The sequence below is a fragment of the Vitis vinifera genome, chromosome 7 (assembly GCF_030704535.1).
Source record: "Vitis vinifera cultivar Pinot Noir 40024 chromosome 7, ASM3070453v1".
Classification (NCBI taxonomy): domain Eukaryota; kingdom Viridiplantae; phylum Streptophyta; class Magnoliopsida; order Vitales; family Vitaceae; genus Vitis; species Vitis vinifera.
This window is the reverse complement of record NC_081811.1, coordinates 31,209,287-31,481,045: the sequence shown is the minus strand read 5'-3', so window position 1 is coordinate 31,481,045 and position 271,759 is coordinate 31,209,287. Positions and strand designations below refer to the sequence as shown.

General features: G+C 35.8%; 13 protein-coding genes across 25 annotated transcripts; 8 read left to right on the top strand and 5 right to left on the bottom strand.

The window, feature by feature from the left end:
- Window positions 1-6,946: 6,946 nt before the first annotated feature.
- LOC100256285 (uncharacterized) lies at window positions 6,947-79,847 on the top strand. Of its 3 annotated transcripts, XM_010654759.3 has the most exons (23): window positions 6,947-7,177; window positions 7,336-7,456; window positions 7,526-7,570; window positions 7,804-7,866; window positions 13,516-13,790; window positions 13,881-13,980; window positions 14,089-14,166; window positions 14,314-14,373; window positions 14,850-14,954; window positions 22,236-22,346; window positions 35,050-35,091; window positions 35,267-35,380; window positions 35,460-35,641; window positions 45,970-46,256; window positions 46,348-46,469; window positions 46,622-46,664; window positions 46,763-46,854; window positions 52,266-52,314; window positions 65,555-65,625; window positions 65,763-65,882; window positions 75,423-75,523; window positions 78,234-78,279; window positions 79,518-79,847. In XM_010654759.3, exons 2-23 carry the CDS (start codon window positions 7,430-7,432, stop codon window positions 79,566-79,568), a joined length of 2,184 nt encoding a protein of 727 aa, XP_010653061.1. In that variant the 5' UTR covers window positions 6,947-7,177; window positions 7,336-7,429; the 3' UTR covers window positions 79,569-79,847. The 3 variants fall into 3 exon arrangements, with proteins under 3 accessions (XP_010653061.1, XP_010653060.1, XP_010653059.1); XM_010654758.3 differs by having other exon boundaries at window positions 7,021-7,177; window positions 7,336-7,570; window positions 46,354-46,469; XM_010654757.3 differs by having other exon boundaries at window positions 7,022-7,177; window positions 7,336-7,570.
- Window positions 79,848-101,723: 21,876 nt separating this feature from the next.
- Window positions 101,724-112,355, top strand: LOC100264926 (T-complex protein 1 subunit gamma). The gene is made up of 13 exons (XM_002268763.5): window positions 101,724-101,930; window positions 102,245-102,306; window positions 106,263-106,335; window positions 107,427-107,494; window positions 107,658-107,727; window positions 108,046-108,114; window positions 108,202-108,273; window positions 109,167-109,240; window positions 110,020-110,682; window positions 110,772-110,897; window positions 111,047-111,151; window positions 111,284-111,358; window positions 111,965-112,355. The coding sequence occupies exons 1-13, from the start codon at window positions 101,906-101,908 to the stop codon at window positions 112,154-112,156; spliced, it is 1,674 nt and encodes a 557-aa protein (XP_002268799.1). The 5' UTR covers window positions 101,724-101,905; the 3' UTR covers window positions 112,157-112,355.
- A 5,384-nt stretch (window positions 112,356-117,739) lies between these two features.
- On the top strand, window positions 117,740-126,810 carry LOC100259734 (chloride channel ClC3). 9 transcript variants are annotated; one of them, XM_010654722.3, is made up of 11 exons: window positions 117,815-118,095; window positions 118,312-118,362; window positions 118,566-118,739; window positions 118,809-118,947; window positions 119,073-119,374; window positions 121,875-122,075; window positions 123,202-123,379; window positions 124,121-124,383; window positions 124,564-124,833; window positions 125,136-126,258; window positions 126,365-126,620. In XM_010654722.3, exons 5-11 carry the CDS (start codon window positions 119,157-119,159, stop codon window positions 126,452-126,454), a joined length of 2,343 nt encoding a protein of 780 aa, XP_010653024.1. In that variant the 5' UTR covers window positions 117,815-118,095; window positions 118,312-118,362; window positions 118,566-118,739; window positions 118,809-118,947; window positions 119,073-119,156; the 3' UTR covers window positions 126,455-126,620. The 9 variants fall into 9 exon arrangements, with proteins under 9 accessions (XP_059593672.1, XP_010653027.1, XP_010653024.1 ...); XM_010654719.2 differs by having other exon boundaries at window positions 118,089-118,205; window positions 118,537-118,739; XM_010654720.3 differs by lacking the exon at window positions 117,815-118,095 and adding an exon at window positions 118,130-118,205.
- Window positions 126,811-129,323: 2,513 nt separating this feature from the next.
- On the top strand, window positions 129,324-139,041 carry LOC100251127 (DNA (cytosine-5)-methyltransferase 1). Its single transcript, XM_002267164.4, has 12 exons — window positions 129,324-130,012; window positions 132,157-133,639; window positions 134,019-135,528; window positions 135,741-135,905; window positions 136,069-136,270; window positions 136,382-136,493; window positions 136,580-136,727; window positions 136,831-137,028; window positions 137,121-137,399; window positions 137,490-137,651; window positions 137,765-137,983; window positions 138,667-139,041. Exons 1-12 carry the CDS (start codon window positions 129,982-129,984, stop codon window positions 138,805-138,807), a joined length of 4,650 nt encoding a protein of 1,549 aa, XP_002267200.1. The 5' UTR covers window positions 129,324-129,981; the 3' UTR covers window positions 138,808-139,041.
- A 2,106-nt stretch (window positions 139,042-141,147) lies between these two features.
- LOC100240896 (DNA (cytosine-5)-methyltransferase 1) lies at window positions 141,148-150,510 on the top strand. 2 transcript variants are annotated; one of them, XM_059738782.1, is made up of 12 exons: window positions 141,148-141,803; window positions 144,488-145,964; window positions 146,301-147,807; window positions 147,972-148,136; window positions 148,304-148,505; window positions 148,586-148,697; window positions 148,773-148,920; window positions 149,022-149,219; window positions 149,316-149,594; window positions 149,677-149,838; window positions 149,915-150,133; window positions 150,241-150,510. In XM_059738782.1, exons 2-12 carry the CDS (start codon window positions 144,490-144,492, stop codon window positions 150,286-150,288), a joined length of 4,515 nt encoding a protein of 1,504 aa, XP_059594765.1. In that variant the 5' UTR covers window positions 141,148-141,803; window positions 144,488-144,489; the 3' UTR covers window positions 150,289-150,510. The 2 variants fall into 2 exon arrangements, with proteins under 2 accessions (XP_059594765.1, XP_002267284.3); XM_002267248.5 differs by lacking the exon at window positions 141,148-141,803 and having other exon boundaries at window positions 143,119-145,964; window positions 150,231-150,510.
- A 4,086-nt stretch (window positions 150,511-154,596) lies between these two features.
- Window positions 154,597-174,903, bottom strand: LOC100263151 (uncharacterized). Its single transcript, XM_002267293.5, has 5 exons — window positions 174,612-174,903; window positions 162,534-163,464; window positions 157,765-158,174; window positions 155,044-155,113; window positions 154,597-154,947 (listed from the first exon to the last, which is right to left on the bottom strand). The coding sequence occupies exons 2-5, from the start codon at window positions 163,295-163,297 to the stop codon at window positions 154,884-154,886; spliced, it is 1,308 nt and encodes a 435-aa protein (XP_002267329.1). The 5' UTR covers window positions 163,298-163,464; window positions 174,612-174,903; the 3' UTR covers window positions 154,597-154,883.
- A 4,534-nt stretch (window positions 174,904-179,437) lies between these two features.
- Window positions 179,438-198,469, top strand: LOC100254626 (long chain base biosynthesis protein 1). 2 transcript variants are annotated; one of them, XM_010654755.2, is made up of 13 exons: window positions 179,438-179,708; window positions 181,880-182,140; window positions 182,242-182,336; window positions 192,515-192,606; window positions 193,070-193,163; window positions 193,253-193,325; window positions 193,431-193,563; window positions 194,323-194,497; window positions 196,446-196,586; window positions 196,663-196,758; window positions 196,875-197,016; window positions 197,721-197,848; window positions 197,941-198,469. In XM_010654755.2, exons 2-13 carry the CDS (start codon window positions 182,035-182,037, stop codon window positions 198,115-198,117), a joined length of 1,452 nt encoding a protein of 483 aa, XP_010653057.1. In that variant the 5' UTR covers window positions 179,438-179,708; window positions 181,880-182,034; the 3' UTR covers window positions 198,118-198,469. The 2 variants fall into 2 exon arrangements, with proteins under 2 accessions (XP_010653057.1, XP_059594764.1); XM_059738781.1 differs by lacking the exons at window positions 181,880-182,140; window positions 182,242-182,336 and having other exon boundaries at window positions 179,484-179,708.
- Window positions 198,470-200,550: 2,081 nt separating this feature from the next.
- Window positions 200,551-201,828, bottom strand: LOC100249517 (probable carboxylesterase 18). The gene has a single exon (XM_010654754.3). The coding sequence runs from the start codon at window positions 201,644-201,646 to the stop codon at window positions 200,639-200,641; it is 1,008 nt and encodes a 335-aa protein (XP_010653056.1). The 5' UTR covers window positions 201,647-201,828; the 3' UTR covers window positions 200,551-200,638.
- Window positions 201,829-216,395: 14,567 nt separating this feature from the next.
- LOC100244363 (probable carboxylesterase 18) lies at window positions 216,396-218,679 on the bottom strand. The gene has a single exon (XM_002270174.5). The coding sequence runs from the start codon at window positions 217,473-217,475 to the stop codon at window positions 216,468-216,470; it is 1,008 nt and encodes a 335-aa protein (XP_002270210.1). The 5' UTR covers window positions 217,476-218,679; the 3' UTR covers window positions 216,396-216,467.
- A 415-nt stretch (window positions 218,680-219,094) lies between these two features.
- LOC100266477 (uncharacterized) lies at window positions 219,095-232,152 on the top strand. The gene is made up of 12 exons (XM_002269815.5): window positions 219,095-219,378; window positions 221,939-222,049; window positions 224,116-224,202; window positions 225,095-225,148; window positions 225,405-225,550; window positions 225,718-225,865; window positions 225,958-226,095; window positions 228,526-228,597; window positions 228,682-228,755; window positions 228,881-229,022; window positions 229,983-230,061; window positions 231,772-232,152. The coding sequence occupies exons 1-12, from the start codon at window positions 219,232-219,234 to the stop codon at window positions 231,870-231,872; spliced, it is 1,299 nt and encodes a 432-aa protein (XP_002269851.1). The 5' UTR covers window positions 219,095-219,231; the 3' UTR covers window positions 231,873-232,152.
- A 3,570-nt stretch (window positions 232,153-235,722) lies between these two features.
- On the bottom strand, window positions 235,723-237,012 carry LOC100247767 (mitogen-activated protein kinase kinase kinase 20). Its single transcript, XM_002267413.3, has one exon. It carries the CDS (start codon window positions 236,895-236,897, stop codon window positions 235,872-235,874), a length of 1,026 nt encoding a protein of 341 aa, XP_002267449.2. The 5' UTR covers window positions 236,898-237,012; the 3' UTR covers window positions 235,723-235,871.
- Window positions 237,013-238,582: 1,570 nt separating this feature from the next.
- Window positions 238,583-242,364, top strand: LOC100264919 (uncharacterized). The gene is made up of 5 exons (XM_019220846.2): window positions 238,583-238,650; window positions 239,961-240,297; window positions 240,809-241,293; window positions 241,371-241,602; window positions 241,727-242,364. The coding sequence occupies exons 2-5, from the start codon at window positions 240,009-240,011 to the stop codon at window positions 242,197-242,199; spliced, it is 1,479 nt and encodes a 492-aa protein (XP_019076391.1). The 5' UTR covers window positions 238,583-238,650; window positions 239,961-240,008; the 3' UTR covers window positions 242,200-242,364.
- A 7,623-nt stretch (window positions 242,365-249,987) lies between these two features.
- On the bottom strand, window positions 249,988-269,411 carry LOC100259729 (uncharacterized). The gene is made up of 12 exons (XM_059738780.1): window positions 269,292-269,411; window positions 267,795-269,154; window positions 265,735-265,736; window positions 256,516-256,697; window positions 255,959-256,019; window positions 255,754-255,852; window positions 254,784-254,878; window positions 254,347-254,460; window positions 252,933-253,000; window positions 252,510-252,620; window positions 251,838-252,075; window positions 249,988-250,349 (listed from the first exon to the last, which is right to left on the bottom strand). The coding sequence occupies exons 2-12, from the start codon at window positions 269,129-269,131 to the stop codon at window positions 250,239-250,241; spliced, it is 2,418 nt and encodes an 805-aa protein (XP_059594763.1). The 5' UTR covers window positions 269,132-269,154; window positions 269,292-269,411; the 3' UTR covers window positions 249,988-250,238.
- Between the last annotated feature and the right edge of the window lie 2,348 nt (window positions 269,412-271,759).

Genomic DNA, 271,759 nt, shown 5'->3' with positions numbered 1-271,759 from the left:
TTTGACTTTCTTAGGGAGAAAGATAGAAAGAAAAAATGTATTTCTTCTCGTTGTTTAAGAGAGATCTTCTTTGAGAGGTAGAGAAAAAAATCTCTTTTTTTTTAAATAGTGGCAATTTTTCAATAGTTTTAAAACTCTTCGAATTTGCTCCACTAGTTTAAAACTCCCAAAAATTACTCATTTATTTTCTCATTTATTGGGTTAGGTCGAGTTAGCCTACTTAGGCACCCAAACCCAACTCCAATAAATGCAAAATACTTAAAATCCATTTCTTTCATTTTTAAATGATGACTTTGTTCCACAAGTATCTTAATTGTAAAGAATATTCTATTCACTTAGGAGTTTATTCCCATTCCTTCCTTTTCAATTTTTATTTACATAATTTTGTTTTTTAAATCAAAGTTTTGCCATAATACTGGAAAATTGGATCAATCACATATCAATGACATACTTCATATTTTATTATTTTGTATCAAGTCTAGTCTTATTACTTAAAATCATGATCTTATTTTTTTTTCTTTACTTTGATGTTATTTGTTTAACCCAATGTTATTTATTTGTATCTTTATTTCTTTATTTCATATATTTATATTTTCATTCAATATTTTAGATTTTATCATATACTTTCAATATTTTATGTAAAAAGTATAATTATGACAAATCTTAATGATTTGTGGCATGCTTAATTTATTATAGTTTGGTATAATACTTGTAATAGATTAAAACTTTTTTTTTTCTCATAGAGATCACTATGGAATGTTTTATGTTTTTTTTTTTTTTTTTTTTGCACGCTTATTTTAGTGCATCAAAACATGTTGTGCTTTTTTTTCCAAACTCATTGAGATAAGTATCAATTTTATTTCAAATATATGATTTAATAGTCCAAAATACCCCCTCATGAAAGCTTGAAAAACTTGCATCCCGAACTTTCATTTACTCATCAATGAAATTGTAATTATTTTTAGAGGATTTTTCTTTTCTATTTTTTAAGTGGATATCCAAACTGTAAAACATTTGTTGTAAATAAAATTAAATGTTAAAGGAAGCATAACCTTTTGAAAATATTGTATTATATCAAACACAATTGGGAAATATTCAAATGGTAAAAAGAGTTCTATCTCAATGAGAAAATTTTTGTTTATTGAAAAATATTCACACACCTAAGTTATGAAAAACTTATCAAGCATTCTAAAAAATATTTTATGCAGATTTTTGGAAAGCATAAAAATTTCAAAACAATTTAAGAACAATAATGTCTTTTCTTTTTGTTTTTTCAATGATTATTAGTTGGTCAAATTAGGCAAAATCCAATTTGAAGAATGCAAATTTAGTTCAAGATTAGATTATGCTCAGGTTATAGTTTTGGAAATCTCCATTGGACTTAACGTGAATCAAAATTATAAAATCTTAATAATTTTTTATTAAAATAATATAAAATTTTGAAATTATGAGAAGATTAAGTAAATATCAAGTATTCTAATAATGATAAATTTGTTCGAAATGAATGAATACATTGAATGAGTTAATGAATTTAACCATTTCTAGAAACCTAAAAGCATCAAGAAGCTAAAACGTTTTGGCTTATTGAAGTTTAACAATCTCTTCCTCCTGCCCCTTTTGTAGTCTATATAAAAAAAGACTCTAACTCTCTATCAAAGAGATTAAGTTCCTAAATTCTAGCGTTGAAGTCATCAAAACCTTCATTCCTTTCTTCTGTTGTGAAAGAATTAGACACAGTTCAGTTCGATTCGCAGGGAATGGTTACAGGGTGTTGTTGCTACTACTCGAATACCGTTTTATCCTAAGAGATAGACGCCTTGCAATTCTCAAAGTGCCAGTAGAGAAGGCGAATCTATTTAAAAAAAAAAAAATTATGACTTCACAAGACTCGATTTTGTTCTTTCTTCCTTTCCCTGTTTATTTATTTATTCATTTTTATCTTTTCTTTTATTTCTTTCTTTTTTCCCTTTCTTTTCTTGTTTTGACAAATTAACCAAGGTACAGCTTACAAAACTTATACAACTTTCACTTTTACCAAGGTTGATAAAGTAATTCATAGAAATATAAGTTTAAAAGGTTACTAATTATTAGTAATCAAGATTTTGTTAGTTTAGGTTGATAGTTTTGTTCCTGACATTCTTGGATTCGATTCTATAGACTTCATGAGTTTTACACTGATCTTGAATATATTAGATCACTGTTAATTCATTCACAAGGTTCTCCATACAAGAATGGTTGAGTTTATTTGGAGTCTAATAAAATACATTAGTTGTGTTGTGGGTTTATGTGCATAATAGGCTCTAAATTAAATGAAAAATGAAACACAAAGGAGCATTCTAGTGCCTACAAGGAGAGTTTCAGCGATTTTGGTGCTCAAGCACCCTTGGAGGATGCTTAAGTGTTCACTAAAGGCACGTTTCCACAATTTTTTTCTATGTTAATTTAGTTTCGATGAATAAATTGTTATTAAGTTTTACAAAAGCAGTATGGAAGAGTGGTGATACTCCATATTCAAATATGCTTTTCTTTTGTATTTTGGAAACTAAGGAATTAGAACATGCTTATAGGTGAAAGGAGATTATTTTTTTATCCTCATTTGTTTAAAGAGAAAGAATTGTGTTTATGGAGTTGGCAATTTTTAGCACTTAATGGGTTTTTTTGGAAACACGGTTAAGTTAATTGTTGTTGCCGTCTAGTGTTTTTGATGATTTTGCTTACATGTTTATCAAAGAAATATTGAAATCCAAGATGTGGCAAATTTGAGAAGTAATCCAATTTAGTGTTCAAGTATATAATTTTTTTTTTTTTATGAATCTTGATTTTTTATTTTATAATCCAATGTTTATTGGAAGCAAAGTTTGTTACTTATTCTATAAATATAGTATTTTTATGAATATTTTTTATTTGTCTAATTTTTACAAGTATTTATAACTTAAAGGTTTTACTAAAAAGCAAATGAAGTAGGTTGTTTTAATTAAAATTGGGGTAAGTGTTTCTTAAGGGGTTTTTTTTTTTCTTTTTTCCTTTTTTTTTTTCTTTTTTGATGATTTTGCTAAAATGTATGTGTTACTTACCTATTGAGTACAATTTGATTACTTTATTGAATTTTATTTATCTGATTTTGAGCTTTTTAAAACAATACTCAATTCTTTGTTTTATTATCCGAAGTTTATTGGAATTGAAGTTCCCTAGTTATTTTATAATTAAAATATTTTTGTAAATACTTTTAATTTTTCTGTTTATGCTTTTAATTTTTATTATTTTTAAACAAGCATTCACAACTTAAATCTTTTAATAAAAAATGAAATTGGTTGTTTTAATTTATTTGAGTGTGTTTGATAGTGATTTAAGGAAGTGTTTCTAATATTTTTAGTACTTGAAAAATAAAAAATTTCAAGTATTAAAAAGTGTTGAAAGTGATTTTAAGAAGTGTTTATAATATTTATAACACTTAAAAAAATAAGATGTTTTAAGTATTAGATATGGTAGAAACACTTCCTACAATCACAGTTTAACGCACTCTTAGACATAGTAGAAATACTTCATACAATTACTGTCAAATCGTACTCTAAATTTTGGTTAGTATTTTTTTAGTGTTTTTTCCTCATTTTAGTTTAACAGAATATTAAAACTCTCTAAGGAATAAAATCTTTATTTTATTTTTTACTATAAATTACTATTCTAGAAGGAAATGCAATTTTTTTTTTATAATCCAAGGTTTATAGGAATTGGAGATTCTTACTTATGCTATAAATTTAGTACTTATGCAAATACTTGTGATTTATCTTATTTTATTTTTAATCGATATTCACAACTTAAATCTTATAATAAGAAAAATAAAGTTAAGTGTTTTTTGAGAGTTTTTTTTTTCCATTTTTAATTGAGCTGAATTTGGGATTACTAGATTTTTCTCATAATCTTTGTTTATTTATTTATTTATTTATTTTAAATACCAATCACTATTCTAAAAGGAATTTTAAATAATTATATTTAATGATTTGAAATATCAAAAATAATTATTTATTCTTAATAAGATATTTCTCTTTTCTATTTGTTAATGATTTCTCTTTATTATGACTTTGTATTACATTCTAATAACATATAGTTTTTGCTTGTGTAAGTAAGTAAATTGATAAAATTAAAGGAAAGTATGTAAGTAAAAAATATGTCTGAATAAGTAATCTAATATATATATATATTCATCTACTTTTCATAAAATAGATCAAATGTAGTATATATCATTGCATAAAGACTAGGTTTACATTTATTTTGCTTAACTTATAAATTTGGATTTTAAAACCATTTTTACTATCTAAAATTTTGGTACGAACAATTGTAACTCTATTTATAGTGAAAAGTGAGCTTTGAATTTTACAGATTTGAAAAAAAAAAAATGAATTGAACTTTTATAAATCAATTTTATTTTCATTGATTTACAAATATTTTAAGATATATGCGCTTTTTTATAAATAAGATAATTATTTATTGAGATACTCCTTGATAATATTAAATAAAATTATCAAAAACATTAATTTATCATTTTATTTTGATAAAAAAATTTTACAAATAAATATAATATAATTTTTTATTATATAAAATAAGGTATAAATCATTTGTGGAAAAATTCTCAAGTGATAAATAAAAATTTTCTAATTTCATAATTAATAATAATTTTATATTCTGTATTATATAAATCCACTCACCTTCTCATTTTTTTTATAATAAAATTGAATAAAAATTTTGTTAATTGATATCAACAATAAACTAAGAAATTTTAAAAATTGAAAGTACAATTAAAACTAAAATACATAAAAATTAAATACAATTAAAGCGAATAAATAAATAAATAAATACAATTAAATCTTAAAAATTAAAATAAAATAAAATATCGACTTTTATTATATTTCCAACTATTTCTTCAATCTATATTTTCTACTAATGTAATTTAGCGCAATAGAAGTTAATATTTTATTTTTGTATTTTTAGCTTTAAAAGTTTTTTAAGTTTTTTTAGTTTTAATTGTATTTTTTTAATTCTTAATTTTATTGGTCATTCCATAAAAAAATAATAATAATAATAAAATATTGTTAAATGGTGTCATTAACTTGAAAAGTAAAAGATCATTTTATAAAATAATTATTTGACTTGTGAAAAAGTGAGTGGATGAATATGAAACAAGATATGAAACTTGTTTATAAAAGTTGTTCATTTTCTATATTTTTTAAAATTATTAAGTCAAAACACACTTTTCCCTTATTTATATTCCATCCCAATCATTTTTATTCTATAAATACCTTACTTTATTTTATTTATTTTGACATACTTATTAATATCAATTCACATTATAAAATATTTATAATTAATAAATTATGTAATTAAATGTGTCTTGCCAATTTATTTATTTTTCTTGATAATACCTTATTACAATTAATATAGAATGAAAAAAGGGAAAGTGAAAGTTTCTAACGGGTAGGCAAAGAATAAAACAAAGAAGAAAACAAGTGGGTGAGGATAAGAAGGAGGCATTTCTTTATTAACTTCTAATTGTTTTTAATAATATGATTATTTTATAATATTAAATATTAAGGAATAATCATGCATTTATCATAAACAATTCATTTTACTTCTACAATCTTCCTGTAACTCTTTCAAAACTTTGTTGTAAATAATTTCATGATATTGAGAAAATTTATTCAACTATTGATCAAGAGGATTCTTACTTTGTAGAGATAGTATTTAGTGTTGAGGCCTCGCGTCCCTGACGATCCACGTAATTGCCAAATGGATGGATGCGCGGTTCTCAACCAATATAGGTTCTTGATTCAGTTGGTCTACTTGCAAAAGACGTCCGGACAGGATGTCCGGACGCACCCTCCGATGGTTTTGTCAGCCATGGTTAGATAGAGATAATCAGTTGGCTTTTTACTAAGCATAGCAAGCTTACCTTTCTCTTTGTGTGAAGATTGATATATATAGTATTAGAAGTTTTGATTCCCTCTTTAATGGTAGGGAGATATTTTGTGTTGTTATGATGACATTAGATGGTGGCAGGGCCATCATCACCCTACGGGCGGCTGACAGAGATCGTGGTAGGTGATCGTGTGAAGTGACTTGTTGTCACTTCATCTTGTCCTTTCACTTTGCAGATGGCGGAACGTGAGCCATGGCAGACTATTGTGATAACGTGTAAGACTTGCTTACTTCAGTCAATGACCCGGACAATCATATCCGGATGGCCTATGTTGGTCATCTGGATGTATTTGTGGAAGCCGTCCGGATGTTTTATGCTTATAAGTGTCGTTTGCTCTTCTTTGAGGCAGTCCGGATATGAGAGGCGCGTCACGTGTATCCGGATGGGGGTGATCCGGATGGTAATGCGTGCCACGTGTCACCATGAGGTGTGTGGCACGTGTTCTCAGGATGAGGGGTCCCTACATTTAGTAGTGTTTAAAATATTCTAGAACTATAATGAATTATCAACTATTGGAGAGAATACCAAGTTGCCTATAAATAAATGATGGTCCCATTTAGCCAAATTATTAAGTATTTGAGAGCTTTTAAGACATTATATTCTTAGTGATAAAAGCTTTCACTCTCCTTTCATTTATTCATTTATATCTAATATAGAATAAAAATGTGATCAAAATATAAAAAATATCATTAAAAATGTGGAACGTATGATTAAAATATAAAAAAGTAACCAAAATAAAAGAAATAACAAAATATAAATAGGTGATGATGATACAAAATTGTGATATAATATGTTAGAATTTTTGTCCCACTTCTTTAAAATCCACAAACATCACTTATCATGACTATCTCTATTATAATTTTTAAGTAATTAAGTCGGGCAATTAATGAAGTGAATGCTTGGTGGCTAAGCCTTTTATTTTTATTTTTATTTTTATCAAGAATATAAATATATAATATACTGAGAAAGGGAGGCGTAGTGACACGCGCCATAAAGTGGTTCCGAGCGTGAATTGGAGTGAGTGGGTCTCTCTTTAACCATCTAATATTTTTACCAACATAAGAAATAATTCCTTCTTCTCCAGTCCCAAACTATACGCCGAGACAAAGAAACCCTAAATAATAATAGAGACACTTCTCTCTCTGCACCAGCTCTCACTTTTCTCCTGCAATTTGGACTTTGGTTTTTGAGATCTCAGCCTCACTGGTACTCCTTTTATTTTTTCTACTGTTTTTTTTTTCCCTTTTTCATTTCTGAAATTCTGTTCTTCTTCTTCTCATATGTCAATTTTTGTATATATATATATATATATATATATATATATATATATATATATATATATTTGTTTTTGTTGTGTGATACAGAGAAAAGCCGAAACGGCTCGGATTTGGTGGAGGAATATCATCAGCACAGTCGGATTACGAGAGTGAATTGAATGTAAAATAGAGGAGGAGAAAGATGGAGAACGGTTATGATGGAAAATTGGTAGATAGATTCTCGGGCTTGGCCTTAAGCGATTCGCCATCCTCAGCCTCTAATGATGGATTGTTTCAGGTCATGAAAGCAGTCGAAGCTGCTGAGACCACCATCAAGCTGCAGGTCTCTCTCTTTCTTTCTCTTTTTTTTTTTTCTTTAAAAAGGTTCATATAATTTTTATCATTTCCTGAGATGTGTATATGTTTTGATGTTGTGTTGTATTTATTAATAGTTATTGATTTGATAGCGACTTTGTCAAGTGTGGAGATCAATGTGACAATTTTTGCATTTGGAAATTCTCTACTTTCTGATTGTTGGTTGTGCCGATAATAATGTGTTTTTTTGAATCTTCACAGGTGGAAGAGAACAATCGACTGAGGATTGAACTTGAGAAAAAAGCTCAGGAACTGGCAAAATATGTAAGAGCTTTTGCATGGGATATTCAAAACAGTTTTCGCTTTTGGTTTCACATGAATTGAAATGCAAACATGTTTTTTTAAAGTGCAAATGTTTTAGTGCAATCTTCAAATAAGCTCTCCCTTGACCACGCTGTGGATCAACTCGCCAAACAAGCCGCCTTGAACAATTGAGGCATTCTCTTCTTATCTCCACAAGTCACTTTTCTCAATGATCTTGTTGTTCTGGCTTGTGGCCCTACTTTGGTGGCTGTTTTCCTGTTTTCCTATTCTCTTGTACTCTTCTGCTAATTTTTGTTTTTTGAAGGAGGACAACTCATTCTTCTGTTCTCCTAGTTTTACTTTTAATTGATAATATAGATCATTGCATCAACACTCAATAAAGTGGGGAAACATTTTGGGGACATCATGCTGAAATATTTCTAGGTTATCAACTTGGTTATGCTGGTTCCAAAACTTCTACAAACCTAGATCTGCATTTTGAAACTCGAATATCATATTTTCTTTCCTTTTTTTTTGGTATCAACTCACAAATTATATTATAGATTCCTGATTTGACATAGGTTTTTTTTCTCCCTTTTTTTTTTCTCATTTGAAAGATAAAAGGTCAGCAACTCAGTGTCTTATATTTTATGGGCCATTTTTTTGCGGTGTATTTCCTTAGACACTGTAGAAGTTTATTTATAAGACGTGATTAATATATTTGGAAGAAAAAAGTGAGATAAAAGGAATGAGAGTAGATCTCCTTCTTCATGAAAAATTGATTCTCAACCTCGAAATGGTTGCAAACCACATAAAGAAATCTAATCCTATGAAGCCCCATAGAAAACAAGAGTATCATCAACAAATAACAAATGAGAGATTTGAACCCCTGTATTGCCCCAACCCCTCACTCGACAACCTGACAAATAACTTCCACTCACAACCCTCTTAAGAAGACAACTAAAAGCCTCCATAGTAATCACAAATAAATAGGGCAAAAGGGGATTCCCTTGCCTCAAGCCCTTAGCGCATTGAAAAAAACTGAAGGGTGCCATTGACAAGGAAAAAGAACCTTGCTCTAGATATGCTCCACTTTATCCAACCAATCCACTTCTCCCAAAACCCATCTTTTGTAAGACCGAAAGCAATAGGTTCCAATTTACATGATCATAAACCTTCTCGATGTCAAGCTTACAAAGAATACCACAATCATTACTTTTTAACAGCAAGTCGATGACCTTAGCAATTAGCATCGCATCTAGTATTTGTCTATCCTCCACAAAAGAATTTTGGGACTTGCAAACACTTTACCCATTGCCTTCTTTAGTCTATTGGCTAACACTTAGTCAACAACTTATAAAGATCACCCACCAAATCGATAGGACTACAAAAGATGCACACTCAAGCTCTTTATGAATTTTCCCTACTCATGGAAGTCTTTGAAAAAACCCATCACCTCTTTACAAAATCCCAACTAAATTGCCATAATGCCATAGAGAAGCCATTTGAACCTAGTGCTTGGTCCTTGCTAAGGTCTGAAAGGGCAAAGAAAACCTCTTTTTTTAAGAACAAATCCTCCAACATTGCAGCATCTTGAGCTCCTAAACCATCAAAAGACAAGCCATTAACATTAATTCTCCAATCCCCTGAATCGGCCAAAAGATTATAAGAGGCTTGAGCCACCCCATCCTTAATTTCATTCTCCTTTGAAAACCAGGTTCCATTAATTTTAATCTTGCCCAAATAGTTCCTCCTTCTGTCCTAAAAGTTCCTCCTTCCTAAAACCCTGATATTGAACAAGGAAAACATGGTGCCTGAGGGACTCAACTACTTTGACTTGTTTAGGTAAATCAAGGATGATAGTCAATAGTGTCTCATATTAATACATGTTTTCTTCAAATTTCTAAAGTATCTCGCATTTGAATCTAGTGTGAAATAGCCATCTAAAGAGGAAATTACTCTTGGTGTGCAAGTGGCCTATAACCTATTTGGGTCTCCCCTTAAGGGGGATTCTAAGAGTTGTTTTGAGATTTAGTAATAAAAAGGATATCCTTAATGATTATATGGCTATATGAGAGCATATCAATCTTTGGGGGCAAAATAATTCTTTTGAACCTCTATTTGTCTCTTATTCTCACTTATTTTTAGTTAGTATTCAAAGCTCCAATTAAGGTGGTTTATAGGATTGAGTGATTATAGAGAGATTCCTTTGGTTAGGGTGTGAGAGGGAAGGAGAGTTCACCTTGTTGGATGAGACCTGGTTGGGAAACCTATGAAGGAAAGGGGTTTAGGTGTAGGTAGGATTTCTTTGGTAAATAAAGCCCTCTTAGGGAAGTGATTGTAAAGGCTTCTTAAGGAGAACAATGTTTTATGGTACAAGGTTATTTTGAGTATTTATAAGTCATATTTTGATGGATGGTATGTTGATATTGTTGTCAGGTGGTCATGTTGTGCTCTGTGGAAGGCATTTCTCAAATCTTGTATTGTTATCTCATTTTTCTTGTTTCACTCAATTCTCTATAGTTGATCGTCTAAAGATCTACTTTTGGGAAGATACTTGGTATGGTGATTTACCTACTTGTATTCAATACTCAAATCTTTTTTAGGTGGTGTGGTAAGGAGGCTTCTCTATGTCTCTTGCTTTTGAGGAATCAACCTAATTGATGTCATTTGTAACCCATGTGCATTTATCATCTTCCCACCCTAATGTGAGGGTTTAGCCTTTGGCCTCATCAAGCTTGTTTTCAGTTAGGTCTTTGTTCAAAGTTGTTTCTCATTCTTCCACATCTGTTCCTTTTGATTTGGCTGAATTCATTTGGAAATCTATAGGCCCTCTTAAAGTAAAGGCTTTCGCATGACTTATGACTAGTAAGAGAGTTCATACCAATGATCATGGTTGTTAAAAACTTACGATACACAATATGATACGTTTTTTTTTTATGGAAATCAATATGTATTGCAATTTGCATCTTATCTTAAAGTGTATTTTACGATACATGTATGATACACGATAGGATACATGATACAACGATACATACATCTTCAACTATTTTCCATAATTTTTAAGAAAAATCAAATCAATTTTTTTTAAAGAATTTACAATATTGAATGTTTAAAATGTACTAAAAGATTAAAAATTGATCATAAAAACAAAGAAATAAGTAAAATAATCTTATATGAAAAATTACATTTTTGATGTCAAATACTATATTAGAAGTCAAGTAAGTTTATTTTTACGATGAATGTTGGAGAATTTACATTTGAATGATTTAAATGTTGACATTGAAATTAATGGTGATTAGTGAATAATTTTTTATTTATTTTTACTTAATATATTAGTTTTTTTTTTTTTTTTTTAAATTTTCCTTTTCAGTGGGGAAGGAATGATAATGAACTTGAAAAGTTGAAACTTTGAAGATGATATATAAAGACGTGTATATATATATATATATATATCAATAACATAATTAGTACATATGTCTAGTTAGAATTTAGAATTAAAAATCAAAGCTAAAAAATGTGGATTATGTGATGAATCCATATATTATAGTCATATTTTGTTAATTTGAACTTGTCAAAGCTTTGATATTCAATGTTTTCATATGATATGATGTGGTTTAACAATTTAGATTCTACCACATTTCATAAAATTGGTTATATATTACTCTATACTTCATATTTTCAATAGGCGCGCACACACACACACACACACACACATATATATATATATATATATTTTTTCTATTCATTTTTCACTATATAAAATAACTTAAGATACACAATACAATACAATATAGAAAAATGGAAAAATAATATACGATGTGTTTTACAAGTTAACAACTTTGCCAATGATATGCTCTAAAAGCAGAGACCTCTCAAAGCTCTTAACCAGTAGTGGTGCATCATGTGCGAGGAGAGTAGTAAATTAATTGATCATCTTTCTCTTCATTGCTTGGTAACTTTGGGTTTATGGTATAGACTCCTTCGAGAAACCTTATCAGGGAAGTGCTTGTAACAACTCCTTAGAGGAAGTGGCTGTTTGACATAGGGTTATTTTGAGTATACATGGGTCACACCTGAATTAGATGGTCACATTGATGCCCTTGAAAGGTTATTAGACTTATTTTCCCTTTTTTTTTTTCTTATTTATTTTGTTCTCTATGTGGGACAATGGGAAAATCTGGTTTTGGAAAGATATTTGCTGGGATAAGCAACCCCCCAAATGTTAAATTTCCAAATATCTTCATGGTTTCTGGAGATTCTTTTATTTATTTATTTTATCTTAAGCCTTTCATTTTCCTCTTTTGCATGAAATTTCAATTTTAGTTACTAACTTTCTAATCCAAAACTTGAGGAGCTAGTATATCCATGTCTTTGAAGTGCTTTTTATTTTTAATTTTTCTTAATAGGCAAGCAAGAAGAAATATTTATAAAACAATTGTAGCAAGATACACACGATGTATGCAATTAACACCAACACAAGCAAACAAAAAGGAAGAGAGAAAACAAAAAGCAACCTCTCTCTCCCTCCTTCAAACTCTTTCAATCTACAAAGCTTGTCATTGACATAGAATGATTGTCTATGTGCACTCTAGTCTAATAAAAAAAAAAAAAACATATAGAGAAAGATTTCAGACATACACTCCATGAGTTCATGTACATTCCATGCATATCGTTTGGCTACTTTTTCAAATGTGGAAGTTTGGTCTTTCATTCTTCCTGTTTTAGAGCTTTGTTTGTCTCTCATAAACTACAAACACTATAATCACATGCATAGCCCTACCAGGCCAGAACAAACAACATGAAAATAGCTTCTTACTTGCCACATTCTCTGGTTCACCTTTTGTGCCAATCCTGATCTTTGACCACCATTGCCTATCAAGAACTACTTTCCTCGTCAATTGAAATTACATAATTTTCCCAATTTTGTTTTGAACTTAACAACCTTTCCTACCTATAAAAAAAAAACTTAACAACTTTTCCTAAAGTTAAAGATCTTCACATTGCTCATGGGTGATAAGAAAGTTAATGCCAAAAATATGATTCAGAAGAGGTAGGTTTTCAAAGCCCCTTTGTCTTGATCATTGTTTTGTGTGCTTGGCTAGTGGTGAAACAATTGATCATGTCTTTTGCATTGCCCACTAGCTTTGGGACTTGGTATAAGCTGCTCAAACCTTTTGGTTTTTTGGATACTCCCTTGAAGTGTGAGATGGATGATGGTTATACCCTGTATAGGCTTTGAAGGATCTTTTGAGAGATCAATTGCTATGGGTATGGCTAGTCTCTACATGATTTAAACTATTTAGCGAGGAAGAAATGTTAGGATTTCTTAGCATAGATGAAGATCTATGGAGAATCTTTTCGGACTTGGTTTATTTCTATATATTTTTTTTCAAGACCTCCACCCTTGATGCATATGCTGGCAGTCCCTTTGAGCTTGTTAATGATGCCAGATTGGACCACCTCCAAAAATACTAGATGGCAACCCATAGAGATCATATCATGTACTGTGAGACAATGCTTAAGATGCATTACATATTAGTCATATGTTTCCTTTTACCTGGACAGTATATTTGGTCATGTGTACGGTATCATGTATTGTAAGCTTTTGGCAACTTCGATCGGCCATTTCCCTGATGCAAGATTTGGTGAATCTAAACTTTTTCATAGAGACCAAATGAATTGGTGGGTCGAAGATCTCATCCAGTTGATCCAGGTGATGAACATGTTCATGGACTGTACAAAGCTCCTCAATCAGTTCCTTCTGTAGGTAATCAAGAAGACAGGACTAGAAATACCGGCAACACATCTGTAGTTGGAGGTCACTCTGAAAGCAGCACGTTTAATGGAGCGCTGAAGGTTCATCCTGGGAGTCAGGGACCTACAGATGATGCTGGCTTCTTTCATGTTTCTTCGCCATCTACAACATCCTTTTCTCATAGCAGGTACTTTATATCTAATAGTAACAATAACCTAAGCATTATAATTTTCCTGTTAAAACACTAGCTTCAGATTACATTACATCTCTTTTTTAGGTACCAAGTTGAAGGAGAACATGATCCAAGGTTTAATTCATCTGGACATGGGCTGATGCCAATGACTGAAGTAAATAACCCTAGCAGTCTCTGGAAGCAGGTATTTGCTTATTAGTCTGTAACATATCTTTCATTCTTGATTTTGTGTATTTGTTTTTTTGCATCTATGAAACTTAGTTTTGAGGGACTGACCATGCTACTTGGATAGGATCTTGTTCTTAAGATTCAGGAACATGAGGAAGAGATTAAGCAGTTGAGGAAACAGCTTGCTGAATATTCCATCAAGGTAAGAAAGGGGAATGCGATTTGATTTTTTTTTTTCCCCTTTTTGTTAATCAAACATATGATGTTGTCAAGTATTTCCTGGATGAATATATCTTGATTTATTTTTATTTTCATATTAACTAAAGCAATTCATCGCTGTTGTTTGTAGGAAGCACAAATACGCAATGAGAAATATGTTCTGGAAAAACGCATTGCTTATATGCGTTTGGTAGGCAGGAATATACTTACACTTCTTATTCCCCCATTGTTCCAAATCCCCTTCTCCCTTCCCTTCCAATCTCGACTTTTCTTCTCCTTTTGGTTATGTTTGGTTGTTGGAAAGTACTAAGGAAAGCAAAAAAAATGCTAAGGAAAATGATTTTCTTATACTTGGTTGCCCTATGAAAAATAACAAAAAAAATCAAATATAATTAAATTAATTAAGAATATATACATTTTCGAATAATTTAATCTTTATATCAAAGAGTTAAAATAAATTAAATGACTTTGAAATAGCATATAAAAATAATTTATTGACTTTAAATCTATTTTTTATTTTCATTCACTTTTTCTTTATTTTCACTTTTCCTCTCTATTTTTTTTCCTTATATTTTTCCTCAAATTTTCTGAGAACCAAACATAGCCTTTATGTTTTTTTTGAGGGGGTTCATGGAAAGTTTTTGTCCTTCTTCTTCTTCTTGCTAGGCTTTTGATCAACAACAACAAGATCTTGTTGATGCGGCCTCAAAAGCTCTTTCATACAGACAAGACATTATTGAGGAAAACATTCGTCTCTCATATGCATTACAGGTACTAATTCTCTTATATTGGGTGTGTGGGCCCCTTATTTTAAGGGAAGAAAATTTATTGAGATCCTTTTTTGTTTGAACTCCAAGTGGAGATTGAGTCTTTTATTTTATTTTTAATTTTTATTCTGAAAATTTACTATTTCTTTTGACTAGATAATTTTTATTTATCCAGTGTACATGGATTCATGAAAATATTGTTATTGTGTGTAAACTCTTCAAGTTTTTATATTTTCTACTTTATTCTTATAGTGTATTATTTTTCTAGTCAAAATTTTGTTGTTACTAGTTATGGTTCCTTTGTGTTGTATAGGGATCATTTTAAAAAATATAAGGTAAAAATAAATTACATGACTAAACTTTTACTATAGAAGTGATGTAGCAATTGAATTAAGTTTGCAAAATCTGAGAACCAATGCATTGGGAGACAAAATATGGCATACATTATTAGTTAATACATTCATGTATGTATATATATATATAAAAGTGGGATGGTTGGCAAAAGCATCGATATCACCTTTATTGTACTTGTTCCCAATAGAAATCTCACCATTGCTGATTTTAGACTCATCCACTTGGTAAACATTACCTAGTCTAATTGAAATCTTTCTTCTTAGCCTTGACCAATTTATCAGATTCAGTTCCTTTCCATCTAACTAATTTTTTGTGGAAACTAAGAGTCCCTTCTAAGGTCATGACCTTTGCTTGGTTAGTGGTATTGAAGAAGGTAAATACCGATGACTTGTTACAATTGAGAAGTTTTTTCAAAGCCTTTAGTCTTGATTGGTGCATCCTATGTGGGGGGAGTGGAGAGATGATTGATCATCTCTCCCTACATTGTCCGATTACTTTCGAGTTATTGCATATGCTATTCTCGTAGGCTGGGATGGTGTGGGTTCAACTAAGGAGCATTTGCGATATGATGGTTATTATTTGTGATATGATGGTTACTTCTTTTATGTGTTTTGGGAATTCTATTAGAGGCAAGGATTGCTTCTCTCACTTTGATATGGATTGTGTGGAGAGAGGAATGCTAGGATTTTTTAGGATACTTGTAAGACGTCTGAGATGATGTGGGACTTGATTCATTTTTTTGTTTCTTTTTAGGCCTACTATATTGATGCTTTTAAGCCTTTTCCCTTGAGTGCCATTTAGTTTAGTTGGCTCTCATGGTGAGGAGTCCATAGTTTTAAAAGGCTCAAGGCACACCGAGGCGTAAAGTCCTCCTGGAGTCTAAGGTGCAAGGCGCAACTAAGGCGCGAGCTTTAGTGAAGTGAGGCGCACCTAGTTTACATATATAATTTTTATATAGTACACTCTGGAAAGGTAGCTACTGCTTTTTCTTCTTCTTCTCTTCTTCCTCTACTTAGTGGCTTCTTCCTCGTCTTCTTCTTAATCTAGGATGACCGTGTTTTTTTTTAATTTTTGTTGGGTCAAAACCGACTGAGCCCTTTTTTTTAAGCCTTAATCTGAGTTGGACCTTTTTTTTTTTAAATTTTTTGTAGGGTCAAAACCCCAATTTGGGTTGGGCCCTTTCTTTCTTTCTTTTTTTTGAATTTTGTTTTGACCCAATTTTTTTTTTTTAAAAGCTTAGATTAGGGCTCTTTCCTTTGCCTCTGCAACTTGTTCATGGTTTGTGGAGGAAGAAGAACAAAAGAAGAAAAAGAAAAAGGGAGAAGGGAGAAGAAAAAGCGTACCTTTTTAGGGCTTTGTGCCTGGCCGAAGGTGAGCGTCTTGTGCGCCTAAGCTGCGCCTCCTTCAATAGGCATTGCCTAGAGTAAAGGTGAGGTGCCGATGTTTCGCGTCATGCCGCCTGAAACACGCCTTTCACGACTATGGAGGAGTCTAGATGAGCTTTTGGAGATGTATTTTTTTTATAGTCTTTGTATTCTCTTTGTACAAATCTCCTTGTAAAGCAGAGATTTTTTCTTGATTTTTTTTTTATCAGGTTTGCATTTCATGAGGAGAATATCTCATCCTCATGTTTTTCTTATCATTAATTAATACATCTTTTGTTTCTGATATTAAAAAAAAAAAAAACAACCAAACACTAATGAGTCTATATATGATTATTACTAAGGCAATTGGTTGTAGAGATTTCCTAGGAAAAAGGTCATTCTATGGTTAGGGTTACTAAAATCACTTATTGGGTTTACTGTAATGGTTGTGATGCCAATGTTCATGTTAGGTGGAGTCTTTGTTGTCATTGGAAGGCCATAACCCAATTTTTTTTTTTTTGTATAGGTAAGTAAACCTTGTATTAGAAGCGCCTAGAAATGGCCATAACCCAATGTTTTAATTGAACTTTCACAATTTGTTCAAATTTTGATTAGAGAGAGTACAAGAAATTGTTTTTGGGATTTTTTTTTTTTTTTAAATTAAAAGTTGATAATAGTAAAGTTGAACAGAAGGATGAGAGGTCCTTCCCTCAAAGTACCAAACCTTATCAAAGTGAGACTATACTCATCCACTGTACAAGGAGTACTGATAAAAACATGTACAAAATATCTCAAAAACCAAAATCAAACTCTCTCAACCGTTATCCACCCCTTTCGAATTGCAAACCAAAAGCTAACTAAGTAGAATAACATTAAGTGGAATTCTTCTAAAAGCGATAGTATAAGAAGCCCAAAAAGAGGAGTAGAAATGAATAAGATCCCATAACATTCCTTCCGTTCTGTACTTTTCCTCAAAAGGCTTTCAATTTGGCAAGTTCTTTGGTGAGGAGATCAACTCTTCTGCTTTCAATTTGCTAATCTTTATTATTTGATAGGTCCAACAACTCTCCCATTTCTCGTCTCATAAATCTTGTCTTTCCCTTGTATTGGGATTTTAACTTTTAATGATTTTAATTTGTTCAACTAGGAAAATGATTACCTATTGTGATATATTAAAAAGAAAAAGGAAAAACAATAACCTTTCCAATATGCCAGTATACTTCCTGTTCGTTCTTGTGACATATTAGATTGGGCTAGCACCACACAGATCTTCTTGGATGGAAGGGATCTTAGAGGAAAGCACTTGAGGTCAAATGGTCAGTGATTTGCTGTAAACAGGAGAAGGGTGGCTTGGAATTTGGAGTATGATGGTCTTGAATAAGGCTTTAGTAGGCAAGTGGTTTTCAAGGTTTGATGTGGATAAGATAAATTGTGAAGGAAGACCATCACGGGCAAGTTTGATGAGGAGCTTAACAGTTGCTGTTTCCTGGTAAGAAGAGGGGGAGGCAGAGAGGCTATGTTTTTCAGTTTTTGGAGATAATCAGAAAGCCTCATCAACTTTACTTACTTTTTGGTGGATCAAGGATTTGGAACCAACTTCTTATAAGATGTTTGGTATGGGCAAACCACTCTGCAGGACCACTTTCCTGATTTGTTCAATGTTTCAATCAATTGAGAAGCTATGATGGTTGGTTGTTGGTTATGCAGGGTGAATGTATTGGAACAAGTGGTTTATTAGAAGATATGATGACTGGGTGTTGGAGATGATGAAATAATTCTTCGCTTCTATCAAGGATGTTGTAGTCAGTGCTGTGTAGGGAAATGAAGTAGTTCAGGATTTAGGGAAAGGTGGTTACTTCTCTATTAATGTTTAATACAGTTCGAAGCCCTTATCTCTGAATATTAGCATTTTGTTTCCATATATGTTGGTGTTGGGTTTCTTATTTCTTTGGGGTTGCATTTTTCTTGTGAAATGGTTTGGGCAAATATCTTTAAGTCGGACCAACTTTGGAGAAGGGACAGGATTCCAGTTAATTGGTACTGCATCTGCAAGAAGATGAAGAATCAGCTGGTCACTTGCTCATTCAGTGTGGGATGGCTTGTAGCCTTTGACTTTTGTTGCTATCCTCCTTTGGTGTTTGCAGGCCCTTCCTTTGTCAGGAAAGGGCACTTTGACTAATTGGCATGGAAGGTCTGATCAAAGCTTAGGAAGAAAGTATGTTAGTATCTCAAGTACTTTTAGGGTGATTGCTTAAAGTCCTCCAAGGCACCATTTTTTTTACTCAAAGGTGCTTTTGTTGAGGGGAGGCAGATTCTGGATGCTGTCCTGATTGCTAATGAGTTGGTGCATGAGAAAAGGAGATCAAGAGAGAAAGGGGTAGTCTTCAAAATTGATTTTGAAAAGGCTTGTGGCCATGTTGATTGAGACTTTTGGACCATGTACTTGAAAGAAAAGGTTTTAGTTCAAGATGGAGGTTTTGGATGAGGGGATGTTTATCTTCGACGACTTATACAATCTTAGTGAATGAAAATACCAAGGGTTGGGTTAAGGCATATAGAGGCTTAACTGCCTAAGACAAGGATATTCCCTTTCCCCTTTTCTCTTTACCATTGTGGCTGATGTTTTAAGTAGGTAGGTGGTGAGAGCGGAGGAGTGAGGTTTATTCGAGGGGTTTCTAATGGCCAGAAATAGGACCAGAGTGTCTCACAATTTGCTGGCAACAACTTTTTTTCTAGAGCATCCTTGGAGGGGTTGCAATCTCTTAAGCTAATTTTGTTGGTGTTTGGGCGTTTTTAGGGTTAAGGATCAATCTAAATAAGAGCACTCATTTCTGGAACCAACATCAGTCAAGATCAAATTGCCAGGTTGGCTTCTTTGCTTAATTGTTCAATCTTTGAGTGGCCTTTAACGTATTTGGGTCTTCCTTTAGCGGGGAACCCAAAATTGATTTCCTTTTGGGATCCAGTGTTAGATAGAGTGTCTAAGAGGTTGGACGTTTGGAAAAAAACTTTCTTACCCTTAGGAGGTAGAATCACCCTAATTGAGTCTCATTTGTTGTACATCCCAAGTTACTTTCTATCTCTTTTCAAGATTACAGCTTCAATAGCTTTAAGGATTGAAAAAATACGAAGATTTTCTATGGTCAGGTTTTGGGGAGGGAAAAAGGGATCACTTGGTTAGTTGGGACGTAGTGTGTAGGCCTAAGGAGTTTGGTGGGTTAGGGTTTGAGAAAATTATTTTGAGGAACCAATCTTTATTAGGGAAGTGGCTTTGGAGGTACTTTAAGGAAAGTCCTACCCTTTGGCATCAAGTTATCTTGAGTATCTATGGGATACATCCTAATGGATGGGATGCCAATAATTTAGTCAAATGGTCACATCTTTGCCCTTTGAGGACCATTGCACATATTCTCCAAGTTTTTTCTATACACACTCGTTTTATGGCAGGTGATGGGACCAAAATTTGTTTTTGGAAAGATTTGTGGTGGGGGGACCAACCTTTATGCTTATAATTTCTTAGACTTTTCAGAGTCACCACAACTAAAAACCTTTCCATTTCAACCATCTTGGGTAATGACACTTCTTTGTCTTGGGATCTTATCTTCTGCTACAATCTAACTGATGTGGAGATTGAGGATCTTGAAAGACTAATGTTCTTACTTTCCTATGTTTATTTGACTCCTTTTGTTCCAAATGTGAAAACTTGGGTACTGTCCTCTTTAGGAGTATTTTCACTAAAAAAAATTTCTTTTAGCTTTATCCAATTTCTCAGATTCTGTTCCTTTTTACCTAGCTATTTTTTTTTGTGGAAATTAAGAGTCCCCTCTAAGGTCATAGCCTTTGCCTAGTTAGTGGCACATAAGAAGGTAAATACCAATGACATGCTATAGTTGAGAAGACCTTTAAAAACCCTTAAACTTGATTGATGAATCCTATGTAGGAGGAGTAGAAAGACGATTGATCATCTCTTCTTACATTGTCCTATTACTTTGGGATTGTGGCATAGGATTTTTTCACAGGTTGGAATGGCGTGGGTTCAACTAGACAGTATTCGCGATATGATGGTGATTTCTTTCAAGTGTTTTGGGAATTCTATTAGAAGCAAGACTCTTTAAAGGATCACGTGTCTCTCTTTGTTGTGGATTGTGTGGAGAGAAAGAAACGCTAGGATCTTCAAGGACACTTGTTGAGTGTAATTCAGCTTAGTTAGCTTTTGATATATACATCTTAGAGTTGGGTCTATAGGGTTAAGAGTTTTTATACTTGTTTAGGCTTTTTGTACCTTTTGTATAGGAGTTGTTATACTTGTTTAGGCTTTTTGGACCTTTTGTATAACACTCCTTGTATAGTGGAGGTTTACTCATATCTTTTTTATCAAGTTTGTATATCATGGGGAGGATTTCTTATCGTTCTCATGTTTTATTTATTCTCAATTAATACATATGTTCGTTTTTGATAAAAAAAATGTATGTTATTATCCTTCTATGCTTATTTTGGTAACTATAGAAGGAATAAAGGCAAAAAATTTTTGAAGGCTAGAGTGATTGGTCCTACATCTAAAAAATTTATTTCTTAACTCTTTGTTAGTGTGGCTGGAAAGATCTTAGGGCAATAAGCGGCTCTTCCTATGTTTCAGTGATGCGTGTCCTTACTCTAGGATTGATGGTTGAAGTTGTCCTTATTGTGATGACTATTTTTGAGTTGTTAAATAGTGGCAGAGATTTTTGTTTGTAATGATGATGAACATGCTCATGATAAGTCGCTAAGCTATAAAATACTTGTACTCATGCAAGCTCAACCCCACCAAAGAAGTATGAGGACCCACCATTTAGTCAATCATGCTTATGAAGCATCACTCGCATTTGATTTTTTTTAACCTTTAACTTTATTGAAGAAGTGATGAATTGTAAAGAATGTTTTACAAGGAATTGTGGAAATTTGATTGCTACGAATAATTTTACTATTCTGCTCTCCTGTTATTGGTTGGATAACAAGGATCCATCAGATATTGGTCCTTGTTAATTTTATTGGAGAGACTTTAAGGAAAACTCCTAATTAAGGTACACTGAGAGATAGTGATAAAATGTCCAAATGTCATGGATGCATTACATTGGGATCTTCTGTAAATTATTGATAATGGTGTTAGTTTAAGGCAATGAAACTTTAGGAGGATTTTTATTTCTGATGAACAAAAGAAATTGGGAAGGAGTGATGCATTTTAAACTTCAGTGTTACAAGCTCAACTCATAATGTTTAAGGAGTTCACTTGTTAATTTGCCTTGCATAATTTAGTCAGTGTTGCAATTAGTACAAGTGAAAGCATCTTTCTCCATATGTTGTTGAAACTCAAAAGTCAATTTATGTAGACTTACTCTAGTTTCTTCCTCATGCTAAATCTTTCGTACTTTGGATAAGTCAGTATGAAGACCTGTTTGAAATTTGTTCTGTTCTTGATGTTAGGATAAACATATGGAAGTAGTTATGCTTCTATATTTTCGTGTTTTCCCCCCTTTTCTCTTAGAAAATGTAGATAGATATTTTTGAACCTAACATTTTGGTTGTTGCAGGATGCACAACAAGAAAGATCAACATTTGTATCATCTTTGCTGCCTCTTCTTGCGGAGTATTCTCTGCAACCACCAGTTGCTGATGCCCAGTCTATTGTTAGTAATCTCAAGGTTTGTAGGAACTGGTTTTGAAATAGTTTCATTTTCAGGAAACAATCAAATCTGTTATTCTCTATATTAACTTTTAAGCAAGTCTATTATTCTCTATATTAATTTTTAAACAACTCCAATGATATTGTAAACTCCCCTATTCTTGTACTCATGTCTTGCACACAAAAATTTGTGACTTGAAAGCAACTATGTCTCACCATAGATATCCATTGCAAAATCAGGGAGGATTTCATTCTACATCAGAGCTGAGTGCTTTTTTTTTTTTTTTTCCCATTCTTATTCTTACATCAAGTCATCTTTTGTCTTGCATTATTTGACAAAACCAAGTTCTTTGGGTCATGGTGGGATTATTTTTTTTATTAGAAACAAACAAAAGTATTAATTGATAATAAAAACATAAGAAGGATGAGAAGTCCTCCCCATGATGTACAAACCTGATCAAAAGTAACTAAGTAAACTTCCACAAGACAAGGAAGGCCATACAAAAAGGACAAAAGGCCTATACAAGTATAACAACACCAGCCCCTGTAACCAAGTATGAAAATATCGGTAATCATAGTTATATTGGAGATATATCGGCAGATATTTTGACATAAAATATCGATGGACCTAAATTTAATTAGAACTTATAGAAATGTAAGAAAAAACTCTTAGAAATGAAATTAGAAGTATAATAGACTTTTAAAGTTGTTTTGTTGAAAAAATTGATATATATATATATATATATATGTGTGTGTGTGATATAATTTATCATATTTGATAGTAATATTATATGTGTTGATAAAAAATATAAATTTTATAAATGTACATTGATTATTAAATTACATAAAATATTATTCGATAATAATATTGTGATATTTGATTATAATATGTCTAATTTTAAAATATATTTAATATTAAAATTATGATATATTTAATTTAATTGTATTAATTGATATAAAATAAATGATGATATATGTATAATTTTTTAATATTTAATTAATATATTAATGATATTAAAAACGTTATGAAGAAAATTATCATGATAATTTTTATATTTTTTATAATCAATTTAATGAAAAATTTTCATTTAATTATAAAATATTTATTATTAATTTGTTTTTTAAAATATTCTTTTAATATTTTGTTTATATGATTACCTTTAATCTATATACATTTGGTGCATTATATTTATCAAGGGGCAAGTTTGCCCTAGTAGTGAGTCAAGGAGGAGGCTGAACCTTTTGACCGGGGTACGAGGGGAATTTTGACTGGGGTTTGAGTCCCCTTGTTGTAGAAAAGAAAATTGTAGCATTTTTTAACTTTGACCGCCACACCCCACTTTGCCCACCCGGTTTGATCGCTTTGACTCGCGCACTAGCCCGCTTTGACCTATGTTGACCACTGAAAATATCGGGAAATATTGGTGAAAAATAGGTAAAATACCAATAAATCGGCGATAAATGTCGATATTTTAAAAAATTTCGCTAGCTTGTTTTGTGTCGGTAAGCGCCAATACACAATATATTGGCGAAATATCGTTGATATATATGGAAATTTTCATCCATGCCTGTAACCCATTCATAAGGTGTACAAATTGAGGGCCAACTAAGTTGAATAACACTCAAAGGGTAGGGTTTAAAATTTTTTGTACAGTAAGCCCAAAAAGAAAAATAGGAATGAAGCAAATCCCACAATGGCTCGTGCATCCTCCAAGTGTCCTCGAAAATCCAAGTGTTACTTTCTCTTCATATAATCTACAACAAAGAGAGATACGCGACCCTCCAAAGAGCCCTACTTCTAATTGAATTCACAAAACACTTGAAGGAGATCACCGTCATATCACAAATACTACCTGGCGGTAACCACTCTGTGACAAAATCCTATGCCACAATCCCAAAGTAATCGGACAATGCAAGAAAAGATGATCAATCCTCTCACTATTCCTTCTAGATAGAATGCACCAATTATGACTAAGGACTTTAAAAGGCCTTCTTAACTGTAGCATGTCATTGGTATTTACCTTCTTAAGTACCACTGACCATGCAAAGGCCCTGACCTTAGAAGGAACTCTTGATTTCCACAAAAAATTAGTTGGGTAGAAGGGAATTGAATATGGAGAAAATGATAAGGTTGAAAAAAATGATTTTATTGAGAAAACTCTTGAAGAGCACAATACCCAAGTTCTCGCATCTAGAACAAAAGGAGTCAAATGGATATTGGATAGTAAGGACACTAAACTTTCAAGATCCTTAATCTTCGTATCAGTTAGATTGCAACGAAATGCGAGATCCTAAGACAAGGAAATGTTATTACCAAGGGTAGTTGAGATAGGATAGTTATTAGTAGTGGTGACTCTAAAAAGACTTGGAAATTGTAAACACAAAGGTTGGTACCCCCATCACAAATCTTCCCCAAAATGGATTCTAGACCCATCACCTGCCACAAAATGAGTGTGTGTAGAAAAAATGTGGAGCAAATGTGTGCAATGGCCTTCTAGGGGCAATGATGTGACCATCTGACTATATTATTGGTGTCCCATCCATTAGGATGTGTCTCATAGATACTCAAGATGACCTTATGCCAAAGGGTAGAACTTTCCTTAGGGTACCTCCAAAGCCACTAAAGCTTGATTCCTTAGAGAAATATTCTTCACCCCTAATCCACAAACTTCCTTTGGCCTACAAACTAAGTCCCAACTGACCAAATGATCCTTTTAACCTTCCCAACAAACTTGACCAAAGAAAATCTCTTTGTATTTTCTCAATTCTCAAAGCTATTGAAATCGGGATCTTGAAAAGAGAAAGAAAGTAGCTTGGAATATGTGACAAAGAAGACTAAATTAGGGTGATTCTATTGCCAAAGGATAAAAAGGCTCTTTTCCAACAATCCAACCTCCTAGAGACTCTATAGAACACGGGGTCCTAAAAGGAAATCGATTTTGGGTTCCTCCCTAACTAGACGCCCAAATACGATAAAGGCCAAGTAGAAATTGCACAATCAAGCAAAGAAGCCAACCTGATGGTTTGGTCTTGGGTAATGTTGACTCCAAAAAGAGTGCTCTTATTTAGGTTAATTCTAAGCCTTAACAAATGCCCAAAGACCAACAAAATTAGCTTAAGCGATGCAACTCTTCTAAGGATGCTCTAGAAAAGAAGATGGTGTCGTCCGCGAATTGTAAATGAAACACCTTGGTCTTATTTCCACACACCTTGAATCCCTTGAATAAATCTCTCTCCTTTGCTCTCACAACCAATTTGCTTAAAATGTCAGCCACGTTGATGAAGAGAAAAGGAGAAGGGGATCCCCTTGTCTTAGACCTTTGAAAGCCTTAACCCATCCATTAACATTTCCATTCATTAAGATTGCAAAAGTTGCCGAAGATAAACATCCCCTCATTCAAGACCCCCATCTTAAACTCAACCCTTTTCCTTCGAGTACATGGTCCAAAAAATCCCAATCAACAAGATCATAGGCCTTTTCAAAATCAATTTTGAAGACTACCCCTTCCTCTCTTGATCTCCTCTTCTCATCCACCACCTCATTAGCGATCAAGACAACATTCAAAATCTGTCTCCCCTGGATAAAAGCACCTTGGGTCAAATAGATGGTGTCTTGGAGGACTTTACTCAAACGCCCTAAGAGAACCTTGGCTATGATTTTGTACAAATTGGTAACCAAACTGATGGGTCTATAATTTGAGATCTTGCTTGTTTGACTCTTTTTTGGCATTGGAGGGATGAAGGTAGCATTTGTGCTTTGATTAATTATCCCGTTATTGTGAAACTCTAAGAACCCTCTTAATAAATCATCCTTAATTGTCTCCCAACACTCTTGCTAAAAGGCAATTGTGAAACCATTTGGACCAAGGGCCGTTTCCTTATTTAAAAGCATCACAAGATTGAGAATCTCTTCCTTTGAAAAAGGTTGATCTAGCCACTCGACACTCTTTGCTAAAATAGGAGACCAATTCAAACCTTCTATCCACTAAGACCCACTTGAAGGTTTGGAAAATAACTTCCTAAAGTGGCGCTTAATCTCCTCTTAAATGCTTTCAATGTTATCTAAGGTTAATGCAAAATTGTTTCCAAGGATGAGAGTTTAAATTATCTCTACCAACATGATGAAGGAATTGAAATCCAATTCATTTCGTCTCAAGTTCCTTTAATTGACAATTGAGAGTAGCTTATTTTACATAACTGGAAGGAAAAGTGGGAAAAATCTTGCTTTCATGTCTTCGAAGAGAAGCTGTACTTGAATAATTTCTAACAGAATAACATTCAAGAACAACATCTGAAATGGAGAGAGTAGGTGATGGAGGTGCTGGAGGGGGTAGATGCTGTTTTGTGGTGGAATCAAAATCCTTTGAGATTTTGATTAATTCTTCAGGGGGGAAGCTTTGTGGGATCATAATGAAGAGAAGTAAAGGCTTCTCCAATTGGATTAGGTTCGGAGATTTTGGGTTAAGGTGTTTGCTTGGGGGAGTGGAGGCTTGCTGCAGGGAGGATAAGTTTGGGAAAGTTATCAAAAATTGGGAAGAGGAGGGGAGGAAATTCAGATTAGAATTGCGTGCTAATGGGGCGGGGAGGTACATCCTCTGTTCTGTTCGTGATCTGGAAGCGAAAAGGTTCAGCTTGGTGTTTCCGGAAGGCAGAGGGCTTATTGGGGGATGGGTTTTGCTAGCTGAAAAGCTTCGTTCTTTAGGTATTCATCTGCTAGCTGAAAATAAGGCGGGTGTAGGTCTGGTAGGAGCAAAGGAAGGAAGGAGAGACGAAGAAAAGAAGAAGGGGGAGGAGAATACACGTTCATTTGTTGAAGTAGCAAAGGCAAAGGCGGGAAGAATAGGGGATGCAGTGTGGATTCAGCTAGGGGGCAGAGCATTAAAAGGAAGAGATGAGCAATTAGGGCGTTGTCTTGTGGGAAGATGGGAAACAGAGGCTAAGCAATGTCCAAATCTAGATTGTTTAAAGTTATGGGGAAGGAGCTTATGGAACTTGAAAGGGGGAGTGAGGTTTTCATATTTGGGAGGCACTTATTTTCTTGCAGAATTTGAGTTAGCAGAAGAAGCAGAAAGAGTGTTGCGAAGAGGAAACCGACATGTTCAGGACAAACATTTTCAGTTAGAAAGATGGGGTCCAGAAGCAGGTTGTTTTCGTCATGGAGTTCATACAAACCTTTGTTGGGTGAGGGCGGTGGGGCTCCCTCTCAATTTCTGGAATCGGGAAGTGTTCAGAAAATTGGGGGACAGCTGTGGAGGGCTGGTGGCTGTGGATGAGGACACAACTAACTTCTCTCAGCTCCAGTGGGCAAGGATTTTAGTGAAGTCGGATGGAAAGGATTTACCTGGGGCATTAAATTTGGTGGTGGGATCTTTGTGTTTTGCTATTCAGCTTTGGTGGGAGGTGCCGCCATGGGTGTCGGTGACGGTACCGGCGCAAGGAAGGGAGAGGTTGCAGGGCAGAAATGAAGGGTGCTTGGCTTCACACGTGGGAAGCAGTGTGGGGCCATCGCGGGTACAAGGAACCATGGCAGCAGGTGAGGTGGGCAGTGAAGAGCAGGTAGGAGTTGATACTGTGGAGTACGGTCGGGGTATGGCGGGGGGTACTGAAGCAGGTGAGGACGTTGATGGAAAGGGAAAGGGAGCAGCTGAAGAAGTGGGTTTTGCATCAGAGGGAGTGGGCTTAAGGGGAAAAGGTAGTGGGCCTAAGGAATATTGGGCTGAGTCAAGTAAGGGGGGAAGTTTAAAGAAGGGGGGAGCCCAAAGGGACTGTGGGCAGATTGTGGGCCGAGAGAAGCCTCTGGCCCAGGAGGGTTTTGGAGTGGGCCTTAGTAAAAAGGGTTGTGACCCCTCTTTAGGCTTCTCAAAGGAAGGTGGGCTTAGGGGATTGGGCCAGGGTGTGGCCAAGATGGGTCACGATGATGGCTTTATGAAAGCTAGGGCTCCGGCGATTCAATCTTCGTGCGAGGAGTCGAGGCTGATCGAGGCCATCGTTGGTGCTGCGTTGTGGGCTGAAGGAGGAGGAAAGACTGGTGCAGATGAGGCCCTATTGGAGGAGGTATCCAGGTACTCTCTTCCCGAAAACTGTTCTCTTCTTAGTTTCGGGGATCGGGGTCTTCTTTCTTCTTCTTCTTCTTTCTGCGGGGAAAAAAATGAGGATGTTATGGCTGTTCGGGACTTGGTGGCACTCGAGGGGCCATATGTGGTGAACGAAGAAGGGAGGGCTGACCCGTTGAGAATCATTGAGGTTGATGGGAGGGAGAGGGAAATTTCTTTCGACATGGAGGAGAATATAAAGGAGAGTAAGGGGGGAGAAATGACGGTAGAAGTTACGGGAAGAGTTTCGGAGGAAGATAATAGAAGTGTGCTGGGCTCGTGGATGAATGGTGATTTTATAAATCTTTGTAAGTGTCTGGGTATGCCTACGGAGGGTTTTGAGGGGGAAATTTTATTGTTATTAAGAAGAATGGAAGAGCGAAAGAATTTTAAGGGTGGTGTGGCAGGAAAAAAGAGGAAGGTTCAAAAGGTCTCCAAGTCAGAGAGAGAATTGAAAAAATTGGAGTGTTCAGTGAATTATTGTGGGACTAGAAAGAGTGCGGGGTTGCTTCAGATTGCTAACTGAAGTTTGGGTTTGTTGGTCCAGTGAGGGGAGAGGGGCTTATTAAGATGGATGTTATGAAGTTAAGAGTCTTGTCGTGGAATGTTAGAGGGGCTAATGATAGTGAGAAAAGAAAGGTTGATCAAGAGTCAAAAGGTGGATGTAGTGTGTTTACAAGAGACCAAAATGCAGGAGATGTCAAGGATGATAGTTAGAAGCCTCGGAGTGGGAAGATGTCTGGATTGGAAGGTCTTAAATTCGAGGGGTTCTTCTGGTGGTGTGCTGGTGTTCTAGGATAAGAGGGTGCTGCATTTATTGGAAGCGGAAGTGGGGAACTTTTCTGTGTCTTGCAGATTCAAAAATTGTGAGGACGACTTTTGTTGGTTATTCTCTGGAGTTTATGGGCCTTCGTTGATGAAAGAGAGGGAAGATTTTTGGGCGGAATTAGGAGCGGTTAGGGGTCTATGGAGTGATCCTTGGTGTGTGGCAGGGGATTTCAATGTTGTGAGATTCCCTGTGGAGAGCAGTAGGGGAGGTAGATTATCTGCTTCAATGAGGAGATTTTCGGAGATTATGGAGGATTTAGAGTTGAGGGACTTGCCTTTGCAAGGAGGCTCTTTCACTTGAAGGGAGGATTGAATAATCAATCCCATTCAAGGCTTGATCGGTTTCTGATTTCGAATGAATGGGAGGATCATTTCTTTGGGTCTGTGCAGTATGTCCTTCCTAAGCCGACTTCGGATCATTTTCCAATTCTTCTAAACGGGGGAGGAGTAAGGAGTGGTCTGATGCCGTTCAGGTTTGAGAATATGTGGTTGAAGGAAGAGGGGTTCAAAGAAAAAATGCAGGGGTGGTGGGTGGGGCTCAATTTTAGTGGGTCTGCGAGCTATGTGTTGGTTTCTAAATTGAAAGCTTTGAAGTCTCTGTTGAGAGATTGGAATAAGCTGGAGTTTGGGAAAGTGGAGGTCAATAAGGCTTTGGCTTTGAGTCAGGTGGATTTCTGGGACAAAATGGAGTTATCTCGGACTCTCTCTGTTCAGGAGGTGGACGCAAGGAGAGGAGCTAAAGAGGATTTTAAGAAGTGGGCTTTGATGGAAGAGATATCTTGGAGACAAAAATCAAGGGAAGTCTGGTTGAGAGAGAGGGACAGGAATACTAAGTTCTTCCACAAGATGGCTAACGCTCACAGGAGGGGGAACATGTTATCCCGGGTCAAAATAAATGGTGTTTGGTTAACAAAGGAGGGTTAAAGAGGGGGTAGTGAATGAGTTTAAAGCTATGCTGTCTTCTGCTGGAGGTTGGAGACCCAGCTTAAGGGGATTGTCTTTTGAGAGATTGGAGGCGGTGGATGCAGCCAGTTTGGAGGAGCCGTTTTCGAAAAGAGGTGATGGAGGCACTTAAAGGTTTTTGTGGGGATAAAGCTCCCGAGCTTGATGGTTTTTCTATGGCCTTTTGGCAATCTTCTTGGGAGTTTGTGAAAGAGGAGGTCTTGGGGTTTTTTAGGGAGTTCCATAACCATGGCAGGTTTGTTAAAAGTCTTAATGCCACCTTTATTGTTTTGATTCCAAAGAAAGGAGGGGCAGAAGATTTAAGGGACTTCAGGCCTATCAGCTTGGTGGGAGATCTGTATAAGTGGTTGGCTAAAGTTTTAGCTAATAGATTAAAGAGGGTGGTGGGGAAGGTGGTTTCCAAGGCTCAAAATGCTTTCGTGCAAGGAAGGCAAATTCTAGATGCTGTTCTGGTGGCTAATGAGGTTTTAGACTCGGTTTTAAAAAACAAGGAAGAGGCTGTGATGTGTAAGCTGAACATTGAGAAAGCGTATGACCATGTGGAATGGTCCTTTTTGTTTTCAGTCATGAGGAAGATGGGGTTTGGGGAAAAATGGATTAGATGGATGAAGTGGTGTATCTCCACTGTTAGCTTCTCCGTTTGGTGAATGGGTCTTCCTCAGGTTTTTTTCAAAGCTCTAGAGGTTTAAGGCAAGGGAATCCTCTCTCTCTGTATCTTTTTGTGTTGGTGATGGAAGCTTTTAGTAGTCTCCTAAGGAAGGCAGTAGCTAGGGGCTTTGTGTCTGCTTGTAAGGCAAGAAGTAGGGGTGGTGAGGGAGTTAATGTGTCACACCTTTTGTTTGTTGATGACACTTTGGTTTTCTGTGGAGCTTCCAAGGTGCAATTGCTGCATTTAAATTGGATTTTAATGTGGTTTGAAGCCATGTCGGGCTTGAGAATTAATCTTGACAAAGGTGAGCTTATTCCGATGGGTTGTGTGAATAATGTAGAGGAGTTGGCTGCAGCTATTGGTTGTAAGGTTGGAAGTCTCCCAACCTCTTATCTGGGCTTGCCTTTAGGTGCGCAGTATAGGTCGCGGGCTGTTTGGGACGGTGTGGAGGAGAGAATGAGGAAAAAATTGGCTAGATGGAAGAGCCAATACATATCCAAAGGAGGCAGGATTACTTTGATCCGGAGTACTCTAGCTAATATGCCCATTTACTTTATGTCCATGCTCTCTATGCCTAGAAAAGTCAGACTGAGGTTAGAGCGGATTCAGAGGGAGTTCTTATGGGGAGGTGGGGCCCTTGAGAGGATGATCCATCTTGTTAAGTGGGAGCTGGTTTGTCTTGAGAAGGATAATGGGGGGTTGGGGGTCAAGAGTCTTTCTATCCTCAATAAGGCTCTTTTATGTAAATGGAGTTGGAGATTTGCTATGGAAAGAGAGGCTTTTTGGAACCAAGTGATTAGGGGAAAATATGGGGAGGAGCAAGGGGGTTGGAGTTCAAAGGAAGCAAGGGGGGAGACGCATGGTGTGGGATTGTGGAAAACTCTTAGGAAAGAATGGGAAGTCGTGAAAAGTAGGCTTGTTTTCGTTGTGGGGAATGGGAAAAGGATAAAATTCTGGAAAGACATTTGGTGTGGGGATGAACCCCTTTGTGTTTCTTTTCCTTCTCTATTTGCATTGGCTGTTTCCAAGGATGCTTGGGTTAAGGATGCTTGGAGGTGCAATGAGGGTGGGGGAAGTTGGAGCCCGTTGTTTTCTAGACCGTTTAATGATTGGGAGTTGGAAGAGGTGTGCAGTTTTTTTGTGGCCTTAAATAGGAAGCAAATTCAGCAAGGGGTGGATGATAGGGTGATTTGGAGAGAGACTAATTGTGGGAAGTTTTCGGTTAAGTCTCTCTACAAATCATTAGTATCAGGCCATCCAATCTCCTTCCCATCGTCGGCTATTTGGAAAGTTACGGTGCAGCCCAGAGTGAGTTTTTTTGGGTGGGAAGCAACATGGGGAAAGGCTCTTACCTTGGATCAGCTTCAAAGGAGAGGTTGGGCTCTAGCGAACAGATGTTACCTTTGTCAAAGACATGAAGAATCAATTGATCATATTCTTCTTCATTGTGATAAGGTTAGAACTCTTTGGGTGCTGCTCTACTCAATGTTCGGGGTGCAGTGGGTGCTGCCTGCCACGGTTAAGGAGACGCTTTCGGGGTGGAATGGGTCTTTTGTGGGGAAGAAGAGGAAGGGTGTTTGGAAAGCAAGTCCTTTGTACCTTTTTTGGACGGTTTGGAAGACAAGGAACAAAGTTGCTTTTGAGGAAGAGGAGTTGTCAATCCAAAGACTCAAGGCTTCTTTTGTTTATTTTCTTTGGTGGGAGACGAAGAGGTCTATAAAAGATGGTCCCTCGACCTTAGTTGATTTTGTTGGGTGGGTGGCTTCCCGTTAAGGGTGTGGATAGGGTGGCTCTTCGTTCCTTGGCAGGCTGCTAGGGAGCGTGGGGTGTTTTTCTTTCTTTTTCTTTTCTCCTTCTTGTACTTTTAGCCACTGCTTCGGTGGTTTTTAATACAATCTCTTTATTTATCAAAAAAAAAAAAAAATGTTATCTAAGGTTACCCCATCTTCTGACACCAAAGATTTAAAGAAGCTCCTGTTCCTCCTTCCATTAGCCACCCTATGAAAAAATTTAGAATTACAATCCCCTTTCGTTATCCATTTGATTCTTGTATTTTGCCTCTAGAACACCTCTTGCTTTAGCAACACCTCTTCCAAATCTCCCTTTCTTAAAGACCTCATTGTTGCCAATTCAGGAGAAAAGTTCCCATCTTGTTCCTTCTCATCCAGTCCTACTATTGCCCAGAAGAATATTTTTCTTTTTTCTTTTAAGTTTCGAAATGACACCTTATTCCACTCTTTCAGTTTTGACTTGACAAATTGAAGCTTTTTCATGAATTTGTGACCTTCCCACCCTTCACACCAACACTCATTCTACCAACACCCTAAATTATTCTTAAACTCTGAATGAATCAGCCACATGTTTTCAAATCTAAAAGGTGTTAGCCCCCACTTAAACAGATTGGTAACTAGCACAATTGGACAATGATCCGAAGTCAATATAGGAAGTGCTTCTTGGACGGATTGAGGGAAATCATGTTTCCAACTAGTGGACAAAAGGAATCCATCCAACCTTTTGCACATGTGGTTTTCTTACAGTGAAAGACGCATTCCTCAAAGGCGGATCAATTAACTCACAATCTCTTATAAAGTCATCAAAATCCCTCTTACTTCATTGTGTTTTCTTTGTCTATCTGAAGTAGAAACGGTGGATCACCTCTTACTTCATTGTGTTAAGACGCGAGTCTTGTGGAATCTTCTTTTCTCCATTTTTGGTGCATCTTGGACTCTTTCGTGTATAGTGAAGGAAACTCTTCTTGGATGGAATGGAGCGTTTGTGGGGAAAGGTCGTAAGAAGGCTTAACAAATGGCTCCTTATGTATATTTTGGTCAGTCTGGAAGGAGAGGAATAGATTAGCTTTTGGGAATGAGGAGCTTTTGCTTTAAAAATTGAAATATTCTTTTGTATGTAATCTTTGGTCTTCGGTCAGGGTTTATTTAGTTTTGAGCCCTTCTTCTCTTTTAAGTTTTTTAGACTGGATAGGCTCTAAGTAAGGAAATGCGGTGTGTATACTCCCTGTATACTTTGAGGGCACTGGTTTTTGGTGTTTCCTCTTTTTTATTAATATACTTCCTTTTTATTTATCAAAAAAAAAAAAGGCATCAAAATCCCTCATGCTTGGGCTTAACCTGGACCCTCTTAGCATTTCTGAAATTCTTCTAATGACATTGAAGTCCTCACCAACACACCATTTCAGAAAAGTTAAGCCTGAAAGATCTTGAAGCTCCTTCCAGAAATCCTTTCTAAACCGTGACAAGTTGGGACCATTGACCGAAGATAACCAGAAAGACCCATCATCCTCTGACTCCAACTTGACTGTTACTGAGAAAGACCCTAGAATGACCTCTGAACACTTAAACCTCAAAGCATCCCAAAGTATTGCCACTCTTCCCAACGTCTTGCTAGCTGGAAGAATTGCCCACTCTTTGTTTCTGACCCTCCACACACTGCCTACAAACCTCCTGTCCCAAGACTCCTGCTTTGTTTCCTATAACAAAATAATATCCAGGTTTTCACGACAAAGAAAATCCTTCACTACCCTTCTTTTTTTTTTTTGGAACCAAGGCCTTTAGTATTCCAACTTATGATTTTGGACTTAAGGTAGACCAACAAGGGATAAAAGGACAGACTGTACCATCTGAAGTCTCTTTTTGAATTATTCCTGCAGTGAAACTGAATAAAACTTTGGCTTAAGTTGGATAAACACATGAGAGGGCTTTGGGACAATTCAAGTGTCAAATATCCTCTCAAATTTTTCCATATGTTACTTTCTTTCAGTTGCTGGAGGCAGGGTCCTCAGTGAACTACACAGACAATGCATTTTAAAAGTCCTTAAAGCTTCAAATAAGTCTTCCTTCTCGTTATTACTGAGGTAGTATTTTATTCTCCCACAAAAAGTCATTTATTAACACTTACCAGATATGCTGAATCTTTCATAGAAAAAATAAAAAATAAAAAATAGAGACATGTAATTAGATAACTTAAGATAAGTTTTCTTCTTAATATTTGATTATTTTTCAAGACCATATAATACGAAGTTAAAGATGCCTTTATCTTGAATACTGTCTTTATCTCATTATGATTTACAGAGAAAACCACAGATTATGTTAGCCTGAATAAATGTGTTTGAAGCTATTTCTTTCTATGAATTTGCATCTATGACAATGACTCCTTTTACTTCTCTCTTGCAGGTTCTGTTTAAGCATTTACAAGAGAAGCTTTATGTTACTGAGGTATGTTATGTAAATGGACTTCACAATTTGTTGCAGTTTTCTGATTTTGATCTGTAATTAAGTAACAAAGTCAACTGGGGATTTGATAGTTTGAGATGCCTTGGAGCAAAGCTTTTTTCCCGAATTGTATTGGGATTGTCCTAATTTTCTGTTTTTTTCCTTTCTCTGGTCATAGACAAAGCTAAAGGAGTCTCAATTTCAATTGGCACCATGGCGTTCTGATGTGAACCACTCAAACTTTTCTCCACAGTCACCACCTCATTCTATTGGTGCAGCACTGACAACTTCTGTATGCTCATGTCTTTTTTTCTATAATTCCTCACTGTATATCATAATGATTTCCTTAATTCCTATGTCTTTTCTGTCAGATAAAAAATGGGCTTGAACTGGTGCCCCAGCCTGCCTATTCTCCTGGAATGATACCGAGTTCTTCTGATGTGCAAACACCCTCCAATTGGAATATACCGGGTCACCATCAGAGTGGTTTTGGTGGCATGGCAAAAAATTTGGAATCCGAAGACTTGGGGAGGTATTCGCCTCCTGCAAGCAGGTGAGCCTGGTCAAATGGAGACTGCTACTGTGAACTGAATGTACAAATTACAACCATCTGCTTTTTTTGGTGGGTTCTGTTTTCACTGAATTTCTTTGTTGATTGGTCATGTATGCATGAGTTCTTGTCCAAAAATGCTATTAACCTCACTGGATGATTAACCTCTTGGATTAACAGCTCCATCCCCCATTTATGGAAAGGATAAGTTTACACTCTTTTACCTTTCTAACCAGTTATCTCCATTACAAAACTTTGCCGCAATCTTTTTCTTCACTATGAGAATGTTCTAATTTAAGAATTTTTCTAATGGAAGTTAATATGAGCTTATTCTTTACAAAATTAAAAATCAATTGATTTTATGGAATGAAGAAAACAACATATTTAGTAAAGAAAGAAGAGTTTTGGTACTCATGGACCCACTGCTAAGAACCTCTCTATATGAAGAAAAGAATCTGATATTGTAATTTTGTGATTGTTACCTGTTGTCAAATAGTATGTTGAGGATGCTTTTCCATTCAGTTTAGTTCAAGGATGCTATTGGCTCGTTTTTGGAGTTTGCATTACCATATTTCATCAGATGCTTATGTTATTGTGTAGCCTTATTATTTGGGTTAACAAGATGCTATATGGTGAGGTCAAATGGAATATTTTGGGTATTACAATCAATTATTTTGTTACAACTAGAGTGCTCAAGCTTCTGGTGAGTAGGATTTTGCTATTCAAAATCATAAGTCAATGGCTTATTTGGAGTATTACAATTTATAATTTTGTTATGACAAGAAAACTCAATCTTCTGGTGTCTAGGAATTCTTCTATTCAAGACTAGGCTCCTGTTAGACATGGAAGAGACTACATGTAGATAGAAACCCCAGATTCTATTGCTGAAAGATTGGAATATATATACCAAATTTTCTATAGGATGGCTGATACTGATAGGAGAGGAAATTTTGGCGGATTGTTGAAGAGGTTGAACAAGGTTGTTGGAATGGTAATTTCTGCATTGCAGAATGCTGTTGTAGATGATTGACAAATTCTAGGTGCAATTCTTATTACCAATGAAACTAATCAATCCTAAAACCAAAAACTTGATGATGGGTGATGTGCAAGGCATAGATGATAGAACAAGCTCATGACCATGTGAATTGGGACTTTTCTTTTGGTGATAAGATGTATGGTGCTTTGAAGAAGTGGATGGAGAAGATTTTTTGCACCTCCATGGTGCAGCTTCAATTTTTATCAATGGGCCTCTTACAGGTTTCTTTAGAGTTTGAGGGGCTGAGGCAGGGGAATTCTCTCTCTTTGTTTGTTCCTGCTGATGTGGAGATGGTAAGCTGCTTTATATCAGTGGCTGTGGAAGAGGTTCTGTCAGTAGCTTCAAATTGGAAGGAAGAGGTGCTCATGAGGTTGAGATTTCCCATATTCTGTTGTTGTGACACTGCTATTTTATGAATCAAATATTGAGTGGCTACCTTATCTAAGATCAGTTCTTCTCTTTTTTGAAGTGATTTCAGGGCCTAGGATTAACTTGGACATGAATGAACTTATTTCAATGGGAGGAATGGAAGATCTGGGAATTTTGACAAGCGAGGTTTGGTCATATAGTTGGGCTTTAGTTTTGCCATTTGGTTCATTCCTTAAGTCAAACTTCGTGTGGGATCAAAGGAAAGGTTACCTTCTTGTGGGAAACAATACCTGCGGTTGTGAGATTCATGCTCATAAAAAGCAACCTCTTTGATCTCCTACTTCTTTTGTGATCTTGGAAAAGTTAGAAACAAGTTGGGGAATATTTAGAGATTTTCTTTGGCGCGGTGGGACCAAGGGAAGGAAGATTCACTTGGTTGGATGTGATACTGTTTGTGTTGGGAATTCAGGGATGGTTTGGGCATTAGAAGGCTATCTATTATTAAGAAAGCTCCACTTTGGAAGTGGCTTTGGAGATTTGGTGAAGGGAGGAGGATGGGAAATGGGGGGTTGGCATTGGAAAGTGTTGAGGGAGGCTTATGGCACGGACTTTTGAGAAGCTCTTAGGAACGGGTTGGAAGATTTCAATGTAGAGTACATATTCTTTGGGGCAGGGTCAAAGGCCTAAGTTTTGGACTTGATGCTTGGTATAGAGAGAGTACTCCATTTTTTCCTTTGTTAATCTTCTTTTAACAAAGCATGAGTTGTGGATTCTGGGTTGATGAGCTGTCTTGGGGTGTCTGGAATCCTAGAGTGAGAAGTGGCATTTTTTCCTGGGAACTGGAGGATGCAGATTCTCTATTGTACGTCTGAACTTAGTTATAAGGACAAGTTTGTGCACAAGGCTTCCCAGAAAAAGGAATTTTCACAACTAGATCATACCACAAGGAGCTAAGTTCTGGTCCTTCGGGTGCAACTGTTTTGTTTCCAGTCAAAAGTGATTTGAAATTGTAAGATACCTTTGGAGAAGCTGAATTTGTTTGGGAGGTAGTGTGAGATTTTTTCCCTCAATAATCTTATGAGAGGAGGGTGATCCTTGGTTAATGGGTGTTGCCTGTGCAAAGAAACAGTGGATCTATGGGTCATATTCTAATTCATCACAACTGGTCTTTCGGTTTTTGTTGTTTGATTTTCTTCCTGTTTGGAGAATCCTTAGCAGCAAAGGAGGTGCTTATGGGATCCCATGGGAGTTCTTTGGGAAAAGGTCATTGTTGATTGGGAGATGACCCCACTATGGCTACTCTAGGTTTTTGGAAAGGGTGAAACAAAGAATGTTTGAAGCAATGTAGTGGTCGGAGTTAGTAGTGAAAAATGATTTTTTTATGTCTTTCTTCTTGTGTACTAACTTGTCACAGGGGACGCTAATTTTTCCTTGTTAGACTTCACTGAAAATATGAGACTGGTTTAGACAAACAAGTCTCATGTGTTTTCTCCTTTCTTTTAACCTTGCGCCTTGTATACTTCTTGGGAACTTAGGTTGCACCTTGTGCTTTGTATACTTCTTGTGAACTTAAGTTGCGCCTTGTATACTTCTTGGGAACTTAAGTATGGGCAAGAGGATCTTGGTTGGAGGACAAAGAAGGCAAATGGGGCGTTTGGAGTAGGGGTTTGGAAGGAGATCTTGAAGGAATCTGTTTGGTGCTAGGAAAATATGGCGTTTAAAGTGGGAAAAGGCACCAAAATCAAATTCTGGACTGTTCTTTGGTGTAGGTGTACAGTGCTGTCCCAAAGATTCCTGCATCTTTATGCTATGGCTGTTCATAAGAATGCTACAGTGGATGAGATGTGGGACCAGAATTTCGGCCAAGGCAGCTGGAATTTAAGGTTTCTTAGGGACTTTAATGATTGGGAATTGAATATGGTAGACAATTTGCTTCTTGTTTTGAGGGGTCACAGGATTACTTTGGAGGAAGACTCGGTTTTTTAGAAGGAAGGAAGAAACGGGCAGTTTAGAGTCAAGAAAGTGTACAGCTTGTTGGTAAGCCCCATTGCCGTCGTTTTTCCAAAAAGTAACATTTTGGTGGATAAAGTCCCAACCAAAATTGCATTCTTCGCATGGGAAGCCACTTAGGGGAAGGTACTTGCTCTTGATAGACTTCAGAAAAGAGAGTGGCAACTTCCTAATTGTTGTTTCTTGTGTGGTTGCGAAGAGGAAACTGTAAATCATATTCTAATACACTGTATAGTGGCCAGAGTGCTGTGGGATATTGTTCTTGGTTTGTTTGGCGCTCAGTGGGTTTTTCCAGAAACTATAAAGGAGGTTTATTTAGTTGGAGGGGGTCTTTTGTGGGGAAAAAAAGGAAAAAGATTTGGAAACCCATTCCGCTGTACATTTTTTGGACGGTTTGGAAGGAGAGGAATAAACTAGCTTTTAGGGGGGGTGTTAGCAATTCAGAAGCTTAAAAATTCTTTTATTTGTAATTTATGGGGTTGGGCTAAATTGTATATTGGAGAGGAGCTGCTCTCCCTTATAGGCTTTTTGGAGTGGTTAGCTTCCAGTTAAGTGTTGGTGAGTTTTTTGTTTCTTCTTCTTTTGGTTGCGAGGCCTTAGCTACCTTGTATACTCCCTGTATGCTTTGTGACTTTTTTGCCTCTTGTTAATACATTTTGCGCATATTTATCAAAAATATATATATATATATATATATATATATATATATATATATGGCTTGCCTATTAAAAAATTTGTATAAGGAGATGATATGAATATTGAATATTAATAGAGGAATTCAAAAGGTTGGCATGTAAGGACCAATGTTATGATGTGGGGCTTAGAAGCGCAGATCAATTTTTTAGAGTAAAATCCATTCCAAGGTTGTGCTCTTCAGAAAAGGTTATCAAGGTGGGTAGGTGCCCATTCAAAGATGGGTTTTTTTTCCATGTGGGCATCAATGTGAGAAAGGTTGTGAATGGGTTTTCTTTTGGGAAAAGAAGAGTGTGTCCAACTTCCTAGTATATTATGTGCAAAAGAAATGAGGAATCTTCCAATCATCTTTGTAATTTCTTGTCTTGATTGATGGAACTACCTAGAGGGGGGTGAATAGGTAGTCCAAGCAAGATATCCTTGAAATCTTTAGTTTTTATCTAGATTTTAATTGTTTTAAGCAATATATTAGTGATGATTAAAAGTTGATCAATCCCACACCTAAGTATGATCAATCACATAGATAAAAAATGGATTTAACATGGAAAAACCACCTATTGAGTTTTCTAGAAACTTTGTAGATGCAAAAAACCATGGATGGTCAATTGACTGCCAACAAATCTGCTAAACTTGAAAGGAATGTACATAGATTTAGCTAATTTGGATGTGCCTACTCCACAAGGTCTTACATTGATCAACACTTACACAAACCTTCACATGCTTGATGCAACACCTCTTGCTCCTTAGTGGACACCTCAACCTTGGGTTGAGGCTAGCAGATCAAACACCTTATTTTCCTTGCTAAAGAGTTCTTTCAAGATCACTCTTGAAAGGTTGAGGGATGGAGTATTAGGGCTGAGGGATGACTATGCTCTTGTGTACCTTGTTGCACCCTCTTTTTAGGCGTTAATATATTTTCTCTTTGCCTATTAAAAAAGGATGACAATGCTCTTGTGCTTCTTTTTTTATCTGAAACCTCTCATATTTTTATATAAACCCTAGGATATATATTTGGAAAGTTATAGTTTCATAAAACTTACCAGAAAAACACTTTAAAACATGAAGAACAAAATTAAAAACAACCAAAGGAAAGTCCAGCATTTGAAGTGGTGGACGCTTTAACATTCCTTGGGCAATGTTTGAACGTCCTCCAGTTGATTTGAATGCTCTGCCTATTTTCGAGTTTTTCAAGTTTGTTATTCATGCTTTCCCCAAAATATGTATCCCATTTTCAAGTTTTCCAACTTCATTTTTTCATGCTTTCTCCGAAATATGTACTTAGTAATCATGCCATAGTGATTCCATAAGCTTTAATAACTTAAATACCTTGAAAATTATCAACTCTAAAATTGCTTGATGTTGATTGGATACTAGTAAGACCCCTTGAAATTATGATGCATCAGACTAATGTAGAAATGGAACAAAATTGTCAACCTAATATAATATATCAATAATCTCCTTCTGGTTTGCTTAGTGACTTGGCAACTAAGAATCTTGCTATTGGCCTTTTTGGGGTTCTCTTTATCAATGAAGGATTTAATGTTGAGCTGGATGGGAACTAGCTGCTCTTCAATGTGTTGGTTGTTTTATCAAGAGAGAGCTCAGTAGGAGGACCTTTTTTTTTTGGACAAAAGAACATCTATTAAAAAGCACTAAAAGAGGGGGTGCACCCTACGAACACAGCTAGTATACGCCGAGTATGAAAAACGATCTAAGACAACTCCTTTTAAAGTTTTGAGGTCTCAATGTTGAAACTTAAAGGAGTTGTCTAAGATTCTTCATAGTTTGCTTTTCCATTTTGGACTTTTCAGGCTCTATGTTCTGCTCTAGGAGCTAAGGCTGGTTGCTGCAGCTTCAGCTTTTGTTTTCTTTATATTTCTTTGTTTGCACCCTGTGCTCTTAAATTCCACTTTGTCTAGCAGCTTTAATATCACTTGATTACTTTAGGATTGGTGTAGAAACAGAGGGCCTTCACGGGATGATTAGTGCTGACTGGGGGAAAAAACATGACCCAACTGTTCAATGGTAAGGTTTTAGAAGAGTTTAATTAGTGAGAGGATGAGGAAATTTGTCAAGATTCTATCAAATTTATGCCTATGTTTGATGGTTGAATTTGGTCTTATTGATGCCTAGAAAGACCATTGCAATGAGGTTATTGCTGCCTTTGTGGACCTAAAAAGGGCAATAAAAGTCTACCTACTATGGGAAAAGATGTACAATAACCTCATTCCAGAAATGCTTAGCTCATGATGTGGGTATTTGAGGAGGTCCATGGGTTGGGTTGGTTTGAGAGGAGCCTTAATGCTGCACTTATTTTACGAATCCCCAAGAAAAAGGGGTAGGACTAACATTAGAGACTGCAGGTAGGTTGTGCCTCAAAGATTTTAGCCAAGGTATTGTTATAAAGCTGCCGATTGAGAGAGTATCTTAGACTCAGAAGAATGTTTTTGTTTCTGTTAAGATGGTCAGTTGTTGCTTGCAGATGCTTCTTGGCAATGAAAGCTCAGATTGAATATAAAGAAGCAGTTGCCTAAAGTTTTTTTGTTAGCTTATCATAGAGGAAAATTTATGATTTTCTTTTTGGAGGTTGATGAGTGGAGTTCATCCTCTCTCTCTCTCTCTCTCTCCGCGCCCGCCCCCCCCCCCCCCCCCCCCCCCCCCCCAACCCAATCCCCACTCCCCACTCCCCCTTTCCTTCTCTTCTCCCTTCTTTGAATTCTTTTATGAACTTTTGAGAATTGTGAAGACATTTCTTATCTTCTGCTTTTTCTTTGAAAGGTTTATATATCTGATGCTGATGGTCTTTGGATAAAGGAATCTTTTCTCTTCCAAATCCTTCTTTTCAGATTCTTTCTGAGTATGATAACCTGTTATTGCCCCTTTCAGTTAACTTATCATGGAAAAAGCAAAGTCTTACCTAAAATCAAAACAGTTGGATATGAAATGCTTCAAGTCAGAATGCTTTATAGGATGCTTACCCTAACATGTTTTATGTGTGTAACTAGTGGAGAGTCAGTTTATAATTTTTCATTTATTCCTCTATTCAGCACATTGAAAGAGGTTGTTTTCCACAGTTGGGGAATTTTGTGGATGGCTTATTAAGAAGTTTTAGATATGCTGTTATTTCCCATGAGTGCCTTAGCTAGAAAGTGAGGAGTAGAGTGCTTTGGCCTAGTGCTACGTCAGCTACAGACAATAATTTTTTGGATAGAAAACAAAGGTTAGGATTCTTTATAACAACTACGGTTTAGTGGATGGTCATTGGAAAAGGTTTGTTTATTGTGTTTTCCTTTGGTGTTGGCAACTCGTTGGGATTTTTCTTTTTCTCATGCTCAATATGGTCAGATCCTTCTATTCTTTTTTGGAATGCTGAGAAGGTCAATGTCTTCCCCTGTGGGAGTAATTTGGAATTCTTGGTCTCGAGGAAAGTGGGATTTTTCACTTGGGAACAACTTGAGGGACAAAAAACCAGTTACAAAGGGGAGGATGAATATTAGTAAATAAATGCTTTTAGTTATAAAGGTGAGGAATAAACAGTAGATCTCATTCTTCTCTATTGTGCTAAAGCAAGGTTTTACAGCAGCTGGTTTTTACCTTTTGTTTGGTGTCATGGATGTTGCCTTCATCTGTTAGACTTAGGTTAGCATGTTTCTTTTTGGAGAAAAAGTGGAAGAAGATTTGGAAGGTTGCTCCTTTCTGTATTTTTTTGGACTATTTGGAAGGAGAATTTTAAGATCATTTAAAAGTGACTCAAAACACTCAAATCCATGTTTATTTGTACTCTTTTGATGTAGTAAGATGTTTGTAGATGGGGTGTCAATGATTATGGTTGACTTTGTAGATTGGTTGGGTACTATGTGAGGAAAGGAGTTGTGTTTTAGTTCTCTGTCATTGGTATTTTCATTTACACCCTTTATATACCGTTCGGGTACTTCAGTGCACTTCTTTTCCAGGGGCTGTTAATGATAATTTTTGCTTTCCTATCAAAAAATAAAAAATAAAACATAAAAACAGTAATTATGGTTGGATAGAAGTGGATTCCATAGGAACTGTAGAGAAGATATTGGTGTCAGCCAATGGATTTGTTGTCACCCTTTTAGGAAGATCTTCAAGGTTTCCAGTGCACATGGAAATTAGGTGGAGTATTAGAAGGTTTGTAGAGACAAACTCATTTTGATTTTCTGACCTTGTAACGATTTTTGATTTATAGAAAAGAACTTAACCTTTTAGAAGAACACTTGACATCTTGGAGCAAGATCAGGTTGCCTAATTTATTTAAAGTTCAAATGACTATTTTGTCAGGACTTGGTTAGTCCCTTGGAGTTTTTTGCATCTTTGTCATTCTCTAATAGGCATACCTAAAGCGAGGACAATTTGTAGTATGGTTACATTTTTCTTTTCTGGCGATGTCCTTTGATGTTGGTTGTGCTTGGTGGTTTGAACTTTTTTTCTATTGTAGTTGGTAAGTTTTTTTAATTGCTTTCTTTAATTCCTTTTTCCTTTTTCTACTTTGGACTTCCCATGTATTCCCCACTGTACTAGGGTTTGCCCCCTGTGATTTTTTAATTTATCCTTCAGAAAAAGAGTTCAGTTACAGATACTCGATAAGTAAATGTTATATTTAAAAGAATAGATGCATTTTGTATGTGGAGAGATTCAGTGCATATGGGGCTTATTCAGTGAGTGTTTGGAATGGGCTGGGTGCTTCCAATAACTAGATGAATTTATTGAAAGTGGCTTGACAATACCTTAGCCAACAACAGTTTGCTGGATGTTATGGAAGGAATTGATTACTAGAATATTTGAAAGTTCATTTTCCAATTGAAAAGAAATTCTTGAGGGCTAAGTAAACTCTTTTATGTTCCTTTTTATTTTATTTTATAGATATGTTACTTTCTTTTTTGCACGTAGAATCTAACCCAGAACCTAGGCTATCTCAACCCTAACATCTTGCCACCTAAATCAAGCCTCTATGGCTTGATACTCTTTTAATTTTTAAATTTTTTTTAATTTAATTTTTTATTTTTTGAGGATTTTAAGGCAATATGAGATTTAATCTATTTCTCGTTGACACTTCCTGTATGAACTTCTCTTGTAGTGGATTTTATGAAGTTGAATTTTGATGGGTGCTCTTTGGGTAACCCAGAATGTTTAAGAATTGGAGGAACGCTCATGGACCGTCTTGGAGTTGGTTTGACCAATGAGGCAAAAGTTTTAACCTTTTTGGAGGTTTGAAGCTGGTCAAAGCTGAGGGTCTATCCAGTACAACAATGTGATATATTGAATTAGGAATAAAGAAGTACAATAGAAGGATTAGGAATCCTCCCACAAACAATAAAGGGAGATTTTGTGGTGGTCTTATCTTGGGTGAATAAGAAAGAGGCTTGTGGAAGTTTGGTTGGTGGCTTTGCTTACACTTTTATACCTTCAGAGAGGGGTGTTTCTTTTGTTGGATTCCTCGCGTAGCTAATGAGATGACGGATTTGATAGCAAAACAAGGTGCCAAACATTTGACCGCTTTTTTTAGGGGATCTTCTACCTTTATGAGATTTTATAATTGTAAATGCTTTAGTTGTGTAATTACCATTGCTTTCTAGGGTAGCTGGTTTTTCTTGTTTTTCATTAGATTTATGTTGTAAACTGTGTTATGGAGGAAGATTTCTCATCTTGTTTTTATACTTATTTCATGGCAATGAAATATTTGTTTCTATTATTTAAAAAAAATCAGATTCTTTTAGCTTGTTAGCTGCTGTGATAGATTTCAAGGAGTGCACAGTTTTTGAGGTTCACAAGCTAAATTTCTTGAATTCTTTGGTGGATGTGAGTGCTTCTTTCCTTGATTTTATTGATATTGGAGGGACCTTGAGCTTTTCTAGGGGAAAGCAGTGCTTAGTTTATTTTTTGTTGTTTTCCTTTCTTTTTCTTTTTTGTTTTGTTTTGGTTGTTTTGGAGAGGGAGGGGGGGGTGGGGGTGTTGGTTTGATTGCTCCTTCCATATATTCTGCATGCTAGGATTGTGCCCTCTTTTGTTAGGTGTCTTTTAACAAAATTGTTATCTGTCTTTCCCTGTTTTTAAATATATATATATATATATATATATATATATTGATTGCTAAATGGTTAACTAACAGTAATAGTATGTTATGAAGAGTGTGCACACAAATACACATGGTCTGGTTTTATTAATGTGGTGCCCATGCTTCAATCTTTCTGCTGTTCTCTAGGAATTCTGCTGCCCAAGAAGTACCTGCACAGATCACTAGCACTCATGGTGATTCACGTGCTACACGATATAGTGAGGAAACCGCCAGCAAACAAGTAACATTCAGTGATCCTGTCAGTAGCACTGAGATGGATGATCCAGATGCTGAGGGACATCAGACTGAAAGAGAACCTTCAACAAATTGGGTTTCGGGAAGCTCTCCTTACACGGCCCCACTTGAGGATCCCAGCTCATATTCTCCTTATTTACCACCAGTTCTTGAAGAGCCTTCTTCATCTTTTTCTGAAGGTGAAAAATCATTTAACATTGAACTTTAGTTGTAGATTTAAGAATTTTTTTTGACTTGGCTATTGCACATTAAATACATTTCAATTTGCAGCTGCAGATGATGATCCTTTACCAGCAATAAGGGATCTCCAAATTGCTGGTGATGCTCTTCCAGGACAGGAGCTCCAGGCATGTGGATACTCTATTAATGGAACAACCAGTTGTAACTTTGAGGTGTGCACAGGATAGAAACTCTCTCGTTGCTTGTATCTCACCTACTAGTGAATTTTCTGGATGTGCCTTAAAATGCCTGCTATCAGAAAGTATTTCTGTAGGATGTTTATATTCCTTATTTAAATATTTGTGTTATATATTTCCACTGCCAGTGGGTACGCCATTTGGAAGATGGATCTGTCAATTACATTGATGGTATTTTTCTTTCCCCAGTTCTCTTTGGAAATTTTCTTTTCATAGCATCATTTTTTGTCCTAACTCAAGAATGGATCTTAAGAAGTTTCTGATGACAGGAGCCAAGCAACCAAATTATCTTGTCACGGCTGATGATGTTGACACATACCTTGCAATTGAAGTACAGCCTCTGGATCATAGGATGCGGAAGGTAGTATCTCTTTCAATTATGGAATCGCTAGCCCTATGTAATTTCTAACTGTAGGTTGTTTGGGCTTACATATCGGCTTAATAGATTGGGTAAATAAATTTGCGATTGTGAGGTTCGAACACATGACCTCCCACCAAACAAGGCTTCGATACTAATAGTTGGATCATACTTTGACCATTTCATTTGAAAACCAATTGGTATTTAGAGAGGGTAGGGCAAATCTTTTATGGCATTTGACATCACACCTTGCGAGCCCATTCTAAGAGCCATCATTTGGGTGACCCATCCTCGAGCTTAAGAGCAGTATTATTGTAAGCTTGTAGCATTTGGGTCCACAATGTATATCATGCACTCTAACACCCTCCTTCATGTGTAGCCTTTATTTTTGGGCTTACACACGGGCTTAATAAGTTGGGTAAATAAATATGCAATGGTGAGGTTCAAACACGATCTCCCACCAAACAAGGCTTTGATACCATGTGGAACAACCAATTTTCCTAAAAGCTTATACTTGTAGCATTTAGGCCCATAATGTATATGATGCACTCTAACACCCTTTCTCATGTATAGCCTTTATTTTTGGGCTTACACATGGGCTTAGTAAATTGGGTAAATAAATATGCGATGGTGAGGTTTGAACATATGACCTCCAACCAAACAAGGCTTTGATACCATGTTGAACAACCAATTTTCCTAAAAGTTTAAGCTTGTAGGACTTAGACCCACAATATATATCATGCGCTAACACCTTCCCTCACATATAGCCTTTATTTTTGGGCTTACACGTGGGTTTAATAAATTGGGTAAATAAATATGTGATGGGGAGTTTGAATACATGACTTCCCACCAAACAAGGCTCTAATACTGGATCGGACTTTGACAATCTCATCTAAAAACCAATTGGTGTTCAATGAGGGTAAGTCGAACATTTTATGGCATTCAATATCACACCCCATGGGCTGTTCTAAGAGTCATCATTTAGGTGACCCATCCTCAGGCTTAAGAGCGGCATTGTTGTATCGCAACAATCCCTCCCCTAACTTGGCACTCCCCGACTCAAACCCATAACCCTTAGCTTTGATACCAATTGTTGAACAACCAATTTTCTTAAAAGCTTAAGCTTGTAGGATTTAGGCCCACAATGTATATCATGCTCTCTAACACCTAACTTTCCATTGCCTGGTATTTATCCACTTCATCCATCAAGATCTAATTTTGTGGGTGACGTCCTCTTTGATATGTCTTGTTATTAATGATAATTGTTCCAAGGTAACCACTTGCATCTATAAGTGAGCTTAGTCAGGTTACATTTCACAAAAATTGTTGCAATTAGGTATGGTTTGTCCCTTAATTTTTTCTACAGCTCATTTTTCATCCCTACTTCAACCAAAGTTAGATATACTATGTACATTGTCGTGGTTAACTTGAAATGTTGGATTCTGGTATATATCTTTTTGTAGTTCTAACTTGAAATTAATGTTAACTCTAGTTTGTTCAACTAAACCTATATCATCAACAAACAGAATGCACCTAGATGAGCCCACACTAAACCAACCATCACGTTAGCATCTACTTACACGTAATGAGTGCAACCCTCATGTTTAATTGCCAGACTCTGATTTGAACTCAAGAAAAAGCATTTGCAGTCCCTTGCCTTACCGCTCAACCGTGCCACCAAAATGGAACCATTGGTTCTTAGCCATGTTTGACGATTAATCAACAATTAGAAGTGCTTTTCTTGCATATTCTTGATAAGTCGGTGTTAATATAATAGATGCAGGAGGATCTGTTTAGGAAGCAAGTTTATAAAGCTCATTCCTAACTAATGCAAAAAATATAAAACCTCAATGTTGGTTCTTGAGATAAACCTATACATTTGGAAATTCACTCATCTCCCTTTTTCGATTATTCTCACACTAGTTAGTATTCTAGGCAACACATGTATTTAGTTGAATCATCACATCTGATCGATGCTTCTTTTGTTTCTTGAACTCATCACTATATCTTGTAGGGTGCATCATAATATGTGTTTTCCAAGTCTATATCAGCCATGTGAAGGCAATTTTCTCCCTTTCTAATCTCCCCATTAATTACCAGTTTGAGAAAATAGCTTTGGTGTTATGTTTCTCTGATGTAAAAACCAAATTGATTTCTGAAACATTGTTCCATGCCCTAGTCTTCTCCTTTCCCAAAGTTCTATCATATGACTCATTAAATTAATATTATTACAAACTGGTGCAGGTGGGATGAGGAGGTTTCTGATCATTCTTCCATTTTCTAAGATGCAGGTTGGATGAGGAGGGGTAAAATGCCCTTCAGGTTTGAAAATATGTGGCTGGAAGTAGAAGAGTTCAAATACATGGCTGGAAATTGGTGGGTGAGCTATACTGTTAGGGGTTTGTATAGCCACATCTTAGCTACCAAGTTGAAAGTCCTGAAACAGGATTTAAAAACTTGGAATGGAGAGGTATGTGGGAATGCCACTACCAATACAGCTACAATTTTAAATTAGATTGTTTTTTGGGATGCTAAGGGGAGGGAAACCGTTGTTTCAGATGAGGAGAATGAGGCTAGGAGGAAGGCAATGGAGGAGTATAGTAAGTGGGCAACGATGGAAGACATCTCCTAGAGGCAAAAATCAAGAGAATTATGACTTAAAAAGAGAGATAAAAACACAATGTTCTTCCACAAAAATGCCAATGCTAGTAGAAGAAATAATTTGGCTAAAATAAGGGTGAACTGAGAAATGTTATTTGAGGATGTAGACTTAAAGGAAGGGGCATTGCTTTCCATAGTTTTCTTTTTTAATCAAGGTACTGGAGATTTGAGTATCAATGGAATGACTTTTGAAGATTTAGGTAGGAAAGATTCAGGGACTTTAGAGACTATTTTTTTAGGTCTTTTTAGATCTCTCCATTTTGTGTGGAGATAAAGCCCTAGGCTTGGATGACTTCTCCTTGGCTTTTTGGCAATTCCATTTGGACTTCATGAAAAGTGAAGTAATGAGTATTTTTAGGGAGTTCTACTAGCCAAACTCTTTCAAGTGAAGTTTAAATGTCATCTTTATAGTATTGGTCGATGGACCTGAACAACCTTTTTCCAAAGTTTTAGAGGCTTGAGATAGAGCAATCTTCTATCACTACATCTCATTATTTTGACTATGGAGGCACTCTCCATTATATTGAAGAGGGTAAAGGAAGGGGGCTTCATCGTAGAGTTCTTAGTGAGGAGGAGCACAAATGGAGGTTTACCACCTGTTCTTAGTTGATCATACTCTTATTCTCTATGATGTGACAAAGGAGCATATGGAGTACTTGGGTTGGGCAATCATGTGGTTTGAGGCAATTTTAGGTCTAAAGATTAATATGGAAAAAAGTGAGTTGATTTTAATTAGTGGGTCTCCAATACAAAAGATCTTGCTAAGGTTCTAAATTGTAGAGTGGGAACTCTCCCTGCCAATTTTTTGGGCCTTCTATTGGGGGCTCTTTTCAGATTAACTAGGGTTTGGGATGTGGTGGAGGAAAGATTTTAGAAATGGCTCACTTTGTGGAAGAGACAATACCTATCAAAAGAAGGAAGGCAGACTTTAATAAAAAGTACTCCATCTAGCTTGCCAATTTACTTTGTCTCTTTGTCATATCGAGAAAGGTTACTTTAAAGTTGGAAAAGATTAAAGAGATTTCCTCTTGGGGGGCACTTGAGAGAAAGTTGCATATGGTAAATCGGTAAATATTTTATATGGAGAAGAGGATTGAGGGCTTGGGTATTATAAGTCTATCCATCATTAACAAAGCTCTTATTGGCAAAGGGTGTTGGAGATTCACTTGTGAGAGTGACTCTTGTTGGAAGCAGGCTATTACAAGGAAGTATGGGGAGAATGAGGAGGGATGAGGGGGGATGGTGCTCAAAAACAGTGAGAAAAGGATATGAGGTGGGTTTGTGGAAGGCTATTAAAAGGGGATGGGAGGACTTTAACAATAGAACTAGTTTTACGGTAGGAAACAAGTGGAGGGTGAAGTTTTAGATGAATAAGGGGTGTGCTGATGAACCCTAGGGAGGCTTTTCCCACATTCTCAATAGCCACAGCCAAAAATGCATGGGTAGCTGAGGTGTGGGAGACAGAAGGGGAGAGAGTGGTTTGGAACCTTGAGTTCACAAAACAACTTTATGACTAGGAGCTAGACAGTGTGAAGGCCTTTTTTAGGAGATTGCAAGTGTAGGTGATTTGTAGTGATATAAGGATAAGATGTGGCAAAGTCTTAGTTAAATCTTTCCATTCCTCCTTATCTAGTGAAAGAAGGGAGGTATTCCATGCAAGCATGGTTTGGAATCCTTGGTTCTTGGTGAGGACTAACCTTTTCACTTGGGAAGTTACATGGGAAGGATATTGATGTTGGATCAGCTCAATGTGTAAAGGAGAAGAAGAAATGGCTTATCACATCCTCCTACATTGCTCTAATGCAATCATGCTATGACAACTAATGTATGCACTCTTTGGGATAGAGTGGTGATGCACTCCACAGTGAGAGATGTCCTTTTGAGCTGGCATCGATCTTTTGTCAAAAAGAAGAGGATGAAATCTTTGAAAACTGCTCTGCTATGCTTATTTTGGACCATTTAAAAGGAGAGAAATATGAGAGCATTTAATAACACCAAACAAGCAGATCAAACAATCAAACAATCCTTTATATATAATTTTTTGGAGTGGATTAGAATGTATATAGGGGTTGCTGCTTGTCCATGATGGACTTTATTGATTGGTTGAGTTCTAAGTAAGGTGAGGGAATTGCTTTTTGTTCATCCCTATACTTTGGTTGACATTTTGGTGCCTTTTTTATACACCCTATATGCTTTTGTGCATCCTTTTGTTAGGTGCTGTTTATAGATATGATCTTTGCTTGTCATAAAAAAAGAATAATAAATAAATAAAAAAACTCTGGTTTAGGTTTTGGTGTCATCTTTGTTCTCCTGTTTTGGTGCCAAAGTTTTTCCTTTAGTCCCTCAATCGTCTTCATCTTTATGATATCATTTAACCAGATAATCAAACTATACCATCAGTGCCATAACTTCAGGCATCAATAAGAATTCCATTGGTCTCTAAAACTTTTCCCATTTCCTTCATTACCATAACTTTCAGGCATTGGATTTTGAAGTCTTGAGAAGGATAACCCTTGTATTGTTCCTTTGTTGCCTATTTAATTTCATATAATATATACTAGACATATCAGTCATTGCTGCATTTCTTTGTATCTATAGTAGCAATGTTTCAGGGTTATTTCATATAAAATCTGAAATCATTTAATGTCTCCTCTCTGAATGCAACAATAAAGTCCAGACTTCAGATCCTGGCATTTCAATTATGGTTACATTTTACAATTTGATTGTTATTTAACTTGTCTTTTGAACTCCAGGGAGAACTTGTAAAGGTCTTTGCAAATGAGCACAGGAAGATCACTTGTGGTAAGTAACAAAATTGTTAATTTTACAGGTCTTGAATTAAGTTTGTGTACTTCTGACCTTTGCCTTTCTTTTTCTGGAATAAATATTTATTCTTGTCATGCCTGACTGTGAGTCTTTGTCATTTTGAAAAGTCTAGACTGAGTTGTTTATATCACTGACTGAAACTGGAAAAAAGTAGTCTAGTAAAAAGCTTTACTTGGCATTCGTATTGACTCTCCTGGTTTCAATTTTCCAATACTTGGTTGAGTTGCATTTAGTTTCTGAGACTGGACTTTTTCATAATCAATTATAGATATCAGTATAATTTCTTATTCAGTTTTCCTTGTTATAAAGTTGGATGTGGATGTTTGAAGATGCATTGCTTCTCACTAGAATGACCTCTCACAGGGATTTGGATGCTTTAAGCTTAATTTTGATAGTTCTCTCTCTCTCTCTCTCTCCCTCTCTCTCTAGAGTGGTTGTGGGGTGTGGGCAGTCTGGTTTCAGAGACCATTGTGGCAATATGGTGAGAGCTTCTACAAAACCAATTAGTTTTGGTTTAGAATAGAAGAAGAAACCTTAACCTTAATATACGTTCTGATGGAGGTGACAACTTTGGCCTTCAAAAATTTTCAAGTGGACAAAAGTTTGGTTGGAGGTCGTTATAAGTTGTTGACCAAAGTGTTAGCCAATGGACTTAGGAAAGTGGTGGATAAAGTGGTATCCAAGTTTCAAAAAGCCTTTGCTGAGGGAAGACAAATTTTTTATGCGATGTTGATAGCAAATGAGGCAGTTGATTCAACGCTAAAGAAGAGAGATTGTGGGTTATTGTGCAAGCTTGACATTGAGAGGACTTATAATCATGTGAAGGAGCTTTTTGTTAACAATTCTTGGCAAGATGGGGTTTGGGCAAAAATGGATGAATTGAATTAAATGGTGTATCTCTTCATCTAGTTTCTTTGTCTTAATTAATGGCTCCCCTACATGATTTTTTCAAAGCTCAAGGGGATTAAGACAAGGATACCTTATTTCCCCCTACCTATTTGTGATTGCTATGGAAGCCCTTAGTATATTGCTTTTAAAAGTTCAGAATGGTCGTTTTATTTCAGGTTTCAAGGTTGGGGGAAGAGGGGGTGGGAGTAAGGGTAAGGAAAACTCTCATCTCCTTTTTGTTGATGACATTATTGTTTTTTGTGAGGCCTCTCAAGAGCAAGTCACTTTCTTATATTGGCTGCTCATGTGGTTCGAAGTCATGTTGGGGCTGAAGATTAACTTGGAAAAGAGTGAGATGATTCCCTTTTTTTTTTTTTTTTTTGGGTGGGGGGGTGGGTGGACATTTTGGAAGACTTTGTTTGTGTTGGGTGCAAGGTTGGTAAGCTGCCCTCTTCTTACCTAGGGCTTCCCTTGAGGGCCCCATGCAAGTTGGTGGAGGTTTGGGATGGGATAGAAGAATGGTTTTGTAAGATGTTGTTATCATGGAAGAGACAACACCTGTAAAAAGGGGGAAGATTCACTTTACTTCGTAGTACTTAAATCAGTTTACCAATCTATTTTATATCTATGTTCACCATCTCAAGAATTGTAAAGTTGAGATTAGGGAAGATTCAAGGAGTTTTTGTGGGGGGGAGGAGCCTTAAAGAAGAAAATACACTTAGTCAAGTGGTCAACTATTTGTAAAGCAAAATTAAAAGGAGGGCTAGGTGTTCGTTCTCTTTCTTTGCTTGATAAGGCCCTTCTTTTGCAAATGGTGTTGGTCGTTTCTCTAGTGAAAGAGATTCATTGTGGAAGAAAATCATCAAGGGAAAGTTTGAGGAAGAAGGGGGTTGGAGGTTAGGAGTGGTGAGAGGTTCCTACGTGGTTGGGGTTTGGAAAGAGATTAGGAAGCAGTGGGATTTTTTTAAAACAAAGATTTCCATTTTGATGGATAATGGGAGTAAGGTGAGCGAGGGCGAGAGGTGAAAGAGGGGGATGGTCAGCTATGGCGGAGGTTGTACGGGATCTAATCGTGAGCCTCGACAGAAAGGAGAAAAAAAGGAAGAGTCGATCCCTGTAAGACTACAAGCTGAAACGGGAAAGATATGGGGGAATAGGGATAGACTTTTGCTCAGAATGGAGGTAGAAGGAGAGGAAATCAGTAGAAATGTGAGTAGATTGGGGCACTGCTTAGTTGGAAGATGGAACCCTAGGGTAGCAGGAGGAGAGAATCTTGCGAGGTTGGGGTGGTTGATGGTGAGTGCTTGGGGGCTGAAAGGAAAGCTTGGTTGGCTTGGCTGGAAGAGGGTCAGGCCCTTCTAGAGTTCGAATTTGTGGAAGAAGCCAGAAGAGTTTTCGCCGCCGGGAAAAGGTCAGTGGGTGGGATTTAGGTAGGTCTGGAGCTTTGGAGTCCAAGTTACGGGTGTTTGGAAGAAGGGGAAATAAGAAAAGAAGTTTAGGTGAGGATCATGGGCTTGCCAATATCGCTCTGGGTCCCGTCCATTCTGAGAAGGGTGGGGGATGAGTGCGGTGGTTTTGTAGCCATGGATCCACTAACGGAAAAAATGGAAAACCTCTGGTGGACTAGGATCCTGGTGAAAACAAAGGGAGGTGAGCTGCTAAGTTCGTTGGAAATTGGAGTCGAGGGGATATCTTATAACCTTCCTCTTTGGTGGGAGGTGTTGCCGTCGATTAGACAAAATTCGGAGAGTTACCGGGGCTCAACATATCGTGCTAGAAGAGAGGTCAGGGGCAACAGAGGCGCACGTGCTGGCCCGCGAGTGGAAGAGTAGGGTAACGCAAGGCTCGAGGCGCTGTCACGGACAGCTGACGAGACGGAAGGGCAGGTGGACGGGACGGGTAGGGTTTTGACTGCGGGCCGGATTCAATTCAGGTCGATGATCCGACCCTTAGTGGGTGGGGCGAAAGATGGGTCGTCCTCGTTTGGGCTCACTAAAGACACTCTGGGCTTGAGGTGGGTTGGGGGGCCTAGTCCGCAAATCCTTTCTGAATGAGCAACTTTAAAAGGGGTTGGTGTTGGTGGGGTTGGGCCTGAGGTTGGGTCGAAGGGCTTTAAGGGAAAGGAGAAGGCTTCAGAGGTGGAGATTGGGCTGCGATTTGGGCCTGCAGTGGCCCAAAGGAAGAGCAGCGGGCCATTTCTAACCCATCTTAAGGATTTTGGGGTGCAGCCTTTTGGGCTTTTAGTTACGAATAGCAATGGCCCGGCCGAGGTTCAGCTTAATAAAGGTCCGTTGGGGAAATACTTAGCCCAATCTGGGTCCTGTGGGGAAGTCAATATTGAGCTGGAGTTTCTAAGTATGCGGGAAAAGGAAGCTGAGAGAGAACAGCAGGTGGACTTCCACTACTTGTTGACAGACAACGCCCTAGTGGAAGAAGTTTCGAGGTATGGGTCTCTTTTCAAACTCCGGGGGTTTAAGGGATTCAGGGTCTCCTTCTCATTCTTTTTTGTTTTCGTTTAGTAGGACTCCAGGAGAGGAGTTTTTTTATTATTCTGGGGTGTTAAGGGAGGCTTGCCATAATGGAATTGTGTTAAATTGCCAAGACGCAGTTGGGCCTAGTGCGAATGGCAATGACTGTTGGGAATTGGTTGAGTTTAATGGCCCTATCTCAGTGGCAAGGGATTTGGAGGGGGGTCATCTTAGTATGAATTCCAAGAAGGAAGGGGGGAAGGGGCTCTTAAATGGGAAGAAAGTAGCCTAGCAAAGTTCAGCCAATTTTTGGGATTTTCGACTGACGGGTTGGAAAAGGAAATTTTGCGTTTCTTGGTCAAAATCAGGAAAATGAGGGAAAAGATCCACAGTAAAGGCCTATTGGAAAAATCGAGATTTGAAAGGGAGTTAAAGAGATTGGAATGCTCAGTTAACTATGAGGGGGAAGGTAGACGGAAATGTCCTCTTCAGGGCAGAGGGGGTCAGTTAGTGGTTGTCCAATGAACCTGAAGTTGTTGAGCTGGAATGTGAGGAGAGCGAACGAAAGTATGGAAAGGAAAGCAATTAAATCTATCATCAAGAAGCAGAAGGTGGATTTGTTCTACATTCAGGAGACAAAAATTCAAGTTATGTTTGATAGGGTGGTGAGTAGTTTAGGGTCTAGAAGATTCTTAGAATGGAAGGCCTTGGATGTTTTTGGATCAGCTGGAGGTATTTTGATTTGTTGGGATAAAAGATCTCTAGATTTATTAGAGTGGGAGGAGGGACAGTTTTCCTTATCCTGTAGATTCAGGAATGTGGATAATGGGGTGGTTTGGGTGTTCATGGGTGTTTATGGCCCGTTTACCAGAGTAGATAGGGAGTGCTTGTGGGAAGAAATCGGGGCGATTAGAGGAATATGGGAAGGACCTTGGTGTCTAAGGGGTGATTTCAACATCATCCTCTCTCAAAGTGAAAGGAGTAGGCAAGGGAGAATAACCTCAGCTATGAGGAGGTTTGCGCAGGTTGTAGACGAGCTAGGTTTCATGGACTTACAGTTGCAAGGGGGAGCTTTCACGTGGAGTGGGGGCCTTAATAACCAATCAAGGGCTAGGCTAGATAGATTTCTAGTAACTCCCTACTGGCTTGACCAGTTTAGTAGGGTGATCCAGCGAAGGTTACCCAGGCCGACCTCGGCTCATTTCCCAGTTTTACTTGAGGGGGGTAGCCTAAGGAGGGGGGAGGCCTACCCCTTTCAAATTCGAAAATATGTGGTTCAAAGTCGAGAGGTTCAAAGATTTAATCCATAATTAGTGGCAGGGGACAATGGTTAGAGGTAGCGTCAGCTTCAGATTGACTGCAAAACTGAAGGAGTTGAAACAGAAGTTAAAAGTTCGGAATAGGGAGGTGTTCGGGAATCTGAAATGTAACAAGGATGCAGCTCTCCAACAAGTGGAGTATTGGGATAGGGTGGAAGGTGAGAGAAGCTTGACAGTGGAGGAATTAGCTTGTAAAAAGCAAGCCAATGAGGGATATGCCAAGTGGGTAGATTTAGAAGAAACCCATTGGAGACAGGCTTCAAGGGAGTTATGGTTAAAGGCAGGGGATAGAAACACGGGATATTTCCACCATATGACTTCCGCCCATAGAAGAGCCAATTACATGGACAGAATTAAGATAAATGAGGTGAGGCTGACAGAGGAGTGAGAAATTAAGGAAGGGGTAGTGAATGCCTTTTAGCAGCAGCTTTCAGAAAGCTCGGAGTGGAGGGTGGACATTGGAAGCCTTCAATTTAACCAAATCAGTCTTCAAGAAGCGGGGATGTTGGAGCTTCCTTTCACTGAGGCTGAGGTCCAGGCGGCTTTGATGGATATGAACGGGGATAAAGCCCCAGGACCAGACGGCTTCACTTTGTCTTTCTGGCAAAGTTGCTAGGATTTTGTAAAGGAGGAGATTTTGGAGATGTTCAAGGAGTTTTATGATCAGGATGTTTTCCTCAAAGTCTCAACAATACCTTTTTGGTGTTGTTACCAAAGAAAGGAGGGGTCGAGGATCTAGGGGACTTTAGACCCATCAGCCTCTTGGGGGGGCTTTATAAGCTGTTGGCTAAGGTGCTGGCCAATAGGCTTAAAAAAGTGATAGGAAGAGTGGTCTTCCCTGATCAGAACGCGTTTGTCACGAGAAGACAGATTCTAGATGCCTCTCTAATAGCAAATGAGGTGATTGACGCGTGGAATAAAAGGAGTGAGAAAGGGTTAATCTGTAAGCTAGATATTGAGAAGGCCTATGATAGCATTAATTGGCAATTCCTTTAGAAGGTTATGGAAAAAATGGGGTTTGGTTCAAAGTGGCTGAGGTGGATGTGGTGGTGTATTTCCACAGCTAAGTTCTCAGTCATGGTGAACGGAGTCCCAGTTGGCTTCTTCTCAAGCTCGAAGGGGTTGCACCAAGGGGACCTCCTTTCCCCCTATCTCTTTGTCATGGGGATGGAAGTGTTGAGCGTTCTAATAAGAAGGGCTGTGGAAGAGGGATTTATCTCAGGGTGTAAAATTCAGCGTGGTAAAGGGCGGGCTGTCCACATTGCACACTTGCTCTTTGCCGATGACACAATCGTTTTTTGTGAGGCAAAAAAGGAGCATTTAACAAATTTGAGTTGGATTCTGTTTTGGTTTGAAGCCGTTTCAGGGTTAAGAATTAATTTGGCTAAAAACGAGATCATTCCAATAGGGGAAGTGGAAGAGGTGGAAGAGATGGCAGTGGAGTTAGGGTGTAGGGTAGGGCAGCTGCTTGCAGTTTACTTGGGGCTGCCTCTGGGGGCGCCAAATAAGGCCATCTCTAGGTGGGATGGGGTAGAAGAGAAAGTGAGGAGGAGGCTTGCCCTTTCGAAAAGACAATATATTTCAAAGGGCGGGAGAATCACTCTTATAAAGAGCACAATGACAAGCATGCCAATGTATCAAATGTCCCTCTTTCGAATGCCCAATTCTGTGGCAAGGAGACTAGAAAAACTGCAAAGAGATTTTTTGTGGGGAGAGGGAAACCTGGAAAGGAAAGCTCATCTTGTCAAATGGGAGGTGGTGTGTGGGGATAAGGAGAAAGGGGGGCTTGGAATAAGGAAACTAACCCTTTTAAACAAATTTTTACTTGGCAAATGGATTTGGAGATTCGCTTGTGATAAGGATGCTCTCTGGAAGCAAGTGTTGTTGGTGAAGTATGGTCAAGAGGACTTCAGCTGGAGGACTAAAAAGGTTGTGGGTGCGTTTGGGGTGGGGGTTTGGAAGGAGATTTTAAAGGAAGCTGGATGGTGCTGGGAAAACTTGGCGTTCAAAGTGGGGAAAGGCAATAAAATTAGGTTCTGGACTGACCTTTGGTGTGGGGATATAGCATTGTCCCAAAGATTCTCGCATCTCTTCATTTTGGCAACTCATAGGAATGCGACAATAGAAGAAATGTGGGACCAAAATTTTGGAGGAGGTTGGAATTTGAGATTTATTAGGGATTTTAATGATTGGGAGTTGGATATGGTAGGCAACTTGCTTCAGGTGTTGAGGGGATACAGGATAACTTGGGAGGAAGATTCGGTTTTTTGGAAGGGAGGAGGAAATTGGCAGTTTAGAGTTAAGGAAGCGTACAGCCGGTTGGATAGGCCTTTGGAGGTCATCTTTCCGAAAAATAAAATTTGGGTGGAGAGAGTTCCAACTAAAATTATGTTTTTTGCGTGGGAAGCCACTTGGGGGAAGATATTGACTCTTGATAGACTCCAGAAGAGAGGGTGGCAGCTTCCCAATCGCTGTTTTTTGTGTGCTTGTGAAGAGGAAAATGTAAATCACATTCTTATTCATTGTACAGTGGTCAGAGTGCTGTGGGACTTAGTTTTGGGCTTATTTGGGGTTAAGTGGGCTTTTCCTAAAACTGTAAAGGAGGTTTTATTTAGTTTGGGGGGTGCTTTTGTGGGGAAAAAAAAGGAAAAAACTTTGGAATTTCATTCTGTTATTTATTTTTTGGACGGTTTGAAAGGAAAGGAATAGATTAGCTTTTAGGGGAGGGGAGTTAACAATTCAAAGGCTTAAATATTATTTTGTATGTAACATTTGGGGTTGGGCTAAATTGTATATTGGTGAGGAGCCGCATTCCCTTATAGGATTCTTGGAGTGGTTAGCCTCCAGATAAGGGGTGGTGAGTTATTGGTTTTTTGCTTGTAAGGTCTTAACTGCCATGTATACTCCCTATATACTTTGGGGCTAATTCGCCTTTTATGAATGAATTTTGTGCTTACTTATCAAAAAAAGAATCTTTCCGCCTTTTCCACCTCCCAGTCATTTAGGGCTCTTGAAAAACGGGGATTCCAACCCCCCTCCACCAAGGGGTCCAAAACATCCGCCACCCAAGCTTCCTTGTCAACAACCAAAACAAATAAGGAAGGAAAAGACACACATAAAGGGGATTCCCCACACCATCTATCCCTCCAAAACCTCACCCTTCTCCTTATCTGGCATTGCCTTCATCATTTAGAGAGACTCTCCTTAGCTGATATGGTTCTTTTGTGGGCAAAAAGCGCAAGAAGGTGTGGAGAGCTGCTCCTCTTTATATTTTTTGGGCGATTTGGAAGGCGAGAAACAAATTGACTTTCAAGGATAATGTGTTGTCAATACAGAGAATGAAATACTCCTTTGTTTTTTCACTTTGGTCTGAGGCTAAGTTATTTATAGTTGATTGCCCTCTAACTATGGTTAATTTTATTGATTGGTTGGGATCCTATTAAGGTTGTATTCTGGGTCAGCTGGGTGTTTGTCTTCTTCTTTTTTGGCCTTTTTGGTGGTGGGTGTATAGGTATTGTATACCTTGAGTCACTTTTTTGGCATCTCTTTATATATGAAATTCTCTTTACTTATCAAAAAAAAAAAAAACAATACAATCTATTACTTAAAAAAAAAATTAAAAAAAATACACAAATGGAATGGGTCCAGGCCCATGTTTATTTTGGGTCTCTCAAGCAAAGAGGGGGCCTTGGAATTTTGATTGTTGAATTTACAAAATATCAATCCTTCAAAAGGCTTGGGTTGTTCTTTTAGTAGGATTCTTGAAGTGGTTTAATATTTAGTGGATGGGTGAGACTGTAAGATGTTGGGGTGGACAACATACATTAGAGAGAAGATAAAAAGGGAAACTTTTGGGGAAAAGTGGGTTTTGACTCGCTAATTTGAAAAAATATAGAAAAAGGAATCCAAACTTTTATAAATCGGTTTTATCTTCATCCATTTAAAAATATTTTAAAATACATGCATTTTTTCATAAGTCAAATAAATATTTCCTGAAATGCCTTTTTACTTGATAATATTAAATAAACTTATCATTTTAATTTGATAAAAGTACCTTACAAATGTATTATAAATTTTTTATTAAATAATATGAGATACAAATCATTGTGAAAAAATTCCCTAGAATCCTCAAGTGATAAGTAAAATCTTTCTAATTCCCTAATTAATAATGATTTTATGTCTTGTGTTATATAAATCCACTCACCTTCTCATCTTTTTTTAATACAATTGAATAAAAATTTTATTAGTTGACATCAACAATAAAATAAGAAATTTTAAAAATTAAAAATTCAATTAAAACTAAAATGCATAAAAATTAAATACAATTAAAACAAAAAAATTTTAAAAATAAAATTTTAATACCCATTGTATTTCTAGCTCTTTCTCGATATCTATGTTTTTAGCTTTAAATTTTTTTTAGTTTTAATTTTTTTTAGTTTTAATTGTATTTTTAATTTTTAAAATTTCATATTTTATTGATCTCAAATCAGTTCTCATGGTAAAAAAAAAGAATTGTCAATTGGTGTTATTAAAGGGTCATTTCAGGAAGTAATTATCTGACTTATGAAAAAGTGCATATATTTTAAAGTATTTTTAAATGGATAAAGATAAGACTGATTTATAAAATTTGGGGTTCCTTTTTCTATATTTTTTCAAATTAGTGAGTCAAAACCCACTTCTCCCAAACTTTTGTGTAAAGTCCTAGTGAGTTGCTCCTTGCTAAAGAAATTTGGGTCCCATGCACCTCTTATAACTTGTGTTTTTTGCATGGGAAGCATTATGTGGGACGATTCTAGAATAAATATTCTTATGAGAAAAGGGTGGATGATGATGAATAAATGTAGCCCACTATCTTTAGTAGGTTTTCTTGAATGGTTGGGTACTTCTGGAGGCTCTTATTCTGTACTCTTTTGCTTGTGCCTTGGTGGTGAAGAGAGGCTTGTTTTTCTTGTACACTTTGAGCTGCTTATTTTTGGCAGCCCTTTTATTTTAATTTAAGTTTTTACTTATCAAAATAAATAAATGTAGCCTCTGTAAAGATAGTAAAGAATCAACAATTTACATTTTAATACATTGTGATAAGACAAAAAAGTTGTGGAATCTTATATTAGCAATTTTTGGTTTGAAGTGGGTATTCCCACACAGTGAAAAAAACCTCTTATAGGTAGGAAGGTTAAGGGGTTGGATAAGAGGCAAAGGAAGTTTTGATGCATGGCACTCTTATGCTTATTTTGGTGCATTTGGAGAGGGCGTAATTGAAGGATCTTCAATGATGAAGAGTTGTCATAGCAGAGTTTGAGGAGACCTTTTTGAAATCCTTGTTGGAGTGATCTTAGGCTTCGTTAGGAACAGACAATTATACAATGCTGAATCTTTTACATAGCCTTAATTGTGGATGGATAGGTCTTTTTGTTGGCTGTCTTTTGAAGTTGCTTTTTGCTTTTTTGCTTTCTGTACCTTATGTACAGTACCTATGTACATTGGGTAAGCCCCCCTTTTTGTTAGGTGCCATTTAATATATTTTTTTTTTTTTGATAAGTAGGTGCCATTTAATATATTGTCTGTCTGCCTATAAAAAAAGGAAAGAAAGGGAAAAAAGGCAGATAGATTTGCAAAGAGAGGAGCTCCAATGCTACAGATTATGTGGATGGTTGTTTGCCCCAGAGGTTCCCCATGTAGGTTCTGTTAGTATTGATTGGCAGAGTCCGGAAGGTTCTCCATTTGTAATCTTTTCATATTTGTTTTCATTCCATTCAAAGGGTGCCTTATCCTTCTTTTCCTTTTTTTAATAAATTATTGAGGTGTTCTTTCCTATTAAAGAAGGGAAAAAAAGAAAAATAAATAAAATAAAAATTCTCATTAATGAGCTTTGATCTGCACTGTTTTTTTTCCTTTGAGATATGAATAACATTATAAAAGTTTCCTCTCTGAATCTCCCCACACCTCTCCCTCCACCTTTTTGTGAAAACACTCCTCTTTGTACTCTCTGTATCTATTATAGGACCTAAGAGAGGGGCTGATTGGAAGTAATGTATTCATCAGTTGTATCGCTGATCATCTTTATGAGACCTGAGATCAACCCCTAATCCATTCAGAGGACTAGGTCTATGGTCCAACCATCAGGTCGTATATATATATATATACAAAGCAGTATAGGCACACAATTTTAGCCTATCAAAAAAAAAAGAAAGGAAAACAGAAAGAAAGAAAAGAAATTATAGGCGCATAATTTAAAAATAAATAAATTGATATTTTTTTTAAATATATATTTTTTATACTTAATTATTATAGAAACAGAAAAATTTGTAGGTAAAAGAAAAGGATTATGAAGGAGGGTGGAGATCTTTAAGGAAATAAAAGAAGACTAAAATCTCTACTCCTGTATATAGCATTCAAGCTTCAAACAAGTTTGACTTATTACCAAGCACTAATGATCAACAAGACCCCTCCACCACCAGTGATGATAGCAAATTTTCCCTGGTCCATTGCAATCATACTAAAAGACCACTATAAAACTCCTATATCTGACCCCAAAGAGAAGATGAGAAATGGAGTTTGTCTCATGTTTCTGTGATGTAGCTCTGTCTGTTTTAATAGCTAGGCCTTCCTCTCAATCCAAATTGTCCATGGGTGGCACCCACTGGATTCTAGCTAAGTAGGAAAGATGGTGCCACTTCCCAAATGCAATAGGACAATGCTACCACAATCCACTGATTTCCTACACTTCCACCAAGAGTGCATCTATTAAGAAAATGAAAAAGGGTTTTTTGTGTACGAACCTTTGAATTTCACTAGACCCTTTTATGTTACCAAGGTTCTATTTTATTTGAGAAGGCTGATTGCTTTAAAGGTATCATAGTCTAAATTGAATCAGTTGTAGTCTTGTGGTTCATCAACCATGAAAAAGTTTTCACTTTCGAGAGAGTTCTAGAATTCCAAATTAAATGGTGTGGCAAATAAATTGGGAATCCTTAGGGAGAGAGAAAGAGAGAGATTTCATGGAAAAGATGTCCAACCTATCCAAGGATCAAGTTCTCTTAAGGGGATAAGACAGTTCTCAAGAGAAAACAACAGATAAGCAAGATCGTGATTTTCTGGAAGGACTACCCATCCTTCATTTTTTTTTTTTTTCATTAGCATCTGATTAAGAGAAAAATGGTTTATCAGAATTGTTGTTAAAGGTTCACTAGGTCCAAGGTGCAGCAACTCCCTAGCTGTGACACCTAAACTGCCTAGCCACACATCTTGCTTTTGTCTTTTTAGTAATTTTGTTTTTTTTTTATTTTTTATTTTTTTATTTAAGTTGCTCATTGTAGAGCAACATCATTTTGGTCCTATTTTTGAACTGAACATATTTGATAATATATGAGCTCATGACAAATGTTTGCATGTCAAAATTTCCAGTATTACATAAAATGGCACATGACCCTTAGGTTGCACCTCACTTTGCTCAAGTGCAAGCCTTAAATTGCACCTTATGTGTGTGTGTGTGCGCAGGCGCGTGCATGCTTGCGCATGATGGATACATATGTATGCAAACTGTTATTTAATAATGATGTTTTTCTGTAATGTAGTCTATCTTTTCACTTCAATTTCTAAGCATTTTACATTCTGTACCTCTTTTAGTTAAGTTCTTTATGAAAGTTTATTGTGAATTATTTGTTTTCTTTCTTCATGATAAAATGTCTACTTTTTATTTTTATTAATCTTACTCTAAAATGTCCCTGGATCATGGCTTTGGGTGGTTAGGAGATTGGCTGAAATTGGGTTAAGTCCAGGTTCAAAAATCTCAATCTTCTAAGTGATCCGTCTAGCAGGGGGAAGGGGAGGGGGTGGTGGGACTGGAATACTGGACCAATCAGCGTAATGGGGGGTCTGTATAAGCATTAGGAAGGATGTTGATTAGAATGCTTTCATAGGAGGGCATCAGATTCTGGATGCTTTTCTGATTATGACTTGGGCAGTCAACTCAAGGTTGAGAATTGGGTTGCCAGGTTTGAATTGTAAATTGGATATTAAAAAGGTATAATAATTTTGACCAGGGTTTTCTATTTTATCTGCCTATCTGTAGGGCCTACATTGGAAGCTTTGTAAGGTCTGCTCAATTGAAGCAAGTCATTGTTATTGACTTTTTTCTTAACATAAGGAGCTTCAAACTTCCAAATGAAATTGGTTGGAAAGACACTGAAGACAAAAGTTTAGATACAGATGAAAAGAAAGATATGACAGTAAATAAGTTTGAGGAATATAGAGAGAAAAAAGCAAAAAAACTAGGTTGCTTTCCTCTTTAGAAGAGCAAATGCTATATTTTTCTTTATTATATACAGCCATCACAACCACCTTCTTCTGGATGTCTTGTTCCCTTCTGTCGCTTGAGACATGATTCTTGGGTGATAGATCATTGCTTTTGCTCCTTGGACATTGGAATATAATGAATAACCTCAATTTATTTCTCTTATTAAATTTTCATGTTTTCTTGGGCACATTGCTTTTGCATTTTTAATGTTCTGATACTGTCTATTTCCCCCTCACTGGGCACAGATTCTGAAATGCAGAGCCACATAGAGAAGACCCTTGTTACTGGTCATACTTCATACAAAGTATCCCTGTCGGTATGACTATTACAACAAATACCCCTAGTTTATAATTCTTTGTTGATCTTGTTTTGCTATCAAAGTCTTATCAGGAACATATGTTTTTTTAATTTCACCTTCTTAAAGAGCTTAGCCTGAATCTTTTAATTTTGCAGGCTGGATATCTTGATATATGGGAACCAGCTACTTTGGCCATTAAGAGGGAAGGTTACAGCATCAAGTGTACTGGACCTAGTGGTGCTGTAGTCTCTGAGAAGTTTTCATCAGCCACAAATGTATGATTACTTATTTGCTCAATTTTTTTCTATTGTTTGAAAAGCTATCCGCATAAAATGGTGGTCAGAAGGACTTCCTGTGGTCTTAGGAATAACAGAGGCTATTTGGTTACTGTTGTGTTAGGCTTAGGGGAGATCTCTTTTGGGGAAGAGAGCTTCTATTGGCAGGTGGTTGTGGTGCTTCCCTAGATAGAATCGGTCTTTACACTATCAGGTGACTAAGAGCGACTGCAATTTGCAAAACAGTGGGTGGGATGCCAACTATGTAATTAGAACTCCACTTTGGTGTTGTTGGAAAGCTATATCTCATTGTTACCAGGATTTTTGCCACCATACTCATTTTGTGTTGGTCATGCAACAACCTTGAGTCTTCAATGACGAGTAAGACACATAAATCTAAAAAATTCCTATGCCACGATGAATGAAACAAAATTGTCAATACATAGCCTATTGCACTAACAGAGGAGATGATACCTACGGATACCATTATGTAGACTAAACCTTTTTGTGTAGGTCTCCTTGTATGGTGGAGGAGTTTGGTCATACCATAATTGGTTTTTTTGTAATTTGTGGGAAGGAACTCCCATCCTTCTCATGTACTTTTTATTCATAATTAATACATCTTTTGTTTTTAATAAAAGAAATATATACATATATATATTAAAGAATTGAAGGAATAAAGAGAATGAATTTTTCCTTGATTTCATTCTATACAGACCTACAGATTTGTATAATTATTCGTAGGACCAAAAATAGGAACCTTTCTAACCTAATTACATTAGATCCCCTTGATTACATGATTGTCCAAATTCTCTCCCAAATTGTAAAATAATACAGCTAAAACTAACCTAATTTCATTCTTCCACGCTCCCCCTGAAGTTGGTTAATAGATGTTTTCCATTCCAAGCTTGGACAAACTTGCTTGAAATGTTGTACTACTTAAACCTCAGTGAGTATATCTACAAGTTGGCGATCAATAGATATATAAGGAGTATAGATCAATCCACTATGTAGTTTCTCCTCACTTAAATATTTATCTATCTCTATGTGCTTTGTTCGATCATGTTGTACTGGATTATATGCAATACTAATTGTATACTTGTTGTAGTAAAGTCTTATTAGTTCATTCCATTTAATCTTCAAATCTTCTAAAATGATCTTCAATCATAGTAGTTCACAAACCCCCTGAATCATTGCACGAAATTCCACTTATGCACTAGATCTAGCTACCAAACTCTATTTTTTACTTCTTCATATTACCAAATTCCCACCAAGAAAGGTGCAATATCCAGTGGTTGATCTTCTGTCAACCACAAATCCAACATAATTTGCATAAGTGTATTCTTCAAGTACTAACCCTGATCTTTGTTTAAATAGAATTTCCTTTCCTGGAGACCCTTTAAGATACTATAGCACTCGACTAGTAGCTTACAGATGAACCTCTTTTGGATTGTGCATGAATTGGCTAATCAAATGCACAACATATGCTATATCCAGTCTTGTGTGAAAGAGATAAATGAATCTCCCAACGAAATGTTGATACATCTCTCTATTTATAGTAGCATCTTTCTCAGCCTCTCCAAGCTTATAATTAGGATCTATCGATGTGCTTGTTGGCCTATATGCCAAGTTCCTTGTTTCTTTGAAAAGGTCCATTACATATTTCTACTAAGAAATAAAAATTCCCTACTTAGAATAACCGACTTCAATTCCTAGGAAGTACTTTAACCTTCCCAACTCTTTAACCTCAAATTCCTTGGTTAAGCATTGTCTTAAAGTTTATCTCTCCTTTTCATCATTCCCCATCACGATAATGTCGTCTATATATACTAAAAGATTCATAACTCCTCCTGAATCTAAATGCTTAATGAACAATGTATGATCCCCTTAACTTTGTTTACACCCCCACATTTTTCATCACTTTGGCAAACCTTCCAAACCATGCCCTTGAAAACCGTTTCAACTCATATAGAGCTTTCTTCAATTTACACGCCTTTTCATTGTCTAAATCACTCCCAAATCCAGTAGGACTTCCATATAAATTTCTTCTTCTAGGTCTTCATGCAAAAACACATTTTTTACATCAAACTGTTGTAGATCTCAGTTATAATTAGTTGTCAATTATAATAGAATTCTAATAGTGTCCATCTTGGCAATTGGAGCAAATGTCTCTAGATAATTTGTACCATATATCTTAGTGTATCCTTTAGCCACCAATCTTGTCTTATACTTTTGTAATGGCTCATCTGCTCTATACTTAATAGTATAAGCCTACTTGCATTTGATTGACTTTTTTCCTATTGGCAAATCCACCGACTTCCAAGTTTTATTCTTCTCCAGAGCCTCCATTTCTGCATTCATGGCCTATTTCCAATTTTTGTTAGATAAGGCCTCAGACAAGGTAGTAAGAATGTGAATATTGTTCAAACTCGCAAGAAAACTCTATACGACAAGAAGGGAACTTAGTCATAGGCGATGCGATGTTCAAATCTCATAGACAAAGCACTTTTGGAGGAGGCTTCCAAGTACCTAGCTCCTTCTTCTCATTCTTTTTTCCTTATGGGGGAGTGGGATCATTCTTCTTCTTCTTCTCTCTCAGGGTTGAAAAGGACGCTTGTTACCACTGGTGGTGGCTCTAATGATGGTTGCAGTATAGGTGAGGCGGAAGGGGAGGCGGAACTAGACCCGATAAGGGTGATTTTGGAGAATGGGAGGGGGATGGAGGGCTCTTGTTCTTTTGGTAGGGAGTTGGGGGTTATTAAGGAGGTAATAGGGGCCCTGTTGGAAAAAGATTTGTGGGGTGGACTGTTGGAGGAAGCGGGAGTGGCACCACTTTGTTGGTCATCCAACTGTTTGGAAAGGTAATAACAGCCCTAATTAAGAAGCATAAGATGGATCTGGTTTGCTTATTGGAAACCAAGATCCAAGAAATGTCGAGTGGGCTAGTGCGCAATCTAGGAGTGGGGAGATTCTCAGAGTGGGGTGTTGTGAACGAGCTACTGGAGGAATTGTTGTGTTTTGGGATAACAAGGTATTGCAATTGGTTGGAATGGAAGTGGGCAAGTTCTCCCTCTTTTCTCGGTTTAAGAATTGCGAGGATGATTTTAGTTGGATTTTTACAAGGAATTATGGTCCTACCTTGAGGAGGGAAAGAGATTGTTTCAAGGGTGGTCTTTGGGCTATAAAGGGGTTTTAGAGTGACCCTTGGTGTGTCGTAGGGGATTTTAATATGATCAGCTATCTTGGAGAGCATAGTAGAGGGAGATTGAATTCAACAATGAGGAGGTTCTCTAAGGTAATTAGAGGATTTAGAGTTGAAAGATTTGTCGTTGGTGGGGAGTCCCTTGGACTGGTGGTTTGAATAATCAATCCATGTCAAGGCTTGACCATTTCTTAGTGTCTAAGGGGTGGGATTGCTGCTTTAGTGGGTTAATGCAATGTGTCCTACCTAGACCTGTGTCTGGCCATTTCCCTTCTAGATGGGAGAGGACTGAAGAGAGGCTCATTTCCTTTTAGATTTGAAAATATATGTGGCTAAAGGAGGAGGGCTTCAATGACCTTCTTAAAACGTGGTAGGAGGGGTACAATTTTAGTGGGTCCTCAAGTTTCATCTTAGCTGCAAAATTGAAGGCCTTGAAGTCAAATCTGAAGGAGTAGAACAATGGAGTTTTTAGCACGATTGAAGTTAGGAATGTTGTCTTTGAATCAAGTGGTCTATTGGGATACAAAGGAGAAGACTAGTACCCTATTATAAAAAATGGGTTTTGTTAGAAGAGATTTTGTGGCAGCAAAAATTTAGGGAAGTGTGGTTGAAGGAAGGGAACAAAAATACCATTACTTTCATAAGATGACTAATGCCCATAGAAGTAGGAGTTATGTGGGCAGAATTAAGATTAATGGGTTTTGGCATTTAAATGAGAATGCTACTAAGGAAGGAGTGGTTAGAGCCTTTTAGTTTTTGCTTTTTGATACAAGGGTTGGCGCCCTAGGTTAAATGGGTTATTGTTTGAGAATTTAGAGGCTCGGGATGCTTTAAGATTGGAAGAGCCTTTCTCAAAGGAGGAGGTTTTCAGTGTCATGTCGGGTTTCAATAGGGATAAAGCACCAGGGTCGGATAAGTTTTCTATGGCCTTTTGGCTATTCTCTTTTGGCTATTCTCTTGGGATTTTGTGAAGAATGAGGTGATGAGTTTTTTCAAGGATTTCCATGAGCACAACAATTTTGTTAAAAGCTTGAATGCAACCTTTTTAGTTTTACTTCCAAAAAAGGGGGGTGTTAAAGACTTAAGGAACTTTAGGCCTATTAGTTTGGTGGGTGGGCTATACAAGTGGTTGGCCATGGTGTTAGCCAATAGATTAAAAAAGGTGGTAGGTAAAGTGGTGTCTAAAGCCTAAGGGGCATTTGTGGAGGGAAGACAAATTTTAGATGCAGTGCTTATTGCTTATAAAGCCATTGATTCGATCTTGAAAAATAACGAGTGTGGTCTTTTGTGCAAACTTGACATAGAGAAGGTCTATGATCATGTGGATTGGTCTTTCCTTCTTATGGAGGGGATTTGGGGATAAATGAATCGGGTGAATCAAGTGGTGCATTCTATAGCAAGTTTCTTTGTTTTAGTTAATGGCACCCCTACAGGCTTTTTTCAAAGATCAAGGGGATTGAGGCAGGGGGATCCTCTCTCACCCTATTTATTCATGATTGCAATGGAGGCATTCAATTGCCTCTTGAAGAGGGCAATGGATAGAGGTTTTTTATTAGGTTGTAAGGTGAAGAGGAGTGGAGGAGGGGTTTAGATTTCCCATTTGTTGTTTGCTAACGATACTCTAGAGTTCTACCAAGCCTCTCAAGATCAGATGACCTATCTTTGTTGGTTGTTTATATGGTTTGAGGCAATTTCAGGATTGAGAATAATTTCAATAAAGGCAAATTAATTCCTATGGAAAGGGTGAAAAATATTGATGACCTTGCTTATGAGTTTGGATGCAAGGTGATAGTCTCCCGTCCACTTACTTGGGACTCTTTTTGGATGCACCATTTAAATCAGTGATAGTTTGGGATGGTGTGGAAGAGTAGTTCTATAGAAAATTGGGTATGTGGAAGAAACAATACATTTCCAAAGAAGGAGAACTACCCTAATTTGAAGCACTTTATCTAATTTGCCCATTTATTTTATGTTTGTTGTGCATGCCAAGGTCAATTAGATTGAGACTAGAGCAGGGATTTTCTTTAGGGAGGTGGGGCTTTGAAGCAAAAACCACATCTAGTAAGATGGGTGATTGTTTGCTTAGATAAGAATAAAGGGGGTTTAGGTCAAGTGTCTTTCAACTCTTAATAAGGCTCTCCTTTGCAAATGGAATTGTCGATCTGCGAATGAGATAGGAGTCTTATGGAATCAAGTGATCAAAGGGAAGTATAGGAAACAAAGAGAGGGGTGGTGCTCTTGGGAGGTGAGAAAAGTATATGGTGTTAGGTTGTGGAAAGTGATAAGGAAGGATTGGGATCTTGTGAGTAATAGGATCTCTTTCTTACTGGGTAATAGGTGAAGTGTGAGATTTTGGAAGGATAAGTGATGTGGGGATTCACCTTTGTGCGTGTCCTTCTTGTACTTGTTTGCTTTAGCTGACTCAAAAGAGGCATGCGTGGTGGATATTTGTGGGGATGGGATCCTTGCTTCTCTAGATCCTTTAATGATTGGGAGGTGGATGTTGTGGACAGCTTCTTAGTGTGGTTTCATAGAAAGAGAGTGTGTGAGGATGTGGAAGACACGGTGCTTTGGACTAAAACAAAGAGTGGAAGTTTTTTGTCAAACTCTCTACAATGCCTTAGAGTCGGGAGGCTCCATTTCTTTCCTTTCAAGAAGCATTTGGAACTCATGGATGCAACCTAAGATTAATTTTTTTGCTTGGGAGGCAACATGGGGTAAAGCTTTAACTTTGAACCTAGTTCAAAAAAGAGGGTGGGCCTTAGCAAATAGATGTTTTATGGGAGATACTCTTTTCTTTGTTCAAGGTGTCTTGGGTGCTTCCATTGTTTGTCAAAGAGACTACTACTAGATTGGCATGGTTCTTTTGTGGACAAAAGGGTCAAGAAGGTTTGGAGGGCAGCTCCCTTACACATCTTTTGGACGGTGTGGAAGGCAAGGAGTAGAATAGCCTTTAATGATGACATGCTTTCAATCCAAAGACTAAAAAGTTCTTTTGTTTATTCCCTTTAGTCAAAGAAAAAGTCGTTTATACTTTATAAATGATTATCCTCTAACTTTAGTTAGCTTTGTTGATTGGTTGGGCTCTTGTTAAGATTTTTTTAGCCCCTTTGGTTTGTTTGTGCTTTTTCCTCTTTTTGTTGTTTTGGCGGGGTGTATGGGTATTGTATACCTTGAGTTGTTGTTTTGGCACCTCTTCTTAATATATTTTTTTCTTTATCTATCAAAAAAAAAAAAAACATATCCCTTTTAAGTTGAAGAATATCTCAAAAAAATACATTTGACTATTCCTTGACCCAATTTTCTCTTGTTTTGACTATGAACATGAATAAAGAGCATACACCCGAATATCTTAGGAATGAGATGGTTAATGGTTCTCATATGAGGGTAAAACATTAAGAGCATTTCTATAGGACTTCTGAAACCTAAAATTCTAGAGGGCAAACAATTTATGAGATGTGTGGCGGTTGAGACAACTTCCCCCTATTAAGATCTAGGCACATTATTTTGGAACAAGAAAGCTTGGGTTGTATCAAGTAGGTGGTCAAATTTTCCTCTCAATAACTCCATTTTACTATGGGGTGTTCACACACGATGACTAATGAATTATTCCTTACCATTGAAAATATGGAGTTAGGACTTCATCTAAATAATCTTCAGCGTTTGTCAAATCAAAACCTCTTGATTTTGGCACCAAACTAGTTTTTAATCATGTTATGGAAATTGGGTAGAACTAAACTCACATCATACTTGTTTTTAAGCAAAAAGACCCAAGAGACTCTACTACAATCATCAATGAAAGACACAAACCAACGCACTCTAGATATATTAAGGACAGTAGAAGGACCTCAAATATCACTATGAATTAAATGAAAAGAATTTGAACCTCTTTTATTTTTGGTTGGAAAAGTTGTTCGTTTGTGGTTAGTCATTTGACATACGTCACAATGAAAGCTTTCAACATCTACTCTCCTAAATAAATAAGAAAATAAGACATTAAGGGTTCTAAATGACGGATGTCCAAGTCTACAATGATGAAGCCAATTTTTTTCTTTATTGAAATGGTGGTGCTTAGAAAGAAATGACAAGGATAATTTGCTTGGTGTCTCAAGGTAGTATAGCTCATTTTGTTCCTTAGCAAGTCTAATCATCTTTTACAAATCCTGGTCCTAAAATCCGTAGTAAGTAGGGTAAAAAATCACATTGCAACCCAAGTCTTGTGCAAGCTTTTGTATAAAGACAAGATTAGTGGACAACTTTGGAACATGAAACACATTTCTAAGTATAAGTGTAGGACTAATTTGGGCATCTCCTACATCTGCAACGGTGGTTAATGAACCATCAGCTATGACCATTTTCGTACTATTTGGACAAGGGTTATATTTGTTGAATTTGTGTGATGAATGACTCATGTGATCCGTAGCACCTAAATCTATAACCCATGAATTGACAATGGTTTCATCCACGAGTTTTAATCCAATGGAAATAGGAAACTTACCTAAAAGTGCCAATGAGCAGGTAGCCGAAGGTTTCTCAAGAGTTCCCAACAAACTTCTCAATTTTTCAATCTCATCTGGGTTGAATCTGTCTTGTTCCAAGGGTCTCTCTTCAATTGGTTGTACAGAAGACAAGTGTGTTTACTCATTATCCTTCTGTTGGCCTCCATTGTAACCATAGCATAGCCTTCCAAATTCTTAATTTCAAGCATGACACTTCTACTTTCTTCTACTCTAATAATAAAGATAGTCTCATTCAAAGTTGAGAGCTCTTTGTTAAGTATTTGAACTTTGACTTGGTCAAACTCAGTATTGAGACCAACTAGAAAATCATAAACCCGATCCTTCTTGATATAATTCTTCAAGATTACTGCATCTTTAGGATACTTTGTTTCAATGCATCAATAGTGATCGAGTTCTTGTCATATATTTTTCAGCATATTGATGTATTTTGTTACTATCTTGTTTCCCTATGTTGCTGCTCCGGTCTTGACTTTTATTTTGTATACTTGAGCTGCATCTAGTGATTCGAGTATGTCTGGTGAACAACATCCCAAATGTTTTTAGCAGTGGTTAGGAACATAAATGTGTCACTGATTTCAGGTGTCATTGAGTTCCACAACCATACCATAATCGTAGAGTCTTGCTTGTCCCAGGCACTAAACCAAAGATCTCCTCTCTTTGGTCCAGTTCCTAAGAGATGACTTGCTTTGGATTTTCCCTTCAAAAAGTTATGAATAAGTTGTGACCATTTAAGATAATTCTTCCCATTCAATCTGTATGCTGCTTGAATATTCTACAGTTCTCTCGTGGTATGATTGGTTATCACTTCCTTAGACTAAGCGGTGATAACAAGAGTTTGTGATACTTTTGACATTTTTTTCTTTAAGATATAAAACAAACCTAAGGGTTTAAATGACACGCTAAGTCATTATAACCCTAGTGGATAGCAATCAATGGTCTTCATCGAAGATCCTAAGGTCCCAATCTTCAGTTGTCTTGGAGGTGCAACAACGACGATGGTCTCCTGTTATTTTCTCAATGGATTCGCGATTTGTATCTCTAGTGATAGTCGCAAGGATTGTAGTGATGGCCTGAAGATGGCAACATGAGGCAAAGGTGAGGGTGGCAACACGATGTCAGTGGTGTGACAATGGAGTAGGTCTAAGACAAAGGTGATGACACAATTTTTTGCAACAAGGCACGATGGTAGTGCAAGATGGATATGAATGGTATTTGTAGTCTATGTTCACAACCTCAGCGTGGTTCAAACAAAGGTAAACTCTTAAAGTTGACAATGAAGGTCGACATTAAACTCTGAACTCAGCTATGAAAGCTAAAAAAATACTTCTCTTCTTGATTCCCAGATTCACAAACCTAGGGCTCTAATAAATGAAGAATCTAAATAATTGAAGGAATAAAGAGAATGAATTTTTCCTTGATTTCATTCTGTATAGACCTACATATTTATACAATTATTCCTAGCATGAAAAACAGGAACCTTCCTAACCTAATTACTTGAGATCCCCTTGATTATAGGTTAGTCCAAATTCTCTCCTAAATTACGAAATTATATTGCTAAAACTTCCCTAATCACAGTCTTCCACGCACACACACACAAGTATAGGAATAATTAGGACACACACATGCACACAGTTGGGTGAGTAATGGCAAGTATTTCAGAAAACAGCTTCTGTGGCTAGGAAAAGAACGTTTCTCTGACATTTGAAATTGTGTGCATGTGTATGCATTTATCAACATTTTCCAGTTCTTTTTTTTTTTTTTTCATTTCTTCATAACAGCATCTTATTCTACTTATTTTCTTTCTGTTGCCTTCTTCAGGTTAGCATTCCTTATGGACATCCAGAAGAGTTCTTAGTTATTGGTTCTGGCAGACTTCAGCATCACTTACGAGTTGAAAACATTTCAACTGATGTTAGCTGGTAACTCCAAAATCTCTATTATGCCATAAGCATAGTATTTTTGGTGAAAACTAGTACAGTAGCTGAGACAGCCAATTAGTCCTTGGGGCACTGGCAGCATCCATGATGCTTTAAATTTTTCCGCAGATAATATAGAAAGTCTGAGGGTCTATTGTGCATCATAGTGTGCCACCATTTTGATATTTTAAGTCTCTTATTTTTGTAAGGCAGTAAATGTCTCATATTGAGACATCCTATTGGTTAGAATTTACTTATTTCAGGGCCACCCAAATATTTATTAGTATTTTTTCTAATAAGTTTTTTTACAGATTTGATTGAAAATAAAAGACAGTTTACATAGCCTTTCTTTCCATTCAAGGTGGTGTCCTATATTTGCTAACATAAGTATCTTCCATCTCCTTGGTTATATCTTACCATTGCTCATTCTTTACCATTTTTCCATTTTTGTGGTTGGAGATAGTAGAGCTTAGTTAATCTCGTTGCAATCCAGGGTTTTTTTTTTTTTTCCTTCCCAACTTTGGACATTAGGATGGTTTCTTTAGTCTGCCATCATGCCAACTAGAGGAAGTGGATACCCTTGGTTGATCTGCTACTTGACAATGAAAATGAGTATACCCTTGGTTGATCCACTACTTCACAACCAAAATGAGATTGATCAACTGAGGAAGCAAGTTGAAATCCTGACCTAATGAGTACTGCTACTTGAAATCTGGTTCATGAAGGTCAAATCTCTATGTTGGATGATTTCCTTGAGAATCCATTTCATAATCGAGTTCAATGTAAAGATCCAACTGTTGGGGATGATTAATTGTTGGAGTCAAATCTAAAAATCAATATCCCAATATTTTGTGGTGGCCTTTAAGTCAGAATATGTAGATTGGCTAAATGTTGTAGAGAGATCTTTTGCTATATGTAAATTTTTTATGACAAGAAGGTAAATCTGCTAGCTATCTAATTGAAATAATCTTCTTTTGTCCAAAAATATCATTGATTGAAATAATGAGTCACCTATTGATACATATGAGATTTTCTAGGGACTGCATCAACCTAGTATGCGCAACAAAAATTAATTAGGGAAAGTAACTGAGGATTAATATTTGAAAAATGAAGAAGTTGAGAGAGGACTGCATTGCACTTTATTAATCATTTACTAGCATCTGTATAATTTGTGGCAAAGAAACAAATTGCTAGATGGGTGGTTGGAAGAGTTTCATCAGTTGGTGGCTAGAAAAGGATTTCTGAAAGTGAAGAATGCCAGTAGCATGGTTAACCGGTGTGCCTACAGCAAGGCATAGAGTAACTATTAAGCTTGCACTCATTCAGTGAATTTTGGGGTGTACTAATGGCCTTTCATTGTCGAAAGTAGCAAAATAGGACTCTGATTTAAGGGCTGGACTACTCATAGCAAAGGTCATGCTATTAATAGAGGTGATCATGGGGTGCTGAATTTTGAACCAATGCCCCAGGATTATTGGTAATGGGCTTGTAAGTCGAAGTGAAGCTATACTGGCTTTAGATGCAGGATGCAAGGCGTCAGTTTATTGAAAAGCTTCACCTGGTCATTAGGATTGTTCATAGTTTTAAAAGGTGTGCTTTAGGGACACCTAGGTGCAAGGTGACTCGACATTGGACTGCCTACTGTACTCCTCACCTAAGGTTAGGCATAGCCCCTTTGAAGAGGCACAGCTTGGGCACGAAAGGTGTGCACCTTGAGCCAGGCGCAATGCTCTCCAAAGGTGTACCTCTGCCGTTTCTATTTTTTTCCTCCTAGCCAAAACATCATTTTGAATTAGGTGTAAAAAAAGAAAAAGGAAAATTAGCAGAACAACGATGTTTTGACCTTGTTCTTTTTCTTTTTTAAAAGCGAACATCAAAACACATCATTTTGAGTTACAAGTGAAGGAACACAACCCAAATTAGGGCTAATGCCAGCAAGGAGGAGATGAAAATAATTTTGGGGCCTACAAATGAGAAAGTTAAATTGTAGCCTTGGTAGAAAGATATGTCAATGTTCTTTCTACAAGCAAGTCTGTTGTCGAGGCCCAAGATATGGGCAGGTTTAAGCCTTGGTAGAAAGATGTAGGAATTGTATCCCCTTCTATTCATAAGAAGAGCCAATAATGAGGCACTCTGTGGATGTATTTCCAAATGATCTCACTCTCCAGTGAGAGACATTTAATATTGCATTAGCATCTTTCCTTGATTTGGTTAACATGGTAAGGCAGCTTATAAAATGATTCTCAAAGAGCATGAAGATTTGAACCACCAAGTAAGGCAGCTTATAAAATGATTCACATGTACCCTAGGTTGCATCCCACTTCACTCCAGTGCGCATCTTGTGCCCAGGCCTTAGAAGATCTTTGTGCCTTAAGTGTGCCTCTCATCTCTCAGAATTAGTATTCGTGATGCTATAATACTGAAATCGGCAACATCCATACCCACCCATCTTATGTCTCCAAAAGACCTTTAAAGCTAGTGTTTGAAAATTTACAGGTGTTGTGGATCCTTGTGCATCTTTACCTGTGATTTTTCCACCTTCTAGAGTTTTGAGTGATTATAATTGAAAGTTCAAAATCATGTTTTATTTATCTTTGAAGATATGTCCTTTTATCATGTAGTTCTGTTGATATTTCATGAACTAGGGATTGTCTGTGGTTTTGTGATTTGTTTCTTTGTTTTGTATATTTTGACTCCTCCCTTCATTTTGCAGTTCAAGAGATGCAATTGTACTTATCCTGAGATGCTTCATCAGAAGGGTAAAACTTTTTGCTCTTAATTATGGTTTAATAACCCAAAATAACTCTGTGCTTTTATATATTTACTTGGCATCAATCCAATATTTCTTATTCCCTGTCACTCAGTGTAGACCTCTGAATTTCATTTATTTGTTTGGTCTCTTAATCTTATTTCTAACATGCTCTCTTTTCCTTTTCTTTTGGTAAATAGATCTAACACATTGTTGTGAATATTTTCTGATCAGTGCAATTGTAATACTCAAATGAGCACATTTCCAATATAAATGTGTTGGCTTCTATAGTCAAAATTAAATTACCTACTTCTTTCACCTCCTACAAGATGTTCTAGATTTCTAGTATGATGTTTGCTGAAAGGGAACAAAGATCTTCTGACCGATCCATGAAATTGTTATAAATCCTCTGAGCTTATTGTACTGGCTATGCCTAACTATTTCCAGTGCAGTTAGATGAAACTTGGATGACTGCCTCTGTTTATATTCTGATTTCAAAACATATATTTCTAGTACATAATCTGCCCAATTGAGGTCTTGCTACAATTAACATTGACTGGAGGAACCCTTCTCTTTTCACTCATTTCTCTCATCTCATCCTATACCATTATTTTAGAAGCAAGGAGTCTTATCCCTTGAATATATTACATTCTGCAAGCTTGTAGGGAAACAGAGATTATTAATGGATGGTCTGATTGACCACGGAAAGGATCCCAATTTCTATTGTGCAGTAGTTGAGCAAGCCAGTAACAGAGAAAGGGATGGTCAAACATGATACAGTTCACTCATTTAGAGATTAAAACAGGAAAATTACATCGAAAGGAGTTATAATTGTTGGGAAACATGTAATAGACTTCCAGTTTCAGTTCAGTGATAAGGAAACATTGTTGTTGAACTTACGAGTCCCCTAAACCTTTCATATATTCTTTCCACAATTTTGGTAGGGGAGTTACTCGAGGGGAAAAAGGGGAAAATTTCCGATAATCATGATATCATACTCAGGTGGCCTCTCTTATAGTTACTGGCTTTGTAGTGCTGTGGCATTTTGCTGAAGAAGATTAGATAGTTTGCACTTGCTCATTTATTGAAACCGGTAAATGTGCAAATTCTTTGAAGTGATGCATTGTCATTCCGTTTATTCAGCTGAGATATATCGCTAGTAGTTTAATCTTATTTGGCTTGTATTTAATCCTTGCTCACTGCTGTCTCAAAATGTGATTTAATGAGGTTTTTTAACTCTTCTGACAGGCTGGTGAGAAAAGGAAAGGAAAGAAGAGAAGTATATTTTTTAACAAGTAAACGACATTTGTTCATCCATCTGGGTGTGTAATTACATAGATGAGGGCTGGGTTCATATTTTAGATTAGGCTTGTGTACCAATTTATTGCAGGGAGGAATGAGCTCCGAGTAGTTGTATTTTGTTGTTGTATGCAACGATAATGTGTTTGCACCCTCCTTGCTATCCCTTTGGATTTCACGTCTTCGTCTTGTGTTGCAATGCTACATTTCTTCATTTTGCGATGATTGTAAGATGAGAATACAATTATATGGCAAATAAAAATGCTGGACTTTTAAAGAGGCTGAGATCTCCTTAATTGTCTTTTTGGGTGTTGGGGTTCCAAAGGAAGCAGAAAGAAGAAGGGAGCGAGGGAGAAGAGAGGAGAGGAGGGGAGAATTCAATATTTTTGTGTCTGGATATGGAGCAGCTGTTCAGGGTAGGACTCTAGTAGAAGCTGGATTTTGCCTCTCAAATTTGTTTGTTCTTGATATGGGGAATTTGTAAGTTTCGTTGAATCCAAGATCATACATTTTTTCACATATTATCTTTGCAAGAGTGGCACCATGAATATCAGATTCGTTTCCTAATCCTCCCACCAACAAGAAGAAATAGAAACCAACCAAAAAGTTTTAAGTCAAAATTGAAACATTTTTTAATAAACATGAAAAGCACTCTTGGAGTTAACAGTTGTTTGGTTAAGTAATCATGTTCATGAATCCCGTCTGAGTAATTAATTCTCTGGATTTTTTTAAATGATTTTTAGAAGTTTTTACTGTATTTGGTTTTCAAAAAAAAAAAAAAAAAAAGAGGGAAAATGTAAAAAGTTTAGTGTCAATATATCAGAAGCCAAGATGAACAAAAGTCCTTGGATGCAAAAATCATGCGAGTTCCCAAATCTAGGAATGCTAGTCGAAAAATGATTTTCATAATTATTTTTTTATCATACATAATTGCCGGTAAGAATTTGATTTAGTTTTTTTTTTTTTTATGAGCTTAATGTTGATAAATCTTTAGTCCTAGAAATTCATTTGAGACAATCGTACCTTCCTAAATTGTTTTTGTTTTTTTCGAGAACAAAAAGGATTTGTATCAAAATAACATAAGCCAAGAAAAACAAAAGGCCTTTGACACCCAGGGGATCTTGAAAGTACTACTTTTCAAAATGGTACTTATTTTTTTACCCAATTTTTTTTCTCAAAAATTCTCAAGATAGCCAACATTTATAGAATTTCTCTTAAATTCGATAAACTATAATATATATTTTTTGTTTTCTACTCACATGAGCACATGTCTTTGCTTTTCTATCCATTTTTAATTATAATATTCCCCCCAGTCTAAGACTAGGTGTAAATAAAGATCAAAATTCCATTATGGTCCAATTCCAACTTGTAATAAATATCGGGGCTTTACAATAGTTGATTAATCACAATTCTATACCATCCATTTACTAAAGAAGTTCCTAGGGAAATTCATGAGAGGAATGCTTCCAATAAAAATCATTTGTTCTTGCATATCTTTGTTGGTTTTCAAAATTAATCCCATTGATACATATAATTCAAAAGAATATAAAAGTGATTTATAAACATCTCTTTCTTTTATCAATGATTCCACAAATAATTGAAATTCAATTTTTTTTAATTTGTATCTTCATTTTTTGAAAACTTATAAAGTTCTATCAAGCCCCAATCAATAAACCTACAAAATCATTTAAATTGTACATAATTAATTAGTATTATCAACATTCCCTATTTCCCATTTATATAAAAAATCTCTTATTGTTATTGAATTGGTTCATTCTTCATCGAATCATATGGATTGATCAAAGATCTAGGAATGATGAAATTTACATTCTATTCATTGGATTGCATATATATAATGGATTTAGGATTTTGTTATGTTCATCAAGATAAGGACATAATAATTAGAGCCTTTTTTGATAAATGATCACTATAAGTCAAAATAAAATTTGATCAATCTCTTTTTTTTGTCGTTAAGGTAGAGAATTGAACCAAGAATTATCTTTCTTCATCATCAATTGAATCACTAATCACGACCTAAGATTTAATTTTATCATCAATTCAATTACTGTTCATATTTTTTTTTCTTTTATTAAGGAATAGATCTCTTTAATATTCTCATGCACCAACATTAACCGTCATCACAATATAATACCTTTTCCTACCCCTCTAAATTAAGAGATACCAATTTATACATGTAAAGAAAAGGGTTGGCTATGCTTCCAAAAACTAACTTTCCAATACATCAATTTGTGGTGTCACAGGTCTTAACATTTGAATAACTCAGTTTTTTCATTGTTTCAAAAATATATTCCTTCAACTTTGATAAAGGAATACAAGATAGTACTCATGCACATGTTCGGCAGGCTTTGGGTGGTCCTGGACCTCAGTCCTTAAAGATGAAGACTTAAGTTGTTGAGGATGTCAACAACGTCGCTATAGCTGGCATCCGATTCTTAGGGTGATACGCTGCAGGGTAGGCGACAACTGGCAATCATGTCTTTGTAGTACTGCACTTGCCTTTGAAAACAAGTTCCCTGGTAGTAGGGGACCTCAGCGATGGGAATCTAAGTGTATATTTAACTCTTTGTCAAAATAGTGGAAGAAAACTATAGATTAGAAGCAGTCTCAAAGCTCCTCCAATGCCTAATTTGCTTTTGAGCAAAATTAGAACATGGCCACGTGGTTTCACAGAAGACTGTACCAGGATTTGTAGCATGGTTATTGATAAGGATTCAATGTTAAGTGGAACACACGTATCCTTCATAGCCTTTGCTAGTTCTGAATTCTACTGCCTTACTTTTGATAAGGACTTCAATGAAAGGTTTTGTTGGCATTATATCCCAAGCAGACAGAACACACCATGAGAACGGGTAGTCAAATTCATATGTTTGTTCTGGAGAAGAGAATATAACTTGGTAGAGATGACCATATTGATGTAGTTAGCAATACAACTGTATCATCATGGATAACTGAAGGATGATCTTTATATTCGCTTAATATGATTACAACTCTTAGTACAGAATATTGCAACTGACATTGGCATCCATTTCTTTCCAAAGGGATGAGATCATAGTTTGAAAACTTCTTTCTGCATGGTAGATCAAAACAGTAATTGCATTCCCAGCCGATGCTTAATCCAGGAATTTTGATCCCTTTACAAGCAATGCTAGATAATTTTTGAAAATTTCTTTCTTGAATCTGAGTTTCGAATTGTGATCGAGATTCAGCATCGTCAATGTTAGAAAAATTAGGTTAATCTAATCTAAGGTAATCACCCTAGAGGGGGTGGTAAATAGGGTGATGGTCTCTTTTTGCAAATTTAAATTGTATAAATGCAAGAGACAATTATATGCAAATATATAATAAAACAATATAAAAACAATTGCATATAAAGTAAGAGAGTAAAGAAGAGAGAATGCAAACATAAGATTTTATAGTGTTTCAGCGCAACCCGACCTATGTCCACTCTCCTCTGGCTTCAATCCCAAGTTTGAGGTTCCACTATTTCAAGGCTTCCACACCAAGCCTTCAAGCAACACAATTGGATTATGGTTCCAATCCACCCTCTTGGACTTTTGGCTCCAAGCACCCTTTACAATCCTCAAGAAATCTCACTACTCTTGAACAATCCCTCAAGTGATACCCCACACTTGAGAATCCCTAAGTGATACCTCACACTTAGATTCTTCCTCTCAAAGATTTACAAATGAAGATAATAAAGGATCTCACAAAATTCTAGTACAAAACTTTAAGACTTAAATGATACAAGAAAACTAGAATTGAATTGTGCACTAATGATATGTAAGTTTTAGAACAATAGTGCACTCAAAAATACTTTCCCAAAGCTCAAATATATTCAAGAAATGTTTAGGAAGGTTAATATCTTGAAACAATGAATATTAGAGCCTTTTTATAGAGGAAAAATGTCAAACTAGTCGTTAGGGGTTCGACCGGTTGACTAGTCGTTAGCATGTAATGCTTGGCAGTTGACCGTTGGACCTTGACTGCCCCTTGATCGGGCCTCGAAAAGTTGAGGTGGGGGTCAACCGATTGAGGTTCAACCTTGACCGGTTGAACAACCGTTCTAGAAGAAAGAGAAGGTTGTTTTACACTCCTCGACCTGTTGAGCTGGGAATCGACCGGTTGAGCTGTTTTTGGCTCAACAACCAACTTTTTCAAGTTAAAACCTTTTAAACAAGTTTGCAAAACATTTGACATAAGGTTTTAGTTGAAAACATGAAATCATCTAATTTTAAAATATTTAAAACAAAATAACTCTTGGATGATTTTGGTGCATAAGTAAATAATGTAATGTATGAAAATCCTAGTGTACCAACAACCTTACAAAGAGATCTTATGAAGCTTGGGTCTTGAAAAACACTTCTCTTTGAGGTATTTTTCTTCTTCATGATTTCTCTTTGGCTTGATTTGTCTTTGTGATTTCCACTTTAGAAATCTTCTTGCTTAAACACACTTGAAATATAATCATTAGTTCTAAACTTTGTTTTGTTATCATCAAAATTGAGATTAACCAAACCTTGGTTTCATAGTCAAGATTAGAGAATTCTGCTAAGATTTCACTAAAAGATATTTTGGATCTTAGTGAAGGAAAATCTAATTCTGATGAGGAGATAATATCTTTTTCTTTTTTGTCATTTTCGAGGACCAATGAAGAAAATAAGCCATCTTTTGTATCAAAATATTTTATAATCTCACAATATTCTCGATTTACGAGGATAAGAGGATAGATGAACAATTTATCTACTTTTAGGGAATATTTTGAATCCCCTAAAGCTGCTTCAAGGCTATAGTACCCTTCAAAAACTGTATTTTTAAAACCTCGAATCTGATCAAGAACTTCTGCTCATTTAAGATAAATACCTGGTTTGATGCCTTTAAAAACTAAATAAAAGAGAAAAATTTTTAATAAAGGTTTTTCTTTGATTTTTGAAAAATAAACACAAAGAACATTTAAGGAAGTGATTAAAGAATCTTTGTAATGGAGAGAACAAAAAAGGTTGTCAACAATACATTGCTAGTTGTCATTGATAGCGTATCCAACTGGCTTTTTGAACTTCCTATCTCTTTTGGGATATAGGGGAAATAGATAGTTGTCAAACCTCATTTTCCCATGTTGTTGATCCATTCTACAGACTACACTTCATGAGATAAAAAATCAACTAGCTTATTATTTTCTCCTTTAATATGCTCAAATTTTATTTTATAATCATTTCCTTTTATAGTATCTACAAAAAAATTTCCATTTTTTTGTGCTATATTTTTTCTCGTTCATTTTTCCATAGAATTTTACAATAGCTTCACAATCCGTTCTTAAGGTGAAGGACTTATTTAAAAATAACCTAAAACTATTTATAGCATTTATAACACCTAGAATTTCAAAGTCAAGAAAAGAAAACTACCCCTTCTCTTTATACTTACCTGATGAATATCTACAAATCCTCTCAGTACTCTTTTCAGAGTATTGTGAAGGTTTGCAATACAAGACAACGCCCCATCTTTCTTCTGAAGAGTTTGTTTCGACTATTTTGTAGTTTGTTTCAAGTGGCAAAGTCAAGGTTGGAAGATAGTTGCACATAGATTTGATTTTTTGAATTAGTTTTATATCTGCACTATTAAAAAACCTTTGCCCAGTGGGCTTCAATTTATTGTATAATGGCCTAGTAAGCTTTCCTAAATCTTTGATATACATTCGATCATAATTCAAAAAACCTAAAAATGTCTGAGGAGTCTTTTTATCTTCAAGCTTATCAAGAAAATCCATGATTTTTTTGACAATATGTTCCTGAAACTTAATCTTATCGTCACTAATTTTCATCCCTAAAAAATCAATGTACTCTTTAGAGAGTTCCATTTTCTTTTTAAAGATAATAATCCCATTTTTTAGGAATTCATTAAACACAACAGACAAGTGATCATAATGATCTTCATGTGTTCAACTGAAGACCAATATGTCATCAATAGAAACTAGGACGAACTTTTGATATTTTTTGAATATCAAATCCATTTTTCTTTGAAAAATTGCAGGTGCATTTTTCAACCCAAATGGCATTACCAACCATTCAAAATGTCCTTTGAGACAAGAGAAAGTTGTCAATTCTATGTTTTTTTGTTCCATTTTGATTTGCCAAAATTCCGATTTACAATCAAACTTGCTAAAGATATTGCAACCTTGTATGCAATTGATTAGCATATCTTGATCAAGGATTTTGTACTAGTCATCATAAGTGTTGTCATTTAACCTTTTATAATTGATGACCATTCTAGTCTTACTTCTTTTGATTTCACTATGGTTTCTGACCATAAAGACTGTACTTTTGTGCCTAGAGTTACTAAGTCTTATTACTTTAAGATCTAGGAGTTCTTTGATTTGAGTCTGAAACTCATCTTTATCATGTGAGGTATAATCTCTTTTTGTAGTTTTGATTTGAATTTTTGGATTTATAATTTCTAGTTTTGCTAGATAATTATTTCTTTCCCAAAATTTTTGGGGATCTTCTCCTAGGATCTGGGTTTGCTCTGCTATTCTAATGAGTTCTTCTAAGCTTTGCTTTTTCTAAAAAGCAAAAATAGGTGAGAAGACTGAGCAAATTAATTCTAGGTTTAAACATTCTTTCTCAAAACTAGTATATTTAAAGGAATTTTTTTCTAAATCATAATCAGTATCTGGGCCAATTTCGATGTCAGTATCTAAATCACTTTTGGTGTCCAAATCATTTTTTTGTGTTAGGGTTAAATGAGTTGGGTTGAATTCAGAAAGGTTGGGTCGGAAACTAGTAAGAGGTAAATCAGTGGTATCAATGTGCAATGTACAATGTGGTTGCGGTTGTGGTAGTGGTGGTAGTGGTAGGATTCCACCACGTTTACATGTCAACTCTAATGAAAGTTGTTGATTGATTTGCTGACTTAGTAGAAAGTTAGTGTGTGTAAAAGAAACTCTTTTGAAAAATGAGAAGAAATCGTTTGTTAATAAAAGTCCGCCTTTATGAGACCGGATAAAGTTGAGCCCTAATAAGAATTTAAAACTATGTTTAACAGGTGAAAGCCAAGTTTGAGGTAGGAAGTACCATTCTATATGATCATTAGAAGGAAAAAGATTTGTGAATCTTTAAGACATTTTGTGAAGACCATTTTCTCATTAGTCATTGTGGAGGCTAACTGAGGGGTGGTAAGCTTATATCTACACTCTGGAGGAACTAAGGGTATATCTAGATGAGATTTTGAACTAATTGTATCTATCATTGCTTTGAGCACTTGAATAGCTCCATTTTGGGCTTTAAACGACAAATTACCTGTAGAAGGTTAGTTGACGCTATTGGTACTGGTAGACTGTTATTAGGATTGTCTTGTTGAAACATCCTGATTTGATGAAAATCTTCATCATTATCTTCAAAATCAATGTCATTAGATTATGAAATAACAATTCCTTTACTTTTAGAGGTAGGTTTTTTAGATAGTTCTTTTTGAAGAATATCTAATTCTTTTTCATGTTCCCATTGCATTTTTTCTATCATATGGGTAAGTTTCTCAATTTCTAATTGAAGTTTTTGAATTTCTAGCTCTAACATTGCATTGGAGCGCGACCCTCTTACACGAGTTTGGGAACTTTCTTCTATCTTATCTATCATTTTGAGACAAAATGAGCATGCTTCGAGAGCACATTTTGAACATTTATATCTTAGATGCCTGGCAAGAAAATGAGAACAGAGATAGCAAGGATTGCTATCAAATCCTTCTCAGTGTAGCCAATGATGATTTGTACAATCTTCAGTCAAAGAATTCATGAAGATAAATTCTTCATCTGAAAATATTTCGGAGCCATTAGAAAGTAAAGCCATAATTTCCGGTTCATTATCTATTTCCGAACAAATGCTAAGGACTTCATAGGGTTCTTCATCACCATTCAGACTTACAATATCTTCTTCTAATCCTTGAACAAGGTTTATTATCCCTTGATTGTGACTTATTTGTTTATTTAGACAACTATTAGCAAAATGTTTAGGATCACCGCATATGAAATAGGAACATTTTTCTTTAGATGGTCTTTTAACTAAATGAGGAGAGTTCTTAATTCCTTTTTTGAAGGTAATACTCCTCCTAACGAATTTTCTTTTAGGTTTTGGGGGACGCCCTTGAACCCATTGTTTTTTTTCTGTTGTTTTCTTTGGCAATTTTTCTTGTTTTTTTTTTTTCAAATTTTTATATTTCTTTCTAAGCTTTCTAGATTCTCTATACTCTTGTGGAGTATAAATTTTGTTCTTACAAAATCCAAAATCTTTCTTTTTAAGAGTGCTTTGGATTACAACTTGTGAAAAATTTTCATGTACAATCATGTACGTATATCTTATTCTAGGTACAACTCCTAATCCTACCTGATTAATGGTAGATTGTTGTCATCCTAATTCTATCTCTATTCCTAATTGTCCAAGTAATTTTCTAAGATATTTATTCTCAATTTCTTCATCAAATAAACAACCAGTTTTTCTAGGAAGGGAAATAAAATTTGTAAAGAATTTTATGAGGAAAGACCAATCATGAAGTTATAATTGTTCTAGATCTGCTAGAGCAATGTTTTGTTAGGTTGTGTTTCCTCTTCCTGGATTTGTTCCTATATAGAGTTCTCTAAGGAAGGAAGTGAAATTGTAAGGGTTATCACCTAATCTTATGATATTATTTAATTTATCTAGATAATCCCTTTTGAAACAGTCAAAGATATTCATTTGTTTCTCCTAGTAATGTGGTCATAAATTCCCACATACTAGTGGTACCATGGTAGGCAAACCATGCTCTCACAGCATCTACTTCCCACACATCTATCAATTCTGACTATGATTAAGGGTCATAAGCTGCCAAATTTAGCATACTCCTATTTGCATTGGCAACCAATAGGTTTTTTATGTCTTCTAAAGGATATCTTTTTCCTTTGTAATAATTTCCTTTATTAAGCAACTGATGAGTTAATGGAGGTCTTGGAAATATTCCTAGAAGATCATGGTCTATATTCCTAGGAGGAGAAACAACCCAAGTTGGTCTAGACTGCCCGATTACAGAAGATTCTACTTCCATAAACATGATTTCAAATGTCTGGGTTTTTAGGATGTCAGATGGTGGTTTGACTCCTTTCATAATGTCATCAAGATAGTCTAGGTTATACATATCATGATAAATGTTCATTACGTGTTATGATCTCGATTATGTATTATCATAAGTTGTTCGAACTCATGATCTAATAGTTCTTTCATCTCCTCAATAGTAAATAGAGAATTATCAACTAATGACATTAAGATGTTTTCTTCAAATTCTTCTTCTAGTAAATTCGGATTACTAGATGATGCTCCTTGCTTCATATAATTAGTGAATCTAACACAATATTGTTCTGAGTATCTTTATACATCAGTGATTTTTTACGAACCAAAATTTGATTTCCTGTGAAAGATTGAGTGTCTATTTTCCAGTCTAATCCTACATTTAGCTCTGATGAGAATTGTTTTGCAGGTATTGCCTTAATACCTTTTGAGGTAAGTGTTGTGATTAGGTCTTTTTCACACATTTTGAAATTAGTTATGTTGTTATTACTCAATCTTCCAATAAAGCCAACATGAATAAGCAAATGTTATATTCCTTTCTTCATTTCATACCCTCTTGTCTTTATTGCTAGTTTGATTTATGTAAAGAAATCTCTTGTAGCAATAAGATAATCAGGGATAAAATATACCAATTGCTTGTTGTTATTCATGCCTACTTCCATGCATCCTAAGATTGCTTTCTCTGGGTTGGTGAACCTAGAGTTATAAAGGGAAACACAGGTTTTTGCACCTAGTCCTTCTTGATGCATTCCTTTAATTCCTAACACAATTAGCCTCATGTGCATTTGTTTTAATCCTAGATTTTTCACTTCACTATAGTTATGACTACTAATTAAGTCTAGCCTAATGGTTTCGTCTTCTTAAGTGTAAGAGACGAGTCTTTCACTATAATGTCTAAAATCCTTTGCCTTTGAGAAAAGATTCCTAGAATTATAGAGATATGTGGCGTTGACCATGTCTAACTTGTTTTTCTTAAAACTTGTTAACTAAGCGTCAATATCTATAACATCTTCAATTTTTATTTCATCACTTTCTTTTTTAGAAAGTATTTTATTTAGAAGACTATTCTTTTCCATTGAAGATATTACCATAGAAAGTGCCATTTTAGTAGTACTTTCATTTTTCTCTCTTTGGAAGAGTTGAGGGATTCTTAGTCGAACTATTAAGACTCAAACTGTTGAGTTTGGCTATAATATCTTTGACTTTTGTTTCATTACTATTTGATATTGTATTCTTTCTTTCTAATTGTCTTATTTGTGTAGAAATATTTTGTATTTCTCTTTTCAAATTTCTTACTTCTTCTGCTAACTGAAGTAACAAAATTATTTCAAAATTTTGTTGTCTCACTGTTATTTTATGAAACTGTCCTTAAGGATCTAGCTTACTTAGCCCTATTGGATCAATATGAATCTTCTTTGCTTCATCCAATGCTTTTTCATATGCTATATCATTTTCCATAGCCTAACGATTAGATTCCATTGACCAGTCCTTTAAGATCTTCTAACTACTTTTGAAATTCTCCAAGTATAGTCACATTCTTCTAGACATTTTCTAAGGTATCTTTTATTTCAAGTTCTATAGCTTTTGGTTGAAGAACGTCAATCTATTTGATTAAAAAATGCCTGAAACAAGGTAGCACACTTACATAAGAAAAATGAATTATTGTACAAGTATAAAAAGTGATAACATTAAAGCAAGCATCAACCTATATGCACGAGATATATACATCTTGGGTCAAAGGTCAAAGATAGCTAAACTAATTATAAAAAGAAACGTACTAAATTACACAAACATGTAAAGAGGAGTAGAATTGGGCAAAAACGTGCAATTTACAAAATAAATCTAAATAAAATAATTAAGGGAAGCTAATCTACAAGAGAAGGTTTTTCTAACATGCAAAATGTGTTTAGAATACAAATCAATAGTCAAAGAAGGCTAAAAACATACCAAAAAGGGCTAATTCAACAAGTTATAAATAATAATAAAAAATACAAAAATAGGACTACAAACAAGTATTTAAAAAATAAGTTTATTCAACAAAAAAACAATATACAACATATATAAGATGTCTAAACATATGTGAAAAGCCCAAACATGCACCTTATAGTTGATTACTACTCAAAAAGTGTTATTTTATAACTTGTAATTAACTCTTTTAAACACTTTTGAGTAGTAATTATTACATTTTAACTCAATTGGCATATTAAGGACCCTTGCAATCGTTTCTAATCAAATTGTGTTAAGTTTTGGTGTTTTTGATAGCTTTTTGATCACCAAAGCAATCTAGGATGAAGGAGAGTTTGGTATAATCCATGGCAAAGCAAATGGAAGCTCATTTACATGAAGAATTCAAGCTTTGGAGCTTCATCGTTCTTTGCCAAAGCCAATCAAGAATGCAAGGAGGAAAAAGAGAGAAATCTAACATGAAGAAATTCAATAGGACCGCAACTGTTGAACACATTTCGAGTACTTCTTGGAGTCTATTTTATGCATACTATATGTCTTTTTCAAAGCTCGGGAAGTTATGAGTCCAACGCTTCAAACGGTGCGCGAATCGGAATTGAAACGAAGAAGTTATGGCCATTTGAAGACAACCACATCAAGCTGTGCGAAATTTCGCAGCCCAAAGCCCATTTTGCAGTTGTGAAATGAGCTGCGAAACCCACCTTTGGCACATGAGTGCCATTTAGCAGCCTATGCCTCCTTCTTCACAGCTGCGAACCACGTTGCAAAATCACCTCCAAGCTGTGAATGAAGTTGCAAATCATCTCCAAGTTGCAGAATCATCTTCAAGTTGTGAAATCACATTCAACTTGCAAAATCAAAGTTCAAACTTGGAAAATGGACAATTCAACGTGCGAAATCCACCTGTGCAATCTCAGATATTTATTATCGACTAAGTTAGATTTTTTCTCAAGATATTTTGTGTAAATTTCTATTTGTTCCTTGTAATCAGTCAAAGATATTATTGGGATATTTCTTAGAAAATATCTTCTCTATATATATCTTTGAACCAATGTAAAGAAATCCATCTTGTAATATATGTAATCTGACGAGAAGAGGATCATAGTAAGAAATATAATTTACAGAGCACTTGCTCTGCTTTTTCTTCATATTTTTTTTTTCTCGTTATTTTTATTTCTAGCAAATCAAACTCTGAGGATGTTTCCTCAGAGGATGAGTGGCTAGGCTCTTTGTCTCTTGGAGTGAAAAAAGCCGGGTAAGTTTTTGAATGCAAAATTGGAAGTTTTGTTGTTTCAATTTTTAATGAAGAGAAAGTGTGACCCGTTAATGGTTTCTATGTTTTTAGTTAACTTAAAATGCCTTTAAATCACCTGGGCCAACACTTGGTAAGGCAAGTGGTCTCCGTCCATTGAGATACACTAGTTTATCTCTTGTGAGCCTTTGAGAGGTGGTTTGAAGGTAGGATTTTCTAGAATAGCCAACACTTGGTAAGCTTTTGGACTCCAAGGAGACATCTATTAGTTATCTCTTGCGAGCTTTTGACGGATAATCCAAGGTTAAAGATCACCTTGAATGGCAAGTGCTAGGTGAGAGGCACGAGCCATTGCAAGTTGCATCAGTGAGAGGGATTTAGTGTTTGAACCTATTAAGGGGAAGCATCTGTACCACACCGATTAGAGAATTAACTACATGTTAATTCTCTAATGCAAGGAAAAGATTCAAGTGATCGGAACTCTCTTTTTGTTTTAGGAACCTGAGCCTAGTAATCTAAAACTCCAAGAAACACTTTTCTTTATAAGTAATTTCCGTTACTTTATTTTTGGTTAGTTTAAAACCAACATTTTCAAACATCTTTATGTTTTCTTTTAAAGCTTACCTTGAAATGAAAAAACACCAATTCAGCTTTTTAACTAATATCAATTGTGAAGTGAAAACTCATCCTAGTGAACGACCCTAGAGCCACTATGCTATGCTAGCTGAGGCTATCCAAGTACATGGTGTAATAGGTTATAAATTTTGTTGATTACTCTCGTCTAAGGACCACAATCAAGGAACACCAGCTGGACACGAATCGAATGGCACCGTTGTCAAGGACCATTGAGAGGACATGAATCAGCTGATACACCAATTGGGAACGAATCAAATGGCGTCGTTGCCGGGGATGGTGCAACTTTACAGTGATATCACCTTTCCCGAGTACTTGTGATCTTCATCACAAGTTTGGTGATTTTTATTTTCCTTTTACTAACTCTTTTTCTTTGTTCATATTTTAGTATATCTTTTATTTAGTTTTTAGTTAATCTTAATAATTTTCTTTTTTCTTTAGAATTTTTTTCTTTTGTTTTCTTTTGTTTTCTCTGTTTTTAATTCACAAATTGTTAGTTGTGCATGCCATATTGAATACGAGATAGCAAAGGAAGCCATGAACTTCATGAGTTATGTGGCTGAAGTTTCAAGAGGATGGGTTGAACCAAATGCTAGACATATGGGAAGAATGACGTCTCAACCTAATGCTAAGGGTGAGATGTAAATTTTGAATGACGGCATAGACATGAAGGCAAAGATTGCAGCTATGGCAAGGAGATTGGAAGTGCTAGAAATGAAGAAGATGCAAAAAGTGCAAGCCATCTCTCAGACACCATTGCAAGCTATGCCCTGTTCCATTTGTCGATCATATGAGCACTTGGTGGATGAGTGTCTTACCATACCAACGGTGAGAGAAATGTTTGGTGATTGCAACACCTACAATTCCAATTAGAGGAACCATCCAAATTTCTCTTGGAAACCACAACCACCTTAGTATCAGCAACCTACTTAAGCACTTCCGCAAGCCTCAAACTTTGAACAAGCTATGATGAATCTTAGCAAGGTCATGGGAGACTTTGTTGGAGCTCAGAAATCCATCAATGCTCAGCTCAATCAAAGAATTGACAGTGTAGAGAGTTCATTGAACAAAAAAATGGATGGAATACAAAATGATCTATCTCAAAAGATAGATAACCTCCAATATTCAATCTTAAGGTTTGCCAACCTCAACAAAGTGCAAGAAAAAGGAAACTTTCCTTCTCAACCTCATCAAAATTCCAAGGGTATCCATGAAGTGGAGGCTCAAAAGGAAAAATCTTCAATGGTGAAGGAAGTTAAAACAGTTATCATTTTGAGGAGTGGTAAAGAGGTTGATTTGCCCACATCCAAGTTAGAGCATAAGGTAGAGAGTGAAACAAAGAAAGAAAAAAGGAAGGAAATCAAAGGAAATAAAAAGGGGAAAAGCATAGAGAAAGATGACTATGATGTTAATGTAGATGAAGAACCACAGAGGATAGTCATCAAAGAAGAAATGATGAAGAAACATATGTCTCGACTTTTCCTCCAAGCTTTGTATGGCAAAAAGGGAATTGGTTTCGTTGCCATCATACAGAGCAAGTTTCAAGTGAGGGATGCAAACTTCATATAGGATCCGGGCAAGCTAAATCAGAATCAAATTTTTTGATGGACTTAGTCTTTTTAAATACTAGCTAGTCCATATCTTTTTGTTTTATTTTATTACTTGTTTTAATTTTGATTTCAATGTTTTAATTTTACTTTGTTTTGATTTAACATAGGTTTTTAGATGATCAAAATCAGGAGGAATTTCAAAAGAGGTGAAGGAAGGTCTAAAGGAGCCAAGAGGAGCTCAAAAACAAGGAAAAATCCATGGTCTGCGAAATTTCGCAGCCCAAAATGGGCCCTTGCGAAATCGCCTCTTAGCTGCGAAATAATTTCGTAGCCCTAAGAAACCGCTGCGAAATCAGGCCTCCGCTGCGAAATGATTTCGCAGCCCCATGCACCCCCTCTGCGAAACACTCTTTTGGCACACAAGTGCCATTTCGCAGCTGCTAGCATCATTTCGCAGCTGTGAAATGCTCTGCGAAATTCCCAATGCCTAAAAAATCACATTTTCGCAGCCACACTCCCATTTCGCAGGGCAGCCCTCCAACCTCATTTCGCAGCTGCGAAATGGCTGCGAAAATGACATTTCGCTGCGAAATCACCTATGGGCTGCGAAATCCCCATTTGGCTATGAAATCACCCTTTTGCTGCGAAATGATCTCCAAGCTTTAAAATGGCTGTGAAATGATCTCCAAGCTTCAAAATGGCTGCAAAAAGATCTCCAAGCTTCAAAATGGCTGCGAAATGATCTCCAAGCTTCGAAAAATGGCTGCAAAATGATCTTCAAGCTTCGAAATGGCTGCAAAATGATCTCCAAGCTTTGAAATGGCTGCGAAATGATCTCCAAGCTTCGAAATGGCTGCGAAATCACTTCCAAGCTTCGAAATGGCTGTGAAATCACCTCCAAGCTACGAAATGGCCTTCAGGCTACAAAATTGACTTGCGAAATGAAGGGAGGTTTGCGAAAACATCTTGCAAAGCCAAGGGAAGTTGCGAAAATGCCAATAGAGCCCCACAACCATGCATCTAAAGAAGAGAGCCCTCTCACTGAGATCACACACACGAAGCCTCTCACTCCATTTCAGACCTCCTAAAACCATCAGAGCCCATAACTCTAGTTGAGAGCTCCAGCTGAGGAGACTATGCCACCTAAGAAGACTACCAGAACAGAGGTCAAAGTCCTGATCCAACCCACTCAAGAGGCCACCACAGATGCATCAACTCCACAGGACCCTACCACTACTTGATCATCTCTTTACTTTTTGTCTTTACATATTATATTAGTATACATAGTTCCATGTTTTGATGTTTTATATTCTAGGATTGGATGTATTACTGATGATACATCATATATAGACATCCTTTTTGTTTAAACTTGGCATTTTTTCTATTTCCTCTACTCATTAACTCTTTTATTTTTTTTTTTAAACATGTGGTTTCTCCTATATGACTCAGATTCCATGTCACTCAGGAGGTACCACTTTCTCCCTATTTTACGATCGCTTTTGTCACATTGAGGACAATGTTCAGCTTGGTTGGGGAGAGAGTTGAGGAAGAAAGTATTGTTAATAATGCTAAGTTATTTTGGCAATTTAGTTGCTTTTTGCTTAATTTTAAAATTTTTTAATTTTTTTATTCTACTCTCCATGGTTATTAAGGAAAAAATTTCAAAATGAAAAAGGAGAAATTGAATTTTTGTTTTTCACTTGACTTAGAGTTTGTATTATGCTTACTAAAGTTGATGAATTGTTGAAACTTCTATTGAATTCAACTCTAGTTCTTCCACTTTAAGCTATCCACACACTGTGCACACTAGGTTCCGATTATAAGATGAAAAACTATTTCCCTCTTGACTTAGAAAAATTTAGACTTGGTACTTTTGACCTCATTTTAATAGTGTTGGGACACCTTATAAAAGGCCAATGAGCCTTTGAAAAAAGAAGGAAAAAATGTTTACTTGCATTGAAACCCGAGCAAGGTCTGAGGGGTATATGGTGAAAATCTTTAAAACCTGGTGCCCTAAGCCTTCATTGGTTGGGAGTCACCGACCTCAATGCTCGTTACAAGGGTGAATAGGTGAAGTTTAACATACTGTAGGTGCTTGGGTATTAAAATTCATTCTCAAAAGTCCGAGGTAAAATCCGAGGAGTTAGTCGTTGAAAGATCCTTAAAGCTTGATGCCCTAAACCTTAATTGATTGGGAGTCATCAATGGACCTCCGTTACATGGACAATTTAGAAAATAATACCTTTAATCCTTGTACTCCTACAACAACAAAAAAAAAGTGAAATAAAAGAGGTGCGTTCTTAGCCTATTGGAGGTTGATCAGTTTGCTAAGCTTTGAAAAAAAACTAGGTTGGGGGGAGAGATTAGTTCAACATACTACATTCGGAAACTAATAAGTAACACTTAGATTTTTATGGAAGAGTAAGGTTTAACCCTTTGGGAATGGAAACTCTTTTAAAGCTTAAATTTGCATAATGCCTTCTCTTTATGAATTGTGATTAGACAAGTTATTTGATAACTCTTGTTGAAGTTTGAGTTTTATTTCTTTAATGTTCTATGTGAGAGTTAGATCATCATGCCACTTGAAAATTTTTCTTTGATCAGCATGATGTTGTAAATTATAGTACTTTTCTTTTTATTTTTCTCTCCTTCATTGCTAATGGACTAGCAATATGTCGGTTGGGGGGAGTGATTACTACTCAAAAAGTGCTATTTTATAGCTTGTAATTAACTCTTTTAAATACTTTTAAGTAGTAGTTATTACATTTTAACTCAATTGGCATATTAAAGACCCTTACAATCGTTTCTAATCAAATTGTGTTAAGTTTTTGTGTTTTTGATAGTTTTTTTATCACCAAAGCAATCTAAGATGAGGGAGAGTTTGATATAATCCATGGCAAAGCAAATGAAAGCTCATTTACATGAAGAATTCAAGCTTTGGAGCTTCATAGTTCTTTGCCAAAGCCAATCAAGAATGCAAGGAGGAAAAAAAGAGAAATCTAACATGAAGAAATTCAAGAGGATAGTACCTGTTGGACACATTTAGAGTATTTCTTGGAGTCCATTTTATGCATACTATATGTCGTTTTGAAGCTCGGGAAGTCAGGAGTCCAACGCTTCAAACGGTGCACGAATCAGAATTGAAATGAAGAAGTTATGGCCGTTTGAAGACAACCACATCAAGCTATGCGAAATTTCGCAGCCCAAAGCCCATTTCGCAGCTGCGATACCCACTTTTGGCACACGAGTGCCATTTCACAGCCCATGCCTCCATCTTCGCAGCTGCGAACCACGTTGCAAAGTCACCTCCAAGCTGCAAATGAAGTTGCAAATCATCTCCAAGTTGCGGAATCATCTCCAAGTTGTGAAATCACATTCAACTTGCAAAATCAAAGTTCAAACTTAGAAAATGGACAATTCAACGTGCGAAATCCACCTGTGCAATCTCAGATATTTACTACCGACTAAGTTAGATTTTTTCTCAAGATATTTTGTGAAAATTTCTATTTTCTCCTTATAATCAGTCAAAGATATTATTGGGATATTTCTTAGAAAATATCTTCTCTATATATATCTTTGAACCAATGTAAAGAAATCCATCTTGTAATATATGTAATCCGACGAGAGGAGGATCATAGTAAGAAATATATTTTACAGAGCACTTGCTCTGCTTTTCCTTCATATTTTTTTTTTCTCGTTATTTTTATTTCTAGCAAATCAAACTCTGAGGATGTTTCCTCAGAGGATGAGTGGTTAGGCTCTTTGTCTCTTGGAGTGAAGAAAGCCGGGTAAGTTTTCGAATGCAAAATTGGAAGTTTTGTTGTTTCAATTTTTAATGAAGAGAAAGTGTGACCCGTTAATGGTTTCTATGTTTTTAGTTAACTTAAAACGTCTTTAAATCACCTAGGCCAACACTTGGTAAGGCAAGTGGTCTCTGTCCATTGAGATACACTAGTTTATCTCTTGCGAGCCTTTGAGAGGTGGTTTGAAGGTAGGATTTTCTAGAATAGCCAAACTTAGTAAGCTTTTGGACTCCAAGGAGACATCCATTAGTTATCTCTTGAGAGCTTTTGACGGGTAATCCAAAGTTAAAGATCACCTTGAATGGCAAGTGCTAGGTGAGAGGCACGAGCCATTGCAAGTTGCATCATTGAGAGGGATTTAGTGTTTGAACCTATTAAGGGGAAGCATCTGTACCACACCGATTAGAGAATTAACTACATGTTAATTCTCTAATGCGAGGAAAAGATTCAAGTGATCGGAAAACTCTTTTTGTTTTAGGAGCCTGAGCCTAGTGATCTGAAACTCCAAGAAACACTTTTCTTTATAAGTAATTTCCGTTACTTTATTTTTGGTTAGTTTAAAACCAACCTTTTCAAACATCTTTATGTTTTCTTTTAAAGCTAACCTTGAAATGAAAAAGCACCAATTCAGCTCTTTAACTAATATCAATTGTGAAGTGAAAACTCATCTCAGTGAACGACCCTAGAGCCACTATGCTATGCTAGTTGAGGCTATCATAGTACATGGTGTAATAGGTTATAAATTTTGTTGATTACTCACATCTAAGGACCACAATCAAGGAACACCAACTGGACACGAATCGAATGGCACCGTTGTCAAAGACCATTGAGAGGACATGAATCAGCTGATACACCAATTGGGAACGAATCAATAGTATAGATTTCATAAAACTTCTCAATAACTCAAGAATAAAATTGCATAGCAAGCATGCAAAGATTGAATTATTCAATAAGCATAAGAAAGGATTTTTCAAGAGGCCTAAATCCTCTAAGTTTATTTAAGCAATTTAGAATATAGAAAAAAAATCTCCAAATTAATTAAAAACCAAAAAATTTGGACTAATTTGTAAAAACATTTTGGCATGCAGAAATAAGGCAACAACAAGACGCTTGGAAAAACTGGATTATTCAACATGCTTAGAGAGAGTTTTTTTGATAAAACAAAATTTCTTTGATGCATTCAATGTGCCCAAAACACAATTCAATATATATATATATAAGTATATATTAAAATAAGTTGAAAAGTCTAGATTGCAAAAACAACTTGAAGGTAAAAAAAAATAGGTAGCAAACATACAAAACTAAACAAGCAAGATATGTTGGCTTTGCCATAAGCCCAAATTATTTTCTATGAAACAAATCTACATCTCAACCCTCTAATGAATGTAGGAAAAGGTTCATAAGGGTTGGAGATAATCTCATTAATTTAAGATTCATAAGGATAATCCATGTTCCAAAAATAAAAAATAAAAAATTGAAAATAATAGGTTGAGAAAAATGAGTGATGCATGCTAACAAAGTGAGTCATAGTCATGGATTAAAAAAATTGGATTTTGTTGAGTAAATATCATTGAAAAAATCGGATATCGGTTAGGTCCGACAGGAAACTGGGCATGGAAGTTGGATTGAATTTCACCAATTTTTCAATAATTTCCCTTAAATTTCCACATTTAAAATTTAAAATAGGATAGCAACTTAAACCCACAACCTCGGGTTTGCAATAGTCAAGTCTCATCACGAAGGCAAGCTGCTCTCAATTGAAAAATGTGTAATAAAGTAAATATATACTAATTATATATTTTAAAGCTTTTTTTTAAAAAAAAATGAAATATAGGATAAAATTTTAATAAATCAATTTATTTTAATTATCTCATTTTCAAATAAATTTAATTATCTGATTTTTAAAGTCTATTTAACTAATTATTGATGATATAACAACATCAGGATAACCTTTTTAATGAGTAAATTTATAATTGGACATATGATATATAAATATAAACTAGTAAATAAGTCATAAACATTTTAAAATAAAAAAAATAATTATATACATCATCATTTTTTTATATCAAATATAATATGGAATTTTTTTTCCTATTGATATTTTTTTCTCAAAATTTTGTCAATGTTTATGATATTTCCCGATATTTATGTTAAATTTAAGGACGGGTAGTATCTTGATTTTTAATATTGTAATCCTTGACCATATTTCAACTATAAGGTTTTTACTCATATACAACCATCAAATGAACATGAATTTGAATTCATAAGAGACATGGAAGGCCAAAATCACACTCAAATTTGAAAAAAAAAAAAAGTGTTAGAATGCACATGAAAACATCCATGGAAATGTATGCTCTCATGTAAAACCAAATATTGTATGCCAAGAACTAGTGACAGTGATTATTAGCCATAAAATGACCATAACCTCAAGCCTCTTATAACCATGAAAAGGGATTCACAAGGATTGAAAATAGTCCTCTAAAAATCATTAGAAAAACTTTTTTTTTTTAAAAGCAACTATCTATATTTTTTAAGTATAATGGTAAGACCAAAGTTCATGACAAGGGACTTGGCATTTGTCTATGAAATTAGCCATCAAAAGGGGCTTGAAATTCATTCAAAAAGGGTTTGAAAATAAGATTTTGCAACTAGTTTTGAAAAGATGCAAAAAAAAAAAAAAGAAAGAGAAAAAAAATGGCTCAAAAAAAACTTTTTGTATAGGAAAATAATTTGCCAAAATGTCAAGCACATGAAATCAAATACAAATGCTTCCAAAAAGCATCAAAACAAAAGGGAAAATTAAATTCTCAAAAGAAGAATTAAAAAAAAAAATCAAGGATTTCAAATCTAAAGAAGTCTTATATCATGATTAATTCAATGAGTTTTAAAAAGGGAACAATCCAATAAATTAAAAAAAAAATCAAATCAAATAAAGCTTGAAAAGCAACTAAACAAAAGAAAAAATATCTCATCTAGCATCCAAAATGAATAAAATGAAAAAAAGAACAACGAAAATAAACACAAGAAATGAAATGAAAATGAACTTGTTACTTACTTGAGAATCTCTTTTCAAATGAAACACTTGACTCCTAATATCATAAAGATTCTTCTCCTCCAAGCCAAATTTTCTACAAAATATCCCAAGGCTTCTTTTTTTTTTTTTTTTTTATCATTTCTACCAACAATTGGATAGAGTTTTAACATTAAATGTAAGGAGAAGTCCCTTGAAAATGAGCCCCAAAACCCTTATTTATTGACCAAAAGAGGGTAGAGCCAAGATTTAAATCATTCTTTAAGACTAAAACCAAATTAAAGAAACCTCTTAAGCAGGTTTATACCCACAAAGAATTCCCAAAACTAGTCATAGATATTATGAAAAAGAAAATTAGCTTAAAACAAAAGTTAGAAATTGATTTAGCACAAATTTTGGGGTTTACAAATATTTTTCATTCTTTATTCGATTATTACTTATTCTAAAAAAAATTAAAAACAACTTAAAATTATTATAAAAACATGTTTGTAGATCAAAAGTTTACAAAACTTATTTTATAAGTTAGATAACAATTAAGGAATGGACTCGTAATTCCTTTTTTTTTTTTAACCATAAAAGAAGTTTAAAAATTACATGTTAAAATTCAATTTCAAATATCATATTTAAAAATATGGTTCCTTCTTAGGCACCATATAATTTTCCAGGTAACTAATTTATTTATTTGAATCTTACCATTAATTAAAAGCATCAATAGATTTGATGATTCATGATTTATAATTAGATAAATTTGTCATAAATCCTTTTTTTAAAAAGAAAAAAAAAGGGACAAAAACCTATATTAACCTTAAATGAAAATGAAAAGGACAATAGCCCAGCCCCTTTTACAGAAAAACCCTTGGAGGGTTTTTTGGCTTTGGGAGTGAAGAAGAAGGAGACCTTTCTAGTTTTTCAATTTCAATTGTATTTACTGTTTTGTTTTATTATTTATTTATTAATCAATCTTAGGGTTTGAGGATCTTGAAACCAAAATCCAAAATCATGCAGGCACCAGTACTCGTTCTCAGTAAGTTTCTTGTTCGATTCGTTCTTCATTTTCTTGCCTCAGCCTGGGCTTCTTTTTATTTCTCCCTCAGTTTTCTCTGTAACCAAACGTTCTGGGGGTTTTGCTAATATACGAAATGATGCCTTCTTTTTCTTACATTCGTATCATATATCAGAGATTTCTAGGATGTTCCTTGAGCTTGGCTTGATTAGCTTTTATTTTTTATTTATTTCGAATATATCGGTGAAATGCACCATTTTATGTCATTTTTTCATCTTTCATCGTGATTTATTCAACTGATTATTAGCGGATTTTTTGTGAAATAAAATGAGCAGAAGATTCTCTGAAACGCGAGTCTGGAAGTAAGGTGCAGCATGCTAATATCCAAGCCTCAAAGGTGAGATTGAAGTTCGTTTTGTGGTTTAATCATAGCTTAGATTTGATTTTTTTTTTTTTCCTTTTCCATTACTCTTTTATTTATATATTTTTTTTTGAGATTTGAGATAATACATTTTGAAAAGCAAGCATTGTGTGTTTTCATCACGGTGCTTAGCATTCCCTCGTTGTCATGCTTTGTGCTTCTGTTTTGGTTGTTCTTGCATGGTATTGAGTGGGTGACCCAACCCTATCAATAACAGCAGTTTCAAAGCATTTTTGCAGTGAAAGTAGGGATTCTAGAGTCAAATTCACTTGTCTTTAGAATGAAGAAACTTGTTTAAATGATTGCCGGTTCCATGCATCTTTGTCTGACCTCAAAACATTTGTTCCATTTTGTTCCAAATTTATCTGTCATAAATCCATTCTGAGGGGTTTGTGGTGGGATTTACAATGTAACAAGCTATTCATCACACCTTTTATCTTTATGGTTGTAGGGATATTGGTATTTGGTATGGTTTAATTCTTCTTATTGGGATCTTTATTTGAATGGTTTCGTTGACAATGTGTCCAATAGGTTCATCATTCTTTAACTTTTTAAATAAACAAATATTCTAGAAAATAACAAGGGGAGTGGGAAAGCATTACCATGCCATAAAACTAAAAGAGGAAAAGGGATAGCCAAAAGATATGCCAAATCGGCTAGAATGAATAATGCCCTACCAAGTAGGTGGGCCAACTTGGAAGTGCATTCTATATCTGCCTAAGTCTATGGTGCACTTCCATCGCATCTATCATACACTTGACCGTAGTGATTATTAAGAAAATTCATCTAATGGTTTGTTGTAGTGAATTTCGTAAACATTTTTTTTTCATGTTCTTATCTAATTATTAGTGCAGCAAACATGTCAATTTGAAACAATGGAAATTGGTTACAAAACAATAAAGTAAATTTAAATTTTTACTAAGGTCAATATGCATTTTTATTTTGTATATAAGGTCATTGAATATCAGTTTCCTAATATTATTAGTAGTAGTACTAGTTGTTGTGCAAATTCTGAATGTATTTGTATATCTTCTCAAAATTGTACAATAGGTTACAATGGGAACCACCTAGGGAAGGAAGATTTACAATTATAACTTTCTTAAATTACAATCAGTTGAGATAGCATAAAAAAAAAAGTAAACTAGGAACCTATCTAAATATGGTCAATCAATCAGCCTAGAATCAAGGAAGTAAATCTAGTAAGAAAATAAAATTTGGAAGGTTGACTTGTCACACTCTCCCTTAAGTTGATTCAAAGATAATATCATACCCTTGCTTACTAGAGAGTGAAATGCTTGTTTTGATAAGTCTTTTGTGAATATCCGCTAATTGCTTGTGTTATCACAAATAGAATACAAATTAAACCACTCTCTAATTTTTCCTTGATGAAGTTTTTATCAATTTCTACATGTTTGATTTTATCATGTTGAATTGGGTTATAAGCAATATCAATAGTCACCTTGTCATAGTATAGCCTCATAAAATTTGTTTTTTCCATCCTTAATTCTATTAGAAGAATTCTCAGCCATAGCAAATTAATTCATTGTGTTACTGCTCTGAATTCAGCTTCAGCACTAGACCTATCTCCAATGGCATACTTTTTGCTTCTCCAAGTCACTAGATTACTTCTTACTAGAGTGCAATACAACCTCTTGTCATCAATGGATCTGGCTTAGTCTGCATTTGTGTAAGCCTCTACGTGGGTGATCATTCTTGAAAAGTAGAAGTTCTTTCCCAAGTGCACCCTACAAGTATCTCAAAATCTTAAAAACTGTCTCCATATGAGCCTCATTTGGTGAGTGCTTAAATTGGCTAATTACTTTGAGCACAAAAGCTATGTTAGGCCTGGTATGAGATAAATGAATTAGCTTTCCAACCAATCTTTGTTTACTGATTGGCTTTCAACACAAGTTCCTAGCCTATGGTTTGGCTCAATCGGAGTATCACTTGGTTTGCCTCCCATCATGCCAATGTCCTTTACAAGGCCTATCACGTGCTTCCTTTGTGATATAAATATCCCTCTTTGTGACCTTGCAACCTTGATTCCCAAATAATACCTTCATGCCCCAAGATTCTTAGCCTCAAACTCTTTAGCCATAAGTTGCTTCAAAATTTCCATCTCATGCATATTGTTGCTGGTCAAGATGGTATCACCTACATACACTAGAAGAATAGATATCTTTCCATTCTTAGAGTGTTTAAAAAACATGGTGTGGTCGCCTTGACTTTAACAGTACAGTACCCATATTTGACAAGAGATCGTGTGAATCTTTCAAACTAGGCTCTAGGTGATTGCTTTTAAGTTTGCAAACCTTTCCATTTCCATACATCTCTTCAAAACCAGGTTTTGGAAGGGGGGGGGGGGGGGGGAGTGGAGGGGGAGAGGCATATGCACTTCTTCTGATTCACCAGGTAGAAATACATTTTTTATATCCAACTTAAGTAGTGACCATTCTAGATTTGCTGCAAGAGATAACAGTACCTTGATTGAATTCATCTTAGCAACTAGGGCAAAAGTCTCCTAATGGTTAATTCCATAATTTTGTGTGAAACCTTTTGACACAAGTCTTGCCTTGTATCTTTCAATTGGTCTATCTATCATGTATTTCACAGTAAACACTCATTTACATCCAACAATTCTCTTTCCATAAGGAGTAGTCACTATCTCCCAAGTATCATTTTTATCCAGGGCTCTCATCGCCTCCTAAATATCTTCTCTCCACTTTTGAACAACAAGAGCTTCCTATATGGTTTTGGGAATAGATACAATTGAAAGATTAGTAGTAGAAGTTTTAAAAAAGGGGTTTAGTCTATGATAAGAAATGAAGTTTCTTAAAGGGTGTTGTGTACAAGATCTAACACCTTTCCTAAGAGCAATAGGTAAATCAAGATCCAAGACCAAAATAATGGGATCAATAAAGCAAGATTCAGAAGAAATAACAGATGGAGTAGGACAAGGTTCAGTGTTACCTGTGTTCTCCAGAGGCATACATTCGAGCCAAGTGATTGATAATTTTTATTAGATTTATCCCTTCAAGAATATACTTGTAGCTCACGGGGCTTTTCATTTTCAGTTTCCTTTTCCCCAACACCCTGCTGATCATTAGTTGAAAAGTTTTTTGGTGGTTAATTTCAGCTATTGATAAGGTGGAAGATGGTTGTAATGTAGGTGCAGGATCAGTAACAAGTCTTTGTAACACCTCGCCATCCCAAAATTGATCTTTCACACTCTTGCTCTCCCCCTAAAGAGAAGTTTGGGTGAAATAGGTTTGTGCCTCAAAGAAAGTGAGATCTATAGTAACAAAAAACTTCTTAGTTGGAGAAGGAAAACATTTATATCCTTTTTATATCTTCTCGAAATTGCAGTAGTTCACTTACATACAATGGGAACTGCCTAGGGAAGGAAGATTTGCAGTTATAACATTCCTAAATTACAATGAGAAATCAAGGAGAAAATCTGTGCAAAAAAATAACAAAGAATAACAAAAAGAAAAAAGGTAAACTGGGAACCTATGTAAATATAGTTAATAAACCAACCTAGAACCAAGTAAGTAAATCTAGTTAGAAAATAAAAATTTGAAGATTGACTTCCACAGTAGTATTTTTGGTGGTGTTATTGTGAATTTCGCAAACCTTTTGCCGGACCTTAGTTCTCCCATCCAACAAAATACATTCAGTGAAGAACCCAGAAAAACTATTTATCAGTGCTTTCAAGATAGGATCCCGAAAATTCTATTATCATTAATTTTCTGTTTGAATTAGTAAATTATATGGAGTTTGTGATGTGATCCTCTGAGTGTCAATCTCTGTTATGATACAAGTAACAGGATAGACTGATAAAGTTACTAGGTTCTGTTTGAATATGTAGGTTGGCATGTGCAATTGTGCTGCTCAATGAACTAATGTTGCACATTTTTACAAATGCTTGACAGGCTGTTGCTGACATAATACGTACTACCTTGGGTCCACGATCCATGTTGAAGATGCTACTTGATGCTGGTGGAGGTGATCATCTTGCTTAGATGATATATATTCTATATCCAAATTATCAGATATTTCAGTGCAATTAGACAAAAAAGAAAGTAGCTCAGATCATGCCCTGTTTTTACTTTTTGGGGACAACCTATTTATCTCTTTTCTTAGGACGGGCATGCACCTGTATTTGCAATTGATTTGTCTTGCATTTATCAATCTTTGAACTTCTTTTTCTCAGTCTTTGTCTACAATTAGCAATTAACAAATATGTGAATTTGTTTTTTCCCCAACTGGCAGCTAGCAAATATCTGCATTTTTTCCCCTCAAATTAATATCTGTTCAAGTTTCAGAGCCACATCAAATTGTGCAACAATTTACTAATTTCTTTTAGTTGTTCAGTTAATGTTCCTACTGTTTTTAAATTTACATTAAAATCTTAGCTAAATCTATAAAAATTCAGAACAGTGAGGTATGTTGTGTAAGGATGTCTCGTCCTTCTCTATCTAGTTAATGAATAGAAAGATCTAGTGTGTTTTTTATCAAAATAAAATAAAACAGTCAGCCATTTTTCTTTCTAAAACTTCCAAACTTCTCTATGCATTCAGGAATTTTAGCTCGCAACCAGCTTCTTTGGCTGGAATTCAAATTGATTGTGCTTTTACCAAGATCCATGTGTTTTCCCCTCAATTTTTTTTGAAATCATGCTTTAATATGATTGTGTTCCCAAAATCAGTACCTTGTTATTTTCACATCAGAAAGAAATTCTTATTTAAGTTTGTGGGTGTCCAAACAATTGAGAGAGGAAAAATATGTAAATATCAGTTCCCAAACTCTTTTTGGGCCTACATACAAACACTTGGAAATGCTAGAAAATGCTCTAGCTTCCAAAATGTCTTACATTGTAAATGATTTCATAATATAAGAAAGGTGTGACTATAAAGCAAAGCTTAATGTTTTCCATATTGCTTTTTCATCATAGATTTGTTCAGTTTCCTCCTGACTGAGATTTTGTGCTTTTGTCCAGCTGTTGTCATTATCTGTTTCTGTACTGACCTTTTTTGGATGCCATTATCTGTATCTTTATCTGACCATTGAGATCTCCTTTTTCTGGTTGCTGGCAGGAATTGTAGTGACTAATGATGGAAATGCTATTCTCCGGGAATTAGATCTTGCACACCCTGCAGCAAAGGTATGATCTCTTTCTTTCTGTGCCCCGCTGGTTCTTAATATGACATCTTTTTTTAATTGTACTCTTTTATTTTGCTTTTAGGTTGTTTGGTTACTGCTCTTGTTATGTGATTGCCTATATGTTTTCTACTCTTCTAACATGTGTTCTTTTTGAGTGGTGACAGTCAATGATTGAGCTAAGCCGCACACAAGATGAGGAAGTAGGAGATGGAACAACATCTGTAATTGTTCTTGGTATGTTCTGAGCATATATGTAGACATCATTTTAGGATAAAATGGTCATCTACATGGTTATTCTTGCTATTGATTTTGATGACATTTTTTGAACAAGTGATTGTTACAGATAATTCAAAGTAACTGATTCGTTGGCTTACCTTCTCTTACAACCCTTAAATATGTTTTTGAATACAAGTTGTGTGTTTCCTTAATTGTGTAAGGAACTCACTTATTTGCCATTGCTTGAGTTGAGTAGCTTTATTATCATATAGTCAAATATAAATAAATTAGTACTATTTCTTCCATTTATTATTTTTTTAATGATATTTTTTGAAGCTGGTGAGATGCTCCATGTTGCTGAAGCTTTCATTGATAAGAGTTATCATCCCACGGTCATTTGCCGAGGTATTCTAGAAATTGATTGTGACACGACTCTCTAAGTTGTTAAATTAAACTTCTCTTTTGATTATGGAAACTTTATTTGTTGTGTAGCATACAATAAAGCTCTGGAGGATGCTATTGCTGTGCTTGACAAAATTGCAATGTCCATAGATGTGAAGGACCGTGAGTTCCTGGACTACATTTCCTCTCTTCTACATTCAGTGTTACGTTTGACATGCTAATTTCCCTCTCTTTCACACACACACACACAAACATAAGCACACATGCATACGGCTGTTAAAATAACTTCATGGTTTCAACTATTCAGGAGTTTAGGCCCAAATTTTTTTGGAAGTGTATCTATCTTGCTTGTGAAACCTTTTGCATGTAAATATATTTATTCAATACTTATATTTTGTTTTATTATTGATTTTTGTTAACCAGTGATTTTATTGTTTACATTTTTTCAATTTCATTCATTTTATATAGCCTATTTTTTTCCCTTTTTTTTTTTGGTGAGGAATGAATTGAATCGTGTACTGTTTATGGTGTGGTTAGTGATCTAGCTTTTGAAATTGAGTTTGGAAAAGCATCTTGTTAATAGAGGAAAAGATACAGGAGAAAATTGCCTGACTGATACTCATAGGTTTTTTTACATTAGAGTGGGACTGTCTTTTTGGTATAAGAAGCAAAAAATTGACTGATGGGGAGTCTAAAAACATTTGACCTTTGTGGAGCCTTACTTCCATGCATAACATTAAAGAATTTTTTCAGTCATATTCTGGATTTACCAATCTTAGAATCTAAGCAAGTCCTTGGTGTTCAGAACTAAGATTTTGGAGTGTCCAATCCTTGTGCCTGGGATTTGTCTCGTTAAACAAATACCCTGACATGGCCCCCCAACCTGGCTCTCTTATTTCTTCTCCTCCATTAGATATCATTTTGTGGTAAACCTTATATAGAAACAAAGAAATATCCTTTTCTTTTTTTTTTATGGAATAAGGCATACAAAATCATTATTTAAAAGTTAGTTTGATTTCCCTGGCATGCAAGTGATGTATGGATCTATGTGGCAGGTTCAACGGTGTTGGGGTTGGTGAAGAGTTGCATAGGCACAAAGTTCACTAGTCAATTTGGGGATCTAATTGCTGTAAGTATATGTAACATTAAGTTACATTTTATGGATGTGTCAATGACATTTGTTCTCTTTGATTCTAAATTTTCCAATTTTGACAGAAACTTCCCTATGATCTTGATCTTTGAGGCTTCAACAAAGGGAATAAAAGCTTGATCCTATATTGTAAACATTGCCTTAAAACACAGACCTCCCACCCATGGTCAACCACTAAAATTCTGAATGTACCCCCTATACCTTGAGCATAGAAACTAAGTTTACCCATGGAACTAAAGCTTGTTATTTTGCTTTTGTATTTTTTCCTATTTGTTTGTTTATTAACTTAGATTTAATGTTTGAATTTAATAAATATCTAAGTTTCGCACTTTTTAAAGACCATTTCTGGTTTGGAGATAATGGAAGTAATATTGCATATTAGTTGTGCAATGTTTTCCCTCTCTTTGAATTCAAACCACAATATTAGTTTCATGTTTTCCTTATCCTCCTTTGTCTCCCCTTTTGTCATAAGTGGGTAGTTCATGAAATCATTTCCTTAATACACTCAAATTGATGCCAGTCTGAATCTTTCTTCTCTGTTTTCTCTTTGTTCTCTCTCTCTGTCTCTCTCTTTCTCCCCCCTTTTTTTGTTCCTTTTTCTTCATGCTTTGAAAAGTAGAAAGGACGTAAGAAAAATAAGCAGAATTTGGGGATTTGGAGCCTTACTCATCAGAAATTTCTAATACCTCATTGCAATTCTCATTTTACATGGTTAATTAAGCTTTATGCTTTGGGATATCGCTTTGGTTAAATTTCAGGACTTGGCAATAGATGCCACCATGACAGTTGGTGTGGACCTTGGCCAAGGGTTACGAGAAGTTGACATTAAGAAGTACATTAAGGTTGAGAAGGTCCCTGGTGGCCAATTAGAAGATTCGAAGGTTCTTAAAGGAGTTATGATCAACAAAGACGTAATTGCCCCTGGAAAAATGAGAAGAAAGATTGTCAACCCACGAATCATTCTTCTTGATTGTCCCCTTGAGTACAAGAAGGGCGAGAACCAAACAAATGCTGAATTGGTTAAAGAAGAAGACTGGGGAGTCCTATTAAAAATGGAAGAAGAATATATTGAGAGTATCTGCATGCAGATATTGAAGTTCAAACCAGACTTGGTGATCACAGAAAAAGGCCTTAGCGACCTTGCATGTCATTATCTGAGCAAGGCTGGGGTCAGTGCAATAAGGAGGTTGAGAAAGACAGACAATAATAGAATTGCAAAGGCATGTGGTGCTGTTATCGTGAACAGACCTGATGAATTGCAGGAATCTGATGTTGGCACTGGGGCTGGACTATTTGAGGTTAAGAAAATTGGGGATGAGTTCTTTGCTTTCATTGTTGATTGCAAGGACCCAAAAGCATGTACTGTGCTGTTGAGAGGTCCCAGTAAAGATCTTTTGAATGAAGTGGAAAGAAATTTGCAGGTATTTTTTTTTCTTTTTTATTTTTATTTAGGACTCAAATTTTCAATCAAGAATGAAATTATGTTTTCTGAAGCATGTCTGCATGACAGGATGCCATGTGTGTAGCTAGAAACATAATCAAGAATCCTAAACTAGTTCCGGGAGGTGGTGCAACAGAGTTAACTGTATCTGCTACCCTGAAGCAGAAGAGTTCATCTATTGAAGGGATAGAAAAGGTGAACCATTTTAAACACGAATCAGTTCAGTCATGTTTGAGTAACAGTCTAGGAATTTAAAGATTCAATAATATAAAAAATAAAGTTGAATGGAGTTTGGCTGCAGCTCCACTAATTTCTTTCAATAACCATTTTCATTGTTGATTCAGTGGCCTTATGAAGCTGCTGCTGTGGCTTTTGAGGCTATACCACGGACATTGGCACAGAATTGTGGGGTTAATGTGATACGGACCATGACTGCACTCCAGGGAAAGGTAAAAAAAAAAAAATTCTATTCTTCTCCCCATAACTAATTCCTTTTTCTTTTTTGTTTGAATATTAATAATGATTTCATTTCCTCCTGAACGCTGATCTCTCTCTTCATTGCTCTCAAATTTTAATAAAAGCATGCAAATGGTGAAAATGCATGGATGGGCATAGATGGGAACACGGGTGCAATCACTGATATGAAAGAGCGCAAGGTAAGAGCTTAATCATCTTTTGCTTTCTCTCTTTGTGGATTTTTTTTAAATGAATAATAGTTCAACAGTACCATACTGAGAATTTCTAGATTATTCCAGATTTCATTTTTTAAATCAAGTGTGTAGACCCCAAGTTCATTTTGCATAGTCTTGTGAATACGTTCTACATAGTTATTGGAATTCTGGGTTTTTTTTGTTCTTTAAATTGGTTTGAAACCACCTTTACAAAATACAACTTCATAGAAATCAGAAATTGCAATTTCATAATGCAGTTTCCCAATGTGTACTAAAGTTATAATTTTAAGATGCGGTTTCTAAATTTATACTAAGACCATAGTTTTAAAATATGACTTGCAGCAAATTTGAAAGAATGATAATAATAAAAGATGAATTATGTGATAAAAAAATGGTCATTTTGAATATTTGTTTCAAAAGTGGCCCATAATGTATATTTATGGAATGAAAATATGATGTTTACCTATTTATGTGTGATACGTTCTTACTTCTGATCTCATTCTTTGATTTCCCTTAAAAGTTAGTGATATGGTTGTGATTGAATAACAAACTGTGAGTTGGCTAGTAATCCCTGAACCAATGTATGGACAGATTTGGGATGCTTACAATGTAAAGGCACAGACCTTTAAGACAGCCATTGAAGCTGCTTGCATGCTGCTTAGGATCGATGACATAGTGAGCGGGATCAAGAAAAAGCAGGCTCCTGGAGCAGGGCAAGCACCATCGAAGCCCAAGATCGAGGAAGAAGGAGATGCAGACAACGAGCAAATACTTCCCGAGTGATGATATCAACTATATGATAGGCGGCATTATTTGACAAAATTGCAGGTTTTGTTTTTAGGGGCTATATATGAGTTTCAGTGAGCTGTTGATTGTGGGACTTTTTTTTTTTATTCAAATTTTGGTGCTGTTCTGAATTATTAGCTCGACTTTTGTTGGTTTAATGGTTGAAATGGGATTTGAGGGTCTCTCTTTCTTATTAGTTTTTGGTCCAACATCTTGGTTTCTTGTTTCTTCTTCCTTTTTTTTTTTTTTTTTTTTGTTCATTCGATGAAGGTTTAAAATATCAAAAATTACGGACATATTGTTTATTGAATGAAAATTTTGAGAAAAGTTATTAGTGAGATAAAAATGAATCAAAACGTAGAAATATATTGGAAAAAGTTGAAAAAATAATAAATTAAGTGATAATAGATATATTGAAATTGTTTTATTATTTCATGAAATTTGTAATGCTCACTCTCATAAAGAATTTGTGAACACATTTACTATGAAAATGATAGTAAAATGATGAGCTATGATCTAACTATATTGAATATAAAAGGTTAGATGTATTGTATGTAAAAGAAATGATGCTTAATAGTGTTTCTAACTTATTTATAAGTTTATTTTTTATTTTGTATTTACTTATTATACAAAAATATTAAAAGAAAAAACTCTTTTTATATAACATTTTTTCTACATAATCTATATTATATATAAAAGCCTAACTATTTTTTTTTTCTAAAATGACCCTATCATTTATGTAGAGTTGCATCCATCATTATTTTTAGATAATATTTCTGGATAACCTATAAAAATTTATTATAATTTAATTAAAATTATGTTAATACATGGATAGTTAAATATTATTTCCGAAATTTCTTAATAAAAAAAAAAACTTGATTTAGATTATAATTCTCTTTGAAAAAAAAACTTATCATATTTTAAGTTCTAATTCTTAATTTATTCAATAAAAAAATCAAATAAATAAAGAAATAATTGTTTTGAATGAAAAAAAAATCCAAATTTCAAACATGAATTTTTTTTTAATATGTATTCAATTCCTATAATAATAATGTATTATTATTGTAATAGTTAATTTCAATTTTTTTTTTAAATTAATATTTAAAGATGATATAAGTTTTTCATTAAAAAAATTTAATAAATTGTTCATGTGTCATGTATATATCATACATTCACCATTATATTAATTCAAAGTATTTATTATTATATCAATTTAAATTGATTTGAATACTTATTTATCAAAATAAATATTAAAAATCATTATCTATTTATTTTATATTTTTCATTAAAAAAAAGTCTTTTTCATATTGTTTCATTCCTCATCACTTTTCATGCATAACCATTTATATTCATTCATTCATTTTCTTTATATAATGCTCAAACCCATTCATCCCCCCATCTAAAACTTTTCGGTTCATATCATTCATTTTTTCTTCATTTCTCATTCAATTCCCTTTTTTACTTTATTCCTCATCGACATTCAAAAAAATATCTAAAAAAACTCATCCACTCCTTTCATTTCCCTAAGGAATTATTATCAATTTATTTTATATTTCTCATAAAAATAATAAAAACCTTAAAAAAAAAATTAAAAACCTAGTGTAGACCCCCTTTGGTGGAGAGGACCCCGGGGGAGTGGTTTTTTTCTTGGCTTTGGATTACATTTTGAGAGAGGGTAGGGGACCCCCAACTGAGAGTAGGATGTCGTCTGCATGAGGCGTGCAGCTGAAGGGGGGTGGTTAGAAGGCCATGATGCTGAGGTGATGAACAGCAAAAAGGGAGGTAATGGCTTGCCCAAGAAGATAGCACCGGCTGCCGGAAAGAAAAGGGGGGGAAAAAAGAAAGTCAAGGAGGAGGCAAAGGAGGACTTGCTAAGGAAGGTGATTCCAGGAAGCTGTAGGCAGCATTGAGAGTAGGCCCAGGCGGAGTCGCAGAGAGCAGGGAAAGAGCTTGTTAGTTCGATCCAGCCATACCCATTTCCTCACTCAAGCTTGCAGGAATCAAGCATCCTCCACCACACCCATTTTCCTCTCATTCATTCTCCATCTCACTCCCTCACTTACATGGAGTCTCACGGGTGCATGTTATCCTTCACTCCTTCACATACCCATTAAAACCACTCACCATACCCATCCTTCATGCTACTCATAACCATGTTCTACCATACCCATGTGTACACCCATTTAACCATACCACCAAACCCGTTTCTCTCTCTAAACCTTCACCTACCTGTGGGATCCTCCCCAAAAAAAAGCCACGTGGCTCTCTCTCCCTTGCACGCAGACGGTCCCCCTTGCGACGCGCGGCATAGCTCATTCCACCAGGGGAAGAATTCTGTCCGGCCGACGTTCAACCTTCTTCAGATATCTCACATCCGGAATTCTATCCGGCCGACGTTCCACCTTCTCCGGATATCTCACATCCGGAATTATGTTCGGCCGAAGTTCCACCTTCTCCGGATATCTCACATCCGGAATTCTGTCCGTCGACGTTCCACCTTCTCCGGATATTTCACACCCGGCGCCTGACGCCGGATGGGAGAGGAGGGCGATTCAACTTCCCCAATCAGACATGTCCGAATCCTCTGATAGCGCTTACCCGGAGAGCATCCGCAGCCGACAATTCAGATTCCCCGGACAGCTTGGCTCGTCAGACACTCGCGATTCGCCGGATCCATTTCCACCCACAATCCAAAGGCAAACTCATATAATACTGACGACCAAGTCTCCTGAACTGTCACTCATCTTTAATGTAAGATAGATTGGGCTTTGGTGGGGGCCCAACATATGCGTTTTCCTTATGATTGATTGATTGTTTGTTTGATTTAATTGTCATGCGTCATTGATTTTATTCTGCTCTATGACATGCTCGAAATTATTCCTTAATTGTGCACGAACCTCACTTCTTGATAGCGCTTTATGGATCACTGCCCAGGTACGCATCCACATCCGCTCTGGTCATTTTCTGTATGCATGTTTAGATTCTCACGTGTGCATGATCACTCTGAGTATCCATTGATTTCCTTATTAGATGCCATGATTGTTTCATTTTATTAGTAGAGACCCGTTTTTAGGAATTTAGAAACTTTCCTGATAAGTAACCTGACCCCCGAACCCGATCCGGTTTTTCGTAGACCAACCTTTTCCAAAATTAGAAGTCACACTTAGGGTTTTTCTTTCTTATTTTGTTTACCTTTTAAAAAATAAAACAAAAATAAGTGGCGACTCCAAGTCATTTTCAAATAATCAATAAAAAATCAATTTTTCAAATAAAAATCGAGTTTCGCCATTGAGTGGGAAACGCATGAGCCAAAATGCGGGTCCACACCTAGCTCATTCCTTTTTTCCCTTATTTGACCATTATTTATATTCCTTTTTCAAATACTTAGTAACTGATGTGTCTTTTTTGCAAGAAAAGCTTCCCTTGTATTTTTCGTTTATAAGTTTGAATATTTCCTTCATAAATATAATTAAAAAAAAAAAAAAAGGGGCTGGCATCTTTTGTTTTGTTTTATTGATTTTTTGTTTTTAGTTTTTTTCTAGGGTCTCTATCGTTGAATGATTATTGTATTAGTATGTTAAACTACAATTACTATATATATATCAATGCTATTTTTATTATATGGATATACTTGCTTTTTTTCTTTATTTTTTTCTCTTAATATATTTTATCTTTTCATTTAATTCTAAATTTCTTATATTTTTCATTATCGTCGTGTTTTCCTTCCTTTTAAATTATCATTATCTGTTGTCTTTTCCTCTTAAATTAATAATAGTCCGATTAAAAAATGGTAAAAATTATCCAAGTAGTTATATATTTCACTATAATCTTTTCCTTTTAATACAACAACTAGGTTAAAAAAAAATGGTAAAAATTGTCAAAGTAGTTATATGAATATGTCATAAGTATCTCAAGATAATTTGCTTTGAAAAAATAGATTTAATAAAAAATTAGAAAAGTATGGATACTAAATGAATTGTATAAAATATTAGTTCATTTTTATTTTAAATTTTATTTAATGTTTATGTAGTTACATTTATTTAAATCCCAATATATATAAAATAAATTCTAATTTTTATTAAATATTTTTTTAGTAATAGTTTATCTTCTATTTCATTTTGAGATGTTTTATACATTTGGATTTAGATTTTTATGTTTAATCATGTAATTATTAATTTACGAATAACTACATAATTATTTAAATGATGTATGTTATTTAATTACTAATAAAATTAAAATTTATTTAGATATTTGATATTTTATGGAGTGATGAGGATTGAAAAATTTGTGGTAGTTTCAATGATGACATTATCTCCATATCATTGTATCACGTAGATAAGCATTCTTTATCTAAAATAATAAATTTAAATTTTGATAATGATTATTATTATTATTTGAAGCGACTTTTGAGGATGTGTTGATTGATGTTATTTTTCCAGATCTACTCGCTGATCAACCTTGGATGGATTGGCTTGGCTTGGCTTGGCTTCTCAACGACCACATATTTTGTGTGACGTGAATTATGACACCACATCCGTGCAATACCAGAAGGCGGTATTTGAACACATTAACCAGCTGTCTTCTCGTGAGCCCTATCCTTTTCTCATTTTTCCATTTTACCCTCTTGGGAGGGCTGCGTGCTCAAAAGGAAAGATTGACTAAACAATACCAGGTGTCAAATACTCGAATTTTTTAATTCGCTATCATCAAAATTTCCATCAATATAATTTAAGTAATCCATTAATTATCGTCATTTTATTAGTTTTTACAAAGAATATAATGATGCAATTCATTTTATATATATAAAAAAAGTAGGACGAAAACCATGATTTGTTTTCATGGTGGTATTTGGATAAGAAAATTTTACAATTGTCTTTTTTTTATCAACTTCATAAATAATTCATAATTCTAAAATAACAAACTTAAAGATTAAGGGATCTCCAATTCAATTACTTGTATCATTTAATCTAACTAAAAATATATTAATAATATTCCAAGACACGTTTTTAGATTCGGATTTGAAGGATGGTGTTAACCACTTTATTCGAATATATGTTTTCAATAGTCAATACACATCCAAAAATAACCCATATTTCACATTCAATAAATACGATAAGTGTTAATGCCTTTATTACTAAAATCTATGTGGGCCAACCATAACCATAGTGTACCATTGTCTAATGAGTCATGACACAATTTAAGGGGTTTCTTGATGAAGGTGAATTTATATATACTTTAGAAGGTTAATTGTTTCTCTTACTTTGCAGAGACTTGACTTGGTGACTACGACCGGAGGTTCATCAGGGTCGAAGGAGTGGAAGAGGGGACCATTGTATTGTATCATTATGACACCATCATCTCCGAAAAGAAAAGTTTTACACATCAATGATTCAATGATGTGAAACTCAGTAAAAAGATTCTATTTCTTGCCGACTAATTCAGTGACTGCGCTGGGGCCCGTGAAATGGGAATCCAACCCGCCTCGATTGGAACAAGAGGAAGTACCATTGCCTTTATATAAACCTTCCACGTTGAATTTTGATCTAATAATGGGGGGGATCCACAGTAAAAGATCCCCATTTCCTACCCTCCTGGATTCTAGCCACTATCTCTAACACCCTCTTGTCTCCCACTCCTCTCTTTCCTCAATTATTAACACCTCATCGTGCCTGCTGCCCTCCTCTGCGTAATAACACCTCATCGAGGCTGCTGTATCCTGCTCCACCGTCATCATTTATCCCTTAAACACCAAAACACCCATCAAACTCAAACTCTATGTATGACCCCCCCATGTCATGAGTCATGACCCATGCGAGCTACAGAGTTTTATTTTTTATTTGAAAAAAAATTGCTAACGTCACGTGTACGCGAGATCAAAGTAGCAATCAAAAGGCGGCAAGTTGACAGTGTTAAATGCCACATGTGACATGCCCGAGGTTGTTCAATAATTTTGTTTACTATTATTGTCATCTCGTCTTCTCTACTATTTCTAGCCTGTTCTTCTTTAGATCCAATCAGTGCTTTGATACGTGATTGTTTCTTGTGGGTCTGTTCCACTTCTTTTTTTTATGAGCATAATCTGTACACTTGGATATGCATTTTCAAAATATTCTTTTCAAGCTATGTTCTTTATTTTTTTTTCCTTTTCGCAGCTTTCTATCAATCTGTAGACCAGTACGATGATTGTAAGGAGATCGGATTGAGTAAGTGTTTTTCTTTTTGTTTCTCTGAATTCTGAGGTGGATACCTATTATACTATACTATACTATACCATAGTAATCGCTCAATCATGGACTAACTTGATCTTCTATCATTGTGCTTGTAGTGAGATATTTCTTCTGTTTGGGAAAATTTGACCTTGTTTTGAATCTGATTAGGAACTGGTTGTTGACTTACAAAACTGCAGAAGACAAAGGAATTGAAGAAATCCCAATACTTAGAAGGAAATTTGATGAAAGAGGGGTGCTAGAAAATTTGAAATAGAGGAGATAGCCAAATTCCATCAAGATTTGATTTTACTTGTAATTGATTTCAAGCTGAAACAAACATAGCCTCAAACAAATGGTAGCCTCAAACAAAGGTACCTGATCCTTTTTCATTTGTTCCTTTAGAAAAAAACCAACAAATAATTGAATTCATGGTTTGCAAGATTGGCATAGAGGAAAATGATTGCTGCCCCTTTTGAAGTGATGGTAATAACAGCAGCAGCAGCAGAGGGAATAGCAGTTGTGTTTTTCGTTTTTTCTTGTATGATCATGAGTTCGGTCGCATTATCAGCAGAAACTGTGGTAGTTGTTTTATTTGTTGTCATTATCTTGTGAATTGGTTATTTTTATACTGTTTCTGATTGGGGTTTGAATGGATGGACAAAGTTCCAAAAGCATGCTTCACATGTTGTTGTGTCTCTATGTAGATGGATTTATTAAATGAGGACAATAAGCTCTAGCAGAAGGAAACCATTTTATCGAATTATTGAAGAATTGGAGGCAATTAGAAGATGGATGGAGAAGGGAGTTCGAACCATATTGGTGGTATGAATGACCTTGAAAATGAGGGATTCCTGGATGGCAAGGAGATTGAGAGGTACTGGTCAGAGATATCGGAGAAAAGCATGATCATGTATAAAGAGCCGCTTCTGACAAAGAGGATGAACACTACCTCCCAGATTGCCATTGTTGGTGCTAATGTCTGCTCCATTGAGAGCCTTGACTATGAGTAAGCATCTACCCTTTCTGCATATATGCACACACCTGCTTTCTTCCTTTTCTTTACAACAAATAATTTCACTAGGCAAATAAAAAGCGAAAAGGATAATAAAATATTTTGGAAGAAGAGTATCAATGTGTTCTCAAAATTCTCACATTTGCTCTGCTAGAGCATGATATCCATTATGAGCCTAAATCTTATGAACTTAAGCTTTTAGGAAAGTTGGTAGTTCGACGTGGCATCGAATCTCAGGTTAAGTGGAGTTTCCAGGTTCATGGTATCAAACGTGTCTAATGCAGTTGTTAACACTGATATCTAATGTGATAAGGCTTTTTCATAGTATGCTGTGGTAATTGCTGAAATTTCCACTTGGGAAGGAAATGGGACTAAAAATTTAGTGGAAGTTCGATAACACACTTCAGAACTCTGAATGTGCTTCATATTGGAAAATTCAAACTACCAAGCCAGTGTTAGAAATCTTCCTGCGATTCATTAGCCTAACTGTGAATATTAATTCACAGTTGCTTGAAGTTCTTCTTAGCCTTGCACATTCACACCCAAAGCTTTCAGTGTCAATTTTTTAGTTTTATGGCCTGTCCTGGCTACCATGAAATTCATTTCAAGCAGGAAATTTGGATGAAAATTTCCCTGAAATGTGTTTCTGAAACACGTACAGAGCATTTGGGAAATGTTTTGTAAACTTTTGGGAAGCATATGAGGTACTTTTGGGGAGCACTTTGCATAATTTGTTCACAGATTTCTTTAATCATCTCTCTAAAAGTTTCAACTTTTGATCCCATAATCTTTTCAATTTGAACCTATTCATTTTTGCAAATTTTTTCTTAAAGTTTCCTTGTAAGTTTCACATCCGATTCCAAAACATTTTTCCTATATCACATTTTCCATGCATATTTTGGGCTGCAGTTCTTGCTTCCATTTTCCATTTTGTTTTCTGATTCTGCTTGCCATTCTAGTTATGCAAAACATAGCCAGTCAACACCATTTACCATAGAACAAAATACCTCTTCTTCTTGGTATGGAGAGCAAAATGCCCCCCATTCCAAGGAGATCAAACCGATAGGACGGCCAACAAACTCCTAAGTCACCAAGACATAAGAAGTCAAGGAGCAGATTCTGGCATAGCACTCTATGATCTATCTTTCTATGTCTGCTCTTCTCAGTCCAAATCCTCTGCATGGTTAGTGTGTGTGATGCCTAAGAACTCTTCCCATGACTCCTCGGCAAAACCCTGAAAGGAAATAACCTACAGGTATGGGAATTATTTGGGGGCCATCCACTGGATCTCAGCCAAAGGGAAACCTCAATTCAAAGGTAAAAGGATAATGGAGAAAAAAGTGGTTGACTGATCCCCCTTTCTCCTGCAAAGAATTCATTTGTCAAGAGTGAATTGCTTTGTAGGTTCTTCTAGTCCAAAGCAAACTGCAGGTATTCACTTTCTTGTGAACCACCATATTTGCAAATTGCTTTGACATTGGAAGAAATTTAGAAACCCAGATTAATTTGGTTAGTAGAAAACTAATCTGGAAATCCTTTTTGGAGAGGAGAAAGGAAACTAAGCTTGAGCTTTCAGGGACCAACATCATTCATTCAAAGAACAGGTGAAGAAGATAGAACTCTCTAGGGAAAACAAGAGAGAAGCAATACTGCATAAGTTGAGATAAGAAAACAGAGGACAATCTCTAAGGCTCCTCTAAAAGTTTTTATTTCAGTATTCATAAGATGTATAGTTTAGTTCATTTGATATGGTAAAAACTTCACTGCATACATTACTTTGTCGATCTGTGATACAATCATATAAATGGATCTTATTTTGTCAATAAGTATGGGATGTATCCTTAGTGAACAAGAAATTTTTAACATCATCTTACCTTCACCATTTTTATTTTTTACTGTTCATTGATCAACTTAGGTGATTTAAAAAAATAATAATAATAATGAACAAGAGTGGTGAATTTTCACTTTTGGAAAGTTAATAAACTTACTATGAAACAAAATAAAATAATCATTCTTCTTGTATTCAGTGATCATGTAACTTCAATGAAAATCTTGTACTTCTTGTGTTGCTCAACAGGTGAAGGAACACCTTACTGTGTTAATGGATCTTATATCTGTTGGTTATGCCACAGTTTTAAAAGGCACAAGGTGCACCTAAAGTGCAAAAGTCTCCTATAACTTAGGCGTAAGGCACTATACAAGGCGAGTGCCCGAATGAAGTGAAACCTAACCTAGGTTGCATGTCGATTTTATAAAATATGATCCAAAATCTAATCCAATCAATAAAAAATTTAAGAATCCAAACATTTAAAAGAAGCATTCAATAAAAAAAGTAGTGAAATTATATAAATTTCATTATACAATTAGAAATTTCAGGAATAAAAGTGTTTGGTTATCACCTTTTCATGGTTATTGTGGGATTTCCTTCTTTCATTTTAAAGATGGCTGGGCAAACATCAAGTAAGTTTCCTCTCACTTAATTGTGGTATTTCAGGATTGTTGAAAATGAACTATTTAAGCAAGACTGGAGGTCAAGGAAGAAGGCTCAGATATTTCAGTATGTGGTACTCAAGTGGGCACTTGCACTTCTTATAGGGCTTGGTACTGGACTTGTTGGCTTCTTCAACAATATTGCAGTTGAGAATATTGCTGGTTTCAAACTGCTGCTGACTAGTGATTTCATGTCTCAGAAAAAGTGAGCCTAGTTTCCACCCTCTTAATAGTTTACAAGCAATCACAATTATATAAACAGGGCTTGATATACTAATCTGTGGTTTTAATTTTATTCAATACTAAAGTGCTCTGACATGTATGTGTTTGTTGGTATAATATCACTGTCTTATTATTTGATCTACTATCATTTTCTCATTGATCTTCACTGCCTCTCTTCCAATTGCCTGAAGATTAGAGAAGCTTCAAACAAATTTGGTAAGGGATTATTAAGTTGACCATGGTCCAGTGTGCCTGTGTACAAAGGAAAGCAGGTTGGGTTTCAGACCCTAATTCCCTGCTAGTCATAAAGAGGTTGTAGAAAGGTACAATAAAAGGAATTTTGAATTGTGTTAATAGGGCATGCATCCTTGGTTAGGAATAGAAGTAGGGTATCATTCTGGACTAGTATCTGGTGGAGGGAGGAGCTTAACAGATGTGTGATCATCCTTGGTGGGGAATGAAAGTAGGGTATCACACTATTTTCTCCTGCTCGAGGGGCGTTTGTTAAGGGTATGCAAATCTTAAATGTTGTGTTGATTGCTAATGAAATCCTCAAAGAGAAAAAGCTGTCTGAGAAAGAAGAAATAGTCCTCAAAGGGGAATTTGAGAAAGCCAATGATCATGTTGGGTAGGATTTCCTTACTGCACCTTATTATAAAAGCTTTTGATTCAAGATGTTGTGTATGGATGAGAGGGTGTTTATGCTTTATCATGGTTGGAAGACTAGAATGCACTGGAGTATATAAGTCCTTATGTAATTTTTGAATGAGATGTCTTAGTTAAATTCATTGGTTTTTTCTTTATTCCGTGGCTCTTGGATGTGTGATATTTTCTCACTTCCCAGTAGTCTTTTCATGAAAGAAAGTTGAATCCTGTTTTTGATGAAGTTTCTTCATGATATATAATCTTCAACACCTAGTTTCTGTCAGCTTATCAATAAAAATAAATCGCTTACTGATTCCTAACTATAAGTCTATTTCTTATCTGTTCATTGGTCATGTTACAAAAGTACCTTCATTTCTTAAGCCAATTTAAAGCATATGGGAACTTATTAATTTTCCATAAACCACATCAAAGTAATTATGACATGATAATGTGTTCCAGTGCAGATATTTCAAGGCTTTTGCAGCATATGCTAGCTGCAATATAGGTTTGGCAGCTGCTGCAGCAGCCCTTTGTGCTTTCATTGCTCCAGCAGCAGCAGGGTCTGGTATTCCTGAAGTGAAAGCATATCTCAATGGTATAGATGCTCATTCAATATTGGCTCCAAGTACCCTCTTTGTAAAGGTATATAAGAAGTTCCAGTACGCCCCTCCCGTCTGTCTATGCATGTGTGTGTCTGAGTGCATGCATACATTCATGTTCATGTTCTAGAAATTAGGCATAGTGTTCATAATCTTTCTTCAGACAATAGAATTTTCTCATTAATATTGCTTTTGCATCATAAGTCCTAAGAAGCTAAGATTGCATGCTTACCCCTCAAACAAAAGGATATTGAAAATAGAGATGGCAACGACTTGGATTTGAGAGGCTTTAAGTGAGATTATTTTTTCCAATCTATTCTGTTTATGAGTATCTAGAAAATGTTGGATGTAAGAATTGTTCATTGGGATGCAGGTCAATTGGGTCCTGTTGCCAAAGCCAGAGCTGGCTAGACCAGACAGGTTTGCAAATTTGCTTAAATTTTGTCAACTTTAATGGGAAAAGTTATTGGCTTTGGTTTTTAGGAAAATCTAGGCATGATCATGTAGTTGTCTATTACTACCCTATCCACTTAAGCAAATTGAATTTGCATTACCATTTGCTACTACCACAGTGGAGGCTCTCCATGAAACTTTACAACAGGTTGTTGTGGGACATCTTCCATCAAATGAAGTGAATAAGCTTTCCTTGATCTATGTTGTGTATTTTGCCTAGGTTTCAAACTCTTGCCTGGTTCCATTTTCTGTTGTCAGTTATGAACCTTCCACACTCCCTGTTCCTCAAACTCTAAGTTCTCTGTTATCTTTATCGTTTTGGGTTTGTCAGATTTTTGGTTCCATTCTTGGTGTTTCTGCTGGATTTGTGGTGGGTAAGGAAGGGCCAATGGTGCACACGGGTGCTTGCATTGCCTCTCTTCTTGGGCAGGGAGGCTCTCGCAAGTATCATTTAACGTGGAGTTGGCTAAAATACTTCAAAAATGATCAGGACAGACGAGACTTGATCACTTGCGGGGCTGCTGCCGGGGTGGCTGCTGCCTTCCGTGCTCCAGTGGGTGGTGTCCTCTTTGCCCTTGAAGAAGCAGCTTCATGGTACATCTCTTTCTCTCATCACTATCCTAGTTTCTTTGGATGCAGTATTAGGCAAATCTATTTTCACATCCAATAGTTGAAATGATATCAACTGTTTACCTCTTGTGCCATAGATGAAAAACAAAGAAGAGGTCACTTAAGTTATTAGAATAGCTTAGTTTCTTCTTGGACATGCTTCAGGTGGCGAAGTGCTCTTCTTTGGAGGACATTTTTCACAACAGCTGTGGTTGCTATTGTTTTGAGAGCTTTCATAGAATATTGCTGGACTGGAAAATGTGGGCTATTCGGGCAAGGAGGTCTGATAATGTATGATGTCAGTGCTGCTACAGAAACATACGGTGTCCCAGATATACTAGCAGTACTATTTCTAGGAGTCATTGGCGGCATTTTTGGAAGCCTATACAATTATCTTGTGGACAAGGTTCTTCGAACTTATAGCATCATCAATGAGTATGTCATTGTATTTCATCCCAGATTGTTGAATTTCTCACTTATAAACATCAAATTAGCTCAACTTTCCAGCATCATAGGCATTTGTGTTTACTGATCATCCTTGATGCTCTTATCACTTAGTTTTTGAATAAAGCACTAAAACATGGGACCACGGATGTGATCCATGTTTAGCATGTGCTTTTATTCAGGTCACAGAGCAATGTAGATGAGATGGCAGTAATCAATGATACTGGCCGGGGTTGTTTTTTCTTTTTCTCTGATACTAAATTCTGCTATATCCACTGGTTCTATCGCTGCAGAAAAGGTGCCCGTTCCAAAATATTACTTGTTGTTACTATCTGCATCTTGACAACCTGTTGCTCCTTTGGCCTGCCATGGTTTTCAAAGTGTATAGCCTGCCCTGCTGATCTGGCTGTGACCTGCTCCACAGAATCTGGCAACTTTAAACGCTTCCAGTGCCAATCAGGTTACTACAATGACCTCGCTTCCCTCTTCCTGAATACTAATGATGACGCTATTCGCAACCTATTCAGCACCAGCACTAGGCATGAATTTCGTATTTCCAGCCTCTTCATCTTCTTTGCTGCCATCTACTGTCTTGGCATTATCACGTATGGTATTGCTGTCCCCTCCGGTCTCTTCATTCCAGTTATACTAGCTGGAGCTTGCTATGGTCGTCTTGTTGGGAGACTCTTTGCATCTATATCTAAACTTGATACGGGACTCTTTGCCCTCCTTGGAGCTGCATCCTTCCTCGGTGGCACCATGAGAATGACAGTTTCCCTGTGTGTAATCCTGCTAGAGCTTACCAATGATCTACTATTGCTGCCCCTTGTCATGCTTGTTCTCCTTGTCTCAAAAACAGTGGCTGATAGCTTCAACAAAGGTGTCTATGACCAGATAGTAAAACTGAAGGGATTGCCTTACATGGAGGCCCATGCAGAGCCCTACATGAAGCATTTGGCTGCACGTGATGTTGTTTCAGGTCCATTGGTTACCTTCTCTGGCATTGAAAAGGTGGGGAACATAATGCATGCTTTGAGGACTACAGGGCATAACGGGTTCCCTGTGATTGACGAGCCGCCTTTCACAGATGCACCAGAACTGTGTGGACTTGTGTTGAGGTCTCATTTGCTTGTTCTACTAAAGGGGAAGAGTTTCTCTAGGAATCAGGTGCATTGTGGAGGGGAGATCTTGAGAAAGTATGCAGCATTGGACTTTGCCAAGGCAGGATCAGGAAAGGGGGTGAAACTGGAGGATTTGAATATTGAAGAGGAAGAGATGGAAATGTATGTCGATCTCCATCCTATAACAAATGCATCTCCATACACCGTGGTTGAGACGATGTCGTTAGCAAAAGCTGCAATTCTCTTTCGGCAAGTGGGCCTTAGGCACATGTGTGTGGTACCAAAGAGCCAAGGGGTAACATCTCTTTCGTTTTCCCTGGAAGTTGCATACTTTTACATACACACACATGAAGTTATTTGAGGTGCATGGTTATCATTTCTGACTCGTCTGCTCATTGCAGAGGCCTCCAATTGTTGGAATCCTGACACGGCACGACTTCATGCCAGAGCACATATTGGGACTCTACCCTCATTTGAGTCCTCACAAGTAATTTGCTTCCCCAGAACTGCGGATATGTTTGTTTCAAGTTGTTGTTTTATATCAGAATGTTTGAATTTTCTTCTTTTTTTTTGGGGAGGGGTTCTGGGTGTTTGCAAACTCTTTATGGAACATATTTAGGTCAATTTATAGCAACAAATTGATTTCTTCTCCCAAAATGGCCTTTTGCCCAAAAGCTTAGGCGATGTGGATATGCCCTACATCTCCCCCCTTTAAGGCAGCAAAATGGTTATGGTTTCTCTACAAACCACAACCTGGGTATCCCTTATTTTTTATTTTATTTGTGTACGTGCGTGTTTTTTCCACAAAAATACTCCCTTTTGAATAAAAAATTAGGATGATGAGTCGATCGGGTGGTGTTTGTTTTTTTACTTAATTCTAAATAGAATTTTAATACTTAATAGTATTAAATATTAGGTTGTTTGTTTTTATAGTATTTTATTTCTATTAAGTATTAAAAAGTAAAAAAAATCATTGTGTTATTTTTTCTATTTAGAAAAAGCCACATATTTTGACTTTTTCTATTTAGTAAAAAGTTTATTATAAGTCATGAAAAAGTAAAAAAACAAACAACTTAAATTCTAAAACTAAATGGTTTTCAGTAAAAAGCCAAAAAAACAAACACCAGTTAGTGTTTATCTTTTTAACTTTTTTATTTAAAGTAATAAATTTATTTTTAGACTTTAGATTATTATTATTTTTTTTATTTTTTTATGATTTATTATAATTTTTTTGTTAAATAAAAAAACTAAAATATTTTAATTTTAAAATAATAAAAAAAGTAACAATGTAACATATTAATTTTTCTTTATTTTTAATATTTAATAAAAATAAAATATTATAAAAACAAATAATTTAATATTTAATACTATTAAACACTGTTTAATTTTAAATTTTATTTTAAAAATTAAGTAAAAAAACAAACACTCATTTGCTTAAATTTCTTGTTTTCGGCTTTTTAAAATAAAAAATAATAGTAATTTTTAAATACCATACAACAACTTTTACAATCTTCAATTAACAACTTCGTTTACAAAAACTTAAAATACTAAAAAGTTTTTACGAACTTAAATTTTTCAAAAAATAAAAATTAAAGTAATTTTGTACTTTTAATTTTGGTTTTTACTAAAATTATTACTACCTTTTGCTTTTCAAAGGCAAAAAACAATCGAATGAGATGTAATCTTTGTCTCCGATACTTTATTACCACATTCATGTTTATAAAGTTAAAACTATAGTAACTAATAATGGTTTTTAAACATATTATTTTAAGAACACAGCCATAGCTACCAAATTAGGGGTTCTGAATCTAGGGCCTCTTTGATAAACGTTTTTGAAAATGCCTTTCTAATTAAAATTTTAAATCACGTCCCATAAAGTTTTTACTTTAAAAAATAAATAAATTAAGTTGTTTTTTAAAACATATTTAAGGTATTTTCAAGGTTATGCTTTTTTTTTTTTAGTGTTATGATAATTATCATAAGTGTAGGATGATTTTAAAAAACTATTTTTCATATTTGAATTTCAAATAAATTTTGTTTCTAAAAATAATTAAAAACTATTCCCAAAAATTTATAAACCTATTAATGATTTAATACAAAAGTGTTGGTTTGATTTCAAGTTCATTTCTCTTGTAGGAAAAATTATAAAAACATATTATTATTTTTTTTAAGAATGGGGAACACAAAAACAAAATTAGTTATCTTTTAACTAAATAAAAATAATTTTTAAAAATTTAATATTTAGATTATTCAAGCAAAATGTAATCATTTAAACAAGTTGTAAGTTATTCCCAGATGGTAAAGATGTTGAAAACTATCCAATGATTTGTCTTCATAACAAGTGATCATTGAGGCTTGTCTAAACCTTGATTGGATAAGGATTATCCTTAATCGAGAAGACAAGTCTTATAGAAGAGAGCTTGTTCAAACCTTGATTGGATAAGGATTGCCCTTAATCGAGAAGACAAGTCTTCTAGAAGAGAGATAATTTTTATGCACCATTGATCTGTTTTCTACCATGAAAGGGGAGTTGGATGCAACCTTGACCTATTGGATAGAAAATGTTAAAAACCCTTATTTTTTAAAACCAATATTTTCTAACACTTAAACAATAACTTTAGAAATGTTTTATGACTAATTTTAGAAGAATTTGTCTAAGGTTTTTATAAACATACTAGGATTTTGATAAAATAGTATTTTAAGGAAACGATCAAATATAGAAAATGATGCATGAAAAAGTTATGATTCCTATGTGCACTAAAGCATCCATCTTACAATGAATTATAAGATGTAAATAACCTTCATACATTTTTAATTTCGCACTCTTTTGATATTTTAATAAGTTGATTTTTCAGTTGAATTTCATATTTAATAGTTTTTTTATTATTTAGCAAAATGAAACTCTCAAAAATATGTTTATTTATTTATTTTCCAAATGAAAATAAAAAACTATTTAAATTTGTGCATAGTGCAAGAGTTTTTTTAAAAATGAAAATAAAACATTATTTTAAATTATATGTATGGATATTATTGTTAATTTATTTATTTTTTCATTCTCATTATTATTATTATTACTTAACATTATAATAAAAACAAATGATCATTTCAACTTTACAATTTTAGATACATCTAAATATAAGAATTGAGATCATCATATTAATTTTTATTCAAAAAAAAATGAAAATAAAAATTATCATTTTTTATTTCCATGTAGTAAACATAATCTTAAATTGCTTCAAAGACTTGTAAGCTCCTCAAAAATTGCCCTTACAAATAGTTGAAGATTGTAGAACATTTTGGACCGACACGAACTTTATAGAATTGCAAAATGTAGTTCTATCATCTATGCAAGATGGGGGGTGGATTGTGACATCATGCTCTGGAAGGAAAACGTGAAGTCGAAACTTGAAACATAGCCCCAGGCCCCTCCAACTCCAACCAGAGGAATTTCACTTTCAGCCTTTGGCGGGAATGTTCCCACCCAAAAGAAATCATGTTTTAATATATTAAATTATTGAATACCCTTTTAATATAATAACCTATCATCTTAGAATTTCGATTGCCCATCCCAAAATATAATTTTTATTAGATTCATTGTACTCTTCAAAATTTTTTATTTAAATTCAAAAAGTTTTTCCATTGATAAATGGAATTGAGTAAGGCGGCAAGGCCTTTCCTTTTTCCGAATTTTCTTGTTAGGTAAGAAATTTTTTTTGGGCCAAGCCCTGGTGGCTTGGAAGTTTAGAACTAGGACCTACAGCTGAACCGAGCGAAGCCACACGCCCCGCCTCACACTCACAGCAGTCAGACAAAATTTCAGTTTGGGCAGTGGGCGGTGGGTGTTCCCGCCCATTATATTTGTAAATTTCGGGCAAAATGCCAGACCCTTCATTCAAATCTCAACTGGGAGATCCTATTTCCCATTACCCAAACACCCAAATACCCATCTTCTCCGGTAGCCATTTCCTTATCTCTCTAATCTTGACCCAGGTTTGAGGAAAACAAACAAAAAGGGAAAATGGGGTCTGCTGCTCTATTAGACTCGAAAGGTATTTCTCTCCTTTCCTTTGTTTTTCTTTCTGTATGTTTTCGGGGAAAATCAATCACAAAAGCACACTACATATACTGATATAACTACCATGGCTTTGAGTTTCATCTTCCAAATCCTCTTTATTCATTTGAGTCAGCCACGTATCATTTCATATCATATCACTCCTGTACCTATTATCATCACTGCTTATCATTGTTTATTATTGTATTTAGAGGACTCAAAAGGGGAAAATATAAAATACATATAGAGGAAAAAGGGGTTGCGAACCCTAAATCGCCCACAATATCAACACTGGGGTTATTTGCTTGCAATTTCCAAAACCCCTTTTGGAAATTCACTCACTAAGAGTAGCCATGAAAGTATAAGAGGAAAAAGTAACGTTTTCTTGTGGTACAATTCTTTGTTTTTGTTTTTGTTTCTAGATTAGCATTTTAATTCATGCAATTGCCCTCGTCTGGTGGCCACTTAGTTTTGGCTGATCAACTCTATTTTATTCTCATCGTTGTTTCAAGTGAAGATTTCGATAATGAATTGTTTTTAGGTTTTGTAAGTTAATGATTTAGTCTAAAAACTATTAAAGAATGTGTTTATGTATGCTGTGATTTGTTCTGAAAGCTATTATTTAATGCTGAGTTTTTGCTGGGATTGTGGAATTTTTGAATGATCGCTAGGATTCATTTGGTTGTTGCATCACCTGTGGGCTATCTAGAAGACTACAATGATGTTATATTTTGTGCCTAGTCCCTTTTATGCTTTGAATAATTAGTTCTTGGCATGGAAATTACAAATTGATTTGTAATGGGCATGTTCCAAAGAACACATGCTATTTGGTGCTCAGTTCTTAGTTGAATCATGGATCTTTGACGTGTGGATGCTATTTATTTGGCTGTGTTAGCTTGTCAATTTTTTACGATGGTGTTAAATTTTATTTTAGTTCTTTGAAATATTCCTACTATGTTTGACATGATTAGCACCGGGTGTGGACTAATTATTTTTTATGCATGGCGGTGTATTTTTGTCATTATTACATGATTGATTTAGCAAAAGATGTCTTATTGTTTTGATTTTAGTCATGAATGAGTGATGATAGGTTAGTAAATAGTAATTAAAATGAATGTATTTCTTATAATTGAAGGAACGGCATCATGACAAAAAGAACTTATTTTTCTGATTATTTGTGAAAGCAAATTCTATTCCTCTCCATTTTATTTTTAGAACCAAACACTGCAATCTATATCAATTATTCCCTTAATGTAAAAAAACTAAAGAAATGAAATCCCTTTTTGATCTTTCATTTTTTTATAAGCCTTTTTTTACCTTTCACTTCATCAATGGAATTCTTTCTTCTTCACAATTTTGATGCAAAATATAGGTTAAAAAGCTTAGTTGAGTCATATCAGTAATAAATTCCAAATCCTGAAAGATGTAAGGTTCAAAGTTTTGATTCTTTTCTTTTCCCACCTTTTCTTATATCCCGACAACACATATGCTTTTCCAAGATGTATTTATTCTGCATTCGATTTTGGTAGGTGCTGAGTGTAAGTGTGTAATTAGTTCTTCTCATCATAGTTCTTAATGTCCATTTTTCTCTTTTGGGTCCTATAAGAATTCAAGGAAATGTTATTTTTAGGGTTGATAGTTCTCATATTGTTCACTTTTGTTCCCACAATCTGTATTTACCATGCTGCTTGTTAAATGAATCACCGTCCCCCCCTCACACTCTTCCCATCTCATTTGCACATGCAACAGGCATGCATGTACATGTGCAGACACAGGAACTTTTTAGTTTTTATAGAAAGTTTTGTGGGTGTCATACAATCTACTGGAAGAATTGACATAAATTTTTCAGTACTGAATGGCCACAATCCTCCAAACCATGATATTAGCAGCATTGTTACATATCTGTATTGTTTACGTGTATGAAAGGATGGAAGTCTATTTTGTAATGGTGTGAGCACAAGCATTCCTGTCTGTCTAGTCATTTTTTTGTTGTTTTCCTGAATATTTTATTTCACTTTTTTAGTTCAAATTTTCTCTTGGTTGCATAACTGAGATATTCTATATGAATGGGTTTATCTTATCATTATTTTGCTGTTTATTGTACATATGGTTTGTTTCATTACTGATTTTTTTCTGTAATAGGAATGAAGAAGAACAAAGCTAAACTAAAATCTGTGGCTCCGAGTACTAAAAAGACAGCAGCAATAGGACAAAAAGGAAAGAAGCGAAATGTGTCTCAGAGCAGTGAACAGCCTGTTGGTTCTCGAAAAATGCCAAAGAGAGCTGCTGCATGTACAGATTTCAAGGAGAGATCTGTTCGCATATCGGAAATATCTGCTACTATTGAAACAAAAAGGGATCAACTTGTATATGAAGAGGTTGTAGCTGTACACCTGACTTCCGAACAACATGAGGATCATCCAAATAGAAGGCTCACAGATTTCATACTCCATGATTCAGATGGACAGCCCCAGCCTTTTGAGATGTCTGAAGTTGATGACTTGTTAATCTCAGGCCTCATATTGCCTCTTGAGGAGAGTTCAGACAAGGAGAAGCAGAAGGGTGTCAGATGTGAAGGCTTTGGCCGAATAGAGTCATGGGCGATCTCTGGTTATGAAGACGGATCTCCAGTGATATGGGTGTCCACTGATGTTGCTGATTACGATTGTGTTAAACCTGCCAGTAGTTATAAGAATTTTTATGATCATTTCTTTGAAAAGGCTCGTGCTTGTGTTGAAGTTTTTAGAAAACTGTCAAAATCTTCTGGGGGAAACCCCGACTTAAGTCTTGATGAGCTCCTTGCTAGTGTTGTTCGCTCAATGAGTGCAAGCAGGTGCTTCTCTGGTGGGGGATCAATCAAAGACTTTATTATTTCGCAAGGTGAGTTTATTTACAACCAGTTGATAGGTTTGGAAGCAACATCCAATCAGAGTGATCAGATATTTGCAGAGTTGCCTGTCCTTGTGGCCCTTAGAGATGAAGGTTGTAAAAGAGGGGATTTTATGAAAGCAAAAGGAGGTTCCTCAGGTGGCAGCTCAATGAGTGGCTTGAGAATTAGAGATATAGGAAATGAAGCAGATGAATCTTTTGAGGAAAATGATGATGTGAAATTGGCAAGATTGTTGCAGGAGGAAGAGTACTGGCAATCAATCAAACAGAAGAAAAGTCAGGGTTCAGCTCCTTTGTCGAATAAATACTACATCAAAATAAATGAAGATGAGATTGCTAATGACTACCCGTTACCTGCATACTACAAGACATCTAATCAAGAAACTGATGAGTTCTTAGTCTTTGACAGTGACATCTATATGTGTGACACAGATGAACTTCCTCGAAGCATGCTCCATAATTGGTCCCTTTATAACTCAGACTCGAGGTTGATATCATTGGAGCTTCTTCCGATGAAACCATGTGCAGATATTGATGTCACCATCTTTGGATCAGGGGTTGTGACTGCTGATGATGGAAGTGGATTCTGTCTTGACACTGATCTTGGTCATTCATCTAGTGGTCAGGGACCACAGGAAGTTGATGGGATCCCAATTTATTTGAGTGCAATTAAGGAGTGGATGATTGAGTTTGGATCCTCAATGGTTTTCATTTCAATCCGCACAGACATGGCCTGGTATTGTCAATTTATTCTCATAATAGAATTTATACAATAGTATATTTGTCTCCTTACAGTGTTGCCCTTAGTCTCTTCCATAAATAAGCGTCTGGCAATTTTTTTCTAATGGCTTTTCTATTTTTTTTTTAAATCATCTTTTGTATTCATAGTGAATATTCAAGATTCCGGAATTTTTCACTAGGAAGTAATTGGTTAAAGTATGATGAAGAGGTTGGGGTAAATTCAAGAATAGGTTTGAAAGTGGTGGAATAAGTGAAATTTTGGAAACAAAAATGCGTTTTTATGAGTAATTCAGGAGTTGTTCAAAGTAAAATTGATATCCATAATGACTCTTTAACTACATTAAGTGATTTGTTCATCTCAATTTTGCTTTCAGGTATAGGCTTGGGAAGCCCTCAAAGCAGTATGCTCCGTGGTATGAACCGGTTCTGAAAACAGCAAGGCTCGCAATAAGCATAATTACACTTCTGAAGGAGCAGAGTCGCATTGCTAGGCTTTCTTTTGCAGATGTTATCAAGAGAGTATCTGAGTTCAAGAAGGACCATCCTGCATACATTTCCTCTAATCCTGCAGCTGTGGAAAGATATGTGGTTGTCCATGGACAAATTATACTGCAGCAGTTTGCTGAATTTCCAGATGAGAATATTAAGAGGTCTGCATTTGTGATTGGTCTTGCAAAGAAAATGGAGGAGAGACATCATACCAAATGGGTGGTTAAGAAGAGGAAGGTTGTGCACAAGAGTGAGCCAAACATGAACCCAAGAGCAGCAATGGCACCTGTGATATCAAAGAGGAAGGTTATGCAAGCTACAACAACAAGAATGATCAACAGAATTTGGGGGGAGTATTATTCAAATTACTCACCTGAAGATTCAAAAGAGGGAGCTAGTTGTATAGAGAAAGAGGAGGAAGAAGTTGAGGAGCAAGAAGAAAATGAAGAGGATGATGCAGAAGAAGAGGAATTATTAGGTTCAGAGAAAACCCAGAGGCCTTGTTCATTGTCTAGACAAAGTAAATTGCACTCCACAAACAAGGAAATAAGGTGGGATGGGGAATTTGTAGGAAAAACCCGTAATGGTGAGAGTCTCTACAAACAAGCCATTGTTTGTGGTGACAAGATTGCTGTGGGAGATACTGTTTTGGTGGAAGTTGATGAATCAGATGAACTTACTATCACCTATTTTGTGGAATACATGTTTGAATCTCTGGATGGAAGAAAAATGTTTCATGGAAGAATGATGCAGCATGGGTCTCAGACTGTTCTTGGGAACACTGCTAATGAGAGGGAATTGTTTACGACAAATGAGTGTGTGGAATTTGAATTGCAGGATATTAAGCAAACAGTTCTTGTAGAGATACGAAGGAGGCCTTGGGGACATCAGCACAGGAAAGAAAATGCTAATTTTGATAAAATTGATAAAGCAAGTGCAGAAGAGAGAAAAAGGAAAGGATTGCCGATTGAATATTACTGCAAAAGCTTATATTGGCCAGAAAGAGGTGCTTTCTTCAGTCTCCCCTTTGATACTATGGGTCTTGGGACAGGTTTCTGTCACTCTTGTGAAATAAAGGAATCCCAGAAGGAGAAGGATTCTTTTAAAGTGAATTCTTGTAAAACCAGTTTTGTATACAAGGGAACTGAATACTCCGTCAATGACTTTGTTTATGTAAGCCCCCAGCATTTTGCTGCTGAAAGGGCAGAGACTGGAACTTTCAAGGCTGGGAGAAATGTAGGATTGAAGGCTTATGTTGTGTGTCAAATGCTAGAGATTGTTGTTCCAAAGGTACCCAAAATAGCTGAAACGAAATCTATCCAGGTCCAAGTGAGAAGATTTTTCAGGCCTGAGGATATTTCAGCAGAAAAAGCATATTGTTCTGATATCCGAGAGGTAAAGGCTAAGAAATCATGCATAATGTATTTATTTACATGCACTTACTGCTATGAGCTTTCTGTTGCAGTATATGATGGTTATTTCTTTCCTTCTGTTTTTTATAAGATTATACTACAATTATGTAATTTTAGTGTCTCATAAGTTCTGCATTTTTTGCTGGATTACTTGTGGGTCGTGTTTTCTAAATTTTTGAAGGATGGGATTTCCAGGTGTACTACAGTGAGGAAACACATTCTGTGCCTGTTGAGACTATAGAAGGAAAATGTGAGGTCATGAAGAAGCATGATCTGCCCCCATGTGACGTACCTGCAATTTTCGACCATGTTTTCTTCTGTGAGCGTCTATATGATCCTTCTAAAGGGTGCCTCAAACAGGTATCAAAGGGGTAGTCGTTCGTTCCCTCATTCAGCTGATTGATTTTTGTTATCTTCTAAGCTGATTTCTTCAGAAAATAATTTTCTTTAACCCTTTATTCTATGTCTAAAACACTTCTCTCCATTGGAATCTGAATCTTCTTCCTATCTCATTTGCGGACAGTTGCCAGCTCACATTAAACTGAGGTACTCAGCTAGAAAGGAGGTTGATGATGCTGCAGCAAGAAAGAAAAAGGGCAAGGCTAAAGAAGGAGAGAATGATTTGGAAGTTGAAAGACAAATAGATGCATTTCATGAGAACCGTTTAGCCACTCTAGATATTTTTGCTGGTTGTGGTGGCTTATCAGAGGGATTGCAGCAATCTGGTAATCTCTCTTATATTCTTATCAGTTATCTACATCATGCAAAGGATCTTATCTTGATCAGGTTTACCGGTAAAGGACTTAATTTACCCACTGCTGCTTCCAACATTGCAGGTGTGTCAGTAACCAAGTGGGCTATTGAATATGAAGAGCCTGCTGGAGATGCATTTAAACTCAATCATCCAGAATCGTTGATGTTTATTAACAATTGCAATGTGATTCTCAGGTTAATGATCTCTTTCTCTCTCTCTCTCTCTCTCTCACATCCACACACAAAGTTTGTAATTGACCTGTAAATTGGTTGTTATGCAGGGCTGTCATGGAGAAATGTGGGGATGATGATGACTGTATCTCAACTTCTGAGGCTGCCGAGTTAGCTGCAGCACTAGGTGAGAAGGACATTAATAATTTGCCCCTGCCAGGACAAGTAGATTTTATCAATGGGGGGCCTCCATGTCAGGTTTGTTCAGCTTCTGGCCTGGTTTTCACTCAGTTCTGATACCTTGTTATCTTGAAATTTCAGTGAGCTATTACCTTTAAAATAAGGCTTTTTAATTTTGCAGGGCTTCTCTGGGATGAACCGGTTTAATCAAAGTACCTGGAGTAAAGTTCAGTGTGAAATGATCTTGGCATTCTTGTCCTTTGCTGATTACTTTAGACCAAAATTTTTCCTCCTTGAGAATGTGAGAAACTTTGTGTCTTTCAACAAAGGACAGACATTCCGTCTAACTCTAGCTTCACTTCTTGAAATGGGCTATCAGGTAGTGCTCTGACATGGACGATGAATGGAAATTTGTAATTTCTTATGATATAATTTCAAAAGTATATATATTAAATTGGTTATCTGTGTTAGGTGAGATTTGGTATCTTGGAAGCCGGAGCATATGGAGTTTCTCAGTCCCGGAAACGAGCATTTATATGGGCAGCCTCCCCAGAAGAGACTCTCCCTGAATGGCCAGAGCCTATGCATGTCTTTGCTGTTCCAGAATTGAAAATCACTTTGTCGGAAAATATGCAGTATGCTGCTGTTCGGAGCACTGCAACTGGAGCTCCTTTTCGTGCAATAACCGTTAGAGATACAATAGGGGATCTCCCAGACGTTAAAAATGGGGCATCTATAACAAATCTAGAGGTATCTAAAATGTGAAATGTTTGTTTTGTGTATTTGATTGCAGTCCAACTTTTTCTTGCATGTTTTAATATCTTGTTTTTCGTTGTGCAGTATCAAAATGATCCTGTCTCATGGTTCCAAAAGAAAATTCGGGGTAACATGGTGGTCTTGATGGATCACATATCGAAAGAAATGAATGAGCTTAATCTCATTCGATGCCAGAAAATTCCAAAGCAGCCAGGTGCTGACTGGCATAGTCTTCCAGATGAAAAGGTGCATATGTGTTAACCCTTGGGTTCTTCTATGAAACATGCAAAGCTATTAATACATGATTGCCATTGTGAAATGGTTTTTGATTTATTAGTCCATTATTTAATGTACTGCAGGTTAAACTGTCTACTGGGCAATTGGTTGACTTGATACCATGGTGCTTGCCAAACACAGCAAAGAGGCACAATCAGTGGAAGGGACTGTTTGGAAGGCTGGATTGGGAGGGGAATTTTCCAACTTCCATCACAGACCCTCAACCAATGGGTAAGGTGGGAATGTGTTTTCATCCGGAGCAGGATAGGATTCTTTCTGTTCGTGAATGTGCTCGATCTCAAGTAAGTCCCTCAATTTCTTCTATTTAAAAATAACTTTCGTTATCATCATAAATAGTTAGGATGTGTCTTAACCAGTTGTGGGAACTTAGAAATGTAAGGAATGGAATCTTTAAATTAAACAGGAAAATGCTATGTCAAGAAACACTGTTAATGATAGGATTTGTCAAGAATGTAGGAAATGGGAATGATATAAATAAATATTGAGAACATTTTTTCCATTGTCATCAAAACTAAATGAAAAAATTTTGAACTTCTTGAGTAACCTGTTGAAATTTACATATTCTTCTTTTCTTTTTTCTCCTCGCAATTCTGAAATGTTACTAACCCATGAATAGTTGATAAACAGACTATTTAACTGACTTGTCCATCTAGGTTGTCCTTGAGACTCGAAAGGAAGAGGATTTTTATAACTTGAAAATTTGCTTTTGGTTGGATGGTTATCAAGTTTCCATACTCTTAACATATGTGCTCTGTTTAGCAATCAAATAGATAATAAATCAAAAGGTTTAGTATACAACCAAGAGTGTTACTGTGTACACCCGATAAAACAAAGTATCTACAGATCAAGGAAAAGTACCTTATACAGATTTGTGTTCACTCTTTGCCTGATATTTCCTGGAACCTTCTCACTGGAAAATTGTTTTTATTTGTTTTTTTCATTTTATTATTATCAATGAATGCAGGGTTTTCGGGATAGCTATCAATTTGCTGGTAACATTCAACACAAGCACAGGCAGATTGGAAATGCCGTTCCTCCTCCTCTATCATTTGCACTGGGAAGGAAACTCAAAGAAGCAGTGGACAGCAAGAGGTCCATCTTGTGAGGTTGTTGTTTTTGGCATGCATTGTGCAGAGGCTTCTTACTTGTAACAGGGAATCAAGGATATAGGTTGTATGTATTAGCAGATGCTACTCTTGAGGAACTGAAGATATTTTGGAATTCTTCGTTTTACTTTGTTTTTTGAAAAGGGGAAAAGCTCAACATTGTATACTTGTATGAGGCTTATGTTCTATTCACCCTCATAAGCAAAGAGAGTAAAATATGTTCATTTCTTCTCTGTTTCTTGTGTGGTCAGTTGGTTTTCTTTATGAAAACTTGCAGGCATATCTCAATTGTATTGGCATTTCACCATTGGTTTGCTTGAAACTAATGCTTGCTTCCATGGACAAAAACCCTAACTTGCCCTACCATTTCCAAAAATTCTTAATAATTCGTTAAATCGGATTTTGGGTTGTCGGAAGGACTTGCATCTTCTTAAAGGCTAAGACGAATCTATTGGAGCATTTGAGGTCTAGCGTCTCAAACGTGAATCATGTTTTAGGTACTAGAGAGTAAGTATTTAGATAAGTTTATATATTATGATCTCATATAGTGAATGTTTGATATGAAGTTTCAGGTTTTATGGTTTTTTATCTCCATAATTAGTGTGAGGGTTTTCCATGAAAAATCTTTATCTTATGTGGGATTGAATTATCATGTATCATTACTAATCACATTTAGAATTGAGTTATAAATGTTTAATTTCAACTCTTATATCAAAATATTTAAAAAATCACCCAACCCCCACCCCTTTTTAGGTGTCATCTTATTGGAGCATTGGTTTTTTACCTTTTTGTAACGCTCACGAGCATAAATAGTGTAATGACTAGTATGATAATCAACATAAAATGATTAGATGTGTATAATTTAAGGAATTATCAAATAACTTCTATATGTTTAGTAAATTTAACAAAAAAATTATAGTAGTACTTAGAAACAATATAAGCCAGATATAGATACATCGCCCTTTTTTTTTAAATAATCATTTCAATTGAAAAATTATCAACAAACATAATAAAATAAACAAACTCATTCAAGATAAGAAGTTTAGGATAGATCCCAAGTATTTGTATTCATCACACTAATAACTAAGACTACTTTTTAGGGAAAAAAAATGATGATAATGTGACTACCTAATTTATAAGCTTGACATCCCAAAATTTGAATGAGGATTAATAAATAAATTTCATTATTCTTGTTCTTTTACTAAGATTATTACACAGAAAACCAAATACTTGTAAATAAATTAAACAAAACAATATCCCTCTTGGGTAAAAATGAAAGTATTAGAGCTTCAATGCACTTGTTTCATTTCTTTTATATAGAGTTCCAAGATTTTAATATAATGTGTTAGTTCTATTTCATTTATTTTCTATCTTATATCTAATTTATTTTCATCTCTTTTTGTTTGTTTATGCCATCTAACATTGTAAATATCATTCTTTAGATTAGATTACCATGGATGTGGAAAGAAATTGCAAGTGAAAAAAAATAAAAGAGAGGAATGTTGATGGGAAGACAAAGCCAAGAGAAATAAAAAATAAAAAGGTTTAAAATCAATAAAATTTGTTGACTTTAATTTTTTTCGTTCCAATATGTAAAATGATCATGAATTTTAATGTAATTTCTATGATCTATATATAACCTTTTAATGTTGTTGGACATTATGGTGATCCTATTTTGTTTTGTTTTTTTTTTTTTCATTTTTACTAATTATAAAAATAAAAATAATTATAATTATAAAAATATTGACAATATTGCATTTGAAAAAAGATTAATGTTATTCAGATATCACAAATATCCTTTTTAGATGAAAAAAATTAGACATTATCAAGACACTTTTTATTAGTTACATATACCACTAAGTAATAAAAAAGTGACTTTTTCTCAACTAATCAAAGACACTTTTTATTAGTCACACATATCAATAAAAGTACTAAAAAAATACTTTCTTTCAACAAATCCAAAAAGTAAATTTGGGAATCTTGTCTTTTTAACTAACACATGAAGTAAATTTGAGAAGATAAATCTATTTTTTATTTTTTTTCTTATATATTTTTCCCTCCTATTTTCTTCCTTTCAAACTTTTTGAGATTTTCTTTCTCTCAATTTCTCTCTCAAACTTCCTGAAATCTGATCGAGTATTGAGAAGCAATCGGCAATCCTAATTGACATTGAAAGCATTTTCTTCCATAAATAGTCCCAAGTAAGGCTCTCAAACTCCCCATTTTCCAAGAAAATTTTATATAATTTTCTTGCTTGAGAGAAAAAGAAAAAGAGGATTTGGGCCAGGCCCTCAATGGGTTGTGACTTGGACCTTATAAGAAAGAGCACCACACGCTTCCCTAGCGTCTACTGTCTATGCAGCTTACTCTCAGTCTCCACTCACAGAAATGAACAAGAGTTTGATTGTGGGGTTTGGGGCAGCGGGTGTTCCCGCCCATTTCATTTGTCACATTTCCAGTTTCATTAGAGAGAGGCGGGGCAAAACCCCGAATTCTTAATTCAAATCTCACCTGTGAAGCCACATTTCCAAATACCCAATGCCCAAACACCCATCTTCTTCTGAAGCTGTTTCATTATCTTTATGTTCTTGACCCAAATTTGAGAAAATTCAATAATAAGGGAAAATGGGGTCTGCTGCTATGTTGGACTCTAGAGGCATTTCTCTGCCTTTTCGTTTTCTTTTTCTTGTTTTCTTGTGGACTGCATCTACCTACCCTGGCTTTCTGGCTTTCGGTTTCATCTCCCAAATCCTCTTTATTCATCTGAGTTCGGTCACGTATCATTTCCTATCATGCCACACCTGGACCATGTTATCATTCTTTTTGTTATTACTTGTTCTTGCAATATTTAATGACCCCAGAAGAGGAAAAATAGAAAATATGGAGGAAAAAGGAGGGCTAACCCTAAATTCTGTGTTTGGATGAGAGGTGTAATCCCCCCCTACAATTTCCGGATCCCTGTTTAGAAATTCACTCACTAAAGAGTAGAGAGAAGGTAGCTGAAGGCATCCATTTGTTTTTCCTTGTTTTGGTTTCTAGTTTTCTATTTTACTTAGGCAATCGCTCCTCTTAGTAGCAAACCATTGTTTTGGCTAATCATTTCTCCTTTTTGCTCTGATCATTATTTTGCGTGACCATTTGGTTGGATTGTAATATGGGTGTTTGTGTGCTTAGTTCTTCAAAAATTCAGAAACCCTTGAACTACTTCTGGGTTTGCTAGTTAATGATTTCATCTAATAACAATACAAGATAGTTTTTGGAAGCAAGATTCTATGTTGTGATATATTCTGAAAAGTTCATTGTAGATAATGCTTAGTGTTAGTTAGATCATGCATCTTTGAACAATTGCTGCTATTTATATGGTTGCTTCAAACTTCAGTTTTCATTAATAATGCTATATCTTATTAGTTCCTTTTATGCTTAAAATAATTAGTATTGGCCTTGAAAAACTTATTATTACAAATTGATTTATAATGAATATACATGTTTCAGGAAAAAAAAAAAAAAAAATCATACTGTTTAATGCTTAGGTCTTGGTTGGATCATGGGTCTTAGAAAAATTCCTACTATTTATTTAGTTGTGTTAATTGTTGCTCATCAATAATGATGTTATATTCTGTACTTGTTCTTTTTATGCTTCAAACATTTGGCACTGATCATGGGTTAGTTCTTTTTATGTGAAGGGTTATCTATTATTATTACACAATTTATTTGCATAGTTGTTAACTCGTAAAATGTATTGTGTATCGTTTTTCTATTTTTCTATATCTTGTATTGTATCATATCACGTATCATAAGTTTTTTTACATAGCAAAAAATAAATAGAAAAGATATGTATATGTGCATATATCTATTGAAAGTATGAAGTATAGAGTAATTTATAACAAAATTTATGAAAGATAGTAGGATCAAAAGAGTTAAACTATATCATATCATATCAAAAACATTGAATGTTAGAGTCTTGACAAGTTCAAATTAACAAAATATTAATTTAATATATAGATTCATCACATAATCCACAAATATAAACTTCTTCAATTTTTAGCTATGATTTTTAGTTCCAAATTCTAACTAAGCATATGCACTTATTGTGTTGATTGATATATGTATGACTTTATGTGTCATCTTTAAAGTTCTAGCTTTTCAAGTTCGCCATCATTCCTTTTCCACCAAAAAAAGAAATAAAAGAAAATTATGCACCGTTTTTCATATAGATTATGTTCGACAAAAAAAACGTAGCTTTTCATATAAAATTATTTTATATATTTCTCCTTTTTGTGATTAATTTTTAATCTTTTAATACATTTTAAACAATTAATCTAATAAAATCTTTTAACAAAAAAAATTAATTTGATTTTTCTTAAAAATTATAGAAAATAGTTGAAGATGTATGTATCATTCTATCGTAATATCATGCATTGTACCGTGTATCATATATGTATCATAAGATATGCTTTATAATAAGATACAAATTGTGATACGTATCTATTTTCATAAAAAATGTATTGTATCATTGGATCGTATCGTGTATCATAAGTTTTTTTCAACTATGTTTATTCATGGTAAATGCTTCATTGTTTTGATTTTTTTGATAAATGAATAATGATATACATAATTATTAGCATGTGTGTTTTTCTTGTAATTGAAGAAATAACGTAATGGTAAAAGAACCTTCTTTTTCCATTTCCTTTGCCAAACCAAAATATCATCTTTCTAATTCCTTTTATTTCAATTCTCATATCTTATTACCTTTTATTTTGTCAATTGAATTCTTGTTTTTTAACAACTAAAGTTCAAGCATAATGAAAAATCAAGAGTAGTGATCTACATCTATAGAGTTGGTTGTGGGATATCATGAACCCTTTCCCCATATAGACACAATGTGTTTGTTGTGTCTCGTAGGATTGTAGAACCAAATGGACAAACATTCCTTGTAGAGCCAACAAATAGACCCCCACATTGGGATCCAGATCGGGTATCGACTTTGATATCATTTATAACGACTTTCTCCCTTCCATGTAAATATTGTTCATCTTAGTTTGTGGCCTACATGGCTTTAAAACGTGCCCATACAATTAAGAGGAACCCATTACATATGCAGTATTAGGAATTTCTCCTTGTTGCTAATGTGAGATATCACGCAAGAGATTCGAAGTTTTGATTTCTTTTCACTTCCTACCCTTTTTTAGTGGCCAACAAAACATTTACTTTTAGTTCCTCATTCTATGGGTAGATACTAAGCATAGTTAGTTTTCTAATTGAAGGTTTACCTAATGTTAATTATTTTTGTTTACTTTTGCCTTCTTATCATAGTTCCTAATACCCATATTTCTCTAGTTGGACCTATAAGAATTCAACATCAATGTGTTATTCTTGGAGCTGATAGTTATCATATTATCTGACATATTGTGCGTGCAATCATATTATAATGTGGCTTGCTGGTGTTGATAAATGGTATGAGCACAAGTACTCTTGTTTGTTTAGTCATTTTTGTGTTGTTTCCCTGAATTTTTCATTTTTTTTTCTGTTACTTCAATTTCTTGTGATCTGTTGCTTTACAGAGAGGTTTATTTCATTTGGGTTTTAAATTTTGGTCCTCCACGTTTCTTTGGCCTTTCACTGTTATGAGGTCTGGTTTTTATTTTTTGGGCCTCATTTTACTGATTGTCTCTTTAATAGAAATGAAGAAGAATGAAGGTAAACTAAAACCTGCAGCAACTGGGCAAAAAGAAAAGCGAAATGTGTCTCAGAGCAGTGAACAGCCTGTTGGTTCTCGAAAAATGCCAAAGAGAGCTGCTGAATGCACAGATTTCAAGGAGACATCTGTTCACATCTCAGAAAAATCTGTTCCTATGGAAACAAAAAGGGATCAACTTGTATATGAAGAGGATGTGGCTGTACAACTGACTTCCAGACAACTTGAAGATTGTCCAAATAGAAGGCTCACAGATTTCATATTCCATGATTCAGATGGACAGCCCCAGCCTTTTGAGTTTTCAGAGGTTGATGACTTGTTAATCTCTGGCCTCATTTTGCCTCTTGAGGAGAGTTCAGACAAGCAGAAGCAGAAGGGTGTTAGATGTGAAGGCTTTGGCCCCATAGAGTCATGGTCAATCTCTGGTTATGAAGATGGATCTCCAGTGATATCGTTGTCAACCGATGTTGCTGATTATGATTGTATTAAACCTGCCAATAGCTACAAGAAATTTTATGATCATTTCTTTGAAAAAGCTCGTGCCTGTGTTGAAGTTTACAGGAAACTGTCAAAATCTTCTGGGGGGAACCCTGACTTGAGTCTTGACAAGCTTCTTGCTAGTGTGGTTCGCTCAATGAGTGCAAGCAAGTGCTTTTCCAGCGGGGGATCAATCAAAGATTTTATTATTTTACAGGGTGAGTTTATTCATAATCAGCTGATAGGTTTGGATGAGACATCCAATCAAAATGATCAGACATTTTCAGAGTTGCCTGTCCTTCTGGCCCTTAGATATGAAGGTTATAAAAGAAGGGAATTTATGAAAGCTAAAGCAGCTTCCTCTGGTGGCAGTTATATGAGTGATATGGAAATTAGAGATGCAGAGAATGAAGTGGATGAATCTGGTTCATCAATTTATGCTTCTGAGGAAAATGATGATGTGAAATTGGCAAGATTGTTGCAGGAAGAAGAGTACTGGAAATCAACCAAACAGAAGAAAAGTCAGGGTTCAGCTCCTTTGTCGAATAAATACTACATCAAAATAAATGAAGATGAGATTGCTAATGACTACCCGTTACCTGCATACTACAAGACATCTAATCAAGAAACTGATGAGTTCTTCGTCTTTGACAGTGACATCTATATGTGTGACACAGATGAACTTCCTCGAAGCATGCTCCATAATTGGTCCCTTTATAACTCAGACTCAAGGTTGATATCGTTGGAGCTTCTTCCAATGAAACCATGTGCAGATATTGATGTTACCATCTTTGGATCAGGGGTTATGACTGCCGATGATGGAAGTGGATTCTGTCTTGACACTGATCTTGGTCATTCTTCATCTAGCGATCAGGGACCACAGGATGTTGGTGGTATCCCGATTTATTTGAGTGCAATTAAGGAGTGGATGATCGAGTTTGGATCCTCAATGGTTTTCATTTCAATCCGCACAGACATGGCTTGGTATTGTTCATTATGGTGTTGCCCATAAAATAGTCCAGCAATTTTTTGCAGATGGCTTTTCTTTTCTTTTTTTCTTTTTTAAATAATCTTTTGCATTCATTGTGAATATTCAAGATTCTAGATTTTTGCACCTAGAAGTAATTTTGAAAAGTATGATGAAAAAGTTGGGTGAATTTCAATAATGGATTTGAATCGGGTGGAATCAGTAAAATTTTGGAAACAAAAATATGTTTTATGAGTAATACAGCAGTTGTTGACAGTAAAAGTAATGTCCATAATGACTCATGAACTTTTGAACTACATTAAGTTATTTGAAAATCTCCATTTTTCTTTCAGGTATAGGCTTGGGAAGCCCTCGAAGCAGTATACTCCCTGGTATGAACCGGTTCTGAAAACAGCAAGGCTTGGAATAAGCATAATTACACTTTTGAAGGAGCAGAGTCGTGTTGCTAGGTTGTCTTTTGCAGAAGCTATCAAGAGAGTATCTGAGTTTGAGAAGGACCATCCTGCATACATTTCCTCTAACCCTGCAGATGTGGAAAGATATGTGATTGTCCATGGACAAATTATACTGCAGCAATTTGCTGAATTTCCGGATGGGAATATTAAGAGGTCAGCGTTTGTGACTGGTCTTGCAAAGAAAATGGAGGAGAGACACCATACCAAATGGGTGGTTAAGAAGAAGAAGGTTGTGCACAAGAGCGAGCCAAACCTGAACCCAAGGGTAGCAATGGCTCCTGTGATGTCAAAAAAGAAGGTTATGCAAGCTACAACTACGAGAATGATCAACAGAATTTGGGGGGAGTACTACTCAAATTACTCACCTGAAGATGCAAAAGACGGAGCTAGTTGTATAGTGAAAGAGGAAGAAGTTGAGGAGCAGGAAGAAAATGAAGAGGATGATGCAGAAGAAGAGGAATTATCAGCTTTGGAGAAAACCCAGAGGCCTTCTTCATTGCCTGGAAGAAGTAAATTGCACTCCACAAGCAAGGAAATAAGGTGGGATGGGGAATTTGTTGGCAAAACATCTTCTGGTGACACACTCTACAAACAGGCCATTATTGGTGGAGACAAGGTCACTGTGGGAGGTGTTGTTTTGGTGGAAGTTGATGAATCAGATGAACTTCCTGTCATCTATCTCATTGAGTGCATGTTTGAATCCTTCAATGGAAGAAAAATGTTTCATGGAAGAATGATGCAGCGTGGGTCTCAGACTCTTCTTGGGAACACTGCTAATGCCAGGGAATTATTTCTGACAAATGAGTGTCTGGAATTTGAATTGCAGGGCATTAAGCAAATGGTTGTTGTGGATATCCGAAGAATGCCTTGGGGACATCAGCACAGGAAAGAAAATGCTAATTTTGATAAAATTGATAGGGCCAATTCAGAAGAGAGAAAAAGGAAAGGATTGCCAAGTGATTATTACTGTAAAAGCTTATATTGGCCAGAAAGAGGTGCTTTCTTCAGTCTTCCCTTTGATACTATGGGTATTGGGACTGGTTTCTGTCACTCTTGCAAAATAAAGGAATCCCAGAAGGAGAAGGATTCTATTAAAGTGAATTCTTGTAAAACTAGTTTTGTATACAAGGGAACTGAGTACTCCATTGATGAATTTGTCTATGTAAGCCCCCAATATTTTGCTGTTGACAGGATGGAGATTGGAACTTTCAAGGCTGGAAGAAATGTAGGATTGAAGGCTTATGTGGTGTGTCAAATGATGGGGATCATTGTCCCAAAGGCACCCAAAATAGCTGAAGCAAAATCTACCCTGGTCAAATTAAGAAGATTTTTCAGGCCTGAGGATATTTCAGCAGAAAAGGCATACACTTCTGACATCCGTGAGGTGCGTGCTTAGAAATCATGCATAATATATCTACATCCATTTACCTCTCTGAGCTTTCTGCAGCAATACAATGATTTTGTTTTCTTTTTTCTTTGTATTTTTATTATAACATAAAACTACAATTATATTATTTTCCTAAGATATTTGAAGGGTGGAACGTGCAGGTGTTCTACAGTGAAGAGACCCATTTTGTTCCTGTTGAGATGATAGAAGGGAAATGCGAGGTTATACAGAAGCATGATCTGCCATCATGTGATGTCCTTGCAACCTTTGAACACATTTTCTTTTGTGAACATCTATTTGAGCCCTCTAAAGGGTCCCTCAAACAGGTAGTTTGTTCTTAATTCCTGCACCCGTAATACATGCTGATGATATCTCATCATCTTCTAAGCTAATTTCTACTAAAAAAAAATTCTTGGAGCTTTTATTCCATCCCTAAAAAGCTTTTCTTCACTGGAGTGTGAATCTTCTTCCCATCTCATTTGTGAAAAAACAGCTGCCAGTCCACATTAAAATGAGATACTCAGCTAGAAAGGCAGTTGATGATGCTGCAACAAGAAAGAGAAAGGGCAAGGGTAAAGTAGGAGAAGATGATTTAAAAGTTGAGAGACAAAAAACTGCATTTCAAGAGAACTGCTTAGCCACTTTAGATATTTTTGCTGGCTGTGGTGGATTGTCAGAGGGATTGCAGCAATCTGGTAGTCTTTCCTTTGTTTTTATCCATGTCAGCCAAAGAACCGTATTTGAATGATTTACCTCCTGCTGCTTCGGATTGCAGGTGTATCAGTAACCAAGTGGGCTATTGAATATGAAGAGCCGGCTGGGGATGCATTTAAACTCAATCATCCAGAATCATCGATGTTTATTAACAATTGCAATGTAATCCTGAGGTGAATGATTTCATTAAGATGAATCTCTCTCTCTCTCTCTCTCTGTAATTGACCGGTAAATTGGTTGTAATGCAGGGCTGTCATGGAGAAGTGTGGGGATGCAGATGACTGTCTCTCCACTTCAGAGGCTGCCGAATTAGCTACATCACTAGGTGAGAAAGACATCAATAATTTGCCACTGCCTGGACAAGTTGATTTTATCAATGGGGGGCCTCCTTGCCAGGTTTGTCCAGCCTCTACCTGGTTTTTACTCTGTTCTAGGGTCTTATTACCTTGAAATTCTAGTGACCTATTACCCCTAAAACAAGGCTGCTGTCCTCACAGGGGTTCTCTGGGATGAACCGGTTTAACCAAAGTACCTGGAGCAAAGTTCAGTGTGAAATGATCCTGGCCTTCTTATCCTTTGCTGACTATTTCCGGCCGAGGTTCTTCCTGCTCGAGAATGTGAGGAACTTTGTGTCTTTCAACAAAGGACAGACATTCCGTTTAACTGTAGCTTCACTCCTTGAAATGGGCTATCAGGTAGTGCTCTGTCATGAAATGATGACGAACAGGATCATGTAATTTCGTCTGGTATATTCCGAGAAGAACATATATCAAATTGCTTGTTTGTATCAGGTGAGGTTTGGTATTCTGGAAGCTGGAGCATATGGAGTTTCTCAATCCCGGAAACGGGTGTTTATATGGGCAGCCTCCCCAGAAGAGACTCTGCCAGAATGGCCAGAGCCCATGCATGTCTTTGCTGTTCCAGAACTGAAAATCACCCTATCCAAAAACATGCAGTATGCTGCTGTTCGGAGCACTGCAACTGGAGCTCCATTTCGGGCAATAACTGTGAGAGATACAATAGGTGATCTCCCAGCTGTTACAAACGGGGCATCTAAAACAGGTCTAGAGGTAATCTAAAATACAAGAAGTTTGTTTCACAGTAACTGATTGCAGTCCAACTCACCTTGTCGCCTTTCCTTTTGTTGCACAGTATCAAAATGGCCCCGTCTCATGGTTCCAGAAGAAAATTCGGGGGAACATGATGGTCTTGACAGATCATATATCGAAGGAGATGAATGAGCTGAATCTCATTCGATGCCAGAAAATCCCAAAGCAGCCAGGGGCTGATTGGCGTAGTCTTCCAGATGAAAAGGTAACATTCATCACCCATGGTTATTGGGTGTAATACGATTTATGTACTTATTAATCCATTATTTTATAAACCCAAGGTTGCCCTGTCGACTGGGCAAGTGGTCGATTTGATACCATGGTGCCTGCCAAACACGGCGAAGAGGCACAACCAGTGGAAGGGGCTGTTTGGAAGGCTGGACTGGGAGGGGAACTTTCCAACTTCTATTACAGACCCTCAGCCAATGGGCAAGGTGGGCATGTGTTTTCATCCTGACCAGGATAGACTTGTGTCAGTTCGTGAATGTGCTCGGTCTCAGGTGAGTCCCATCAATTTTGCTTATCTGCTCATTCTTATGTCTCTCGTTATCAACTTTAACTTTGTTGAATGTTTCTTTTTACTGATTGGTGATACAGGGTTTCCCAGATAGCTATAAATTTTCGGGCAACATTCAACACAAGCACAGGCAGATAGGGAATGCTGTTCCACCTCCTCTAGCATTTGCATTGGGGAGGAAGCTCAAAGAAGCAGTGGGAAAATAAGAGGGCCATGTAGAAGGTCAGTTGTGAGGTTGCTCCTCCTTTATACACAAGTTGAAGTTGTTGTTCACTTCTTACATACATAGTTTGTACAGAAGATTTGCAGATTTGTATACTTGTAATACAAGCCTTCAATAAAGGTCAAATTTTCAAGAAACCATGAAGTTTGATGAAATATGTTAAATCTTTCCTTTTGCTTTAGTGGTTTTCTAGAAAATAAAATGTGTTAATATTTCACATCATATTGAGAAAATTGTTTTCTATATTTAAGTTTTATTCCTAAAAAAATAATTGAAAGTTGTTCTTTTTTAAGGATTGTTTGTGAAATCTTAAGGCCATATTTGTTTAAATTGTTTTCATTTTCCAAGAAAATCTAAATATTTGGTATTTTTTTATAAAGAAAAGTGAAAATTGTTTGTTTTCTAAACAATTCAATATAAATAAATAAATGAAAGAGCATGTGGAATCCATAATATAGAAGGAATACAATAATTACAAAGATGAAACAAATATTGATATGAATAAACAAATATCAATTATTATTTTAGAAGTATGAAATAAATTCTTTGTTTATTTATTAACTATGTATTATTATATTATAATGATTTATTTGTTTAATTATATATATATATCATAAAAATATTACCATTTTTAATAATGTATCTTATATACGTGTATCATTACTATCATATAAGTTTTTATTTATTATTATTTTTTTGTTAGGGAAAACCCAAAATCAAACAAAATTTTACAAATTTCATTTTCTAAAACCTTTTCTTAATCAAGTGCATTTAAAAAAATAATAAAAAATAAAAAATAAAAATAAAAATAAAAACTATTTTTAGAAAATTTAAAAAATGAAAACTAAAAAATGTTTTACAAAGCAAAAACAACCTAAGAAGAGCTCATTTGGCCATGTGATTAAAAGACGGTTTTTTATTTTTAAAAATAGAAAACAATTTTTAAAGATTCATAATATTGCTGTGAAACCAAGGTTTGGTTAATTTCGATTTTGATAATAACAAAACAAGATTTAGAACTAATGATTATATTTCAAGTGTGATTAGGCAAGATGATTTCCAAAGTGGCAATCACAAAGACAAATCAAGTCAATGAGAAATTATGAAGAAGAAAACCACTTCAAAGAGAAGTATTTTTCAAGACTCAAACTTCATAAGATCTCTTTGTAAGATTGTTGGTGCATTAAGATCTTTATACATTACATTCTTTACTTATGCACCAAAATCATTCAAAAGTTATTTTGTTTTAAATATTTTAAAATCGGATGATTTCATGTTTTCAACTAAAACTTTGTGTAAAAATGTTTTCTAAACTTTTTAAAAAGGTTTTAAGTTGAAAAGTGGGTTGTTAAGCCAAAAATGACTCAACCGATTGAACCGGATGTGGAACTGGTCGACCCCCAACTCAACTGGTCGACCATTAGCTCAACCAGTCAAGGAAAGCAAAAAAAAAACCTTCTCTCTCTCTTCCAGAACAGTTGTTCAACCGGTCAAGGTTAAACAGGAATCTGTCGACCCCCACCTCAACTGGTTGAGGTCCAACGATTACTTGTCAAACATTAAATGCTAACGGTTAGTCAACCGATCGACCCCCAGCTCGATTGGTCGAACCCTCAACAACTAGTTTGACTCTTTTTTTTCTCTATAAAAATGTTCTAATTTTCATTGTTTCATGAGCTTAACCTTCCCAAACCTTTCTTGAATATATTTAAGCCTTGGAAGAGTGTTTTTTAGTGCACCATTATTCTAAAACTTGCATATCTTTAGTGCACTATTCAATCATAGTTTTCTTATATCATTTGAGCATAAAGTTTTATACTAGGATTTTGTAAAATCATTTGTAAATCTTTGAGAAGAAAGTCTAAATGTGAGGTATCACTTAGGGATTCTCAAGTGAGGAGTATCACTTGAACGGTTGTTCAAGAGTGGGGTATCTCTTGAGAAGTGTAAAGGGTGTTTGGAGCTAAAAGTCCAAGAGGGTGGATTGGAACCATAATCCAATTGTATTGCTTGAAGGCTTGGTTTTGAAGCCTTGAAATAGTGGAACCTCAAGCTTAAGATTGAAGCTAGAGGAGATTGGATGTAGGCCGGGTTGCGCCGAACCACTATAAAATCTTGTATTTGCATTCTTTTTTCCCTACTCTTTTATTTTATATGCAATTGTCTTTATATCGTTTTATTATATACTTGCATCTAATTGTCTTATATTCATACTTTTTAAATTTGTAAAAAGAGACTATCACCATTTTCAACCCCCCCCCTTAGGGTGATTGCCTTAGGTTGGATTAACCTAATTTTTAAAAATAAAGTGAAATAAAAAATAATTTTTAAAGAACAAGTATAAATTATTTTCACTCATTCTTAAAAATAAAAGGAAAACATAAAGACATTTTAAAATAAATAAATAAAATTGAATATGATATAGTTCTTTTTCTCTCACCATGATGTAATATCAATACCAAAAATTTTCAAATACGATTTTCCTTTAATTGCACTTACTTTTCTAATTTTTTTTAACTTTTCTAAAATTTTTCATTAGGCAAATAAATGTCAAATCAAATCATATTTTACACATAAAATTTATAAATTTTTAAAAATAATTTAAAACTTAAAAACTGATTTAATTAATATTAAAAGGTGATGGAAACTTTATAACATTAAAAGTCATAAACCAAAATTTATTATATATACTCATTAACGAGATTAATAATTTTTAAAAATAACTTAAAACCCAAATAATAACTCAATTAATATCATAAATTTATGAACAAAAAATTAGTCTATAATGACTTTATCATTTCTCTTTTACATATAATAATTATTTTTCAATTTTTTTCACTAAGCAAATAAGCTACAAATTAAACAAGACTTAGTGCTTCAATTCATTAATGAGTGTAGTAATTTTTAAAAATAACTTAAAACTCAAATAGTGACCCAATTAATATCATAAATTTATGGACAAAATTTAATTTAGAATGAATCTATCATTTCTCTTCTACATAAAATTATTATTTTTCTAATTTTTTTCACTAGGAAAATGAACTCTAATTTGAACAAGACTTAATGCATTGGATTGATTAACAAGTCTAATAATTTATTAAAAATAACTTAAAACTCAAATAATGACTCAATTAATACTAAAAATTTATGGATAAAAATTAGTATACAATGCCTCTATTGTTTTTTACTTAATGAGTTGGTTTCATTAATAAGTTTAGTAATTTTTAAAAATAACTTACAACTCAAATAATGATTCAAATCATTATTTTTTGAATTTTTTTTCTCTAGACAAATGAATTTCAAATTAAACAAGACTAAATGTGTTGGATTTATTAACAAGTTTAGTAATTTTTAAAAATAGTTTGAAACTTAAATAATAAACTCATTAATACTATAAATTTATGAATAAAAATTGGTTTATAATGACTCTAGGTAAATAAATTATAATTTAAGACATGATTAATAATTTAAAGTTTTAAATAAATTATAAGAATAATTTGAAATAAAAAAATTGATCAAATTAATTGTAAATTAAATTAAAATATTGTAGACTATTACATTCATAATCAAGTACTAAATGTGTGCATGTAATAAAAACCTTCGCTCATTTACATGTTAAAAAAATTAAACTTTATTTGTTATTTATTTTAAATAAAATACTATTATCAATTATTTTTAAAAATTATTATTATTATTCATTTTTAACCAAAAAAATAATAATTAAGATGTTATAGTGTTTTTCCATATTTTCGAAAGTGTTTTTTAAAATTTGCCAAACACCTTATTTTTATCTTAAGAACACTTAAAAGTATTTTTAATGGTAAAAACACTTTTAAAAATCACTGCCAAACTTGTGTTTTTAACATATAATAAAATAGTATATTTTATATATATATTTTATATATATATTATAGTATTACTATTAATGTTTTACTAAAAAGTACTCATTTTTTAATTTATCTCTAATTACAAAACTATTTTCATTTTTAATAAAGTCATAACTAAATTTAATTAATATTATATAAATTAAATTTACAATATTTTTCTAAGAAAAAATAACTTATCCAAATAAGTTTTTTACTTTTTATTTTTAAAAACAACTTGCACCTTTAAAAAACCATGAACAAAATATCTCAAAATTAGTTTATGTTTATGTGAAGAGAATTGCTATGGGGACTCCATAAAGCATTTGAAGAGATGGAAAACAGCCAGGTAAGACGCAGTTGGCCCAGGCAAACAACAGAACTTGTGTCCATGAATTGGCACATATTTCATTAGACAAACGGTTTGTCATATATACACTGATGATATAAATGTCTAAGTTATAACTTAAAAACAACTTTCTGCAAAACTAAAACTAGAGATCTTTCAATAAAAGGAGTTGGACCAATGCGTTATATAAAGAGGACATCACCTAGCTCTTAATTCACTATCAACGTAGATGATAGGACCCCTGAAAGAAAACATGTGTGGATTCCATGCTTGTGTACCTTATTGAGCATTCAGGGATTCACCTGTGACGGAACTTCGGGCGAACTGCAATTACCCCTGGCCTTGCCTCTTCAAAACGGTATCTACAAAACAATGTACAAATTGCACCACTGAGTTTTTTTGGATCTATAAATAAGGGTTCATGGGCTGGATAGAATTGCACAAGATAAAAATCTCACCCGTGCTCGTTGAGGAAACTTCTCACAGCGGTTGGGAGTGCTGCCTGGCCTCGGCTATGATTACCTCTACCTGTTGGAGAAAACAAACACAGATAATCAGTAGAGGTATGGGTACCCTAACCTTGATCCAGTTCTAGGTATGGATTGCTCATTCTGATGGTTAAATGTATATCAGGCACGTGTCAGTGAATCAAAATATAGTTTTATGGTAACCATGTGGATTGGTCCAAGATTCAAAAATTAAGATGCATCTGGAAACAACTCCAGGAATGATAAGGAATAAAAAAATAATTTTTTCTTGTGATAACACAGGAATGAGTACTAATTTTCCCTCAGTAATTATTTCTATTCACACAATTCTAATGATAGCATAACTGTCATGCAATGTGGTTGGACATATTTCCGGTTTAAAAGTTAATCTTGACAAAAGCAACATCTATGGCATTAATCTTGAACAGAATCACCTTTCTAGACTGGCCGAGATGCTTGACTGCAAGGCTTCTGGGTGGCCTATATTATATCTAGGTCTTCCTCTAGGAGGGAATCCTAAGGCAAGTGGCTTTTGGGATCCTGTGATTGAGAGGATATCAAGGAGATTAGATGGGTGGCAGAAGGCGTATTTATCTTTTGGAGGTAGGATAACACTCATTCAATCTTGTCTAACCCATATGCCATGTTACTTTCTCTCCCTGTTTAAGATTCCCGCCTCAGTGGCAGCAAAAATTGAGAGAATGCAAAGAGAATTTTTATGGTCAGGCATAGGGGAAGGAAAAAGAGACCATTTGGTTAATTGGGACGTTGTGTGCAAGCCGAAGTCGAGAGGGGGTTTGGGTTTTGGAAAGATTTCTATGAGGAATGTCGCTCTTTTAGGGAAGTGGTTGTGGAGGTATCCTAGGGAGGGTTCAGCTCTATGGCATCAGGTTATCTTAAGCATTTATGGATCACACTCCAATGGCTGGAATGTCAACAATAATGTTAGATGGTCTCATCGTTGTCCTTGGAAGGCCATTGCACTTGTCTTCCAAGAGTTTTCCAAGTTTACTCGGTTTGTGGTAGGGGACGGGGATAGAATTCGGTTCTGGGATGACTTGTGGTGGGGGGATCAACCTTTGGGAACCCAATATCCAAGATTACTTAACGTAGTCACGGATAAAAATGCTCCTATTTCTTCAATTCTCGGGTATTCCCGTCCTTTCTCTTGGAATTTCAATTTTCGCCGAAATCTTACTGATTCTGAGATAGAAGATTTAGAAAGCCTCATGCGGTCTCTTGATCGTCTACACATATCTCCTTCGGTTCCAGATAAGAGATCCTGGTCCATATCTCCTTCAGGTCTTTTCACAGTCAAATCTTTCTTTCTGGCCTTATCCCAATATTCCGAGTCGCCTCCAGTGTTCCCTACTAAGTTTGTCTGGAATTCTCAAGTCCCTTTCAAAGTCAAGTCCTTTGTCTGGTTGGTGGCGCACAAGAAGCTTAATACTAATGACTTGCTACAATTGAGAAGACCCCACAAAGCACTTAGTCCCAACATATGTAAGTTATGCATGAAGCATGGAGAAACAGTAGATCACCTTTTCCTCCATTGCTCGTTGACCAAGGGGTTGTGGCACAGATTATTTCAGTTAGCAAAGATGGATTGGGTTTCCCCAAGGAGCATCTCTGACATGTTTTTTACTAATTTTAATGGTTTCGGTTCTTCTAAGAGAGGGGTTGTGTTATGGCAAGACGCGTGCATCGCGTTAATGTGGGTGGTGTGGCGGGAAAGAAATGCAAGGATTTTTGAGGATAAAGCAAGGAATTCAGGGTTTCTTTGGGATTCTATTCGTTTTTTGGCTTCTCTATGGGCTTTTTGTTCTAAGGTTTTTAAAGGGATACCTCTTAACATGTTACAACTTGATTGGTTAGCGGTGTGTAAATAGTCCATTTGCTTATTCTCTCGTTGTATTTCTTATATTTGATTCTTGTAGTCTTGTTTTTCTTTGGTGGGAGGATTTCTCATCCTTCTAATTGTACCTTCTTTTTATCAATATATTCCGTTGTCGTTTCCTATCAAAAAAATAACTGTCATGCAATAACTGCCATGTAAATCACAAAAATTAAAATTAATAATAATAATTAATTAACAAAAAAAACTCACCAACACTAAAATTTCCAAACCTAATCTCTTATCACTTAATTTGTTTTTCAAAACAAATTATATTTATAGTCAAGATAGAGGATAAAATTTCCAAATTCTATGTGAAAGACTATCTATTTGCCTAGGATTTACTTTCATCTTCCAATTCCTCTCACAACCAATCAAAGGCTGTCTTATTATTCTCTCTTCTACTATTCATACAACTAACCAAATCATAACACTACAGTCAATCAATTATTATTATTAGAGTCAAAATTGTATTTAGAATTACATGCAATGTTGCCAATTTGACATTAAATGCTATCTTCTGCAATAAAGCTATGCACAACAAAGGATTTGAGTCAATAATGCTATGCAAAACAGAATGGATCTTCCAAAGATACCCTATTACATGCTACTTGGAAAAATTAAGAGAAAGGAGCAGCATCCCCCCACACACTCTGAACATGAACAGGGAGAGACATGCATCCACTACTTGGCTCACCCAATTTTACATGTATCTGCAAACATATGCAGAACAGCAAAAAGTAACTCAATATGTACAATAGGTATATAAAGTAGAGATATTGAATACCGCTTAATACCTGTTATGACTTGTAGTGATGTTGGTCTCTGCCTAGATAATGTCCATTGTTTATCCAACTCCTCATTGTCTACACAACTAAAGGACTCAAGTGACGGAGAACGTAAAATCCCTACTTTTGTCTTGGCTCTGTTAGGGGATACTGAACGATTGAATGGCATCTGGGTTTCAATCTTCCACAAATGTTCTTGCAAGGCTTGAACAGCTTCCGCTGCATGAAGACCATGTAAGTCTAACTTCCACAAATCATTGTTGCTATTCCTGATATCCAGAATTTCATTAGCTGCCTTGGAATTGAGTCTTTCAGCCTTGACCCATTCGTCCTTAGCTTTCAGTGAGAACTGTTTTGCAGATACATGATCTCCTCTTAGAAAAGCATTAGTGGCCGCCCTTGAATGCTGAGATGCTGACCTGTTCAATCAAAACAATTGATGTTTGCACTATAAATTAATCAACAGACCATGATATTTGCACGAAATTTGAACATATCAGTAGGGTAATTAGAACAAAAAACACGCTAACTAGTATGTTTCCAAAGCCTAGAGGCTGAAAAAGAATGCGTTTAGATGCAGCAATGCAGATAGTGATAGCTCAACATGGGTCAGACAGATTGATTTTAGCTTCTGATTTAGGCATCAGGAACCTCCTTGTGAAAGAGGATTCCTCCAAGGCTTACTGGTTAAGGAGGATTAAGTCACTCTTAGGGGAGATCATCCCCTCTTTACCAAGAGGCATAGATCATCCCAATCAATTGGCCCAATGCATAGTTTTAAAAGGCACTAGGCGCACCAAAAGTGCAAAAGCCTCCTAAGGCTTAGGTGCAAGGCACAACACAAGGCATTAGTCTGAGCTAAGTGAAATGCAACCTAAGATGCATATCAATTTTAGAAAATATGATCTAAAATGCAATCCAAGCAAGAAAAAATTAATATTCCAAATATTTAAAAGAATAAATAAGCGCTCACCAAAAAAGTATTAAAATTAGATTAATTTCAATATATAGTTAGAAATTTTAAAAATAACCATGTTTAAAAAGTAAAAGTAATGTGGAGTTGCATATCCACAGCCAAGTTTTCGGTGTTGGTGAATGGAGTGCCAGCTGGTTTCTTCCCAAGTTCTAAGGGGTTGCGGCAAGGAGATCCCCTTTCTCCTTACCTCTTTGTAATGGGAATGGAAGTGTTGAGCACTCTCATTAGGAGGGCTGTTGAAGGGGGATTTCTGTCAGGGTGTAGGATCCGAGGAGGAGGAAGACAGCCGGTGCATATATCCCATCTGTTATTTGTTGATGATACAATAGTTTTCTGTGAGGCTAGGAAAGAGCATCTAACTCATCTGAGTTGGATTTGTTTTGGTTTGAAGCCGCGTCAGGGTTAAGGATCAATTTGGATAAAAGTGAAATAATCCCAGTTGGCGAGGTGGAAGAGATGGAGGAGATGGCAGCGGAATTGGGCTGCAAGGTGGGTTCTATGCCTTCTGTGTATTTGGGGTTGCCCTTGGGGGCTCCTAATAAGAATACCTCCATGTGGGATGGGGTGGAAGAGAAGGTGAGGAGAAGACTTGCACTTTGGAAATGCCAATATATCTCCAAAGGCGGGAGACTCATTCTCATAAAGAGCACGATGGCTAGTATGCCATTGTATCAAATGTCCCTTTTCCGTATGCCCAAGTCTGTTGCGCGGAGGTTAGAAAAATTGCAAAAGGACTTTCTTTGGGGAGGAGGAAATTTGGAAAGGAAAGTGCACTTAGTTAATTGGGAGGTTGTTTGTACGGAGAAGGAAAAGGGGGGGCTTGGCTTAAGGAAGCTAGTCCCGTTGAACAAAGCCTTGTTGGGTAAATGGATATGGAGGTTTGCTTGTGAAAAGGAAAATCTGTGGAAGCAAGTGCTTTTGGCGAATTATGATCAAGAAGGTTTTGGTTGGAAGACCAAAAAGGTTAATGGGACGTTTGGAGTAGGGGTTTGGAAGGAAATTTTGAAGGAAAAAGATTGGTGCTGAGAAAATATGGCTTTTACTATGGGAAATGGTACCAAAATCAGATTTTGGACTGATCTTTGGTGCGGTTGTACAGTGTTGTCCCAAAGGTTTCCTCACCTTTATGGGATGGCTGCTCATAGAAACGGCACGGTAGAAGAAATGTGGGATCAGAATGTCGGCCAAGGAGGTTGGGATTTAAGGTTTGTGGGGGATTTCAATGATTGGGAGTTGGATATGGTAGGTAATTTGCTTCATGTTTTGAGGGGCTATAAACCTACCTCAGAAGAAGATGCAGTTTATTGGAAAGGGGGAAGAAACGGGCAGTTTAAAGTCAAGGAAGCTTACAACTTGGTGGTTAATACTGTGGCTAACAACTTTCCGAAAAGTAACATTTGGGTGGATAAAGTTCCAACTAAAATTTTGTTTTTTGCTTGGGAGGCCACTTGGGGGAAGGTGTTTACGTTAGATAGGCTTCAGAAAAGAGGGTGGCAACTCCCGAACCTTTGCTTCTTGTGTGGCTGCGAAGAGGAATCTGTAAATCACATCCTCATACACTGTATAGTGGCAAAAGTCCTGTGGGATATGATCTTTGCTTTGTTTGGTGTTCAGTGGGTCTTTTCAGAAACTGTAAAGGAGGTCTTATTGAGCTAGAGGGGCCCTTTTGTAGGGGAAAAAAGGAAAAAGATATGGAAGTCTATCCCGTTGTACATTTTTTAGACTCTTTGGAAGGAAAGAAATAGACTAACTTTTAGGGGGGGAGTGATAGCAATTCAGAAATTAAAAAATTCTTTTGTCTGTAATTTATGGTGTTGGGCGAGATTGTATAGTGGAGAGAGTTCGCTGTCTCTTATAGGCTTCTTGGAGTGGATAGCCTCCAGATAAGGGCTGGTGGGGTTTTTTTTGCTTTCCTTTTGGTTGTGAGGCTTAGCTAGTTTGTATACTCCCTATATACTTTGTGGCTTTTTGGCCACTCTTCAATATATTCAGCGCTTATCTATCAAAAAAAAAAAAAAAAGTAAAAGTAAAGTAGACGAGGCACACTTCTCCAACAAGGTGCATGACTTGGCAAGCAAGGTGCTATAACTAGGAGTGGTTGCACCTTGGGCCTAGCCTTTAACACAACTATGCTGAGTGGTGCACTAAATGCTGGGAGTTTTTTTTATGGGATTTTACCCCCATTGATCATGGAGATTGGTTCTTTGTGTTTTTGTTGGTTTAGTGCTTCTTTCACTTTCCTGCCTCAGTTTTAACTTTCCAATCAACCTAAGCTCTTAGGCTATTGGGTCTCTGTATTCATCCTTTCTTTGAAGGACATCATCCTACTGGCTAAAGGTTTTCAGGAAGATAATATCTATTTCCTCTCTGATCCAATTACCTTCTTCAGCTGGTCTTCCTGTGTCTGATATCTGCAAGTGTGAGTTGAAGAAGGCCTCAAGGATTAATGTTAGCTCATTCATGCAACATGCACTACACAGGCACATTCCTCTATGGGGCAGTCTGGTCTAAACAATGAGATTGTCAATGCTAACAAACCTCTATGTCTTTGTCAGCAAAATTAATCACCCTGATGCTGAACAGTTCAGAGTATAAAAGGCGCTCCACTTTAATGGTAGGAAAAAGGAAAGCACATTCCGGATGCCATACTTGGGTGAAACAGAAAAAGATCAGTATGCATAAGCATCAACATGACCAAGCTGAGTTTAAAAGCAATATATCTTTGATTGCATTTTCAATCTGATGGATTATATATATGCTTTACAAAGTTCACTTTAATAATCAGCTCATGAGTTTCTTTAAAATAACTGGTCATTTTCTTTCTATTTGAAAACCTAACCATATATATATTAATATTATACATATCTGAATATTTGAGCTCAATATTTTTAGATTAATGAGACTCAAAAATCTCACAGAAGATATTCTCATAGTTCTAAATTCTAAGTTGAGTCAGTGTAGCTCTGTCTTGCCACTTTGACTGTAATCTCGACTTAATATATCAGCAGATCTTTAAAAATTCTGAGAGACTGAAACCATAAAGAAATTGTATTTCTCTTCTGATGATCGAAACCATGCCATCAAGTTACAACTAGTTGCTTCTATAAATTTAATTCCATAAAAACATAGTCTGTTTCAACATACAATGGATTTCAACTTCCTGAGCAGAAAAGCCTATCCTGGAAACACTAGTCATAACCGTATGAAATATATTAACCCCAAGTAGTTGAGATCTATGTCTTTGTTAAGTTGGAGTTGTATCCTCCCAAGTCACCATCACACCCCTCCAGGATTTGCCTTGGCCAGGCTATCGCTAGGATGAATAATAACGAACAAACTTGATGCTACAAGCAGGTGCACGGTAAAAATATCCCACTTATACTGAGCATGCCTTCGACATATCCAGGGTATTAAAATATCTTACTGATTTTATAGGTAAGGATGACATGAGTTTAACACATCAGAACACAGTATTTGGTACTTGGTACAGTTTGCAACATTTTGCTTATAGTCATTGATAGGCCATTAAGGATGTGGACTTGATCACAGAAGAAGGTTTCAAGAAATCCATTTAAATGTTGAAAATCCCATTACTTTGCTTTTCAATATGGCATCCATCAACAAATCATCCCACATAATACAGAAAAGTTCAGAATGGAGACAGCATAACAGCTCATTTTATGGTATGCATGTACAGATATAACATACAGTAATGATGGACAGTAAGATTTTGTACGCTACCTGAAAATCTTGATCATGTGCAAGCAAATACCTAATTTATCTAAACACGGAGGTCACATACCTCATGAACCTAATTGCATCTTTCCGATGGCTCAAGTAAACATCATCCTCCTCCCACTCAGGCTCAATGGGTATAGACTTCATGCGACCCAAAATCAGTGTCATATCTGCAGCATCATCAAAAAGATTTTTCCCACTAGAACCACATTCATCTGTCAACCCTTTGTTATTATCAATAAGAAGATCCCCAATGGTAGAGCTCAGCTCTGAAAGAACTGTACCATTTCCTAAAAAAACACCATTATCTGCCTGTAATTTGCAATTTTCATATGGATTCCCAGAAGTAGAATTCAGTTCCACAATACTGGTCTCTTTGTTCTCCTCAAAGCTCCCAGTGGAAACCATTGCTCCTAATAAAGTTGAAGCCTTGTCAATGTCATTATCTACAGCAGCCATGATATCCTCAATTAAGCTATTGTCAGCCCAGGAGTAGAGTTCTTTGAGCTTATTAAAGGCAATAACAAGATTGCTTACTTCAGCAACCTTGGTCTGTTGTTTATTCCCAGAATTGCCACCTTGCATTGGTTTTTTGCAATCCTTGTTCTCTTCCAAAGTTGGGAAATTCACAGAAGGTACAAGTAGTGATGAGAAAGACCTCCCTGAGCAACCATTTGATGCAGAGTTTCTGCAAGGACGTAAAGAGGTGAAACTGCTTGGAATGGGTGGGTAAGGCTCTTTGTCAAGTTCAGGTTCAAGCCCTTGCTTCTGTCGCTGCTTGAGGTCAAAAGCGGCCCAACCAGGAGATTTACCACTTGCTGATGACATTTTCTTATATAAAGAACTGGCAGAAAGGGGTCATTTTGTTTCAAGGAATAAAGTGGTGCCAATCATTCATTATGTGTCCCTCTGCTGTTTGTATTTACTCAGTATTGAGATAAGTCTTTAACTTGTAGAGGAAGATAACAGCTCAGAGATGCTGCCCACTGAGGAACCTGCCATGCAACATTTTTAAAACAAAGAAGTAAACAATCAAAAGATATTCCCTTTTCAATCCATAACAAAGTATTGTTAAGAAGGAGAAAATGTGTTCCATAAAATGATACAGAGAAAAAGCTTTGCACATACACATAGACATGAATATATTACAGAGTAATGCCATGAAAAAGAAAATAACACATTCAACCACTACAGCTCCAACAAGCTAGCAATTGTTCGCGCTCTTATAAATTTTACCTTCTCAGACAACCCACGGAATAAACTTCCTACAGTTTACACTATGCCACTAGAAGCTCACAACCCACTAGAAGTCTATCTCATTTTGACTTTATTATCTCCTTGTTGCCATGGAGTCATTCATATTTTCTATTACGTTTGAGATAGGGCGATTTTTGGGTACTTTGGATTTATTTCTAGCACTCACTTCACTTGGCTTAGCAACTTCAAGTGGCTTATTATCTCTGTTGCCACCTTTTCAAGGATGTTTTCTCATCCATGGTCTCAAGGATATCCCTAATGGATTCCTGGGGTAAACCATAGGAGTTAACATCTTCATGAGTATACCAGAATCATCAATGACTACATTACAAAACTCCTAGATAACCATTATATTTTGATTGTATACCCTATAGGCCTTACATTTGGAGGAATAACCTAGGAAAATGTCTAAATTAGATCTGGGATAAAATTTACCTAGTTTTCCCCATCCTTGAGAATATAACATTCATTGCCAAAGATCCTAATGTACTTTAAATTAGGTTTCTTTCTTAAACACAATTCATAGGAAGTTTTGTCCATTCTAGGCCTGAGAAAGACTCTATTGGCAGTATAGCTGGCCATGTTAATGGCTTCGGCCCAAAAATAAATTGGAGTGTCATGCATGTGAAGCATCACTCGGACCATTTCTTGAAGAACATAGTCCTTCCTTTCAACCACACCATTTTGTTGAGGAGTTCTAAGGGCTGAAATTCATGTTTAATCCCCTTAAAGTCATAAATATTATCAATATCCAGATTATCAAACTCTCTTCCCCTATCTCTCCTAATCCTAACAATGTGATGCCCTTTCTCTATTTGAATCCTAATGAAAAGAGTCAAGTGCTTAATAGTCTCAGATTTCTATCTCAAAAAGGATACAAAAGAATATCTAGAAAAATCATCAACCACAAAGACACATTTCTTTCCACCTTAGATTTCAATTCTCATAGGACCCATGAAGTCCATGTGAAGAAGATCCAAAGGTCTAAACATATTATCCCCTTTATGCCCATTTACTATATGTCTATGCTCTATGCCCAGAAAGGTCAGATTGAGGTTAGAGCAAGTTCAAAGGGACTTTTTGTGGGGAAGTGAGGCCCTCAAGCGGAAACCTCATCTTGTTCGGTGGGGTTTGGTTTGCCTTGAGAAGAGTAATAGGGGATTGGGGGTAAAGTGCCTTCCTATCCTCAATAAGGCACTCTTGTGTAAATGGAGTTGGAGATTTGCTATTGAGAGAGAGGTTTTTTGGAATCAAGTGATTAGGGGAAAGTATGGGGAGGAGCAAGGGGGTTGGTGTTCTAAGGAAGCAAAGGGGGAGGGGGGTAATGGTGTGGGGTTGTGGAAAACTCTTAGGAAGGAATTGAATGTTGTAAGAAGTAGGCTATTTTTTGTAGTGGGGAATGGGCAAAGGGTAAAATTCTGGAAAGATAGTTGGTGTGGGGATGAACCTCTTTGTGTTTCTTTTCCTTCCTTATTTGCTTTGGTTGTTTTCAAGGATGTTCGGGTCAAAGATGTGTGGTGTTGCAATGAGGGTGGGGGGAGTTGGAGCCCGCTCTTTTCTAGACCGTTTAATGATTGGGAGTTGGATGAGGTATGCAAATTCTTTTTAGCCTTAAATGGGAAGAGAGTTCAGCAAACAATGGATGATAGGGTGATCTGGAGAGAGACTAAATGTGAGAAGTTTTCTATTAAGTTTCTATACAAATCATTAGTATTAGGCCCTCCAGCCTCTTTCCCTTCGTCAGCCATATGGAAAGTCTATGTGCAGCCTAGAGTGAGTTTTTTTGGGTGGGAAGCAATATGGGGGAAGACTCTTACCTTGGACCAACTTCAAAAAAGAGGATGGGCTCTAGCGAACAAATGTTACCTTTGTCAAAGATACGAAGAATCAATAGATCACATCCTCCTCCACTGTGAAAAGGCAAGGACTCTTTGGGCGTTGCTTTGCTCTATGTTCGGGGTGCAGTGGGTACTGCCAGCCACTATTAAGGAGACGCTTATAGGGTGGAACGGGTCTTTTGTGGGAAAAAAAAGGAAGGGTGTTAGGAGAGCAAGTCATTTGTGTCTTTTTTGGGCGGTTTGGAAGGCAAGGAACAAAGCTGCTTTTGAGGAAGAAGAGCTGTCAATTCAAAGACTTAAGAATTCTTTTGTATATTTTCTTAGGTCGGAAACGAAATTGTCTATAAAAGATGGTCTCTTGACTTTAGTTGATTTTTTTGGTTGGGTGGGAACCCGTTGAGGGTGTGGGTCGGGCAGCTCCTCTGGCCTTGGCTTTCAGCTAGGGTGAGGGGAGTTTTTTCTTTCTTGTAATCTTTAAGTCACTGCTTTGGTGGTTTTTAATACAATTCCTTTACTTATCAATATATATATATATTATCCCTTTAAATTTCCTTATGAGACACTCTAACTTGCTTACCCTTCATACACTCACCATGAAGAGTATTGGGTTGATCACTTAACTTAGGGATTCCTCTAACAAGATCTTTATTTGTTAAGTGCACAAGGTCCCCATAGTTAATGTGTCCTAATCTTCTATGCCACAATTCAGTAACACCAATTTTAGCCTTACTACAAACTAGAGAGGTATTAGAACCCTAATTAATTGCATAGTAATTATCCACGATTCTATGCCTAGTGAAGGTGATTTCTCCCTCCTTGTTCAAAACTTCACACTTATTTTAGGATAATTTAACACTAAACTCACTATCACAAATTTGACGAATACTTATGAGATTAGCCTTTAGTCCATTAATGAAGAGGACTCCATCTAAATCAGGGTATCTAGAAATAAAACCACTATACCTACCTCTCACACGAGCAATACAACCATCACTGAAAGTGACATTTCCCCCATTGAAATCTTCAAAGGAGGTGAAGAAGAACTTCTCACCGGTCATATGCCTAGAGCACCCACTATACCACTCACTAGGAGCTCTAGCTCTAAGAGCAGTACATACAACATTGCACTTAGGCCTATCCTTTCTAACCCAAATTTGTTTAACCTTAGGTGAAAAACTCAAGGAGTTTTTCTAAGTCTTAGGCTTAAGGTTGTTTTTCTTTCCTTTCTTAGTATGCAGAATTTGTTCTCTAGAAAGTCAAATTCATCCACTAGTCTATTCAACTGAGACTCATATATCTCAAATAATCTACTATGACACATCTACTTTGAGTGTCGAAACTTCTTACAATAAGCACATAAGGGAGAAGCGCTAGAAGGGGTCACATGGTTAAGAGTTTCCTCCTTACCCTTAACAAAAATTGTGTCTCCTCTAGTAGGAGTCTTGATTTTATTAATGTAGCCTAGGCCTCTCTTATCTCCATGGGACTTACATCTATCAAGAATATCATTCAAAATTTTAGTCCCAAGATGAAAGGTCTCATTATTGAAGGAAAAAAAATGTTCTTTGGCATTCAATTTCTTAAGTTAGAGTATCATTTCTCTCAAGAAGAGATTGATACTTAGTCTCAAGGAAACGAATTTTTTCAATATGATTTATTTTTTCTTTATTTAGCATATCAATTTTAGATTTTTGTGAATTAACAACATTATTGACTTTCATGAATTTTTTAATCAAGCATTTATACTCATGAACCATATTTTCAAGAAATTCAGCATTCTCTTCATCATTAAATTCACAATCACTCTCTGAATCATGCATAGAATCTATGGAAGCAACAAATGCAAGAAAATCACTCTAATCATACCTAGTGTCCTTTGAAGCTATGGAATCACTCAAGTTAGAGTCTATATCACTCTAAGCAGCCAACATAGATTTCTTAATGTCCTTGGGACTAAGACAATCAGAAGAAATATGTCCTAAACCACCACAATTAAAACAGTTAATCTTTTTCCCTTTAGAAAATCTCTTATCTTTTTCTTTAAAAATCTTTTCAGATTTTTTGCCCTTTCCTGAATCTTGCTTCCTATTTGCTCTTCTATAAAATTTCATGGCTTCTTTGACTTGTTTAGTAATATGAGCAAGTTCCTCACTTCCTATTTTTTCAAAATTTTCAAATTATTTTTCTTCACTCTTAGAAGCCTTAAGAACGGACACTTTAGGCTTCTTAGAGTCAAGAAAAGTCATCTTATAGATTTGTAGAGAACCAACAAGCTCATTAACTTTCACAACATCAACATCCTAGCTCACCTCCATGGTTGTGACCTTAGGTTTAAACCTTTCAAGAAGGTATCTCAAAATCATTCTAACAATTTTAGACTTAGGGATTCTTTCTCCTAGGTTGAAAGAAGAATTTACAATATCACTAAGCTCATAATAGAATGTAGAGAAGGTATGGTCGTCTTGCATTCTTATAGTCTCAAAAATGGAGGTGAGCATTTGAATTTTAGACAATTTCACCGCTAAAGTGCCTTCATAGATTACTTCAAGGGTGTCCTAAGCCTCCTTAGCATGTTTGCAAGTGGCTATCCTACAAAACTCATTAGGGCTCACCCTATTAAATATGTTATACAAGGCCCGCGCATTGTGTTACTACCCTCGTTATCCAATTTATCCCACTCTTGCTAGGGTTTGAGTTTTCTTGTCGATCTTCCAAAAACATCTAATTTTAATCATCCAAATTCCACTAATATTTTTTGACAAGTAAAGGCAATTATATTAAAAGAATATGGTATACATGACATATACAAAGCAACAAAAAAGGTGTGAACACACAAAAACTACCAACCACACCCTAAGAAGAACCTCACCAATCTACAAAATCTAGCAAGGAGATAGAGTCATCCCCAATGTACAATCTAGCCCAGTCCCAAAATAGATACAAAAAGGAGCTTTAAAAAGTTTGGTCTAAACTTTCACAATTCCCAAAGACACTCCTATTTCTCTCCTTACCAATGGTCTAAAAAAGGCATAAAAGGGCAACTTGCCAACCCTTCTTCCTTTTTCTACCAACAAAGGAGTCTCCCCAACTCAAAAGCAACCCTCTCACCGGAGAGTTCATCACCCACTGTACATCAAATAAAGCAAAAATCAACTACCACAAAATGCGAGCTTTTGAACAATGCAGAAGAATATGATCACACGTTTCTTCTTCTTCTTTGCACATGTAGCATCTATTAGGTATCTTCCAACCTCTCCTTTTGAGCTGATCCTGAGTCAAAATCTTAGCCCAAGTTGTCTCCTAAGAAAAGAAGCTTACTCTAACTAGAGCCCAGGGATTCCAAACTATACCATGAGGAAAAGGATCCGCTCCCCTACTAACCAAGGAAGAGTAAAAGGTCTAACTTTGAAAGCTTCCCAACAATTTGTGATTGTCTTCCATACCCCCACTACATACCTCTCTCTCACCCCTTTCATACACCTAACCCCCATCCTCTTGCCCATACTTGCCAACAATTACCTGTTTCCAAAGAGGATCTCTTTCAATCACATATCTCCAAGACCACTTTCCTAAAAAGGCCTTATTAAAGGTCGAAAGGTTTCTAAAAACCAAACCCCCTTTCGTTTTTTTCATGCACACAACAGACCAACTCAACAGATGTGGCTTGTTGACCAAAGCTCCCCCTCCTCAAAGGAAATCCCTTTGTATCTTTTCCAATCTAGCCGCTACACTCTTAGGGATAACAAAGAGGGACACATAATAGATCAGTAGACTAGATAGCGTGCTCTTAATCAAAGTTTGTCTTCCACCTTTTGAGAGATACTGTCGCTTCCACAAGACAAGCCTTTATGAGACCTCCTTCCACCCCTTCCCAAACCCTTAAGCACTTGTAAGACGCACCCAACAGAAGGCCCAGGTAGGTGGTTGAGAGAGTTGTCACCTTGCAACCTAGAATCCCAGCAAGCTCCTCCAGATTCTGGATATCCCCAACTCGAATCAACTCACTTTTCCTCGCGTTAATCTTTAGCCCCAAACATGCCTCAAACCACATGAAAACCCAACTCAAATACTCAAGATTATCCTTACTAGCATCACAAAAAATGACCTACAAAAAACAAGTGAGACACCTCTACTCCCACATCATACCTTCCTTTGACTTGAAAACCATTGATAAAGCCACCCTCATTCACCCTAGAGAGCAAGTGAGAGAAAGCCTCCATCACCAAGATGAACAAATAAGGAGACAAAAGGGTCTCCTTGTCTCAAACCTCTAGAGCTTTGGAAAAATGCTGAAGGAGAACCATTTATCAAAATAGAGAAACAAGTTGTAGAAATACACCATCTAATCCATCCTATCCACTTGGAACCAAACCCCATTTTCTCCATAACTACAAGTATAAAGCTCCAATTAACATGGTCATAGGCCTTTTCAATGTTCAACTTACATAAGATTCCTTTTAAGTTGTCTTCAATTCTAGAATCAATGGCTTCATTTGCTATCAACACCGCATCCAAGATTTGTTTCTCCTCCACAAAAGCATGCTGAAATTTTGAAACTAAAGAACCCACCACCTTTTTAAGTCTGTTTGCTAGGGACCTTAGCCAAGAGCTTGTACAACCCTCCAATCAAGCTAACGGGTCTAAAGTCCTTAAGGTCTTCTACAAACCCCCACCCCCCCCCTCTCTCTCTCTCTCTCTCTCTCTCTTTATTAGGAACTAATACTAAAAACATAGCATTTAAGCTTCTCTCAAAAGACCCTAAGTCATGGAATTCACCAAAAAAACTCATAACCTCAAGTTTCACAATATCCCAACTATACTGCCAAAAGGCTAAGGAGAAGCCATCCGGGCCCAAGGCCTTGTCACCATCTAAATCAAATAAAGTTGCAAGGACCTCCTCTTCAAAGAATGGAAACTCTAAAGCTGCTGAAACTATTGGCTGCAAGGAGGCAAATAACAGCACATCTATACCCGGCCTCCACCCCCAACTCAGCTAGAATCCTTTGAAAAGAGTTTGTCACCCCTTCTTTGTTGCTATCCTCCCCAACTAGCAGCTCACCATTTACCTTTAGCTTGGCCAAAAAGTTTCTCCTTCTTTGAGCATTGGCCATTTTATGAAAAGATCTAGTATTTTTGTCCCCTTCTTTTAGCCACAGCTCTCTTGACTTTTGCCTCCATGATATTTCCTCCATCTCTGCCCATTTGTTAAACTCATCAACCACCCCTCTTCTAACCTCAATTTCCTCCACTGTAAGAGTCTGTTCCCTTTCCTTAGCATCCCACAGCCCTAACTGTGTCAAAGCCTCAAGTTTCTTGGACACATTTCCAAAAACTTCCTTATTCCAACTTTTAAGGTCTTGTTTCAAGGCTTTAAGCTTCGCAGCCAGAATGTAACTACAGGAACCTTGAACATTGTACCCCTCCCACCAATTCCTAGCAAGGTCCTTGAATCCTTCCACCTTTAACCACATATTTTCAAATCTGAAAGGTATCTTACCTCTCCTTATCCCTCCACTGTAAAGCAAGATTGGCCCACAATCTGAGATTGGGTTAGGAGGGAGCTTTGATACAACCCGCTGAAATGATTCTCCCAATCATCAAAGACAAGAAAACAATCCAACCTTGAGGCTAACCTATTATTTAACCCACCACACCAGGTGAACAACCCACTAGATAAGGGGAGATCTTTAACACACATCTCCTAAATGAACTATGAAAAGCACCTCATAAAAGCCAATAACCTTTGACAACTCCTCCTTTCCTCCGAGAATCTTACTGTATTTAAGTCCCCTCCCACACACCAAGGATCATTCCAGAGCCCCCTAATGGCACTCAACTCATCCCAAAAGTCTTCCCTTTCCTCTACCAAAATAGGGCCATACACCCAAGTGAACATCCAAACAAAGTTATCCTCGCAATTTCTAAAGCGACAAGAAACTAAAAAGGCACCTAAGTCCATCTCAATAAGCTCCAAAACCGATTGTCCCAAAAAACTAAGATACCTCCTGCTTGACCTTTAGCCTCCACTACCTCCCAATTCAGACATCTCCCCACCCTCAAGCTCTTTACCAAACTATCATTCATTTGTTGCACTTTTGTTTCTTGAAGGCGGACAAGGTCGGCTAAGTAAGACCAAATCATCGATTTGATGATTTTGTGCTTATCCCCCTCATTTCTCCCTCTTACATTCCAAGAAAAGATTTTAAGCTTCATTGGCACACTTCGGCTAATTTGCCAGAAGACTTCCTTCCTCTTCTCCCACCAAATGAGTTAGTCTTATAAGAAATAGAGCATTCCAATTTACATAGCTCCCTCTCAAATTTAGACCCTCCACAACTAGACTTTTTTAACACCTGCCCCGTAGTCTTCCTATTGGTACGGAACTCCAGTCTCCTCAAAAGGCCCAGAATTTCTTTCTCAAAACCATCCACCAAAAGGCCCAAAAATTTGCTAAAAGACACTAACTTGTAGAAGCTGCCTTGAGAAAATGCGGGGTTCCTCCTCACCTCCACTGGAAAACAACCCTTGACCAGAGTTGTTTGTGCCTCCTCCTCCCCACCCGAGTTATCTAGTTCCACGACATCACAATTTGACTTAAAGTTCAACAACGACCCATCCTTCGGAACCATAGCAAAGGGGACATCACGAGCTTCCTCTTCTTCAATCACCACCCCTCTATCCATTGACGTCATTTCCCCCCAATAGATCATCCCCAATTCTCGCCGGACTTCATCGATCTCACCCATAGGAAAGAAAGATGAAGGAGTAGAAGAACGAGAGCCCCACCCCGAAGAAGGAGAGAAGTGGTTCATCGTACATTGAAAAGACGCTGCTTCCACCACCAAAGCTTCATCAATGGGAGAGAGAATGTCCTCCGTTGAAGACAACAAGCTACCGCCTTGCTCTTCAACAGCTTTAAGGCAAAGATCAGCCTTACTAGAAGGAAGCAAGCTCGCCTAGGCCTTAAGACCACCTCTCTCTTGCAATGGGTCAAGGCCCATAAAGCGGTCCTGGGCCAAAAATAAAGAAGGGGAATGGGCCAAACTATCTTCTCTAGCCCACCCAATGTTAAAAAGACTTGGGGCCCCATTTAAAGGCCAACCCATTTAAGATCAGCAGTGGACTGCTTGCCCTCCTTCCACACAACCCCCACAGTAACCATCTTCTCCATAAGCAGCCTTTTCTTTGAAAAGCCTGAGAAGTCGTATCTCCTGCAGCTCTTGGCCTTCCAGAAGTCGACACCTCACTTGCTGGTAGCTACCCCGCTTTCCCCATGCAACAAAGCAAGCGTGGAACCTCTTGCATTATGCATGGGGAAAAAGGATGGCCATTTTCTCAAAATGGTCATATGGACATGGAAGCATATAAGGATGGGTGCTGATTGGGGCAGATCTATAACTAACAAAATATCCACCTTTGGCCGGCTACTATGCTCTTGTTGGAGGTAACCTAGTAACCTAGAAGAGTAAGAAGCAACCTATAGTGGCAAAGTTAAGTGTGAAAATTAAATATAGGGTCATGACACTTAGAATATGTGAGTTTATATGAATAAATAACTTATTAAGGGAGCAGTAGATAGAACGAAGGGTCCTATGAAGTTATATTATAATAACAAGGCAGCCATAAGCATTGCACACAATCCAACGCTAAATGATAGAACAAAACAAATCGAGAAAAATAGACACTTCATCAAAGAGAAAATTGCTAGTGAAATGATTTGTACTTCATTCATTTCTTTCAAGTTGCACCAAGCAAATGTCTTCACTAAAGGAGTTCTTAATCCAAGGTTCAGCTCAATGATCAAAAAGTTGGGAACGAAGGATATTTTCAAGCCAACTTAAGGGGGAATGTTGGAAATTGGCTACTAATTCACCCTTTATTGTTGAAAATCATCTACTAATCTCACCCTTGATTCCATAGGTTAATTAGTTGTCTTTTTTTACTAGTCTAAGACTATTTTAGGAAGTCTTTTGATGTGGTCAATTTTGTAATTAGGTTGACAAACACTTGTAGCACTGATCTAGGAAGTTTGTGTTTCTTCCTTTCTTAGATTATTTCTTTTATATAAATATGTACACTCTACCATGAATAATGTAGCAAATTTTAATCAGATTCTAAACCAGTAAGGCATGCCCCCTACTCTTGTGGCGTTACTATTATTTTGAGGCATGTATGCAATCAATTCCACCTTTGTGTCGACAAATGTCCCTCACTCAATACTTTCATGTACTTTCTCCCATGCACTAAAATTAGGCGTATCTCTCCATCTTAAACCCAGTCCAAACACAACTAAGGTTGCCCACCTTAAAGGCATCATACCTGGTTACACCTTTGTTTCGTTGAGCCGATTATCATTATCACCACTGGGTAATTGTAAGCAGTCAAGGCCCCCCTAGGCCAAAAAGTGAGCCACCTTCTTACTACACCCCTCACTCACGTGTTTACAGCTAACAATGTATACCTTAGCCTCTGCATGTAATTAAGGTTGCCAACCCCAAAGGTGCCACACCCATGCATACTCCTTGCCCCTAGTGAGATTTTCATGATTTGGCACTTGTATACAGCCAATATTGCCCAACCCCATCTAGTCCTCTTACTCGCACATCACTCTTCCATGCATGATGGACCCTGACCCAGAAGCCTTAAAGCCACATAGGGCTAAATTCATGGTTGAGGCAGCATCTGGATTTTGCATTTACTGGATTTTTTGAGTCTTATCCTCGTGGCCTTTTGGCCTGTCCTACTCATTAGGAACAAGAATCTACCGAAATCACAAATCGGACCGAACAAAAATTGCAAAGAGGTCTTGAATGTATAGGCAAATAATTCTCAAACCAAATTTCAACGGTCTGCATCTCCAAATACTATTAAAAAATTAAATAATTAAATAACAATAAAATAACAAAATTTGAAATGCACAGAACTCTACAGATATCTTCTACATAAAACACGACTAGCATAGGAACCAACGAAAAATTCCAAATAATAACATTGAAAGAAACCAACAAAGTAGAGTTCAAATTCCATTCACATAAAAATAATAATACCTTCGATTTGAGAAGAATTAAAGAATTTGATACTATTTGGGAACACTAAATCGGAGGTAGCGAGACCAAGGCGTGAATCGAGAGGAACGAGAGGGATCGGAGGGCTGAGACAAGGACAAGAACAGAAAAACGGACGGCTTGTACACGACTGCAGACTTCGAAGAAGAACAACGGCATCTGCTTCGGCATCCCTTCTCCATAAACCCACTGCTTTCTTCTCTGGTTTATAATTTGTGACGGAGCGGGAGAGAGAGAGAGAGAGAGAGAGGAGGGAGACGAAGAAAAGTCAGGACCGGTACCCTTATATATTAATATAAATTACCAAAATGTCCTCTTTGGTAGCTTTGGTTTGTGGGGTTATTTTTGGAATTTAGAATTCGTTTCCAGCATGAATTTCCCAGTCGCATTACTACCGTCCTTCTTAGAAATATTCCTCATTATTGTGATTTAAATCGGTTGGGAAGTTATGAGAATATCCAAACCTACTTGCAAATTTAAAGTTTTTTATTGATTTCCTTGAAATTTATTAAAAATTAACTAATAAAAGAGCTCTATTATTATGGGCCAATTTGGTAAGTGTTACTCAAAATTCTTCAAAATATAAAATAGTTTTTTACCTTACAAACACTACCAAAAAAAAAAACCTTATTTCAAAATTTGTTTTGAAAATAATTTAATTTTTAAATAAATTTTGGATGTTTTTAGTTATTTTTTTAGAGCATTCTAGCCAATAAATAAAATATGGAAATTACTTTAAAGTTTTTTTATACATTATATATAAATGTATAATCTCTTTAAGAAAAATAATAGTATGTTTGGTAGTAATTTTAGAAAACGTTTATAATTTTTTTAACACATAAATTTTTTAAAGTATTAAAAATATTGGAAGTGTTTCCTAAAATCATTGTCAAATGAACTATAATTCATGGTACATGTTGATAGTGATTTTAGGAAGTGTTTTTAGCATTTCTAATACTTGAAAGATAAAAATTTCGAAAGTATTAAAAAGATTAAAAATAGTTTTTGGAACCACTATCAAATGCACTTTTAATAAAAAAAAATAATATCTATATTTGAGCTACTGAAATGTGTTTTAGACACCTTGTATATGTTTTAGACTTTTAATAAACAAGTTCACCTTTCACACACTAGCATTGCTACTCGGTTTTTACACCTTTTGTGTATCTTGTTGAATCCACTCTAGTCAGTGCACTTTCGGCCTTCCTTGGCTTTTTATTTGAGTTTTATACATCTTGCACTTATTAGATAAGTTTATTCTTGTAGTATGATTACCTCCTACCTATTTTAGATAAATTTATTTTGTAAACACATGTTTGTAGTCATGTTCTGACCCTCTTGCATGTTTATGTAAATCGGTCACTCTTTATACTAATTTAGCCACTTTTGATATTTGATTTGAGTTGTATGTACCCTGCACATGTTATTTGATCAATGTTATGGTGTGTTATCACTTTTTATGCTTATAATATTAACTAATTCTTTTTCATGTAAGCTTGTTGCCCTTGTTTTGAGCATTATTGAAACACACTTCCTTCCACCTTTGAATGTTTGATCTCTTTGATATGCATGTGTATGCCTATTACTTGTTTTACCCTAATCATATGGTTTTATGATGTAAATAGCTCATACATTCCTCATTGGTTTCTTATTTCTTATGACCATGTCTTATAAATGTCTACTATTGATTTGAGTGGGTTTGTCATAGCTTTGTAGTACATTTTGTAAATCATTAGTAAGGTCTGCTATTTTAGTATATATTAATATAGAAATAATTTGATTTTTTTAAATGGATGCTCATAATTCAATGACAATAATGGTCAATAATAGATCTGATAAGAATATAATACATTAAACTTTGCTTGATTTGATTTTTTTTTTAGTGAAAACAAATGGAAAAATATGGTTTTGTGTAAAAAAATACACAATAAAGTCATTTTTTTTAATCAATTTTTGTCCATACATTTTTGACATTATTTAGGTAAACATTTAAATCTCAAAGTATTTTTAATAATTATTAGATTCCTTAATAAATCAAATGTATTAAATATTATTTGATTTGAAATTTATTTGCCTAGTGAAAAAAAATGAAAAAAATAATAATTATGTGTAAAGGATAAAATAGCAAAGTCATTTATGATGAATTTTGGTCTATGATGTTCTAATATTAATTGGATTGATTTTGAGTTTTATGACTTTCTAATATGAATTTGATCAATTTTTAAGTTTTAGTTTATTTTTAAAAAATTAGTAAATAATATAAATGTCATTTGATTTGAAATTTATTTGTTTAATGAAAGAATTTAAATATAAAAAATAAAAAATAAATTTAGGTATTGTTTGGTACACAAGAATAAATAATAAAAATGAATATTTTGTTTTCATTTCTATTATTTTTTTAATAAAAATGAATTTGGTAATTCCAATTATTGTGTTTGGATGCATATAAGAATATAAGGTTGGAATGATAATTTGTCTCCATTTTAATGTTGAGTAAAATTGGGAATGAAAATGAAAAAAAAAAAAAATTGCCAATATATTTGTACATATGGTTTAAAATAATTTTTTTTATTTAAAAAAATTCTCACATTGTATGTAGTTTGAAATAATTTTTTATTTTCATTTAAAAAAATCCTTGAAAGTTTTTTTTTCTTCTAAATAATAAAAACCTATTATTTAAAAACAAAATTATTTTTAAAAATTTATACTACTATTTGGTTATTGTCCTCTAGAAACATTTTTTTAAAAGCAAAGTAAAATAGAAAATTGTTCATCCAATTTCTTTTTCATTAGAGAATATGAATTTTAAATTAAGTGAAACTTTGTATTGAATTTATTAATAAATTTAATAAATTTTTAAAAATAATTCAAAACTATATATATACATATATAATGACTAAAAAAATAATAGACATAATTAATGTTTTATTTTATTTAATAAATATTGTAATTTTTAAGAATAATTTTAAATTGAAAAAATGATTAATTAATTATAGATTAAATAAAATAATTACGAATGTCATCATCATAATTGAATAATAAAGGTATACATGTAATGAAAATTTTGACTCATTTATACTTTAAAAAAATTAAATTTTATTTGTTTTTATATTTAGTTAAAATATAATAGTATTAATAATTATTAATTTTGAATAATTATTATTTATTTTGAATAAAATAAATCAATTAATGTTAATGTCTACAATTTTATAATATTTACAAAAAATATAATTTATGATTTTTTTATATTATTAATATTCATACATTTATTCAAAACTATTTATTTTTATTTTATTTATAATTAAAAGTTATTTTTATTTTTAATAAGACGTGAATTAAATTTAGTTAACATTATATAAATTGAATTTACAATTTGTGTTTTTTACAAAATCATAATAAAAAAATATTTTTTAAAAACAATTTATCTAAAAAAAGTTTTTACTTTTTAAATTTTTTAAAAATAACTTGTACTAGGAAATCAAAATACCTTTTAATTATGATGAATTAAAATCTCACTCATAAGTGAGTTTTCATTTCCATTGAAATCATTTTTAATTCTACTTTTATCATCATTTAAGTAATTCAAGCAAAGAACCGAAAAATTAAATAAATGAAATGTCAATTTCCATTATTCACTTCCGTGTACCAAACATGCCCTTGTTAAAGGAAATTCAACAAACACATAGTTCAAAAACATATATTAATGTTAAAGATACCTTTGATTTAGAGAAATTAAAGGAAATTTAGAAACATACATGTAGTTAAAAAACAATCATGTTTTAAGATTTTTGCTATTAGGTGCTAGAGAAAAGAATGAAAAAATAAATAAATATTTTACTTTTTTACTTTTTATGTTTTTTTGTTATTTGTTCATGTTTTATTTTTATTTTTTAAAATAGGTGAAAAATGTTCTTTAAAATTCATTCTCTATTTTGTTTTGTTTTTTAGAAACCATTTTCACATATGTCAAACAATCTTATAAATTTTTAACAACAATTTTTTATCTTTTAAATCCCATGAGCAAAATGGTTGTTAAGTATATTACTAATCACAAAATATTTTCTTAAAGGAACAAATATAGGAGTGTAAGCAAAAGTCAGAAACCTATAAAATCAATTTAACAGAACTAAAACCAATCAAATGAATTTCAATTATAAGGGTTAGTTTAATTTGAGAATTTTGAAAATCAAATGTTTTCAATTTCCTTGTATACTAATCCATAGGAATAGTATCAAACTGATATTTTAAAACATTCATCTCTTACTATTTATAATTGTTCAATATTAAGAGTCTTTTATATTTATAGTGTGTTTAGAAGTGATTCTAAACAATGTTTTTAATATTTTTTGTATTTGAATGATAAAAAATTTAAAGTAATAAAAAAATTACAAGTATTTTTTAAAATTACTGTTAAATGATTTTTTATAGTGCGTTTGACAATAATTTTAGGAAGTGTTTATAGTTTTTTTAATAGTTAAATTTTTTATATTTCAAATATAAAAAAAATTAGAAACACTTACTAAAATAATTACCAAACGCATTTTTAGTATCATATATTTTTGTATAAACTATTAAAATATTTGATTTTTAAACTTTTTATACCAAATTCTTTAAACAAAATTAGGTGTACAAATTCTTATAAAATAATAAAAAATTGAATTTCTCATAAGTTGATCCAAATGGAGCCTTAAATAAACTTGATTTGGTTCAATATCTAGGGTGGCTTCGGTTTTAATTCAAGCTTAATGCCCCCACATTTTGACACACACCCGAGATTACCGATTTGGAAAATTTTTAATAAATACATATAATTTAAAATAAGCACAGAGCGTGTAGATTGCGTCCACATCAAACGAATAAATGAAAATTGAAAATCGACGACCAAAGAATCCAGGGGCGGCTGGCTTAGTTTCTTTGAGGCCATAAACTCCAGACCTCAAGCCCACCCCCCGTCGTCCATCTCCATCTTCTTATTCAACGTCTGTATATCTATTTTTATTTATTGAGGTTTTGGAGGATCAGATCTCCGATTTGCTCATTCCACTCCATTCCATTCAAATCCTGCTTTTCTCTCGTAAGGTTGGTTGCTTGCTTTCATGGATTCTGCTTTGATTTTGTTTTTGGCAATTGGTTAGACTCGTGTTGGAAGCTCATAGCTTTGATTTGTTTTTAATTGACTCCTCGATTGTTTTATCAGTCGGTTGTTTTGTAGATCGGGATCTGCGTTTTGTTTTTCGGGTTTAGGTTCCGTGCCTTTACTATGATCTGTTTCGTTGCTGAGAAAGATGAGGGAATTTGAATCTTCTTTTATGGAAGTGAAAAGGATTTGCAAATGGAAACAATAAACAAGTTTTAAAAAAATTATGTCAAAGGCAAGAAAACAAGTATTGACATTCCTTAGTGATGTTTTCATGAAGTTAGTATTGGAAACAGTTTGAACACGATGCCAGACATGTTTTTCGTGTTAAAGTTTTAATTTTTCAGTTTTTTGATCTCTTTCTCATTTGTTCCTTTTTCATAGTTTTCCGCCTACTCTCAGGGTAATTTGATGTATTTTTTTTTACTGGCTTGATGAGAATGCAAGTTTGTTTTCACGTCAGATATTGATGTCAAATTATCCTACAATTAAGCTATGTTCAGTGGTAACTTTGAATGGGGGCTCTCAGTAATTCCATGTTGGGTTCACTTTCTGTGGGTTCTCTGGAATTTTACCCTTGGAATTCAAACTTAAATATCTAATTCCTTTTTTTTTTCTTTCTATTATTTATTTATTTATTTATGTCTTTGTATGAGTCGAAACTGAATATAAATTCTTGATTCTTCCTGAATTGGCAAAATCCTGGTTTTTGCCTACATCACAGCTTTGTTTTGTTTTTTTTTTTTTTTTTTTCAGTACCTCTTTTTTGATAGTCAAATGACGACGATAGATTAAAAGTGCCTCATAAAAAGGTGGTGTATCCCATGTACACACGATGTATGCAAGGAGTGCACCAGAACACAAAACAAAACCACTATCTTGCTAATAAGTTCCCATTCTATCAACAAAGTCCAAAAAACAAACAAACTAACAAACAAACAAACAAGGAGAGCCCAGATCCCCACCAGACCACATAAACAAAGTCTTAAAGATTACATCCTTCATTGCGAAGCTTGACCACTTCTTGCCTTTAAAGGTTCTCCTATTATGCTCTTTCCTGGTGATCCAAAAGAGGAGTCTCCACATTGTCTTGCACTTGGTTGTCATGACATCGCTATGCCAACTCAGAAGGACATCTTTAACTGAATAGAGGAGGAACCCATGAAACACCAAACAAGGAGAACACCAAAGACAATAGTCTAGAATTTAATTGAGCATGTCTTGAAGACTGTAGAATTTTGAATAGTCAAATCATAATTAGAATAAATGATGTTATTTTATGCTGGTATTGTATGGTGTCTTTGGTTTTTCAATTCTATCTCATTCATGTATCAAATAAGATCCCAACACGCTATTTGATATAAAATCTTACATGGTTGCATTAGGGTCTGTGCTTTGCTCTCATTATCTTCAAGGTTGAGCAATGGTTGCCCCATGTTTTTCATGATTTATTTTAATCCCTTTTTCATCTGTAAACTCACCTTTCCATTTTGCTCCCATATATTTCTCATCATCTCTTCATCAATGAATTCCAATAGTTTGTCAACTAGGAACTTAAAACTAATCTCATGATGGGCCATAAACAATCTGCTTGAAATTAAAGGTTCTCTTGCCAATGTATAACAGTTGTCAATTTCTATGATTCTCTTCATTCACCTATAAATGATTTTATGTTCTTTATTAGTGCTAACTGATGCAAGGAATGCAGATAGGTACTCAACAGAGTAAAAAGAGCATAAGGATTATTCTCACAATCCTTATATTATTTTTTAATACTTTCTCCTTGATGTTTTCCCATTATATTTTAGAATTATTTGATTAAGAGGGATAAAATGATCCCAAATTTATAAATCTAACCCCTCCCATGTTTGTACTTAAAAACACATTTTTTACATCAATGCTCTTCAACTTTTCAATTATTTTCAAGTGACCTTTAAAAGAAAATGTTACTTTTACCAGAAAAAATGAGGGTATTTTTATCAAAAATGTGTTATTTTTTGGGCTGAAAAAGTGAAGGGTTAGATTTACAAATTTGAGGTTACTTCATCCCTTTTAATCAAATAACCCTATATTTTAATCTTGACTATGATATCTCGTACTGCCCAATGCACAGGTTGACAACCCAAAATACATGCCGGTTATGAGGTCTGTCAGGTGGATATGACATTGCCAGAACTTTGAAACAATATATCAAATGGAAACGAGTATCTTTGTCTATCTACATTGTGGTTGAAGCCTCACTGCATGCCTAATTGAATATTGAATAAAATGGCATCAGCTGTTACAGATATAGTGACTACTGCAGTAGATTGGGTGACATTGGCATTTAATGCTCCTTTACCCCGGGCTGTTGTTTTTGGAGTGCAAATTGGCGGTATTGCCTAATTTCTCTCATTTTTTCTTTTTTGAAACTGATCAAAATTTCCTCGACCTTGTCCTTACCGTCCTTAATGTTCTGTTTACATTTTGTTGAAGGGCATTTGTTTGTGGAAGTTGTTCTTCTGCTGGCCATTATTTTCCTACTTTCCCAAAAGAGCTACAAACCCCCTAAACGCCCACTAACAAAGAAGGTTTGTTCAACCGCTGTCAATCCTTTTAATCTTGATGTCAACTTTCTCTTATTTAATAGCCTTTTTCTGTCTATGTTTGTTTTTTGACCGTTTCATTGTCTCCATTAACCTTTTTTTTCCTTGCTTTATCTGAAAATTTTGTCTTTTTATTAGAGAATATGTTGTTATAAGTGTGGCCAAAAGAGAAAAAAGCCACGATTTATTTAAGGAAAGATAATATAAAGAATTAAACTTTATTGTTTAGGAAAAGAGATGACAACAAAATGGAGAAGACGTCCTCTATTAGAAGACAGGATTTGTTAATTTTGAGTTCCAAATGTTTATCTATGATAGGATATAGAAAATATTTATTCATTTATTGATAATCAAGCAAGAAAGAATATATCAAGAACTTAAATTGGAGGGATGCAACCTTGTTACATTAGACTTGTAGATGGAACACCTAGAAAAGGTGAAAAGGGGTGCAACTAGGACTCTAAGCGGAAGAGGCATAAGGCCTTGGCAGGGTTTGGTAGAATTAAAGGGAAGAAGCAGGAGGTTGTAGAGCTTGGAAAGTGCTAGAGGTAGAGGCAAGAAAACCTTGGTAGAGCTTAGGAAGAGTTGAGCAGAAGAGGTAATTGATAAGAGGCTGGAGAGGTGGTAAGCTGCATATTGTCACCCATAATTGCTTTCTCTCTCCTTGCCAAAAGTTTTATGCAGCACTTGGGGAAGAGAGCATAAAGAAATTTAAGGCACCTCTTTCTTAAGAGGTTGATGATGCTTGACAAAGGTTAATTCATCATAAGAACTCACAGAGAACTAGGAAAGAGAGATTAGGATCTATGAGAGAATTAGGCGGAGAGGGCAAGAGAGCTTAGGAACAGTTATTGAGTGGAAGAGGTCAGGTCCTTGTGGCCTTAGGAAAAGTTGAAGAGGAAAATACCTTGGGAGAGTTGTAAGAGAAGCTTGGGGGGAATTGTAAAAGAACGGGCATAACCTTGGGAGCTCATGGAAAGTTTCATTGGGAAGAGGTGAGATTCTTAGAGAGCTTAAGGAGTGTTGTTGAGGATGAGGCAGGACATTCAAGACCCTTGGCTAGCTTAGGTGAGTTGTAGGGAACAAAAAGAGATGCCCAAAAGCTTAGGGAGAATGGTTGGTGAAGTGGTCATATCCTTGGAGAGGTTTGAATGGCACTGTGCCATGGTTTGATCCTTGCGAAATTGGCCTTTTGTGGCAAATTTTCATAGATGAGACTGAAAGAGCAAAAAATAAAAGCATGTTGTCTACTTCATGATTGATGATGATGATTGGAGTCTTGGATTTTACAAGAGCAAGAGTTACATGTTGATCACCTTGGTACTTGGTAATAAAGATTATACTTTTTGGATATGGTTCCCATACCTATAAAAGACATTAGTTTGGTACAGCCAAGGATCCTCTCTTGATTAAGTTATCTAGAGAAGGAATAAAAGGATAATGGGCTTATATCTCTCTTATTAGAGAATAGAGAATGATTTACCTTTAGTAATAATTGTTAAAAGTTTTCATGAAAGCCATGTTCTGAACCCTTTTGTTTTTTAGTGTCACCTATCTTGCCACTTGTCATTAGCTTTAGGGGACTTAAAATAAAAATGATATTTTATGTCCTCAATGCGTTGTTAGGCAATGATATTGTCATGTAATCACTTAAGCCCAGTAGAGGAACCTTATAAATACCCCTTAAGGGCTAGGGTTTCCATCACCTTTTGAGAGACAGTTGTCTTCCACCTCCAAAGAGAGAAAGCCTAGCATTCCTTCCTTCTAAAGTCCACACTTTGGTGAGCTAAGATCGTGGTTCAAGTCATTGAGTGAAAGATCTTAGGTGTATAAGACTTCCAAATTCTTTGTTCTTCATCTTCACTGAGTGGAATTGATTTAGGAACATCCAAATTAAAGGTAAAGTTTTGTAATGGCTTTTCTCTAGATCCTTTATTGGTAAAATTTTGATTTTTGTTTCCACTACCTAGGATCTAGAGGCCTAAGGTAGTTTTGCATGCATCTATATGATCCAAGATAAGGGAATGAAGCAACCTAGGATTCCCAAAAACTAGTATTAGAGCCCTATGATAGGTTTTTGAATGTTAGATTTGCTCTAGGGTATGCTAATTCTATTTTGCAAGGTATTTTTATTCATCCCATGGCCTAAAGGAATGAATGTATATTGGTTTTCTATGTAATAAACTTAAGATTCGTCTTGTTGTTATTAACATAGGATACTGAAGTGCAATTGATTCTCTTTAGTGGAATGTTGAATCAACTTTAAAATTGGATTATGAGAAAGCTAGTACTTCTATGGGTCCCAATGGTTCTTGCTCTGAGCTCATATACCATGATGACACGGTTTATGAGACTTGGATTGACTCTTAGTTTACTCTTATGCATAAGGGTGTTTTGGTAATTATGCAAGGTTGCACAAGGGACAATGAACAAATTTTCTAGATTGAGCTAATTGATTAATTAGATGACCGTGTATGGTTAATTAATCAATTAAGACCCGTTTTAGGCTAGATTAAGTGACCCAACCTTTTTTTAATAGGCAAATGGAATATTATAGATAATCACCTAACATTGGCAGATTACCTCAGTTGTTGTTACAAGTCTTGTATGCTTGCCAAATCCTCATTAATACATGCAATTCCACTATGGGGTCAGGTCCACTTCATCTGAGCCTCAATAAGAGTTAAAAGTGAAAAGGAAGAGAAAAGAGATAAGGAGGAATGGTCAAACATACTTGGTGAACTTGGGAAAAGTTAAAAGAAGAGGTAAGATGCTTGGCGGAACTCTGGAGGTCTTGGCAGTGCTTGGAAGAGCTAAGGAGAAGAGAGATGAAGCCTTGAAATGATTAAAAAATGAGGAGGCAAGAGGTCTTAGCAGAACCTGGGAAGAGCTTAGAGGAAGAAGCAAGAGCCTTTGGAGGTGATGAGCTGTGTATTCTCACCCATGCCCGGGTGAGGGGATCTAGAAGTTTATTGGGAAAGACTGGTAAGAATTTCATGGACGGACTAGTATCTCTATGATGAATGGGCTAAGGACCTGGTTTTGGTTTGATCTCTGGTGTGGGGAGAGTCCTTCTAAGGATAGCTTCCAGAATCTTTTCATCTTTGCAGAAAATAGGTATCTACTTGTAGCTGATTATTGGTGCTTGGAGGATGAAGCTGTCAGTGGAATTCAGGGATCATTAGAATGTTTCATGATTTGGACTTGAATTAGTGGAGAGTTTCATGTGTTGAATTTATGATTGCGAAGTTAAGAGGACATAGAGAAATATATGTTGGTGTGGAAGCTCTCAGAAAGATGTGACTTTTTGGTAATTTCTTATTATAAGGTGCTCTCCTGTATGGCTCCCACATCTTTTCAAGTAATTCTGTAGGGCTTAATGCTACATTAGCATAGGTGTTTTTTCCCCCTATGAGAGGTTATTCTGGGAAGGATCCTGATCATTTAGTAGCTGATGAGAAGGGACAGAATTTTTTGGAACTGGTGTAGCTTATGCGGTCAAGGAGAGAAGTTGAATAATCACATCCTTATTAGTCTACAGGCCCTTTTGTTTAACATCTTTTGGAGTCTCTTGGGTGCTGCCTTATTTAGAAAAGGAGTTTTTGGTTTGTTGGGGATGCAGCCTTGTGAGCAGAAAGTGTGAAAATCACTCTGTCCCTCTTATTCTGGTCCACTTGGAAGGAGTGGATTCATAGAATCTTTGAATAATTGAAGCTCCCAGTGTTTAGTTTGAAATACGTTCTGCCTAAAATTTTGTTCTATTGGTCAACTGATTCTTTTGTGGAGGATGGTTCATCTTTTCTAGACTTTATTCATTTGATGTAGGTGTGCTAAGGCCCTCTTTTTGCCACTCAGCTTTGTTTTATGCTTTATCAGGTGATGCTTGTATACTTCCTGTCTAGTTGGGAAATGCTACTTTTCAGGCATTTGCTAATCTTTTTTCTCTTCGCTGGTCGAAAAAAAGAGGAGGAAATATGTTATTTGCAGATACATTTAGGCTGTAATGATATTGTAGTTTACTGTTGCATAAGAATGTATTAAGTAGGGCTGACCTCCAGATTGAAGGTTAGTCCTCACTGCCTAAGGGGTTAGTTTGACATTATTGTCACCTTAATTCTATGCTGTCGGCCTTTGTGATGGTACAGATTGTGCTCTTGATGGTTATAAAGTGTAGAAACATCATCATCTTTTCACAGTCAGCACTCACACATGCAAAAAAAAAAAAAAAAGAAGGTTGGGGGGGCGGCGGCGGCGGCTCTACTGCTGCTTAAAGCTAGTCTTTGAATTTTTCTGGTGTCAAAAGTGTTAAATCTTTCTATTCTGGATTCTTTGTTTTATCTTGGAAATTAAAGTTTATGAACAAAATAAAAATGAAGTTCCAAAATTAACAAGTTTTCTCAAATTTTAGCCAAGTGTTTGAAAATGTTAGTGTCAATTAATATCATAACTATAAAATATTGAAATGGATTTATTTTCAAACTGGGTAAAAAATTTCATTCAATTATAAAATCATGGGCTAATATTGAATGCATAAAGTATCATAAGCTTGTCTGAAAATTTGCTGCTAATCATTTTGCAGTTTTAACCTTGTGATTTTGCTTTAAATTTAATCTTATTATGGTCAATGTGGGTCTCTTTTTTCTCTTTAAATTGCTCTGATATTTAGTTCTTTTAGAGGCATATCCTTTGTAGTATCAATATTGAGCCATGCGTATGGATGTTATCATGCTTGTCATTTTCCAACTTCACACTTCTTTTAAGATCTGGAGTCCATTTGGGAGAGTGATTTCAAGAGGGCCTAAGAGTGCATCATAATGTTTGGAAGTGCTTCTTACAAAATTTAGATGTTCGAGAAACTTTTGAAAATCGCTTTTAAAATTCTACAGAATCACTTGGTAAGTGATTCTTCCAAAAATCACCTTTTTGTTACATAATACATTACTAAGAACACTGTTGAATAATATAGGTCACATGTATGGTAGTTAGGACTCCTAGCCTTGTATATATATATTGCTCAATTGTAAGTAAACATATCAATGAGAATTAAGGTTTTTCTTCTTTCTCTCTCTCTCAACATGGTATCAGAGCCAAGGAAGAAAACCTAATTATTTCCTGTTTCCCGTGTCATCAACTCCGGGAAACCTTCCGGTGACCGTGTTTCATTCCGGTCACTTTCCCCATCTCCCAATACTTTCCGGTCAGTCGGAACGTCGTTAGAAACCACTCACCGCCGGCGAAATTTTCCGGCGAACTTTCCGGCGACCTATTTTTCCGACACCGACCATACCAGAAGGAGCGCCTGGAGGAGCTCTCCAACTTTTGTGAAGGCATCGGCACCAAAAGAGCATCCACGCGCCGGCCACGCTCCATTTTCCGACCGGCGGCTGCATCTCACGCGCCGACGCGTGAGGCATTTTCCGGCGACGCGCCTCCTCCTCCAGCTTCGCCTGACGCCGACCAGCCTCCCTACCTCCCTGGTTTTCCCATCCGAGCTCTGCACGTACCTCTTTTGGGGATTTTTGTCTCCGTCGGCCCTCCAAACAGTCTTTCCGGCGAATCTCTGACTACTTTTTCTCCACTCCAATCCCTGCACGTGCCTTGGGAAGTGTTCTTCTACCTTTCTGGTGGTACCACGCCGCGATCTGAGGCCGTCTCCCTTTTTCGGTGGTGCCACGCCGCAATCTGAAGCCGTATTAGGGCTCTCTTTGATCCAAACATACTTCATTCTCCAGATAAGTGGATATGGCTACTAAAGCTTCCATTTTTTCCTCTGTCATATCTGGATCTCCTATGATTACTTCGGAGAAATTAGTTGGCAGTGAAAATTATCTTTCCTGGTCTGCCTCTGTTGAACTTTGGTTTATGGGTCAAGGATATGAGGATCACTTGGTTACCCAAGACGCAGATATCCCTGAGGTTGACCGCGTACAGTGGAGGAAGATAGATGCACAGTTATGTAGTGTATTATGGCAATCGGTTGATCCCAAGATTCTTCTTTATCTTCGGGCTTACAAAACTTGTTTTAAATTTTGGACTCAGGCCAAAGGATTATACACGAATGATATCCAACGTCTTTATAAGGTGGCTTCTGCTATTGTCCATATCAGCCAACAGGACTTGGATCTATCTACTTATATTGGTCAGATTGCCTCTCTTAAGGAGGAGTTCTTGACTGTGATGCCTCTTACTCCTGATGTTGGGGCTCAACAAACACAGCTTGACAAGTTCTTCATGGTTCTTACTCTTATTGGCCTCCGTCCGGATCTTGAGCCTGTCCGCGATCAGATTCTTGGTAGTTCATCAGTTCCGTCCTTGGATGATGTGTTTGCTCGCCTCCTCCGTATCTCCTCCACTCAGACTTTGCCATTTGATAGCACTTCAGATTCCTCTGTGTTAGTTTCTCAAACTAGCTCTCGAGGAGGCCGCAGTGGTACCCGAGGTAGAGGTCAACGTCCTCATTGCACCTATTGCAATAAACTTGGCCACACTCGCGATCGTTGCTATCAGTTACATGGACGGCCTCCTCGCACTGCCCATGTGGCCCAGTCCTCTGATTCTCCGCTGCCTCAGCCTCCGAGCTCTTCCGCATCTCAGGCTTCTGTTGCCTCTGTTGCCCAGCCTGGTAATGCCTTTGCCTGCCTTACCCACACATTTTCTCTTGGACCCTGGATTCTAGATTCTGGAGCTTCTGATCACTTATCTGGTAATAAGGATCTTTTCTCCTCTATTACTACTACCTCTGCTTTACCTAATGTTACCTTAGCTAATGATTCTCAAACTGTGGCTAAAGGTATTGGTTTGGCCCTTCCTCTGCCTTCTCTACCTCTCACTTCTGTCCTTTATACTCCTGAATGCCCTTTTAATCTTATTTCCATCAGCAAAATCACTCGTACTCTTAATTGCTCTATTACCTTTTCTGATAAATTTGTGACCTTGTAGGACCGGAGTACGGGGAAGACGATTGGCATAGGACGTGAGTCTCAAGGCCTCTATCACCTCACCTCGGATTCATCTCCTGCAGTTTGCATTTCCACTGATGCTCCTCTCCTCATTCACAATCGTCTGGGCCACCCTAGTCTCTCCAAGTTCCAGAAGATGGTCCCTCGTTTTTCCACTTTGTCGTCGCTTCCGTGTGAGTCATGTCAGCTTGGGAAACATACTCGTGTCTCGTTCCCAAAGCGTTTGAATAATCGGACAAAGTCTCCTTTTGAGCTTGTCCACACTGATGTTTGGGGTCCTTGTCGGACTGCGTCTACTTTAGGATTTCAGTATTTTGTCACTTTCATTGATGACTATTCTCGATGTACTTGGTTATTTTTAATGAAAAATCGAGCTGAGTTATTCTCTATTTTCCAGAAATTTTATGCTGAAATTCAAACCCAATTCAATGTTTCTATTTGTGTGTTACGCAGTGACAATGCCAGGGAATATTTTTCAGCCCCATTTACTTCGTTTATGTCTCATCATGGGATTCTTCATCAGTCTTCTTGTGCTCATACTCCTCAACAAAATGGGGTAGCTGAACGCAAGAATCGACATCTTGTTGAGACAGCTCGTACTATCCTCCTTCATAGTAATGTTCCTTTTCGTTTTTGGGGGGACGCTGTTCTTACCGCTTGTTATTTGATTAATCGTATGCCCTCCTCTGTCTTACACGATCAGATTCCTCACTCCCTTCTCTTCCCTGACCAACCACTTTATTTCCTTTCTCCTCGTGTCTTTGGTTGTACTTGCTTTGTTCATATTCTCACTCCTGGACAGGACAAGCTTTCCGCCAAAGCCATGAAGTGCCTCTTCTTGGGATATTCTAGACTTCAAAAGGGTTATCGTTGTTATTCCCTTGAGACTCATTGATACTTTATCTCCGCTGATGTCACCTTCTTTGAGGACTTACCATTCTTTTCCACCACTTCTGAGTCTCTTCCTGTTTCTGAAGTCTTGCCCATTCCCATTGTCTCCCCACCTGATGCTATCCCTCCTCGACCACTTCAGGTTTATCATCGTCGTCCTCGTGTCGTTGCTCCTCTCCCTTTTGCTGAGGCACCTGCTGACTCACTTCCTATCCCTTCGGCTTCACCTGCCCCGGCTCTGCCTTCTCCTAATGACTTACCCATTGCTGTTCGGAAAGGTACTCGCTCTACTCGTAATCCTCATCCTATTTACAATTTTTTGAGTTATCATCGATTATCTTCACCCTATTCTGCTTTTGTTTCTGCTATATCCTCTGTTTCTCTTCCAAAGAGCACCCATGAAGCTCTTTCCCATCCAGGCTGGCGACAGGCAATGGTGGATGAAATGGCTGCTCTGCACTCTAATGGCACTTGGGATCTTGTTGTTTTACCCTCTGGTAAATCTACCGTTGGCTGTCGTTGGGTCTACGCAGTTAAGGTTGGTCCTGATGGTCAGGTTGATCGCCTTAAGGCCCGCTTAGTTGCTAAAGGCTATACTTAGGTTTATGGTTCTGATTATGGTGACACATTCTCCCATGTTGCCAAGATTGCTTCTGTCCGTCTGCTTCTCTCCATGGCTGCTATGTGTTATTGGCCTCTTTATCAGTTGGATATTAAAAATGCCTTCCTTCATGGTGATCTTGCCGAGGAAGTTTATATGGAGCAACCTCCTGGTTTTGTTGCTCAGGGGGAGTCTGGTTTAGTGTGCAGGTTACGCCGTTCTCTATATGGCTTGAAACAATCTCCTTGAGCATGGTTTGGCCGTTTTAGTTCTGTTGTTCAAGAGTTTGGCATGCTTCGCAATACATCAGACCATTCAGTTTTCTATCATCATAACTCCTTGGGGCAGTGTTTTTATCTGGTTGTTTATGTGGACGACATTGTCATTATAGGTAGTGATCAGGATGGTATTCAGAAACTAAAGCAACATCTTTTTACCCACTTTCAGACCAAAGACTTGGGGAAACTCAAGTATTTCTTGGGAATTGAGATAGCTCAATCCAGTTCTGGTGTGGTCCTTTCCCAAAGGAAGTATGCTTTAGACATCCTGGAAGAAACCGGTATGTTAGACTGTAAACCGGTAGACACACCTATGGATCCGAATGTCAAACTTGTACCAGGACAGGGGGAGCCTTTAGGAGACCCCGGGAGATATCGACGGCTCGTAGGTAAATTGAACTATCTCACCATTACTCGTCCAGACATTTCTTTTCTTGTGAGTGTTGTTAGTCAATTCCTACAGTCACCATGTGATAGCCATTGGGATGCCGTAATCCGCATTCTTCGATATATCAAAAGTACATCAGGCCAAGGTGTGTTGTACGAGAACAGAGGTCATACTCAGGTTGTTGGTTACACAGATGCAGATTGGGCTGGCTCACCCACAGATAGACGTTCCACTTCAGGGTACTGTGTTTTTATTGGAGGTAATCTAATATCTTGGAAGAGTAAGAAACAAGATGTAGTGGCCAGATCTAGCGCTGAAGCCGAGTATTGAGCTATAGCTTTGGCAACATGTGAACTCATATGGTTGAGACATCTTCTTCGAGAGTTGAGATTTGGAAAGGATGAACAGATGAAACTCATCTGTGATAACCAGGCCGCATTACATATTGCATCCAATCCAGTCTTTCATGAAAGGACCAAACACATTGAAGTTGACTGTCATTTCATTAGAGAGAAGATCGCATTAGGATGTGTTGCTACAAGTTTTGTTAATTCAAATGATCAACTAGCAAACATCTTCACTAAATCTCTCAGAGGTCCTAGGATTAAATATATTTGTAACAAGCTTGGTGCATATGACGTATATGCTCCAGCTTGAGGGGGAGTGTTGAATAATATAGGTCACATGTATGGTAGTTAGGACTCCTAGCCTTGTATATATATATATTGCTCAATTGTAAGTAAACATATCAATGAGAATTAAGGTTTTTCTTCTTTCTCTCTCTCTCAACAAACACTATTAAAGTACTTTTTTTTTAAAGTTTATATTCAAACACTAAGTGATTCTCTTTAAAAACATTTCTAATGAAAATGCTACTAATAAAAGTGCTAAGACTAGGAGTGCTTTAACCAGAATCACTCCCAAATGGACTCTTAGGTTAAACCTTACCACCATTGTAATTCTTGTATAGGTATACCATCATCCTTTCTATGTATAAAAACCTGTGCTGACCTAACATTGCTCTAAATTATGCTGTCTGTATGTAGGAAATAGATGAGCTGTGTGAAGAATGGGTTCCAGAATCCCTGATTCCTCCTCTTACAGAAGAGATGCAGTTTGAACCTCCAGTATTGGAAAGGTAAAATACTTGTTACTTTTGTCAACTTATTTCTAATGAAAGAAGTTCTTGTGGTTCTTGTCAAATTTTAGCCTTTTGTCCTCATTCTATCCCACTTTTAGGTTAAGTTGGAGAAAACCTTTCAGTTATAAAGCTCCTGTTCTTTTTTCAAACTTCATTGAAGAGTTTCTTTCTTGATGTTATGACATGTTTCTCTATTTGTATTACCCAAAATTTGCATTATTTCTTTCTTGGAGTTGTCACAAACTACTTGTTGGTTTTGGATTTTTCTATTTTCCTTCAATTTTATGCTGTTTCACATATAATCTTGGTCCTTGATTCTAGGTTTTGAAATTTAGACACAGAATTGAGTCTGAGATGCTTATTATTTTTCCTAAGGAAAATATTGAGGTTCTCGGCTAAAATTTGAAGAGATTTTCCACAAATTAGAGGTATCCCTGTTCATGAATTGCATTTTATGCAGTGCCGCAGGGCCACATACAGTAATCAATGGCAAAGAAGTAGTGAACTTTACTTCAGCAAATTACCTTGGATTGATTGGACATGAGAAGTTACTGGTGAGGCAAACCCATTCCTATTATTTACCAATCTTTATTATGATAATCCTTTACTTAAATATAGCCACCAATGCAATATTTCATCTCAGGAATCATGCACTGCTGCACTGGAGAAATATGGTGTTGGTTCTTGTGGTCCTCGTGGTTTCTATGGAACAATTGGTAAGGCTCAATATTTAATATAGTTTTAAGTAAACTACATATATGGTTGTTTACTTTTCCCTTTTAACATGGAAAGAACACTTACTAACAATTTGTATTTTGTAGATGTTCACCTTGATTGCGAGGCCAGAATAGCAAAATTTTTGGGCACTCCTGATTCAATACTCTATTCTTATGGACTTTCCACCATGTTCAGTGCAATCCCAGCATTTTGTAAAAGAGGAGACATCATTGTTGTGTGAGTATATCTAATGTTGACTTTTTAATCTTTGGTTATCTGGATATTACATAAATGTTAGCATGTATTGCCTATGGATGTGAATAATGTTTTATGTATTTCTGATTGATCTTTGGCCTTTTTCTTTTCAATATTAGTTTTTGATTTTGATGCAGTATTATCATGGTCAGGCAATAAGAATTACGAAAAGGAAAAAAGAAATCTAAGTGCTCTTGGTTTTATCTCATTGTTCAGACTTAGTTTAAAAAGAATGTGATGTTGTAAGATTTGGTTTGCATTTTAACTCTTGCTTTTATCTCATTGTCCAGGCTTACTTTGAAAAAAATGTGATATAAGATTTGGTTTGCATTTTAGCTTGCATTTCAGCTGCTTTTATCTTGCATTCCTATTATTGGACCTTATTCATCAAATATATATATATATATATATATATATATATATATATATATATATTGGACCTTATTTATATTTGGATGCAGTCTTCTTAATTTATTTTGACTTGGCACTTGTCCTCTGGCACTTTGCATTTTGATTTCTTTTTCTATTCCCTCTTCTTTTCTTCTGATCTTTGATGATATTGTCTCCGGTTTAAATTGTGGCATTATCTATTCATCCAATTTTTTTTAGTGGCTTGTGCCATATTAAGATTGGGTTTCTTGTTGATTTTGTGACATAGGTTTCTTTCGTAAAATATAGCTGACAAGAAATTTCTGGTATATGTTTGTCTCTCTACTTAAACTATGTCTTTTCCTATTTCAGGGATGAGGGAGTCCACTGGGGAATACAAAATGGCCTTTATCTTTCTAGAAGTACAATAGTGTATTTCAAGCACAATGACATGGAGTCTTTGCAAAATACTCTAGAGAAAATTACTTTAGAGAACAAGAGGGCTAAGAAGCTGCGGCGTTATATTGTGGTTGAAGCTGTGTACCAGGTATTTTTTGTTAGTCATGCATCTTAACTTTTGGCATGCCAAGCAAATACTCAAGCATGGATACATACATATTTTACAACTCTATTGGCAGAAGGAGATTCCTCTATTATCTCCTGGGCTAAATGGGATCAGGCAAATTGGAACATTGGCTTAGAGAGATCACCTTGTGGGCCATATTGGGGTTACCTTTTCTTGGTGAATGGAGAGGTCAGAAATCTCTCATAAGATGCAAGTACTCACAATTCTCCTTATCCTTTGTGTCCCAGATGTTAGAAGTTAGAACTAAGGTGGCTTCCTTGCTTAGAGAGGAGAAACCACAATGGAAACTCTTATGGGTCATTTTTACACCCCCTTGAGTGTTCTTGAGCAACCTTATTTTTGTATGTTTTTTTAAAATCTTCGATTGCTTCTCTAGCTTGCCTGTGAAGGATTCTTTGTCTTTCCTTCTTCATAGCTCTTTCCCCAGTAATGTTCCTCCATTGCAATAAAACTCTCTTATTAAGAGAAATATATCAAATGTATACAGCAGAAACCACTTGAAAATGCTTGGTGCATTTGGTATCAATGCAAAGATGTTCATTTGTACACATAGTTTCCAGAATATTTTAATTGGTACTTTATCGAACGTTCTGCCTGTGTAGATCCTGGAAAAATGGTGGAAGAAATTGTGATTGAAGATATTTGTTTAAAGATGAATGAAGACATTGCTCGTCCTTCTTGTATTTATCTTTAAAGATGAATGAAGATGTTTGTTTCAGTCTCAAAAAAATAAAAATAAAAATTGTGATTGAACTTTGATGATGGCTTTGCTTTCCTGAGACAGCTCATAGTTTTTACAAATGCCCAGCCCTTGAGGCCTGGCTCAAGTGGTAACAGGTTGTGGAGGGTTTGTGGGAGGTTCTAGGTTCATGTCCTAATGGGGACAAAAATTTACCTATATAAAAAAAAAATGGTTTTTACAGATGCCCAAACCTTAAAAAAATGCTTCTTATCAAAATGACCACTCATGCTCTGCATTGTGGGCTTATGGAATCAGTCCTGCATAGGCGGGATGATAAGCAGCTACAAAGTTGCACATGCAAGTATATTTCATTGAAAATCCCATGATACTTTATTTTTAGTTTCAAATGTTGACATGCTTGCATATCTGCAATTAGCAAGATAGTACATTCTATCTGTTGTTGCTAAAAATTATAAGAATGGAGAGTTCTAGTTCTAATAGTAAAATTTTGAACTTGATTTTATCCTGTGCTACTGAGGGCCGTATATGATTGCTTGCAGTTTTTATATTGAATAGATATAGATGTGTGTCTTTCAATTTTAATAAGATTTTAGAAAATTTAAATGGAGAAATATCGATTCTCCAAATTGATAAGATGAAGTTAAATCAAGTTACCAATGTGCTTGTGGTTTCAAATTCTAAAATTTGTTTCATGCAGCCTTCTGTTTTTCATTTCTATTGTGCTTTGAAGTAGGCATCATGGTTCTTTTTTCCTTGCTTTCTTCTTTTTCTTCTTCCAACTTGAAGCCCTTGTTTCCTCGGTGCATCTTGTTGGTACTCCCAAGTTATCCATATTTCTGAGAATGCTGCAATATTGTGTGGATTGGACTTCTCCTTTCTTCCTTCAGTAAAAACTATTTTTAGATGAGATTCAATCTTCAATTGTACTTTTTCCTACTCGTGTTCAAAATATGTGGTTCTCTTGTTTTCTTCCCAGTTTATGTTCTGGAGTATTTTACTTTTTTGCTCCTGATGGAATACAATGAATCCAAAAAGGAATGATTATTAACTCTGCAGAGGTTTCATAATTAGTAGTTTCTCGACTTGCTATCTGCAGAAGTTGCATAATCAGTAGTTTCTAGACTTGCTATGTTACTACAATATCATTATATTGCTTTATCATTTTTTATGATGACCTTTTAATATTTTGATTTCTGAAACTTCTAGAATTCTGGCCAAATAGCTCCATTAGATGAGATTATCAGATTGAAGGAGAAATACCGCTTCCGTGTCTTATTGGATGAGAGTAACTCATTTGGTGTGTTGGGCAGCACTGGAAGAGGTCTCACCGAGTTCTTTAGGGTTCCGGTATGTTTTAAGAACTTACTACTTTTAATCAGGATTCAACTCTTCCTTCATGATCCCATGGTTATGGGGTATGCAGATTGAGAAGATAGATATTATAACTGCTGCCATGGGACATGCATTAGCCACAGAAGGAGGATTCTGCACTGGAAGTACTCGAGTCATTGATCATCAAGTATGGAAGATTGAAGTTCTTTACTAGTTGACTACTATATATATACTGATTTTCAATACTTAAATTTTGTTCCAACTTACTAGTGTTGACGCCTCAGGCTATGCCATGCTTTGCAGCGTCTGAGCAGTTCTGGATACGTCTTCTCTGCTTCTTTGCCCCCCTATCTCGCAAGTGCTGCAATTACTGCTGTCGATGTCCTGGAGGAAAATCCTGATCTGATTATGAAGCTGAAGGAAAATATTGCTGTATTATGGCAAGGTTTGTTCTTATCTCGCTACTAATCTAACACCGAGGTGGTGCCTCTCCCTTGCTGAATCTCAATGTATTCTATGCATGCTGTTTGACCTCATTGTATTTAACGAAGTTGGCTTTAGGTTTCCATATGTTTCTTGGCATTTTCAATGTTTCCAAGAAAAAAAAATGAAAAATCCTCTTTTAATTGAATGCTTTGCCAATGGTTCTTTCCCAAAACCGATCTATACTGAAAACAGGACTGGGTGGTTAGAAGCTGTATAGAAGTAAAGCAATATGTTTAGTTTGCTTCTAACTGTTGGATTCTTCAGAATCCTGCCTTTTTGGTTGACGTGTATTTCAAATAGCAACTATGTTGCCGAGGGTTAGAAGCTGTATAAAAGTAAAGCAATATGTTTAGTTTGCTTCTAACTGTTGGATTCTTGAGAATCCTGCCTTTTTGTTTGACATGTACTTCAAATAGCAACTATGTTGCTGAGGGTTAGAAGCTGTATAAAAGTAAAGCAATATGTTTAGTTTGCTTCTAACTATTGGATTCTTCAGAATCCTGCCTTTTTGGTTGACATGTACTTCAAATAGCTGCTATGTTGCTGAGGGTGATGTGTGCTAATTAGGTTTTTCTTTTTCAATGGATGGGTAGGAATCTTACATTGTTTAGCTTGCTGCTGGTCTAACCCATTTTCGGTTCAAAATATGTTGGGCAAATGCAGAATTGTCAGATATACAAGGCCTTTCAATAGCAAGCAATCCACTATCACCCATAGTCTTTCTCAGACTAGAGAATTCGACAGGTTCCTTAAAGAATGACCTCCACCTGCTTGAAGATATTGTGGATCGCGTAAGATCATCGTTTCTCTGAATCCCTCTGAGTCACATGTTGGTCAGTCAACATCCTAATGAATCCATCTCCAAATGTTTGCTCTGTTGCAGATGCTGAACAAAGACTCTGTTTTTGTTGTGGCTTCCAAGAGATCCACACTTGATAAATGTCGTCTGCCTGTTGGAATCAGACTACTTGTTTCTGCTGCACATACTGAATCTGATCTCTTGAAGGCATCTGAATCATTGAAGAGAGCTGCAGCATCAGTGCTGGGGGGTTCTAGTTGACAGGTGCATGCCAGATCTCAATTTTTAACGTCCTTGCATTCATTGAACTATTTATTGTGTCATGCCAGCCAATGAAGAAACGAGGCGCCCACCCCCAACAGAAAAAAAAAAAAAAGGGAAAAAGGAAAGAAAAAAAATGTCTTGAGGAAATTGATGATTTATGTAACACTTTAAGTTGGTTTTTTTTTTCTTTTTTTCTTTTTCCGTTCAAATATTCAACATGCAAGTAGAGTAGAGTGGTTAAAAATACTGGTTTTTGTCTTGAGGTAATATCTGTTAATTGTCACTTTGAGATTGATTGTGGCTTGTGGAAGTCTTGTTGCATTTTACAAGTATTCTATTTTGATGTTAATCCTTTGGTGAAATAGAAAGGGATGATCATGCATTTTCTTATATTTTAGTTCTAGGAAAATATAAGGAAAGAAAAGAAAATGATTTTCTCAATGTTTGATTTCACTTTGAAAAATACAAAGAAAATAAAATATAATTAAAATTAGTTAGAAATTTATACATTTTCAAAAAAATTAAGTTCTATGCATAAAAGATGAAACAAATAAAATGAGTTTTAAGCTACACATAAAAATAATTTAATTAATTTTTTTTTCTTTTTTCTATTTCTATTTTATTTTTTCCTCAAAATTTTTTGATAAACAAACATAGCCTTGAATGGGACTGTCCTTCACTTGTGCTTTATTCTTGGCATCTGAGTGGGGTGCACAAGGGCATGCAGGAGAGAAAGCCAAAAGATGTTTATTGTTCAATTCTTATAAGAGCCGTGGGTGCTCTGCCCTGGTAATTCTGTTTTACATATATATTTCTCTTTAAATGGGTATAAGAATTTGGGGAGAACAAACTTGGACAATCCAGAATCAATTAACCAATTCTATCATGTAAGGATGTATATTATTCACATGGATTCCATTGCGTGTTGGAAATTTAGACTCGTGTATTATGTACAAGAAAATGTATTTAATCACTTTTTGCCAATTCCCCGAGACCGGGGGACTTTCTCGCCTATGTTTCCCATGGGAAGAAGAGCAGGGCACAGCGCCCCTGGCTCTTTTTAAATAGTTTCTTTTTAGCTTTTTCCGACTTTTTAAAAGGTTTAGTTGCAGAGTATTTAACCATAATTTTATGTAAAAAATTTCCCACAAATATATAAAAATTTTCAAACTAATGCTTCGTGTGTATTTGTTAAAATTGATTAGAATGTATCAAAATTTTCGTAGGGAAGGCCTGGAAACACTCCTCATGGGCAATCTTATATAGCCCCCACACTTAAAAAGTGTCAAATTCATGCCATCCATCCTTCAAGATAAGTGTTTTGCTTGCTTTTGACAGCTATGGCATTAAGGATGGTATTCTCAAAAAAAAATTAGTAGCCGTAGACGTAGCTCCTCCTGCCTCCTACTTGCCGATGACGACAAATTCAATTCCTATTGATGGATGACATTTTGGCACAATTATAGGTTATGTTTGGTTCGTGAAAATTACCTAGAAAAAAAAAATGATTTTTTTATATTTGGTTTTATTATAATTTTTTTAAAAAAAATTAAAAAAAATTAAAAATGGTTATAAATTTATTTATTTTAAAATTATTTAATTTTTGTATAATGAAAGAAATTAAAAGAAATAAATTTGAAGAAACATATAAAAATAATTTATTAATTTTAAATCTATTTTTTATTTTTATTTTTTTTCTTTCAGGTTATTTAATTAAAAGGATAATTAGAAACTCAATTTTGAAAATTTAACATTTTATTTTTTTTGTCTTATTATGACAAAAATGTTGCCATTGTATTTTTATTTTTTAAATAATATATTTTTTTTATAAATATTTGAAATAGTTAAAGATATTTATATAAAAAATGAGTTAATTTTTAAACCAAAACATGTGATATGATAAAATTCTCCTTTTATGGTGAGAATATTATAGCTTCCAGCTGCAAGATGCGACTTTCATTTCAAATGCTGAGTGTCCAAACATAATTTTATTACTAAAAACATTTCTCACTTATTATCAAGTTTTTTTAAAATAGTTACACAGTTGCGACTTGCGAGGCAAGCTCTAAACTTTGTCCTTAGGCATCAAAAAGTAGTTTCATTTATTTACGTTTTTATGTTTTATTATTGATCCTCAGCATATTATAATTAAATATTTTTATTGCGTCTTGAGAAATAATCTAAGTTTCAAATACTTTCAAACATAAAAAAGTAAAAATAACTCATGCTAAGTTTAAATGAGTTTGAACTTCAAATATTTTTGCTTCTTACTTTTGTTTCTCAAAATTTTCAAAAAATAAATATATTTTCACTACCTCAAACTCTTTATTTCTTTTTTCCTCTCATTCCTTTTCGAATTTTCCCACCAACCAAACACATCCTCCCTATTTTCTTTCTCTTATGTTTTTCCCTCAATTATTTTCCAAAAAATAGGGATAAATGTGACTTCTGAGCAAAATATTCTTCAGTAATACGAGAACTACGCATTATATTAGTATTCATAATACATAAATTATACCTAGATCATGGATGGGTATTGCCTATGCGTTTTCTTCTGTTTCTCAACGAAATTCTTCACCTCTGCAAACAAGAGAGACGCCTCCGGCAGTTCCGGAAAGATGTAAAATGCATGAATCGCACTCCCATACTCCAACACCCTCACTTCCTTCCCCGATCTCTTCAGCCACTCGCAGTACCTCCTCTGCCAGTCCTGCAACGGATCGAATCCTCCAATGAATACCATCGTCGCCGGAAACTCCACCTCCGACAACTCCCTCCCTCTTGGCCCGCTCACATTCGCCGCCTCGTGGTCTCTGTCGGCTCCTTCCGGCGAAAACATCTTCCACATGCAGTCCGTACGCCTCATTGACACCAGCGGCGAACCTTCCAGCCTCCTCTCCGACTCCGTCCTCTCCTCTCCCCCAAAGAAGGGCTGAATGGGAACCAGTCCCACCACCTTCACCTCCCGAAACGTCGTTGTTTCGCACGCCCGCACTGTCAAGTTGTGCGCGAGGTTCGCCCCCGCGCTGTCCCCGACGAGGAAGCACATTGACAGATCGGAGTTGGCCGGGGGTTGAGAATCCAGGTACTTGAGGACATCGAAGCCGTCGTCGTACTGTGCCGGGCACCGGTGCTCCGGCGAGAGCCGGTAATTGACGGAGGCCACGATGGCAGGGATTTTCCGGGCGAATCGGCGGCACACGGCGTCGTAGGCCTTGGAATCGGCGCTCATGAAGGCGAAGCCGCCGCCGTGGAAGAACACAATCACCGGAAGCTTCTCACCTCGGCCAGGAACCTCCGTAGGCTCGAAGAGGCGAAACCAGAGGTTTCGTGAGGGATCGACAGTCACGTCGGAGGTCTTAACTCCGTTAACGGGAGTAGAGTTGGGCGGAGCGCGGAAGTTGAGGAAGCTGAGGAGACGGCGGTTGATGGTGCCGTCATCACGGCGGGCAAAATCGGTAACGGCAGAAAGCACGGAAAGGACGAACTTGGTTTTCCATGGAAGAACAGGTGAGGATTGAGTCATTTTGTTTGTTCTTTTCTTTGGGCGGCGAGAAAAGATGGGATCTGGATCCAAATATCACTGGGACACCTCTCAAGTTGGCGGGACCGTGGGATTGGCCAGCGAATTAACATTTTTTCTTCATTATGCATTAAATGCAAGAAAATAAATTATTTCTCTGTCTCAATCTATTTCATATTTTCAATAAATAAATAAAAAAAAAAAAATGATAGTATTATTTATGTTATATATATATATATAATTCAAAAAATAATGGTTTTGAACAATATTTAAAAAAATTGAGTTATCTACAAAAAATTTATAATCTCAAATTTAATTTTTTTTAAAAATAATTTTTAAAAATATAAGATAAATGTGTACTTTTTCTACCATATACTTTCACATACAAGACTCATATTAAAATTGTTTTTTAAATAAAAATGAGAAACAAAAACCTAATGATAACATGTTTCTATAATAAATAAGTGGTAGGATTTTATCCTCACAAAACCCATATAGGATTCATAATTAAGATAAGTTCCTCCAACCACCCATTAATGATAAGGATATGAAATAGTAATTGATAAAAATACCAACTTGACTTATTTTTATCTTTATTCTACTACTTGCTACTATTCTTTCTTATTTAACCATTTTTTTATTTTTCATTATTTTTTTAAACTCTTTTATAAATAATTAAAAAATTAACATTATTTTTTATTTTTAAATTATAAATAAATAAAAATTATATTAATGATTCAAGGACTATTTTGGAAAATACTTTCTAAAAAAATATTAATTTAAATAAATAAAAATTATCTTTTACATTTATTTTTATCTTTTACATTTTAGAAGTAAATAATTTAATGATTAAAATATCATTTAAAATAAATATATTCACTATTTTAATTTTTTTATACTCAAAAACTATTTTAAAGTTTTTCTTTTACTATTATAAAATAAAAAGTTTAATTTTTTTTTTTAATCTTCTTCCTTCCTTATTTTAATAACTTTTTGAACATGACTTTTAGTAATAAGTTATATGAAATGTTAAAAATTTGTTTATTAATGATTTTTTTTAATGATTTGAATTAATTGAAAATTTATTAAAATAAGAAAAAGAAAAATAAATAAAGAGGATGGATGAAGAGTTTTTATTTTAAGTACTCAATAAAAATATTTTCATATGACCTAATTTTAGAAGTTGATTATATTAATATATAGTAGAGATTAAATTTTTCTTATATAAAAGGGTTGAAATGTATATTTACTTATTTTAGATGAAAACAAGTAACTAAAAATTATATAGATTATATTTGAGTTTGGTTTTAAAATATTTTTATAGTTTTTTTTTTATTTTTAAAAATAATTTTTATTTTCTATATTGTCTTTTTTTGAAAATACGTTTAATTAAAAAATGAAACTTATTTTTAAAAATGAAAATTGAAAACCTTGTTTAATACTATTTTTTTTATATGAAAAAAAAATTATTTATTCATTTATTACGCCACTGTACAAATGTATTATATTAATTGTATAAGGAAAATGTACTAAGTGTATAAAGACGTACAAAGCTGGACCCCGCATTTTGCTCGATGCGTTCCCACTCGATGGCGAAACTTGATTTTTATTTTATTTAATGAAAATTTGATTTTTAGAAAAAGACTTGGAGTCGCCATTTATTTTTGTTTTATTTTTTTTTTAAGGGAAAAACCAAATAAGAAAGAAAACCCTAAGTATGACTCCTGAAGAAAAAAACGAGTCTGCAAAAAACCAAGTCTAGGTCCAGGGGTCAGGTTACTTATTGGAAAGGTACGGTGGTGAGCCGTAGCACCCCTCTAAGCCCGCATACGTACGACCTCTACTAGACGAATTGAGAAAATTATGACAATTAATTAATTAATTATGGATACCAAGAAAAATAATCAATATACAAGTCATGGTGAGAATTAATATGCACAAAAACAATGATGAAATCTAATTACAAAAATACACAAAATAAATAATAAGAAAATTATGCAAAATGATTTATTGAATTAAATAAATAAAAGATATTAAAAAAAGTTTTAAAGAAATTTCAAAGGATTTTATTAAAAATGATTTTGAATTAATGATTTCCATTTATTTACTTATAAAAACAAATAATTTATTTTCTCAATTTTAATTGTATACAATTTTTAAAAAAAAACTATTTACACTTATTGTATCAAAATAATTCATTACAAAATTTCAATTTGGGCACAAAAATTATTTCTTACTTGCTTTTACTAGAAAATAATGAATTTTTACAATTTTATTTACAAAAGTATTTATATTCTTTTTTATTTAAAAGAGTGATTTTTATAAATTATTTAAAATGACATAACTTTATTTACAAAAGAATTTTTAATTAAAAGGAAAAAATAAAAATAAAAGTAGGAATAAAAAATAAATAAATAAATAAATAAATCATCTATTTTTAAAAATGACTTTTAATCCAATTTTAATTAAGTAAAAAGAATTTATTTAAAACAACATTTTTTTGGACGATTTTATTAAAAATTAATTTTTGGGACAACTTTATTTACAAAACAATATTTGGAAAATTTTTGTTAAACAAAGAAATTTTTGGACAAATATTATTTAAAAACAAATTTTCAAATTCCATTAAAAACATTTCTTTTGGATTTTTCTAAATGCATTTTTTTTAATTTTTATAAATAAAAAATAAAATAAAATAAAATAAAAATTTTCTTTTATTAAAAATAATATTTTAAAATTGTTGTTTTGTTAAAACACATTTACTGACTTCTTCCTCTCATTTAAACAAAATTTCTAGTTTGTTCGATGTTCAATTCTGTATACACTCAATAAATACATGCGAACGAATATTTATATAAACTAGAAAAATAAAATCAAATAAAAAGTGAGAAATAAAATATGTATCCAAATAAACTTACAACAAGCTCCACGTGTCATCAATTCGTACTCAACCAACAAATATCTAGAGATGTATAAAATCCCAAACAAATATTCTAACTCAAATTCCAATTTCAAATTAGTCCCATAAATTTCCTCAATTAAAATGAGCCCAAATTACTATATGTCTTAACCCAAAACGTCCAAATTAATAACAAAAAATACAAACACAATCAACCAAACCTAAAATTGGATAAATTAAAATAAATTCTACTATACCTAAATTTAATATTTCATAATCTAAGCGTAGTTTAATATACACCACAATTGTCCCATATCCAAATTAAACAATTTAAATTGGCCAAGCTCATATCAAATATTCAAATAATCCAACAAATCCCACCCACATTATGGACCCCAAAATCCACATCAATTAACAAGCCCACATAAAAAAAACACATGGTCAAGAGAAATAATATTTCAAGCCCAATCCAATAAGCCCGAACAAATAACAACTTAACACTAGGTTCAAGTCCAAATAAACAATATGCAATTGATATAATCTAAACATCCCCAAATTGATCACCAAATACAATGTGCCCACAAACTCAAATTAACAAATTTCAAATTAATTCACTAACAATAAATTAAATCAAATTATGTATTAATCTACCAACAATAAATTAATCCCAAATTTCATATTAATTCAACAATCCAAATTTCACAAACAAAAATTATTATTAAAATAAAATAAAATAACAATAATAACAATAATAATAATAATAATAACAACAATAACAACAACGATGATGATAATAATAATAATAATAATAATAATAATAATAATAATAATAATAATAATAACGGAAACGGATGAGATGGGAAAAGGTTGTCGGCCGGCAATGGCTCCTGGCCGGTGGCCCTATCGGCGACAGTGAGGGTGGACGAGTTTTCGAGAAGCAAATAAAATGAAATAAAAATTAAAATCAAATGGGAAGTGTGGTGGAGTGCTGTGAAGGAGGAAGAATATGGAAAAAAATATGGGTGTCGCGCTTGTGGGAGTTTGGGGGGAGAAGAAAATAAAAAAATGCCCAGAAGCCAAGGTGGGGTGCCGGCCGTGTGAGAGTGAATGGAGAGGGGGGCTGCCAAAAGCCCTAAAAAACTTCAGAAAGAAAAGAAAAAGAAAGTAGAAAAAAATGGGGGGCTTCTACTACTGTTCCCGGGGAGGAGGGGGGAGGGGGGGGGGGGGGAGCTGAGAAAAAAAAGGAAATAAATTCTCCCCAGAAACCCTAGGTTTGGTGCCGGCTGTGTGAGTGAATGGAGAAAGGAGAGAGGAGGGAAAAATGGGGGGAAAAAAGAAAAAAATGGGAGAGGGGCGCCCGGCCAAATGGAGGAGTCTTGGGAAAGAGAGAGAAGAGTGGGAGGGAATAAAAAAAATAAGAGAAGATTGAAAAGTGGCCGGTGGTGAGAGTATGGGAAGAGAGAGAAGAAGTGAGTGGGTGAGGGTAGGTGGAGGAGAAAAAGGAAGAGAGAGATGAGGGAAAAAAATATAAAAAAATAAAATAAAATAATAAATAAATAAAATAATAATATAATAATAATAATATAATAATATAATAATAATATAATAATAATAATAACAAATAAAATTAATAAGTAAAAATAAGATTTAAAATAATAATAATAATAATAATTTACAAAATAATGAAAACTAAAAAGTAAAGGGTGAGTGGGCCTAAAATAACACATGTAATTGGGATTTAAAATTGGGCTCAAAATTAATGTAAAATTAAAATTGGGACAAATTTTGGGGTCCACAAATATGCCCCTCTTCGGTAGAGTTCACGAGTAAAGTGAGTGTATACACGAATGAAACGAAGTGAACTTTGCCGAAGAACAAGAAAGACCACCAAATTTGTCTCAGTATGACATGGGCTCTCTTGAATGATAAGGTTGGTGAACGCCAAAAGGAGGAAAGATGGTGACTCTAGGTGCTTGAATGAGTATGCATGACAGCTCTGAACGCCAAAACTAAAAGAAGAAGATGGCATCGAATGCCAAGCTGGGCAATGACTCTGAATGCCAAAATGAAGACACGGCTCTGAATGCCTAAAATTGATAAAATGAATGGCTCTGAACGCCTAAGACTAGAAAAGATGGCTTTGAACATTTATAAAAGAAAATTGTGGCTCTGAATGCCAAAAAAAGATTTGAAGGCCTATAATTCTAAACATCCATGAAAGAAAGTAGTGGCTCTGAACACCTAAAAGGTGAAAAAGACTCTGGGTCACGAGCTCAAGGCTCTGAATGCTAAGGATGACTCTGGGCCATGAATAAAAAGAATGACTCCGGGTCGTGAGCTCAAGGCTCTGAATGCTAAGTTGACTAATGGCTCTAAATGCCAAGCTGACTGCTCTAAATGTCGAACTGAAGATATGATGGCTCTGGATGCCAAGCTAACCAATGGCTCTAAATGCCTGACCATGAACGACGACTCTGAACACCAAACTATGGAGAAATGGTGGCTTTGAACGCCAAACTAAGGACACGGTGGCTCTAAAATCCAAACTATTGGGAAATGGTGTATGCCTGACTATGAACAATGGATTTGAATGCCAAACTGTGAACAATGACTCTAAATACCAAACTGCAGAGATGATGGCTCTGAAAGCCTGACTCTGAACGCCAAACTGTAAAGAGATCATGACGACTTTGAATGTCAAACTGTGAACAATGGCTCTAAACACCAAACTATGGAGAAATGATGACTCTATACGCCTGAATGTGGACGATGGCTCTGAACACCTGAACTGTGAATGACTCTGAACGTCTGAACTGTGGATAAATCATGACGGCTCTGAATGCCAAACTGAAGATGCGGCTCTGAATGTCAAGCTAGAAACCGATGATGGCTCTGAGCGCCGAAATTGAGAATGCGACTCTGAACGTCGAACTGAGAAATGATGATGACTCTGAACACCGAAACTGAGAATGCGATGAGGATGGCTCTAAACGCCGATACTGAGAAGTGATGACTCTGACAGCCGAAACTAAGAAGTGGTGATGGCTCTGAATGCCAAAACTGAGAAGCGATGATGATGACTCTGAACCCCGAAACTGAAAAATACGACTCTGAACGTCAAATTGAAAATCGATGATGGCTCTAAATGCCAAAAACCGAGAATGTGACTATGAACGTCAAACTAAGAAGTGATGATCTCTAATCAATCCTTTGATGAACCTCAAGACTAAGTCACCTCTCTATAATGCTCAATCAACAATCTCTACTATCTTTCCCCACTAGTGGGAGATGAAGGAAGAAATGGACTCATCTAATCTCTGTCTGAAACCCTCAAGCTCTCTCCTCGACACATCCACGACAGTACTAAATGAAAATTGTCACAGAAACTCCTAAGCTAGGTCATCCCATGTCCTCTGTCGCGAGGACTCCAAAGATGCAAACTAATGCTGGGTTGCACCACTCAGAGATAAAGGAAACATGGTGATTATCTGTGACCGTCTAACCCATGGACCCTCATCACAGTACTGTAGAGTTGAAGATGAATACATGGACAACCAACGCCTGTGTACCTCTCAATGTCAGGCATCCTGAACTTGGTCGGTAGACTGGCCACTGGTATACTATCAAGATCATTCCAAGTTCATGAACTGTCAGATACTCTCAACTGCTTGATACGCTACTCAATACGATCCATACATGAATGAGTATCCTCAAGGACTGTCTACTCTGCTGACTGTCTATCTCCTGCCTGAGACTGGTCAAGGCCTCTTAAATAGAAGCCATGGCGGCCGTGAACTGATCAATTGTGACAATCCACTGATCCATGTCTGATCTCTTGGAAAAGCGAACTAATCTCTCCTCTACTCTGACCCAAGATGACAAATCCACACTAAGAATGAAAAACCAATCCTGAAGAGCATAAAGCATAAGATACCTTAATAGAATCCATGGCATTTGTGAACTAGTCAACTGTGACAGTCTGCTGATCTATGCCTGACTTCTCGGAAAACCGAACTGAGCTCCCCTGTACTCTAACCCAAGATGGTAAATCCACACTGAGAATGAAGAACCAATCCTGAATAGCATGAAACACGAGATATGGTAGGCATAGGGAAAACATGAAAGAAATGCTAGTCTGAACTGGAATAAGTAAGACATCAAAGTGTAGAAGGACTGTCCGACTGTAACTCAAACTCGTACTGATCTCTGTGCACTCTCAATTGGAGACTAAAAGAGGGAATACTGAATCCTAACTATGACCAAAGAGGCTCTAAAGGCCCTCAGATGCACCCACGTGTAGGTAGGGAGTCCTAATAGAAGGATCTACGTCTCAACCACGAGGTCAAGGTGGCTCTAATTAGATATGGGTGGACTTTAAAAGATCCCTAGCAGAAGCGATCATACCCTCCGACGGTACGTAACCCTCTGCACGCCTCCGAAGAGATGGGGTGCTTCCATGCAAGATGGTCATCAGCTCCACACATGCACTACCTCGGCATCCCAAAGGTATTCCTATGGTGAAACCTCTCAAAACTCTCAACACTCAAAAGTCAACTAGAGTATGCAGTGAACGATGTGGGTGCATCCGATAACCCTAAGAAGCTAAAACGGGAAAGGAAACACACTAGCCACACCAATATCCATGAAACCTAGCTCCGGGCTATACAGGTCTTCAAAGATCGGACTCCAATCAGCATTGACGTGTCGGCTTCCTCTAGAATGCTCCCAAACATCAATATAGCCCGGAGCTAGACCCTACTCCTAATCGCTAGCTCGGTCAAAGAGCAAACAAAGCAACAAATCTCATATCATAATACGAGATTAAGGAAAACAAGATCGACCGAGACTAAGGAGTTGGAGGTAAGGGGATAGATGTGTGTCCCACACAGACAAACAATACATGCATCACATAAAAGAATAGCAGTCATGCACCAAAGCAGTCATGCAAATAACAGGTATATAACTCATATCTACACACAAGCTAGGCAAGAATATGATAAGCAAGATAGGAATATAACAAGAATATACAATATGTCAAGATAAACAAGATAACATACAACAAATAGAATCAATCATGCCAAGATGAATGAGATATACAAAAATGAGAATATACATGTCCAATAAAGCAAAACAATCATACAACAAGAAGAGTCACTATGCTAAAGTAGGTAAGAGAATCAATCGATGTAATCAACATGTCAACATCACAAATGAACATAACAACCAAACATATATTACATACAAACATATCAAATCTCTCAACGTGTAATCAACAACCAAACATACCAAGACACATAGAGGGGGGTATCAATTAATCAACCAATCAAATGCCACATTCTTTTCAACTCGAGTTCAAGTTTGACCCTCTAAAAATCCCCAGTGGAGTCGCCATTTTGTTTCTCCCCCCCATTTTTCCCTCCTCTCTCCTCTCTCCTCGAGGCTCCCTCCTCTCTCCATTCACTCACACGGCCGGCACTGAACCTAGGGTTTCTGGGGGGAATTTATTTTCTTTTTTTTCTCAGCCTCCCCTCCCCCGGGAACAGCAACAGAAGCCCCCCATTTTTTTTTCTGCTTTCTTTTTCTTTTCTTTCTGAAGTTTTTTAGGGTTTTTGGCAGCCCCCCTCTCCATTCACTCTCACACGGCCAGCACCCCACCTTGGCTTCTGGGCATTTTTTTATTTTCTTCTCCTCCCCAAACTCCCACAGGCGCGGCCCCCATATTTTTTTCCATCTTCTTCCTCCTTCACAACACTCCACCACACCTCCCATTTGATTTTAATTTTTATTTCATTTTATTTTGCTTCTCGAAAACCTGTCCACCCTCACTGTCGCCGATAGGGCCACCGGCCAATCACTGCCGGCGAGCCATTACCGACTGGTGACCCCTTCCCATCTCATCTGTTTTCGTTATTATTATTATGATTATTATTATTATTGTTGTTGTTGTTGTTGTTGTTGTTGTTGTTATTATTATTATTATTATTATTATTATTATTATTATTGTTATTATTGTTATTTTATTTTATTTTAATAATAATTGTTGTTCTTGAAATTTGGATTGTTGAATTAATATGAAATTTGGGATTAATTTATTGTTGATAGATTAATACATAATTTGATTTAATTTATTGTTAGTGAATTAATTTGAAATTTGTTAATTTGGGTTTGTGGGCATATTGTATTTGGTGATCAATTTGGGGATATTTAGATTATATCAATTGCATATTGTTTATTTGGACTTGGACCTAGTGTTAAGTTGTTATTTGTTTGGGCTTATTGGATTGGGCTTGAAATATTATTTCTCTTGACCATGTGTTTTTTTTATGTGGGCTTGTTAATTGATGTGGATTTTGAGGCCCATAATGTGGGTGGAATTTGTTGGTGTAGACCCTCAATTTTGTCCCTCGACACTGGCATTTATCCTTTGGGCGTCACCTGCACCCATTGTTCTCATATGGCACCACTAGGGCCCCTTTTGGGCTTAGTCGGTGTCTAAGCCTCGTGTGGGCTTGTTTGTGGTCCATTGTGGTGCGTATGTGGTTCATTTTGGAGGGTCATCGTGACCATTTTCCTCGTCGTTTACATCACCCTATAGGAAGGAAGTGGGGTCATCCCGATGTTTTAGCTTAGTTGGAGTTTATGGGGGCATGTTGAGGTTCGGAGCACTCGGGCTTGTTTTGATCATAGCTCCCTCATTCAAACTCGGAATTGCACACCATTTTTTTTTCATGGATTCCTTACTCTTCCAGAAACATTTTATCAAATTTTCAAGATTTTTTGCAACCGGTTTGACCAGTTGACATCCGGTTCAGCCGGTTCATCGAGTCAGCCGGTGTAGAACACTGATTTTGGTAATTTTGGGACCCAAATCCTACATGGCTCAGGCCCATAAGCTCCAGATCGATTTTGGGCAATGTTGTGGGCCCATTTTGGGCCTTGGTTTGGGTTCCTTGCAGCCCACCACGGATCCATATGGATTCTTGGTGGTGAAGCAATCTGAAAACTAAAGGGAGTGAGCTAGCCTCGTAAGTGCAAGAGAAATAATGGGGGGTGTGGTTCCCATGCTGATGGAGGGGATTTCGGTGCTGAAGGGGAAGGAACCCAGGAGGCTCAAATGCTGAGAGGGGTATGAGTATAAAAGGTGAGAGGATAGGAGAGCAAAGGACCTTTTGGCATTTTTGAGAGAGGAGATATTTTGTTGGTGAGAAAAACAAAGGGTGAGGAGCATCTTCTGAGTTGAGAGCATGGAGGAAAGCTTCAGCACTGTGGTTTTTTGAAGAGGAAAGCTACAACATCTCGGTTTCTGGAAGTCATCATCAGCGTACATGGATCATATTTGGCGGAGATTCTGAGGTAAGTATGCTGAATTTTTTTTTACCTACAGGTCATCTTCATCGTCTTCGTATGCTTTTTCTTCTTTCGCATCCTCTTTTATTTCCTTTGATGTGAAGATTGTATTGCTTGGGTGTGGATAATAAATGCCACACATGTTTGTTGTTGATTGGTTATGAATGGTTGAGGATTACAGTTGAGGACGATTGTTTTCTTGATGTGTTAGAATCACGTTTAAGCTCAAGTTTAATTCATTCATCGTTTTCAATTTTGCACCATGGTTGGTTGACTCTGTCAGTCACGAGAAACACCTGACCTTGCTTTGTTTGGTTCTCACTCATCCGGGCTCGGAATTGAGAACCGTTTATTTTGTTTGCTTCCTTATTCATTTAGGAACTTTCTAACCAAATTTGGGATTTTTTATCAACCGGATGGACCAGTTGGAAACCGGTTCAGCACCATAGTTGACTGACTCTGTCAGTCATGAGGAATACCTGACCTTGCTTTGTTTGGTTCTTACTCATCCGAGCTCGGAATTGAGAACCATTTCTTTTGTTTGCTTCCTTATTCATTTAGGAAATTTTTAACCAAATCTGGGATTTTTTATCAACCAGATGTACTGGTTGGGAACCGGTTCGACCGGTCCAGCACCATAGTTGACTGACTCTATCAGTCATGAGGAATACCTGACCTTGTTTTGTTTGGTTCTCACTCATCCATGCTTGGAATTGAGAACCGTTTCTTTTGTTTGCTTCCTCATTCATTTAGGAACTTTCTGACCAAATCTTGGATTTTTTATCAACCGGCTGAACTGGTTCAACCGGTTCAGCACCATGGCTGGCTAACTCTATCAGTCATGAGGAGCACCTGATTGAGCTTTGTTTGGTTCTCACTCGTCTAGGCTTGGGATTGAGTGTCGTTGCTTTTGTTTGATTCCTTATTTATTTAGGAGTCTTTTAAAAAATTTGGGAACTTTTTCTCAACAGGTTGTACCAGTTGAGAACTGGTTCAACCTATTCTGCAAGAGGACTTTGAGCAGCCCTCAATTTTGGCATTTTTCAAGCCCGTATCCATTGGGGCTCAAACCCATTTGCTATGGGGCACTTGTGAGCCATCTTGAAGGTTTAAGTCAGTGTTTGATTTCAATTAGTGTGGGCCTATTTTGAGGTCATGGGCAGTGTGGTCTAGGTAAGTCTAGTTTGATTTGTATGACATTTGGGGAGTCCATTACCTGATTTCAACCAGCTATCTTCCTTTCTGGCACAAGCTTTGATGCTTGATTTTGAATACATGTTGCGTGGCTGACTCACCCTCTGCTGTAGCACATGGCTAGGGACCACAGGTACGCATCATTGGCTTTGGTTGTTGAATTCATATGCATGCATGGTGCTTAATCTTGAATGTTTGTTATGTGTTTATCTGTGTTTGGCTGACCTTTTATGCAGCGCTTGGCTGGGGACCACAAGTACGCACCCATTGTTTTGGTTGGTTGAATTCATATGCATGCCAAATACCAATTAGGATTGTGTGATTCATGACATCTATTTAGCCTAGGGTTCCATTTTTGACCCATATGCTCTCACATACCCAATTCATTAGTAGAGACCGAGTTCCGGGCCTAGAGGGGTGCTACCTCGCATGAGGTACCTTTCCAATGGGTAACCTGATCCCCGGACCCAGAATCTAGTTTTCGCAGACCGATTTTTCCATACTAGGGTCATTAGGGGTTTTTGTTCTTACTTAATTTTCCCTATTTTAAAAATAAAAATAAAAAAAGTAAGTGGCGACTCCATACAACACCGTTCCTCATCGGGGGCGGGTTTTTTAAAACTGGAAAACACAAACTTTTTATTTCTTTCTTTTCTTTTAAAAGCGAGTCGCGCCGGTCCAGTGGATCGGGTGAGGGTCCACAGTTGGATTATTTGAATATTTGATATGAGCTTGGCCAATTTAAATTGTTTAATTTGGATATGGGACAATTGTGGTGTATATTAAATTACGCTTAGATTATGAAATATTAAATTTAGGTATGGTAGAATTTATTCTGGGGGTTCTAGTTGACAGGTGCATGCCAGATCTCAATTTTTAACGTCCTTGCATTCATTGAACTTTAAGTTGGTTTTTATTTTTTATTTTTTTTTCCTTTTCCTTTTAAATATTCAACATGCAAGTAGAGTAGAGTGGTTAAAAATACTGGTTTTTATCTTGAGGTAATATCTGTTAATTATCACTTTGAGATCGATTGTGGCTTGTGGAAGTCTTGTTGCATTTTACAAGTGTTCTATTTTGATGTTAATCCTTTGGTGAAATAGAAAGGGATGATCGTGCATTTTCTTATATTTAGTTCTAGGAAAATATAAGGAAAGAAAAGAAAATGATTTTCTCAATATTTGATTTCACTTTGAAAAATACAAAGAAAATAAAATATAATTAAAATTAGTTAGAAACTTATACATTTAAAAAAAAAATTAAGTTCTATGTATAAAAGATGAAACAAATAAAATGAGTTTTAAGCTACACATAAAAATAATTTAATTAATTTTTTTTTTCTTTTTTTCTATTTCTCTCTTTTTGACATTTTCCTCAAATTTTTTTTGATAGACAAACATAGCCTTGAATGGGATTGTCCTTCACTTGTGCTTTATTCTTGGCATCTGAGTGGGGTGCACAGGGGCAAGCAGGAGAGAAAGCCAAAAGATGTTTATTGTTCAATTCTTATAAGAGCCGTGGGTGCTCTGCTCTGGTAATTCTGTTTTACATATATATTTCTCTTTAAATGGGTATAAGAATTTGGGGAGAACAAACTTGGATAATCCAAAATCAATTAACCAATTCTATCATGGAAGGATGTATATTATTCATTTGGATTCCATTGCGCGTTGGAAATTTAGACTCGTGTATTATGTACAGGAAAATGTATTTAATCACTTTTTGCCAATTCCCCGAGACCGGGGGATTTTCTCGCCTATGTTTCCCATGGGAAGAAGAGCAGGGCACAGCGCCCCTGGCTCGTTTTAAATAGTTCCTTTTAGCTTTTCCGACTTTTTAAAAGGTTTAGCTGCAGAGTATTTAACCATAACTTAATTTTCAAACTAATGCTTCATGTGTATTTGTTAAAATTGATTAGAATGAATCAAAATTTTGTCCGGCGTGTGTATATGGTTTCGAATAGGATTCACCATAATTCGTAGGGAAGGCCCTGGAAACACTCCTCATGGGCAATCTTATATAGCCCTCACACTTAAAAAGTGTCAAATTCATGCCATCCATCCTTTGAGATAAGTGTTTTGCTTGCTTTTGACAGCTTTGGCATTAAGGATGGCATTCTCAAAAAAAGTTTAGTAGCCGGAGCCTGCATGTAAGTAGTAGACGTAGCTCCTCCTGCCTCCTATTTGCCACCCATCAGATAACCACAAATCAAATTCCTATTGATGGATGGCATTTTGGCACAACGTGGGTTAAACTACAATCTTATAGGATATGTTTGGTTCGGAAAGTACCAAGGAAAAAAAAAAATGCAAAAAAAAAATTGATATTTTCATATTTAATTTTATTATAAAATTTTTTAAAGAAAATTAAATATAATTAAAAATTTATATAATATTTATATAATAAAAGAAATTAAGTGAGTCATTTTATTTTTTCTTTTTATTTTCTTTCTCTCACATTTTTTCTGAAATTTTATGGAACCAAACATGGTCATAAGATTATTTGATTAAAAGGGTAATTGGAAACCTTTATTTTTTTTTATCCCATTTTGATAAAAATGCTATCATTGTTTTTTTTTTTTTAAATATATATTATAAATATTTGAAATGGTTAAAGACAGAGCCGATGAATCCTCTACCAATGTTATAAGATGAAATCGAAAATATTATAACTTCCAGCTGCAAAGATGCAACTTTCATTTCAAATGCTGAGTGTCCAAACATAATTTTATTACTTAAAACATTTCTCACTTATTATCAAGTTTTTTTAAAATAGTTTTGGACACAGACGCGGTTGCGACTTGCGAGGCAAGCTCTAAACTTTGTCCCACGCATTCAAATGGACAGAACCTTAGGCATCAAAAAGTAGTTTCATTTATTTATGTTTTTTGAGAAGTAAATTATGTTTTATTATTGATCCTCAAACATATCACATATATATATATATTGTAATTAAATATTTTTATTCCTTCTTATTGTGTCTTTAACAAAAACATTATTGAGAAATAATCTAGTTTCAAACTCTTTCAAACATAAAAAAAAAAAAAAAAAAAAAAAAGTAAAAATAACTCATGCTAAGTTTAAATGAGTTTGAACTATTTTTACTTCTATTTTCCTCTCTACTTTTGTTTCTCAAATTTTTTTTTCTCAAAATTTTCAAAAAATAAATATATTTACACTACCTCAAACTCTTTATTTCTTTTTTCCTCTTATTCCTTTTCAATTTTTCCCACCAACCAAACACATCCTCCCTATTTATTTTCTCTTATGTTTTTCCCTCAATTATTTTCCAAAAAATAGGGATAAATGAGACTTCTGAGCAAACTATTCTTCAGTAATACGAGAACTACACATTATATTAGTATTCATAATACATAAATTATACCTAGATCATGGATGGGTTTTGCCTACGCGTTTTCTTCTGTTTCTCAACGAAATTCTTCACCTCTGCAAACAAGAGAGACGCCTCCGGCAGTTCCGGAAACACGTAAAACGCATGAATCGCACTCCCATACTCCAACACCCTCACGTCCTTCCCCGATCTCTTCAGCCACTCGCAGTACCTCCTCTGCCAGTCCTGCAACGGATCGAATCCTCCAATGAATACCATCGTCGCCGGAAACTCCACCTCCGACAACTCCCTCCCTCTTGGCCCGCTCACATTCGCCGCCTCGTGGTCTCTGTTGGCTCCTTCCGGCAAAAACATCTTCCACATGCAGTCCGTACGCCTCATTGACACCAGCGGCGAACCTTCCAGCCTCCTCTCCGACTCCGTCCTCTCCTCTCCCCCAAAGAAGGGCTGAATGGGAACCAGTCCCACCACCTTCACCTCCCGAAACGTCGTTGTTTCGCACGCCCGCACCGTCACGTTGTGCGCGAGGTTCGCCCCCGCGCTGTCCCCGACGAGGAAGCACATTGACAGATCGGAGTTGGCCGGGGGTTGAGAATCCAGGTACTTGAGGACATCGAAGCCGTCGTCGTACTGTGCAGGGCACCGGTGCTCCGGCGAGAGCCGGTAATTGACGGAGGCCACGATGGCAGGGATTTTCCGGGCGAATCGGCGGCACACGGCGTCGTAGGCCTTGGAATAGGCGCTCAGGTAGGCGAAGCCGCCGCCGTGGAAGAACACAATCACCGGAAGCTTCTCACCTCGGCCAGGAACCTCCGTAGGCTCGAAGAGGCGAAACCAGAGGTTTCGTGAGGGATCGACAGTCACGTCGGAGGTCTTAACTCCGTGAACGGGGGTAGAGTTGGGCGGAGCGCGGAAGTCGAGGAAGCTGAGGAGACGGCGGTTGATAGTGCCGTCATCACGGAGGGAAAAGTCGGTAACGGCAGAAATCGCGGAAAGGGCGATCTTGGTTTTCCATGGAAGAACAGGTGAGGATTGAGTCATTTTGTTTGTTCTTTTCTTTGGACGGCGAGAAAAGTCAGAAAAGATGGGATTGAGAGCGAAATATCTAGATCCAAGGACCCAATGTGGATCGCCACAACCTCTCAAGTTGGTGGGATTGGCCAACGAATTAAATGCACCGTCTCGATCTATTTCATATTTTCAAAAATAAAAAATAAAAAAAATGGGTTTTGAAAAATATTTTAAAAAAATTATAATCTCAAATTTAAAATTTTTAAAATAATTTTAAAAAATATAAGATAAATATGTACTTTTTCTACCATATACTTTCACATGCAAGACTTATATTCAATAACAATTTTATTTTTGAAAATTGATTTTTAAATAAATATAAAAAAACAAAAACCTATGGATAAGACGTATCACATGTTGTAAATTGTAATGGATTTAATTATTAAAATTGTTTTTTAAATAAAAATGAGAAACAAAAACCAAATGATAAGACTTATAACCATGATTGGGTTATCTATCCCAAAGACATAACATGTTTCTATAATAAATAAGTGGTGGAATTTTGTCCTCAATTAATAAATTAATTTATAGATATAATATAATAATACATCATGATAGATTGACATAATTTTATTTGTATAGATAATATATAATTAAACAATGATATCTTAAATTTTATAAATTTTCAAGTCACTTTCACGTTTCCCTTCAAACCAATAACCTTGTCCTTCATGAATTTGTCACGAGTCTCCGACAAATTCCTTTCCCCTACAGTGTGCTCTACCCATGTGCTCATGATATCATCCTCATTCCAAATTTAGAAATCCTTTCTCCAAAGGCTTCTATTGCATTATCCCTAGCAATTTCTCTTGCAGTGCTCTGATACGACTTGTCATTCCCAACAAAACGAATACAATAATTTTTTATTTTTTATTTTAAAGGTGTGATGCTAAGACAAAACCTTAGCCAACCTTAAATCGAAAGCCACAATAAAAGCAACATAAATCAGACAACCAACTAGATACGAAAAACTTTCTAACTTGTGTTACTCAATAATTACATGATTACTAAATTTTCTACATGTCTTAACATGTATATAATTTTCTTTAAGTTAGAGAACCCGACCCTCGTAAGAGTATTACAATATGACAGCTCTCTCTTTCTCTTGTTTTTCTACTGTGTAGGAGCATTTTATACTTAACTATCATGCCTTTGAATGAGGGAAAATACAAAAAAAAATATATATATATATATATAATTAAAATTAGTTAGAAACTTATATATTTTTAAATTATTTAATATTTATATTGAATAATTAAAATAAGGTAAATGAATTTGAATTAACATATAAAAATAATTTATTGATTTTAAATTTATTTTTTATTTATTTTTATTTTTTCTTTTTACTTTTCTTCTTTATTTTCTTTGCCTAACATTTTCCTTCAAATTTTTATGGGAACCAAATATAGCATAAAATAATTTCCTCCCATTTTTTATTTTAACTTGAAAATTAAATAATTTCCTCTTTTCCTTTCATTTAAAAAAAAATTAATTAATTTATTTTTATTTCCAAATTTCCTCTTTTTATTATTATCATCTTCATCATTATTTCAAGCTGACCTATTGGACTGGCCCAAGGCGAGGCTTCACCTGGGCTACAATATTCCAAAGTAGCCTGGGCCTGGCCCAACTCTATTGCCAACTCTGTGATAGAAACACTTCTTTCCTTTCTCGAGAAACAAACAACTCCTTTGGCAAGTGGTGTGTGGTGTGGAGCGAAGAAACCATGATCAAGGTGGAAGAATCAAGTGTGCTATTCTCATTGCTGAATGCAGAAAACCAGGCGTTAGATGAAATCATGACTGATTTTAACTCTAAGTTCCCTCGAATCCGCCATTTTAGACTCTGCACCTCCCTCCTCATGCTCTTGGAGGTAAGCTCTAACCAAACCCTAACACTTCTCATCTCTCTCTACCCCTTTCTCTTTGAATTTTAAAATTCACCAAGGTTAGGATGAGGGTTAGTGTTAGGGTTAGGGTTTGCGTGGAACTAAATCCTAAACCCTAATTATAATTTGATTTTATAAGATTTGACTTTGTAATCAGCAAATTTTTATAGAGTTTGCAATTCTTGGTCCAACGCCTAGAACTCTCTGCACGTTTGTCTCTTATTTTCCTGCATTTCCTTAACTACCAAGCAGAGTTCTTTTAGTGTAAGATGTTTTCAATGTTAATCTGAAATGTGTGTTGATCTAGCTTGGTTTCGGATTTTTTTCCCACAATTTAAGGCTTTGGGAATGAGGTCCAATCAGTCATTGAAGGACTTGGATTGAAACTTGAGTCTTGCTGGAAAATGCCCGTGATCTTTAAGCACGTCTAGACTTCTGCTCTTGATAAGTTTATTTATGTTTAATGTAATCGTGCATTGCGCCTAAGTTTGTTTTTCAGGACATGTTTGCCCTTTTTTACTAAATGCTAACTCATATGGAGTCAAGTGCTTTGTAGGTGACATCTAGGCCATTTTTATTTTTTATTTTGATAGATGTGGGTGACATCTAGGCCATCATTTCTCTGGGCCAGTGCTTCTGTGTGATATTTCTAATCCATTGGCAGTAGCAATGCTCATTGGCATTTGCCAAGATATTAAAACTGGTTTTACATAATTGTCCATCCTTCTATCTTAAACCATATATTTTTAACTTCCGTCTTCCAAAATGTGCAATTTTTCGTGTGGTAAATTTAGATAAACTGATTAACTTATGTATTTGTTGTATATGGTTGCTTGATTATCAAGGATTACTCTAGTAGTAGGGATGGGGATGCCCTGTAATTCATATACAGCAATTTTATGCTTTTTTCAGGGTTTTCCATGAGCTTGTAGGAGGGGTGGTTAGCCAAATGGATGGGAGATGTCATGGTTTGAGGCAAGAGGGGTAGAAAGTATGACATTAGACTTGAAGGGTTGTAGATCTTAACTGGGCAGATTGGGAACCATTGGAAAATTCTATGTTGGTGGGTTCAAGTGCTGTTGTGTTCTCTGTTCTCTTATCTCCTTCTCCATGACAACCTAGAACCCATCCATGCTCCCAAAAACACAGAATGAGTGTTGTTGGCCCTTTTATATAGGAGCCTGAAGGAATATACTTGCTGGCAGATGCAGGGCCAGTTATTGCAGGGGTTTTGAGACCTTCCGAGGCAGGAAGCCCAAACCAGGCAGAAAGGCCAGGCCATTCCTTTTTTTGATAGGCAAGCTTGAAATTAGATTAATAGTGTGTAGCATAAATGGAGCACAACTGTAGGACACCAGGAATATACAAAGGGCACCAAAAGCAAATAAATTAAAAAAAAAAAAGAAAAAAGAGAAAAGAAAAAAGAACACAGAAGTGAAAAAACCTATGTAACCTACACTTGACTCAATCCATGAAATCCATCAGGGAAAGGGCAGACCCTAAAGGGCTCTTAGCCCATTTAAAAAAGGTTCTCAAGAATCCGTCTTTTTACACTTGATTTGGATGCTTCTCTTCCCTGAAAATTATGCTGTTGCACTCCTTCCATATACATCAAAACTAGCAAAGGGAGGCCAAGTTTCACATTCTCCTTTGCCTTTTCTGCTTTCTTGTCTTTTTCTAGCCTAAGAGAAGCAATTTGATGGACTTTGGAAGAACCCATTGTAAGGCCAAATAAAGCTAGAAGAAGGTTCCAAAGCTTTCAGGATTTGACACAAGGGATTAGAATATGACATGCTGACTCTTCCTTGACCCTACATGGGTTGGTACTGGACATGAGTGGATATTTGCATGTGTTCCTTGGAAACTGGTGGGTTTTCTCCCTCTTGATTTGACCTAAATGTGGTTATCCTCTATATTGGCCTCGAATAGACTCCAAGTTTAACTATCAACCAACAACCTCAAACCTATCCTTTGCATGCTTTGGTGGTATGACTGAACCTGAACCTGCCACCAAGGCATGCCAAGCCCATGGTGAACCTTTTGAGCTCTACTCCCAAGTTGGGTAGGCCCTCAGTGGTCATATTGGAGGTGCACCAACTTTATTACCAAACCAAGACCTTCAAGTAATGCAAGAATAGACCTTGAATCAAATAATACCTTCACCATGGTTGGCTGGGTTTGGGGTTATGGTGAGGGGCACCACGCAATGTGTATTCTATAGGCCCAAGTTGGCTTCCCAAGTGGTCAAGATTTAAAAAAAATAAGGGATTTTTTTGGGAATGTGGGTGGCTCTCCTTTGCATATGATATTGATTTTTTTCTTTATGTAATTAGTAATGCAGGTTTTTTGGAACCCAATAGACTACATGCATGTCCTTTATATGGTTTTTTTACAATATTTTGCCTCTAGATCATGCATTGATATTTCTATTAGCACCTAGAAAGTTTCATTTAGAATTATGAATTTTTGCTGCTAAAGGCTGTTATTTTTCAAATAGATTCTGGTATAATACTCCTATTATATTGTTATTATTATTATATTGCAGGACAAAAGTGTGCTCAAATCTACTCAGCGCTTGGTTGCATTCACTATTCTTCTTCAGGCTTACTCCTCTCAGCAATCATCTATGAACCCATTCATATCTTTTCTTATAAATGTGAGCTAAGTACAGTATTATTGACTTATTCCAAAATGGAATGTCTATTGCAATCTTGTGCTATTCTTGTTGTTCATCAAATTTTATGTGGTTTGGAGAAAGCTAGTTATGGGATTAGTTGCAGGTGAGTATAGCTTGCACAATGAAGGTTAATTGTGGTTTTCTTGCTGTGAATCTCTCTTATAGAGAGTTTTACAGTTTTTCGTTAACATGTATATCGGAGAATGATAATTGAGGTTTATTATCTTGTATTCAGGACACTTTGAAAGTACGTAGTTGTTATTCATTTTACCTAATTACTTTTATTTGATACTCTTCTCTCTTCTTTCTCACTCTCACTCTCCCTCCCTCTCTCTCTCCCTCTCTCTTCAATTCTTTATATCCTTTTTGCAAAGCTTGATTGTACGAAGAATGGGAATCAGAATCAAGCATCATTGCATTCTAGAACATGAAAGACAGATAAATCTTTTTCATAAGTTTATGATTATTACATCATTGAACCTATTGACATTTATTTATTTTTCTTGGGATGTTACCTTCAATTATTACAATTCTCTTTGATGAATATAGCTCTCTTATGCAAGTGGAATTGGCGGTATGTGCCAATGAAAGAGAGGCCCTTTGGAAGCAAGTCATCAATCAAAAGTATGGTGAAGATGATGGGGGTGGCGCTCTCGCGAGGTGAGTGAGAGATATGGTGTGGGATTGTGGAAATCTATTAGGAAGGAGTGGAATTATTTGAGTGGCAGGTTGGCCTACCAAGTGGGTAATGGGCAGAGAGTGAGATTCTAGATGGACAAGTGGTGTGGAGATGAACCACTTTGTGAGTCCTTCCCTTCCTTATTTACCCTTTCTTCGTCCAAGAAAGCTTGGTTGGCGGATGTTTGGAACCCTGAAGGTGATGGGGGTGGATGGACCCCTCTTTTCTCAGGGGTCTTTAATGATTGGGAGTTAGAGTTGATGGAGCGTTTTCGGCAAAAGATCCAAGTTGTTAGGGTGCATAGGGATGTGGAAGATAGAGTGATTTGGACAACTTCAAGGTGTGGGACCTTTTCGGTCAAATCTCTTTATTCTATCTTGGAGCTTGGAAATTCTCCTTTGTTCCCTAGTGGTAGTGTTTGGAGATCGAGCGCGCCTCCTAAGGTGGCTTTCTTTGCTTGGGAAGTTTTTTAGGGGAAAGTCTTAACTCTGGACCAATTTCAAAGAAGGGGACACTTTTTGGCAAATAAGTGTTTTCTTTGCCTCTCTAAAACAGAGATGGTTGATCATCTTCTTCTTCACTATGCAAAGACTCGAGTTCTTTGGAATCTTCTTTTCTCCCTCTTTGGTGTGTCTTGGATTCTTTTTGTTCAGTGAAGGAAACTCTTCTTAGGTGGCATGGGTTGTTTGTGGGTAAAGCTCATAAAAAGGCTTGGCAAGCGGCCCCCTTATGTATATTTTGGACAGTATGGAAGGAAAGAAATTTGTTAATGTTTGGCAATGAGGAGCTTTTGCTCCAAAAATTGAAAAATTCTTTTGTATGTAATCTATGGTCTTGGTCTAGGGTGTTTTTATATTTGAGCCCTTTTTCTCTTTTAAGCTTCATTGATTGGTTAGGCTCTAAGTAAGGGCAGGTGATGTTTTTTGTTTCCGTCCCTCCCCCTCTAGTTTGAGCCCTTTTGCTTCTTTTGTATACTTTCTGTATACTCTGAGGGCACTGTTCTTGATGTCCCCTCTTCTCTTTATATTCGACTTTTCTTTACCTATAAAAACAAATAAAATAAAATAAAATTCTTTTAATACACTATGTGTATGTTGATGTGCTTTTACTTAGGCATTTCTAATATTTTTTCACTTTTTGCCTATCAAAGTAGTAGTAGTAGTAGTAGTAGTAATAATAATAATAATAATAATAATAATAATGATAATGATAATACTTATAAAATAATAATAATAATAATAATAATGATAATAATAATAATACAATCCTTTTTGCTGAGGTGCTGACCTTCTGATGAAGGTGATGCAATGACAATTTTTGTGTGTGTGTTTGCTCTTTTCTACTTCCTAATTTTCGGATTTTGCAGGCAGCATGTAATGAAGAAGCCGAGAAATATGAAAGAGCATTTATTCTCCAGTTGTTAGCCTCTGCCAACTCTAGCAATAGTAAAGAGGTTCTACGTTCTTTCTTTAGCACATTGTGTGAATCTTATGTTGAATACCTATCAAAAAGAAACAAAAAAGGAATCTTGATGTTGAATGATCTTGTTGATTTGGATACTCTGTGCAAAAGCAGTTCCTAATATTCACGAACTCTGCAACAGTAATCCATATGAAATGCAAGTTGACCACAATCAACTGCTGCCTTGATTAATTGATTGAAGTGTTCATGGAATATAGTTTTGGATTATGGTCTGTTAAACTGGCATTTATAGCAGTTGGGATTTTCTTCCTCTGAAAATTCCACTTGGAAGAATCTTGTTTATCTGTTAATATACCATCCATGATGTTCACAACTGGGATTTCCTCGTCTAAAAATTTCATTTGGATGAATTTGTGTTCATACAGCTTCTCAATTTACAGTGTATATCAAGTTTTGGTTTAGCTAATGTGGATGGTTATTTTCATATTATGTATCATCATCTATAGCCTTTGACTTTCTGCTGCATTTTGACAATTGTATAATTTACTGATGTAAATGACAATTAATAGTTACAAGGATGGAAGCTCCTTCTTGAACAAGAGAAGTGAATATAAAGCTCCAGTGAATATGTAAATTACTGTACAAAAGCACTAGATCATGTGACCGAGAGATGAGTGGGTTGTGAACATGCTTCACTGAAGAAGCTTCCCTCTTGGTTAACCCATTTGCTTAGGGACTAGCTAATCTAGGTTTCCAAATGGACACAACAGTCTTAGAGAAAACATGGATTGGTTGAATCAAGTGGTTGTAACTTCATGGTTGTCTTTTGTGGGAACGTCAAAATGCATTTTGACACTTGTTTTACTTCAAGATGACTCATCTCTCGTTGATTAGGGATCTCTGAAGTGGTTTGTCTGGTGCAGGTTCTAAAGCAAACTGCTACAGACTTCGTCAAAGGTTTTGATCCTTCGTCACAGGTGAGCTTTAAATATATATATATATATATATATATATATGTGTGTGTGTGTGTGTGTGTGTGTGTGTGTGTGCATATTCATATATACCTGCATGTAGTTATGCACATATTTCAATTCTGCTCTAGATGGATAAGATCACACCATAATCATGAGAATGATCCTGTATACTGAGGTGGGGAAGACATCTGGTTTTGCAGTATTTTCTGTATTTTAGTTCTCTTTAGAGATAATATATTTCTTTTTTCTTGATTGTCAGGCTTTCCCACAGCAAGAACAGTTGCAGCAGCAATATTGTGATAGGGTTCATCCAGAACCATATAATTGCTTACTCAGGAATGCCACTGTGAAAAATGTGGTACCAGACCCTGATGTCCCCAGTGGTTGTGACATAAATTCACCAGAGTATGTCTCATTCCTGTGGAGTAACAATAGTTTGAAGCTTTTAGTATTTTCATTTTTACCATGAAAGCTTTTAGTTAGGAGAAATTAAATCTGGCTATCAATTTTGTCCTCCACTTGTTTTCATCTCTCAGATTATTTCATGTAAATGTCATGGGGTTACATTTCAGGTTTGACTTGGAACCTGGAGCCAAACCAAAACTTGGATCAGGAGATAGAGATGAGGCACTAACTGGGCTGTTGCAAAATTTGTCACTGGAAGGATTTGGTCCAAGGTGGATCAGGCCACTTCCACCAAGGCTTCTGATACAAGATGAGGCAAGAAGACATGCTTTAAAGATTAATAAGCAATCAAAATTTGTGGAATTTGCTTGATCTATTGCACTTAATTCTTTTCAAACTGTTGTCAGCTAGTGTGGCTTAACCCTGACAACAATCATGAGCTTCAATGGGATTATGGTATGTGTGCTGACACTAGTAGGGGGGCTGCAGTTAGGGATCTGATTGCCAAAGCTTTGAAGGGGCCACTTGCACCTACACAACAAGAGGTGCATACACTCTTTTCATAGTGTATTTATTATGTTTGTCTTTATGAAATATTTGAATTACTAATCACAGTGGTGGGAGAAGAATTGGAAGAAGGTTTCATAGCTTGAAAATCTATTAAAGATCCTTTCTGTTTAACATTTTGTTTAGATTTTTATAGTTACCAGTAATAAATGGACTAGTGTCACCACCTTCACAGCTTGGCTATGGAGCAAAGGCACATTTGGTGGCACCTTTGCACCCATGTGGCCTAAGGCTTGTTGGAAGGTATGTCTTAACTCATATAGGATGGAAATGGAGGAGGTTTAACACATTAGATTTTTCTTTATTTACCTATAAAAAAAAATAAAAACACATTAGTTGGTTTCAGAGGCCTGGGCATGCTACCACAACACATGGTTGAGGTATAGCAAAGTAGCATGGCATGTGATCCCTCACATAAGTGGCTTGACTTAGCCAAAAAATGAAGTTGGAATTTTTTATGGATTAGGAATTTTCATTTTAAGAGGAGGCTCAAGGAGGAATTTACTAAGTCATGGCTTGTGAAAATGATTGCTCCTTAATTAGTTATGATTTTTATTTATTTATTTAGAAGACTGTTATGCATGTTCAACCATATATAATGTCTTCTCTAGGAAATGTAAAAATGGCTTAGAATTCTCTTTAGGGTGAAGGGGGATGGTAGTCAAAAGATGTCAATCTCGGGGGATGGCTAGGTTGGCATCCTAAGACAATGTGACCCTGAAGATGGGGTCAAGTCTTGGATGGACTAGCCCAAGGGCACAATGCCTTGTTCAATGGATTGGAGTGTTATGGGTGGAATGTCATGGCATGAAATGGCTAGACATGGGGTTGCATCAGTGTGGGGACATGGTTTGAAATGTGGTGTATGATATGAGGACCATGACACATGATGCAAGGCTTGACTTAGGTTGGCACAGTGGGCATCATGCCATGAGTCACTACATGGAGTAGCCATGAGCACAATGTCATGGTATGGCAGAGCAAGTCATGGTGCGGAGCTTAAATTTAGTGATTCAAGGCAAGGGCTGAGATGTGCCTGGTGACATGAGGATGACTCAATCACATGAGCCATGGTAGACACAATAGTGAATGCAAGCTTTGGCACAACTTAGGTGGTGGGCTCGATTCAGTGACCATGACTTGTTGGCATAATGTGTATGCGACATTTGGAGCCATGTTAGGGTGACACCTTGGCATTACGGGAAGCCCAAATAAGGGATTGCTGGTGCACATGGCCTCAATACCTGGTTGAAATAAGGATTGGTGCAAGATGTGTGGCTGATCAAAGATGTAGCTTGGGGGATTAGAACGTGAGCTAAGAGACATGCTTGCAACATGCAACAAGAGGGTTAGTGGGCTGGTGCATGGGACAAGAGCCTAACATTGTCATGAGTTGATTGAAACTGCTATGACAAGTGGGTTAAAACTTTGTGTGACACCTAGCCTAGCGGAGTTGCAAGGCATCAGAAGGAAGGGGGGCATGAAAGTGGGCTGTTGAAAGGAAGTGCTCTCAACATGTAGCATGAGCCAAGCATCTGTCTGATTTGCTAAGACAGGTGTCATGAGAGGGCGTAGGAGGCAACAAGTGGCGTGATCCAAAGGAAGGCAATACTAATCAGCCAACAAGTAGCACTGATGGAGGACTTGAAGGCAACTATGAAGACAGGTGGCATTGTTAGAGGCGCCACCACCTATACATGGGTGGAGAACATGAAGAGCTGAGTCTCCTAAACATATGGGCAGCTGAGTGGCACACGATGCTTGTGAGTGGGTAGATTTGTGGGCAAATGTATGAGCTTAGCAGGGTTGCTGGTGAAACCTCCCTTGGGTGTTTATATAAATGTAGTACTAGGCTTTGTGCAGGGAGAGAGAGTGCTGCCGAACCCTAGGTTGTTTGCTTGTAATTGTATAAGAGTGAAATAATACAAGTTTAGGGTTTTTCTATGTTTTCCCCTTTAACATTAGCTTTGTGTTGGCTTGCATTACCTTTAAATCTTAAGGATTTATTAGAGGGGACTTTGGTGGGAACCTAGAGTAGGCTGGCTTAGAAGGGTCTACGCATTGCACATTTCGGAAAAGTTGGTGAAAAACATCATAGGTGTGACAATTAGCATGGTTTATGGCTTAGTGGCCATCTAAGAGACAAGCCACATTTTTATGTTGTATTAGTCACATTGGTAATCTAAAATCAAGAAATTACTTTTATATGGAGTGTTTTATAAATGATTGTCTTATATTACATATTCACATGGCATCAATTTCAGGAGTGTACATACTTTTGATAAATTTTTCTTTTCCTTGTGAAGCTTTTCGCTTTTAGTAGACATAGTTTAAAAGCATTTTCCCTTCACGAGGAAACTCGTGAATGTGTTCTTTTTTAGTACTGCTTATATTATCTTACTCCCCAGCAAGTGTTTGTTGAGTTGGCAAATGATCCAAAGCTTGTATATCACTGCGGACTGACGCCAAGAAAGCTGCCGGTATGTGATTATGCATGTGTAAATTGTTTCTTAATATTAAAATGGCTAGTTCTACCTTGATATTCAGAGACCTCTTGTTATCAGGATCTGGTGGAAAACAATCCCCTTATTGCGGTTGAAGTTCTCATTAAGTTGATTAATTCAGCTGAAATTGAGGAGTATGTTTTTGTCATGTTGATTTACCTTTCTTGCTTTATTACTGAAATGATAAGCATCCCAGCACTTTAATCTTTTTCTTTTTTTTTTCTGTATTTTTGCTTTCCTTTCTTTTTTGTCAATTTAGGTACTTCAGAGTTCTTGTCAGTATGGACATGAGCCTACATTCAATGGAAGTCGTTAACAGGCTTACTACAGCGGTTGAACTTCCCACCGAATTTGTACACATGTACATAACTAATTGTATATCATCTTGTCAAAACATCAAGGTCCTTTTCTTCACTTTGCTTTCTGATAGCATTTTATATTGTTCCTTGACAAACGGATTTCAGCAAAATTCTGACTGGATTTATCGCTGGGCTTGAGTAAGTTTTAGATTTTGGTATGAAGGAATGAATATCAGGAAGTTAGGCCATCTTGGTTTCCATTTCTAGAAGCCCATTTTGAAATTCTCAGAAATTTGGAAATCAAGCAATCATTACTTTTGAAATTCTCAGAAATTCAGCTGAATCATTACTTTTTTTTATTAAACCAAGAAAGAAGGGAAATAAGAATCATGGAATCTTTTTTCACAATGTTTCCATATATTTATCTGTTTTTAGAGATTTGAAAAACGGTTTTTAGGAACAAGCTTTCAAATAGGTTTTCATGCCATTTTGCTTTATTCTCTTCCAAAAAAAATTGGAAAATAGCTTCTCAAAGTCAAACCAACACTCCCAAGTTTGTCAAGGTGATTATTGTTTTCCATGTGTCAAAATGCTGGGTTTTTTTTCCTTTCCATTTCACATTTTCTTATTCCTTTCAATTATACTATCAATACAAGTGTCCCTTACATGATAGGGTAAATGCAGAATTAAGTCTTGAAGGGATACAGAATATGACGGGGGTTGTTTTAGCTATATTATGATACTATATGGTATTTAATTTGGGAAAGTTGTGTCTGGGGTGCTTTCCTTTTGTATGAAATAGGAAAAGCATTTTTTCCATTATCTTAAAGACTGTCGGTTTCAAGTTTTTGGAATATAATGTTTGTTCTTACATCCATATATTGGTGATATGTGCCTTTGGACAAGTGCAGATTCAGAAAATTTTGAGGTTGTAAACTACCATGGTTCTTTGCTTTGCTTCTCTTCCTGTTGTAGTGGGTGGTTATGTTTCTGGTTTGTTCATATCAGCAAACCCAGTTAGGGTAGAAACATCTCAATCTTCTTCTTCCTTTATCTTTCCAGGATAGGTACATGCAGAACAGACTTGTGAGACTTGTATGTGTATTCTTGCAGAGCCTAATTCGAAATAAAATTATTAACGGTGAGTGTGCCTTCCACTTGCAATTAGAACTCCTGCAGTTTTTAAGTTTCATTGTAGTGAGTACAAGATTGTCTCTATATTTCTAAGCACATGCCCTTGAGGCCTGGCTCAAGTGGCAAAGGGTTGGGATGGGTTTATGGGAGGTTCCAGGTTCAAGTCCTAATGGGAACAAAAAGAAAAAAAAAAAAAAAAATGGAAAAAAAAAAAAGCTATTAAAAAGATAAAAAATAAAAATTCTAAGCACATTTTAGCTGATGAATGGTTTGGGAAAACAATGGAAGAAAAACTGCAACACACCAGCAAATAAAATTATTATCAGATTGAAGAGGGTATACATTTATTATCAACATAATATTGGATTTCTTTTAACCTTTATTTTATTATAAGAAAAAAAATAAATAAAGCCTCATAAATGGGTGAAACCTAGTACACAGGATATCTACAAGGAAACTCCCCAGAAAGTGAATAACAAGATTAAAGCTTAGACCTGCACTAAATTCTCTACAAACTGAAAGAAAGAGGAGCTCTCCTTTCCCATAGAAAATCTAGGCAATGAAAATAATGTCTGTCAGACACAATTCTTTAAGACAGACTACCTACATCTTATGTGATCCTCCTATTACGGACCTCAAGATGATCAAAACAGTCAGTAGAAGTGACCTCCTATAAAATGGGCTAGAATTACCAATTATGGAAACTAAAAGGGAATTTTACATGGAAGATGAGAATTTGAAATATGGAAAAATTATATGGGACAATTCTTTGAACTTGATCCAATTCTGCACGGGGAACTCTTTATGGAGACACAGTACAAAGTCTTGGAAGTCGTTTTGGAATAAATTAATGCTGGTTAGGTACCCTGGCAACTATGTTGAAACAGATGGTGTTTGGAAACCTTAAATGGAAATTGAAAAATGGTGAGAGAGTAAAAGATTTGGTTCATTGTTGTTCTTTGTCCCTAAAATATAGGAATTGAAATGCATACTAAGAGCATTATGACAGTTTGGGGCTTAAAATGGATGTTAAATTATTCTGGTTGTTTCTCCTTCTCCTAAGATGTGTAAGCCAACATAAATTAAGTAAATTTTGGGGGACATTATCTGGATGCCTGAAAATATATTTTAGGAAAAAAAAAACACTGTTTTGCAAAGGATTTCAGATTTCTTAAATGGATTTGAAAATTTTCTGTCTGCATTCTGTTATGTTTCACTGAAATCTCCAGAGCATGGGTTTTCTGAGCATGCACTTAGGAGAACAGGTTTGGTGACTGAGTTGGATATATCAAAGTTGTTTTTCATAAGAAATTTAGATAATTGTTTTTTAGGTCCCATGCAAATGCTTATATGCAAACTACACATCTATATGCATGCTGTGTATCGTTGATTCATGTGCTCTCTAAACCTTTGTACCATATAAAACCTCTAATAAATATTGGAACTTGGAAGTATATGCAAACAACCTTCTTATTTAGTTCTTTTTTTCTTTTAAGGAGTGAATTTCATCAGAGAGAATTATACTACTATTTATTTGATTGAACTGTGTTGTCAAAAGATGTTAGTATGCACCCGTGTTAAACATGTTATCCTTCCATTGTAGTATAACAACTTAGAGCACCAAGTGATTGGAATTGCATGGTATATGCAAGGATGAATACAATTTACAAGAATAGTTTTTGCTGATTCTTTATGTTATGATTGTGGTTGGGTGCAGTTCAAGATCTTTTCATTGAAGTTCAAGCCTTCTGTATCGAGTTCTCAAGGATTAGGGAAGCTGCTGGACTATTTAGGCTTCTTAAAACTTTGGAATCTTGATGCTGTTTGCATTGCTGTTTGTTGTAGATAACGACATTGTCATTCTCATCCTTCACCACTCTGAAGTTTGGAAATTGTAGAACCATTTGAAATGTGCTTTGTTTTGAATAACAACCATGCTATATGGATTAAAACTCTTGTTCAGAGTTGTTCAGCAGCTCAAGTCAAGTTTTGACCCAAACAGACCTTAAGCTTGAGTTACAGGCCTAATTGATTGTAAAATGCTTTGTTTGGTTTAGATCAGATCAAATAAATTTCCTGGATGCTATTTTTAGGTTAATCACATTGGCCATAAAGTTAGACCTAATTATAAGGATCTTTGTTCCCTTTAATTCTGAAATTACATGGGCTCAATCCGTTGGCAGGGTTAGCATCCACAAAGATTGGAAGATAATGGGAATAGGGAAAATATTCCTTTTTAGAAAAAAAAAAAAAAAAATTCTAACAAGCATAATCGACCCCCTTAGCCCTAGAAGAGGTCACCATTCCCTCTGATTTGGTGGGAATACAAATGCCATTTGTTGAATTTTGTTATTTTGAGTTGCTTATGAGTGGTACTGACTGGTAGGCAATTCAATTAGAATGAGAATCTCAATTGATTTGTGCTATTTTTCTTTGTAATTTGGTGGCTGTCTCTTTGATTAATGCTTAAGTAAGTTTTATGGGTCATGGATGCTTTGTATTATAATGTCATATGGGTTCTCTTTCTGTTACTTTAGGGTGCATTTGGAACGATGGAATGGAGAAATATTATTCCATATACCATTCATTATTGTGTTGGATTGCAAATAGAAATGCGCTTGTCTTGTCCTTGAGACCTGGCACAAGTGGTCAGGTGGTCAAGGGTTAGGAAGGGTTTTGTGGGAGCCTCTAGGTTCAAAGTCCCAAAGGAATAAAAATTTACCTTAAAAAAAAAAAGGATTTCTCTTATGCATCGTGTTATGATTCATCTTTATTCTCGTTTCTATATCTATGGTAATATTTCATGTCGCAAGGGGTGATTTATCTAGACGAGTTTTAAAGTCTTCTACAATTAAAATATGATATTGGAATAGATGTAAAGCCACTGCCGAAGCTTTTAGCCTGTAAAAAAACCTTAATAGATTCAAAAACTTGGATGCTGTGAATGGATTCTGACAAATGATTTGTTTTGGAGAAAGGTGGCACTCGCACTACTCTCTCTTGTCACTACAAAGTAAAAAAGAGAAGCACCACCAAAAATCTCAAACTAGAGTGAACAGAATCGAATATTCTAAAGGTGTTGTGATCCTGAAAATGAAAAGAAAACCTGAATGTACCTGCCTACATGCATGAAGGATGTACATTTTGTGTACGACTGACCATTGTATGTCTCCTTCACAACACCAAATCTAGACCCCAAGATTATGATTCCATCTGTTTCATCTTTCTATATTCTATTTACTTTGGACCTTGGATCTCTATCTCTCTCTCTGTCTCTCTCATTATACTCTTTTTGAGCAACACTTGCATTTAATTTAAGCTCAAATCTCGCAGGGCCCTGTTCATTGAATCAGCTAGTTGGGTGCTTCGTCTTTAATAAAGGCAACCCAAAGCAGAATTACTAAAATTCAATTTGACATTAATTAACCATATAACCCTTACTCGTGTTAATTGTTTCAAGCAATGTTTATACCCTTTGCTTTCATTATGAGAAATCTACCTTAATCTCTAACAATTTAATTTTAGGCCCCAAGTGTTTGAAGAAAGGTCTTTAAAATGAAAATGAAAAGAGTAACGCGGCAAACAAAGAGACAACATGGGCAAAAAGGTGGTGTCTTAATTGATTAAATGCGAATGCTGCATGGTGGCATGGTGGCATACTCTCCCATGGCATGTGGAACTCCTCCCTCTCCCCCCCACACAGATTGTCCCACTGTCCTAATTTGTCCCTAACCCCTTGTCTCCTCACTTCCCAAGGCTTTCTCTCTCATTCTCTTAAATATTATTCTTCTTATGCCGACTCCAAGTCTACTTTCCCATATCCCTATCTATCTCCTTCATTTCATTTTTAATATCCCATATGTATTCCACCTATGTAAAGCAATGAATCGTATATTCTACGGTTCTACCCACATAAAATAGAGGGATGAAGCAGTTATAAAAAAATAAAAAAGAGATGGGTGTTGAGTGCTAACTCAGTCTCTCACAGCCGGATGGGTGTTGTGCTACCAATAATTGGACAACAATATCTTCTAAGTATCGAAATGGACCATACGTGTTGTTCTCTTGGTAGACCACGACATCCACTACAGCTCATTTCCATCCATCCTCGTTCATCAATCATCCTTCTCTTATAATAATAATACCCAAAATCTCAATCACCCAATTATTTGGAAACTAAACTTCACAACTTGGCCCTCTCTTAACCAATCTGGGATACAGCCCTCGCTCCACCACCAAAAATCTGTTCCCATATTTTAATACCTTTGTTGCTATCTTTTTACTTTCTCCCACAAAAAGCATACCATATGCCCTCCTTTATCACCACCTTTTGTATATATACAGCAGCAGAGGCACCCCCTTCACTAGCAACTTGCAAATACCAACCAACATGAAACCATCTGCCCTCTTCAGAACCCTCTCGTCCCGGATTCCAGCCACACGCCTGTCCTCTCCGGCCGTAGCACCGTTACCAACCCGAAGCCGATTTGATCACCTAGTGACTTCAGAGCTAGATACCTTGCTGATACAAGGGGTCTCTGGGTCTGGATGCACCAGTGTTACTTTTCTGGTTGATGCCCTTGGTGCCTCGGCCGCTGCCCAGAAGATAGCACTCGAGTGTCTAGCAAATGTGAGACGTGGGAATAGGGATGACCGAACCGCCATTGATGAGTATCTTGAGGACAGTGCTGAACTGCTAGATGCATGCGGGGACTTGTCTGCAACAATGGAGGCGATTCACAAATATGTTGAGTCACTTCAAGTAGTGCTACACTCCCTCCATGGGAGGTTCCCGCCCAGCACAGCAGCTCTAGCACGGGCATCACAAGCGTTGGAGTCATGTGAGGCTATGGAAATGAACATGAAATATAGTTTGATCTCGAGAAAATTAAGCCAGAAGCTCGCTCATGGCACTAAAACTCCAGCAGAATTGAGTGAGATCTTGAGTGGTTCTAGTGCCATAGCCTCAATGGTGTGCCAGATTCTTGGAATGGTATTGTCATTTAAATCAAAGCGCGCCTTCCCAACAATTCAGTCCAGGCCAACAGCATCCTGGTCCAGTTCATTGCATGAACTGCACAAGGGATTAGAGGAGGAAATAAAGAAAAACCGAAAATCTGGAGGGTTTGTGATGCTAACTGAGCTGAGGGAGACCGTGATGGCAGCTCAGGAGCTGAGGATTCAAATCAAGAACCAGAAGCACAATGAGTTGGGGCTCATTGTTGAGGAATTGAAGAGAAGATGTGAGGCATTGGAGCAAGGAATTAGGGCCTTAGATGAGAAAGTAAATAACCTTTACAGGCATCTAATTTCTCTAAGAATGGCCTTGTTGGGGATTCTCTCCCAAGCCTAGAACATTGCTGATCATGAAACCATTAGGAATACTTGTGAAAGAAAAAAAACATAAACATTTGACTTCAATTTTTATGACAGACATGAGTGTATATAGATTTGGCATTCACCAAAATATGTTTGTTGGATTTGTATGAATGTCTATTAATTGGTTTAATTTCTTCTACATGTATTTGATCTTCCATTAGTCTGACGTTCTTTTTCTTTAAACCAAGATTTGAAGAGTAGAAGATTACATTATATAGCACGGCCATTCCTCCATCAATGGTTCTTCCACTACAAAATCTGTAGATTGATGTATCCATGATTCCCTAACAGGAGGTGTCACTCTGTTTTCATATGATCCTACAATCCCACTAAGTTAAACACCTATATAATCATTTACTGAATTACAGCTAACTTTCATCTGTCAATGTATCAACAACTAAAACAAGAAGACAATCGATCAACCACTCTAAATAGTAATCAACTTCTTGCAGTGAGATCCAATGATAAAAAAGGATGATGAATTAGCATCTCAGCAGACCATCTACTCCTAAGACTCCTCACCAAACACCTCTCCAAGAAATCTTTCCCATCCCTTGATATGTCACTTGGCAATTCGGGCCATTCAGGGCTGTTTCCAATCCGCTGGAGAATATCTTTAATTTGCGAATCATGACTCAAGTCCGCCTGCGAATCCCACAGCGGCTTCCCAGTCATCATCTCAAGAACAGTGCACCCAAGTGCCCAAATATCAGCATACTGATCCTGTACCCTATGGCTCACAGTTTCTGGTGCCATGTACCGGTAAGTTCCTCTCACGGCCCCCAACTCATCATCATCTTCTTCTCCATTAGGATGGGCAGCCACCCTCTTTGCCAGTCCAAAATCTGCAATCTTTGCAGTATAACCATCACCATCTCTTGCAAGCAGAATGTTGGAAGGCTTGATATCGCAGTGCACATAACCCCGGCTATGAACATGGACAAGTCCCAAAACCATGTCTCTAGCAAATAACCTAACATGGTATTCACTCAATCCAGGATTACCCAACTTCTTAATCCATTTGGCCAAGCTACCACCTTCACAAAACTCCATCAAGATATTGTAGTAGGTTCTGTTATCAAACCTTGACTGGGTCATCTCGTCTCCATGAGATTGAACTACATGAGGACTTAGTTTCAGGTCCCACAAGATCTTGGTCTCTCTCCTAAGGGAAGACGACATGGAGACTTCAGCAGACTTCACCGCGAAATTAGTCAAAACGGAGTCAGACCCACCACCACCACCACCACCATCATCATCATCATGACACACAATGATGGGGGCTCTGGATGTCGCAAAAGAAACAAAACCAAAACTGCCTTTACCAAGATTGTGTTTCCGAGTCCAAGCAACCCCATCACCTCCACGCAGGCTCTTCACCGCACCTTTCAGGAAGTGGCGCCTTCTGCACGCGGCCTGCCAATTACTATTACTACCCTGTTTGGCCCGCTTTGTTACCGTCATTATCTTGACTGATGAAGACGAAGACGAAGACAAGGGAGGATTCAACCTAGATAACAATCTAGGGCACTGGAGGATGAACTTACTCCTTCTGATGATCGCCAACCTCCTCTTCTCTTCTTCCACCATTGATCTCAACTAGAGAAGCAGATGGAAGTAAATGTGGTTTTTAAAGTATTTAGAAACATATATTTGTTTTGTAGTAGGATTAGAAATAGAAATAGAAACAGAATCTTGGAGTATATATATATATATATATATATATATATAGTGAGAGAGAGAATATCTTATAATATAATTTCATATAAAATAAATAAATCAATATCTTTCCCTTTGATTCTCAAAAAATAACACCCCCCCCCCCCCATACATTATCCTCCGATAGAAGAAGATTCAAAGTGTGATATTAAAGTTTACTTTGAAATTATTCTCGGGAAAGGATATCTCCATAAGTATAATTTGAGAGTGTGTAAACTTATAAATATTTTAAAATTTGTAAATATGAATTTAGTTTACAAATCTACAAATTATCATTATTTGGTTAAAAAAAAAAGAAGGAAATACTTATAAAGAGACTATCTCATATAAGCATAATTTAAGAGTTCACAACGGTATAAATATTCTTAACCTATTTTTATATTTTTAAATACTTTTTTAAACCAATTTTTTATATATCTTTTTTCATATTTACATAATTGTTATTTTAAAACATTTATTAAATGAAAACTATAGGAAAATATATATATTTGAAAACATTTTATATCTTATTTGAAGAAAAAAAGAAAACTATTTTGTAAGAGCAGAGTGCAATAATTAGTTGGGATTCTATTTTCTAATTTTTCTTAAAATCATTGCCTTAGTACTTTCCTTCCTAACTTCCAATTGTATGTGTTGCCTCTCTTCACTTGTCTTCCCTCACAAAAGGAGTCTGTTTGCCAGGAAGCCCAAGAAGTGTTTTTTTTTTTTTTTTTTTAAATATATGTTTAATAAAATGTAAGAAATATTTTCTAAAATATAAAAAATTACTTATAGTATTAAAAAATTATTTATAATGTTTTTTATGGATAAATTTGTGGTTGTTTGGTGGTGTTTATATTGAAGTATTTCAAGTGGAAGTGTTTTTAGGGGATTTGCTCATGAATTACAAGTAATTTTTAAAATTTTTGAAGGTGTTTTTTAAATTTTATTAAATACTTTTTAAATAAAAATCACTTTTTAAAATTATTATAAAAAAAAACATTACTGCTAAAAACATTTTTAAACAAAAATATTATTATTAAAAACACTTTAAATAAAAATATTATGAAATACAGTTGAAAATATATTAAAAAATTTTTATATTATATATAATGAAAAATTTTATTTTTTATAAGTTATTTTTCATACTAGGATTTTGCGTTTTACAAATTATTTTCGAAAATATTATTCAACAGAGCGATTTCATGTTTATTTATTAAAAAAAAAAAAAACCTTAACATACAATAGTGTAAAGCAAAAAACTGACAGAATTGTACTGGAACTGACCACTCAGTTTGATTAAATCTAATACATGATTGGTCTGTGAGATTCCTTAGATCCCCTACATGTAATTAAATCAATTTTATTAATTAAAATTATTAATCAATGAAATTAAAATCTAATGTTAATGGCCAAGAATAAAATAATACTAAAAGTTAATATTAAGGAAAAAAAACAAACAGCAAAGCACCAAAGTAAAACCCTAGAAATTGGATTTGCTTCTCTGTTAAGGTTTAAGGTAATCTCCCAGCTCAATTTTGATTATGCGCATTTCACTTCTCTCTCATTCAACACCCGTTTTCCTTCACATTCAATTCATAAGTATAAGACTGCTTTTTTTATTATTATTATTTTTTTCAAATGGGTTTTCTTCTAAAGTCCCTGTTTGGTCGCTGAGAAAAATCGAGGAAAGATTATTTTTCTTTTCAAATGGGTTTCTTCTTACGCTGTGGAGTTTGTTTTCAGGACTCGCATACAAAATTACAACCAAATGGAGTTTATATATGTTATTTTTATTTAAGATTGATTTTTTTTTCAAGTGGGTTATCTTCTAAAGTCCCTGTTTGGTTGCCAAGAAAAATCGGGCAAGATTACTTTCTTTTCAAATGAGTTTCTTATGCTTAAGTTAATTTGTGGATATTGTTTTCAGGACTCGCATATAAATAATGCTGTAAAAATTTATGATTTTCATTTCTTTTTTCTTTTTCTTGTTGCATTTTCTCAGCAACCAAAAGGATGTTATAAATGCCAATTTTTCCCGTTTTATTTAATATCCATGTTTTATTTTTGTTAGGCGACTATGGTTGTTTGCCATTCTATGAAATTGAAGTCTTGCCGTTGTCTGTACAGTTATTCTATTTTATTTTATTTGGGTCTTTTTCTCTAATTTGGATGCTTATGCTTTGTTAATGGTTCTTTGATGACGAGTGCTTGAACGTTGATGACATGGGTGCATGTTTTCAGATTTAGAAAATGAAAGCTGGATGTAGGAATAAGGGCTATAAATCTATAACTGAACTGGAAAAAGCACAGACCAAATTAAGCTAATTAAATCTTTTTTAGGAGAGCAAACATTAGTTTAACATTGACAATGTGTTTATCATATATGATAAAAAGATTATGTAGTCATAAACAAATCAGAAATCTCTTCACTCTATGATGCTTTCAATCTCAACCTTTGAACTCCTGGATTAGTAGTTATCTATAAATAAGGATATATGAATAATTAGTATTTACCCCCTTCACTTGTTTGCTGTTGCATTCTCACTGGAATTGCAGGATAGTTGCCAAAGTAGGGTCAATGTGGAAAACATATAAAATGGTTTTTGAACAGTAAATGTGGGAAGCTATGTAAAAATGTGAAAATACTACTTTCTTACTAATAAAATGGAATTCAGTTGGAATGCACTTAATTTTTATTTTTTTTGTGCTCATATTTGTATCTTAATGGAGAATTGGTCTTTTGTTTTTCTATCCTTCTTTTGTTGTGAATTTATTCATCATAATATCTTTATCCTTTTTATTAATTTTTTTTTTTGGGTGCATTAGTATGTCATAAAGAATTGGAATGATTATGGGCTTGATTGCTATTTTGGAATGAAGACAGTTGGAAACAAAAGACCTCAGTTGTTGATATGTGTTGAGACTTCAAGCATGTCTATTGATCCTAATGCACAATTACCATTGGCTTTCGTGGATGAGGACCCTTCCTCAGGCTCTGGAGATGATGTGAACATGTTGGATGGACACAACAAGCGTCAGTCTGTGACGCAATCAAGTGCAGGTCGTCGCAAGAGAAGTCGCAAGGCTACTGGAGATGCCATAGTGGATGCTATGCTTGAGATTGCAGCTGCTTCCAAAATGAGGGCGACTGCAATTATGAAGAGTGAGGACCGTTTTTCTATAAGCAAATGTATTAAAGTCTTGGATGAGATGCAAGGTGTTGATCAGCATGTCTATTTTCTCACTTTGGATTTATTTGAGAATCCCAATGCGAGGGAAACTTTCATCTCTCTAAAGAGTGAGAGACGACTGGCATGGTTGCAGGGCAAGTGTAGTGCTTCCTCTGGTTCTGTAGTGGGAGGAGCTTAATGGTTTTTGTGCTTTTTTGTCCCTTTGTTTCAAACTTTTTGTGATGGTCTATATGATCATAGGGCACCCTGCAAGATTGTCATCCTTGTACTTAGTTTGACATTATGGTTGATGACTCTGTCACTTATGGTTTCATGATCTTAAATGATAGTTAGCAGTTTTAGTTTCCATTTCTTTGTTGGTTATTGCTTTTCTATGAAGCCTGCAGTATTTGATTGAACTGCTTTCAAGAATGATTGACTTTATATCTCATGAAGTTAAGTTTATTGCGTTATATATTCTGTATTTTAATTCTATTTCTACAGATACGTCTGCTAGCATGGATGAATTTGACTTAGAATTGGACGAGATGGAATTAGTTGCTGCAGCTGCTGGCTACTACTATTATAATAGTATAACCAGGCAGCCTTGTCATAGTTTGTCACCTAGCGGATCTGGATTTATGACTGAAGTGCTGAATGGTCATGATGATGTATGTCGGGAAATGTTTAGGATGGATAAACATGTGTTTCACAAATTATGTGATACTCTTCGACAGAGAGGCATGTTACGAGATACGGCTGGTGTCATGATAGAGGAGCAGCTGGCTATTTTCTTGAACATCATTGGCCACAATGAGCGTAACAGAGTAATACAAGAGCGATTTCAACACTCGGGTGAGACCATCAGCCGGCATTTCAATAATGTATTGAAGGCAATCAAGTCATTATCTCGTGAATTTCTGCAACCACCACCACTCAGCACTCCTCCAGAAATCTTAAGAAATAATAGATTTTATCCATATTTTAAGGTTTATTTCTGGACGCTTGTTTTAGTGCATTTTATGTGCATTCTGTTATTTCATTTGCTTTACTTCCTTTTGCTCAGGATTGTATTGGAGTTATAGATGGCATGCACATTCCTGCACATGTCCCGGCCAAAGACCAATCTCGATTTCGTAACAGGAAAGGTATTTTGTCGCAAAATGTGTTGGCAGCTTGCACATTTGACCTACAGTTTATTTTTGTTTATCCTGGGTGGGAAGGCTCCGTTGCAGATTCACGTGTATTAAGAGCTGTCCTAGATGATCCAGATCAGAATTTCCCTAACATTCCTGAAGGTGCTTCTGGAAATATATTCACCACAGGAACATTTAACTTTTTCTTTTTAATTTGGTTTTAATGTAACATACCATACAAATCGAATACATCCCCAACTTAACCATAAACGATTTTCTTTTGCAGGGAAGTACTACCTTGTTGACTCAGGGTATTCAAATATTGAAGGATTCATTGCTCCTTACCAAGGTGTGAGGTACCACCTCCATGAATATAGAGGAGCCAATCAACTACCAAGGAGCGCAAAGGAGTTGTTTAATCACCGGCATGCATTTCTAAGAAATGCCATCCAGAGATCATTTGATGTGTTGAAAGCACGATTTCCTATTCTCAAACTCGCTCCTCAATATGCGTTCCATATCCAAAGAGATATTGTTATAGCTGCATGTGTTATACATAATCACATCCGACGAGAAGAAAGAAATGATTGGTTGTTTACTGGTGTTGAAGGAAGGACAGTGGAAGAATTTCCTGATTATGATGATCAACCCGATATGCAGATGACTACCTCAATACAAGAACAGATTGCTTCCTCATTACGAGACTCAATTGCAGCAGCAATGTGGAGTGACTTCATAAATAAGTGGGATGAGTGGTGATTGGTACTGCTAGCAATCTAGGAACTTGTAGAGATTCTGTATGAGTTCTCCATAATGGGTGAATCATTTTGTGGATTCTAGATGTCTCCATATGAAATGGAATAATCCATTTGATATGGCCTTTTGCAGTGCATGGTAGCAATGAAGAATTTCTAGATAACAAAATTCTTTTTTGGTTTTTTTTTTTTTCTATTTATGTTCCTTTTTTGTTCTTTTCCTGTTGCAGCCTGGGGAAGTGGGTAGTAGTTGGGTGTTTTCTTTGGTTGGTTTCTGTTCCTCCAAATTGATGGCACTGCCTTACTTGATTGAGTTGGGTTTGCATTGATGATCTTGTTCCTACCCATAACTCATTTAAATCATGCAAATTTGTGTATCATAAGAGTGGGCACTATTGTAGAGCTCAATGGCACTAGAAAATCTAGGTACAAGTAGATGTATGGATGATTCTTTAAAAACTCACACCATTATCATGTTTGCAACTCAAGTAAATAGGTGCTTTGTTGACACAAATTTTAAAATATTCCAAAATTCCTCTATTCTTTTTGTTTTTTTTTTTTTTTTCCCTGTTTTGGTGTGCCCCAGTTTGGAAACAATACAACCCTTCCCATCTCATTCACTGCTATTAAAATGCTTCATTGGCGTGCCTGTACAACAGAGCTCAAGTACCACCTTTTCCAATGATATCATATTCTGCTGTAACAAAGGGAATCTTAGTGTAGTTTAACTTTGTTCTCTTTTCTTTTTCCATTTTCTGATGATTCTGCTTAATGAAATGTTCGCTGTGGTTCCTTTTTTCTTTCTATATTCTGATGATGGCATTTGTATACAACTCCTGCTTTTGCCATGAGAGTGTTATTATCAAAGGTTATACATGAGCGTGCAACTTTGGTTATTATCAGAAGAATATTATTAGCAACCAAAATTTATTGCTTGGGAATGAGGGATACTTGAAGAAACAATGGCACAGACTGCAAAAGGAAAAAGATAAAAATGTAAGATGCAATATTCACATGCCAAAATATATATGGCAGTTGTCTTCAGGATGTGCATGTGTAGGTATGTATCTCTCTTCACTCACACTGAAGTTAGCAATAACTTTTTGAGGATGCCAAAATATATATGGCAATTGTCTTCAGGATGTGCATATGTAGTTTTGTATCTTTATTCACACTGAAGTTAACAATAACTTTTTGAGGAGGCCCTGAGTGGCTTTGTTTGATATTATTTCTCATTCTGTATTTTTAATTTTTTATTTTGCTAACCAAATTCACAGCCTTGTCCCATTATTAAATCTTTTAAGGTCTAGAATGAGACTGAAGAAAGAAGAGTTTGATAAGCGTGAAGAATAATTAGGTATGCATCAATTACTTCTTGGACGCAAGGTTTAGAGAACTGGCTTTTTGAAGGAAACATCTGCAGAGGTACTGATTCTAGCCACTTCTTAATTGTTTAGCTATTTAGTTTTGTAATCATTCGCTATATGCTGGGCCTGCTCAATTGAAGGGGTCTCTAGTTGGTTGGGATACTATTCTATTGGATTTTTAGTCTCATGAATTTTGTGTTGTGAGATAGTGCTTTGGCTATAATGGACTTTTGTAGGGTTTTTCCCCTATTCGAAAGAGAATTGAAGACTATTTTGTCCAATATCTGAAGCATAAATTGCATCTTCAATTTGTCCTATCAGAAAAAAAGAAAAAAAAAGGTTGCATCTTCAATTTGATGCAAGCAATAAACTATGATGTGAAGTTGTTTTCTTTTTCCTTTTTTCTTTCTTTTTTTAGTACAAAGGATGATATATATCAAAAAAATAAAAATAAAAAGGAAAACCCTAAGAAGAGCGACAGGATAGCTATACCAAACAATTATGAAACAAGAACATGTACAAAATATACAATAATGTATAATTCAAAGGGGTAAAAAATCTTTTACAAAAGAAACCAACTGTTTGGCTTCGTGTTTAGGTATAATCTCATTAACCAAATGAGGGTACCAAGAGAAGGAACAACCCAAGCCACTTAGCATACTTCCTAGGACCTCTCCAAATTAGACACCCATGAGATCACCGCAGCAAAATCTCCCTCCACCAAAAAAATGGAAAGATCCAAAGCCTTAGCCTGCAATAAACCCTCACAAAGAGCTAAGATTTGTGTCAATAGCCAAATTCTGTCTTGCCAATTTGGAGAAGGCTCTCAACACTCCTACCAAAAGAGAAGGCTCTCAACACTATACGATGTTCTCTAATAACACCTCCAATTCCCAACCAATCTAGGTTATCTTAGAGCATACCCATCAAAGTTTAACTTAATCAAACCCAATGAAGATGGAGTCTATATTAAGGGGATTTTACAACCTACCCTTTCTGACTTGCAAACCATATTCCAATCAAGCTGTAGTGTTCAATGAAGTAATCTCAAAAACTGAAGAAGAAGAAGCCTAGAAGGATGAAGGATGAATACATATGTATCAAATACCAAATACATTCTAAGGTCCTTCATTTATCCTTGTAAAAAGGTTTTACAAAAAATAAGCCTGAAGAATTCAATGACCAAACTCTCTCATCTGAGAAGGAAGGTGATAAATACACAAAGGTAAGAGATGACATGAAAACTTCAAGCTCTTCAATTTTTAGATTGGTGAGGTTTCAACAAAAGTTGAAATTCTAATCCAAAGAGGAAGAAGAAATATCAAGAATTGATGAAATAAAGGTGCTTTTCACTCTTACAATTTGGAAGAGGTTAGGAAATTGAGTGCAAAGTATCTGGATTCCTTACTACAAATCTTTCTAGAATCGAGCCTTTCTGCCATCACAAATAGAAAAATGAGTAACAAAAAAATGTCAAATAGGTTTTTAAGGGGTGACAGTACAAGGCTCTTGTGGCCAAAGTCTCCAGATGAGGTTTTTGTGGCTAAAGCATACAGACAAGGCTCTCATGGCCAAAGCTACTCCCTCTTCTTCCTTCTTGGGGTGTGGGGTTCTCTGTCCTCTCTCTAAAGGCAATCATTCAGTGTTGGGGTGGATGAGAGTATGCTTTGTTGGATAGAGCCAGAAGGAGTGCCTATGTTTTAGTCTGATGGCGTAGTGAGTGAGCCATTGAGTATGATCTTGCAAGATGTGACTTTGAGGATTACTTTAGCAAGTTGTCAATTAGTGAAAAACGAGGTGATCCAAGTTTAGTTTGGGGTGGGGATGGAGGTGGAGGTGCTGCTAATGTGGAGGATCTAGCTGATGTTCTGGGCTGCTGGGTGAGTACCCTCACCACTATTTAATTGGGATACGGTTGTGAGCCCCTTTCCAATCATCATTGGTGTGATATGTTGTGGAGGAAAGATTCAAAAATGGCTTGCTACGTGGAAGAGACAATACCTATCGAAAGGAGGTAGACTCACTTTGATTAAAAGTACTCTATTGAATCTATACTTTATGTCATCATTCATCATCTCTAGAAAGGTGAGCCTAGGGTTGGAGAAGATCCGAAGGGATTTTCTTTTTGGGGAGGGAGGTGCTCTTGAGAATAAGCTGCATTTGGTAAATTGGCAATTGTTTGTATGTACAAGAGGAATGAGGACCTTGGTATTAGAAGTCTCTCCATATTCAACAAGGCCCTCATCAACAAATGGTGAGAGATTGACTGTTGAGAGGGGATTCCTTTGAAACAGGTGATTATAGAGGAGCATAAAGCGAAGGATGGGGATGACACACAAGAGGCATAAGGAAGGGTATGGAATGGGTTTGAGGGAGTTTATTAGAAGTGGACGGGGAGGTCTTTAGAAGATAACAGGATTTATGGAGGGCAATGATTGGAGGGTGAAATTTTATAAGGATCGGCGGTGTGACTTATCATTGACAGGATTGATAGCCATCACTCAAGATAGATCCATGAGGAGCTAGATGGAATAGAGGCTTTTTTTAGGAGACTATAAGCACAAGCAATTCAAAGGAATGAGGACGATAAAATGGTTTGGTCAGAATTGAAGCAGTAGATTCTTAGTTAAATCATTTTATTCCTCTTTGTCTACTAGAAGAATAGAGCCTTTGCTTACAAGTATTGTCTAAAATCCTTGGATTCTATTGAGGGTCAACTTTTTTGCATGGGAAGCAATCTGGGTAGGGATTTTAACTTTAGACCAGCTCAAAAGAAGGGGGAAATGTTGTTGAACAAATGCTATATGTATAAAGGAGAAGAAGTAATGGTTAATCACATTCTCCTTCATTGCTTGAAAGTACTCATCCTGTGGCTGTTGATTTTTTCTCAATTTGGTATAGATTGGGTAATGCACTCTTTAATAAGAGGCCTCTTTTGAGTTGACATGGTTTTTTTATGGGAAAGAAGGGGAAGAAAGTTTAGAGAATTACTCCTTTGTGCTATTTTTTTTTTTTTTTGATAGGAAACGACAAAGGAATATATTGATAAAAAGAAGTAACAATAGAAGGATGAAGAATCCTCCCACCAAAGAAAAACAAGACTACAAGTAATCAAATATAAGAAAATGCAAAGAGAGAATAAGCAAACACTCTAGTTACACACCGCTAACCAATCAAGTTGTAACACGTTAAGAGGTATCCCCTTAAAAACCTTAGAACAAAAAGCCCAAAGAGAAGCAAGAAAACGAATAGAATCCCAAAGATACTCTGAATTCCTTGCTTTATTCTAAAAAATCCTTACATTTCTTTCCCGCCACACCACCCACATTAACGCGATGCACGCTTCTTGCCATAAAACAATCCCTCTCTTAGAAGATCCAAAACCATTAAAATTAGTAGATAACATGTCAGAGATGCTCCTTGGGGGAACCCAATCCGTCTTTGCTAATTGAAATAATCTGTGCTACAACCCCATTGTCAAAGAGCAATGGAGGAAAAGGTGATCTACTGTTTCTCCATGCTTCATGCACAACTTACATATGTCGGGACTAAGTGCTTTGTGGGGTCTTCTCAATTGTAGCAAGTCATCAGTATTAACCTTCTTGTGAGTCACTAACCAAACAAAGGACTTGATTTTGAAGGGGACTTGAGAATTCCAGACAAACATGGTAGGGAAAACTGGAGGCGACTCAGAATTTTGAGATAAGGCCAGAAAGAAAGATTTGACTGTGAAAAATCCTGAAGGAGATAAAGACCAAGATCTCTTATCTGGAACCGAAGGTGATATGTGTAGACGATCAAGTCCTTTGTGCTATTTTCAACCACATAAAAGAAAAGAAATAGAGGGTCATCTGAAAATATGAAACAGCCAGGTCAAATAATCAAACAGACATAATTTTTGGAGTTGGTTAGCGTATATAAGGGCTTTCCCAATGTCCCTTGCAAACTTTGTTGATTGGCGGAGCTCTAAATAGGGAGAGAGTTGATTTTTGTTTCTCCCTCCTTTTGGCCAGCCTTTTGGCTCCTTTATATATACCATGTATACTTTTGTGTGCCTTTTCGCTAGGAGCTATTAATATATTCGCTGTTTGTCTTAAAAAAAAAATGCCTAAAAGGAAAACTGACTGGAATTCTTGTGACTTGCTTGTGGATTTGGTTGCTTAAACCCACCAGTTGTATTTTTCTTTAATTCCTGCATTTGGTTCTCTGACCAACCTTATAATTTATATTTGTTTATGTAATTAATATCAAGTTCATTTGTTAGTAGATCAAGTAAATCTAGCTACATTTAACATGATAAAACTTCTATACAGAAGTAAAACTGCAAGATGTGGTTTGTGCCCTTTTCAATTTCCTTGGTGCGCCCTTTTTGGTTGGCTCTATTTATAATATTTTTGTTTGCATATTAAAATAAAACTGCTTGATGTAAATTGATACAAAGGTTAGTCGTCGATAAGTTATTTAGTTAGGTAGCCAACCAAGTGACAAAGTCATAAGCCTTTGCCTGCATGTCTGCCTCATCTATGTAATTAGCTAAGGCCTCATTGCTGGCCCCATAGAGGGCTCGAGTAGGCTTTGAGTACGCTAGGCGGTTTCTCATGCATAGGATGTTATATGTGGAAATGGCAAAAAGGAAAGTGGAAAAAAAAAAACCAAAAATTGTGAATTTCATTTGATGTGAAGGAATGGAGAGCTTCCAATCATTGGTTTGTTAAGTGTTTATTTCCACTTCTGATGTGGAGGTAATGTGAGACTTGCTCTTCCATTATCACCTTTGCATGTTGATATTTTTTAAAAACTATTATTTAGCATTGAATCATATTTTATACACATTTGCTCCCTACTTTGTTTGGGTAGCATAATCCCTAAGAATGAGGCTTTCTTAGATATTAGTGATTATGGAAAGACGATGCTTATATTTTGGGTAGTATAATGTCTCACTGTTGTATTTGGAAAGGTATCTCCTAACGTTGGGTGAATTCTTATTCCCATTCACAAAGGTTCTTGGAATGTGAACGTCTTTCTAGGACCCAATGATAAAAGAGATGGAGAATGCTTTCTTCGGACACTCTTATTGCCCTTATGTTTGTTATTTCTTTTGGGGGCTTTAGAAGAAGACTATCCGGATGGAGGGAAAAAGTTCAGAGATCGTCACAACCTACAACCATGAAGAGGACAACTAACGAAATGGTTATGTTTGGTTTCTAAGAAGTATAAAGAAAAAAATAATAATAAGAAAAATATTCTTCTTATATTCAGTTGTACTATAAAAAAAATCAAATATAATTAAAATTAGTAATAAATTTATATATTTTTAAACTATTTAGTCTTTATATTGAATAATTAAAATAAGTTAAATGAATTTGAAGTGATGTATAAAAATAATTTATTGATTTTGAATTTAGTTTTTTTTTTTTTTTCTTCTATTTTTTCTCAAATTTTTTGGGAACAAACATGGTTTATATATATATTCCTGCATGTGATTGGGCATGATTGTCAAAAGGATACACTCTGCTATGGTATTTTTGTCTGACTTCCTTTTTCCTCTAATTTGGGTTTCTCTTAAGAGTTTTGAACATGGGCAAAAATTGGAGATGAGAAGCTGGAGGCAATTTTTGATACCTTGTTTTCAAAATAAGTTTGTTTTCACTTATTTTTTTAAATATCATTTAAAAAATGATTATATGAATATAGAGGATGATTGAAATAAAGTGTTATAGATAAAATTTATTTTTATTTGAATATATATATATATGTATGAGAATATTTTAAATTTTTAAATAGATTTTTATTTTTAAAAAATATTTAAAAATTATTCTAAAAAACTATCATGGAAAATGTATCTAAATAGATCCAAAATGACCTTCTCATAAGTCTCTATCCAATAGATGTGTTGGAATTCTAATAAATTTTCATTTTCTATAAGAGAAATGTAGTATGCTCAACTCATTTTAAGTTGTCTGTCCCCTGTAGTGTAGTGTAGAGTTGAGAATTCGAGTCCCTGGTGACACATGGCCGGCCTTGAGACATTTCTTTTATTAATATTAAATATTGGCAATTTGGCACCCAATCTCATCTTTCTTCACTAGCAGCATCTTCTCATTACTAGTTTTGCTGTTGCAGCTCTTAAAAAGACTTCGGTTTATTATGTATGTAGCCTTAACAGCCTTCCCTCCTCAAACAAAAGAGCAAAGATTTTGTATACATTGTTTGAAACCTAAAAATCACATCAAAATAATTATAATTAAAGATTCAAAACCAAAACCATGACAAGCATGAATGTCTTCTGGGCATATCATGCAGTTTGAGATTTGGTTGAAAGGTTGTAAGTTCCAGGAGCTATGAGTTCCATATTTGTATGTCATACGTATCATAAAAACACAAAAATTGTGTAGACTAAAACCCTTAAAGTGGATCAGACAGGGTTGTAGGAACAACATTCATTTCATAATAACAAATTAAACAGCAGATCTAATTTACATAACTTAACCCATAACATTTATAATCTAAATATTTGTACATCCTCCAAAGTTTCCCTACTACTGTCCTAGTAAGTGATCATTCATAAAACAGGAACAGCTATTAGCCTAGCAACACCAAAAAAACAGCGCCAAATGGGATGGGTTATTTGCACAAACATTGTATTGTAGGGAAAAAGAAACACCAAGGGTCTATGCTAATTTGGAGATAGGAAATGAACTCGAGCAAGCGCATATTCCTTTCCAGCTATACAAACACCAGTTTGGGACCACTGCACATCCTCCCAGTCGAGATTCTCCTCCAAGACCTGTTCAACCAAAAAAAGATCCAAGGTTCTGATTCAGAATGGATTACCAGGCACATATTTAAGTTTTGTGAATAGCTCATCACCATTTGGATATTTGGTATCTCAGCATAACAGATCACTTTAAAAAAAAAAAAAACCCACTAATTGATAAAATTTACAACTGCTGTTTATGACTCCTGTACAACTGCTGTTTTTCAGAGCAATACACTTATTAGACATCCCAATATTTTTCTCATCCGGTTGAAATAACTTGTGAAGAAAAATAAGCTGCTCATCCCACAAATTATATAAAAATTGAGTAAACGCGCTTCTTCCCCTACTACAATCTTAGGTGCTACGTAGAATCAGGTCTCCATCTAATTATTTTTCTCAAGAGTTCTCCCATAATAATTTATAAACATTTCTTGAAAATTTCTTTTCAAATTTTGCTTTACATTACAACCTTTTTATCATCCTAGCTGGTAATTGGATGGAAATATGACAGTTACCAGAATTTTAGTGCTTTACAATTTCCTCAGGGTTTTCTCTGGAGTGTCTCTGAAAAGGACTTCCATCAAAACTTTCAATTTAATTTCAACATGCTTAACCATTAACTCCAGCACAGCATTTCACCATAAAACAATTCAATTGCCAATTTATAGGAACAAACTGCAAACATTCCTATGGTATGACACCCATAAGGTATATAAACCACTCATTTGGAGATATAACCACTCATTTGGTTAAATCAAAAGATCTAACCAGGACTGTGTAAGTTGTTGACAAATGAGAACCGCATTCTTCCATTGCTCATATTAAAAAAAACACTGTTCACATGCCATATCCCAGACTCATAGAGTAGAATTTGGCCCAACACCAAACTTAGGCAGCACAGGAGGAACTGCCAAATCATGCACCTAGATATAGACCAGAATACAACTTAAATCCACTTTAGTCTTGATCAAAACACTGTTCATTATCATCCCAAAACATGATCATGTCAACCATTGCTGCCCTTCAAACTATGGCCTAAAGCATACTTCAAGAACATGATATCCCCCTTTCCACTGTCCCCGACCAACAACCCAAAAAAAGAAATAGGGGAGAAAAAAGAACTACATACTTTTATGCAATCAGAATAATTTCCTGTGAAGTCTTCAGCTATAACTCAATGGTAGCCAAACAAATGGATTGGTGTGAAATATAAGCTAAGTAATATATAAAATTCAAACTAATCATTCCAAGAAATATTAACTGAGAAATCTCCTAGGTTTATAGGCCCACCCAGATAGGAGCCAGATAAATAGTAACTGGGAGAGGAATCTGTCATGTACACTTGAAATAAAACCATAGGAGATATAAACCTCTTTCTATGTGAATGAAAAACTTGAAAGAATTATCTTTTCCCAATAAAAAGTTAGTATGGAAAGTTTTCAGAATAACAAAACAATTTATCTGTGTGCTAAGGATACGGGATAGATCCAGAATGGAATAGAGGAGACGAAGTACCTCTAAATGTTCGAGGGGCAGTGGGATTCCCAGTGAACGCATGACTTTTTGGGGAAGGGCCCTCTTACAACGAGACCAGCGGAATACATCGATCATAATGTTATCACCATCAGTTGAATTTCGTTCACCATTTGTTGAATGCAAGCTATGAGTCTGAGATTTCTCTGTCTCTGTTTCATGTCCATGCAATGCTGTTGTAGCTTTGACCATCTTCTCTCCAATAAAACACAGTTCATACCTTCAGACAATCCCAAAGATTAGAAAGCAAAAAGACATTACATAGAGGTTCATCAAACTTCAATAATATCATTAGCATGAACTTGCAGTGATTACACCATTGTAGTCTGTCAAAGTGCTGACAGGACAGCTAGTAGAAAATAATATCAATTTTTTTAAAAGATATTGTATATTTTCAGATAAAAACAGGAAGAAAAAAAACTTGCTACAGTTATGTTTTGGACAATAGGGAGATATGAGAACAGAAAAAAATAACAAAAAATAAATAAAAGATTCAGAAAATAATGTGCACAATGCAGGCCTTAAAAGGTGAATATAGACATGAATTTAACTACAAAAGAAATATGATCTCATTCCATGGAAAAATGGGAACTTAGATCTAAGGTACAAAAGAAGAGCCACCAGAATCTCACTCAATGTCAATAAAGTGAATACCTGCGGGAATGTGTTTCTAAATACAAAACTTCTCCCTTCTTCAAGCGTGCAGATGTATAAAGGGGCTTCTTTAGGCCTTTGTCAGCAACAATGCTTATGCTGTATTTAATCCTGTACATTTTTGCAAGCATGAAAATTGACGAGAACACCATTCATTTAAAAGATAGAATCAAAGGAACCCATAAAACATCAAATGTTAGTCCTTGCTATCAATTGAAAGTTTCAGAATAATGGGTAGTTCTCTTCTCCTAGTCTCATCTCTTTTGCTCTACCTCTCATTCAACGCCATCTCTTGCACATTCAATTTGGTTGCTAGAAAATTAATTTGGTGGAAACACTCTCAATGCCTTCCATTTGCTTCCAAAAATTCTCTACTTACGAATTAAAGGAGCAATAAGCTACCCAAAGAAATTTGAAGCATACCAAGGTTCATTACATAAGTTGTACTGTATTGTGACTTCTCGTACAAATCTTTGTTGCCGCAACGCATTCTGAAGAACAAAACACCATCAAAGAAGATGATTATCATTTATAATAACAAATAAATAGATAAAACAATACTAACATGATTAATAAAATCCATGTGATTACTGAAGTATGAATGTATCTAGGAGAAAAATTAGCAACCGCATAGTTAATGTATAAATAATAATAGTAAGTCTCCCAAAAGCTATTTAGTTTTGCACTAAGAATGTTAAAGTTTAAAACAAAACATACAATATTGAGACTATCTTTCGCAATCATGCTTTCAGTTCTCTCCATATTATTTTGTCTAATAGGGAGCAAAATTAATACTTTTGCATCTTTTTGAGGTTCAAAGCCTCAGGCAGAATAGTCTGAGTGCTGCAGAATTACTACTTTAGTATCATTTTGAGGTTCAAAACCACAAGAAGAATAGCCTGAGTGCCATGCAATGATTGAAGAAATTATGAACCAAGAACCAGCTTCAGATACCGAGCCAGTTCATATTTTTCTTTCAAAAATGAAAGACAAACCTAGTCTAGATTTTGCATTTTATATGTATAGCTTTACCGCAAGAAAAAGGGGGGAGAGAAGAGACAACGAAAGCTCAAAACTCCAATGCCATTTGACAATTAATAAAGAGGTCCACCAACCTAGTCTAAATATGACATTTGACAACAAAAGCTCAATACACCTACAAGGAATAACCCAATTCCTTTTGAACAAGTGATCCAATGTCAAATATTCATTCAAAGTCACCAAAGCAAGTGAAAAGATATTAGAAGGGACTCTTAGGCTCCAAACCTTCAATCCAGAAAACTAGGATCATTCAATAAGCTCCAAACAGAATATGATCACAATCATTTCATTCACACCATGACACCAGACTATTCTATGATCTACTCTATGCACATTTATCAAATCAAGCTTTTCTTTTTTGATAGGTAAAAGCAGTTGTGTTATAAGCGCCTATCAAAAGGCATGCAAAAGAATGCACGATGTATACAAGGCGCCTAAAGCCACAAAAACAACACCCTTGCCCACTTACAACCCAACCAAACAATAAAATCAAATAATGACAATGAGCTAACTCCTAAATGCACCCTCGCTTGTTATAAAAAAGGCATTCTCTTAACATCAAATCATGAATATTCCTAGATAGTCCAATGAGTTGCCCCTTGAATTAGCTAAGAGAAAGCGACAAGGGTTTTGTGAACCAAGCCCATCCAACCCACACCTATTATTGCAGCCTGTAAATGTCTGTTAAAGAGAAAACATACAAACCCAGGACAAAGAATGTTGGAGACAAAGGAGAAAGAAAATTCGCAAGTACACATAGCAAAAGATGATTTTGATAAAATATATGATGTAATACCGAAGCAGCTGCCCTTGTAGTCATTGTACGCTCAACAGCCACTGGAGCAAGAGTAGGCTCCACAGTTGATGTATGTGTTAGACAAGGTTCAAGATCAATGGTCCCGCCTCCTTTCTAGAGAAAAAGAAAAAAGAAAAAAAGGAAGCAAAAAGAATGAAGCATTAATAACGACTAACAGAAAACAGATAGGAACCTATATCATGATTATTCAAGGAAAGGGCACATTAAATCCAATAGAATATTCTTTAGGATGCACAATGGAAAAAGAAAACCATTATGAGATACCAATAAAGTTATCAAGTCCTAGAATTTGTCAATAATCTATACAGCCATCACCATGTATGGTTAGAGGCACTGATGACACTCTGAAATTCACTATTAAATACTTGAAACTTATGACATGGAGAAAAAGTAACTCAACTAGAGGTGTTTATCACCTTCACAATGCAGCACCGTTCGACACGGTAGCTACAACCAATTGCAGCCCCCCAAGCACGGGATCGGACATTGTTTCTCAGTGTAGAAATGTAGCCTAGAACAAGAAAAGTTAACGTGTTACACATGAATCAAGTACAATGAGCAACATAGAATAACCCCAACTGCAATAATAAGGAAAAAATAAAACCCAACTTACAAAATGCTCACACAATTCACCGGAAGTAAAGAAATGAGTTTCATCAGTACCCAGGTGTAATGATTTGGCCAAACAGTGGCCAGAACTATTAAGCAACTAAAGAACATTTTCAGAGTTCCATGAAAAGAATAACTGATGAACTGTCAATGGAGTAAGACATTAGGATATAAGGGTAAGAAGAACCTACCTCCTTCACAGCACAAAAAAAGACTACCGAGAAGAATTATCACCTACTGGACCCTGTTGGTCAAATACTTCTATCTCCTAAAGTTTCTATTGTTGCAATATATTGTTTTTTGATAAGCAAACCATCATTCTTTCAATGCAATATAGTATATTATCCTGTGTGTGACAAGTATTAGTGAAAACTGCCACTCACATCTATGGCTCCTTGCAAAACTGTCGATGAAGTACAATGTGGAGATGTCAAGCATTGTCTTACACCAAAAATTAAAGAAACTTCAGGAGTGGCCAGAGCTTAACCTGAAGTAAAACTTTGCACTACAATATTGGCCATCAAAATCATCTAACAATTATATTCTAAATCTAAAACTCCGTTCTCCTTTTTCAAATCTAGACAAAACATGACCATGTGTTCCAAGAACAAGAAGGGCATGGCTCTGTTGAACTGCAGATAAGAATACACCAAGCACACATACCACATTAAAGTTAATATTTCTAGTAAAACTAATGTATAATTTGTTAACATGGGCCTAATTTATAATTTATTAGCATGGACCTAAGACAGAAATATCAATTTAATGCAAACTTACAATCTTGTGGAGGTAGCACCCGGATGGTAGCACGTAGCTCCTGAATAGCAGGTGGAGGAGGAGAAGCCGTTGGGCGACAATAGCCCGTATGCATGAGAACTGAAAGACAATAATGCAGCATTAATATAAGTTATGGCATACCACTAAGTTCTATCATCTACAAATGCAGTATAAGCTCTAGACTCTCCTTTGTAACACCACATACCAGCAACAAGATCTGAGTCATCAGTGTATATATCTGTCCCCCATAATTGGCCGCCTCTGACCTGTACATGAAGCACAAAGCACTTAAGAGGATTCAAACAGTAAGGATTCAAGGAGCAAGTAAGTGGTTGAGGTTTAAGAGGCAGGTTTGCAAGGCAACCAAATGGTGTAACTCCTACAGCTCCACCATTTCAAGTAACTGAGGATGACAACTCAGCCTATCGGTCCAGTAACCAGACCTGACCTGACTGATCCATACAGTGATGGGTTTAGGAACACCATACTAGGGTTTAAAGTGAGAGTCCAAGCCACAACAGTCAAGGTGACCACGAATCTGACCATGTTATGTTGATTAATGTAATCTCTTGTAACTTTTAAATAGATTATTTCTGTCATACATGAACCCACATGTCTAATCAAGTTAGTTGAGTCCTAAACCCACCTTTCCCCCTAGTGGCAAGGCAATTTGCAGAATTATTTTCAAACTTCATAAAGCAACTAAACCAAAAGTCATCATTGTCTGTACAACCACAAGAAATTTTCTGAGGTTGATCTTACTTGGCGATTCGTAGCAGTAACATGCTCAGCTGGTATTCGGATTTCTAAAGTAGGACCATTAGAAGAGCTTTCACCATTTTTATCAGCTTGAGATGATTCATATTCCTTCCACAATTTTATCAGTTCTTGCATGCATTCACCGACTTTATAAACAACAGTGGATACTTCAGGTTTACCTGCAACTGAAACATTAGTAGGTTTCAAATATAAAAAGCCTGCCAAGGAACCACACAGTACCTAACTTTATGATGTCCAATATGGGCCTAAAGCGTTAAATCATCCTTCAAGACCATACAAAGCATATGTTACAACAAACACAAAAAGGAGGGGGGGTATGGGAAAACACCAACAGGCCAGATTTCTCAAATTTCATGACAAATAATAACATGTTTTATGGATTTCTATAGATCTTTAAGGTCTAAGTTGCTGTATCAAAAATATTTTTTCGACTTGATCCCTTCTCAATGTCAGGTCACATTCCGTAAGTGCTATTGGTCTTCTTTTCATTAAAAATTGATGGTTCTTGTCCTTCAAATGGGAGACATTCCACACTCTTACACATTGTATGGACCATAATCCATGGATGTCAATGCCGAGCAAAGGTATGCCAAAAATCAAATGATTTATTGCATTGTGGCCATTAGTCTGAATTCTTCCTAATAAAAGTTATTTTTAAATATCCCACCACCCAAAGAAGAAACCAGAGGCAATCAAATAGGAAATCTATAAGAAGTGAGCCATTGTGGAGCTTATTTTCTTTAGTCCCACATAAGAGATTATCCTTGCAATAAAAGGCAGGATGAAGACACTTTTCCTACCAAACTATCAACTTCCTATTCACACACCTCCCCACACCCTCACCAGAAAAAAAAAAGGGAAAAGAAGAAAACCACCACCACCACACCCATACAAACAAAGTGCACAAACGCATTCCTTAAGCACAATTGAAGATGGTCCCCATTGAGCTAGGACAAATCCACTCTACTGGGAGTTTACCCCCAGTACCTCAAAATAAGAATTCAATTGGCTATTCCAACAACCAGCCTCAACCCCACTCAAAGGATGACAATCTGCTGGCATGGTTTAGGTTCAAGGTGCTCCAGGGAAAGGGAGACAAAAATATGGGGGTTAAAGTAGGCACAAAAAATGCACCTAGATAGCAAATACAAATAGAAGATATGGCCCTAGATAGCACAGAGATAAATAAAGTTCCACACAAAATAAAGTTAAATGTTAAACACACACAATTCCCTGCCCCACATTCATTCCTTTCATGGTGACTATCCTATTCATAGTTACCACTGAAAAAGCACCAACGTTTCATTGATGAAAACCACGAGATTATTATTATTATTATTTTTAATAGGTCAAAGAAAAATCATGAGATATGAAGTGCTATAATTTTTGTAATGTTCATATATAAAATATAGCCTCTCAATCACATCAACACAACACAAGGGGTATAAGTTCCACTTCACACCAATCAAAATACAATACCAGTATCAGAAATAAGGGGGGAAAAGGAGCAAACAATATTGCTGCAAATAAAAAAATAAAATAAAAAATCAGGATGAATGGAATTTTGCAAACTAAAGTAATTTCTCTCAAGAAAAAGGATCTTTGCACCAGTGCACAGGTTCATCTTGTTTTCAGGAAGTGTAAAAGTTCCAACTCAATGAAATAGAATGCAATAGATTACCTTGAGACCTGCAATGCAAAAGAAAATACAGACAGAGAAAATTAGAATGTGCTTTACCATTAGAAGCCAAAGAACAAATTATATCACATTGAAACTATGAGTATTCAATCCTTAAAATGGGACAGGGACAAGCCAAAATTCAGATGTTTCCAGGCAAGTGAATATTTCTCTAAAATGACCATCTATAATAAAGTAAATGATTATTTGAAACTCAAAAGAGAAACACCACTCACCCAACTCCAGATGGATACAGTGGCCTTCCTTATAAATTCAAGGAATGCAAGTGAAAAGGATTCTAAAATTGACCGTATCAGTAAATTAAAATTATTATTCAACACTCCAAAAAGAAACACCATTTGTTTCCAGCTTCAGCTGCCATTAGTGACCTTCCATGTAGTGACCTTCCATGTAAATTCAATAAAAAATTTCTAAAAAATAAATCATATCTAATAAAGTTACTCTTGAAATCAAAATTAACTATTAAACAAGGAAAGACATAAGATATGTCAATAAACATACAAAAATTAATTCTAATACCTGTTATAACAGCCCTGTTTACTTTTGGCTTTATAAACTCCACAAGACTACTCAAGAAATGAAATCACCTAAGGGGAAAGATGATAGCAGGGAAGTATGGGAAATGGAGAGGGGATGGTGTTCTACAATAGACAGGGAAGCATATGGCTCAAACTTTTGGAAAGCCATTAGGAAGCGTGGGCTTATATTTTTTCCTCAAGGACAAGGCCCTCTATTTGGAATGACCATAAGATTTTGGGATGACCCTTGATCAGAGGAGACTCCTTTAAAGGATCATTTTGTGGAGCTTGTCATCATGGTGGTTCACAAGGATGCTTGGGTGGCAGATTTCTGGGATGGGAGCAACTGGAATCCCAGGTTCAGAAGGAACATTTTAGAGACAGAGATGCCAACAGTGGATTCCTTGCTGTGGGTCTTTTTCTTCTCTTTTCTTTCTTTTTTTTTTTTTTTTTGGGCGGGGGGGGATCTCAACTTTAGACCAACTCATCAAAAGAGGTTGGAGCTTCATGAATAGGTTATTCTGTAATGAAGATCTGGAAGCTACAGCCCCTATGGGTGATTGTTGTCATCTTTTAGCATTGCCTAGGTGTTTCCCCACCTGGTTTGAAATGTTCTTCTTACTCAACATGGTTCATTTGTGGGATCTAAGTGCAAGGCAACTTGGAGGATGGTTCTCTTGTGCATCTTTTGGTTGCATGGAATTAGTGCAATAAAAAGACATTTGAAGATCTGAAATGGTTTTCTGTGGAACTGAAATTCTCAAATCCTTACTTTGGTGGTAAAGCAGGGATATGGGCTATAATTTGTTGCCTTTCTTGAAACTCTATAGACAGGAAGGGAATTAGTTAGATTAGCAGTGTCCTAAGTTGTTTTTTGCACTGCTTGTATACATGTGTACATGGGTTGCACCCTTCCTTTTTGTTAAGCACCTTTTCAAATATTCTGTTTTATTGCCTATCAAATAAAAAAGGAAACCATTAAATAGAAACACATATGTAAACAAGGAGGCATAATACAAATTGTCACCACAATCCCTTTCAATCCATACTTGCTAAAAACATATCTAGATCATCGAATAGAAAAAAAAATTAAAGAACCAGATGAACCATCACATGAAACCAAAGAGACAACATCCGATGTCAAAAAAAATTTGGTCAAATTAAGATGATGAGATTCTAGGTCATATGTCGCTATTCTTACCACATCATTTCTTGAACAATGGCTAATCATCATCAGCTTCAAAGATGATCACATGCCCAAAAGGTTGAAATCCAGGAGAATGTTTTCTTTTTCCTTATAGAAGATGCGATTTGAGGTGGCGGGGTTGGGTTGTAAGAAACAAATAATTCATTAATTCATCAAAAGAAATAGGATTGCAAATTAGACCAAGGACCAAGAGAAAGCTTTAACCTAAACTGCCATTAGATCCAGCAAGGGATCCAAAGACCAAGACATTTTTTTTTATAAACCAAGGATAAGAATATACTAAAAGATGTCTAACTAAAAAGGGGGGATGTAACCCTAGTACGTAGGAAGTATATAGAGGGCATCTAAAAATGAAGGGAGAACAAAAATTCCCACAAGGAACTAACCATCCTAATATAATCAATTAAATCCAAGATAGAAGGGTTCAGAATTTGTAAAGAGTCAATAGACCATTTAAATAGAGATAGAGATCTAAGGAAAGACTCTCCCAAAGCTTGACCCAATTGCTCCACATCCCTAAAAGTCCTAGAACAAACACTCAAGGGGAAAGAAATGAACTAATAGATGCCTCTAACGGTGAGGCTTCTCGGCTTTCCAATGATAAGGTGCCTGTGAGTAGATCTAAGCATCTAAGATAAGAGTAGCCAAATCCAAGTAATGCATCCCAATAGCCCCGTCCTTTAAGATAAAATGTCAACATCAATGGCCAAACCAAAATTAGGTGACTTTGAAAGCTCTAATCCTAGTCTCATTGTGATATCTAAAAACACCATTGATCCTCATCTTGCCTCAATTCCCTAGCAAACAACCATCAAATTGCGAAAATTTGCTTTAGTCCAACAACTCCACATCCCTAAATAGTCATAGACGAATACTCAAAGGGAAGGAAGGTCATAATAGATGCCTCTAACAATGAGGCTTCTTGTTTTGCCAATGATCTGCTACCTAGTTGGCAACCTAAGCATCTAAGAATAAGAGTAGCCAAATCCAAGCAATTGCATCTAAAGCATCCTCCCTTTCCCAAGCTAAAATGCAAGCATCAATAGCTAACCTAGAATTTGATGACTTTGAAAGCTTTAATCACCCACAACCATTGTAGTCTCTAAAAACACCATCAATCCCCATCTACCACGGATCCCCTAGCAAACAAACATTAAAATTGAAAAAGATCAATCTAGTGATCTCTAAAAACACCATCAATCCCCATCTAGCTTTGCCTTCCTTGCAAACAACCATCAAAATTGACTAGATCTAAACCCAATCTTCAAATGAAATGAGAATCTTTATAAAGAAAAAAAAAAAAGAAAATGAGAAAAATGTTTTACTTAAGACAAAGATGTCATGGAGAGATCCAATACTCTTTTTCTCTTCAAAATCAATAAAAAAAAATTGTAAAAAAACCAAAAATAAAAATGAGAAAAATGTTTTACTCGAGAGAAAGAAGCTCTGGAGTGATCCAAGACAAACAAGGTGCTGAGAAGCTTCTCTTTCGCCTTTGAAGAGCCCATGACTGCTTCAAATCAATAAAAGAGTCCATCTCTCTCTCCCTTTTCTTTGGATCAATTATAGAGTCCATCTTTATCACTCTCCTCTTCAAATCGATTATAGAGTCCATATCTCTCTCTCACTCTCTCTCTCTCTCACACACACCCCTATCATAAGAAAGGAAAACCACCAAAAAAGGAAGAAAAGTTATTGTAGGATAAATGCACAACAATTCCAACACATATTAACATATGCATAGACCATATCTGACACATGGTCGGTCCATATCTTGTTCCATCTGCATTCAACACATGTCAAATATAGCTAGATCTCCTTCGGAAGAGCACCCAGACACAACAAGAAAAGATACATTGTTGAAGGATCAAATCTCCTTAGGGGGAGAGTACTCCCATACACACTAACAAAAAAGAAACATTGTGCACAACATTTCCAATACATCAAGATATGCATAGACCATTTTCACACATGGTTAGGTCATACCTAATTCCATCCACATCAAACTTGTGTTTTATACAACCAAATCTCCTTTAGAAGAGTACCATCAAGGAAATTTAAAAACTTCTTTCACAACTATCATCTTATCATTGTAAGTTGCAAGACTTAGCACTAATCTCCTACACCCACATTTTCCTTTTTATTTTTTCTAATTTCTTTCAAAGTTAACAAAAGACTAAACACATGCAAATGATTGTAAGACTGTTTTTTTATTGAAGTTTTAAATTATTTCACTCCTAAAAGCATGTTAAGCATTTTTTTGTTGTTCGTGATGCTTTCAGTTGCCCCCCAAGCTTATAAAATCATCTTGTCATTAAAATATCTTGTAACTCTATTTCTAACTTTCTATAGAAATACGACATAAGATACATTTGAAAAACTCTCATAGCTCATGATTGTCATTATTTTTTCAACTCATTTTACTATTAAACATTACTAGTAGCATCCTTGGACTCTCACATGCTTTCGTCCATCACTTCCTTCATTTGTTCACATGGAAAGGTGTACCATGAAGAAGTTTTTAACACACACACACACACACTCATATATATAATGAAGTAGGTCTTTAACTAGAGGTGTTTAGAGTAATATCAGCTTGTATACTTGTCAGCTCTCATCCATTATACGTAATGAAATGGAACTTGTAAGAAACAAACATTCCATTGCCATAAAATAAGTACATAGAAGGATAAGAAAAGTTTCCCCCCATAGACCATCATAAACTTGATCAAAAGTAGAAAAAAAAACCATATACTCTAGAAAGTTTAGGTCATTGCATATTTGAAAGTAGTTACAACCCCCTTGTTGTCCCATTTAACTATGTTTGTTTCCATAATCCATACCCTAACAAAATGCCAAGGGACAACCCACCAATACAACTGGCGGGGAGGATGGTGTTACTAACATAGACTGTCTAGTCTAGCAAAAGGGTTGTAGGAGTAAATTGTGGTAGGAGCATAGGGAGGAAAGGGAGCCCGAACGGTGGAAGAGCCAAGGGAGGCTAGGTCATTTGACAGAACCACCCCTATTGGAGAAGGCCCTATGGAGTAAAGGGATTAGAAAATAATTACTAAAGCAAGTAGCAAATCCCCCACAAAAGGGTTCAAATGTTTGGCTACCTACTTCACAAACATATCCAAGATGTAACTAGCTAAGCAAGGAATTCATAGAATGAGCACGCCAACTTTGATGCAAAATAAATTTCTTGGTCCAAGCTGCTTATAGGAGAAAGATTGTTATCCATATTTGATTTCATTGATTGGATGGGTGCAGTTTGAGAGAGGGAGTATTTTTTGTTTTTTCGTCCCTTTTTTAGCGTTTTTTGGCAGTCGTTGTATAGATCATATGTACCTTTGTGCGCCCCTTTTGGCACTTTCAATATTATATCTCTAAAAAAAAAAAAAATTTGATGCAGAATAAATATATGGCAAAGCCACCAATCAAATTTCCAAGGGCCTATTTCTTCCTTATTCACCCAAAACAAGACTATTGTGGCATACAATGAAATTGTTCAATTCAAGGTAACACCCATATATGTCACAAATAAATCAATTTTTCTTTTTCTTGTTCTTTTTCTTTTTCTTTTTTTTCTTTTTTGAAAAATAAACAAATATATTGATAGCTTCAAAAAACTATACAGCAAGGCACATAGATCGTATATAATGGATAAAGAAAGGCAAAGCCTAGAGGCAGGAAAACACAAAAAACTACTCCCTCCCTTAGCTAAATCCTACCCAATCTACAAAATCAATTAAAGATATTGATCCTTTTGCTATGTACATCCTAACCCACAATGACAAGCTTCTAATGAAGGAGCTCTTCAAATATTGAACCGGCTAATCCACATTTTCCAACGCTCTTCATTTTCTTTCCTTCTAAATTGTCTAAAATAATTTGACATTTATATCATTTACATTTGAGGCTCCATTTGTCGACTGTATGATTTAATGGCATAATTAACAATTTAAACAGATGATAAGTGAAAACATAATTATTACAACCATGGCTTATTGCTAAATTATGGAATTTGTTTCTTATACCAAAAGGAGATAAATAAAATTAGGTCATTTCAAAATGTTGAAGTGCACATAAATATTTTATGGATTACACTTGCATAGGATAGAGATAGAAAGAGACATGAAGGGGCAATATGTTGACAACAATTATTGTGAATGGTTAGGAGCAGTTATTAAAAAAATTTGAGGGACCCGATATGTGTTTTCAAAAATTTTCTAAATAGAGGCCAAAAGGGGTACCAAACAAGACCTTCATCAATTTCCTATGAATCCCCCTCATTCAAAGATAGTAACCATAGAACATGAATTAATCCCCTTCTAAACATTTTCAATTTTCTAATTCATAATCTCATATCCAATCGAGACAAGACCTTCCACATCCTAAACTCTTTCAATCTTTTTCCCTTCATCTTCGCTTAAAATGATTTAACTTTGATTAATTCAAAAACCACTTATGAAATAAAACAAAACAAATTTCTCTTAGATTGTTAAAAAATGTGTTGATATAAATCTTTGTTTTCAAAAAGGAAACAAAACAAAGGGTGGGTGAGGGGCACATTTTTCAAAAACCACTTATCAAATTTCTTTATCCAAACCGAATCCTCTCAAGAAATGTGAAGAAGTTATATCTCACATTTCCAAAAGTGAAGATCATTTACAAAGTGAAAAGGTCTTGGAATGAGAAACTTAAAATTGCTTTGTTACTAGGTTGTGCCTTGTTTGACACCTTTAGTAATTTTTTTCTTATTTGCATATCCAAAAGCAAAACAAAACAAACCAACACAGCACAGCACAATACTTTGAAATTCCATCATTTCAATTTCCAAAAATGGAAACTGGATGGCACCCATGAGCCAATGGAGTGGCATATGGTAGCCCTTTTTCATAAAAAGATGCAGCATGTCCCACTGATTGTGTTGATTCTTTCTCGCATGCAGCCAAAACGAGCTTGATAATGTGCAAGATGTTCTGGTATCAACGAGCCTCCTGCTCTAGCCATCAAATCAATCTTCAAACCATCCTACGTATTTGATGATGAGGCAACTTGTGACTATCACCGAGGTGCACCAAGGCCATTGGCTTTCCCATGTCCTAGTTCCAACTCAACCAAGCACGAAGCATCTAGTGCATTCCGCTAGTAGGCACCTTCTCAAGTGAAGTGTAGGTAATAACCTCGATGTGGTGATGTTCTTTCCAACCTCTTTTGTTAGAGGGGTGTGGAGATGGTCATTCACCGTATCCCCTTAATGAGGCAAGAAGTCCAATGGGCTAAGAAGCAAAGATTGTAGAGTGATCACCCACTTTTATGAGTGGAGGGTAACCTCCCACTTTGTCATGCCCAAGGTGACCTCCCCTTCAGTCAGCTTATCAAGTGATTGTTCCCATTCTAAGATGGGTAGAAGAACCTTGACATTCCCCATAAACAAATATCCACATCTTATGAGCATCTGAAGAGCTTGCCATAATAGCAACCATTTCCTCCTACCATTAGGAATCCATAAATCACCCGGAGTTGGCTATGGCGAGTGAAGTCAAGCTCCTCAAGGATTGAAAACCATGGGTAGGGCCAAAAGGCCCTACCATGGTGAGGTTTCCCAATTATCCAAGAAAAAAAAACATTTACAAAATATCTCAATCCACTCCCCAATGCTTAAACCAACCTAAAAGTCTTGAACTGCCATTGAATTATCCAACCTATTGTACACTCTCATCATGATGAAAGTAAATAGAAAACGAAATAGAAGATCCCCTAACAGAAACCCCTTAGAACTCTTGAAGAACCTTTATAAGCCCCATTAACCAACATTAAGAACCATGACAATGGAACATGAGACTTCACCTATCCAATCCATTTTTCCTCAATTGCCATACAAGACAAAAATAAAGGAGGAGGCAAAACTAAAAGCTTGTGGTGATTCAATACATAATTGCATCATTTATAAAGTGGGGAGTTTCTTATCTGTATTCGTCTAGGCTCCTTTATTCTCACAAAACATTCTTTGATTAGAAATTTTCAAGACAAATCTAATAAATTCATAATTAATGCTTTCCATTTCACTTCTTCAATAAGAACCAATTCTAACTTTTCAAATCAACAACCCAAACTAGAGATGGCATCTTTAAAATTATATAATCCCAATCATATAAGATTAAGAATTTTTAAACATTCTTCTCAACCATTTTGGAATTCTAAAGATGCATCTCAATGTTTGTTGCTATTGTATTTTTACTTGGCAACTAAGGGTTTTTTTTTAATAATCAGAAAATGGTTAAGGTTATTGATAAAAGATTTTTTCTGGATAACGAGGTGCATTACCATTCTGTGCAATATATGAAAAACCAAAAGTATGATTTATCAGAAGGGGTTGGACACTACTTAAAAGATGTAGCCTTGGTAAATCCAATGAAGAATTAGCCAATCATATTTAATTCATTGTGATAGATCCAGATAGTTGTAGGTCATGTCGTTGAACATTACATTTTTAGATTGAAGTGGGTATTTCCTTTCTCACTAAAAGATCTTTTGTTGGGTTGAAAGTTTTGGAAACTAAATAAGTGGTGAAAGGAAGTTTGGCATTTGGCTCCTCTGTATGTTCTAATGCATATGGATAGACCAACACAGTTGTTTTTTTAATGGTGAAGAACTTTCAGAGGAAAGGCTACAAGGAGACCTTCATTAAATGAATAGTCAAGAGCCCTTTTGGATATGGAAAATTTTACAGTATTGGAGTTCATTGAGAATTTGAATTGTAGATACCTAGTTCAGCTTATTTGGTTTCTTCATAGGGAATTTGATGCTCCTTGTTTGGCGCCTCTAGAATACCCCCTATGCACATGGGTGTGCCCCCTTTGTGTTAGGCGCTTTTATCGTAGTTTTTTGTTTGCTTGTCAATAAAAAAATAAAAATAAATAAATAAACAAATAAAAAACAAGAAGGGTGAAAATCTCATAATAAAACAAGGACATAAAGTTCAAATATCCTCTAGCTTTGGTATAGGATTACACTGTTATGTCATATTTGATATTTTATAGTAGTGAAGAGAATGTTGCTTCTATATAGAAGACACACCGAAGCACATTAACGTGACAAGATATTAAATAAGAGCAAATATAAGAGTGATATTTCCATCCAAGATCAATGTATACAATAGACTACAAAAGGAGGATATGGAGCTATCCACATAGGATTCCTATGCAGGCATGATTCCCATCCCCGTCATCATATACAAACCATAACTCGATTTCAATAATACTCCGCATTCTCGAGAATACTAGACACATGGATTCATAAACAATGTTTTCAGCGTCCCAAGGATCTCTACCACCAACATCGACACAGGGAGAAATATTTTAGATAATGAATCAAATATTCAACAAAAAGTAGTGATTGGTAATTCAAAGTAATTTAAAGAAATTAGATCATACCTTAAACATCACTTAAGTTTACAAAAAAAAAAAGAGAGACAAGTGACGTCAGTCTTCAAATAAATAAAATTGCCTTATGTTACTTTTTACAGGCACCTCATATAACCTACGCATTGATACGCATTTCCTGATGCTTAACAATCACTCCATGGTTCAGGCACTTATATATTGAAGGGCAAAAAACTGGTGACTCTGAGGAGACACATGTAGAAACACAATCACAAAACCTACTCAGGCAAAACAAGACACTTAGTTTAACAATATTAGTAAGTTTAAGGTTATAACATGGATCCTGAGCATAAGTGCATATGGACATATGAAATGATGCAAATTAATCAATATTCTAGATATACTTGCATTTAATACCAGAAACAAAGAAATATAATAAGACATACCCTTCGACATCCTGAGCACGAGACCTACGATTTGCCATTTGAGGACTTCCCCTCGGGCGAAGCATCCTCTTACGATGAACTCCATGATTGAAAACTTCTCTTTCCCTGTCTGTACCCCCTTCAACATCTGCACAACCATCATCTGATTCTCTGTCATAAACCCTACTGCGCTTTTCAGGTCTATCACCTTCTGCATCAGCATCCCTTTCTTTTCTTCTATCCCTAGCTTCCCTATCAACATTCTTCCAGCCATCAAATTCTTTTTGTTTCTTTTGCTCCGAAGCTGGACTTTCCTGCTCAGACATTCTCACAGATCCATCGACCACTTCTTTGTCACTATGCAGACCATCTTTCTCCACTCCATTCCATGCTTCTCTCTTACTATGATCCTTTTCCCTCTCTTTTGGCCTTTCTTTGTCTTTTGAGACATCCTTCCTCTCTCTCTCCCACCTCTCCGCTTCTCTTTCTTCCCTACTCAAATCTTTACCCTCACCACTGCTATTACCTACTTGCAAGTTGTTATTCCGGCGATCACTCCTCTCCTTATCCCTTTCCCCCCAATCCCTATGCTTTGCATCTTTCCTCTTCCTGTCCTTGTCCTTGAACTTATCCTCGACCTTCAAATCAACCTTATTTTCCCCAACAGCCTCATGCGTTTCCAGGTACTCCCTGTCATCCGCAGGGGCCAGACTCTCCTTTCCCACCTCACCTGTACCATGCAAATTAGGCCGTGACATAACCCAGGGGTCTACATTCCCGCCTGGGGTTTCCGAATAACGTTTCCCTCGATGATACTCCTTGGATTCTTTCCAATTTAAATGACTAACATTTCCCGAACCAAAACCCTCCTTCTCCATCTTCGAATCACCATCAAATTTCACTTCTTTATTGCTGTTAGTACTAATACCATCATCACCCCTACTCTCGAAACCCTTTTGCGAATCCCTCTCCCCCTTGGCAGGATCACCCTTTGCATCCGAACCACCACCAGGATGATCCGAATGCTGTGAATCCTGCATTCTGTACATCGATATAAGTGGCGATCTCTTATCTGAATCCCGTAGTTCGGAGCGAGGGATCTTGGGGCCAGGACCCAATTCAAAAGTCGAATGATTATGCGAATGCGGAGGATGGGAATGATATTCATTAGCAACCACCGAAGATGGAACTGGTGCTGAAGACGACGATGGGTTCAATTTCCCAGCAAATGCATTGCCGGAATCTTCATGCGGATACTTAGAAGCACCGGAGGAATGCCCAGCAGCAGCAGCAGCAGCAGCAGCACCGCCGCTTCCACCGCCGACCTCATCGTGAGGCCTCTTGGGAACACCACTCATGCTTGATTAAATTCAACAAAAGACTGGGGGAAAGCAAAAAAAAAAAAGAAAAAAACACATCGAATTTGTTGATTATCGGCAGAATTGAAACCCTAAATGGTAGTGAGAAATTGAATTGAAGAGAAAAATGAAGAAGAAAGAGAAGAAGGGAGAAAAATACCAGGCAATGGCTCTGTGTAGTAGGCAATGTTAAGAGAGAATTTCACAATTTCTCAGCTGTGTGTGCCTCTTCTTTTGTCTTCAACTATGAAATCATATATTGGCGCTAGGGCACTAGCCGAACCGGGGTTGACCCGACCCGGTTCCATGGACCTTGTCGTGTTGGACGTAAGAGTCAAAGTAAATGTATAAATCCAATAAAATTTATCAAATCAAGGCCCTAAAACTTTTATCTCCAAGATTTTATAATTATTCAATTATACTTATTATATTATTGTTATTACCATGTGTGGGCTCTATTAAAGTATTTCACTATTATTATACTTTTTGGTTTTTTGCACAATTAGGTATCATAAAAATAACCCGATGATAAGAAGAGGCTACATGATTTCATGTTTTAACTTCGTTCAATTAGTAACCTTATCACATGAAAAATAACATCACTAGTTTGATCACATTTGGAAAATAACTTTGCTAATTTCTAAGGCGACCAACACCAATTCAATTTAATATTTATTTAAACTATTGAAAAATTAAGATCCTATTTGGTACATAGGAATGGGGATTGGAAGTAAATATTTTATATTTATTCTCATTTATCCTTTAATCATAATGAATTTACTGATTCTAATTTTTGTATTTGAATACACGTAGGATTAAAATGATTATTTGTTTTCATTTCAATATTTTGTAATAATAGAAATAAGAATAAAATAAATAAATAAATTTATAATAATACTCTTACACATAGTTAATATATATATATAATTTTAAAAAAACATCATTTAAAATTTTTTTTGGTTAAATAATAAGATTAAGAAATATTATATTTACTTAATAGATAAAAACTAATTATAAAAATATAATAAAAAAATAAGGGTAAAATAGTAATTTAAGATATCTTATATCATTTTCTATGCAAAATACCTCATCACGGGGAACAACTGGACTATTACTTAGGAGTAAGATTTCATTCTTAATTTTTTATTTCATTTTTATCGTTGTTTAAATTATCTGAGACGAGAAAATGAACCAAATGTCTATTTTTGCTTTATACCAAGCATGACCTTAAGGACATCTAACCGTCGGTGTGGCATCCTAGTCTTTTTTATTGATATGGATTTGTTTACTACCACATGTTATATCCTTGTTTCCTAGGGCATATGAAGTTTGAAAAATCAATCCTATTTTATAAATTTTATTGATATGGATTCATCTACCGTTAAGATTTTTTTTTTTTTTAATTAAAATATAAGAACTTTTAAAGACTTAATTTAAAAAAATAATTTTTAAAAATTGATACTATTTCAAATTTTAGAAATTTTAAAAATAATTAAGAAAATAAGATAAATTCATATTTGTTAAATATAAAAATACTATTATTTTCTAATTTTAAAAATAGAAAACAATAAGTGTATCCCACCAACATTATTATTTCAAATACATCTTCTTTAAAATTAAAATAATTTTATGTAATTATTTCCTATTTCTCAAAGTTAAAACCCATCTGTGAAATCGGGATTGCAACCATTATCTGGATTTATGCTACCCAAAGATAGAATTCGACTACTTTTTCTTTTTTTTATCTTTTTTCAAATACGTCATTAATTTTTCCAGTAATATTTAAAGTTTCCTTGTCTCTCTCCTTTTTTTATAATTAATTTATTATTTTGAGCTCTAATTTAAATTTATGTCCTTTCACTATTTCCTTTCAAAAGATCCATGTCATTAATATTTTTTCCAAATCTCATTCAACTACCACCCTTAATTTATATAACAATTAATATTATTATTATTATTAATGTGTCCTCTTGTTATATAATTATTGTTAGCGTTGTTTATTATTTTCATTATATTATTGAGGAAAAAATATTAAACAAAATATTATCTAGTGTATAATATATTATGAAAAATATAATATCAAATCAAATATAATTAAAATTAATAATAAACTAATATGTTTTTAAATTATTTGATTTTTATAAAAAAAAAACAAATGAAATAAGTTTAAAGAAGTATATAAAAGTAATTTCTTCCCTTTAAATATATTTTTCGTTTTCTTTCCTTTTTGTTTTTGCTTTTTCTCTATTGTCTTAATTTTATTTTTAACGCCTAAAAATAGGATATATGTTAACCCAATTATGTTCTCATGAGTGCCCTATGTCCAACCTAAAAAATCAATGTCCAATAAGGTAACACTTAGAGGAGTAAAATTTATTAACCCAATTTTAGAATGCATCTGATAGTAATTATATGAATCATTTTAAATATTTCTAATATTTAAAATATGAAAATTTTCGGTGTTAACAATACTAAAAATATTTCCTATAGTCACTGTCAAACACACCCTAAAAAAATGCATGTAAGAATAATTAACATAATTAAAATACTAAAATAATCAAACAAATGCAAGACACGCAATAATTTTTTATGTGAAAAACTTTAACACTAAATGTGGAGATTAAAAAA

Bases quoted from the DNA above. Each gene is read 5' to 3' on its own strand.
- LOC100256285 (XM_010654757.3), top strand. From the start codon at position 7,430: ATGGAGAACGGTTATGATGGAAAATTGGTAGATAGATTCTCGGGCTTG. The intron at 35,092-35,266 runs GTATGTTATGTA...CTCTGGTCATAG, and splicing joins AGAAGCTTTATGTTACTGAG to ACAAAGCTAAAGGAGTCTCA. The intron at 46,855-52,265 runs GTAGTATCTCTT...TTTGAACTCCAG, and splicing joins TGGATCATAGGATGCGGAAG to GGAGAACTTGTAAAGGTCTT.
- LOC100264926 (XM_002268763.5), top strand. From the start codon at position 101,906: ATGCAGGCACCAGTACTCGTTCTCA. The intron at 106,336-107,426 runs GTGATCATCTTG...GGTTGCTGGCAG, and splicing joins GCTACTTGATGCTGGTGGAG to GAATTGTAGTGACTAATGAT. The intron at 111,152-111,283 runs GTAAAAAAAAAA...TTTTAATAAAAG, and splicing joins TGACTGCACTCCAGGGAAAG to CATGCAAATGGTGAAAATGC.
- LOC100259734 (NM_001281156.1), top strand. From the start codon at position 119,157: ATGGATGGAGAAGGGAGTTCGAACCATATTGGTGGTATGAATGACCTT. The intron at 123,380-124,120 runs GTATATAAGAAG...TGGGTTTGTCAG, and splicing joins CAAGTACCCTCTTTGTAAAG to ATTTTTGGTTCCATTCTTGG. The intron at 126,259-126,364 runs GTAACATCTCTT...TGCTCATTGCAG, and splicing joins TGGTACCAAAGAGCCAAGGG to AGGCCTCCAATTGTTGGAAT.
- LOC100251127 (XM_002267164.4), top strand. From the start codon at position 129,982: ATGGGGTCTGCTGCTCTATTAGACTCGAAAG. The intron at 136,271-136,381 runs GTAATCTCTCTT...CCAACATTGCAG, and splicing joins AGAGGGATTGCAGCAATCTG to GTGTGTCAGTAACCAAGTGG. The intron at 137,652-137,764 runs GTGCATATGTGT...AATGTACTGCAG, and splicing joins ATAGTCTTCCAGATGAAAAG to GTTAAACTGTCTACTGGGCA.
- LOC100240896 (XM_002267248.5), top strand. From the start codon at position 144,433: ATGAGGTCTGGTTTTTATTTTTTGGGCCTCATTTTACTGATTGTCTCT. The intron at 148,506-148,585 runs GTAGTCTTTCCT...TTCGGATTGCAG, and splicing joins AGAGGGATTGCAGCAATCTG to GTGTATCAGTAACCAAGTGG. The intron at 148,921-149,021 runs GTTTGTCCAGCC...CTGTCCTCACAG, and splicing joins ATGGGGGGCCTCCTTGCCAG to GGGTTCTCTGGGATGAACCG.
- LOC100263151 (XM_002267293.5), bottom strand. From the start codon at position 163,297: ATGTCATCAGCAAGTGGTAAATCTCCTGGTTGGGCCGCTTTTGACCTC. The intron at 155,114-157,764 runs GTATTAAGCGGT...TTTCTCCAACAG, and splicing joins ATCACTACAAGTCATAACAG to GTAGAGGTAATCATAGCCGA. The intron at 154,948-155,043 runs GTGAGATTTTTA...ATTGTTTTGTAG, and splicing joins AGTTTCCTCAACGAGCACGG to ATACCGTTTTGAAGAGGCAA.
- LOC100254626 (XM_010654755.2), top strand. From the start codon at position 182,035: ATGGCATCAGCTGTTACAGATATAGTGACTACTGCAGTAGATTGGGTG. The intron at 182,141-182,241 runs GTATTGCCTAAT...ATTTTGTTGAAG, and splicing joins TTTTGGAGTGCAAATTGGCG to GGCATTTGTTTGTGGAAGTT. The intron at 193,326-193,430 runs GTAAGGCTCAAT...TGTATTTTGTAG, and splicing joins TGGTTTCTATGGAACAATTG to ATGTTCACCTTGATTGCGAG.
- LOC100249517 (XM_010654754.3), bottom strand. From the start codon at position 201,646: ATGACTCAATCCTCACCTGTTCTTCCATGGAAAACCAAGTTCGTCCTT.
- LOC100244363 (XM_002270174.5), bottom strand. From the start codon at position 217,475: ATGACTCAATCCTCACCTGTTCTTCCATGGAAAACCAAGATCGCCCTT.
- LOC100266477 (XM_002269815.5), top strand. From the start codon at position 219,232: ATGATCAAGGTGGAAGAATCAAGTGTGCTATTCTCATTGCTGAATGCA. The intron at 225,149-225,404 runs GTGAGCTTTAAA...CTTGATTGTCAG, and splicing joins GTTTTGATCCTTCGTCACAG to GCTTTCCCACAGCAAGAACA. The intron at 225,866-225,957 runs GCAAGAAGACAT...AACTGTTGTCAG, and splicing joins GGCTTCTGATACAAGATGAG to CTAGTGTGGCTTAACCCTGA.
- LOC100247767 (XM_002267413.3), bottom strand. From the start codon at position 236,897: ATGACGGTAACAAAGCGGGCCAAACAGGGTAGTAATAGTAATTGGCAG.
- LOC100264919 (XM_019220846.2), top strand. From the start codon at position 240,009: ATGAAGACAGTTGGAAACAAAAGACCTCAGTTGTTGATATGTGTTGAG. The intron at 241,294-241,370 runs GTTTATTTCTGG...CCTTTTGCTCAG, and splicing joins GATTTTATCCATATTTTAAG to GATTGTATTGGAGTTATAGA. The intron at 241,603-241,726 runs GTGCTTCTGGAA...TTTCTTTTGCAG, and splicing joins TTTCCCTAACATTCCTGAAG to GGAAGTACTACCTTGTTGAC.
- LOC100259729 (XM_059738780.1), bottom strand. From the start codon at position 269,131: ATGAGTGGTGTTCCCAAGAGGCCTCACGATGAGGTCGGCGGTGGAAGC. The intron at 252,076-252,509 runs GTATTCACTTTA...GATTGTCTGAAG, and splicing joins TTAGAAACACATTCCCGCAG to GTATGAACTGTGTTTTATTG. The intron at 250,350-251,837 runs GTACTTCGTCTC...TTGGTTGAACAG, and splicing joins TGCCCCTCGAACATTTAGAG to GTCTTGGAGGAGAATCTCGA.